Source organism: Strigops habroptila, chromosome 6 (assembly GCF_004027225.2).
Source record: "Strigops habroptila isolate Jane chromosome 6, bStrHab1.2.pri, whole genome shotgun sequence".
NCBI classification, from domain to species: domain Eukaryota; kingdom Metazoa; phylum Chordata; class Aves; order Psittaciformes; family Psittacidae; genus Strigops; species Strigops habroptila.
The window spans coordinates 74,427,641-74,715,998 of NC_044282.2; the positions used below are offsets into that span (position 1 = coordinate 74,427,641).

General features: G+C 43.2%; 3 protein-coding genes and 1 long non-coding RNA gene across 14 annotated transcripts in view; 2 read left to right on the top strand and 2 right to left on the bottom strand.

The window, feature by feature from the left end:
* Nucleotides 1–8,823: 8,823 nt before the first annotated feature.
* Nucleotides 8,824–57,224, top strand: RTN4 (reticulon 4). Of its 4 annotated transcripts, XM_030489277.1 has the most exons (9): nucleotides 8,826–9,402; nucleotides 26,706–26,762; nucleotides 27,576–30,023; nucleotides 44,869–45,076; nucleotides 47,280–47,418; nucleotides 52,907–52,976; nucleotides 53,599–53,645; nucleotides 54,798–54,856; nucleotides 55,248–57,224. In XM_030489277.1, exons 1-9 carry the CDS (start codon nucleotides 8,937–8,939, stop codon nucleotides 55,288–55,290), a joined length of 3,537 nt encoding a protein of 1,178 aa, XP_030345137.1. In that variant the 5' UTR covers nucleotides 8,826–8,936; the 3' UTR covers nucleotides 55,291–57,224. The 4 variants fall into 4 exon arrangements, with proteins under 4 accessions (XP_030345138.1, XP_030345137.1, XP_030345139.1 ...); XM_030489278.1 differs by lacking the exons at nucleotides 26,706–26,762; nucleotides 27,576–30,023 and having other exon boundaries at nucleotides 8,824–9,402; XM_030489279.1 differs by lacking the exons at nucleotides 8,826–9,402; nucleotides 26,706–26,762; nucleotides 27,576–30,023 and adding an exon at nucleotides 34,562–36,712.
* On the bottom strand, nucleotides 55,807–174,616 carry EML6 (EMAP like 6). Of its 6 annotated transcripts, XM_030489270.1 has the most exons (44): nucleotides 174,404–174,616; nucleotides 139,109–139,268; nucleotides 131,891–131,989; nucleotides 129,720–129,788; nucleotides 126,907–127,092; nucleotides 124,943–125,078; nucleotides 120,895–121,096; nucleotides 114,854–114,991; nucleotides 112,287–112,543; nucleotides 111,416–111,628; nucleotides 110,352–110,519; nucleotides 109,365–109,471; nucleotides 106,245–106,363; nucleotides 105,441–105,627; nucleotides 104,659–104,764; nucleotides 100,757–100,850; nucleotides 97,201–97,301; nucleotides 95,128–95,330; nucleotides 93,116–93,227; nucleotides 92,262–92,389; nucleotides 90,766–90,907; nucleotides 89,460–89,612; nucleotides 89,062–89,193; nucleotides 87,621–87,709; nucleotides 86,732–86,908; nucleotides 86,418–86,619; nucleotides 86,062–86,188; nucleotides 77,623–77,637; nucleotides 76,377–76,385; nucleotides 74,714–74,792; nucleotides 73,416–73,545; nucleotides 72,714–72,812; nucleotides 71,454–71,474; nucleotides 70,918–71,091; nucleotides 70,002–70,210; nucleotides 68,365–68,522; nucleotides 67,143–67,257; nucleotides 65,830–66,018; nucleotides 64,137–64,309; nucleotides 63,366–63,528; nucleotides 62,513–62,616; nucleotides 61,205–61,358; nucleotides 60,765–60,865; nucleotides 55,807–59,032 (listed from the first exon to the last, which is right to left on the bottom strand). In XM_030489270.1, exons 1-44 carry the CDS (start codon nucleotides 174,598–174,600, stop codon nucleotides 59,008–59,010), a joined length of 5,922 nt encoding a protein of 1,973 aa, XP_030345130.1. In that variant the 5' UTR covers nucleotides 174,601–174,616; the 3' UTR covers nucleotides 55,807–59,007. The 6 variants fall into 6 exon arrangements, with proteins under 6 accessions (XP_030345130.1, XP_030345133.1, XP_030345131.1 ...); XM_030489273.1 differs by lacking the exon at nucleotides 77,623–77,637; XM_030489271.1 differs by lacking the exon at nucleotides 76,377–76,385.
* An 8,556-nt stretch (nucleotides 174,617–183,172) lies between these two features.
* The window catches only part of SPTBN1 (spectrin beta, non-erythrocytic 1), a 135,829-nt gene continuing 30,643 nt past the window's right edge, over nucleotides 183,173–288,358 (bottom strand). For 2 of the 3 annotated variants that reach the window (XM_030489245.1, XM_030489244.1), the window contains exons 2-36: nucleotides 276,649–276,845; nucleotides 237,467–237,618; nucleotides 232,830–233,003; nucleotides 231,397–231,488; nucleotides 230,483–230,563; nucleotides 229,615–229,730; nucleotides 228,510–228,622; nucleotides 227,708–227,895; nucleotides 226,594–226,711; nucleotides 225,422–225,580; nucleotides 224,505–224,807; nucleotides 223,543–223,696; nucleotides 222,109–222,979; nucleotides 221,831–221,968; nucleotides 220,456–221,212; nucleotides 220,007–220,209; nucleotides 214,067–214,157; nucleotides 209,356–209,502; nucleotides 207,536–207,799; nucleotides 206,630–206,854; nucleotides 206,339–206,428; nucleotides 205,459–205,737; nucleotides 204,069–204,199; nucleotides 202,585–202,789; nucleotides 201,638–202,012; nucleotides 198,927–199,171; nucleotides 197,894–198,032; nucleotides 196,734–196,818; nucleotides 195,286–195,482; nucleotides 194,128–194,240; nucleotides 193,478–193,538; nucleotides 188,101–188,339; nucleotides 186,703–186,876; nucleotides 184,900–184,942; nucleotides 183,173–184,545 (exon numbers count right to left, since the gene is read on the bottom strand). In XM_030489245.1, the coding sequence (XP_030345105.1) occupies nucleotides 184,330–184,545; nucleotides 184,900–184,942; nucleotides 186,703–186,876; nucleotides 188,101–188,339; nucleotides 193,478–193,538; nucleotides 194,128–194,240; nucleotides 195,286–195,482; nucleotides 196,734–196,818; nucleotides 197,894–198,032; nucleotides 198,927–199,171; nucleotides 201,638–202,012; nucleotides 202,585–202,789; nucleotides 204,069–204,199; nucleotides 205,459–205,737; nucleotides 206,339–206,428; nucleotides 206,630–206,854; nucleotides 207,536–207,799; nucleotides 209,356–209,502; nucleotides 214,067–214,157; nucleotides 220,007–220,209; nucleotides 220,456–221,212; nucleotides 221,831–221,968; nucleotides 222,109–222,979; nucleotides 223,543–223,696; nucleotides 224,505–224,807; nucleotides 225,422–225,580; nucleotides 226,594–226,711; nucleotides 227,708–227,895; nucleotides 228,510–228,622; nucleotides 229,615–229,730; nucleotides 230,483–230,563; nucleotides 231,397–231,488; nucleotides 232,830–233,003; nucleotides 237,467–237,618; nucleotides 276,649–276,796 (7,086 nt within the window). In that variant the 5' untranslated portion in view covers nucleotides 276,797–276,845 and the 3' untranslated portion in view covers nucleotides 183,173–184,329. Of the gene's footprint in view, nucleotides 184,546–184,899; nucleotides 184,943–186,702; nucleotides 186,877–188,100; nucleotides 188,340–193,477; nucleotides 193,539–194,127; nucleotides 194,241–195,285; nucleotides 195,483–196,733; nucleotides 196,819–197,893; nucleotides 198,033–198,926; nucleotides 199,172–201,637; nucleotides 202,013–202,584; nucleotides 202,790–204,068; nucleotides 204,200–205,458; nucleotides 205,738–206,338; nucleotides 206,429–206,629; nucleotides 206,855–207,535; nucleotides 207,800–209,355; nucleotides 209,503–214,066; nucleotides 214,158–220,006; nucleotides 220,210–220,455; nucleotides 221,213–221,830; nucleotides 221,969–222,108; nucleotides 222,980–223,542; nucleotides 223,697–224,504; nucleotides 224,808–225,421; nucleotides 225,581–226,593; nucleotides 226,712–227,707; nucleotides 227,896–228,509; nucleotides 228,623–229,614; nucleotides 229,731–230,482; nucleotides 230,564–231,396; nucleotides 231,489–232,829; nucleotides 233,004–237,466; nucleotides 237,619–260,606; nucleotides 260,972–276,648; nucleotides 276,846–288,358 lie in introns of those variants that run through there. The other variant, XM_030489247.1, reaches the window with a different exon arrangement.
* On the top strand, nucleotides 250,254–262,450 carry LOC115609277. The gene is made up of 3 exons (XR_003991796.1): nucleotides 250,254–250,267; nucleotides 253,549–253,553; nucleotides 262,415–262,450. It is a non-coding gene; the product is annotated as an uncharacterized LOC115609277 (long non-coding RNA).

Here is a 288,358-nt window from a genome sequence, read left to right on the forward strand (position 1 = left end):
GCATTTCTGCCCAGGATATGGGCACGTTATAGTTATTTCCAGGCTCATACATTAGAACTTGCACTGTTTAGCAACCTGATTCTACCTGATGGAATAAAACCAGTTAATCTTAGCTAATGGCCTGTGCTGAAGCACAGATGTTAAGCATATGTTACATGGTATTCAGGTTGTCAGAGTTTACTGAAATACGTTAGTTTTTTACAAGTTACAATAAGAGTCAAAACTGCATTTGCATTGAAAAAAATACACTTGAAAATAGCTTAGGATAAGTGACACCTACCAAATACCTTGCACAAGAAAGTCTGAAGAACTTCAGCTTTCCTTGGGGAATAAAGTAGCTCTATGTGACTTCTTTTTCAAGATGTTTTCCTTTTGTTTCTGCTCCTTTTCACAGGATATATCAGAGAGAATTCAGCTTACAAGATTTCTCTCCCTTTTTTTTCCCTGTCCTTGCCAGAACTGTGGCTGCACCTACATAGTCTTCACCACTGGCATGACTCACCTAAAATACCTCCCTATCTACAACAGTTACAAACTAGTTCCAAAACCAGTAAAACTGGCAAATTCAGGTTTCCTACAGCTTCAGCTCTTACATTGTTTGCATTTCTATGCTGGAATATCTTCAGTCGTTCTCACATCTCTCTTATCCTTCTTTTTGGTTTTGCCATCTGGGTAAAAGAGAGACACATCTGTATAATCTACCTACTAGCTGATGGCTCCCAAATGGAAGGAGTAAAACCAGGTTCTCCACAGGAGAGCTCCTCAGCTCTCTGTAATTGAGCCAGCTGCTGATTTGTACAGAACTATCAGGAATTTAATATCCTTGAGTCTTCTGCCACTGCCGTAGTTAACTGAAATTGTCCCAAGGGTTCCAAAGCTGGAGTTCCCCACCTTTTATGTGGGGAAAGCTGAGGGAGATAAAGGACTTCAGTATATGATCAGCTTGATGCGATACTGAGAAAGCAGGGTAGTCATGCTGAAGATCTTTTTAGGTGTCCCATCTTTGTCTGACCCAGATAAGAGGAAGAGCTCCCTAAATGCTTGTAGGAAAGAAGCCACAGTCAGAGTCTTGGTGGTGTCTTCCAACGCTGCCACACCTTCTGTCTTTGGAAGTTAGACATGCAGCCCCCAACCAGCACCATAACTCGAGTGAAGGCTCCAGCTGCTGCAGTCTGATAAAAGCAGTTACAAGGGACACGTTATTAAGCAGTGAGCAAAGTGCTTCTAGCAGATGGTGGGCTGGTGCCTTTCAAATGTGAGCCATTTAAAACCAGTACTGCTGCTTCCAGTGCAAGCTTTGCCTGTATGTTTAAGTTTCATAGTCTCAATAGCAATGCCATCAACCTTGGCTACAGTACTTCTGAAAATGTTGCTACCATCAATCTGTTTACTCCTCAGGCCTATTTGGCAGCCAAGGGAATAACTCTCGATGTCGGTTACCAGGCTGTTTCTTTCCTAAATGGGTAAATATCAGTGCTGAAAAGGGTAAAAATTGATTTCTAATTTAAATTAAAGACACTTTTCCTTTTAAAAAGCAAACCAATTTAAATTCCAAATGATTATAGCTTGTACGAATTCCAAAGATTCTAAAAAGCTCTTAAAATAATGTAGATATAATACCATGATTTCAGATGGTTCATTCTTGCTGTTGGGAGTTGTAAATTCTAGACACTGAGCCAGCAGCATCACTAGTTCAGCATCTGGAATCACAATGGTGGAGCTGCCAGAGAGGCTTTTGCCACCTGCATCCTCTCCTGCATATGCAGAGAACATACTTCCCTCAGTTGGTTTGTTCAGCTAATTCAGCTCAGTCACTTTACAATCCAAGTTGAGAAATCAGAGATTGAGCACCCCTGATTTAGAGAGGTTGGATATTCTGAGCCTGGAACATACCATCCACGTTCTGTTCCTGCTCTAAACCTACACCTGTAACTTGTAAAACTGTTCTGTCCATGCTCTAATTTGTGATGTGATGAGTAGACCCTCCTATCCTTGATCCCCAGGAATTGAACATCACAGATATGTCAGTTCAAATGACCCGAAAGGTACTGGGAGTCAATGGACTTTCTCCTCTCCATTGAACCCCCAGGCACACAGGAAACCAACATTGCTTGTTCATTACTTTTAATTACAGTGTGGGATGTTCACATAAAACTGAGCAGAACTATAATAAAACCATTAGAAAGAATCATTAAGGCTGAAAAGTTTGGATTCAGACATGTCCATGAGTATTGATTTAGGGATGCCAAGATCTAAACTTAATATTGATTCTAAACATTCATGTTTAAATGAAACGTGGGAGGGGAGAACATGAATTGGAAAAAGTAGATGTGATACTACCTTGGTCTGTTTGCAAGAGGGATTAACAGAGAATGGATTTTTTGTGTCTAGGTCCAATGAAACTGGTCCTGATGTTCCTCAGGAGTGTAAAGTACTATGGCCAAACTGGTAAGTGAATGATTTCATTGTATTTCTTAAAAGTGGGAAGAGTAGCAATAGTAAACCTGAAGTAGGGAATTACCTGTGTTCTGGGTAATCTAAACAATTAGATTTAGAAAAATGAGAATTTTCAGCATTCATTCTAATTCCTTAGAAAACTTTAGGCACGCTCACAGAGAGTCTCAGAACACTTCAGTCTTGTAGGTTTAAACTTTCTACGGTGCCTTGGTGAATTTAGCAAGTGGTAGCAACAGTTGTTTGGTGTACATCATTCTGCCACGTTCCCATGGTTTTGTTTTCCTAATACACTATACATGTGTGAATGGACACATTTGATTCAATTTTGTTATTAATATATTGCACCATTGTAATAATGGAAGGTAAGCCTTTAGGCTTTATTTTCACTTAAGGACTTTTCTGATTGACTGTGTGGTCCCTCAAAGGGTCCAACCCTTATCTCCCTGGCTGGGCAGAGAGGAAAAGACTTCAAGGAAAATATTTATCTTAAATCCACACTATCTGTTTGTTGGCAACTTGTTAGTCCTACAAGTCAAGCAGCTTTCACTGGGATCAGTATTTAGGTAGGAGGTTACCCAGGAACATGGAAGTGCTACAGGAAATGGCTTCCTGGCTTGTATCAGTAATAGCGTAGCCAGCAGGACCAGGACAGTGATCGTCCCCTGTGCTGGGCACTGCTGAGGCTGCACCTCGAATCCTGTGTCAGTTCTGGGCCCCTCACTGCAAGAGAGACATTGAGGTGCTGGAGTGGGGCCAGAGAAGGGCACCGGAGCCGGTGCAGGGCCTGGAGCACAAGTGTGATGGGGAACGGCTGAGGGACCTGGGGGGGTTAGTCTGGAGAAGAGAAGGCTCAGGGGGGACCTTCTCGCTCTCTGCAACTGCCTGACAGGAGGATGGAGCCAGGAGGGGGCTGGTCTCTGCTCCCAATGAACAAGGGATGGGATGAGAGGAAACGGCCTCAAGCTGCAGCAGGGGAGAGTTTAGATTGAGTAGTGGGAAGAATTTCTTCACTGAAAGGATTATCAAGCATTGGAACAGGCTGCCCAGGGAAGCAGTGGAGTCTATTTAAGATGTGCAGATGTGGTGCTTAGGGACATGGTTTAGTGGTGGCCTTGGCAGTGCTGGGTTAACCGTTGGACTTGATGATCTAAAAGGTGTTTTCCAACCGAGTTGATTCTGTGATCCTGGCTTGTGTGAGAAATGTTTGAGGTTTTTGCAGAGGTCTCATCTCTCTTCAGTGTAAACAATGTCTTCTTTGGGTGTGCAAGGACTCCACTACTTCGGGTCCTACACATCAGTAAGACATAGAACTGGTCTCTTAACTATGTTTTGTCTTTTAAGATCTAACGGTTCTTTCCAAGGAAAAGAGGAGTGAGACCAAAATCCAATTAACAGTGGATTCCTGTGCAGTTTTAGTGAGGTGGATTTCTCATGTCACAGCTTCATTTGCTGGAAAGAGTAGTTGTTGCTCTGACTCACTTCAAATGCTGATATATTTTAACAGTGAGCAAATATATCCTTGTGTTCACTGTTGTACCATCATTTTTAATGTTGTGCATCAGCTTTGGTTCCTCTAAATGAAAGCCTGAACAGACCAAGTTGTGGGCTAGGAAAAAATTACCCGGGTGTAGGAATTTAAAGCTATGGCTAATGGCAACTTTTCACTCACAGCAGTTGGTGTAATTTAGGGCTGTCCTTAAACCGCTCTCATTCATGCAGATGGACTGGCTGAAGGAAGTTTTGTGACAGGTCTGAATCAGAACACTGCCTATTGACAAGGGTACTAGGATGCTGGCTGTAGAAATGGACTGCTTTGACTTAGCAAGATGATAATGGGGGCATAAAAAAAGTGGAAAAGTTGGCTCCATCTAAGTCAGCTTGTGGGATGTTAGAAACAATTCCAGAATAGGAAGTGCCAGGAACACGAAAGAACATAAAAGATTTCAAAGCTACTGTCAAGAAAATGTTAATGATTGTGGAGGATGAGGCTGAAAGGCAGGCCCAGAGAAAGTTCTGATAGAGCAGAACCTGACTCAGCTACTGTTGCTTTACCACGTGTTCCCTCCATATGCATTTGTATTAATGAACTAAGCAGTGATTTTGTCACAAAGTCCCACTGCTGATCTTGAGAAGAGCTACAGCAGGTGTTCAAATGAAGACAAACCTACAAGGTTTGTCTTCACTTGTGATGCCCAAGGTGCTGCAGCACGGGCAGAATCTGGAAACTAAAGAATCCCAGAGTTTTATCCTGCTAAAGACACAATGCCGGAAACCTGGAGGACTGTTCTTCAAGCTCAAAAGGAGGGACAGAAACCAAACCCACTGTGACTTTAACTCTGTATTTTCAATTGCTGTCTGAGCCCAAATGTGGTTTTTTCTGTTTGATCCTGCTCTGAAGTGATAATACTGCATTTGTCCCATCACCATTATTTTCCTAGTCAGTGATATCATCTAACTTCTGTGTAAGATCAAACAGGTCACAGTGGGCAGAAAAAACCCCAGCCAGTCCATTGCCATCATCAGCACTGCTGGGGAAATTTGGAAACACACTGATTGATGTTTCTCCTTCACGTGCTAAATCCTTTTCTTCCCAAGTTTGCTATATGAAAACACCTCATGGAAACTAAGTAAATCAACTTGCTGAATACCTGCAAAGTACTCCTGCTTCTTGACAATCTTCATGTAAGAATGGTAAACTATTTACCTAAAGGGCTAGAAGAAAGGCTGCTTTGCAGCGTAGTTTCAGTACGGGAGAGCTGTATTTTCCCCTCACTTGTTAGTTTGCCTTGCCCAGGCTATCTGGAACTCCCTTCCTGTTTCCCTCCAAGACCTTTAGTCACTTCCGTTCCCTAAATAAAACCCCCTTTCATTTGTCCTTAACTGATGATGGATTCACTTTCAAGCTTTCTGATAAAATCAGCTGAGTTATATATAGATTTTTCCCTACTTGTAGGTGACCAAACCCCACTGCAGTTCGAGATGTTAAAATCAGTTTCAGCACTGTGTCTGTACTCAGAACTTTACAAGTTTTTCAAAGTACCTTGTTGCCTTAGGGCATATTTTAATGGAATGTTAAAATTCCATTTTCTTGTTTAACCAAGAGACGTGGAAAATAGATTGGCTGGTGAAATTATAAAGACTTTATTCAATCAAAATGTTTTTCTTTGCTTTTACAAAGAGTGCAGATTCACAATACAAAAATAAAACTCCATTTACTTTCCCAGTATGTAATAAATGAGTATACAGAAAAGCTGATTTTCCCTTTTATGAAGTATTTGAAGCCCAAACATCCACTGTGCATGGGGTAGGATGAATGCCACTGCAGACTACAGACTGCTATTCATCAATGAGGTCATTAAATGTGCCCTGTTGGGTTTGTTTTCCTCAGATAAAAGCCATCACCAGATTGTTACTCATTTCTTAATGCAATTTAATATACTAAGCTTCTTCAAAGAGTAAAACTGTTCTGAGAATTCACATTATCCAGAACTGAGCTCCCTCCAAATTGACTGCCTGGTAGGAAAAGAGAGGAGGTATTGGGGAGGTTTCCTTTGCATGCACTTAAACTGTGGCAGCTGCTGTAGACACATCATTTGGGAAGTAAAACAAAGACTGAAGGTATCAGTTTATATCTTCAATCATGAATCAAATTAGTTCCTGGCTCAGGAAGCAGAAGTGCTGGTGCTGGAGTTCCAGCAAAGATCGAGGGCCGTGATCCTCCACATCAGGACCCACCATCTCCATCAGGATAAGAATGTTGCCTTTAGTGTATTTATAAAAATACTTTTCACATTCCATCTGGTCGTTCCTGATAGAGATCGAGAATATTGATGTCTTTGCACATGCCTGAAAAAAATCTCGTCTGGAACTTCCTGTGCCCTAAGTGAGGCTGGCTTGGGTGCAGAGAGAGGCTGCTTGGAATAGCAAGGGAGGGGGGACAGCAGGGCTTCTCCAGATTTAGCTTAAGCTTAAGAAAGCAAGGTCTGGACACAGGGTACTCTTTTAGGCAGGTCAGAAGCCAAAATCTAAAAATAGAACAATTTAAATTAAAGGGAAAACTGGTTAAGGGATGTACATTGGCCTTGGGCAAATTAAGACTGGATGTTAGGAGGAGGTCTCTAGTTATTTAGGTATTTTAGAACAGTTTTCCCAATACAAATAGCAGCAACAACTCAAATATTTAGACCAGGTTGCTCCAAGCCCCTGTGTCCAACCTGGCCTTGAACCCTGCCAGGGATGGGGCAGCCACAGCTTCTCTGGGAAAGGTCTGTGCCAGCGCCTCAGCACCCTCACAGGGAAGAGCCTCTGCCTCAGAGCTCATCTCAATCTCCGCTCTGGCAGGTTAAAGCCATTCCCCTTGGCCTGTTCCTACAGACCCTTGTCCAAAGCCCCTCTCCAGGTTTCCTGGAGCCCCTTTGGGCACTGGAGCTGCTCTAAGGTCTCCCCTTCAGGAGCCTTCTCTTCTCCAGGCTGCCCCAGCCCAGCTCTCTCAGCCTGGCTCCAGAGCAGAGCTGCTCCAGCCCTCTTCTATGATTTGGGTTCAGACAGTTCATGCAAAGAATAGTTGTCATGTTTTCCTGAAGCAAGAGCAGACTTAATGCCGGGAACCCTTCAAGTCCCTGATTCATGTGTTTGCCATCCCATTTTTCAGAATGTGCCTGAATGCTGGAGATCCAACCCCAGTCCCATGCCAGAGGCTCTTCCCTGTGCAGAGGAAGCACAGCTGCCTCCTCACTGTGTTTGGATACACTGAAGAGAGCCCACTGGGGACCAGCTCCCGGTGCCAGGCGTCAGGCCTTCTGCATAACAGGACAGCTCATTGGAACATCCATCTCTGCAGACATCCCACCCTCCATGGCGCAGCGGAGGTAACAGCAGAGCTGGTGCTTCTATTCCTTAACTTCTCGTGTCTCACGGAACTTGCCATTGCTTGCTCCAGACATTTCTATGAACTAATTATACAGGCATATGTGGGAGAATAGCTCATCTGTGAGTTAAAAATCCATAATAATGCTGGAATAGGATTAAATCACAGAATCGCAGGCTGGTTTGGGTTGGAAAGGACCTTAAGACCATGCAGTTCCAACCCCCTGCCATGGGCAGGGATGCCTCACACTAGACCATGTTGCCCAAGGCTCTGTCCAACCTGGCCTTGAACACTGCCACGGATGGAGCATTTACCACTTCTCTGGGCACCCTGTGCCAGCGCCTCAGCACCCTCACAGGGAAGAACTTTTTCTTTATATCCAACCTAAATCTCCCCTGTTTCAGTTTAAACCCATCACCCCTTGTCCTATCATGGCAGGGGGGTTGGAACTAGATGATCTTAAGGTCCTTTCCAACCCTAACTATTCTATGATTCTATCAGTACAGTCCCTGATGAAGAGTCCCTGTCTGGCATCCTTGAATACGGAATTCTAAGTCCTTTTGGTCTTATTATGATAACTTTGTGGGTGGAAATTACATCCAAATAAACACCATTTCAGTTAAATTGTCACCCTGAGGGCTTTGTCCAATGCTCCATCTCTGAGCAGAAAGCGAGAGACCAGAGCGGGGTCCATCGCAGACACATGCCAAGTTCAGCTCTGTGAACTGCTGCCATTTTCCCCAGCACAAGCCACGATTCAACCAGAGAAGGTTGGATCTGCTCGGCTGGCTGACCCAAACTAACAGGAGTGACTCGACAAGTTTGTCTCTTCTGAAAACATCTCCCTCCTGTGTTTTTTTCAGGCCCAGCCCCGTTTATGCATCGTCTGGTGGTTAAACCTTCCGCACCCCCCGGGGAAGGCGCTGACGGCTCCAGCCTGCGGGGCCCGAGGAGAAGCCTCCCCCCACCCCGCATCCCAGCCCCGCACTGCGGAGCCACCCGGGACGCTCCGCTCTCAGCGGTGAGAGGCGCCGGAGGGCGGTGACCGGTCCCTGCGGCATCGCTCCCGGCTTTTGGGGAGCTAAAAGCGCTGGCGGGGAGGCGATGGATCACGGTGCGCACCCACATGTCTGTCACGATGCTGCCGGAGCCCGGCCCGTGGGGGGCATACGGGGATGAGGGATGGGGAGATGCGGGGAAGGGGGTGTGGAGGGATGCGGGAAGGGGGGATAGAGGGATGTGGGGACCTCCCCACCGCCCGTTAACGCGAAGGGCCTCCCGCTCCGCCCGGCCCCACCCGCATTCTCGGCGCTGAACTTTACCCGACTTCTCCATCCCCGCTCCGCCGCCCCTCACGCCCCGCCTCCCGCGCTGCATATTCATGAGACCGCACCCAGCGCCGCGCCTCAATGGCTGTCCAGCGCTCCCCTCCCGTTCCTATTGGCCGGCGGCCCTGTCACTCAGCGGGGCGGGGCAGGTGGCCGCGCCCCGGCGGTGACTCACCAGGGCGGGGAGGCCGGTCCCGCAGCGGCGCAGCCCGCGCCCTCCCCCCGTAGCCGGCACAGGCACAGCCCAGCGCCGCGCACTCATTGTTCCGCCACCTCCAGGCACCATGGACGAGACGGACCAGTCTCCCCTGGTCTCCTCCTCCTCCGGGCCAGCGCGGCCGCAGCAGCCCCAGTTTAATTACCAGTTCGTGCTCGACGACGAAAAGGAGGAGGAGGAAGAAGAAGAGGAGGAGGAGGAAGAAGAAGAGGACGAAGACTTCGACGAGCAGCTGGAGGTGATGGAGAGAAAGCCCGCCCCGGCTCCCGCCGCAGCCCTGCAGGAGCGGCCGCCGCAGCTGCTGGACCTCGGCGGCCCCACCGAGCCGCCGCGCCCCGCTGCACCGGAGCCACCGCAGCCCGACTGGAGCCCCTTGGGAGCCGTGTCCTCCTCCTCCTCGTCCGCCACCACACCGTCCCCCGCGCAGGAGCAGCCCTCGGCCCCCGCCCGGCCCGCTCAGCCACAGCCGCCCAAGCCCGAGCCCGCCGCCGCCGTCGTTCCCCGGAGAAGAGGGTCCTCCTCCGGCTCGGCTGGTGAGTGCCTCCGCGCCGGGGCCGGGGGGGGGCGGCGGCCGGTCCTCGCCGGAATCGCCCCGCTTTGGCTGCCCGCTGCCCCGACGGGAGGTTCCCTTTGTCTGCCGGCCCGCGGCCGCCTCCTGCGGCATCGCTCCCTCCCCTCCGCCGCGCCGGGGCGCGGCCCCGCCGCAGCTCATGCGGGAGAAAGGGCCCCCCCTCCCCTTTGCTATTTTTATTTGTTTTCCTTTAATTTCTCTTCTTTCTCCCTTCTCCCCTCTCTGTTATGCTAACGGCGGGAGGGGGAAGCGCCGCCCCGCACATGGGCCAGGCAGCGGCCGCGGTGAGGGAGGGGTGGGATGCGGGGATGCAGGGGCCGCCCGTGTCCCACCGGATCTTTCCCCGGTGCCAGACCTGCCTACCTACGGCGGCTGCTGCATTCCCGTCCGCTGGCCCGGCCCGACGCGGCGGGGAGGGGCGGGCAGCCCTGCGGCGGGCAGCCGCGGGGAGGAGGGGATCCAGATACTTTAAATCTTACTCATTTTAACCAAATCGCCTCGCCGGGAGGGGCGCGGGGGAGGAATTGAGCAGCAGCGCTGCCTACCTCCTCCCCGAGCCTGCCTGGCGGGGCAGGGAGCCAGGCGGGAGGTGCGGGGATGGGCGGCTGCGGGGCTCACACAGCTGCCGGCCCGTGTGGGAAGCGCCGCGCTCCGGCCCCAGACAATGAATCCTAAGCCCCGAGAGGGAACGTAAACTAGTGAAGTACGTGTGGAAGCACAAAAGACGTGCTGGTTGCTGTAGGTGTGGCAGCGCTGGGAGGGGAACGCCGGCCTCGCGTCCTGCGGATGCCCATGGATGGCCGCAGGTATCATTTAGGGACATCACCCCTTGATGTTGGGGTTCTCCGAAGCTCAGATCCGCTGCAGTGATGGGTGTGCTGCTCCCCGAACAATTGTTAGTGCTGCCGAAGTGCTAAACCCCTTTTTGAAGGTCTGATCCAGGAGCATGACTAATGTGTTGCATGCGGATTGTGCCTTGGCTCTGCTTTTGCTTAGTTCAAAGTACAAGAGCTAACGTGAACCCATTAAAACAGCGAAATGAGGCCATTAAAACAGTGAAAACAAACAAATCAAAGTGCCTTACGATCATGATGGTGCATTCTTATTCATGGCTATTGTCATATTGGTACGTTGTATGGGTTTTAAAGGTGGATGATTTCAAGCAGAACTTGATGTCATGGTATGAGTGGGCATAATGCTCAAGACTTCGTTAAAAAAGGCGTCTGGAACAATAACAGAAAGGGCCCGTTGTTAAACCTGAATTAGATTTCGTTGGGGAGGGAGTTTCACAATGCATTTCATTTGCATATGTGGCAGGACTTCATGGTTAGTTGTGCTGTTATCTTCCATGAAGCCTACTTTTTTTGTTCTTCTGGTAGCTGTGTAGCAATATGCCGAGGAGATTGTTTCTGCTTCCACCATTTGGAGGACAGATGATGACAAAAGCTTGCAACAGACTTAAGAGGAGGGACCCTCTGTGATGGCTGAACAGAATCTTTTCTTTTGAGTGGAGCTCTAGAAGGTTTGAGCAGAACAGAATGGAAGGAATAGGATGAACCAAATGTTGCTGTTGCTTTGAAAAGTAGGGCTAAAAGTGTCATTTCTAGAGCTGATTTGTCTTTCTGACCCCTGAAGGATAAGGCAAAGAGCACAGTAATTCCTGGAATATTTCTTTATTAGAGTAGAGGAGACCTAACTGTGAGAACTGAGTAGTGTAGGCTGAGAAGAGGTGTCAAAGAGTTACTTTCATTTATCAGTGATGATTAATTTGGAGCTCTGAAGTGAGGCCTGGCGTCAGTGGGAGGCCTGGTTTCCAAAGACAAGTTGTTGTATGATGAGCATAATGCTCATCTAATGAAGGGTTGGAGTATTAGATGCTGTCTGAAATACTTGCTGAGAACAAGTTTTTTGGACAAAAGCATCGTCTAGTGATGTCACGAATACTTTGGTCCTCTCAGATGCAGGGGTACTTAGTTTTGAGTGTTAAGTATCCATTTAAACATCATGTAATTTTCAGGTTTGCATCTAGTATCTATCTCAGTCAACACAGTGTAACATGTAACAGTCTTGCAGTAAAAAGGGGCTCCAGGAAAGCTGGAGAGGGGCTTTGGACAAGGGCCTGTAGGGACAGGCCAAGGGGAATGGCTTTAACCTGCCAGAGGGGAGACTGAGATGAGCTCTGAGGCAGAAGCTCTTCCCTGTGAGGGTGCTGAGGCGCTGGCACAGACTTTTCCCAGAGAAGCTGTGGCTGCCCCATCCCTGGCAGTGTTCAAGGCCAGGTTGGACACAGGGGCTTGGAGCAACCTGCTCTAGTGGAAGGTGTCCCTGCCCGTGGCAGGGGGTTGGGACTGGGTGAGCTTTAAGGTCCCTTCCAAACCCAAACCAGGCTGGGATTCTGTGATTTTGGAGAGCCCCCAGTCTGGAAGCCTGGCTCTTTGATTTAGTGAGGATTTGAGACAAATAACTTTGAAATTCTATTTCCCAGAGAAGGAGCAAGTCATACTGCCTTTAGCAAGTATGCAAAGAATAGCAGGGATTCTTTCATCTGCCACAGTAGGTCTCGGTGCTGCTTTTTGTCAGTGTAACAATAGAGAAAATGTATGGACTACTTGATGACCCATTAAAATGTATTATTTATACATCTGGATGTGTATTAAAAGTAAATCTTTGTAATTACTATTAGTTACATACTTGGGAGTATGCAGTATCATTGTTGTAAGAGACTGACATAATTCTGTGTAATGCAAGCCTCTGGCTGTGTATCAGCAGCTACCTTCTGAAGAGCTAATCAAATACTTGCTGGAGAAGAAAACAAGCAAGAGGACTGCAGTGAAACTTAAGCTTTCCTGGATTCTTTCCGGGTTTTCTTGCTGTTCGTTGTTCTGTGGGTAGCAGAAAACACAAGTAATCTCTTGAGAAGAACACTTAAATCTTTTGATTACCTAAATTTACATACAGTGAAAAGAAAAGTGAATGCGAGGTAGTAGTACGTATGTGGTAAAAGTAATGCACTTTGGTTTTTTTCTTGTCCAAAGTAAGATTAACCAGTAAACTACTATGAGAAGACTCCACTTTCCACCTTTAAAGCCCTAGATCCTGCAGCACTAGATCCTCCTTTTAAAGGGAGGTCACATATCACTCTTCTGGAAGAGCCTATGGTATTTTGAAGTTCAACTGCACTTAGAAGAAACCCCTGTACTAGATCCACCAGATGAGCAACCAAAGTGAATAAAGCCATTTCCTTGCGTGTCAGCTGCCTGCAGCTCGGCCACGGTTCAGTACATAGGCAAATGTTGTGGAGGGCCAGTTATTAGTCTTGTTTTTCCATTTAGTTTTGTAGGACTTGTTTGTAATTCGTCAGTGCTGAGGAGAGGTTTCGTGAGCAGTTTGCTTCTGTGCCAGACAGTGTCAAGCAGAGGTCAGCAGGGATGAGGATGCCGCAGGCTGTACCAGGAGCACACACACTGTGCTCTGTTGGAGTTCACCCTCACCGAGCTGACCCCGGCTGCAGTAGGTGGGGATTAGATGGAGCGATCTATACCTGCTTCTGCCCACTCTATAGTGGCGATATTCAGATCCTGTCATTTGTATTTTATACAAATTCTGAAGCAGCATATCCACTTCCAAGCTTTTTACTGTGCTGCTGAGTTTTCTGGTGAGCTGCTATGTATGCACAGACACATACGCAGCAGTTGTGTGGATTTTAAGGACGGAGTGCAGCATGACTTGGGAAAAATACAGCTGTCCTTGAATACTATCACTAGTGACTTACATTTGCACCCTTCATTATGTTCCCACTGATCTTCAGTGTTTGAGGTGCAAGATCCTTTCTCTTGCCAAATGCAGTCAGTGAAGCTGTAAGGGAGGTGGTCACAAGCTGGATATAGCAAACATAGAATGTGATTATTTTTATTTCTATTACACAGTTTCCATTCTAGTGACATATGAGGAGGACAGTAACCAGCAATTCAACTGGTTAATAAAGCTGCTATCCTCATTGTGTGTTTCATGTTCCCATCTAGGTGAGTTCAACAAGGGCATCACTTTATTTGGTTTTATTTATTGTCATGTACAGTGTCTGACACGATGGAGCCTGAGTCTGTAATTGAGCTGGTATGAAATTTTCTAAAGCCAAACAGCTATTTCTTCTGTTAACCAGAGGTATGTGCAAGGATACTGCCAAGTTTGGTGGGATATTTGCTTTGTGTGTGTATCCTCTCAGTTGCTTTCCAGGAGAAAACCACACAGCTTCCACCTACCATATAATGATGTAGCCCTCAGGGAAGTTTTGAATTGCACTGGGAGTTTTCCCCTTGGAGATGAAATCTTACAAACCACAAGTTAGGAGACAGTGAAGAAGTACTGTTTGTTTGCCCTTTCCCCCCCCCCTTCCTCTCTGTCTGTACTTAAGGAAGTTTGCAGCGTGCCTACAAAGTGACCACTGTCTTGTCCACCCTGTTGGTGAACACTGAACCTCTTTCTTATCTTGTAGGTTAAAATGTTTAACAACAGCACTCCTGTAAGTTGAGGACAGCATGGTCAGTGGTTTTTCTCCTGCTGACTGGTGCAAAGTTGCTAGGAAAGTGTCAAGTCCTTTTGCAACAGCTGATCTACAGATGGGTTATATTCTTCGGAATATAAAGGCCAAGAGACTGAAACATTGCAGCTCGTGAGGAGAGAAACAAGATGTGGTTGTAGGCAATTGGCATGGTGAAATGACAGTTTAAAAGTAGATCTGTGATTGGAAAAATATAATTTCAAAGTGGCTTGCAGATGCATTTTGTGTTATTTCAGAAACTTGATGCTTTTTTGTAGTGTATTGTGAGGTTATCTTCGCTTTTCCTTCCTCTTCCTTCAGTGCCCAGGATGGGAAGGAGGAGGATTTTAGCCAACTGTGTGCTGGGCTGCTGCAAAAGGAGCATGACCAGAGGTCGAGGGAGGGGATCCTGCCCCTCTGCTGCGCTCTGGGGAGACCCCCCCCTGCAGTCCTGATCCAGCTCTGGGGCAACAGCACAAGAGGGACGTGGAGCTGCTGGAGCAAGGCCAGAGGAGGCCCCGGAGCTGCTGCGAGGGCTGGAGCAGCTCTGCTCTGGAGCCAGGCTGAGAGAGCTGGGCTGGGGCAGCCTGGAGAAGAGAAGGCTCCTGAAGGGGACACCTTAGAGCAGCTCCAGTGCCTAAAGGGGCTCCAGGAAACCTGGAGAGGGGCTTTGGGCAAGGGCCTGGAGGGACAGGCCAAGGGGAATGGCTTTAACCTGCCAGAGGGGAGATTGAGATGAGCTCTGAGGCAGAAGCTCTTCCCTGTGAGGGTGCTGAGGCGCTGGCACAGACTTTTCCCAGAGAAGCTGTGGCTGCCCCATCCCTGGCAGTGTTCAAGGCCAGGTTGGACACAGGGGCTTGGAGCAACCTGCTCTAGTGGAAGGTGTCCCTGCCCGTGGCAGGGGGTTGGAGCTGGATGAGCTTTAAGGTCCCTTCAAACCCAAACCAGGCTGGGATTCTGTGATTTTGGAGACCCCTCAGTCTGGAAGGCTGGATCTTCAGCAGAAGACATAGGCATCATTCTGCTAACCCCAGAGATCCATATTCCCATGCTGTTAGCATTCTGTGGGGACTTTCCTGTTTGCCACCCGATTTTGAGGGCGGGTGGTGGCTTTGCCTGTTCCAGTGTCTGTTTTACCACACCCAGCTGCTTGGTGGCTCTGATCAGATTAGTCCAGCCTTTGTGTGCTGGGAAGAAGGTATTTGAATAACAAAGGCAGTTAACCTACAACTTGAGGCATGTCTTGGTGGGCTTGAGTTATGTTTCTTTGTTTTCTGTTAATATTTTGAATAAAAGAAGCCTTTCTTTTGAGTCCTGTTCCTATAGTAACTGTGAAACTCATACAAAAATTAGCAGTGCATAGTTCAATCTAAACACGTCCTTCAGGCTCTGGATATTTTCTGAGCGAGGAAATAGTTCTTGGGCTAGAAAATAGAAAGCAGTGTATAGCTTACAGATAAATTGTCCTCAGGTATTCAGAAATGCTTATGCATGAAGTAGGAGGAAAATTGTGTAACTATCAAGCTGTATTAGAGACAAAAGAAAAAAGCTATTATTAACAAGTAAAAAATAGTGATCTGAGACCTATTCCAAGTAGAACAGTTGAGTATGTTTCCATGTGGTTATTTAACTTCTTGTCTTATGATCTAAACCAGGAATTACTCCTGTTATGCTATGAAAACACATGTTATTTTCTACTTGTTAAGACTGTTTTTAGGGCAGCTCGGCACAGCCAGCACTGAGATCACCAGGCTGCAGCCATGTGACACAGGTTTGGTAGATAGCTTTTGAAACTGCTATTTCCATCAATAAGAGCTATTACAACAGCAGTAAAATAATGAGCTTATTAATATTCACAAAGCCTGAGAAAATCAAGTTATTTCAGTAGCGTGTTTTTATGTTTCAAATGGAAATAATCTGCTGCTACCTGTAGCTGTCAAAACGCAAAGATTTTAAGTTAGAGATGCTTCCAAATTACTGCTTTTCCCCATGGTTTTTAATGGGTTTGTCTCCATTTATTGATTTCTGATACATAAAGAAAGAGTACTTCTGGTTTTCTCCTCCTTAGTGCATTGGTGTTAGGAATGCCAGGTTGACCCTCCCTGCTTCTGCTGGAAGGCTTCCTTTGTGTCTTAGGAATGTACTGTGAACTTTTAGTTGCAGCTTCTTAATGAACTGGGCAATCATGTCATCAACTTCATCAGCCAGGAAGCCTGTGTTAATTATGGTGTCTTTAAATAAGACACAAGGCTGAGATAAATATAAACTTCTCTGTTGCCAGTTAAAAATGATTTAGATGCTGTTGGTCTAATGTCAAAATCCTGCTGCTCCTCCAGTTGTTACTTGTTTGTGACAGGTTTTCTTGAACTCTGTTCCCTCTTTCCTGACAGAAGATGAAATTTCCTTAGTGCCTTTCCTTCTGTCCTTTGTGTGTGATAAGGAAATGAATGCCAAGTAAAACAGATGAAAGAGCATGTGTGAGGCCTTCAGAAGCAGGTTGTAGCTGCAGAACTGAAAGGAACAAGCAAGGTCTGGAGCAAGCAGAAAAACATGTGTGGTAGTGGTGGAAGAAAGGTTGCTTCTTTCTTGGTCTTCAGCCAGGTCTTCAAGTATTCATGTGTTCAGCTTGAGAAATACTGCTCAAAGGGCAAGAGGATGAATTTCTAGTGTGTTAAACCCACGTTTTCTTTAAAAATCACATTGTTGGACAAGAAAATCAGTTTTCTTTTGTATGTGAGTTGTATCTAAGTGCTGAAAACTGAAGTGGGTTGCTAAAACCTGTATTGATCAAAAATCTACTGCAACCCAGGAAGCGCAGTGCTGCTTGACACCTGATAGTCTTTGTTGAGGAGGAGGACATGAGGACAGTGTGTATCATCTTCACATCACTTTATCTGTTATTAAAAGACACTCTTTTACAACTGCTAATGGCTATAGCAAATCCTCTGATGAATGCCCTTGTTCTTTTGAGGTGAAGATATCTTATGCATCAAATCTGTTTTTTATTTTACAGACTTGAAGCTCTTATATCAGAGGCTTCTCACGCAAGGTAATGTGCTGGGAAGAGATGCTAAAAGAAATCAGTAGCAGCTCTTCTCCATTCTTTAAAGATTAATTTAGCCAATCAATACATTCTTCCGCAGTGATAAAGTTGCTAATCTAAATACTGCTTAATTTGTTTAATTGTGGGGAAAGGGAAAAATTCCATCTGTACAAATCAGTGAAAGGGAATCTTATGATTGGTATAATCTCTCAAATGAAATTGGATAATGTCTGCATAATGATAGGATTTGCATGGCTCTTCAGACCTCCTGCCTTTGAATAACTTCTGCTGTAATTATTAGATTTTTCTGCTTTGTGGCTCTGCCAGAACCCAAATTTGTTACTTCAACAAAATGAAAGAGGCTGGGCATTAAGGAAGAGTTACTCAGTTTTTAGAGGAATTATCTAGTATTTCTTTGGTTGCAAATACTGCCAAGGACTGAATACTTATCTCCAAAGCCATATCTAGCTGGACACGTGTTTCATTTGGGTAGATTGTTTCTTTCTGCTTCTTTCTTTTTAATTAAATATATTAAATTGGTGACTGTAAATGCTGGATCTCTAAATGTTCACATCTGAGATTGTTCTAAATTCATTCTAAGCTTTGCTATTATTTGTGATTGATATATTAAATACAGTTGTGGTTGTGAAGTGGGTATTTCAAGCCATGGGAGCTGGGCTGTGAACAGATGAAGCTGATTATTTGGCCACCTGACTTTAATGAAGGGAGATACTTACCCACCACCTGATGCTGGCTCAGGAGGCAGAGTTGATGTGATCAGGTCAGTTGATTCACTTGGGGGAGAAGGTGCAGGCCCTCAGGGCACAGTTAGTTTACAAATAGTGCCATTCGTGCGGGAACTCAGCTCATGCTCAGAAGCCAAATAGCTTATCTTTGTTCTTCAGAGGATTTAACTTGCCTGGTGGTGAGCCACTGTGGATTGCTGGTCTGTGATAGGTATGTGCATCCCGGTTCTGAGAATTCCTTGTTCTTTTGTCATGCTTGATATAAGGATAATGAAAAGTTTCTTTGGAGCTTTTTTCTGTGTTTATTTAGTTTTAATAACAAAATATGCCAGATAAAATACTGTCCCTGCTCTGAGGAGTTACAGTGACCCTCATATGGATGAGGGACTTTTAATAGGAAGTGGCATTATAGAACCATCCTCTGGAATGCTGCTTGGATCCTGTCCATAGTGTTATTGATCAAAACGTTTGGTGCAAGAGTGAGGTGAGGCTGGCAGTGATGTGTCTGAAGTATTTAATGACCTTTTCAGAACACCCTTGTAGCGGGTACTGAATTTGGCAATGTGGGAATTGTAATGGAAAGAAGCGTGATAGAACCAGGACTAATGTACCTTCTTGCTTTGGTTGGCAATTGGGTATTGCAGGGCAGTGGTACTGTCTTGCTTTTCCCTCTGCAGCTGATCAGAAGATGAAATAACATATACCTTACCTCTGTCCTTGTGCATTCCACAGTATCTGCACTGCTGGCAACCTGCCTCAAATGTAGTTTTTTCCAAAAGAGGAAAAGTTGCTGCAAGTTGGACCATGTAAATATGATATTGGGGGGGGAAAAACCGCCAATCGAATCAACCTTGCTTAATCCGGTTTGTTTATAGGTTTCTGCTTAGACAATAAGAAAACACTTTGCTTCTTGCTGGAGACTTGTGTTTCCATAAACAGAATATTGAAAGCAACATTGTTTGAAATGCTTGTTTTGAACTTGTTTTCTTTACTCCAAATAACATGAAGTAGGAAATCTCCTGTGCAGCACAGTGCAACTTACTCTGCATGTGATGTGTGATACCAGTTTGCAGTAATTTCCATGCAGACCTGGGATGACCTACAGCTCCCCTTGTTTAATAATCAAACCTCTTGGATCCTTTTGTGATCTGAGCTGTGATACCCTCCAGATGTTAAAAACAGAACTCCTTTTTACACTTCAGTCTTCAGCAGTCTCCGTCTTCTGCAGCAGCTTGTATGCTCTCCTCAAAGACTTCCAACCAGTTTACAATCTGAGTTTCCTAAACTGAGAACTTCTCATTATAAACTTACATGTATAACTGAAAAGCACCTAATTATTTGCTGTGGCTCTGCAGCCTGACCTAATGATGTGAAAAGACGCTATTAATAGTTAATGTACTTTTACTTGAATGCCTTGAATATTTGGTGAAATAGCACATTTAGAGCAATTGCATCATAAAGGGAGATGATTTAAATGGAGTTTGTGTAGGCAGCTGCTTTTCTCAGGAAATTCTTGTGAACTTGGGTGCCCTTGTTTCCTATTGCAGTAGGAAATTAGGCATCCAAGAACTCGAGTCTCCTTGAAGTCACTTAATTTAACTTTTAAATAGCCACATATGTTGTTTTTGACACTTTATGCCAAGAGGTAACAATTTACTCATAATAATTTGACATCAACGCACACAGGAGGGAAAAAACCCAACATGGCAGTTTCCTCCCTATGGTTATGAAGTGTGAGAGTGCTGCAGTGGTGCAGCAAAAGCCTTTGGAGCTTTAAAGCAACAGTGCAAAAGCCTTTTTAGCTTTTTGTAGCTCTTTAATCTGTAAAAGAGTCTTCATGGTGATGTTTTGCTTAGATAACAGTTTCAGATTAGAAACTGGTTTGACATTAGAAACGCTGCTTGGGGCGGTCTTTGCTGTGGATAGATGAACTACTTGGTGCATTGAAGAAGGAGACAGTTTCTCTTTCAAATCTGCCCCGGAGGGATTGCTGCAAATGCAACTTTGAGGCTACAGATGAGTCATGTCACAGATGCCATTCCTTTGAGTATTAATTTCAGCCTGTTTTCTTTTGTTGTTAAATATTTGTATGAACAAGAGAATCAATGTCCTGTTGTGTCTGTAAGACAGACACAGGTAGGTCTGTAAGATAAAAGCAGCCCCTGTCTCATTAGTTTGGCATTTTTCTCATGTTCTAAACATGCAAAGGTGAAGAGGATCCTTTAAAACTTTATCCTTACCAACTGGTGGGGATGTTTGTCTAAAGAATAGCATCCATTCTCCAGCAAACTAATCCAGGAAATGTGATTTTGGTTTCTGAAGACTGAAACTGCCATTTAGCAGCTTAATACAGTCTCCTACCAAAGTTTGACTGTGCATGAGGGTGAAGTTTACTCTGTTTATATGTAGAAAATACAATATTTAGATTACTTTTTTTTCCCTAATGCTTAGCTTGTACATAAGAATAAGGAGAGTACCAGAACAATAAACCTGCCTTACCACAGACCTGCTTGTGTGTGGAAGGAGTCACACGTGAGAGCAGATGGGAGGATCCATTCAGTGACCAAGAATACAGTGATGAGGGATAGAACATAGAGTCATAGAATGGTTTGGGTTGGAAAGGACCTTAAGATCATCTAGTTCCAGCCCCCTGCCACAGGCAGGGACACCTCACAGTAGACCATGTCACCATGTATTTGGGCAGCCTGTGCAGTTTGAACCCATCACCCCTTGTCCTATCACTACAGTCCCCGATGAAGAGTCCCTCTCCTCAGCCTTGTAGCCCCCTTCAGACACTGGAAGCTGCTCTGAGGTCTCCATGTAGCTTCTCTTCTCCAGGCTGAACAGCCCCAGTGTTCTCAACCTGTCTCCATACGGGAGGTGCTCCAGCCCCTGATCATCGTCATGGCCTCCTCTGGACTCTCTCCAGCAGCTCCATGTCTTCCTTATGTTGAGGACACCAGCACTGCACACAGTGCTGCAAGGGGGGTCTCATGAGAACATGTTCTTGCTGAGTTTTTATTTTTTGTGGCGAGACTTCAGTCCTGTGCTTTCTATTGGCAAATATGTTTTGGGGGTGGAAAGGCAGTTTTTCCATAAATTGCTTTTTTTGGAGTTGTCAGTTTACTACTTTTTCATTTAAACATTCTCCAGAAATCTTTGCAGCTTTCTTTTTCTTACTTGTCTGGGAAGTCTCTCCATTTATTTCTCTGCTTTTTATCCAAAACTTTGATATCCAAGTTTTATGCTGGTAATACCTTGTAACAACACCAGTTAGTGGGCGATCAGCAGAAATTAAAATGAGAGTTAAAGTGACACCTCTTTGCATGTTGGTGCCAGGTTTTTGTTTTCAAGCAAAACTGAAATCTCTTTCTGTTGGTGGAGCTTAAGTTTTAGCTGAAAACTTCGTACAAAGTTTTAAAGTATGAGAGCTTGTGCTAATGAGAAGTTACAGGGTTGTTTGTGGGTGGCCTCTTATTTTGTTTTGGGGAATATTTAATTTGCAAAAAGCCAAGGTAAAATTTGCAGAATGTTTTTGGTTAAAAAGGGGAATTTGTTCAGAATGAATCACTTTGTGCATCACTTTGGCTGTTCCTTGAATGCTCTTCTTTTCACAATAGGGGGATATGTTCATATACATGGATATTAAATTAAAAAGCCAGAGGAGTGTGTGCTAATGAGCAAAACGAACGTTCTCTCTCGTTAGGCAAGCAGCAGTCATGCAGCACTGGTTTGGTGAAGTGTGGGTGCATATGCTTGAATACAATGTTAGTGATTTACTGTATGCAGCAACATCGTCTGGGCAAGGTTGAGTCTGTCCGTAGAGTTCTCTTTAACAACCATGGATTGGACTACTCCAGTAACATGTAAAGTAATCCGTAACTAACACAAAGTAACACCATTCCCAAATAGGAGCTCTGCCTTTCTTGTAACTGTAATGCTCAAGGCATGAGTTACTAACCTGCACCATTATGTGTTTTTGGCAGGTAAAATTTGGAGTAAAGCCTGATTTCTCCTGGAGAGTCAGTGTTCATTTTGAGCGCTCATTCTTCTGTGATTCACGAAACAAAATCTGTCTTCTGGTGGAAACAGTAATGGAACAGTTCATCTTACTGAGTTAATTCTTTTAATGATTGGTAAAAACTAAAGACTTCTTAGATTTCTGTCTTTGGGTGAAGCTCTGCTGTAGCAAAGGCCCACTTTGTGTGTCAGGAAAGGAGATTTGAATATGCACCTTTACTAAACAATTTTGCTTAGGTTATATATTGTGAAATGTTACTTGGTTCTGGTAGTAGTGTCCTCCTTGTTTGTTTGGATCACCTGCTTTCTGCCATTGGTAGGCAGATAGGAAAAAGCCACCCTCAGTGAATCTATCCTCCTCACCTTCTTTTACAAACGAAGTTTTCCACTGTGTGCAATACTCTATTACCAAATTTACTACAGTTGTCAGGAGTTGCTAGTGCTACCATTGAGCAATGGGTGGGAAGAGGCAGTGGTTCTCTGGAGTGTTCTGCAATGCTGGCTGATGTGGTTTACCTGCTCCTTGGGGTCTGCCTTTGAGCCTGGGACAATCTTGCTCTGTGCCAGGCAACATCTAAGAGATGCTGCGTTTAATTCCTCTCATCTATCAAAGCACAACAGAGTTCTGCTTCTGAATGGTTTTTCCCTCCAACACTGAAGGTGAGGATTCTTCAGTGCAAGTATCATTGCTGCAAAAGCAGCATTCCTTTCACCCTGTCATTTGAATTAGCCTGAAGGGAATGGTTGGTTCAGTTGGCACTCACGCTGATGTGGGAGTTGTAGAGGTCCTTCTCTGTTCCCCCACCTTGCCTGGAGGGGGTACACAGGGCCCACAGCAGGAAAAAGTCCTTGTATCTTCTTCCTTTCAGCAGGGAAAATGCCATTCCGTGGTGGGTAGGGGGAAGGTGGGTGGTTCTCCTTGGCTGGTTAGGAAATGCTGCGTTTATGTAATCTCTGTTCACACTCCAGCTATGTGTGGAAAATAAAGCCTGGGTGTGGGCATAATATCCTTCCATTAAGAGAACCTGGGAATCCAGTGACTAGCACAGCTATTGTGTGTTGCTGTGTTGAGTAAATGGAAGCCAAACCTGAGGAAGAGTTTCTGCGTTGTGCTGTCTTAATGGAGGCGCTGGAAAATAGGTGCCGCATGCTTGTAAAACCAGCATTCCTGACCACAAACTGAGCCCTCTCTCTCTGGGTTGGGAAGTATTCAAAAGCTTTAAATGTAGAATTTTTGGTAGAGATTGCAGTTGGTCTTTGGACACAAAATGTACTACATCTTAAGGGATTTGTTGTGCATTTTCCTCTTTGCCTCCTTACCCCACTGGATTCTTTCTTTGCCCATCTTTTATTTCTCTTTGCAGCACCTCCACTACATTGAGTTGTTCTTGGTTTCCCTGTGAGATCCTTTCTTTTGGGCTGTCAGAGGTCTCTGTCTTCATGCTGCACAGTCTGGTTTCGTCAGGTCCATCCTGCTTTCTCTCTCCTTTGCTCCAAAGCGTAGACCCCTTCCAGCAAATGAAGTCTGTGCTGCTGTACATGGCACAGAGGAGGTGAGAGCATGGGGTTTCAGGGAAGGTGCAGGCTGAGAAGTGATCTTTGTTACCAGCTTCAGGGTGAATTGCCACAGCAGGGGTCCTTGGAGGCTTTGGACCTGCTGGTCTGTGTGTGTGTGTGCTGTGCCACACGAGGGTGAGAGATGAGGTGATAGATTGACATTGGCTTAAGCATGGAGTATGCGAACATCACTGCTCCATTTAACCAACACATAAGTGGGTGCTTCAGCTGCATCAGCATCCAGTACACACATACAGGGACACAGTTCTGCATTTGTGGTCAGGAGATGTTTGCTCGGCCCATCTAGGTATAATGTTGAGAGAAGAGTGTGCTGCTGCTTGGTGGCAAATGCTCATGATCAGGGGAGACTTTATGACAGTCTTCCAGTGCCTAAAGGGGCTCCAGGAAACCTGGAGAGGGGCTTTGGGCAAGGGCCTGTAGAGACAGGCCAAGGGGAATGGCTTTAACCTGCCAGAGGGGAGACTGAGATGAGCTCTGAGCAGAAGCTCTTCCCTGTGAGGGTGCTGAGGTGCTGGCACAGACTTTCCCAGAGAAGCTGTGGCTGCCCCATCCTGGCAGTGTTCAAGGCCAGGTTGGACACAGGGGCTTGGAGCAACCTGCTCTAGTGGGAAGGTGTCCCTGCCTGTGGCAGGGGTTGGAGCTAGATGAGCTTTAAGGTCCTTTCCAACACAAACTATTCTATGACTCAGCAGTAACCGCAGATGTACTGGGCACACACTAGAAACTGAAGGAAAACCTCTGGTGTTCCTGCTAAAAGCCTCATTTGAGGAAGGCAGAGCAGCTCTCTGGACTGGCTAGTCCCAAGCAGGGCTCTCACTGAAGCCCCTCATGTCACTCCAAACCAGATGACTGTCTAACTCGGGGATATGGGCTCCTTGTGAGCAGCTGCTTGTGGAAGAGATCCCCATGAGCAGGGCATGGGGAGTCGAGCATCCCCTGGAATGAAGGGTATGCGGTGGCACTTGGCAGTGTGCGGGTGAGCACAGCACTTCTGGGACTTGGTGTCACGTATTGATCGGTTGTCCTCCAGTGTGGTTTTTGTCCTTAAAAGCTTTTACCACCACTGAGCTGTAACACTGCTTTAATGTGTTCTAAATCTGGAATTGAGGTTTCTCTCTGGGTGGTCCTTAATCGGAAAATGTCATTTCTAGAGAACTGAACAGAAATCCCTTCGGCCCAGCAGGACTTGAGGAAGCTCCTAAATTCCAAGTCCTACACTCTTGGCTTTATTACTCTGTTTTCTTATATCTTGCCATATTTTGTGGGTTATAAACATCACTTGGAATAACAATGTTCTGTGAAACAAAACCACCTGGGTGTATATTAGGACAGGAAATGTAAGTTGTGAGGGGACTTGTTTCTTGGGCAACTCCTGGTGGGATTGACTCAAGCCTGACACATCATGAGTATCTTGAAGTGGCATTGCTTTTGCAGAAAGGCATGGATTGTTCTTTGTGTGCTGCTGGCTCTTCCGTGTTCCTCACTTCTGGACTTGCATCTTTCAAAATCAATTGCTTCTATTTTTCTTTGCTTTTAATAATAGCTCTTTTTAAGTACTTGTTTTTGTCCAGGCAAACAGCAAAACTAAGATTGTTGATGTCTCTACTGGAAATTCAAAATCTAATTGAAATGCTTTAATACAATTCTGCACTCTGCTAATACAATTGATGTAAATTGCAAATAGGCTTTAACAGCCTTAATTTGAAAACTTTATGCATTCTACAGAATAAAACACACTTACCCAAATGTTACTGCTTTTACATTCACTTAATGCCAGCGGGCCACGATGGCCCTGTGAAAAACACTGCTGCTGATACAGAAATGCAGAGGAGGACTGGTTTTAATTTGCCTGGTTGCTAATGATGGCTGGTATTGCTGCTTCTGGAGTCACTTTTCATTAAATGCTTAATTTAGCTTAGTGAAATACCATATTTGTATGCTTTTACTTCGGTTAATGTGCAATATGAAACTCTGGGATTGCAGAGCTTCTCACCATTGTGCATTAGTGAAGGAGGGTGGTGACTTCGTTAGCTTAGAAGAAGTGTGTCCTTCCTTCTATTAGTTCTCTGAGTGGAAATCGGAGAGCTGGGAATGTCTTGTGAAATATTAGGGGTAAAACAAATACAGCAAATCAAAATATGCTCCTGGGATCATGCTAAAGAAGGCATTAAAACTAATGCCTTCATTTGGAAGCTTATCTATGTTGTAACTCCCCCTGTGCTGGGCACTGGTGAGGCTGCACCTCGAATCCTGTGTCAGTTGTGGGCCCCTCACTGCAAGAAAGACATTGAGGTGCTGGAGCGGGGCCAGAGAAGGGCACCGGAGCTGGTGCAGGGCCTGGAGCACAAGTGTGATGAGGAACGGCTGAGGGACCTGGGGGGGTTAGTCTGGAGAAGAGAAGGCTCAGGGGGGGAGAAGAGAAGGCTCAGGGGGGACCTTCTCGCTCTCTGCAACTGCCTGACAGGAGGATGGAGCCAGGAGGGGGCTGGTCTCTGCTCCCAAGGAACAAGGGATGGGACAAGAGGAAACGGCCTCAAGCTGCCCCAGGGCAGGTTTAGATGGAGCTGAGGAACAATTCCTTCCCCAGAGGGTGCTCAGGCATTGGAACAGGCTGCCCAGGGCAGGGCTGGAGTCACCGTCCCTGCAAGTGTTCACACCCCGTGTAGCCGAGGCCTCAGTGCCATGGGTTAGTGGTGGCCTTGGCAGTGCTGGGAACGGTTGGACTTGATGAACTCAAAAGTCTTCTCCAACCTAAATGATTCTATGAAAATACTGAAGACCTAAACATGAAGCAGACAGTACAGTCATTTACTGTTACTGGTTTGATCAGTATGAGCATGCTCGACCAGTGCTCTGTTTGTGGGGAGTTTCAAAGCTTGCTTTAGTCACTTCTCACAAGTTTCAGGTGGGTCTCTGTCTCACTGCTATTCTCACCCAAGTCAGCCAGCATTAGGAGACCCTCTGACAAAGTGAGTGGATTGAGCCATTCTCAGTGGCAGGTTGTTTTTCTGGTGCTAGAGGCACTGTAGCTGCTCAATAGTGTAGACATTTGGAGAATGCAAGTGAAGAGTAGCTACTGTGGTGTATCTTACCCTAAGCTTGGTCACTGGCTTGGAGGGTGGAGGTCCCTCAGTTGCCTCAGTGAATAGCTCATTGTAAATGGAGAAATCCGAGTGTTGTCTCTCCCAAATTACCCGACTTGTATCTAGTTCTGTGGTTCTCTGTGGGTGTAGATGTTGGCTATGGATCTGTTTGACTTGCTGGGAACTGACTCCTTGCGTGCTTTCTCCCCTCTTCAACCTAGCCTTTATTTCTGCTGAGGTTATTTGTTTGTTTTTCAGATGAGACCCTTTTTGCTCTTCCTGCTACATCTGCGCCTCTGATGCACTCCTCTGCAGGCAAGTTCCTTCTGCTCACCTTTGTCTGAATACATCCTGCATTTCTGACCTCATTAACCCTTTCCAGCTAGTCTGCTTTAACTCAGTCAGCATGGGTCCAAGAATAGCCTCCATCACATTGCTCCATGTTGTGACTTTCCAGTTGATCTGTTCAAGATTTTAATACATATTCATTTCTTGACATGGTAAACTGTTGTGTGAACAAGCCACAGCCATCTGTGAATTCTTGGACCCTTGATGTAGGAGAGAAGTTGATATTATTAACAGGTTAACACATCAAAGCATAGTTGCTTTACTGATTTAGCAGAAAGATTTAATCCATAGTAACTTTCTGCAGTACTTTACATAAGTAAAATATGTACCTGTAGTATTTATTTAATGCTTTTTGTTAGCTACAGTGCCAAATTCCCATTAAAATGTCAAAAATAGACTTCATGCACATCTGTGCGTGTGTCTGTGCACAAGCATCCACACATACCCTCTCTCTGTCTCACCTTGCCACCCTCCCTCTCTTCCTTTGTTAATATTGCCTGCTGTACTTGGATGCTCTGTACTTGTCTGGCATCTTCAGCTTTACTGTGATCTCTGCGCTGCATAAAGTTGCTGCTTCTCTAGCCTCTTGCATACTTCTCTGCTAGAAGAAGTGAACTAGAATAGCACACTTTACCCCATGCTTTAATGGGTAATAGTGTTTGTGGTAGAACTTGGAAGAACCTCTTAATAACTAACATCATGTGAACCTGTCATGAACGTTTGCATTGACTTTAAAGAGCACTTGCATTCTCTAACTTTCCTTTCTGTCCACGGTCACAGAAAAAGTTCTGGACTTGCAGGAGCAGCCAGGTAGCACTAAGTCGCTTGGTCAAGAGGATTTTACTGCAGTCCCGCTTGATACTGCTCCTTCTCTTCCCTCCTTCTCTCCTATCTCAGCTGATCCCTTTAAAGAGCACTCAGCCCTTGATACGCTCTCAGATGGATTACCTGCAAGAGGCACTTGCAAAGAAAATGCAAGTGAGATTTATAAAGAACCTGTGGAAAAGGCAAGAAATCCATTTCTTTCAGAGGGAATTGAAAAAGACATTTCAGAGATGAAATCCTCAGAACCCCCATTTGCTAAAGCGGAAGCAGCCATTTTATCTCAAGCTAAAGAAGAAACACAGCTAGAGGGCCCTAAAGAATTACCTAGTCTGGAGAAAATGCCTGCAGAGCAGCTGAAAATGTCTCCAGGAACTCCTCAAGATTTGTTTGAGAAAAATGAGGAGGATCTCTTCTATAACAAAGACAAATACAGAGGTGGTGATCACGGTGACAAAGGGGCACTGAAAGAAGACCCTCTTAAGAGGGAAGAATATGCAGACTTCAAACCATTTGAGCCAATATGGGAGCTAAAAAGTGCTAGTCATGGACTGAGCAGTGTGAAAGAGGATGTTGGAAGTAAGGTAGATGCCAAACTCGAAAGCAGTTTAGATGAGAAATATGGTGTAAGCAAGCTGAATGTGCAGAAGGATTATGAAAGAGAGAGTGAAGGCAGCGCTGAAGATCGCTCTTTCCCAAGTACCCCAGAAGCTGTAAAAGAACCTTCACAGACTTACATCACTTGTACTAAATTTGAATCCTCTGTGAGTCCTGATGGTAACAAAGGCAAGTCTCTTTCTCCACTAGAGGAAGGTGCTTCAGAAAACAGAACCGATGATGAGAAAAAGATTGCAGAAATGAAAGCTCAGACGAGCACAGAACAAGGTAATTTTAGCACTAAAGCAGTTGGCAAGCAGGAAGGCCAGGAAGCTGACTATGCTAAACCAGAGAGTATATCAACAATGCCATCTGACACTGCAGCAAGTATGCCTGAAGGTCTTACTCCTGATCTAGTACAAGAAGCATATGAAAGTGAGATGCATGATGCAGCATGTACAAAACTTGCTTATGAAACAAAGATTGATTTAGTTCAAACCTCCGAGTCGGTACAAGAGGCTCTGAAACCTGTGACACAACTCTGTCCCTCCTTTGAAGACTCGGAAGCTGCTCCATCACCAGTCTTGCCAGATATTGTTATGGAAGCCCCACTAAGCACTGGGACTGCTGGTGCAGAAACATCTGCCGTGCAGCTTGAAGCTTCCCCATTAGAAACATTTATTCCTACTGCTAATTATGAGAATGTAAAAGAAGAGACTGAAAAACCTCCCGTGTACCAAGAGGCCGTGAATGTACCACCGACACAGGCCCAAGAAGCAAAAGAGGCATTGGCATTTAAGAAACCTGAGCCTGAGAGTAGCAGCAGTCCTGAAGATACAGAGACTCCATATATCTCTATTGCATGTGACCTGATTAAGGAAACAAAGGTCTCTGGTGAACCTGCTTCTCCATCCTTTACGGAATACTCAAAGACACCAATAACAGAATGCATTCCTCAGGATGTGCCTGAAGACAAGGAACTTGTTGAAAAACTGTCTCCACAGTTTGGGAAGTCTGACCTGTTCAACAGCCAAGTGATACCTGACTTCACAGAGAAAGTGAGTGAAGATCCATCTCTCATCTTAAAGAGTAAATCAGCTGAGAATATTGTAACTGAGGAAGAACATAAGGAACAACTGGTGGATTCAGGAGCTGCCGCAAGCAAACCTTATCTGGAGTCTTTCCAACCAGAACTGGACTCTTCCAAAACTGTGGCTGCTCTGCCCTCTGAGCCAACACCTACAAAACCAGCCAAGGCAGAGAAGATTCCTCTTCAGATGGAAGAGCTGAACGCTATGGCTTATCCAGCTGATGTACCTGTTGCTACACAACCAAAAACAGGAGATGACAAAGCTCTCTCGCCCATGGAGTCTTCCCCAGTCACAGTGGAAGATGACTTTGTGATGTTAGGTCATCCTAAAACTCCTGAGTTTTTGGCAGAAGCCATTGACAGAGAAGTAATGCACAAAGATGCAAGTGAAGAGATCAGTAAGGTGATCCAAGGTGAGAAGAGGCAGTTGCCTTGTCCAGAGCTACCCTGTGATCTGTCTATAAAGAATGTAGAAGTAAAAGCTGAGGAAGATACCAATGCCTTGAAAAAGTCCTTGGAGGCTGTGGACAAAGAAGTGCCTGAAGTATCCAAGGTGTCCTTACCGGCCACAGATACCTCGCCTTTACCTGCCGAAAAAGAGATAGTCAGTGTAGGAAAACCAGAAGCTTTTGAGAAGGAACCTGAGCGAGAAGCTGCTTCTGTTAAAGAAAAGGAAAAGCCTACTGCTATATTTTCAGCAAAGCTGAATAAATCTTCAGGTAATCTGTGTACGCTGTCTTGCAGTTTGCCAGTCTGCCTATTTTGATAGCTAAGCTTAAGCATGTCATGACTTAACTGTTTTTAAGTCACTTCCTGTAAACTTCTTTAAGGGTAACAGAAAATGTTAGTGCCTGCACTTTTACCTTACTTGTGTTCTGATTGCTTTAGTACTTTTTTTCTTCTGTTTATCAGGGATGGACTCACTGTCTCCAGTTTTCTCCTTCAGTTCTCCTGCTGATCTGTTGAGACAGAAATAAGTCACTACTCACTGCAAGCTCTGCTGTGGTGGTCTACAAGGCTGGGCATTAGGTGGCCTTCCAAACTTGCTCTTAATACATGGTAGTAAGCCAAAGATGGTGTTTCAGTCTGCTGTGTGTACATGATTTGAAGAGGCATTTCTTTTCATACGCAGTTCAGACGTTAGACTTGAAACTTAGGAAAATACCCTTGCTGCTACTGTATGTGTCACATACACATCTGGGAATCTGGAAGAGAATCTGCACATCTCCTCTCATGGGACTTGCAGCTTGCATTAGGTCAAGGCCAGTGGTTTAAATTAAACAGTGCACATGAATCTGAGTGCCATAGTACTCAGGTTACTAGGAAAGTGGCCATTAAGAAGTTGAGTATCCTGCAAACATTAAGGTTGGTTTATAAGCAGCAGAGATATTAATTTCCATTTTTCTTTTCAGGTGGGACTTGCACTTCAGTGTAGGTAATTTTTCATCTAGTAAAGTGTACTTAGGTAGCAGAAAGTTGAAGGAAAGACCATTGTTGTGTTCTCTAAACTGAATACCTCATGAAACTCCAGCTATTGTAGCCTAGAGGAGTGCTTGCTTTTTGATACCGCAGCACTCTGCTGCTACTTAAGTCTTGCACCAGAAACTCTTATACCAGAAGCATTCCTGCTAAAAACCAACTCCTGCAGAAAGCAAAATGACTCCGTTCCAAGTAGAAAGCCAAATATTAGTTTGACTCAGCAGTAGTATGCTTGTGCAGTAGCTGCAGTCCACAGTTCATAAAATACTGCATTCCTAATGTAGGTATTCTAAATCAAATGTGTTTTGGAATACACAGGTGTGTGTTGAGGGGAACATCAGGGTGCTGGTGCGGTTGAGACAGCGTTTGGAAAATAAGGTAGAAGATGTAATTCTTACATTTAACTTTGCATGGTAGTTGCCATTCCTCTATCTCACCTCTTTTATACATACAGGTGGGTGGAAAGGACAATTTCCCTTTTCCCTTGAGGTGAAGTATCAGTGATACCTGCACTGTTCAAACACTGTGTGTGTGAAGACTTTTCTCCTTGTGCTCAGACTTCCAACATACAGTGCTGTTTAGAGAACAGCTGCTGTGTATCTTACCCTTCATGTCAAGGGGTTAATTGTTCAGAGATCAGACTACTTAGAAAAATAACATTGCACTTAGTATACTAGCTTTTTTTATTAGTTGTTTTAACAGGAAGCCTTGCAGGATATGTCTTTAATCATTGCATGGATGTAGCAGACTGGGGGTGACAAATCACTGCTTTGGGTCTGAGGAGGACACAGCTGCTGCTCTTCTGTCTGTGGGAGACTGCCAGAGGAGCTCCACATGAACCCAGTTCCCATAGGAGGAGGGAAGAGAGTTGAACGGTGTCTTCCTCCTCTCATCTAGTGGCACAGAGCTGGGACAGGGCAGGACTGTGCCAGGCACGGGGCTGGCCTGGGTGTGTGGGGAAACTGGGGCACTGTCTGCAGTCTGTCAGTGTTGGAATCACTGGAAAGCAGCTGCAGTGTTAATTCTTCATGTGCTGTGTTGTTTGGAAAGGAAAACTGTTGTTTCTGGAGAAACACTTACTCAAAGCTAAAGAGATGAGAATACTAACCCAAAACCATGGCCCATTTGTCCTAGATTTTTCTCCCCAGTCTGTGCTGTTGACTTTTTTGCTCACTTCTTCTGTACTCTATAATACAGAACAGGACTTCTGAGGCCTGCCTGAAGAGTGTAATGACAAGCTGTGAACACAATCAGTCATCTGCTTTTAATACCACTCTACTTTAAGCACAATTTAAAAGTAGCAATCAAAGAACTAACACATACACTGGTCTTCCACACTTGGAAAGGAGGAGTAATTCATCACAAGGCCAAGAAGTGGATCTGTGCATGTGTTTGCCCTTCTGAGTCTTACCTTTATTGTGTGTGGGGGGGTGTTTTGAGTTTTTCCCTCTTCCCATCAGTGGAACTGAAAACAGATCTTACTGTGCCATAAGACTTCTGGAATCAGGGGGCTTGATGTATGTCTGGTGCTTGTTGAAACATTAATCTGAACTGCCTTACGGCTGCACTTAAATTAAGGTTCTTGAATGCTTACCTAACAGTGCTATTTTTTGATAGCTAACCTAAGTGCCAACGTGCCTGTGTGTACCTCAGGGTGGAACTTCCACCAGTCCCAGTGAACTACAGGGAGCTAAAACCTCTAAAGGGGTTGCACATTTTACTTTTTAAAACTCCAGTAAAGCAAATATAAAGCTTTGAGCAGCTTCCTGGGTCAGAAGGAGGTTCGTTTAATGCTGCCTGGCAGAGCCTTGGGTAACCTGTTTTATTCTGCAGTGGGATTAGACCATGCACACCTTGTATTTCATAGCTGCACAGATTTAAAAAACAAACCAACCAAAGCAAATTGAGAACTGTAGTTAATTATAAAGAAACACCTCTCCTTGTAAGCAACTCCTATTTATAACAATTTAACAGCAAATACCCCCCTGCAATACCATCAATTTCTCCTGTCTTGGGTACAGTGATGCTTTTTTCCCCCCTCCCATTTCTCAGTACATGCTGTATTTGGCTTCCAAGCAGATAATCCTGCTGCTTCATCCTCACCAGACTTCAAACGCACATTTCTGACCTCCATAAAAATACTGCATATTATGGTGTGACTTCAGAGTGGATGTTGCCACAGCCCAAGCAGCCCCAGCCTCTCCCAGGGCTTGTGCTGGTACCAGCACAGTGCAGCAGGCGTTGTGTGCTAAGGAATGCTCATGAAAGGGCTTTGTTGCCATCTAGTGTTTGTAAATGGAGTGTAACTCAAGGACCCTCGGCCTGTCAGGGGATTGCACCCGGGTTTTGAGAACCTCTGGATGTTGAAATCAATATTCTTAGAACTGAAAACTAAATACACATCATAGCCCTTCTGTTGCACAGACTTGCTTCACTGATAATGCATTACTTTTGGATAGAGATCATAAATTCTCCCAAATCTTTTTTTGATTGGTAGGATATGCAGGATTTTATTTTATTGAATTATGAAATCACAGTATATTGTGGAACCTTCCCCAAAATCAAAACCTCTGGCCATGGTAGAGTTGTGTACCAAAGCATAACCACATTATCGGTATAATTCTCACTGTATTCACCTGGAGTGTTACAGCAGTGTTTGATACTGAGGTCTTTAACAACAAGGCTCTCAGTTTGACAGAACACCCGTGTTTCATGATGATTTTGAACAACAGGCTCTGTAGACATTCATTTCAGATTAAATTCATGAGTTTACAGATGTCTTGTTTTTACATATGTTACAGAGCACTCTAATTGAATTACAGGAATGCAGCTATTTACTAATATCTTACGTTTCCTGGATTGTCTTGAGAGAGCAAATTCAGAGGTGAATTCCAAGTGGGGAATGTGCTTTGGGAAGGTGGCTGTGTAGTTACTAACGATGAAGCTTTCCTTTTTAGTCCCAAATCATGGGGGTAGAAATAAAATACTCCTTGTGATTCTGTAACAGCAAACCAGGTCATTGCAGGTATGTGAAGCTTAAAAGAAGTTAGAAATGCAGCCTTACATCATGTGGTTATTTTCTGTTAGTTTCTGTATTTGTAGTTAAATAGAGCCATTAGCAGACAGGAAGGGTTTGGTTTTTGTTGGTTTTCACTGGGAGGAAAAATACCTTGGAATGCCTCTGGAATTCCTTTCAGGAGCAGATTATTTGTAAAATATCATGTAATTCAACCTAAAATCTTGATTTAATTTATTCTGATTGTATTCTTACATTCTTTGTCTGGGTTTTCTCTTCTGTACCAGGTAAATACTAACAAACGAAGACTTCTTTTCCAGGGTGGAGAATTTGCAGAGTAGGAGGAGTGAGGAAAAGCCCAAACCCAACTAACCCTGAGTGAAATTTTTCTGAAGGGAAGACCTAGACCTGCTGTGTTTCATTAGGGCTCTCATGTTGCAAATACACGTATAACTAAGCTAAGGCCACTAACAGAGCAAGGCCTTTGGGAAGTTACTTGCAGAGTGGCAGAATTAGGGAGAAAATGGAACTTTTGTGGTATGTTTCAAGTTTCCCAGAGGCACAGATAGGTGGCTGGCATTGAATGAGGCTTCAGGTGAGAGCAGAGTTAGGTGGTCATCCAGAAAGCTCTCCTCTGGGAAGTTTGGAACACTCTTCAGTGCAGAAATGCTTCTCAGTCCACCTGCTCAGGGTGATTTAGTATCTATGCAGAGAGTAAAATACTCACCCTTCAAGCATGCAGCCCTTTGTATGTAGGTGCATTCCGTGGAAGAACATGTTTAGAATTGATAGCCTCTGTTTTAGCTGTCTGGGTGAGTTGATAATACCATCTTGCACGTAGCCTGTTAGTTGGATGCGGTTTGTTTAAATGTTGGTGTAGAAACAGGCATGCAACTTCCCTAAAGCTTACACAAAAGTTTGTTGACACTGCTGGTGCTTGGTTTAGAGAGGAAGGAGTAGAGAGTGGAGAATAGGGTGTATCTGCCTGAAATAAGATATGTGAGTACAGAGGGATCCAGACTTCATTTTAGGTATTGTTTGCATGAAGTGGTAAGAGAGAACACTGAGTGAAGAGGAGGATCTTGAGGGCAGGGAGAAACTCCTGGGGAGGGAGTTAGTAGCTCGTGTAAGATGGGAGAATGGGGAGTGGTAATGCGGTTGGCTGCTTGTTTGTCCATGCTCTGGGTGCTGCCGATTTGCTGTGGCTACAACAAAATGTCTGCTCAGGAACGGGTTGCATAAATGTACTATTTTAAGTATGTAATATAAGGACTAGGAAGAAGAAATGAAGAGACTTTAATTGTGTATTGGGTAATTAGTGGAAAGACCCTTCTGAAATCATCAAATCTTTGGCTATTTTAGTGAGAGTGCAGTCATCCAAACAAATGTGGGGGGAGAACAACAGATTTTGGTGCTTTCCAGTTGATATTAAGAATTTCAGCTCAAAGACAAGCACGTTTACAGATGTGTTTTGTACTTTTTGTATAGTGCAACTCTTCAGATTTTCTTGCACTGATGTTTGCATGTACACTTCCCATTTCCCTCCTGTAGTAATGCGCTTTAATTTACCTGTTGAAATTGTGAAGAAAATGTACATCATGGTATAAGTTAAAAATTTATGTAACTGCTTTTGCTGTCAAAGGAGGCCTTAAATTTATGTAGTAGTTGAAGGAAGAACAGGGTTTTCAGGTAACTTTGTGGTATCTTTATGTAGGATTGTCTGTTCTAATGTGTAAGTACGGAATCAGGATCTCCATCCCAGCCACCTCCATCACACTTTTAAGAGGCTTTGGAGCAGTGCTGGGGAGTTTTTAGCATTACTTTATCATCCCCAGATCTTAAGAGCAGACTCCAAACCAGAAAAGCAGTCAGGTTCTTTTCAGCAAGGATATAAAACATAAGGACAACATCGTTCTTACAGCTCTTCTCTTTCAGCTTGAGTTTCTAGTTTATGCTTGTCTCATGCCTGTATGTTACTTTCTATACATTAGTAGTGTAAACTTTCAGGTTCTTGTTTTCATTTAAATGAAGGAAATGTTAAATTGTCACTTCTGCAGCTGACAGCAAAGGGTAAAATAAAAAGGGGAAGGTGTTTGGTTGTAGGAATTGTGTAAAGGGTTTGATAACCGTTCCTCTCAAGCCTCCATTTAATGAATACATGTGGCTGAGCGCTTCATAAGGACTAAAGATACCAGCAAAATGACTTCTTGTGTTCTTCCCGAGCCTCTTGCTTTTGTTACAGGCACAGAAGGGGTCCTATTCTGTCCTCCTTCAAGCCTTTTTTATTTAAAGGGAGAGGTGTGTTACAAAGAGGTCTCTGTTAGCCTCGCAGACAGTCAGGCGTTTGTTTAAGGAAGCGAGGGGAAGACTTATATCGAGGAGGTCTGTAATGTGGTTTAACCACTGCTTGAAAAGCAACGTGTCTAAAGCTTGTCTGGTGACTACTTTTAGCTCCACTGTGAAAAGCTTCTTAGGGCAGTATTTCTGTTAGCCTGTGCTGAGCCTGTCCATGGCATGGACAGCGCAATAACCCAGCGCATGGGCTCTCTGCAGGGAGAAGCCATCTCCCTCCGTGCCGGTTTCCTTCTCCCTCCGCCGCATGTCTCTCCCTGCTCCGTCGGCACGCAGGGAAGCAGCAAATGGCTGCACGGGGCAGGGATTGCATTGGAGCATGAGGAGCCGGGAGAGAGCTCGCACTGCGTCAGTCGTGCTCCACACCCCGTCAGCTGACCGGCCTCCTGCAGCACCAGTGCAGCCGCGCACTGCAGACGCGCAAGCCCATGCTTCCCATCCCGGGCTGCGGATCCCTTCTCCTGCAGCTGCCCTCTTGGAATGCATAATTGATAACCACAGCTGGAGGGTAGAGCCTTTGTGGAGAGATGGACAGTCAGCCGAGCAGCTGGAAGGATAAGGGTATTTCTTTCACCTTTCTTTCCTTTCATTTTTTAACACTAAAGATGCTGCGGGTTGTTGTTAGCAAATGGGGTTTGTGGCGTGTGTGTGAGATTGTGAAATGTATCCGAGGGTGGAAGATCTGTGCTGTTTGCAGAAAAAAGCTGTAGGTTAAAACGGGTAAATATGAGCAATGCAGAAGGATAAATTATTTATGTAGGTGAAATAGCTTGTGTGACACTGCAGATCTTTTTCAGCCCTACAAGAGCGTATTATGGCACAGCTTGTTTTGGTATGCACTGCACGAATACCAGCGTAGCCTCAATTTACTTGATGTTCCTTTGAAATTCCTAGACTATTAATATTTTTACAGTGCTAACTATTAACCTGAAAGAATATAATGCCTGCAGTTCATGTGGTTTAACTATTTTATGAGGAGAAATCTTATGCAGACTAGAGCAGGGTGGGGGGGTGGGTTCTTCTCTTTAACACTGTTTGGATTGTACTCACATTTGCTTTGGATTTTTCATAATTCTGTTAGATTCTAGGTAAAACTGAGTCTGATTTTTCAGATCTCACAGCCATAATATCAGATTGGTTTAGGTAAATAAGTAGCTAACCTTAAATGAATGTGGTTCTGACCTTTGTTCCTGGAGCCGCCAATGGGAGATGGCGGGTGTAAATCTCTGTGGATCATTATATTAGTGCTCAGGGTGTAAGGGTTTAAGCCTGATTTGAATATGCAATCGTCATACTTTATCAGCAAGACAAGCTTTAAAAAAATTTAATCATCTCTGGCTACTTAAATATCTCTTAAAGGGCCCTGTCATGCTTGTTACATGTGAAGTTTTCCTCTTCTTTTATAACTGTTGTTAAAAATCTATGTCTGTTTTCCCCTTGGACAAGATTGCCGGCTCTCTAGAATCCATGGAATGTTCTATCAGAACCTAAACATGCAGCAAAAAAGCCCTGCAAGGGGGAAGAACTTCACCCCTCTTGAAAACAGTTTCTTAAAGTGCTAATCTTTAATGAAAGGGCTGTAAAATATTAGGAAGAAAATATTCTGCAGTGTTTAGCAATAGGTTCTGGGTGTGTAACTGGTTTAAAGGTTCAGCACTGCTTATGTCAGGCCTGAAATTCCTGGGGTTGGGGAAAAAAAGAGAAGGAAAAAACAGAAAGAAAAGGGGGAGGTCAGAAGGATTCTGTAAAAATTGAAAAGGAAATTTTCCTTTGGGTATTCCGGCCCAATTTTCAGGCTTTGTTTTGCAACCCAAGGGCTGGTGGTGGCCTGTCCCTCACTGCGACTGAAAGCAGACGTTTCTGAGCCTGGAATTAGAGGCTTTGGGAATAATGGAATCTTCTCCTGGTTTAAAATGAATGAATTTCCAGTGATGAGCACGCCTGTATGGCACACATGGGGGGAATACACTAAGCAGAGCGAGCTGGGCTGGTGCCAGGGGGTCTGTGCTCTTGGCCGCTGTACAGAGCGAGGACCTGACTGGTGTGTAATGGAGCTGTCATCACATGAACAAAGCAAACCTAAACCGGTCCTGTGTACGTATATTGTGCTGGTAAAACTGCTTCGGGCAGTTTCAAATTCCTCTTTCCCCACTTTGTTTTTACATAGTGGCATCCCCTTAGGTGGAGGAAGCTGGTTCAGTGCCTATTTCTCCCTCCAAGAAGTCCCTGCTGCCTTTAGGTTTAATTATAATTTAACTTGTATTGGTACGGTGCAAAAGAAAATGGAAGCAGAGCAAGAAGAAGGAGAAGGTGGTTTTCTGGGAAGCAGAAGAGCCTGGTTCTTCTTTTGCAACTGTTCTTGCAGCCTGGTTTGCTGTGGTTTGTGGTAGCATTTGTTTATAACGAGACGAAGATGCTTTGTTTCATGTGTTGTTCCTTCATCAGGTCAGGCTCCAGTGGCATGGAAGATGATGGGTAAAGTTCAGGGACTGATTACACTCGCCCCAAAATAAATATAGAAGCAAATATTGCAACATGCTTCTTCGCACGCTAAAAAATAACCTTCAAAAAATGTTATGATCAAATCTAAAGCCAGAGAAGAGCCAAAAGTATGGTTCATACCCAAACCTTCCAGCTAAAGCACCACTTTGTAATTAATATAATCCTAAACCTAGTTTTGGTAAGTGTGTTTCTTGTGCTTAACAGCCACAGTTGTTGAGGAACCAGCATAATGAAGGTGGTACAACCTGTGGTATTGATTTAATACCTGTGGTATTGATTTAATACCTGTGGTATTGAGCATCTGGATAGCCAGGATGAAATAGGTTTACCCTGGGATGGCTTTTATTTTTAGCACTTTTAAAGGCAGGCCCCCATGGAGTGATTGGTACTAAAATGAAACATTTATTTATTAAATACCTAATGAATTATCAGGTTTTAATGGGTGAATAATGCTAAGGGCAGGGTAAACACCACAGCTGTACTCCCAGGCTATCCCAGGATGACTGTTACTTATATTAACGTGCTGAAAATCTATCCGAATTCTGGTTCAGATTAGTTAAATAGAGGAAAAGGTTGCATTATCATGAGTAGCCAAGGCTTTGGAATGATTGTCCATGTTTGTACATTGTGCACACATGCACGGGTATGTGATTTAAGTGGAAATGGAAAGAAAAATACTGGTTTGGCTTATTATTAATTTATAGTTAGTTATAGATACATCAATATATTGATATATAAGTAGGATTTGAATTTTGGGGGGACAATTTGGTAGCGTGGGACTTTGTTTTCACTCTAGCCTGCCCTTGTGAAATCTGTATCGCTTTTCCTCGCCACGGACTGTGGGGCAGAATGTGCCAGCTCTGGAACGTGCGCGATGCCGACTTGTTTTCTGGCCTTTGGGCTGTGGTTAGACCAACCCATCATTCCCACTGGCTGTGCCACCCCTGTGTAACATCTGTCCCGAGGACAGGGAAGGCTCTGTTGGTTGAAGTCAGCTCCATGTGCGTGGCACCACGTGCGGTTGTACTGTAACCCCCCGGGTTCACCAGCCTGGCATTGTTCTGTTGTTACTGACTGGCAGTGGGGCAGACAAGCACCAAACTGGCTCCCAGCACGGCTCATCAGGGTGAAAGGAGGCTGGAATTTTGTGGCTCAGTCTGTGACTGCTCCTGCTTAGGGTGCTCCATCCCTGGCAGTGTTCAAGGCCAGGCTGGACACAGGGGCTTGGAGCAACTTGCTCTAGTGGAAGGTGTCCCTGCCCGTGGCAGGGGGTTGGAACTGGATGAGCTTTAAGGTCCCTTCCAACACAAACCAGGCTGGGATTCTATGTCAACTGTGATTTTAAATGGTCATTCTGATGTAGGAAAACTTGAAAATGTAGGAAATCTGGAAAATGTCAGGCCCCAGCATGCTAATGGTGTTTGTGCTTTGCAGACTGACCACTTGATGGGTTGGTGGTGTCTCCTTGGGCTTGGCCTTGGCCTTGGTCTGGTTGATCCACATGAGGCTGGGCCAGGCTTTGAATGTGAAGCTGCAAGTGTCAGCTCTTGCCTTACACTGATCTGTGTAAAACATCAGTGGAAACCCTGGACATGACTGTCATGTCTAAATAGGTTTTTTAGTGTCAAGTGGAAAATGCTTGTTAGATACGGTGTATGGAAGATCAGTGGAAACCCTGGACATCACTGCAGGTGTAAATAGGAAGTTTATTTAATGTAAAGTGGAAAATGCTTCTCTAGACAGAAATCAACAGGGATTTGTGCTTGTGTACTGGTTTATGCTGGGCTGGAGTTAATCAATAAGCCTCCACTGTGCTGCCGTGACAGTTGTGACTGTGCACTTTACAGAGTGAAAGCTGCCCTTTCTCACCCCTTCTGCGTTAGCACAGTGCTGCCCCTTGTTAAACCAACCCAGAAAAGCCTCTTTCTTGCGTTTCCACTCTCTCTTTATTTGCAGAACGTAAAGATTCCTCCTTACCTTCCACCCCACACAGAGGTTCCCGTTTAGCAGCCGTTGTTCCCCGTGTGTGAACCTCACCGTTGCCATGTACCGTGTTAACCCTCACCAGCAGCCTTTCAGTGGGGCCGAGAGCGCCTTTCCCCGCAGAGCCCGGCTGCGTGCGGGTGAAGCCGCGCCGGCGGCCGCGGCGCCATTGGCGGGGTCTGGCTTGGCTGCGGTTGCGTAGAGGCACCGACCTCTGCGTGCCCTGCAGGAAGTGGAACAGCGCGGGGAGACGCTGGGCACGGGCTGCTGCATGCAGGCTGCTCAAGATGGAGGCCAGAATGGGTCAGTCCCTTTTCCTTCCTTTTCTCTAATAGCCGTCAGCGAAACTTGCTTTCAGTCTGGAACCTTTCAATCCCTGCCTCAATAAGAGTGAGGGGTGCTTGGTTCCGCTATTTATAAAGAGCGTTCTCAAGTTAAGTCTATCCAGCCACTTGTTGTCATTTTGTCACGATACGGACTGGTGGGTTTTAACCGAAATGTCTGTGAAATAGAAAGAAAAGGCTTTAAAATACAATGAATACGGCGATAAAGCTGTCGCGGCACTCGCTTTAAAAGCGAAATGTAATGGGATGAGTTGTGCATGTAAGGCACGGATGCTAGCAGAGCTATTTTTAGACGTGCCAAGTGACAGTTCGTGCTTACCAAATGTAGGCAGCTGTTCTTGCTTCAGAATAGGCCTGGGGTACTTGCTTTAAATGTAGGAGATTGTAGTTCGGGTGGTATAAAATGAAGGTTAAAGCTGTTTCCAGGAGGAAGGAGGCTGCTTGGCACCAATTCCTGAGAATTGGGGTGTGGAGGGGGGTGTTTTTCTGCTTTGTTGTTTTTGATCTGCTGTGAATATCTTGTGTGTTTAAAGCCAGAAAGCTGCTCCTAGTAACGCTTCTAATCTTCATTTTTCCTTTACAAAGAAATGCACATACCTGTTTCTGATCGATTGGGGTTTATAAATCACTTTCCTCATTTATAAATCATTTTCATTGCTCTCTTTAAAACTACACCTTGGTTTTTCAGTGACTTGTCACTGACTTTCCCTTGGAGGAATTCACAATGAAACCAGATCTGGGTGTCGTTAAGCTGAGGCTGGTTTGGTGGGGAGGGGAGGCACTGAGAAGTGCTTCTATGTGCAGTTTAACTCTGGTCTGGGGGCTCCCAGCTTGGGGGTTTTTCGTGTTGATAACTGAGAACAAAAGGCTGAAGATGGGTCACTGGAGGCCATTTGTGCGTGCTTTAATTACAGCCATTTACCTTTGTTTCTCCTATCTTGGAAACTGTGATACAGGTGAATGATTGTCTTTACCTTCCTTATACTTGGGTGCAGGTACAATGCCTTCCTGCTTGTAGTAGGTGATTTCCTGTGAAGCAGTAGGACCCTTATAGCAGTGGAGAGGCTGCAAAACTGGGTTAGAGAGGAGTTAGAGAGTTCTTTTATCCAACTAAAGGTATCTGCAAACGGAGAGGAGTGGGGGCTCATGCCTAGCATGTCACACGATACAGGAGCAGCACCCAAATATCACCCTATGGATGCTCAAATTGCAGCGTTTAAAACTAAATATAGTTTCAGTATTTGCAGCAAATAGGAAGAAACGAGGTTTTTCAAAGATTTCTTGCATGATCTAGGAGCATAAAAGCCACCAATTCTTTTTTTTGCACTATGGTTTTGACACCCTCCCTTCAGTGTTGTAGATACTAGCAGCTCAATTTAGGTTTACAGTTTACAGCAATTTTTAGGTCAAGCTCACAATTTGGTTCATAAGCTCCTTTTTGCTGCTAAACTTGCTTCAAGTAAGGTGCACAGAGACACTAATAGACACTTATAGTGGTTAGAAGCAAAGCCAAAGAAACCAAATAAAATGTTAAATTCAGGGATTATAGCCCATACGAAAGGAATTTTACAATGGCTTGATTTTTTTGTTTGATTTTTGCAGACATTAAAGTTGTCTTGCTTAGAGCTTCATTGGTTTGACAGGGAGAACAGCAGCTCTGTAACATGACAAGACCCAGCAGAGTAACAGGTCAGCAGAGTGCACGGGTAGGTTGGGCCTCCATGTGACAAGGACTTTAGATTGGTGCTATTGGAGCAGGAGGGTCACCTCCTTCAGCTGGCTGCTCTATCTCTCACCCCATATATTGCTGGAGTCACGTGGGGAACCACAGCCAGAATCTGATCTGGCTGCTGCTTTGTTTTGATTCTACTTTTTGGGGGCAGCAGTTGTCAGCAGCAGACAGAAAACCAGGCAGGGGAAAGCAGTGGGACTGAGGGTGGTGGAGCGCTGGGGCTTGCTCCTCCCACAGCAGTATTGGATTGTGATAAAGGAGAATTGGAGGGAAATAAGATAAGACCTGTGGGTGGAGATAAGAACAGTTTAATAATTGAAATAAAATATAGTAATAATTGTAATGAAAAGGGAGATGAAAAGAGAGAGGACTAAAACATAAGACAGATGAGCGATGTACAACACAGTTGTTCACCATCCACTGAGTGATGCCCAGCTTGACCTGAGCAGTGATCCACAGCTCCCAGCCAACTTCCCCAGTTTCTATACTGGGCATGACGTGCTGTTGGATGAAATACTCCTTTGGCTAATTCAGGTCAGCTGTCCTGTCTCTGCTCCCTCCCAGCTTCTTGTGCCCCTCCTCACTGGCAGAGCATGAGACTGAGAAGTCCATGATCAGGGTAAGCAACAGCTAAACCATCAGTGCGTATCAGCAGCATTCTCATCCTAAATCCAAGTAGCACTGTGCCAGCTATGAGGAGGAAAACTAACGCTATCCCAGCCAAAACCAGGACAATATGAAAATGGCAGCTTGAGGTTTCTGACCAGGTTCTCATCTTTCCAGCGCCTGCTGCTCAGTACATTTTCCCTAAGGAAATCATTAGGAAAGGACTCCAGCTTCTGAAACACTGTGAAATTGCACCATAGCCCCAGTGGCATTTTCACATTGTACCTACAAAGGGATTATGCAGACTTTGCCCTACAGAGGCTACTGAGTATTTAATGCTGGTGCATTACCACATTTTCATTCTGCAAGCAATAACAGATTATTTAATTTTCTCATACAGTCATTCAGAATAAGAGTATGTTCCGAATTGTGATGTGCTACTTTACGGTTAACTTTGGTGATGTTTAGGGTTAGATGGGATTACTAACCCTGTGGTGTAGCAGTAATTTACTGTAACGTATGTCAAGTTCTGCAGCTAACACATTATTGCTGTTCAGAAGCAGTTTTGATGCAGAAGAGGAATTTGTGCTTGTGAAAATCTGGTCAGCTGTGGAAGCAGAAATGATGAAGCGTGAGTTTTACTGTGTGTCTCCCCATGAAGTGTAAAACCAGACGAGATGCCCCTGCCCAGTTCTGTATTTGGCAATGGAGAAGGATGTTTGCCAGAGCTCATGAGTGCAGTGGGGTAATCGACCAGATGCAGCAGCACCTCAAGGCAAACAAATGTGCAGGGGGTGCATTAAACCATTACCTATGACCTGGGCAAGAGTGTAGTTTAAACAGTGATGCTAGAAATGGCACAATATTGTGTGCTGTCATGAGGGTTGATTAAGGAAGAAGTTAAGCTTGGTTTACAAATGAAGCGTTTTGCCTTGGAGTGCAGCAGATTTAGTCTGGATTGAAATTGCAGTGAGATTATTCCCTCTGGATGGCTCAGTCTGTCATCCCATAATCAACACTATACACTCGAATGGGAATGTCTTTGGTCAAAAGGAAACAAAATGAACTGTTAATAGGTTTTGAGCAGTGCCTTTGCCTCTACCAGACTTACAAAGATATAATGGCTTAGAGATCTGTTAGTATCTTGTCATTTGTCCGAACAGGGAATTGGACTCAATCTCAGTGAGTGACTTCCACGAAAGGCACAAAAATAGAATGAAATGAAGCAGAAACTGCCGTGGTTCTGGTGCAGAACACAGCAGAGTAGTCAAAGAGATTAATTCTGACATTGCTTAAGGGCAGAGTTGTTCTTAAACTTCAGCAATTACATTGGAGGTAATCCTAATAACAGTAATCCCAATCATCTGAAGTCCAGTGCAGAACCAGTGCTAAAATAACCCATTCCTAGTTGTCATTTCAGCTCTGGTGTGACAGTGAGATGGCAAATTCCATTCTTGATGAGTCTCAGCAGTCAAGTGAATCGTGTTTTACTGTTTCATGTGGATGCAAAAGGTTTCTTGTTCTAATTTCTTACCTTCTTTAAATTCTAGTTGTTGACCTCCTTTACTGGCGAGACATTAAGAAGACAGGAGTGGTGTTTGGTGCCAGCTTGTTCCTGCTGCTCTCATTAACAGTGTTCAGCATCGTGAGCGTGACAGCTTACATTGCCTTGGCCCTGCTTTCGGTGACGATCAGCTTTAGGATATACAAGGGAGTTATCCAGGCAATCCAGAAGTCTGATGAAGGCCACCCGTTCAGGTGAGAGTCTTCCTTCCATTAACAAAAAGCGTGCTGTTTTGGGGAGCAGTATTGGTGCTGTTAGGAGCAGGGGGATGACATGCTGTAATATGTTGCATAATAACGTATATTATGTGTACTGGAAAATGCTCAGCCTATGACTTTTCCTCTTTCAGTTTTCCTCAGCAGGCATACGCAGTGGTAAAGAAAAAGAACTGTGTGCTTGGTACCCAGGATTTCCTTGGGAATGCTGGAGTAGCTTAAGTTACATAAAAAAAACCCCTAAATACTTCAATCTAATGGACTAATATATGCTTTGTAGAATGGTAGAGTCTTCAGAACGTGAACCAGTGGCAGATGACTAAATTTAAAAGAATTCCCAGGAGATGCAGCACTTCCAATACAATATATTTAGCAAAAATCAGAATAAATGCAGCAGGGGATACTTCTATCTTTTTGGCACTTTGCTTTTGAGAGTGCTGTTAAGGTTTGTGGTTTGTGTGCAGCAGCGTAGCTGTGTTCTCCACACACTGGGCTGCCTTGTCACCAGCAGAATCCAGCTTCATTGCAGCCTGCCCAGATCAGAAATCCAGAAGCTTGGATTCCGGATTCTATGGCTTCAGGAGTTGAATCATAGGATTAACTGAGGTCCTTGAAGAGGACCTCAGCTCTTTGCTTTAAGCGATGAGCTAAGTCCTTGGGGCACCTCAAGTGTGCACATCCCTGCAGTGTAGGAATATGGTACCCATGGTATTCCTTCTTTCCTCTGTGGAGTACAGCAGTGCCTGATACTGCAAAGCTGCATCTTAAGAGAAACAAAAACTTAACTAATGTGTTTAACTACTAAGAGTGCCTGTTTCCATACCAGCCCTGCCCCACACTGCTCAGACTCGCTTCTCTCCTTTCATTAATCAATGAAGTGGTTCCATCTCGCCTCCCTTTCCACCTTGCTGAAACTCCTGCTTGCATTCCTAGTTACAGCTCTTACTGATTTTGTGCTATTTCCAATTGTTCTATTCCTCTCATCTTCAGTAAGGCAAAGGGAAATGTTTTTGAGGGTTTTTTGGGTTTACCTCCATTCCTCCCTGACTCTGTGTGGTGGCTCATTTACCCGGTGGAAGCCAATCTGTGCCTAAACCAGCTGTGGAACAAAACTCCGGGGGGGGGAAAGGAGTATTTGCTTTCAAGCTTAGATCTGGTACAAAATTACATTTGAACAATAGGCAACAGCACTGAGTATAGCAGTATGAAATTCTATCTGTTGTAAACTTAAGGTTTGGTTTAGCCCACCAAAGCCTTGCATGGCCCAATTTACTCACCCACATGAGGGTGAATGATTCCCATCTGAAATCCTGTTTGCTCTGGCTACCCAATGGTGCTCTTGGGTACCCAAACAGCATTTCCAGGTTTCCCAGTTCTTTCTTAGCAAGAACAAGCAAGACTGTTCTACCTGCGCTCTTGCTGCGGTTTGTTTCTAAAACCACTGATACTCATAAGAAGCTCCCACACATTCTTGTCCCACATACCTGGTTGCTTTTTATCTGTATAGCTTCACCTATAAGGATGTTCTTACTTGAATTTAGACAGTGAAGAGCACATCCATGAGATGGATTTAATTTGTGGTTCAGGTACTGAATATCTTGCTGATGAGCTGAGAAGGGTGTGCAGAGTGGAGCCAAGCATGGATAGCAGAACGCAGCCTTGAAGTGGTTGCCTGCTGTAGTTACTGTTTGAAGTGTTTCATTTGTTTTGGGCTCGCCACAAGCCATGCTTGGCTTTGCCTTAAGTGACAGACATAGGAGCCTCAATGTGCCTTTTTCATCTTTTCAGCCCAAATCAGAATCCCCCCTAAACAAAAGCTCAGTAACTCAGTAACTAGGAGTGCCCTGTTACAGATGTTCTGCATTGCTCCTTCTTCCTCCAACAGGCAAATTAGATAAATTAATCTCCGTTTGAAGAATCTAAATTGCCGTAGCCACTGCTACTACAGATAAAAGCCTCAGAATGGTGGAAAGAACACTTCCCCAGATAGGAGCCTGTATCTTTCTCCTAAAAGAACTGCTGTCACTAACTGTAAGAACTGTTTTTAGCATTCCTTATACAGTGAAGTTTTTCCCATTATAGGATTAAAAAGAACACATGTTGACGTTATATATATAACATATGTTGATACTGTTTGGCAGCACTCCTACAGTGAAGTTTCATAAGCTCTTCTTTCTTGCAGGGCTTACTTGGAGTCTGATGTAGCTGTGTCTGAAGAGCTTGTTCAGAAGTACAGTAACGTTGTGCTTGGTCACATTAATGGCACAGTCAAAGAGCTGAGACGTCTCTTCCTAGTCGATGACTTAGTTGATTCCCTGAAGGTAAGTTTGCTCCAGTGTAGATGCAGCAGCCTGGTGTAAATAGGTCCCTTGCTGACCTGGGTTAGCAAAGCCCACTAGTCCTCAGGAGCGTGGAGGAACAACAGCAGCTTTGGCGCTGTGTAAGTAAATAAGGAGTTTTTGTTTGGGTGTTGGAAGTAATGAGCCTTTTTGTTTGTCAAGAAGTAGAGTTTCTGTTAGCCACACTGAGCTGAGCATCAAGTGCTGCCTGCAGTAACAGTGGATAACTTTAGCTCCACTTCATTTTGCCAGTATAATAATAACGAATGGAAAACTGACATAAGCCCTGGCTGCATGTAGCTTGGTCTGACACCTCTCTGGTGCTGAACAGCAGAAATCTGCTGCTTTTAGTCCTGCAAATCACTGAAACGGGGTTTGCACGTTACTCTACCTAAAGTGTGCAGTGCTGCCCAACAGATACCTTGAATAGCTCCAAGTAGCACTTAATTTATTAAAGGTGGCAGAGCAAAATTGACACTGCATAATAAGAATGATAGAATTGGCTGCAAACCCTTCAGTTCTGCTCTGTGAGGATTATATTCCCTCCTTTCAAGCTAATAGTGTTTCTTTGTTTTCAAACAGTTGTTTCCTTCACCAAGTACATACAATGTGTTGTCCGTTTCTTTCTCAGTTTGCTTAATCTTCTTGGAAAAAAGTAAATCCCTTACTCAGTGCTTTGTAAAGTCCTTTGAGTTGCTGTGGGGTTGGGGGAAGGGGGAGGAAAAAGGAAGGTTGTAAAGTCTTTGTTAGATTTGTGCCATAGAAATCGGAGGCGGATCTCAGGATCTTACCCCGACTTTCTGATCCGGTTTCTTATCGTGCTCCAACTTAAACAGCATTTGTGCAGTGAGTCCTTTCCCTCTGGAGACAGGGGAGGTGATGGGGCTGTGGGGTTGTTACCTGGGCTCTGCCGCTCGTGATAAAGACTCATTTCCTCCAAAGGGAAGAGGAGATGGGATAGTAGCCCTGGGTTTTGATGTGTTTTGGTGGCTAAATAAACCCTCTCACCACTGCCCATCAATCTGGGCTGTATGAAGCTGTGTTTCACCTTCATGCTTAAGGGACTGAGTACTTGGGATTCATCTCTGCAGCATCTCAAGGCCACAGCCTTGGCCAAAAGAATTACTGTTACACAGCTAGAAATGCAGTTGATAAACTTGGTGTGTGAGGGAGGGAAGGAACATACTCTTTGTCTATTGTGGGGGTTTTTATGGGCATTGAGTTTCAATGTTCAAAGAAAAGTTACTTTGCTGAAGTCATGTTTGGATCTGACTAAACACCAGCACAGAAAAACTCGCAGCCACAAGGTTACTTTTATTTCTTTAATAATTAAGCCCTTTGTGATACATTCCTTCATCTGAGTTATAAGAGTTGTTTAGAGATCCCAATCCCTTGCAGGGAAGGAAAAGGAAACGATGGACAGCCAACTGCAGTTTCAGTTGACACTGTTTAGAAAATCAGGCCTTGCAGAGGGATTATGTAGGAAACAGAATTAATTCCAGTCAGAATGCCTTCAAGGCACTCCGATCACTTCTAAAACGCTATGGGCTATAGGAAAGACATGTTTATTCAGCTCAACTAATTCATTTCCCCCCTCTTACAACATTTAAAACGTTTGATGTAGGTTAATGAGTCTAATTTATGGTAGTTGGGAGCGAACCCTTATCTGAACCAGTGAATGTCAGGGCAGTTCACAAGCACAAGTTACTGATTTGAAGAGTTTGTGCTGGAGGAGATGATGGAGATGCTGGGGTCTAAGGGAATACAGCAGCCTTGGTTTAACACAAAATAGAAATATCTTGGCTCGTGTAGTTTAAACATCTTCACTGTAGGAAACAGCATGTTTGTGTATAATTAGAGAGCTTTAATGTAGAAAATGTCTGCAGGTCAGGTTATTGTGTGTAATAGTCCTGGCTGTAAAATCCGTCTTGTTAAGAATTTTCTTTCTTTATTAAACAATGCTTCAGTCATGGAGGTCTTAAAACGGACTATAAATATTTATGCAGCACTAGAAGCTCCTTGCAGCTCGGGAGGAGCAATTCCAGAGGAGCCCTTGCCAGGGAGCTGGGGAGAAGCTGCAGTTTGTCCTGCTCCACAGCGATGTGCTGCCGCAGCCGGACTGGCCCTGGGCACGGTGGCTTTTGCCTCTGCTCAGCCGATGCTTCGAGAAGCAGAGCTCCTTGCTGCAACTGGTTTATAGTAAAGAAACTGCTGTATGGACAGTTCTGGATTTGCCATTAAATTGTGGTGTGCTTTGGGAACAGGGGAGTTGTGAATCATCGGAATGAGGGAAACAAAACCTTGATGCAGGCCCATCAGGTACACTGGGGTTGTACTGGTGTGCAGATCATCCTAATGCTCAGGCTGAGCTTGGGCCTGGTGCTTTCCCTTGGTTCTGAGCCTATGGGAAGAGCAGCATTATCTTTGTAGGTCAATCCTGGGTTGCCTTCTGCTTTCTTTTTCATCTCGGAGCTTTAAGTGCTTAGATGTGTCCCAGGTAAGCCTTTCTGCATTTGAAAGGCTGAGTTGCCTCCTTTCTAAGGAGAACAAAAAACAGACATCAGTATGTAAAGGTGGGATTGAGATCAGCTCCACTTAATCCTAGAGCAGTGTTTTAACTGACACAAGTGTGTGCAGAGAGGAGGAGGAGTTGTGGGAGGAGAGTCTGAGGTTTTGGCTGCACTTCATTTGCTTTGATAGCCCCAGTTTTCCAATTAGGTGTCTTGTACTGACATGGTAGAGGAAGGTGGTCTCGTTGGGCTCGGTGGTTCCCACTTCCACCCAGTATGAATAAGTGAAGGGATTACAAACTGCACGTGCAGCCATTAGGCCCTGATGCTGCTCAGGGCAGACTTTCGGAGGAGCAAAGCCTGTGTCAGCCAAACATTAACTCCTGGATTTTGATCTTTCTTGGGCCATAAATTCAGTGCTTACTGAATAGGATTGGATAGTGCTGATAATGGCTGGACTTTGGGACTGATTCATGCTGTTAACCTCTGCTTGCATGAATTTGCATTTTCTGACTTGGTCATAGTCTTCAGCAGCGTCACTTCAGAGCTCGCCTCATGGGTGGTGTTCACGAGAGGTGATCGAATCACAGAATCACTGAGATTGGAAAAGCCCTTTAAGCTCATCCAGTCCAACCGTTCCCCAGCACTGCCAAGGCCACCACTAACCCATGGCACTGAGGCCTCGGCTACACGGGGTGTGAACACTTGCAGGGACGGTGACTCCAGCCCTGCCCTGGGCAGCCTGTTCCAATGCCTGAGCACCCTCTGGGGAAGGAATTGTTCCTCAGCTCCATCTAAACCTGCCCTGGGGCAGCTTGAGGCCGTTTCCTCTTGTCCCATCCCTTGTTCCTTGGGAGCAGAGACCAGCCCCCTCCTGGCTCCATCCTCCTGTCAGGCAGTTGGAGAGAGCGAGAAGGTCCCCCCTGAGCCTTCTCTTCTCTGGACTAATAGATGGCTGGCTGTCAGGATGTGTGTGCTTGAAGCTGGCGCGTTCAGTTTTACTGAACACAAAGCCTGCAGGAAAATCATCCTGAATGATCACAGGCTTGGAGGCCTTTCTGCTGTATTAGAAGTTGCTGACGTCCTTCCCTTCACTGGGCAGGGGATGTGCCGTGTGTCCAGACTTGCTGTGTAAGAACAGCGTTAGCTCTGTTGAAGTCTCTTGTGCAGAGGCTGGCAGCAGCGCTCGCCCTGGCATCGCAGAGCAGAACTGGGCCAAGGTTTGAATGAATCATGAGGGAGGCTGGAGCAATGAGCTGTATTTTGCTTGATAACCCTGCCAGAATGCTTCAGTCGATGGCAACATCAGCCCTGCCTGAGGGGTAACTGTGCTGCGGGTGCTGCCTGCGTCACACCGAGGAGGAGCTGAGAGATAACAAATGCATCGTTCGCAGTAAATCCTCCTGGAGTTTGAATGGGTTCAGCTGCTTTGAATGGAGCTCTTGAAGTAACTTCAGTTTGTTACAGGGGTCACACAGTTAAACTTGTGTTGATTGTCATGCCCTTATCTTGCTGGTGGCAGTTGATTTTGTTTGGTTTGGATATTTTACATCTTAGGATAAGCTAAAATTGGATGTTTGGATACATAACTTGAGTGTGACTCAGCTGCAGGGTAGATCCTTGCCCACTCCTACAGGCCTTCAACATGCAGCTTTTTTCTTTCCAGTGCTTTGTACCCATCTTCTCCTCACATTCATCTCCTGCTTATCAGAGCGCTTCACCTTTTGGTCAGTAGAATCATAGAATCAAACAACAGTTTGGGTTAGAAGGGAGCTTAAAGCTTGTCCAGTTCCAATCCCCTGCCATGGGCAGGGACACCTTCCACTGGCTGTTCAGTGTCTTGCACACAAAACAAGCCAACGTGCTGAGGTGATGGAAGGGCCAGGGGTGTCTCTGCACAAGCAAAGTGTGATTCTGTGTTTAGGCAGAACCAGGCGCTGGTAAATCCGGTGTTTGTGACATCCAGGCCCTGGCTTCTGCTCAGCTCCTCATGGGCTCTGCAACACTAGAAGAATTGGGCTGCTTTTCCCTGGGGAGGAACCCTCCACAGAAATAGCGCTGGCTGCCTCCCCCGGTATAGGTCAGAGGCGTGCTCGGGACACACTCCACCTGGCTGGAGCACGGGGGCCCCAAAGCCCCCTTCTTTGTGCAGAGCGAGCGGAGGAGCTGTGCGAGTGCTCTCAGTGGGTGCTGGGGTAGGAACAGCGGCTGGGTGTGAGCTGGGCTGGGGATGCAGCCAGCAGTTGCAGCAGTGATGAGGGGGTTTGGGTGTCTGTGAACAGAAGGGACATCTTTGCTTCTGAATTTGCCTCCGACTTGGACCCAGCTTCCATTGCCTGGCACTGTTGAGTCCTCGATGAATGTTTTAGTATCCAAAGCTCCCGTTTTTTAAAGCAAAAAGTCAATCAACCCAACCTTGCCATGTACCTCCAGAGGTTTGCCTCCAAAGGTGACAGAAACCTGCCTACCCTGGTCAGTGTTCACTGGGACCTTTGCTGAGCCAAAGTGTGACTGTGATCCGTGGGTGCCAAGCCCACATGCGCTTGGATGCTGTTGGGCTGCCACCCCAAAAGCTGACAGGCTTCTGGCTCTGCCACACACCAGCCCCCAAACCTCACTTCCCTTCCTGTTCCATCTCTTTGGAGGGTGGGAGGTAGGAGCTGCATTTGCCCATCGCTGTTTAACACGGATTTGGAAGTGCTGGATAACGCAGAGGGCATAGAGCAGCCATCGGGTACTCACAGCTTGTGGTCACCACTGACTTGGGCTGAATTCAGCCCATGACCCAGACCACGTATCCTGTTACTGAGCCCTTCAGCCGTCTTGTCACTCCTCTCTAATTACATGAGACATCCAAGGGTGAAGGAGACTTGGGGTGTTTTAGTTTGAGATGTGTGGTTAAAGCTCTAAGCAGTGTGTTGTGGCGAGGCCGTGAGCTGACACGCTGTTTCTCTTTTCAGTTTGCAGTGTTGATGTGGGTGTTCACTTATGTTGGTGCCTTGTTTAATGGTCTGACATTGCTGATTCTGGGTAAGTGTTTGAAACCCTGTTCAATACATAACCAGGGGAAGCACTGAGGTCTGCTGGATTCCGTGGGGCTGTTCCTGGGTTCTGGAGCACGTAGCAGGGTGCGATAGCTCTGTGTCCTTTCTCTGGGACGTTGATAACACTGGAACAGATCATTTTGAACTGCGTTGTTGGAAAACCAGCAATCTCAAGGAATTCAGACACTGTATCATTTGAAAGCACGTTCTGTTGTGCTTGTCCCTGTCAGGGTTAGCCTGGGGCTCTGGAGGAGGTACCGGCCGGCTCTGCCCCTCTCCCACAGTCGGCAGTTTCGTTTCTTGTGTCCCAGAGCAGAGCTTCGTGTGTTGGAACCCAACTGGCCCTGGCAGAAGCTGAGGCATCCCCTTTGAAGAACATGCATAACCCACAGTGACCAGACTTAGGGTACTGTGAATGAGACCTGGAGACCAGCCTGGCTTCCCCTTTATAGGGGTTATTGAAATTAGCAGCCAACCATCTTCGTACGTGGCTCAGTTATTTCTTGTACCTTTTGGAAAGCAAAGTCAAGGTGTGGAAGCCAGGGTTTGTGTTACCTGAACACCCTCCCTTCTGTCAATATTTATACCTTTGCTGTGCTCTTTTCCAGCTTTGATCTCGCTCTTCAGTGTTCCTGTTATTTATGAGAGACATCAGGTGAGTGTTTAATGTGATTCATTAAATGCTTCGCAAAATTGGCTCTGTTGAAGCAACGCCACAAGTGAATAAAACCAAAACTCATTTCAATCTGCTAAAATCTTTAAAGCCTTTAAAAGGCAGATAGGCCTTTGGCCAGGAGGCAGTGCCAGGGAGGTCAGGTTCACTTTGGAGCCCGGGCTGCGTGTGCTTTCCCTCCTCCTTTTTGGTGGCAGCACGGGAAAGCTTCCCCAGCAAACAGTTACCACAAAGGCCTGATTAACCTGGAGGCCTCCTCTGCCCTGATCCAGCTTTGGGCAGGACTAAAGCAGCGGCACGATGTGTTAATCCTGATGGAAGCACATTTCTGCAGAACCCTCTTTGGAGCTGGTATGCAGGATTCATGAAGCCCTGTGGAATCTGTACCTGTGGCAAAACCAGGAGGTGGGAGACGCTCGGCTCCGTCCGGCGCTTCTCCTGGGGCGAGACAAGTGTAAAAGGAAGAGACAAGAAGGAGCCAAAGTAAAACATGTTCAGCTCAGTTCCAGCCGGGCTGGAGCAGGGGCTGTCTGCAGCAGGTCACAGCGCAGGAGGGGGCAGCCAGCCCTGGCTTAGCAGTTCCTTCTCCTCTTTCACAAACAAGGCTGCTCGGGGGGGGGGGACCTGGGGCTTGGGGAGGGAGCAGAAAGGCTCAGAGCAGATGGTGGAGCCTCGTGGGCTCCTGCGAGCTCCTAGGAGAGAGAACAGAGTGCTCTGCAGGGAGAGGAGACCCTGTGGCCCTGGGAAGGATGAGGGACAAGTTGTGTGGCTTAACCCGGGCTCCACAATCCTCTTGAGGGGCTGAAGGCTGCTCTCCGAGGGCGTAAGCTGGTTACCAGGCCCGGCCCACCTAAGCTGCTTCCCTTCTCCGTGCTGTCCGGAGGCACCGAGGGCCCGGGCTGGTTGTGCACCCTTGGGCTGAGGTGGGGAACCGCTAGTGACTGCTCTAGAAGCCAGGGATGGATTTATGTGGGCACTTGCCGGCTGTTCCCAGGGCAGACACTAGCACGTGCTGTGGCTGAAGCCACGGGCACTGTGGCATCAAACTGGGACATGGCCATGTGTTGTGTGGTGGGGCTCTGCAGCAAAGTAACTGTCAGAGCTGCCTGTAACATCTGTCATCTTCGATTTCAGGCCCAAATTGACCATTATTTGGGACTCGTGAACAAGAATGTCAAAGATGCCATGGCTAAGTGAGTAAAATTTCACTTTATAAATAGCATTTAGAGTTCTTGGTACCTGTGGTCCTCCTGTAAATAACAAATGCATTATGTGCGCTAGTCCTGGGAGGAAAAAGTCCTTTGTTTAAATTTGGAATGGTTACAAAATCAGCTCGTTTCTTGCTGATGCTGCTAAGTTAATCCTGTATTATTTCTACTAGAAATCTGTGTATTTCAACCCATCAGTGAAACCCGGGGCCCTCAGCAGTTGCAGCTGAGGAGGGAATGGAGAAGAATTGAGCCATCTCATTGGGTTTTGTGTTGCTGTGATCATTATCTTGGCATGTTGCTGGTTTAAGACTGTGTGTTTTACACCTCCTGCTTTTTGTTCGTTACTCAAATTCTGTTCTGTTCCCTCTTGCAGGATCCAAGCAAAGATCCCTGGGTTGAAGCGCAAAACTGAGTAAAAAGCCTGAAGCAATTTATCGATAGGAAGTTCATCTTTTAAGGGGGAAAAAAATTACTCATTTGGATTTACACGGGGAGGGTCAGGGAATAGCAAACCCCTTGACATTGCAGTGCAATTTCACAGATCTTTATTTTTTAGCAACGCAGTGTTTGAGGAAAAAAAAAATAATAACTGTTTTGACTGCCATGTGTTTCATCATCCTAAGTATCGTAAGCTGCTATGTATGGATCTAAACTAATCATCTTCCTCTATCCTGTGTGCAGCAGCACTGGCTAACCCAAGAGTTGAAAGCTGTACATTTTGCTTCGTCAGCGGTAGTCCCTGTGGCGTTCCCGGGTAGTGCGGGTGGAGCGGAGGCACTGCAGTGTGTGCACGGTGTATGGTCTGTGTAGGTTGATGCCCATTTTCTAAACTGAGATGTTTTAGAAGAATTATACCATTTTAGCAAGTTTTGAATACAAATCTTGCCTTTTTGGTATGAGTATAGCTGTATTGTGATTTTATTGTTTTATCAATTGCCAATATATATATAAATATATATATATGTGTTTCACAAAGCTTAGATCTTTCAGCTGCTCCACAGTGCTTTGTACTTCAGAGAATTGACTGGTGGCTGGACTAGCTCTGCAGCACACAAGCTTGAAACCCAAACTGTCTGTGTAAACACTAGCCTCTGTTTAAAACAAACAGCGAGAGGGGGATGAAGGAAGGAACCTCCACATACACCTAAAGAAAAAGACAAGCATACACTTTGTGGCACAAACGTACAGTAGTTGATTCTGAGCAAATAATTCTACATCTCTCAAACTCTGATAATCTGTGGACCGAGTATCTAATGCTGCAGATGTTGTTGGGAAACGTAAAACCTTGTTATGCAAGAAATAAGTGAGAATTTCTACACTTGCAGTTTAAGCTGTATTGAACTAAGTCTGTGGAATGCATTGTGAAATGTAAAAAAAACCCAACAAAAAGGCAAAAAAAAAAAAAACCCCCAACCAACCCAAACCCCAAGTATCAATAAAGCTTCTAGACAGAAACTGTTGGCATTTTGCTTTCTTGAGGCAAGTTGAATCTATTTGTGTTTATTTTGTTGAAGCTCATCGTGATTAAATATCCATTGTACATGGTGGTGGCAATAGTCTGTCAGACGTAGGGCGATGTGAGTCGGTGGCTTTTCTCAGTACCTGTTCTTCCCGTCCGTGCAGTGTGAAGCAGTTTGGTCAGTTCCAGAGCTGTCATTCCCGATGGCTCACGTGGCTCTTGTCACCCACACTCTTGCCTGTGGCTCCGGTTGTTGCTGCCACTCGGGTGTTGTGAGTTGGGTGTTGAAAATGGTGAAGGAGACATTTTAGACCCTGCTAAGCCAAGTGAAGGTCCTTGGTTTGCTTTAGAGACAATTAGTGTGTGATGCCGTGGTCTGCTTGGGAGGACACTGGAAAGCAAAAGTCCCGGTGATCTTTCCAGATCAACTTGTTGAATCTGAGTTAAGAGCTGGATGCTGAAAACTTGTATCCAAATTTATTTGGGACACAGATTTGTAATTAATGGCATCCTGACCACTGGAAAATAAATCCATGCACTAGGACTTTAGTTTACAGTATCATACATGGTGACTTCTGAACATTTTGTACATAAAGCCAGACCATAGAAACATACAAATTTAAGTGTTTTCCTGACAGACACTATTGCTTTAAGCTACTTTTCACATCACCATTGATTAATTCATTCTGGTTTTATCTGGGATACAATCCATGTGGAAGGAAGGCAGAGAAGGTGCTCGCTGACATCACCACCTGCCAGGATTCCATCATCTCAGCAAGGAGGTGTTGCTAGAACAAGGACTGCATAGGGCCGTGTTGTGTATCTGACAAACTGATCTTCTGTGTAGTGATATAAGGCATTAATTAATAAATTCAATTTTAAAAAAGGTGATTCTTTGAGGTTGCTGAAGCACGTTTGTGTGGTACGTGTACATTGATCCACTCCTTCAACTGGGTGTTGCACCCACCAGCCTCCTCTTTGCACAGTGGGTCTCAGAAGTGGGTGGTCAGGAAGTTCCCCCGGTTCAAAATGGTATTGTCCTGACGTGGGGCTAACGCACTGTATTTAACATTTCTTTTCAAAGACTAAATGTAAGTCTAAATGTTTTAATTTGGCCTTTATTTCTCTGATTAACAAACAGTCTTTTTACAAGAAAGGTGGTTTCAAAATACAGACATTGTTCCATGACCGAAATCTCGGAAATCTTTTGCCATTGCCCACACTTCCTGTTCCTTTCCAACCACTTTCATTGGAAAAAGTTGAACTTAACTTTTTCCAATTCCCCTGTCCCTGGAGTTTTTGGTTTTGACAAAATGGTTGTTAAGAAGCACTGAAGGGCTTTACTTGCCTTTTGTGGACCCCTGCTCGTGGTCTGCTCTGCTCTCCTCTCCTGGATCCCACAGCCTGGTCCCACAGGAGAGGTGATATGGGAACAGGAGTCCAAACTGAGCACAGGGGATGCTTTTCTCAAGGACAGGTAAATGTTCTGGTATGGGAGGGGTTTCTGTTCTACTCACAAGCAGCAGGGAGCCTGGTGGAGGCCACAGGCTGGCCCCATGAGCAGTGCCAGGCGTTCCTTGGGATGCCTGCAGAAATTCCCCCCCAGCGCAGGAGGAATGGGCAGCAGTGGCTCTCAGAGGCTTCCACACCATTAATACAGTGGATGGCCCCTGCCAGCGGAAGCAGTTACCTTTAAAGCACAGTTTCCCATAAACAGGGAGTGTAGGAACACACGGGGAACAGCTTCCTCACTGTTGGTATCTTCAACCAAGCCTCTCCCCCTCTACTCACCATTTGAGTTAAGCTTCGCATTCCGGCTGTAGTCGCGCTACCACCACGCACGTTGTGAACAGCTTACCAAGAGGTGTAATGCCATCAGGAATTTGTCCTTAGAACAGCACAGAGCTGCCTCTGTCGGAAACATTTTGGAATTCACTTGTGAAGGTGTTGAAACCCAAAGCAAGAGAACAGGGACAATGGAAGTAAGTACACAGCTGGAAAAGGTGGTGATGGTTAGCCCTCCTCTGTGTGAAAGTTATAGCACCGTATGTTGAAAGCAAGTGGTGGGAGGCAAGGCTGTAGCCCGTACTACTAGAAAACTATTCAAAGGCACTTCATGGATAGAAAAATTTGCCAAATATATATATTTAAAAATAAGATGGACTTAAAAAAAAATGATACTTTGCTCCTTCACTCACTGACAGCTGAAGTGTGACCCCAGCACGCCCGGTCAAAGCCTGCAGCTTTACTCAGTGCACCAAATGTGAGTTTTAAGCAGGTGTGGTTAAAAACCCACCAACTTTCTTTTGAACAAATCAAGCCATAAATTTTGAAATGATGCAAATTAAAGGGCCTAGCGTTTTCTCCGTGTGCTCCCTTCTCAGACAGGGTTTGGATAACACAGTATTAGGCAAAAGCAGCTTTGTGAGTGAACTGTTCATCACTTTGGCCTACCCGGGTTACAGAAGGATTCCCTTTCAAACTTCTTCCTTCTCAGGGATATTGGTCTTTCAACGGCAAGGTCACATTCAGTAAAGTCTATGAGTAATCTGGAAGTGTCACCGTGCAGCATCGGGTGGAGGTCACAGCAGCCGCAGGGCTCGAGGCATCGTGGCTGTCCAGGCTGGCACAGTCACTTGGCGGTGGCAGTAACAGCAGCAAGGAGAGGCTCCTTTCAAAGGCAGCGCCACACAAACACACTGCAGGGAAAGGAAGTGAGACAGTGGTTATTTACCAGCACAACACACACCAAGAGAGGCTGCGTTGGTTAAATACAGACATGGATCCAACTGTGGGTTTATCAGACAGATGCCAGGTACAGCAACACAGAGCCCTGGAGTGACTCAAATGCACATCCCTTCCTCAGGAGAGTTACAGCACCGTAACCAGCTCCTGCCTGTGTGTTCGGTGAAGGCCTGGAAATGCCATTGCTTTACTCTGTGTAAATCAAGAAATCCTCATCGTAACTACTGGCCTAACAGCCAGTAACAGAGCTTTTCTGACTTTATGTAACTTGTGTCCTGCAGGGTGAGAACTGAGGTAAATGCAGCCTTTGTTCCCATGCAGCTGCTTTGTGACATGACAGAGCTTCCTGCTCCCACTGCACAACCCCTTTCTCAAAGCAAAATACTTCCTCCTTTTCCCCTTCCCCCTTTCTTTTTCTCCCTCCTCACCCCAAAAGTGGAAAATGAAAACATCTATTTGGGAGGGGGGTGGTCCTTTATTTCCAGCATGACTGCACAAAAGAGCATGGATGCTAAGTTGGAAGAACAACCCATCTTGTGCAGTGAGAGAGTTAAATTGACTGCAGGGTGTTGAACCAGTATCTGCTGCAGGCTTCCTGCAGGGAGGGGGGAGCCTGGTGTCAGCAAACATACATCAGTATTTAGGTTTCTGCTTCTGGAAAGCAGCAAAGTCAATCCTGCAGTCTCTGGCTGGCATCTTTCCTGCTGACTAAGCAGTTGGTTATAAATACCTGCTGCTTGAATGCAGCGCTCTGATCCTTGCTCCTGTCAGGATTTGTGCCCTTTCATTTCCTACTTTGTTGCTTTTCAGTGAAAAAATCACTTTTCTTAAAAAAAGCCCTTCTTTGTAGTTCTACTTTGTGCTGGTTAAAAGTCTCTCATGGCTTGTGTTTAACCACATTTAGTTTTTATTCCTCACCTTCCTGCTCCCTGTTTTGCCCGGCAGTTGTGTCCTCTCTGAGCAGTACTGGAAGCTCAAATAAAACATGTGGGGAGTGAGGGTGGAGGGGAATCTGCCTGGAATCACACATGTGTGTGTGTGTGCATTTATTGTCTGTCCTTTTAAAGAGAAAGAAAACCCCAACCAAAACACCCCAACTCAAACTTCAGGCACCTTTTGCGAAGCCTCCTGCTATTTGAAATGTCTTTCTAAATCTGTCCATCCTTGTGTTTGGCCGGAATTCCTGTCCTACCCTTTGCTGGGCAGGAGCTATTCAGTTATTTTTGTGTGACTGACACCCCCAGCAGCTGTCTTTGAGTGGTCTGAATGTTCTTCAGACACATGTGTGGTTCCTGTGCCAGCAGCCGAGGCTCCTTCTGCTACCTCTTGGTGCCCAAAGCCTCAGAGCTGGGTGCTGGCCAGTGCAGTACCAGGTCTGCTCTGCCTCTGCCCACAGGGAGGAGGCAAACCAAGGAGCTACAAGCAGATGCTGCTAAACACAGGAACCCAAATGCAAGATGTTTTACCCAGTAGAGATCACCTTGTGAGTTGTGCCAAGGTGGCAGGATTTGGGTGCAAGTGACCCTAAAATACAGCAATTCCAGGGTTAAAGAAACAAGCTTAAGCTGTCACATATCAGCAGGCTTTGCTGATGGGCTGAAAGGGGTGTTCAGAGCGCTGCTGTGGGTTTGGTGCTGAAGGGTACACAACACATCTTGGATCATCTCCAGAATAAATCAACCTCACCTGCAGTCGTCTCCTCCTGTACTGATCACGTACTTGTCGTCGTGAGAAAAGCGGATGTTGGTGACATGAGCAGAGTGCCCGAAATACCGCTTGTGCTTGGCCTGTGGGGAAGGACACACACACACTGGCTGGTACAGCAGCGTGGCACTAGAGCCACAGAGCTGCCTCGTGTAGATCAAATCCCATCCCAGCAGTACCGGTGTTCTGAGCCCACAGTAACCCCAGAGCTGTGTGTTACTCCCTTCCCGGTTCTGGATGGTGGCTACTCCATCACCTCCAAGCTGCTCACCTGGGGACACCCAGCTCCCATGCTCCTGCAGCCATTCCTGCTTGGAGCTGGCCCGCTGGACCCCACATTTGGATGCCTTAAAATCATACACCAAGGAGTCTGAGCATGGGGAAGATCAAGCTGTTTAGATTGAAGTGAAATATCCACTTACAAATTTTTCTGTGCATGGGAAATCAAACAGTTTCACCAGCCCAAAGTCGTCTCCTGTGACTATATTTAGGCCAGCATGGGTCACACATGCACAGTTGACATCTGCTTTATCTGCATTTCGCGGCCAAATTCCAATGACTTCGTCTCCAAGAATGCTGTTCCAAAAACAAGTTAAAAAAAAGAGCATTAGACCATAATTCTTACTTGCTGCTGCTCTCTTCCACAGCATGGGGAGACAACACAGCCCAGTGATAAATAATTGCCGCCTTTTAGAATAGTCTTTTCCCTCTAAATCATGGCACTGAATGCGATCTCATCATGGAGAACGTCACTAGAATACATCTTCTTTGTGTGACTCACAAAATCACCTCTAAATCTAAACCCTCTCTATCCATAAATCCTGAGGTTTACCTCCTGTGAACCACTCATCATTTTATACAAGTAGATACAGTCTCCTCCTTTCCCCATGGACACATAGGGACCCTCCCACAGGGATTTTTGACAGCAATGTTCTCTTAGCTGTAAGTTACTGAATGAGGGGATGCTTATTTGGATGTAGAGCACTTCCTAAAATACCTGTTCTTCCCTTAGATTAAGCTCCTTTATAATAATTCCTATTTACCTGCACATTTATTGTCAGATGTGTCTGCCCCACTCCCACAGTCTTGTCAAGAGTCCTTAGGAATGAGTAATTTGGGGCAGATCCTTATGCTTGGTAGCAGAGCAGTGGGAGTAGGAGGATTCTCACTTACTTTCTCCTCCAACCACCTCTGTTACCACCCGCTCACATCTCAGATCTGCCTTTGGCCTGTTCCACTTTGCACAGTAAGAGCACAGCCACAGTTTTGTAATCATGTTGGGAAGGCCCCATATAAACCCATGTCAGTGAATGCATTTTAATTATACCCACAACTCCTTAATACAATCAGCTCCTGTTTCCATGCCTCCCATGCTGCTTGTGTTTGTTGGTGTGGGATAAGGTAGTGCCTGCACCAGCATACCAGTGAAAGCAAGGTCTGAAGTGGTGCAGAGCCCTGTGAGGGCAACAAGCCACTGTGGGTGTATGACAGCCCTCAGCATTACTGCAGTAATAACTACAGACTCCAACCAGCTACAAATGTGCATAGAAATCTTAAGTGCTAAGCTAAGTGTGTAGAAAGACAGAGCTCTGAGGAAGGGGAGTGTTTGTGTGCTCTCGTAGGTGTGCCAAGCCCCAGGGACATTTCAAGCCTTTGGTTTACACAATCTGACCTTCGTTCTGCATTAGACCTGCCCCAGCCAGGCAGAACACTGCTCTTTAGTGTTTTACCTTGTCCATGTGGCCCAGGTGATCTTCTCTATCAATGCAGGATCTGTTATCTGCTTCCCTAGTGGCACCTCATGCACTTGACGCTTATAGGCACCCGTTGATACCTGAGAGCAGGGAAGGAAAAAGCTGGTAACTTTGCCATAAAGACAGCATTTTCTATATTTATATGATTTCCAGCAGTAATAGTCTCAACAAGCCTCTTCCATAATTAGCTGTAATTCATTATATGCAGTATGAAGTAATAACAGTGTTGTTACAGGATGATAACTGAACGAGGCGTTCATGCACATGCTGCACAGTTGGTAGATTTCCTTTCAGTGATGTACTCTGGTTTACCTCAACCCAATTTTACTAAATCACAGAAATTTCAGAAGGAAACCTTACATATTAATGCCCATCCTAGGGAAAGGGAGGAGGAGAAGAGCTGTTTCTTTATTGGTATAATCCACAATTTCTTTTTCAGTGTTGCACCCTTTCCCTTGAAATGATACAGTACTTTTCCTTTAGCACACTAATAATCTACTAAGGTGGCCTGGTTTTGGCTGGGATAGTTAATTTTCTTCTCTGCTCATAGCAGCGGGTTAAACCTCGGTATAAATGAACTGAGCTATGTTGTTGCCATGGGCAGAGATGCAGAACCCAGGGCGAAGACCTGAGTATTTAGAAAGAGGACTACAGGACCCTATGAACATTCTAAAGGCAACCCGAGTTATCTGGCCTACTTTGGGAGACTTAGAGGCACCTTGAAGTTCAGAGCAACTTTGGAAAGCTTCCCTCACCCTTTGTCACCTCCATATTGTTAATGTGTCTGACAGCAGGGAAGTCGCACTAAATACAACCAAACAGGACATACCTGAATGTACCTGCTGTCTGCAGAGAAGTCCATCTGTATGACGAAGCTTGCGATGTCTTTGCAGTAGCCTATTCGGTTCAGGGTCGTACCTTGAGTGAGATCATAAAAATCCACAGTATGTTCTTGTGAACCCACTGCCAAAAACTTGTTATCTGGGCTGATCCTGCACAATAAAACATGGAATGGGGATATAAGTGAGTCACTGTTCCTGCAAAAGATTTTTTTGTTTGTTTCTCATGTTAATACAAGAGAACAGATTTCTTTTACTGGAAAACAACAAAAACTTTCTATCAATAGCAAGATTAAATCCAAACCAAACCTTGATGCTCAATAGATGAGGAAGATGAAGGATACTATATGTAGTTAACTGATGTTAATGCATAAAGCACACAGCACACTGTGCAGAGTAACTCTGCTCCTCTGTGAGAAAGCAACAGGAATTGCAATTTTAAAATGGTCTGTGATATTAATTCCCATAATCCCAGCTCCACAGTGCACAAATTCCTAGCAACGTCCAAGTGGATATAACTGAATTAATCTCAGGAATATTCAAGATATAAGACACATAAACTTTACATGTATATGTATATGTAAAGGTATAAAATAGGTACATGTAAAGCAAGTAGCTGGCCAGTAAATCCATTTCATGATGTCACAGTTTTCAGCCAATATGGAGTTATAAGGAATCTGGACACCAGCTTGGAACTCGATGGCCCTTTTCTTGAGTGAGGGCCGTGCATGTAGAGAACTTCAGCTGAAACTCTGACCTACCTGATGTCCTGAATGGCAGATTTCCTGTCTCGCTTCTTGCCCCACACCTTGAGGCTGTTCACAAGTAAAACCACGAACTCCCCGTTCTTCATGCCAATGGCAACCATGTCACCATCAGGGCTGTACGCGGCACAGCGCGCGGGGTGACCCAGGTTCACTTTGTTCAGCAGTTTCTGTGTTAACAAGAGCAAGAGGCTCAGACCTGCCCTGGGAGAACTACCAGCAAAGGGAAAGCTTCCAAACGCACAGGATGAAAGTCCCTGATTGATTAAACCCAAATTGTCTAGAGTTTCCTCTAAATATAAATCTGAAATTTCACATCAAAAATCACATCCCACCAGGCATATGTCACAGAGCAGACTTCAAAAGAGAGATGTAACGCAGATGGGAGTTTCGTGTGTGCATCTTGTTGCAGGGTCACTTCCAAGTTTTACACCAGAAGGGACACTATTTGTCAGAAAAGGCTGAAAAATCAGTTTGCCATTTTGTGTGAAAGGTGAGTTTGGTAGTTTCTGCAACTGCTGTTCAGTGCAGGGTTTCCATTTGATTTGCTGTGTGAAAACAAACTAGAATGCTCTTGCATTTTCACCTATCTGACTGTATTTATAATCTATTCATTTTCCACATTAAAAATGATCCCTGTTAGCTCAGGTAACTGCATTTTGAAAAGGTTTATGTAGGCTTCCACAAGCAGAAACCTTTCTGTTATTCTTTTAAAATGTTTAATTTATTTGTTATTTTTAAAAATTATTGTCGTTATAAAATTTGACTCGGAAAAAAAATTATCCTGGACTACACTACAACATCCAGCCTGGCCTCGAACACTGCCAGGGATGGGGCAGCCACAGCTTCTCTGGGAAAAGTCTGTGCCAGCGCCTCAGCACCCTCACAGGGAACAACTTCTGCCTTATATCCAACCTGAACTTCCCCTGTTTCAGTTTGAACCCATCACCCCTCGTCCTATCACTACAGTCCCTGATGAAGAGTCCCTCTCCAGCATCCTTGTAGCCCCCTTCAGATACTGGAAGGACTGGAAGTACATGACTGGTTCTAAAGAAAGGCTCTAAGGAGGAGGAGGGAGCCACGTGGCCAGCAAGGCAAGCTTAGTGTCAGGATCTGTGTACTAGTGACAGGACAATCTGTGTCACCCGGTCTCTAGGCACGGAATTGAAACGCTTCCTTAATCCACGCCAGCCTGTGCTTTCAGATCTAAATAAGCTGTGCACAACAAAAGATACTCCATCAGCATGAGGGCATTTAAACTTGTGCCCAGAGAAGCTGTGGCTGCCCCATCCCTGGCAGTGTTCAAGGCCAGGTTGGACACAGGGGCTTGGAGCAACCTGCTCTAGTGGAAGGTGTCCCTGCCCGTGGCAGGGGTTGGAGCTGGATGAGCTTTAAGCTCCCTTCAACCCAAACCAGTCTGGGGTTCTATGATTCTACATAACTGTGTTTCTCTGCAGACTGCTTGCAGTTGGAAAGAGCAGCAATGAAACCTCACCAAGGACTCACCCTTCCACATCACCACAGAGCAGGGAATAAAAAGAACCATACCAAACCAGAAGAAACACGTTGCTCTCTCTACATGCCTGTGCAAAAGTGTGCACATAGCTGGCACATTGTACAGCTGGAAACCCCCGTGGTTGCATAAAATGATCATTTTTTATCATATACTTTTAAATTTAGCCATACTCACTTTGTCACACAGGTCCCAGATTCTTGCTGTTCCATCATTACTGGCAGAGATGAATATGTCTTTTGAGGGGTGAGTTGCTAAGCCCCAGATTTCTCCTTCCATGTGACAGTCAATCAACAAGTTTGAAGCAGCATTTTTTTCCCCTACTTCAAGGATTTCTCCATCTTTTGTTCCCACTAGTATTTTCCCCTGTTTGTAGGTGAAAAAAAGAATGAGAGATATATGTTATCAGTGTAACAGACAGAACAGATCCATAGCAGTGAATACCAATGTATTGCAGAAACATTTGTGATAACTCATCCTGATTTATACCACTTGTTCCTGCAGCATCTTAAAAGCAGGAGAGTAAATCACGGACACTTTCACATCTTGGGATCTGATACCATGTTCTGGTGTTACTCTTGAGTGGCTGTGGTGGATTTGCACCTTGCCATTAAGGATTTTACTTCTGATCAGAGTGTTTACATACAAGTTGGCAAAGAGTGAGTCTTGTACCTTTGAGGTAACAATATAATATTGGGCCATAATAACAGGCGTTTAGGCTCAGTTAGACTGTTGAAGAGCACCTTGCAACTACTCTAGCCACTCTGTCATGGTCTGAACTGCAAATACATGGAAAAGGCATCAACAGATACAGTTTGAAATCGGTCAATGGCTACTTGACTAGAAACAAAACATTCCTCAGTGGTGGTGTTACCAAAGAGCATGTCAAATTCCTGAGACTTGATTTATGAAGTTAAATAGAGATGATTTCATGTGGCGTTAGGTTGGACAGATACTCATCATATGAAATAATGCTCCTGCATCATCACACACTCCTTTCACAACATTTACAAGTGCTATTTCAGTATATGCAAAAGTGACTTTAGCATGTAAATTACTCAGTTAATTCTATGGTTTTCCACTTCAGCAAAACTTAAAGTCAACCAGTAATTCTCAGCAGTAACTTGTTCTATTTGTGACTTTAGGAAAAAAACAAAGCTAGGATCCACTCTGCCCAAGTGAAGCTCCTAAACTGTGCCCATGTTTCACGGGAAGCAAACCTTGTTAAGTAGGTACCCAAGTTCCTTTTTGAAAAGAAAGGTGGGACACAAGGCCTTGCCCTCGTGAAATATGTCCCTACACTTCCTTGCTGACTGTAAAGGCAGGGCCCAAGTGTCAGAAACGTGACCCTCATGCAGCTTAAAAGCCTTCCTGAGCTCAGGAAGACATGTAAGGACACACCACTGGGTAGGCAGCCAGAGCCTCCTCCCATAACTTCACAGAAGTGTCTTCTCCACTGAGAACAACATGCAGGGGTGCTGCTCACTCACTTTGCCTCTGCAGACGGAGCGCACGCACTCGATGAGTTGGCCTGTCTCAAGCTGGAATGCTCGGCACCGCTTCATCTCCTGGTCCCACAGCTTTACAGCTCCTCCTTCTTTAGTGCTGAAAAGAAGGGTGGTGTGTTACCCACGTCTCCTTCTGCACAGGCTACAACAAAGCCCATATGAAAATCCCATCCATATTTTTCTGATTAAATAATAAGACATACATCGAATCACCTTCTACTGTATATGAGGGGGCTGGAGCACCTCCCATACAAAGACAGGCTGAGAACATTGGGGCTGTTCAGCCTGGAGAAGAGAAGCTGCGTGGAGACCTCAGAGCAGCTTCCAGTGTCTGAAGGGGGCTACAAGGATGCTGGGGAGGGACTCTTCATCAGGGGCTGTAGTGATAGGACAAGGGGTGATGGGTTCAAACTGAAACAGGGAAGATTTAGGTTGGGTATAAGGAAGAAATTCTTCCCTGTGAGGGTGCTGAGGCGCTGGCACAGACTTTTCCCAGAGAAGCTGTGGCTGCCCCATCCCTGGCAGTGTTCAAGGCCAGGTTGGACACAGGGGCTTGGAGCAACCTGCTCTAGTGGAAGGTGTCCCTGCCCGTGGTAGGGGGTTGGAACTGGATGATCTCCAGGTCCTTTCCAACCCAAACTATTCCATGATTCTATGATTCTATACAGACACCTCACTACTGTGCAATGGAAAGTAAATAATGTAAAAGCCATCACAGTTCACGTTTTAAACAGCATCATGTCTAATTTGTAAAAAACAAATTGTTCTCTTGTCACTTAATCTCAAATCTCTGTGGCCAAGACAAGCTTGGCAAATTTGTTGCTTCAAGTAAATGAAAGAATTTACTCATCATTATCTCCACTGGGAAAGGTTGTCTGTAATTTGCCAGAATTAAAAAATTAAGGAAAACTCACTTCTGCCAGCCTGGCAGGAGCTTATGCAGGTGTTCATAGCAATTACTAGTTTGAGGTTCAGTACATCCTTAGTGCATAACGTGCATTACTGTGACCCTTGAGTATCCTACTTATTAGTCCTTTACTAACTAAGACACCTGCGCACATTACATCAAATTTAGATTGAAGCTGCTACAGTACAGATGCCATTTATCCCTGGGAAGCATTGTGTATGTTGAGGGTATTGGATAAATTAAAAACATAGTAAGACAGAGAAAAGCTGTGCACTGTAGGAAGGTTCTATATCTTACGGTCTCTCTTTCCCTCCTGTAACGATGAGTCCGTCTCGAAGGGTCGTGTACATTGTGAACACTGGCCCTGTGTGAGCTTTTGCCACAAGCCTGACCAGAAAATGGTCCTTCCACACGTAGACATCTCCATTTATGGCACCAGTAAAGGTAAGGTTATTCTGCAACAAAAAGCAGCAATCTCTGATATAATAAATACCTTAGCAGCTTTGTTCAGCTTCAGTTAAAGCTCTTTTAGCTACCGAATTTCCTGAGGAAAGTCAACTATGCAGTGACTGTAAGAATGAAAACCATCTGCATTGAGAGAATGATTTTAATGAGTTTAATGACTGCACTCTAAGGGTGTTTCTTTGGGATGTTATAAATCATGTTTGTGTGGAACACATTCACCTCATGCATCTATCTCAACTTCTCAGATGCATGTGCTTCTTTTGCTGTGCCATGGCCCCACTGGTGAGATGGACAGCAGGTTACCACTGCTGACTTCTAAGTGATGCTGCTTTCTTCTTTGAGTATGTGTCAGGGTGAATCCCAGTACAGGTGACTGGCAAGCAGGATCTTCCAGATGTTGACAATGAAGTGCCTAAACTGAAGTGCAGAACTAACTCAACCTGATACCTGCTTTATGCACCACAGCAATGGCATAATTCCTCATAAAAGGAAGCCAGTGAGATTCAATCACACATACTTGGGGAAGAAAAAAGCACCCTGGATGAATGACATATTCTAATGAAGTCCAGTTCATCTGCTGGTTTTGAAAAGTACAGACAAGCAATTTGCTTGTTCTGACATTACATTCTGCTTCTTTTTTAAAATCATTTTTGGGGTCTTTAGTGTCTATTACATTACTCCTATTTTGTACTGGAATAATTCCGCAGAAGAGAAATAAATCTTTGTTTTTGAGCATTTTTGACAACACAGTCACTTGTTTGGGCATAAAGATGAGGATTTGGGAGCCTAATTTTATAGTCCTCCATTTCACACATCAGCACTATTGTCCAGGGTTAGTAATTAGGAGCAAGGGGTTTCTTTGAATTGGTGATTTGTGTAATTTATGCCCAACCTGTTAAAAGGTTACTTCTGTAGGGTTTCTGGATGAAGCAGAAGCTATTTCAGACCTTAGTTAGGATCATGGTAACACTGCTTTTTCACTGATAATGTGTACTGTTTTCACAAACAATGAAATCTGAAGCACAGTGCAAGGTTCCCTAATGATCATACTGGAGTGCAGAATACACTGGCACCATTAGTGGGATCACTGGCACATGTTGTACCGAATACTCTTAACAGAAAAAAAGGTAGCAGAGCCTGCCCACAAAATAACATCACATTCTTCTAAGTTAAGCAGTGAAGCACTAAATAGCTAGCAAAGTAAAGACAGAAAAGCCATGGCAGCTGATGCTGTAGGTGAGTACAGACATCAATAAAAACCATTCACTCACAGAGAAACCAGACCCTGCTTAGAAAACTTCCTAGAGGATGTAAAGGTGTGCAAGTTTGGAATGAAAAGTTTAACTATAAGCAAGAGGTCCATGGTCTTGCAGTGGGTGTGCTGCATGAGGTTTCAACAAAGCAAACTGGCACTTGCAGTTTTAATGACAATGTATGATAAAAGTCTGTAGCAAGTAATTTGAACTCACTGCTCCGAAGGCCACAGAAAGCATGGTTTGCATTTTGGCATCTTCCATGGAACCAATGACTCCTTTCTTATAAAGCAAAGCACTGCCAGCTAACGTCCAGAACTTCATGTGTTTTACCCCAACAGACACAAACTGAGTGTCTGAGTCTGGGCGGAACTCTACCACGAATATCCTCTCCAGGTGTCCTCCCCTGCTGGCCACTTTAGCCCCTGTTTTAATTAGGAAAGGACAAAAATAAGTTAAATTTACAGGCAAAGTTAAGCTCTGATATGATTTTATAAAATCAATTGACCTGGTATTGGACTAGAGAACTGTGTCCCAGATGCTGAAAGCTAAGCACGTCCCCACATAGTGTATCAAACATCTTAATTCATGCAACCTGTAAGGTCCCTGGATGTGACAGTTTTAGGAAGCTCAGATTTAGCACTTCACAGCATGATTTGTCACCTTGATCAGTGAAATAACACCTCAGAAATTTTGAATATCATCAATGAGTTGCCATCTGGTGAAATGCACAGGGACACTTCTAGGAGCTGGGACACTTTCCCTCTCCTCTCCCCCATTTCCAAAGATGATAATTCCTTTCTGGAAATGACTTCCCAAGGCCTATCTACAGAGTAGAATTTCAAGTATTTTAGGAAGAAGAAGAAAATACTTTCCTTAATTTCATAGAATGTTATATTAAACAACATTATTTCCTTAACTTTTATTTATAATAGACATTTAAAACTGGTTTTCTTGTTCATATTATCTAGCACTTTGCCATCTCCTTTAACTGATTTTGTGACTTAGGGAGCCGTGATACTTGGAGTAATCTATTCTCTGAATACCCATCTATTCCAAAGACTTGAAAAGAAAGGCAAATAACTGTACACAGTTCTGTCAGGCTGAAGGAAGATGACTTTTCCAGAGTTACCTTCTTGCCATCTCCACACTGTGATAGTATGTTCTGGATCAACTCCCACAGAAACCAGAAGTTTGCCAGTTGCGCTGAAGTTAACGTAGTTGACCCCTTTGGTGTGGAAGCAACGCAGCATTGAAATTGTTTGCTTACTCATAGCATCCCATACATGAATTGTGGGAGTTGTACCTATGTGCAAAAAGATGTGTTAAAAGAGAATTAATTCAGCATCTGGAAAGCTTCAGTGCAAAAGAGGCATCTTTCAAGAACATTCAACCTAAACAGACACTTGGAAGTTGTGGGGGTTTGTTTTAAGATTAACACTAATAAAACCAAAAAATAACCATAATAGCTTGCAAAACACAGGGGGAATCATTGTATTTCATGAAGTAAGACAGTTCTAAAAGAACAACATAACATTTATGAAGAGCCTCATGCAAAAGAAACTGTAGATGTTTCATTTGTATCCGCGGTTCACACAGATACAACAAGGAAACATGAGACTTTAACAGAACTCTGCTGACTAAAATCCACAAACGAATCAGCCTTACCTGGGAATTCTGTCATATCACCTGCATTGTGAGAGCAATGGCAAATGAGGAAGCACCAAGGGAAAACAATAGGTGAAGTAAGTCATGTTTCTAATGCTGAAGTGCCAGCATCAGCACCAGAAGGAAAAACAAAATTAAAAGTTTGAAAATGGATATGGATTAAATCAACAAAGCAAATAAGCAGGAATATTGTTGAACTTCTTTGGGTATATTGGTTTTTATATACAAATATCGCAACAATATTTAGTACTTTGAGTTTTAAAAGAAATGCTAAAGACATGCAGCTTTTAAAAACTATTACATTTCAAAGTGGAACGAATCTGTGGTCATGCAGAATCTCAACCACAACCAGAAGCACTGGTTTCATGGGCTCTTGCTGACAGACTAAGAAAGGGGGTGTAACAGTCACCTCTTCCCTGTATTTTTAACCCAGTATTTTGAACAGAAGCTCTGACAAGACACAGATTTTTGTGTTCACTCAACATCCAGATTGAAGTGACAGCCCTGGGTGCAGGTGGCAAAGCTGGTTTGTCAAGGTGCCATTTTCCTGCCCCCTCTGAAGTTATTCATTACAGAAGGTACGTACTCAAGTCTCCTTCTGGGATGAGATGAATTTGAATGACACCCTTCTTTTTCATGCACTTAATTATATTTAGCTGGTTTAAGTAAAAGGCAACAGATCTTTTTATTGGGACAAATATCCTGCATTTCCCACACAATGTTTACTCCTGCAAAAGGTACTAGGGAATCTAAGAGGACTCTGTGTGTAAATACTAAGCACATAAATATATAGGGTTTCTCAACAGGCTCCCTACACGTGCCGTAACTCCCACTGAGATTTCACTCTGTTTCTTTCCTTTTTTGTACAGTTTCTGTAATTCTGCATAGGAAATTTTGATTGTTTTATTGTCACTGCTAAGCATTTTACTGCTAAACGCTGTCTTGGATATAGGAAGGAAGGGGAATTCTGTAAATCATATGATTACAGATTAGCTAGATGACTTAGCGCAGTTTATCAAAGTTTGCTTTCTGAAATATGATAATCCTACAATTAACTCTAAAATCCAACCACTCACAATCAGAGATGAAATTGAAACCACAAGAAAATCCTGAAGCTTGACTACCTCTTTAAAATCAAAGAGAAGGTTTGAAGACAGTAGCACAGGCATATCCTGGTAAAACTCCAACACAGAAAAGCCCAAAATAAATCAGTGCCCCTGATGATTTGTGTAAAACGTTGCTATATGGAGAGTCACCTACCGATCTGGCTGGTAGCCACAATGTTTTTATACTTTGGGTGCTGATTCACAGTTAGGCAGAGAATGTCATCAGTATGCTCCAGGTAGAAACTCTGACTACCTAATAAAATTCAAACATGGTTTTAATCAGAACAGTATTGAAGGAAGAGCCACCACTGAAGCAAAGAATACTTGGCCTGTCACTACACTCACGCTGTGCTTTCCAGGGATGGAGGAGGGTAGAGCAGTAACTATGTCAGCAGCTGCTCTGCTCTCCCTCCCAGGCACCATTAACAAATGCACTATGAACGTAACCATTAACACATGTACAGGTACAGAAAAACAGTATTTGGTAAAGTAGCTATGTCCAGGGAACCAGGAACTGGCCCAAGAATCATCCTGTAGCAACCTGTAACTGCAAGGAAAAGCCAAACTGGCAAATGCAGGGTCCCAGTTCCCCAGTAAATCAAAGCAAAGTGGAGAGCAAAGTCTGTGAAGTCTGAGCTTTGCACTATCCTCCCATGGGCAAGGGCCCAAATGGAGCAGATGGGACTGCGCTTCCCAGCTCTATGGGTCAGAGGCTGTGCTAGGACCAGAGCCCCTAAAGTTCACCAGATGTGACAGCTTTTCTGCCTCTGCCCCTTCTCGGCAGCAGGCTTTCAATCAGAAATATTTTACTTGTAAAGCATTTTTTATCTCCAAATATTGTTTCAAGTTGAATTACCAGTAGAAAGATTTTGGACTATGCCTGCTGCAGCTGTGTGGAAAATAATATCAGCACCATCATTCAGGTAATGGAGGTTGTTGCGACAATCGAATCCTCTGTATCCAAAAACATGGTCTAAAGCCAGCTCCTGGTCAAGTAAAACAAAAAGGAAGAGGAAGAGTGAAATGAAAGAAGGAACAAGGAGATTACAGAGTTTGGATCATATAAGCACAGTTCTAAAATAATCACACGAGCTACAAATACCTTGTAGAGGCAATACAGTAATTTAACAATATTTATCAGTTAAGCCTGTTCTTTTACTCACTTATTGAGGTGAGTAATTATCACATTCTCACAGACTATCTACAATGCTTTAATGGTCAACTAAGGCACTGCATTTATATTACTATTTCTTTAATAATTCATCTGGCTGCTGTAAATTTCCCTTCAAAACATATACAACTTACAAAACAGATCCAAATCTATTCATCTTCCCATCACAGTTTGATAGCTATATAGGGTATCTTTGCAAGTATCTTTAATTCTACTCTAAGAGTCTTCAAAAATCATTCTCATAAACTACCACATTTTAACAGACCAAATTCTGACCTCAAAGTTCTTATAAGAAGCAAAGGCTTTACAATTAAAACATTAATCAGAGGTGTAATTTCAGTGTACTTGTTAGTAACTACAAAGGAAACTTCCTCCAGAAAAACAGTGGTGGTTAATGGGTTGTTGTTAAAGTTGCTTTTATAGCCCAGAAGACAGAGTTAATGAACCTGTCCCAAACACAATCACAGCTTACTTGGCACAATTCGAATGACAGTGACAGTCCAAGCAAGTGTTGCAAACTGCCCACATAGAACACAGAATATTCGTTGTTCAGGATATAGTGTGGAAATTCAAAAAGGCTGTTCAGGGGAAAAGGTGTGTTCCAAAGTAACCAAGCAAATTTCATCACGCAAAATCCTGCATGTGACTTTTCATGTGTGAAAGTGCAGCTTCTAATATTTCCTGTGGGGTTATATAGTGAGTATGGGCTCCGTTGTGGATGCACATATACTTGGGCTCTACCTGCCTTCAAATTGAGAGACACATGGTGGGTTTGAAGAGCTTCCTATTATGGGTAAGCTTTAACACCCTGAATCTGAGTTTCTTTCTGACAGAGGTTGCTGTCTATCATATCTCCTGATGTTTGAAAGCACTTCCTAGAATTTTCTTTCTCTTCTCTTCTATATATGACTTTATCTGCCCTCAAAACAGAGATGAACTTCCCCCAGCACTGTTAAAGCAAATGCAAAAGTACAAAGCCTGACCTCAACCAGTTTCTTCTTTTTGTTGATATTGTTCTTTTGCAGTTTCTCGGGTTGAGGAGCAGCTCTGCTAACTGGTGGCCTGAAACAGTTAAAAAAGATGACAATCAGTAAGTTTGAAAGCAAAATAAAACCTCCAAAACCATAGCATGCGTTTTGCATGGCAACAAGAAATGGCCAGTTGCAACTCTATGAGGTTAATGCCTAGCTGTTTTTAGAGTTAACCAACAAACCAACTACAACCATATGCATGTTGATGGAAAGAGCAGAAATAACACTGATTTTTGCGGATGAGTGGCAAAACACCTTATGCCATTTTCTAAAAACCCCATGATTTAAATCCATGGGAAATTCCTTGAATACTAAATGATAGGAAATTGTTGCTTTCAGAAATGAGCTAAAAGATTTTCCACAGCTGGCAGTTGGCCTTTCCCCAACCTCGCTGCTTCAGAGAAACCCCATCACAAAACCTTGACATGACTTTATGAAAACCTTCTCCAAAATCACATTAAAGATGAAATGATTAGATTTTGAAATGTACAAGTCATTCATTCTGTGTGAAGTTAACAGAGACTGAGGCCAGCAAAGCACTTTTATATAATTATAGTTGCTAGAAGTAGCTAAAAAGACAAATGTGGAACACAGACTGAAACAAAATTTGACCTGTGCAAATGGTCTTTCAAGACAGATAACCTGTGCTGCTACTATTGATCCTTCTGAGGAAGAAAGAAGAGGCACAGACCCAAGAGGAGAAGCAGGAGCTCAGCCTCTATAGGTTCATGACCTTACAAAATCAAAGGCCTGCTCCACTGTAGATGAGCACTGTAAATTAAGCATAATGATCCTCCCTTTCTGTTAACAGAAATTCATGAGGGCTAATTCATGTTAACAAATTCACGAGGGCTAATTCTAACCCCGTCAGCAGTAGAACAGAGCCATAAGAGTTGCACTGGGTTACTGGAAAAATCAGCCCACAGAAACCTGGCCCAAATTCTTTATCATGTTTGATCATGTTTCACTTAGAAAATAGGTCTTGGGTAGAAGTGATGATGGCAAAAGAATAAAACCAGATATTATGGTTAAATGCTTCTCCAAAACATCACTTGAGGGCTGCTGTTAATAACACAAAGCCCACCTCACCACATGCCTTTAAACTCCAATTGCAGGTTCTGGAGACAGGGTTAAACAATAGTGGAGCTCTGAAAGTGAAAAGCCCTCCATTTATTTAATAAACATTCCAATTTGGAAAGTATTTCCACAGTTTAAGATTTCAAAAATGTGTGAACTCAATATCCATTATATATGCTGTGAAAATTACATTGTTCTTGTCCTTATGCTTCTACTCCCATTAATTCACATTTTGCAAAAAGTAATTGCAAAAGAACTAAATCCCTTTTGCTCAGAGGGAGCTGCTTTTTCTGGAATTGTGTTTTTTTTATGGAAGGTATTAAAGGCAACAACTACCAAAATGCACAGTTAGAGCACTTACTGCTGCACAGCTAGAATACTTATTGCAGGAGTAAGCAGCGTGAAAATCTCAGTAAGACAGAACAAAGCTGGAGGTGAACAAACTAACCCACTTCTCAAGCAAACAAACAAACTCACCAAGTACTAGCAAAGTACATTAGCAGGTGATCTTGTGACATTAGAAGAGTGAAAGAGTTACCTTGATCCCCTTGTAAGCAGCAAATAAAGCCAAGTAAGAAACTTAATACAGTTTAGGTGCACTTCTGACCACTTTACTCATGCACAAGCACTTTTAGAGTTGACCAGTCATTCCTTTGTGGCACAAACCATGCTGTTCAAGCATGCCAGCAAGAACTAAAACAGAAATTAAAGAGTGCACCAGTCCACAAATTAGGAAACATCATCCCTGGGTATGCTCTGAACTAAAGATCCTACAGGATCTAGGGAAAAAGGAAGCTATGTCCATGCTTCCTGCATCCTTCATACTGAAGGAGAATGTGATTCCGTGTGTCTATTTTCAGGTGCCTGACAGGATGGAAACTGGTAGGAACTTAACAGCCTCATAAGCACAGTTGAGAATGTCACACAATGGATGCTTGTTTTCTCTCCTAGTTCAGCCTGTGATTTCGCCTCGTCATTGTTCCTTGGGAGGCCAACTTGCTCATGGGGACAGCTTGTACTTTTTTGTTCAGAGGGAAACAAGTACCTTTATTTTCTCTGAAAGTGGTCAATCAAGTCACATTACATAAGTGGTGGCAACTGGACCGAATAGCAGTGCAGTCACCAGAGGAGGAGGGAGGAAACTATTATAAAACTTAAGGCTCTTACAAAGTAAAATCATTATTTCATTGCAGCCCAGATTTACCAGGACCTTGCTTATGAAAGTAATAAATAATTTTCTTGTATGCTTCCTGCTCTTTTTTCTGTTTTAGTGTAACTTTAAAACAGATCATTTGTACATTTCTTTCTTTACCTAGGAACATCAGTTAAAGTTTATGACAAGAGCAAGCCAAGATTCTTTACGAAAGCAAGAGAACACTACACTATGACATGCTTGATCATAACTGTTGTAAGCATGAGATCTCATTTGGAAACATACACATACACACGTATACTTTGCTATATACCTTTTCACATACACACCAACAGCATGTTGTGTGCAGTCATATATACATATACATGTATATATACACGCATGTATGCATTCGCTGCCTTATTATCTTAATAAAACAAATGTAAAGCAACATCAAATGTTTAACATTTTAAGAAGTCATTTCATTTTTAACAAGTCTGAGACTGCACCTAGTTGATTTTGATACAGAAGATGGCAGTGTCAAGACAAGAAACTGGCACTGTAGCAAATGACATGTATTTCCCCTTTTTGACCTATGCAATCTGCATTGTACATGGACAGCAATCTGTGCTTTCTCTGCATTAGTACTTACTTGACAATTCCCTGCCTCCAAAGGAAAGCAAGTTAAAACATAATACAAGCATTAACGGTTTCTTTCCAGTCATTTAAAATAAATGTGCTTATATTACATTATGGGGTGAATGAGTTCCAGGAAAGATAAGACACAGTCAGACATTAGAGGGCTTTCAGTTCTTTAGATACCGTGAATACAGCAAATAAAATTCCTGTTACTAATGATTATCTCAACAATATGCTTACACAAGTATGCAGGGTTTTAAATCAGTGAGCTAACTCCAGATTTACACTGACAAACATCATCCACTGTCTTCATGGAGAAAGGTGCAAGAGACAACTTATTCCCTTGCATCTAAGCAAGAAGGTGACCTGAAATGGCAAAGGCTCATGAGTAGGAAGAGGAGCCTAAATCATGGGTGGGGTGAAGAGGCAGCACCAGGACAGAGAACAACAGACAGACATAGTGAGAGCTGGGTCAGGGGAAGAGGGAATGGGGTTCTGGAAGAGTGAAGCAGCTTGAGGGAGTAAAGAGATGTGATCTTAGAAAACAGAGACAAAGTTAGTTAGGGGAGGAAAAAAGTCAGACTCATTTAGACAGAAAATAAAGGACAGAAAGACAGACCAAAATTGTTATGATAAATTCTATGGGACAGGGATAACAAGCTCATGTTTTTAGAGCACATGGCATAACTGCTCTCTGATGAGAGACTTCGTCTGCACCAGTAACAAACTGGCAAGAACACAAACATTCTGTTCTGAGGCCAATGGGAAACAGGATGGGATCTTCAGAGACAGCGCTGCATGAAAGTGACAGTGAGGTTTGGAGCAGGGACAGATGGACACTGAGAAGGTGATGGGCTGGGCTCAACAGAAATCGGCAGAGAAGAAGCTGAAGACAATCCAAATGGGAAGCTAAGGTATGAATTTAGATGGCTGCTACCTGGAGAGGGAACATACTTGAATGCTACACAAAACCAAGCAGGACTGCTCCCAGGAAGAGAAAGCAAGGTGCAAAGAGAGGTAAGAGGATCCACTATCGGTAGGTTTGTTTGGGCAACAGAACAAAAAAACTCAAGTTTTAAAAAAACACATACTGTTCCTTTCAGAGCAAATGCAAAAGCAGCTTTTCAAAGTACCCTTCTGCTAAGGGACAGGAGAGGGACTTCCAGGTGCGCTAAAACTGCTGCAAAACTGAAGCCGTAAGAGGGGATTAAAAGATTTTGTGAATTCTAAACCCTTAGATTTTCCCATCCCAACATAGATATGAGTTAAACATGCACCTTTTCCTGCTGTTACTTTACATTTTGTGGATAGCACAAGGCAACCAAAAAGAACAGTATTCAATATGAAAATACCCCACTCTCATATAGTGGGTCAAAGCAAAGCTGAAACAAAACTAAAGGGAAACATCAATTGTAATCCAAATTGTTTTTTAAGGGGGTAGCACTGAAAAAGCTTTAGCACGGGTACAAATATTGATGATTTCACATGTATGCTGATGCACTCTTTAAAAAAACCAAAAAACCTAGTAGGTGTTGCAGAGCACATGGTGGTGCAGCCACTGCTGTTTTGCAGCGGAAGTTAAGGCATTCCATTTGCATGTCATTCTAGTTCAGTCCCCAAATGTGAAACAAGCAGGAAAACAGATTAGTAAGGAGGGTAATCACTTCTGAATGAGATCTGAAGGCCCTCATTTTTAACAAGTTTATTGTTCTAAGCATCTTGGAAAGCTGTTAATCTACACAACTGTTGCAAATGGGCTGGCCCTGTTGCACAGAGGGCTGCCATACCCAACACACTGGACATGGGGCTGTCTGGAGGTTCCTTCAGCATCAGCTGCACAAACCAGCTTCAAGGGACACACTGAAACCTGCTTTACGCAAAACCTAACTGTCTGTCTTTGAGCTAAAAAGGTTTTGATCGCCTCAGGTAATGAGACTGCAGGAGAATTCTTTCCATATACTACCAAGGCATCAGAATCAACCCAACTTCAGCATATTCTGGAAGGTCTCTCTCCTCCTGTAGGCTTCTCTGAGGGTTTGTGATCATGTTTGAGGGGAAGAGTCTCTTCCATCTGCTTTTTTATTCTTTCCATAATCTCTGACATGTTTTGAAGCTGTGCTTACTGTGTAAGTAAAAATATTCAACCAATAGCATATAGAGAACTTTTTGGGCTGGAAGTAAAACATAATAGGCAGATCCTTCCCCTGCATAACAGAAACCAAACCTTCAATTCGTCTTGGACTACAACCTACACAACAACCCTCAAAAAAAGTTGAATATTTCACCTTAACCTCAGTGCAGAGACTGCTCCAGTTCAGAGGGAGAAACACTGTGCCCTGGGACAATATTGGCATCCCTCAATTCCACACTCCCAAAGGGAAAAGACCTTTGGGCCAGCTTTGTGCTGGCCCGTGGGAGATGCCAGGTTGACTCTCAGAGTTCAATAGGTTGGGGGGGACTGTAAAAATACCACTGACAATGTGTTCAAGCCTTGGGGACAACTGTGATGAAACCAGCATGCTGCCAGATACATTTAGGATACATTAACGTGACATAGTGCTGTTGAGAAAGTAAAAGGGAATATTCCGAAGGATGCTGCTTGTTCTCAAATGGCAGGTTTCTGTTGGAATAAGCCTGATGTTATTTTCTCCACCCCAGAGATGTGTTTTCCCAGATACATTTTGAACAGTTCCCTCCTACACATGAATACAAAGCAGATTCACATTCAAAGCTTTTACACTGCACCCACAGAAGTGTGCATGTAAAAGCGTATGAGCAAATTTTGTAACCATATGCCTAATAATCCAGTTTATGGTACAAAGGTCTGTACTCACCACTTGTGAGGGCTACTTTGAAAACCTGTATAATTCAGATCATGTTGTTTTAAAGGAGTAAATAATCAAAAGGGTGATATTTCAAGAGAGAAGATCCAAGTTCTTAACTTCTTTAACTTCTCCCCTTTATCAGAGCATATGATTACAAATGATGCATAGTAACACACTGGGGAACAGGCTCTGAGACAGACAGCTCATGGAGAGTGAGACAAGCCAGTATGTTAAGAAACCAGACAACCAGACAAACATGCCAATGGTGCTTTTTGTTTTCTACACATTTAACCTGCTTCAAAGGGTTTTCCATCACCAGGTATATTACAAGTGTTTTCAGTTTATGTAGAGTCATGCAAATCAAACTAAATGGAAGCTGCAAACGTAGGATATGTGTTAGCAGTTAGTAGAATGCAAATGCAAATATATTTTTGCCTCTTGTATTAGTAACATAAATATAGTCTTCACACAAGCTTGTTTTACTTCTTATCATATAAAGCCTTTGCCAGTTAAACCAGACCCAGTTCAGAAGTTATCCCTTTGCTGAAGTGAAGCTGAATTCCTACATAACACACAGCAGAGCTTACACTTGTCCTGGATGGCCTGGGACAGCCCCACCAGTGACCAAGGGGTCCCGTGGTGTGGGAGCACTGCTCCTGGAGCTCCCACACCATGAGACTGCTACCACAGCACCTCCCACGGGCACCCCACTTCTGAACCACACAGGCAGAGCAAAGAGGGTGCCAATCAGAGGAGGAAAATGGAAGAGAAAAGTAAGGGCATGTGGGGAGGGCACGAGGACAGACATGGAGAGGGAGAAGAAGAAAAACAAGAAGGTTGGGGAGAGGAGAGAGAAACAACAATTCATTAATTACTTAACTGAATGCAGCACATACACCCACAAGACATTTTAGAACTGTTCCTCAGCCTCATCTTTCCTGTTATTTTTCCATCCTAAAGCTATGACTGCTGATGGAGACAGTAAATCTTGGGTCCGCCCCAAAAAATACCACACTGTGATTTATTTCAAGTCCTGCAAGTAAAATCCATCATGTAATTCCTCCATTCCTCCACGATATTTGGAGAATCATCATTATTTTCATCATGTAAATAAACGAGACAGGAAAAGTACATTTAATAAAGGGCCTTCATTTTCTTTTCTAAGCAAAAACCTTAATATTATCCCCAAGCTTGCCATAGATAAGTTTTTTGCCCTTTATAATAATGAAATTTCTCTGCCCAGTTTGCTCAAGGGCCCAATACTCTGGAGATCCAGAGAAAACCAGTGGTAAACAGGTTTCCTTTCCATCTTGCTGGATTGTGCTAAGCACAGGGCATGCGCTGGGTAGTAACAGCAGCTGCTCAAAGTCACAGTTATCTTGTGTATTATTACGTCAAATCTGCCCTCCTACTCTCTTTCCCATGATGGGGGAGAGAAGGGACAAGAATTGCTGGCTCCTCTCTTTTGACAGCAGAGTAAGTCTTTGTATGAATTTGGGGGGGAGTCCTTCCTAAATTGTTGATTCCTTTCCAGAAGGGTGGTGGTTGTTGCAAAGCTTTCCCCTCACTGCCTCTATCAGCTCCCAACCAGATACTTGAAATCTTCTCAGGAGACACATCTGAGTTCCCAAGGTCAAACTCCTCCTGAATTGTACAATGATTTGTTACTTCTAGAGAGATAATGTGCTTTGAGTTTGTCAGTCACCACTCTTCATATTACAGAAGGAGAGAGTCCTGCAAGCTTGTTCTAGCAAAGACAAAGGCTAAAAAGATGGAAATGTAGCTATTATAAAGAGGAAAATAAACCAGCCATCTTGAACCAAAACTGTCTCCTAAGTGTCACATAGTACCTTTGAAGCGTATTTGTATTATCTAAGCAGGGAAATGAGTTGTTCAGCACCAGTTCACCTTCTGAATAGTACTATTTAAAGAAAAAAACATAGTGAGCTTAAAGTCCCTGTTCCCAAGAAGCAGCTCAGAACAACAGCCCCAGCTATTCCTGTCTCTTGCTCAAGCTGGAGGCTGGAAGCTTGGTTTTCTCTCTTTTCTTTTCTTAATTTAAACTTCCTTTCTTCAATTCTGGTGTTCTACCCACTATACCTATGAATAACTCGCTATACCTACAAATAACTCATTTATACCTATGAATAACTCTCTATACCTATGAGTAACTCACTATCCTTCCTTTCTCAGACACACAATGAAAATATAATGTGGTGACACGTCTCAGATCCTCATTGCACTCTGCGATGAAGCAGAGCAGCAGTTTTTCAGGTCTCGTGATGAACTCACTGCTTCTACCTTAAAGGACCTTCCAGCCTGCAACATGGTTTTCAAAATGTAGACTGTGTTATGAAACTCAGAGTATTCACAGTGTGCAAATCCAATCAAATGCACAACCTTTGGGGTCTTCATACAGACATATAGCATAATTACAAAGAGAAAAGATTTGGGAGTCGAACACGGTCAGACGAACCCTTCACTGGCTGCTGTATTACTTTGTATTCTCAGAAAAGATGGGATCTGGCACAGCTATGAAGCTTGCCTAATAATTCATATGGCTACAAGAGAAGTCAGCTTCAGCCTGAAACACTCATAATTGAGAGTGTCGAGATCCTGCATAAATTGTGCACATACTGGTACAACTGTGGCCAAAAAACTGAAGTCACTGACTACTGCAGTAGCCAACACATGAATCTCATCTTACTGCATCCAAAACCAATGACCTTTCACAGCTTCAGGCCCTATCCCAGCACGACGCTCTCAGAAACTGCAGTTTTGCCTGCATTTCACCCGGAAATTTCTGCTTCTAATTGTTTGACTATAAGTTCTGGTAATTATATTAATCTGATGTAGAAAGGGAAGTGAATTTATCTTTGCCTAACAAGCTATATATGAAAAGTATGGGATCTGTTGACAATTTTATCAGAACAGCAAATTGCAAATGCCAAAGATGTGATTATATTGAGGTAGCTGTAATTGAAACATATAAAAATGTGTCGAATAGCTGTGTCTCTTCAGAAGAGGTGGAAAGGACAGTTACAAGGGATTACTTTTAAGCTATTTTAAAATGAAGCACAAAACTTGATTACATAGAGGCGGTAAGAAGAAAAGAAGACATGGAGAATGTTAAAGCCTAGAACTTGTTATGGGATAGCTTATTCTTTCAGATAGGCCACAGGAAGCTATTTTCATGTACAGTCATTATGAAGAGATTATTATGGAAGGCATTATTACTCGAAGGCAACCTCACTGCAGAGGAGGTGTCTACCCATTTAAATAGGCCCACCAGCTGTAAACAGAGTGGGTAGTGTGGAAACACTAGAAGAGTTTCCAGCTGCAGTGTTGCTTTGTGGTGTTGGATAGCACATTTTCCCTGCCTTAGGGATTATCAGCGAGTGTGACAAGCAGGAAGCCTGCTTTGCAGTACCATAGGTTTTGTTTATAGGGTTGAAAAAAGCAAACTGTTCATTGCAGGGTGCCTTCCTCCACAGCAGCACAGCAGTTTTGTTGCTGCATCAGCTGAATCAGCTTATGCAGTGTAGGACTGAGGATGTGGACAGACTCAGAAGTCAGGAAGAGTACGTGGCAGACAGATACTCCTTAGAGAAGCTGGGTACTTGCTTGCCTCAGAGAGCAGACCCAGGGCCAGGTTTCAAGAAGGAAAGCTTCCTAGGGAACCAAAGGGACCGTGGTGGTTTTTGCTCCTGGACTGAAAATAGTGCTGGCAAACTGCAGAAGAGACTGGTGCTTACGCTCATATTGTTGGTAATTCACTAGTACAAAACAATTTTAAGCCCAGCTTAATTGGTCAATTAAACTGGCTCTACAGTTGCTTTTGCATCATCAAAGCAGAATAAAGCAGCTGGAAGGTATAAGGGTTTCTGGTGTAAAACATCTGGTGCCGTACCACTGGCACTTGCTATTTCATGTGTAATAACAATTTAGCACTATTAGCTCAAAATAAAATAAATTGCTTCCTTTTCTTAACTCAATCTCAAAACATTCATGTTTACTAGATAATACCCTTTTTATAGAAAAATGGAATGACTAATCCTCCTGGTGCATGTTTTTGTTAAAATATTGTGATGAAAAGAAGGGGGTGCAACATTTTTCTTCTCATTTTTCACACCCAGCATCTGTTGTCCTGTTCAAATACTGAGTGAAGACATTATTATTACTTTCTATCCATTCTCTGAAAGCTTTAAAAACATAAACTCATTTATTTTTCAAAGGTCTGCATGAAATCAGGCACTAATCAGGCACTCACTCCATTTTGCATCTTGAAAGTCAGGGCACCAAGGAGATTTAAAGCCAAAAATCTGAAAAGATGGCACTAGTTTTCCATAGTGAGGTAAGAGAACCTGAGACCTTCATCTGTTCAATGTGTTACATGTTTGTTCAACACACTGCTTAACTGATCTGCACTTGCAGCCATGAGTGTGCAGTTTGCCTGCAAATTCAGATGTACTCCTCTGAGCTGGCAGCAGGAACTGAGGTGGTACATGGTGAGAGGCTGCCTGCAGAATGCTCTGTTTGCCTACCACTACTAGGAGCCCTGTGACAGAAGCAGAAGACAGCTCTCCACAGGCTCCAGAGCTTTCTCGCCATCCCAGCCTCTTTCTCCACCCAGCACTCTCATCTTCTGCAGTATCTGCAGCAGGGATCCTGCAGTGCACCAGCGCTTCCTTCTGCGCCTGCTGTACTCCCTGAGGACGCGTATCCTGTTCTCTAACTAGGGCAGGATCCCTGGGGAGAACAATATGCCATTGCACTACTGCTATTGTTATAGTCATGTGTTCTGGGCAAACTGAGGGGAAACAACCAAGCTGAAATTGTTTCTGTGGGTTAACCCGCAGCAGCCTTTTGTCAGTGCCCAACATTTGGCAAAGGCAAGAAAACTCATGATAAAAGAATGACCACTGATGAAAAGAAATTCTATCAAAAGAGACTGCATGGATTCACAGCTGAGGCATCAACTGGATTCACTGGTGTAGATTTACTGGTCTAGATCAGGAAGGGGAATGTACTTTACTGGTTATAGATTCTTCTCTACCAGCAATCCTGTCTCAGTCAGAGTTTTCACTCACTCACTCCCCTAGGTCTGTGTTCCAGTGGACCTCACTGTCTATGCTCAGCTCTTACCTCTTTTTCTTTACTGTCCTCTCCAATACTGTTCTCCTTCCAGCTTATTTTTTCCAAACTAATTCAGCCTAAGGCCAATGTGAGCCATGGGAAATTTCAGCTTTAACAATAACAACCTGACACAATTATAACCAGCTGAAAACCTTTCAATGAAAACATCACCAAAGGCCTCAATTACAAAGCATTTACAAGCTCACCCTGTCCCCAACGCCCTGCCGCAAACAAATGCACAGCTACACCTGCTAATTAGGAAAGAATATAACTGCTTATGTGACAGTAGCAGAGAACACAACACTCACAGGTGTTTCACTTACAAATACGTATTATTCTTCATCATATTAACACGTTGAACACCATTTTAAATATTATCTTGTGAATTTGCATATTCCTGTCTTATTTTTAAGGACTCATTTTAGTTGAATGAGAAGAGATTCAAAAGAATGCAATGTACATTTGGAAATGAATGCCTTTGCGTGACATACCTCTCTTCTACTGAAACTTCCTTCAGCTGCTGATGTGGTTTTGTCCCTTCCATTTCTCGGATGCTTACTGCATAGATCTTAGTGGTATAGTCAATTGCTTTTTCTCTTGCAACATCACTATCATAACCTTAGAAAAATAAAACATAAAATAAAGCAAACTACCCTTGTTTCACAGTGGAAGAGCAGAAAACAGGAAAATCTGCACCAATAAAAAGAAGGAAACAAATCCTACCAAGCTCTCCCTACACTGAGCTTTAGCACATGAATGTTTCTCGCCCACTTCAAGTTAAACGCCTGTGTGAGTCTTTGTGGAACAAAGACTAAATTAAACCCATGTTTCATATAACCCTTTTTACCTCCATCTTCTTCTGCATCTGTGTCTGATTCTTCACTATCAACCAGCTTACTCTCCTGAATGCCCAATAATTCTCTGGTCCAGATCATCAAAGCTGTATCAGCACCACCTACAGTCAGCAGCACAGAATCATTGTGTAACCACCGCACGTTGGTTACCTGTGCGCTGTGACCCACGTACTTCTTGAATTTTGCATGTTGGCCCTGTGTAGCACAAAGAATTCAAGTATTAGCAGCCTGACATGCCACGAACAGGGTCTTCCTTAATTCCTCTGCTTCTGCAGTTTCCAATCACAGAAATAAACACACTTATTACCTTCACTGGATATGAAAAAAGCTTCACAAACCCAAAATCATCTCCTGTAGCTAATAGTGTTCCATCTTTCGTAAGGCTGGCTGCATTCACAACAGTCACATCACTGTGCATGGGCCAAATTCCTTCACAAGTAGAGCCAAGAACACATGTCCAGGTGTCCCACTCGATCTTCTCTATCTGCAATCAAAATATCCCCAGAAGACACTGTCTTAATACATCAAATGCACACTGGTTTCACACCTATATTTTTCTATGTTTGATATTAACTTGATTTCAGTGTTTTTAGAAACTGTTCACTGTTTACTGCTTGTTAATACAAACTGCAGATCTTCAGAAAAAGGCTAAAAACTTTAAATATTCCCACTTTCCCAAGGTAGAACATGGTTTGGATACAAATCTCCTTAAAGATTTTCTGGGCTGCTAAACACTGGCAGTTTTGTACAAGAATTATGTGTCACAAATGATCTACATCATTAAATCCAGGCCATACTCTTTAGAGAGGGTATAACCTGGATGCACACTCATTACACAGAAAACCATGGCAGGGGGTTTGAACTAGATGATCTTAAGGTCCTTTCCAACCCAAACCATTCTATGATTCTATGAAAAAGGTGACTCTTCAGGAAAGGGGTTATGGAAAATGACTGCTATCAAACAACCAGCAATAAACTTAGAGATACAAGCAGAAGCTTGCAAGTCCTACCATTTACAAAGGCTAGGAAAGATGCTGTACAGAATGATTAAATCTAATTCTAGCCACTGTAAATTTTAAAAGGAAGTAGTATTTTAAAAGGAAAAGCTATACCATTTGAAGACAAAATATGCTAATTCTCAACAGTCCTGAAAAATAACTTTCACAGTGAAAAGGTCCAATAAGCATAATTCGTACCTCAGCAATTCTTATAATATGCCTTTTCCCCCTTGGTGCTTCAAAAAATAGCTGTTCTTTGGCACCAGAATTGACTTGCAATAACTTTCCTGGGTATGAAATAAGAGTTTATTATATTCTTATTCATTATTATGAATATATGAACTTTCTTTTGATTGAGTGAAGAGATTTCTAGAGGTAAGCTAAAGCAGAGGCTTAGAATCGCTCTCAGAAGAATCCTATACTCCTGATTCACTGCAGAAATAGTATTTTAAATACTATCCATCATCCCTAAAAAATTACTGTCTTGCAGCAAATCACATTCTTCTGATGACACATATTTTGCTTGTGTTTTCATCACCATGATAATGGGAAGTAAAAACTATAAATGTGTATGCTTTTAATTTCATAATCATTCTGCAAGACAGCTTTGCCAAAAGCTAAAAGCACTGTAAATTCCTGTCTGTTTTGCAGTGCCTAACTGGCATATAGTCCAGTTACACATCAAACTGTCCTTCAATATGAAGTTTACTATACCCATACAAATACTGTGATATTACAAAGATAATCCTGTATGCAATTGATAGTACATTGGATTATCAACTGATAGGAACTAGTGCAGCTCCAGCACTGCTCTATTTTCAGTGGGCATCTTGCCCGTTGTTACATGAGCCATAGTCAGTCTGTTGGGGTCACTGACAAGCAGAAGTGCAATATGCTGTAGGAGCATCATGCCCTTCCTACCCGACCTGTATAATGCAGTTTATACAATTTAGAATATTAATCCTTTACATCTAGAAGTTCAATTAGAGTTGCCAATAAACACCATAAAGGACAGAAAGGATTCTCAGTTTTCTTACACTTTATATCTGCACATGTTACACATCCAGTAACTGGTTACTACAGATATACAGGTAGTATCGGACAACTTGCTATTATCACTTTACAACTGTCAGTAGTCAGTTATGAGGGTTGTAAGCAGTCACACAGCAGCAGCTCAGCTGTAGCATGGCTTTCTATTGCTAGCTTAAGAATGGCACCCAGACCTGAATGGATTCTGCAAGGAGTTTAGCTCCTATTGTGGTTAGTGAGCCTGCTCCACATTTTGGGACTAGCACAACAGGGGAAGCAGGGCTCAGACACACAGGTGGTTCTACACAGAATCATATTAGGTCTGAGAAGGCTTATTTGCATGAGTTCATTATCGATCCTGCTAGATGTAATTAGCTGTGACAATAAGGCTCTCTAATTTCATTGCAGTGATTGCCATGTAATGATCAGCAAAGAAGCAAGCAAATTGGACACCAGCAAATGTAATTGCACTGAACCCATATGGTGCTTAATGTTGAAACATCATTTGCATTAGTACTGACAGTTTATGTTAATAACTGGTACGAGAACAGCTTTCTGATATTCACTTTCACAGGCATTTTAAATCTGTATCTCTGGTCAAACATTTTACCTCTCGAGTCCCAGTCAATGTGTGTGATATAGCTTGATGCACCTTTACAAATGCCAACTCTTTTGCTGGTAAGCACATTGTAAATATCTACAAAATTATCATGGGAAGCCACAGCTAGGTACTTTCCCGATTCTGTAAAGAAGAGACACTGAGGTTATTAAAGCTGTACATGTTATAATTATTATTGTTATGCATTTTTACTATTGTAGAGCAACAAATGCACCAGTTTGGTGTGGGCCCCATTATACTGGGCTGCATACAACTGCACAGAATTGTAAAGTATTTAAATGGAGAACACATAAAGCCAGTCTACGTTCTGGACATTCAGTCTTTTGTCTAGAGGAGAAAAACAAACTCCAAGCTGAATGCTACCCTTTCACCTTATCATCTGATTATACCTCGTGAAAACTTTATATCTGAGATCATTTCCTTTCTGTGGTGAAAAGAGACCATGTCTTCAACAGTGTCAGCATTTACCACCAGAAAACTCCCATCGTTCAAGCCTACAGCCAAGGCTTTCCCATCGGGAGAAAAGGCACAGCATCGTCCACCTGCAGAAGAAAAGGGAAGGGAGTATCTTCAGGTTTACAAACTTGGGAGTGAGAAAGCCATCAGTAAACTGCAACTGAAAGGTTTTTACATCAAGTACGTACCTTTTAAATAGATTTGTTATTTATTAAAACTAATATATGACAGGAGGGCTATGATTAATGTTTTACTAAATGAGAATGTACCCTCTGCATAGGCCGTTCTTAAGTTGACAATGGTGATGTGAACAGACTTGGAATGGGTTTAGGTGCAAATACCACCTTCCAACTATGTTCTAAACACACCAATGATAGAAAAAGCAAACCAAAACAAAAGATCAGAAAGGATATCCAGATGGAAAATTCAAAGACTCATTATGGCATAACCACATGTCTTTCAAGGATACTACACTGAAAGCTTCTTGGTTATATGACTGAATAATGGTTCTTGTTGGGTGGAGCACATTTAAAACTACACTTCCTCCACCTACTTTTGGCCTCAACATTATTTCTGACCATACTCTCTCATACAGCTATCCTACTCCACCCCTGAGTTCACCTGACTCTGTTTTCCCTCATCCAGTTAGAGTTCCTGTGCTCTCCATCTGTCACTGAAAATGAAGTGTGTTGAATTTACACCATAAAATTTCCTGAAGGATATCAATGAGTCAATGAAGTAAGCATAATTTTAGGAAGGCAGCATTTCGGCACAGGTCATTCAATTTTATACAGAGGGCAGGAGAACTGTCCATTTTCAGAGAAGTTGGTATAACATGTGAAGTTCATGTTGCCACTGACTGTGCTCACCATGCAGAACATTTTACATTTGTCTTCATAAGGAAACTTTTTAATGTCAGCAAAAATAAATGCTGGCTTTAAATAAATATTCTTAGGAAGGAAAATGATTCTGAGGTCAACTCATTCCACTTGGAATCCAAGGAAAATAGATTAAAGTTAATTTTATTATCATTCATTATGATAGATTATCATCCTTTTTCTTTCTACCCTTTTCATTGACTTGACACATGCCAAAGACAATTTTCTTCCTATGCTCACAATTTCTTAATGACTGTGTCCTCTTCCTACCTAATTAATGCCTCTGATGGCACTGAAAGCAAGGACGGGACTGTCACAGGAACAGAGTGGTATCACGACTGTATGGCCAAATGAGAATTACCTTTCTTGAGTTTCCTCACAGCCAGCATGCGGTGCTGGGATGAGAGCTCCCAGATTCGGAGTGTTTTATCATCACTCACTGTTGCACAGACAGGCAAGAGGGGATGAGCTGCCAAGCCCCAGACTTCTCCTTCCATATGTCCCTAAAGGAAACCATTTAATATAAGAGAAAATAATGCATTTGGGTTTATGTAGTATCTTATAAGTTCCATGAAATAAGGCTTTCACCATCTCCTCCCAAAGATTTTCTACATTCAAAGAGACCTGACTGTTTGGTCTGTTTCCTCTGATAACCATGTTAAATATACTCTGCCAGTCTCCTCCACTGTTACTAGCTGTAATTCCTGTGCTTCCAATGCTCTTTCTTCCAGTCTTGAAATGAACAGGAAATAGTGATGCTCCAAACAGGACTTCATCCTGAAATCCTAACATGGGCTCCTCTGTCTTCAAGGCTCATGTCATTTTTGAGATCCTGAAGAACTTCTTTTCCCAACAAACATACTCAATTCTTTTAATCTTTCCTCAGAACTCAGTTTTCAATCTTTTTACTCACCCTTCCTGCTTTTTCTAGATTTCCTGTAACTTGCCACAGCCTGCTGGCCCTGCAGTTCAAGGTGAAATCACTTCTCGCTATGCTAAATCTGGATTTCAGTTTGGTAGCTGGTGTTTTTGTTGAGATGGAAAAATGCCATTAACAGAAAAAGGGGAGGAACTCTCATGACATCTTGATTACACCTTACGTATTTTCTATTTTGGCTCAAGCTGATGCATGCAAGGATGTAACTTAAGCTGGATGACAATTATAACACTTTATCAGAAAACTCACAGCAATCAGGTAATTTTAAGCTAATTTTACTATCATATGAGATTCATGTGAGATTGCAATTCCAAATTAGTGAATAAGTTAAATAATTTACAACTTTACATTTAGGTTAGCGAGGCTGTCATGCAGGAAATGACAATTCGGAAGATTACTTTGTGTGATCAGAACTGACTGGAAAGAAAAACACCAAAGAAATAATACATTGTAAAACATAACATTAATCTAGTCAGTTACAGACAACAAAAAGTAAAAACTTGACAGATTATAACTCACTAATTTATATATAGAATTTTCTACATATAGACATTAGGGTTATTCATGACACTAAATGAAAGCAACATCGAATACAGCAGTGGGCGTATATATGATTTGTTTTAACCAAACTATGTAAAACACTTTGTCTTGCAAAAAGAGATCTCTTTAAACTGCCTACAAAATTCATAAAAAGCCTCATCAACCTTTGGACTTAATGGACTCTTCATTTTACCTTCGAAATTCTGAATCCACAGTGAATCTCAAAGTCATTTACATAAGAAAGCATCAGCTTCTGCCTGAGCAAGGAAAGGAATGGTGGCCAACAGGGTTAATGAAAACAGAAAGGAAAGGACTGGGAAAATCTTATAATGTCTGCTGTATCTACAGGGAATATTTTGATATGGGAGATCCATACATACCTGAACAAGTAGAGTCATAGGACCACTTTTATCAATTTCAAGTATCTCTCCATTTTTAGTTCCCACTAGTATATGTCCATGTCCTAGACTGATGGCTCGAATTGAGGGATTGTCTTCTAGCAGTAAACCTGAAGAATATAAAAATGTTAGTTTAAGGTTTTTATTGTGAAATCAAAAAGAGCCTCATATCACCCATAGTTTATACAGCTTATATTACCTATAATTACAATCTGTTTAAAATCATGAGCCATGAGATACATTTGCCTGATCAAACTACTACATAATCCATGGATTTAATTAATAGTTCAAAGGAGGGGAGCTTGTGCTAGTCTATACTGTGGCAATATAAAGACTGGTATTTTACTGCTTTAACCATGACAGCATATCAGGGGTTCAGCTGCTCCAGCACCATGGATATAAAGTCTGTGATTAGCTTGAATGTCACTGTACAGGCTTTCACCTGGCACCCGTGGAAGTAGAATTTAACAGTGCTTTCCAGCTCACAGAGACCCTGCTCTCACCACATGAAATGTGGCCAGCTGAGGCAGCTAGCTGCTAAACAGAACAGGCTTTGGAGCCGCCAGGCTCACAGGTTTGTGACATTCCTTTTTAAAATCATTTCTTCAGTGAAAACAAAGCCAAATGTCACAGAAGAGAGGAGGAAATAGCAGAGCAAACTAGAAATGGCAAAGATTGCGTGAAATACAACTTGTAGCAATCCAAACAGAAAATTCCAGCATGGGGTTTTCCAAGCACTGTTCCCTTTGTTTTCTGGTAAGATTTGGCACCTATTGCTGCTGTTTTACCAGCCTTCCTGCATATATTCTTTATTAGAACACATTGACAGATAATACCTTTAGAACTAGCAGATAGTGCTGCTCTTTTAATAGCGTATGTCTTCAGACATCGTTCAAACATATCATCCCAAAGAGCTACGATTCCATCTTTTCCACCAGTTACAAATCCCTATGTGATCACAGAATGGAAATACAGACAAATGTTCAGTGCTCATACATTAACATTTAAAAAGACATGTCCAAAGGCAGTATAAATTTTCCCCTGCATTTTATTTCTGTGTTGAATTAAAAATGCTGGAGCCTATACCTATGAGGGAAAATACAGAAGGGGAGAAGATTAAAGAGTTGCTTTTCTAGGGTTATAGTTTTCTAGACTTATAACCCCACAGTTTGCACACTATTGTAAGTACTAATGCTGAATCATAATATTTTTCTGCATGTGGAAATAAGCTACGTGCTTCATTCTTAGAAGAGACAGTAGTTGGTAAAATTTCTCAAGTTATTCCAAATTCAATGGACTTAGCAGATGCTTCAAACCGAGTTCTAATAATGCACAGGAACCAATTCTTTGATTAATACCCTTGGTAGACTCTCTTTATCTGTGCCAAGTGAGTGTAAAACACAGCATAACTAACTAACCAACAAAAAAGTAAGGGAAAGGATGTTCAGAAGTTGGAGTGCCAAGATCAAATAGAAAAATTGATGGAAAAGCTGGGAACAATCAGGTAGGGCCAGAAAGGATGGAGCCTCAGGGCTCTTAAGTGACCTTGATCTATAAAAATGTTTATAGTTAATATTCTTCTCCTGCTATACTTCTGAAGTTGAAACTATAACTTCAAAAAGGATATTCCATTATCACCATCTTCAAATTACCAGTGGCAAAACTTTGCCCCAACCTCATTTATGTGATGTCAATAATATGTTTTGCCATAGTTTCTTTTAAAGATTTATTGATGCAACTGAAGGAAAATACTTTTGATATCTGGAATAATTAACTCAAAAGAGCAAAATCCTTAGATATTTGAAGTCTTGATTCCTTAAGATACCGTGATAATATTATTAAAAATTCATGTTTCGTATTTTGGAAATTGGTAATTGATACTGATATCAGAGGGAAATTGACAACCCCACTTGGATTACTGCATACAGTTTTGTTGTTCCCAGCATAAGACAGACATGGAGCTGTTGTAGCAAGTCCAGAGGAGGCCACGAGGATGCTCAGGGGCTGGAGCACCTCCCGTACACAGACAGGCTGAGAACATTGGGGCTGTTCAGCCTGGAGAAGAGAAGCTGCGTGGAGACCTCAGAGCAGCTTCCAGTGTCTGAAGGGGGCTACAAGGATGCTGGGGAGGGACCTTCATCAGGGACTGTAGCGATAGGACTAGGGGTGATGGCTTCAAACTGGAATGGGGAGATTGAGATGAGCTCTGAGGCAGAAGCTCTTCCCTGTGAGGGTGCTGAGGCGCTGGCACAGACTTTTCCCAGAGAAGCTGTGGCTGCCCCATCCCTGGCAGTGTTCAAGGCCAGGTTGGACACAGGGGCTTGGAGCAACCTGCTCTAGTGGAAGGTGTCCCTGCCCGTGGCAGGGGTTGGAACTGGATGAGCTATAAGGTCCCTTCCAACACAAACCAGGCTGGGATTCTGTGATTCTATAGTGCAAAAATATTTTGGAGATCAAGTTGAAGAGGCAATGAATGGTTCCTGTTACTCTCCTGTGGTTTACAAATATGACAGTGACACACAGCGAGAAATAAATGCTGCATATTCACTAGTCAGAAAGTTATTGGTCAGGTAATGAGCACAAAATGTCTATCAAATAACAGAACTCATTAATATTGGGTTTGCGATTTTAATCACAGTCAGATTCATCCAGTGCAACTTGTTTTTTGTTATGGTTTTGCTTATTAAAGCATCTTCAGTGTTAATGCAATGCAGGACAACGTATTGCTCACGTACACATGTACAAACCCTGAGTAACTTCGTTGGAGGTATGTTAGATACACACTTCTAAAATCCAGTGTTGCAACAGAACCAATAAAGATGAATGGGTCACATCAGATGCCAAATACCTTATCCAACGCGTGCATGGCAAAGACAGGCCCATCATGGGCTTTCACTGTCTTCAGCAACAGAGTATCCTTCCAGATATAAATGTCTCCAGTAGCAGCACCAGAGAAAACCAGATCTTCTATTCGCCCGTATGAGACGCTCATCATAGTTTCCAGTTTCCCAGTAGTTCCAAATGTTCCTCGTTTTGATGTAAAGCCTCCACCTGCACCATGAACAAAAGGAAGCCTGTCTGTATTTCAGTTTGCAGCCATAGTGATGTAAAGACAAATGTCTTGGCCCCATCATTCCCTCTGATTATCTATGATAGAGTAGATCGTAGAAATACCGAAAACAGAGTGCACAAGGGACAAACATAATAGAAGAAAATCAATGTAGTAATGACAGTTTTGAAGCAGCACAGAGTCTATTTTTCAGACTGTTCTTTCCAAGCAAATGGTAAATTTGGTGAGGAATTGTGTAAAAAGGATTAACACAATGGCTGGTAGGATAGTTTTTGCACAGAACATCCTGCCAAGCTTTTTCTCTTTAAAGGTACCACGATTACCCATGAGATAGTAGAGGTTTGTTTTACTTGTCCACTGGCAACCTGACAATTTGACAGCAGTTTTGCAGAATAAATGGCAGGATTTTCTCCTCTTCTGATCATCAGAAAACCAAGTTGCCACAGTGTTACTTCAGTTCAGAAAGCAGGAGTAGCCTTATGCACCCATGAATTGAGTACTTCTAGACTAAAATACACATATAAGTACAAAATAAAACAGCAGCGGTGTCCTTTTGTCAAGTCATCATGTATTTCACAAATAACTACACTGAGAGTCCCACTGAGCAAATCTCAATTCAAAATATACCATTTTTATTGCAAAGAGACTATACTTTGAGTAAGATAACTGCATAATGCAAATTCATGCAATAGAATTTAGCAAGCAGCAATGCAAGTGTATTTAATCACTACAAAAATAACCTAAACACAAAATATGCAGGAAAAAATGCAATTTTTAATCTGAGAGCACCTGAACCACTTGAATGCTGTCAAGTATGGTGTAAGTATAGGAGCTTCATAAAGCTATGCTATTTTGAGTTGTCTTGAGTTCTATTTTTAGCTGCCCTTGCCCTGCGAACCTTTGCTGAATGTCACACACAGAAGATGCTCTCCAGGATCTTTTGACCAAGTACTCGTGTAGTGTGTATACAATTAAAACTCATGAAGAACAAGAAGTCCAGCCTGGAATAAAACCCACCCTCGATCAGAAACCAGCTCTCTCTCAGTCTGCCACAAGTCTAGACCAACAGCTACTTCTCATTCTGAATATTTTGCTTGTTAGTTTGCAGAATCTTATCCTGTTTTTACATAATGGAAAACATTTTCTTTTTTCTTATTAGGAAAGGAAACTAAACTCCTGTGTCATATGGAAAATATATTACCTTGGTATCTTGATTCTTGTGATACTGAATTATGATTTTTAGCCTAATAGATAAAATTACTATAACTCAACTTCTGCAAAACATCCTATTTTTTATTTCTTATTTTCTTTTGCCCAGGCATACATTTTATGGTCCATCCTCAAACCTATCTTTTCAGCCTGGCACCTTGAAACATGTGCTTCCATCTCTGGAAGTCATCTCTGGTGACTGAAAACCAGTTCTATCTTGATTCTGAAGGGTTGCAAAGTGTCCCAGCAGTACCTGAAGAGCAAACACTACCATTTCCAGCAGTGGGCCAGAGGCACCTGAGATTTGTAGCTACCAGCTGCTGTTTTCACCACAAGGGTCATAATCTGCCCAAGTGAATTACAGGACTGTGTGTTTTCTGTGAGCCAAGGATGCTTGTCCAGGAGAAATCCTTCATAGTATGACTAGAGCTAAAAAACAAGTAGCTGAAAATGTCTTCCAAAGAGAAAGGACTACTGGGACATTTGCTGATTCAGATGTAGGTTTTTACCCCTTTCTTATTTTGGTAATTAGAAAATTGCTTTACAAATTAAACAGATTCTTAAACTGAGATCATGATGTTCTTGTATTAAAGAATACACACATTCTCAAACAAATTACATATAAAATATTCAATACAGTACCCGTTTGCTGCCAAAACTTGATGTGTTTCATTCCAACTGTGACTAGTTTGTCTACATGATGTGGATTACACTTCACTACAAATATTTTATCTTTATGGCCCCTGCAATAAAAATGAAAAATAAAAGTACATGGTAAGAGATGACCTAACATTCCAAATTGTTTTGTTCTAAATAGGCATTTAATTGTATGGACTAACACCGTCTTTAGCAATGAGAACCTAATCACCATGACTGTCCTACTGCTGGTGCACATAGAGCAGTTATGGGTCTGTAACACAGTGAGGACTGGTAGATGAGCCACAGAGCCTGTGTCCTCATTATTCCTCCCATCCTTACCCTATCCAACAGAAAGTAGAGCACTGTTTCTCATCTGCAAGAGTTTAGCCTTGGAATCCTTCAGAAACCTGGTGAATAAAAATTGTCTCTCACTGAATTTCATTTCAGCTAAGTCATGATGAACAAGCAGGCAACAAAGGTTAGTGCAATTAAGAGAAGGTGTAAAGGGCAACATAAATATGTAAGTGGGTAAGAACTCAATAAATATCATAAATACTCTGTCAAGAAAAACAAGGAAGTGTTTAACATACTGTGCTTCAAGACAAGAACTAAAAACCCAAATTATATAATTATAGTTTAGGTAACAGTTCATTCAGCAGCATATACACCTTCTAATTCAGTTCTTGGGTAATTAAATTATTCTTCTTGGAGTATGTGTTTATGGGGATTTTTAAGTTTAAGTTTCACCATTGCAAAAAATACTCCCAGATGCAAAGTAGTAATTATTTCTAAGATGTATTTCTAATTATTTCACCAAAAGCAATACTCCTCAGCTTTTCAGTATGAATTTCCAGGTTTTGTACTGTGACAATGACACTTTCATCTATCAGACTTAGTAGACCTGGAAAACACATGGTACTGATAACCTCCTTGGATTCAGTATTTGCTTTTGGTGAATCAGTTAGATGAAAACCAGTCCTTTACCCCTTTGACATCTGAAGTACATCTTGCAATTCCTTCTTCTCTTGTTCCTCTACTTTGCTACAATGATGCCCAGCCTTTCAGATCAGGCCAGTTACACTGCTGCTTCTGGAAGCATCTATCACACCAGGCAAAACGTACTGCCCCGAGTGCAAAGTCAAACTAATTGCATCCCAGTGCAGGTGTCCCTGTAAGATGACAGGAGTATGTCTGCATCTGTGGTAGGATGAATAGTGCTGACACACCAGATCTGGACTGTACATTTCCACCCTGATTTCCTTTGGGTGTTGTGTTCTGAGGGGCTGGCACGGGATGTTTGCTCTTACAGAATGAAGTATCGCAGCATGATGTTCACTGATTTAGATTGCAAATGCGTTTGACAACGCCCTCTTCAGCTTCATTAGGGACTGCAGTCCACTAACACAAAACACTGGACCAGCATATAAGGCACAAGAAGCTGGTGAGGGAAGCTCAGATACATCTTGATTCTACCAGCTACACTTACTCAATAAGGATTTTAATGAAACTAGACAGAGGACTGTAGAGCCAAGATAGAAAACCAAGCCGTATAATTTATCCAGGATGCAATTAAAACAAATAAATAACAGGATATTCTGAACATTGCAAGAAAAGAAAACTGAGAAGTCATGCTGAAATAAATTATGCTAAAAAGATTAAGAGAATATTATAAGAAACAAATATAACTACAGAATAAACATAATGAATGTTTTTATACAGTGAATGTACACTTCATTTTTCAGATTTAGTCCTTTAGATGACTTCTCCTTGTGGGTCCAGATGATTGTAAGGAGATGTCCTTCTATTCTTGGCTGCTAAGGCCATGTAAGGCTCATGTCTAAAATTTAGATGTAAACTCTCCTGTGTTGCTTCTTGTCTCTCTCTTTACAAGTCCTACTGTGCCTAAAGAATGGGGGACTTGCCTTTAGGCATGTCTAAAATATAAACAATAAATCGGAATATTTTAGAAGATAAACTCTTTTTTTATGCTCTCTTTGAGAATTCTTGAGTATTTTCAAAATAATAGGTTAGTGACAATAGTAGATCCATTGGGTACATATAGTAGTATACACTGAAAACAACCTGAGTACTTAATCTTCTATCTGTCCTGTAAGCAATATGAGACAAGGAGCCATGCAGCCCATCATCACCTTGTTTTTAAAGCTTAGCAGGTCTCTGTGGGAATATATGTGGTATTTCTATCACTTGTGTCGTCTGAAGCACAATCTGTCAGCAGACAGTAAAACCAGGATTGCAAAGCAAAAGAAAATGTCACGTTTTCCAACACAGACAACACTGTTGCTAAGCAAGCCCCACACCACAGATTTTAAGCAGGATCTAAAATCTTGCTGCCTGATAAACTGGATGTCTGAGACAACATGATATAGCTAATATAGATCATGGTACCCACACACTTGGATCGAAGTGATTATTTCTTCAGTAATGGTATACAGCTAACAGATAGTGCTGCCATAAGAAAACCTTATTTCTTCTGGAACATGTCACCATATAATAATAAAAAAAAATTGTCTTTCACAGGCACTATTTTGCAGTTATGCTACTAGTTTCTACTGACCAGTGCTAGGCCTTACATAGCTGCAGACAGCATATGAAATTAACTCGTGCCTTTCTGGTACACAAGTCCATGCTTACATGAATTCTACACAATTCTAGTGTCCTGACCTCAGAGGTACATTTGATATGCCCCAGGGTAAGGCAGAAACGAGGTTCTCAAGCAGCTTGATTCTTCTATCATGTACAACTAGATTAGTATAAATCACAGGGGCATTCATACTTGATCTAGTTGAAGATGTCCCTGTTCATTGCAGGGGATTTGGACTAGATGAGCTTTGAAGGTCTCTTCCAACCCAAACTATTCTATGATTCTATGATAAAGAATATTTTAAAGGGAAAAAAGCAAACACGTAAAACATAATCCCATCATCTTCTCCCCAGCATTGGTCCCTTCAAGCAATTGCAAAAGGTTCTTCACTCTCAGGTTACTATCTAAGCTTTCAGTTAGTAACTGCAAAGAGCAAATATCTCAGAAACAGCTGCCTCAGAAGAAAGGCAAGATCAGTAGAGCTTGAAAAATCTATTTATATTAGACAGAACATTTTTTGCTTTTTGGAAAGTGATCTGATTATGTGACTGATGGAACCCAGCATGTTGTCTAATGCAGAAAGGAATATATGACATCTGATGATTTCTGCCTGAATCAGGACATAAAATTGAGAGAAAATATTAACTTTAAAATCATTAAATAAGCTACAATATCAATGTTACTATCTAACAGAAAGGCTTGGAAACTCTTGACATAAGTAGCTCACAGGATTTCCGAACACTAAACTATACATCCCAAGGTTTCTAATCTGGGTATATTGCTCTGAAACACCATTTGGTTTGCAGAGAGGTGTTCTGGTTTTTCCTGTAAACACAGTAATAAATGTGGATGGTACTACACAGAAAAATGTAACCATGGGGGACATTCAGTCTGAGATGTATTCTTACCTGGTTGTTGCTAACCCTGGGGGACATTCATACCAAGATGCATTCTTACCTGGTTGTTGCTAGCTTCTCTCCTTTCTTCCAATCCCAAAACACAATGGCATGATTATCATCTAGCCCAACAGATGCCAAACATTTTCCATCAGCTGTACAGAAGCGATACTTAATGTTAAAGGTGCTACAGCTTTAGTTGAAAACAGGCAATGAACAAAACAAATACACTGTAAATTGAATTTCAAATGATGTATTATAAATGAAGCAAAATGCTTTGAGAGATTAGGGTTCAGATTCATTGATGGCCTTCAGTTGCTAAAGCAGGCTGCATGCAGAGTTAGACAAGAGAACTAAGACAGTCGACCTGCCCAACCTCTTAAGATGACCCAAGTCTTTATCTGCTGACAGTTTTATCCACAAGTGTGATAGCACCAGAATGAATACCTATTGAGTGATGACACATCAAGATTTCACAGAGCACTCTACTAATCCATGACCCAGACTTCCTCTTCTTAACCAAGGCGACTTCAATATGGCATCACCCTTATCACAGACAGACCCCGTTGTGTTACATATGACGAAAAGTTTTTAGTGTTTAATTATATCCTTCTTCTTATAAGGAGGACATGGAGCTGTTGGAGCAAGTCCAGGAGGAGGCCACGAGGATGATCAGGGGCTGAGAAAGTTGGGGCTGTTCAGCCTGGAGAAGAGAAGCTGCGTGGAGACCTCAGAGCAGCTTCCAGTGTCTGAAGGGGGCTACAAGGATGAGGAGAGGGACTCTTCATCAGGAACTGTCACGACAGGACAAGGGGTGATGGCTTCAAACTTAAACAGAGGAGATTTAGGTTGGATATAAGGAAGAAATTCTTCCCTGTGAGGGTGCTGAGGCGCTGGCACAGGGTGCCCAGAGAAGCTGTGGCTGCCCCATCCCTGGCAATGTTCAAGGCCAGGTTGAATGGGGCTTGGAGCAACCTGCTCTAGTGTGAGGCATCCAACCCAAACCATTCTATGATTCTATGATTTTTAACTGGATTATTACAAGGGTCTATTCTTTTCTAGAAAAAGCACTCTTTTGGCTTTATTATCTTCTATTATAATTCAGTTTCTTCCAAAATTTGTATTCCTTATCAAACCATCAAACCTTTGATCCTTCCCAAAGGCAGACATAAAACATCCCTGTGTGTAAGGACAAGAAAGGTAGGTAGGATCAAACAAGACAATGAAAGTCAGTTCCACAAAGTCCAAGTACTCCAAAACATTTGAAACATTTCTGATCAAATGATGCTTCTTTTCTTGTGCTTGAAATGGTGATAAGAATTATTAGTGTGCAACAAAATGGGTGATTAAAAGTTCATAGGCAATGTAATGAAACTATAAATATGACAGAAAATTGTAAGGTTAAATTTAACTGCTGGCTATCATCTCTTGACTGCAGGAAAGACACAGCACTACTGATAATGAAGGGAAGAAAGGCAAGAACAGAAGACCATACATAATTCAACTGTATTGCAGCATCCTTGCTACGTGTATGAAATAACTAGAAACAAGACCATTGTTAACAAACTTCTAGAGACAAACTTCTGTCATGAAATTGGAAAAGTTTAAAAACTAAACCATAATTGTTCAAGTAGATGATAAGACAGTTGAACTTGACAGGTTGTAGCTGGAGCTGATCACCTGGTTATTTTTTTAACTGAAGAAAAGTTAAAGCTGGAGGAAGTAGAGAACTAAGGAAATGGCCAAAAGAGTGAATGAAAGCAATGATTTGAGAACGTTATTTCTTGGAGATGTTAACAGATGTTAAGGACTCTGTGCTTACGTAGAGTTGACTTCAAGAACAGAAAGAGAACTGGTATAAATTACTCCAATAAAACTACTGCAAAGTTCAGAAGGCTCAACAAGTTCTCAGAGCTCGGCTGGGCTCACAGTATTTAGTGACTGAGTTCTGTGAGAAGCAAGTCAAGAAGGAGAAGGGGAATTACAGAACGAGGAAGAGAGTGCACAGTTGGATGAAATAGACCTAGATGGAAGGAGTGTAAATTGACAGGGAGGAATGAAGGTGAAAAAAAAGGATAGGAAACCAAAACTGAATTTATCTGGGGAGGAGGAGGGGAACTAGGAGAGACAGAAGTTAATGAGAAAGGAGACAGTAAGAACTATAACAGGTTTAGTGAGATAAAATGCTATGATGATAGCTGATATAAAAGGTAAATATGCAATAATATGCATTATTTAAGAGGTATATTTGTTAGTAAGAATACAATTTAAACTTTATTCCCTTGAAACAGGAGGTTTTATGCACTACTATGGACTATACACTCCAATTAATATCCACAACTATAGAAGTTAAATTAGCCACCAGAGGGCACAGCCAAACATTGCATGAATGAACTTATAATCTTTGAACCATAGCATCATCAGAATCATCCCACAGAAGTGGTCCAGCCCTGCACACTGCTTTCAGTAATGGCCAGTAGCAGATGTTTTAGCAAGTGAGTAAGGGCAGAGAGAACTGGGAGTACAGAGTCAGCTGCCAGGTCAAGTACAGCCAGACAGGGTTGGGAGTTTTGGGGTTGTTTCTCTAAGCTTCAAGCACTGTGACTTGAAGCTAATATAGAAACACCTATTATTAACACAATGAACTGCTTACACAAGACCAAAGCAGCACTCTGATCCTGTAAGTGAGGTGCATGTTTGCACAACTATCTGCTCCTCTCTATGCCAAGAATCCTAACTAAAGCCAGTTAGGAATGCAATGTGTGCATTCTCAGGATCAGGTCCTAAAGCAATGCTGTAATGATGCCAGTGGTCACTACTTTTAAAAGAGCTTTAATGTTTTTGTACAGATTTATGTCCACAAAACATGCGGCCAGCTTATTCTTTAGGCTTTTATGGAGGGAGGTGGATTCTGATACACTGCTAGCCACACACTACAGGAGTACTGCTATCTGTACAGGAACCTAATTGTTAAAAACCATACAGTATTTTCTAAATACATGAACGTTTGTTCAACTAGGGATTGTGACCAGAAGTGTTTCAACATCCCTGCAAACTATGTCAATTAGTTAACCCTTATCCATTTTCCCTTCTCCTGGTACCATATCTACCTTCAGAGCTTGGTTACACACCATGGTCGATCAGCAATATTACATTTGAATTCCAGCTCTTAGATGAACACCAAGACTCCTCTTCTGATAATGGAATATGACTCAGTTCCACAACTTATTTTTGTGGAAGTAAAACTTCTTTCATATAGTCCTGTCTCATAATCGTGATCTATGTCCTAGTGAATTCTTACCACATTTCTAGAGACAAGAATATGAAATATATTGCATCTAGTTGAAAAAAATCAGATAAGAAAAATGATAGTTCAGCTAAAGTAATCTAATTTAAAAAGAAAAATATAAAAAGGGAGAATGGATTTGTAAGCACTTTTATAAAGATGCAGAAGTATGTAAGTCACCACCATATGGATGATGTTTCTCAATGCTGAGCACAGGAATTACCTTTTGGGAACTGAGACAACTGAGGTCATCCATCTCAGAAAGACAAGCAGGAGAATTTGTCATACTTAGTTCTTTAAACTCACTAAAATGTGGGAATTGTTAGCAAAATGTGGAGAACTGTCTGAGCCTACAGATCACATTTCCATCTCATTTATACACTTCATCTCACCATTCTGCCTGCTTTTAAATTATTATGCCACCATGTAGGCGGCCACCAGAGTCCTAACTGTACACTTGGTATTATGGATTAGCCATCACAGACATCAGTTATTGACCAGTTGACAGAAGGCCCATGACTGCCTTTACTACACACACTAATGTTTATCAAATCTGTCAGCAGATTTCTATGTAGAATTTGTAGTGGTTGTAGAGCTGGCTGGCTCCTCAAATGAAGATTTCATCAGAAGCATTGCTCTTTAATTAAGCATTTAGATCAATGTAGGTTGTAGCTTACCTGAAAAATCCAGTGCACACACTCCTCTTTGATGCTGGCCTTTGAGCAGTGATAAACATTTCAGGGTCTGTGTGTCCCAGATGTGGATAGCAGCATCTCTTCCAACCTAAATCAGAGGGTTAATTGGAATACCAGCCCAGAGGAGTTCAAAGCACATCTATAGCAGTAATTAGCACTATCACAGCTGCAAAACACTCCAGAGGTAACTACTTTTCTACATGTCCTATCTTCTTTAAGATCTATTTTCTCTTTTAGAGAAATATCACTAGTCTAAAACATCAGTGTTTGTTATCATGTTAATGATATAATTTATTATGATATATGAATATACCGAACATATCAGATTCAGTACCAGGTATCTATAGAGTGCCCAACATAAAACAGCCGTTATCTGAGTAAGGCTTTTGAATGCTACTACAGTACAAAAATGCCAAGACTGCCTAATGAAACCCCCAAACCTCCCAGGATACAGATAAAATACAGCTCCTGCATTTTACAGATGAAAGCAGAGGTTCAAAGTGAATGTAAGATTGTTTCCAAGGCCACAGCACAAGACTGGCAGTTCTCCTGTTACACAGGAATGATTTAATAATCACCTTGGATAGTTTCCAGTCCAGTGCTCCCCAGCTGTTTGGGAGGGATACAGGAAACAATACACAGCTTACCCATATTTAGGAGGAAACGCTATACTGAAGGACAAACAGAACCATGTTTTTCCTAATTACATATTGTAAAGGTTATTTATTTCCATGTTTTGCTAATGGTCATTTCCAAACACTCACCTGTCCAGTAGCAACATAGTCTTTCACTGGGTGAATGCTTAGGCTGAGGATGTCATCATCGTGACCAAGATACAGCCTCTGAGTGTGCTGTTGCCTGTTATATACGACAGCCACAGCAGCAATGTGATACACTACTTCTCCAGTTTGTGTGTAGAACAAGTTATTTCGACAGTCATAGCCTCTGTAACTGAAGTAAATACAAACCAAGTGACATTAGAATCATAGAACCATAGAATGATTTGGGTTGGAAAGGACCTTAAGGTCATCCAGTTCCAACCCCCTGCCACGGCAGGGACACCTTCCACTAGAACAGGTTGCTCCAAGCCCCTGTGTCCAACCTGGCATTGAACACTGCTAGGGATGGGGCAGCCACAGCTTCTCTGGGAAAAGTCTGTGCCAGCGCCTCAGCACCCTCACAGGGAACAAATTCTTCCTTATATCTAACCTGAACTCCCCCTGTTAAAGTTTGAACCCATCACCCCTTGTCCTACCACAGTCCTTGACGAAGAGTCCCTCTCCATCATCCTTGAAGGCCAATGCAATACTTATGTATTGAAATGTAACATTTACGCCTTATTTATTACATGGTTACAGCATTGTAACCTTCTCTTGTTCCTTAACAAGTACAACTGAACAAAGAAAATCTATGATATTACAAAAATTACCCACAGTAATAATGACAAACAAATTATCTGTAGGTAAGCACTGAAAAATGCTTTGCTAAATGCCCTGATGTGAATTGATTAACATTGCTAGGATGGTTTAACAGCCAGAAACCCCAAGTATTATCTAATATTACTCTACCCATGTATAAACTGCAACTTCAAGCTGTCATCAGGTGCTCGTTCTCTTTTCAGGAAGGGCACAGAGTGGTTTTTCTCTTTACTTTGCTGTTTCAGCTGAGGTAGGTCTTCTTTGTAAACCTGAAGAATTTAATGGTTAAAGTCAATTGCACATCTCCAGTTTGCTAAATATTGATGTATATTAATGAAAGTGACTTTCTTTTGAGTATTAAATTTGATGTATGTTAATGTGATGCTCAGTAGTTACAACACAAAGTAAGCTGTTCTCTGCAGAACTTCATGTTTTCCAGACATGAAGCCCCCTGAGGGGCCCAGAACATGAGTGTGAAGTAGCAGCAGCAGAGTGTGTTTTTTCTAGCAGATTCCAGTGTCACTTAGTGAAAAGGAATTTAAATACTGACTGGAACTGTTTGGTGTTTTTAACTTCCGTGTACATACTCAAAGCTGTGCATAACGAATTGATTCTGTCTAGGGATTACAGTGAAATATACAATAACCAACAGCACTTAAGTGATTTGCCAATGTGTCCAGAATCCTGACGCTGAATTACAGCTCTGTAAATACACTAAAGACACAAATACTATACATTTAAATCTTTCAGGGATGCTGAAACTCTGTGGAGCTGCTAAAGATGTTTGAAGCATCTTCAAAGCTGTGGCACCAAACAAAACCCATTGTAATGCTGCAATACAGGTTTATTGTTTGTTTCCTGTGCCTACCTTTGTTGGATTTTGCAAAAGGACAGGGAAATTGCCACTCCCACAGGAATCTACCTGCCTACAAAGATGGAATACTGAATTTTTACAAGGAAGGTGTTCCTATAATGATCTGAGCTTTTGAAATGGCAGGCACAGAGCCTTAACATACTGTGTCTGCCTCTTGTATGTATTGTACTTTATCCTGAATGTTCTCATCCATTTGCTCTTGCTCCTCAGTAAATGCTGCTAATGAAACAGAATATGATCATCATCTTCAAATGCATCTCAAAATCTAGAATCCTCTATACTGCTTCATCCATAACATCAACAAACCCCAAACCAAACCCAATTCTCAAAATAAGATTAAAGTTTTTATTTCCATGTGCTTCTGTAAATCATTTCCTTTCTCAAAATGTAAATGCAGCTTATGTTTGGGGTTGTCTCACACTTCCTGTGTAAGATTCTATTTCAAGTTGCTTCTAGCTCTTTCATCCATTAACCTGCCTGGAATATTGCTGTTTAACAGCCTACACCTATTTTTGCACTTTTCGGTTTTAAACCCAGACGTCCTTCTTGACACATAGACAGCGTGGAGGAGGGTGCTGTCTGATTTGAATACAGATGGAAAATCAGGAGAAGGAGGAGGAAAAAGGGACAAACACTCCGGTGAGTCTTGGAGTAAAGGAGAGGGGAGGGAGAAAATGTGACAACACCTCTGTTTCATTTGCTAAATGGGATTGATCTCTGAAACATGATCGATCCCTGAAGAAGTAAAATAAGCTGTGTCAGAAGGATCTACGTAATTTACTGCAGAATCTAGAAAGTGAGGTGAAAACACAAAGGTTGGTCCATGACTAAAGCACAGAACATCAGAGGTGATTCCTCCACATTCTAGAAAGCAGCTCTATGTCAGCCATTAAATCACTCAAACTGACTTGAACCAAGGTCACTGTGTATTTTTCATGCTTCGTACAAGATCCTAGTTCTGGTCTGACGAAGTTCTGACCTTTCACCATTGCAACTGATCAGGTAACAGGACAAGGTGACAAATAATATTCTGTTCATGATGACAACAGCTCCTGAAAAATCAGGTCCCAGATATTTTGAAGTAGAAGCAATAGTCAGAAGACAGCAGAATTTGATGTTAATGTTTTTTTTCCTTCAAAACAAGGACAACGTCACCCTTCCACACCACAGGCTGTTATAAAGATCAGTGTTTGTGAAGAACTCAGCGTCATGAATGGAATGGAAAGAACCACAAAGAAAACAATTCTGTCTCCAGCGACATGTTCAAGCAATGTGCAATAAAGGCAGCTGATGAATGAAAATGGATTGAACATTTTCTTGTTAGGTAAGAACTAAACGTTCCATATACCAAATGAAACATAAGTCCTGCAAAAACGAGTAATCATAATCCATGCACCCAAAAAGGGCAAACTATGTTTTATTATGGCATTTTCTAAACTTCATGGAACTTTGTGACTCCAGTAATGTTTCCTAATAGAGTATTGTGTAATTGTCCTGGTGCAGGTTGGGTGAAACCTCATGTCATGGAGCAGCAGGGTGCAGAAGGGGAGCCAGGAGCTGAGCATGATCACAAGGCCAGCCAAGAGCGTGCCCTCTCAGAGAGGGAGCAGTCCCACAGTGACAGAAGCGCAGCAGATTCGGTGTCTGTAACCAGGTTCAGGGTTGATCATCAGCCAAGCCCATAGTGACAAAGCACAAATCAACCCTTGAGGATCAGTTTAAGAGTGGAATGGCACACTACCATCCCTGAAAAAAACCAATGCAGTAAACAACACTGATCTGTGTTCTTCTTATGTGAAGCAATCTATCCTAATTTAGCTCAGAACATGGTAGTACTAAAAATAAGTGCATTAAGTGATTATTAGAGACCAGTTTTACTTGGTTCCCATAAACCAGGGGAATTTTAATTCTTGGACATTGTTGTCCTTGGCAATAAAAAAGAATCTGTCACAGATAACTGTATACACAGGTTTCAAATTCAGCACTAGTATTCTGCTTTGAATATGCAGAAGTCAGACAAAAACTCCATGAGCTGTATTCTACAAATTGGGATTCTAAGTTTAATTGGCCTGAAAAGTCTTCTCTAATTTCTATCACGGGAAGGGGAATAGCAATAAGATCTCACAAAACCTTGTTTAATTTTTCTGCTTTTTAAGATTTATTCTTTATTCTAACATATAGTAGTATATAAACTAATGTTTTTTCTCCAACTCCTTTTAAAGTCTCATGTCCAGCTAAAGTAAACTCTGGTTTTATGTATATTGGTTACACAATCAGCTGAATTTTGTCAAAATCATCTTCTTAGTCTGCTGAATTAGCTGCAAACTTCTTTTACTGTATTGAATAGCCACGGCAAATTGTCAGGTATTTGGCACAGTGTGTTAGTTTTTACTCACCTGGCGATCATAGTTGATTTGAGCTTCCTGCTCAATGTCTGAATCTAACTCTGGCACATCAGATAAATCTGAATCTGATTCTTCGCTGTAGGAGTCGACACCACCCTCTACATTAAAAACAAATAAATAAAAATCAGTCCTTTGAACACATCTAATCACAAGAAAATAGTATGTGATGGTTTAATATAACTTAGACTGTGTGCAGAGCAGTGTTCAGGAACTTTGGAGGTTTAAGCAGCTTGTAAAAATCCTGGGGCTGACTGAATGTGCCAGGTTTCATTTCTGTTTCTCCTGTTTCGATGCCTGGGGCAGGAGGGTGGCAGAGGGAAGTACAATAACTGAGTAGTTACTGGTACTTTTCCATCATCTGAGAAAATACTGTTTTCTTAAGAGGCTTTGGAGTGAAAACATACAGAAATGATAAATAAAACCTTTCTGTGTGATCGCTGTCTGTGTTTAGATAGATTTGCTGTAACACAAGTAATTTACCAAATTGTGGAGGCACGATTTTGCCCTTTTGCTGAAGGGAATCCAATTTTCAGCAAGTGCCACTCCACAGTTCATCTGGCTACTGTACAATGTTGTAAGTGTCATGAATAGAACAAGAAAAAACTTCTCAAGTGCAGCTATCACATATATATGTGAAATTGCATTGGAAAGAAAAAGAATTCCACAGACTTCCCAAGGCAAGTCAGATGGCTAATTCTGAAAACATAGTTTGATCTAGTAATCTGCCATCTAAGTGGCTTTTATCACGTTGATGAATACTACTTGTGTATTCCTAAACATACAGTACTGCAGCTTGCAGAAGAGTTTCAGTGTACCGTGCCTGAAATAAATGGTTGTCTATGAAAAATGAGGTATCCCAAACATGCTGAGTATAAGTAATTCCAGGGAATTATAATAAAAATATATCTGTTAATTCAGTAAAAGCTGTATTTTATGTTGGTTTTATTTAATAAACCCTTCAGAAGAGATCATTTTTACCTTGCGGAGATGTTTCAAGGATGCCATTTGTTATCCCTTCTGGAATAAACCGCCACTGGAACACGGAGTGATCAGCACCTCCTGTACTTAAAACCCACTGGAAATCATGGGACCAACGGACATTGGTTACATGTGCTGAGTGGCCAATGTACTTTCTAAATTTAGCTCCTAAAACCCAAACCAGAACTGTCAGTATGTAAGAAGGAAAAAACCCCACAACATTGTGACTAATACAGCTTGGTTTTGAATGGAAACACAGTCTAAACACTCTTATGGAAACTGAAGACAAAAAAATACTTAAATGCCTCTTGATATTCTGATGCTAAAAGTAACTATAATGTAAAAATAAATGGCATACAACAACATGAATGATACATTCACTTCAGTTTTCAGAAAAGTCCTTAAATCTTGGCAGGAAGTACCAGATACACACTGGGTTTAACTGTCACCTTCATGGCCATTACTGCTAATGGGAATTATACACATATATTATGTATTGTACTATCAACATAAATTCAAATTCACTATCAGCAAATACACTGATATGATATCACATGGATCACGGAAAGCCAAAAGGTTGTTTTATTTAGTTTTGTTGGCTTTATGAAAGGTATAGTGCAAATCCTGAGGAACCAATCTATGTTAAAAGCCTACTACAGATGTGAAGTGAGTAGTTCACGCAGAACTACACTGACACACGTTAACTGACAGAGAAACCCTTCTAAGTTTCTGCAATAGTTACTGGCACAAATTATAGTAGTGCATCTGGTGCGGATACAATTTTGATGTGATGTAAAGTCTGAGTTAGCTTCTCTGAATGTAATATGAGAGTAAGAACACACTAAACTATATGTTCTCAACAGTTCTAAACTCAAGCACATGCACACCGGCAGGAAATTGCTAGGTACACAGAAGGTTAAAGCCTCATTTTTATGCCCATAAATACTAATATGAACTGTGTGCACACTCACTTGAGTTATACACTAAACCTGCCATTAGAAAATACACTGATGTGGTATCAAGGTAAATATTGCACTCTTCAGAAATACAAAATACTGTCTTACCTTTCTTTAGGCATGGAAATCTGAACAATTTAACCAGCCCAAAATCGTCTCCAGTCACTAGCACTGAGCTATTGTAATTTCCATCCACAGAGTTGACATCTGTAACGTTGGTGTATTTTGGCCAAATTCCATTCACTTCAGAGCCTATCACACAAGTCCATGAGGCCCAGTGAATTCCTTTGACCTCATCTTTGCTAGTTATGTGCTTCCCAGCTGCAAATATAGAAGTGAACAATCTGCTTAATCATTTGTTTTACAGTTAACTCCATTTCATCTATTTTTTCTGTGTATTCTTACTGTGATTACTCTTTTAACCTCAGTAAATTAAAAAGATTCACAGTTTTCTTTAAACTACTATAATCTCACATTTCACTATGAGGGTGCTGAGGCTCTGGCACAGGGTGCCCAGAGAAGCTGTGGCTGCCCCATCCCTGGCAGTGTTCAAGGCCAGGTTGGACACAGGAGCTTGGAGCAACCTGCTCTAGTGGAAGGTGTCCCTGCCCATGGCAGGGGGTTGGAACTGAAGGAGCTTCAATGTCCCTTCCAACACAAACCCTTCTATGATTTGTGGTATTTGAGGACATCACACATAAGTTCTACTGCAGCTGCACATAAACAAGCATAAAAACATGTTATGTAAACCCATACGATTTATGCAGAAGTAAACGCAGAGACAGCTTTTACTTAATGCAAGCTGAAGGTGGATGTATTCTGTGAACACTGATTTTAAAAACAAGCAGTAGATACTTATGTAAGTTCCAGTCAAGAAACTCCACTTGCAGGTTGCACTATTTATATCACATTTTTGTTGTCCTCTTTAAATCCACACTGAAGTTTACTTGTCCATAACATAAGCCACTTGTAAACTTACATGGCATCTTGTAGAACAGCCTCTCTCCTGCCCCATCATTGGTTTGCAAGAATTTACTATCCACAGACCAGTCAATGTGAGTAATAAAACTTGTAGATTTGTTGCATTCTCCTATTTTTTTGTATCGCTGAGCCACAGCATAGATATCCACTGGGCCATCATTGGAACCCACAGCAAGGTAAGAGCCATCTGGTGAAAACTTCATTTCATGGATCACTTCTTTTCGGTCTTTAATATGAACCACCTCGGTCATGTCTCTGCAAGAACCAACAGTGAAAGTGTGAACTGTGAACTGCAAACTTGGGAACATGCAATCATAAATATTTAAGACAAATCTGAAGATAGAAGCACTGAATAATTTGTACAACAAAACCCAGATTTCACTAAAATTGTCCTTTTTTTGAGAAGTTCCTGTTGCTTTCATTGGCTATAAGCATACTTTTACAGCACAAGATAGAAACAGCTCTACCTGTCAATGATGCTCTTAATTCTATTCACCTAGTTTTACCTGCAGCATAGTTAGCTGTCTAGTCTAAACTAGACCAGACTTAATTTGGGGGTTTTTGCACAGACATTGGAAAAAGAGTTCCTTCTTATTTAGCAGGACCATGTTGGAAGACACCCATTTCTCCACATTGACTCCCACATTTTGGGGAGACAGGCAAACAGTTTAGATTAGAGGCTAACAAATGGACTGGTAAAGTTAGATATGATTAATCCCACGCACCATGACTAGTTAGCTGGTCATGGTGTGTGGGTTTGGGGTTGCAGCACCACCACTGCCATCACCCACCAGTGGAAAACCAGAGAAGTGACAACACCTTGCATGTGTCTTTGACAAAAATCAAACAGTTATATAGTCTGTTTATATAAATATTCACTTTCTCCCTATCAAATTAGTATTGGCTATAACCCCCCTCTCCATCAAAGAACCAAAACCTGCAATGCCAGTGAATATAGACAACATTTTTGCAAGTAGGTTTCCCCAAATGTTTTGGTTATGAGAAAAGAATTAAAACTAAATTAAAACCAATTGAGTTGGTTGAACATGAGCCAAGTCTCAGTGCATTAATTCACAAAGACAATCCACACCAGATTATACATTTGGGCTGTAAGGAAATGTTGGGAGGAAGAGACTTCTGCAGATGTCATGCTGCTGTTACTCTGTATTTTAAGCTTTCAAAATGCTTTTCCTTATTTCTGCTTTAATTAATTGTTGGTAGAAGCATCAACTTTATGAAAAGACTCAAATCTATTTAAAACCCAATACATTTTGTTAATATAGCTTAAAAATGCTGATACACAGTACTGTTAAAAGCAGAGACCTGAAAGGAGAACCATCCATAACCGAAGACAGATTTCAGGGAGATGCCAATATGAATGGAAAGATTAGTGTTACAGATGATCAGGATCTTAATAAAAACCTAACAGAATAAATTTGTTAGAAATCTCTCTTAAAATGGTGAAATTCCAGCATGTCAGTAACAGCAGAAATTTTGTTGGGAAAATTCTTATTTATTCATTGCCATTGCTTCCTTCAAAAAGTGTCCTAGGGAAAAGAAACCACAAACACCCTGTTCTTAACTCTGCCTTGCCACTGAAAATAGTGGTCAATATTGCTACTGAGAAGAGCAGCTCATTCTCTGGATTATTCCATAGATCCAGATCCTTCCTGGACAAGAAAAAAAGAGATCAAAGATTCATGTGGCTGAGTGCATGATTCAAAGAAAATGACAACAAAACACATTGACATCATCCAGTTTTCCTGGATCCTGGGCTGCAGATTCGTCACCCCATCAGAAGGTCTGTCACAGGGAAGGAGCAGATGGAGAAGCAATCACGTTGAGGGCCTTACACAAGGAATAATGCTGGGTTTATCACTATCAGTCTCCACAGCTGAGTTATTAATAATGTTAGGTATCAGGCAAATTAGCAATGACAAGATTACTGTGAGTCAAAGAAGATCAACTTCTATAGAAAAATACCAGTCTTTGAAAAGGATTTTATATTAATATGAACAGATCACTTAAGTTTTGTTAAAGTCACTAAAGCAGTAAATTCACAGGAGTTTTCACAGATCCTCTATCAATTACAGGCTTTTCCTTCCTATCAGATAGTAGTTCAAAATATTTTCAATATATGCTCACCAAACATATGGAGAGATGTTAAGGAAGCAGTAAACTCTTCCAAGCACCAATTAAAATAACTTATGTGTTCTGAAATCACACTGTTTTATTTGGCTATTTCACTCCTACGGCCAGTTTTATGTTTTACCTGCTTTTGTGCCTTCCATAAAAGTATTCCAGACAGAAAATGCCTACTGAGTAAGATGCATTCATGCAAAAAATGCTTGCCATCTTATGGGAAAAGTAGAATTCACATCTATCTTGCTAATTCTCAAAAATGTCTTTCCATCACCAGTTATTTTGCCTGGTATCTATTCTTGTGTATGGCAGGAAATGAACTGTATGATCGAGGAGATCCCTCTCAAAACTGTTATCTCAATTATGTACTACTAAAACTACTAATATGAGAAAGTAATAAAAATAAGATTTTTTTCCTCGTACCTTACTCGAAGAACAATGAAGGAGCCATCCTTCATTCCGAGTGCTAACTGGGATCCATCCGGACTGAAAGACACGCTCCGCACTGCTTCTTCCATGTTACAACGGGCTATCAAGGCATGGTCAGCCAGACTCCATAATCTGCACCAAGGGAAATTGGAAGCAGTAGCAGATTTTTCCTGACAACACAGTATTTCAACAGCATCAAGAGTAAGACAGAAAGTCTAAGTCAGTTGGTAAAGGACCATTTGCATGCACGCATTAGATTAAGAGTTTATAAAGCATTGAGTTCCTTTCCAAGCAAGGAACAAAGATAATGTCACTGACTTGAGCTGCAAACTTACAGAAATGTAGTTTTTACAACCTCAAAACTCTACTGGTTTAGAAGAGAAAGAGGGTGTACACTGACTGTGTCAGTACATGGACACAGCATTTTCTGACACTGGCACTGAATGTCTGGGCAAATAATACCAAATGAAGCTTTCAGACACCTCCAAGTGAAGCACCAGCTTCAGATTTCTTTCAAAGATAAGGAGCGTTTACTGGTCCCAGTTCTAGCAGGGATGGCCCCACAGACCTGAACATGCAACCTGCTCTAGTGGAAGGTGTCCCTGCCCGTGGCAGGGGCTTGGAACTGGATGAGCTTTAAGGTCCCTTCCAACACAAACCAATATTTGTTTGGTTTCAATAATTCTATGTACCTGCAATAACAGAAGAGAAAACAGGATGAAGCTAAATCACATTATCATTTGGTGTTACCTCTGGACTTTACTTGTCTGATATAACAGAATTCCCCCAGATGAATAACAAAAAATGCAGTTTCTGTAGACAGAAAGGGTCAGTGCAGCCAAACCAAAATCTTCACTGAAAGTGAAGGCAGCACTCAGAGAGCATAAACATTCCAACCATGGGGAACATCTTGGAACACAATGTCATAACCCTGGATGAACCAGTAGACAAAACTGAATGCTGATTCACTCATTTACATCATTGCAAATAATCAACCAATAAATTATGCCATAAGAAAGAGGAAGACAAACCATGTCCCTATAGTTTCAAGAAGGAATGGAGGGAGCTTCCCCAGTCACTACGAGCTGGTTAATGAGATCTCAGTAGAATGCAAGATGGAGAATTAAAGAAAAGAATAATTAGAAGTATGGAAGAAAATGCATAAAACCCCTTTCGAGGTAGAAAAATTAAGTCATTAATATCAATATTTTGAGGACAGTGTTGTACATCTAATGTGTTTGTAAAAGATATATGAAATATTTGAACAGTAGCATATGTGATTATTGGCTAAACTCAAGAAAACGACAATTTGTCATAGAATCATAGAATGGTTTGGGTTGGAAAGGACCTTAAGATCATCCAGTTCCAACTCCCTGCCATAGGCAGGGACACCACGTCACCCAAGACTCCATCCACCTGGCCTTGAACACTGCCAGGGATGGAGCATTCACAACTTCCTTGGGCAACCCATTCCAGTGCCTCATGACCGTCATAGGGAAGAACTTCTTCCTTATATCTAACCTAAACCTCCCCTGTTTAAGTTTGAGCCCATTACCCCTTGTCCAAGAAGTGCAATGTGACCCTGGATGACGTTTCATAGCAAGCTTTACAGAAAGAGACAGGCTGGCTGGAAGATAATACTGACATTTCTAGGTACAAGCTTTGAAATAGTGACATTTAATATTCTCACTAGACAGTGGCACAGGAGATGAGAATGCTGATGAGATCTGCTATGGACAGTGAGCTGGGAGGCACTGTGAACCCAGAGATGGATCTATCCTACTGGAAGAAAACAGAGGTTTCTCGATGAAATCAACAGACATGGAATGAAATTCAAGCAAAGCCCATACTTTCAGAGCCTTATGTCTAGCACTATGCTGTATGCTTGAAACACAAGTGGAATCAGCAAAAAGGAGGAAGTTCTCATGCTGTTTTTCAATTATAGAATGACTATGATCACTGACAGAGCTGCAGACAGGAGAAAGGAACTCCTGGGTGCTATTCCAGGAGGTACACAAAAAACAACAGCACACATCTGGCATGTTCTTTATGAATTATCCAAAGAAATTGGAATAAAACCAGGACAGGTGCAGTGAAGGATTAATGGGATGAGTAAGAGAATGAAGATTGTATCACATCAGAGAAGAACGAAAGAGTTTAATTTTTATACCTTAGTGAAACAAAGGCTGGGAAGGGGTAGGATTGCTTCCAAAAACACATCAGTAAGATAAATGTCAAAGGAGAAAAAGTTATGTTGAAGGACCATGTTGGCACTGGAACAAATAGCATCAACAGAATGTGAATATAGCCTGAGAGAAGGAAGTTTCTGTCCACCCCAGCAGTAACATTTAGATGCAGCCTTGAAGTAAGAGGAACAGGAGAAAAAGTAAAGCTAGAGTTTGATAAATTTAGTGAAAGGATTATAGAATTTGACTGCCTGCACTGAGAAAGGATGGCAATCTGTGACCTGAGCATTTCCTTTCAAGCAGAAACCCTGTGGGCCTTGTCATGGTAAAGTAGAAGGATCAGTCTGGAATCAACTACCCTGAATGATGCTGGTTTCCTCTTAAGCTGAGAGAATTCAAGGATAAGAACGAACTTGAAAAGGATGAGAAAGAACTTGAAAAGGATGAGAAAGAACTTGAAAAGGCTTCTCTGTTCTTCCTGGGGAACAAAATGGATGTGGGATGCTGAAACTGTTTTCAAAGACAGAACAGAAGTAGGATCAGATGCAAGAATCTCAGCAGCCTTGCTAGGCAGAAGCTATGAGCCCTGCACAATGAGGAACAAACCAGAAAGGATTTGGAACGATTTCAAAGGATGTGCCAGGATAAAATCTGCCTCCAAACTGTTGCTTCCCCAGGAATCACTTTCTCCAATGCATTAGAAGTGTAACTGCAATACATGGCAGCACAAGCAGAATAATTCCAGTTTCTTAAAAACCAACCAACCAACTTCTTGAATCGATGGAAGGGTAATTCCAAACATGAGCTTTTTAATTTTATAAAGAAAAATAAAAGCATTTTGCACACGTGCAGCCATTTCTATAAGCAACTGACAAAATAAAAGCCTTATGAAAATAGAAGAAGTATCTATTCTGGCAATATACTTCTGCACATTGTTTTTGGAAGAGCCAGATAAGTAAACTATTTCCATATAAAAAGTGTATGCATTTTCAAATAAGGTATTTCTACCATTCTCTGGAAACTTTCCTATGCATTGTTTAAATGACTGACTTCATAAACCCAGATAGGCTCACGAAACATCATTTTATTAGCCAATATTCCAGACTTTCCTGTCACCTCCCTGACAGGTGAGTTTATTTACCGGAGCACAGGCTGATTACAGCCTCCCAAGAGGGTTACTCGTACCCTCTTCATTTGCAGAAAAGCTGGTGACAGGGGCATTACTGCTGCTGTTTCATTCAACTGGCAGAACAAGGCTCCGCACAGAAGTCAGATACATAAATATTCAAATGCATTCATATAAAGCCAGGTTTCTAATCAATCTTCTTACAAATGCAGGAATAGAGAAGGAGACCATTCCAGAAGACAGCGTAGCAGAGGGCTTCTGCCAGACGAGCAGCTACCTGTGGCCCTGCAGGTAGGTGTTCTAATACCACATTACAAAAAGAAAGACCTGTGTGAGGTCCACTGAACAAATGTAATAACTGATTCCATATGGCTCTTTGCATTCAGATAAGAAGGATGCTTTTCTCCTGTTGGAAGAGGTGGGAAGCAGGCAACTTTCCTAGTTGATACACTTGCGAAGTTTAAAATGCAGGAAACCTGTATTTGGCTAGAGCCTTCTCTCAGCTGCACTAGGGAAAGGCTACAGTAATTCCCCTTAACTCTACAGAGGTCCTTTCCATTTAGACATCTCACTTAGACATGAAAATATAATCTGGACCACTAAATACTTCTATTTGTAAAACAATTTAGATTTAAATTATACAGCCACTCTTTTCAAAATAATGTGATAACCAAATACTGAGAAAACTTATACAGCACTATAGAAACATTCCTATCATTTATTATTGGGGGTGGGGGAGGAAGTAAGAACATCCTCTCATGTACTTTTTTATTCCTCACATGAAGCCAAAGTATGTAAAAAAAATACTTCCACCTGAACTAGAATTCGAATCCCACATTCTCTAGTGCCTAAACAGCTACATGGATGTGTGATGTAGTGTAGTAAAACACCTGCAATGTTAACAGATGCACATTCTATAGAATGGCAATGTTCAAAGGCAGCAGTAATGTAATAATCATAATGATAATAATCATAAGAGCACACTAATGAAGTCTGTATGTGCACAAAGAGCTTGCCTGCACAGTCTTTTGCAGAGGGGCACAAGTTTGTTCAAGCACACTGTGAGCCAGCAGTACATCACCCAGCTCCAAGCCAGAGCTGAATTACCACTAACCAAGACATGAGCCCAAGACAAGAGATCCAAAGTCTTAGCATGGCTTATTAGCTTGAGGGCAGCATAGTGCTAATCCCAGCTTTGCAGCTTGTTTCAGAACTGGCTCGCGTCCCACCAGAATGCAGACAGTGTGAACTTGTGCCTGTCTATACATCTGTGCAGACAAACTCAAGCAGAAGAGACTTCATGCATTTTATAACCTGAAAGAAATAAAACTGGCATGTAGGAAGCAGGAAGATAATATGACTATAGTAAACAACTGGCAGTTCTATTAGTTTCACAGTCTGGATTTAAGGGTTCAAAAAGAGATGAGGGATGGCAGGAACAGGAAAGCAGTACAAGAAGGAAAGGAAAGGGAAGGGAAAAAGAAATTCCAGCTGACCAGCTTCAAAGCAGAGGGGAATCACAATGTGGAATCTGAAGGAGCATAAAATAGAAGCTACGTGTATGGTAGGGGATTGATTTTTCCCATTGAAATATGACCAAGTGGTAGAATCCACATTTCTGAAACAGGGTGACTAGTTGTCCATAAAACTGAAAAACTGTTTGGTAGCTGCCTGGGGTTGATTTGAAAAGATGCAATCAAATTATCCAGATAAGATGAAAAGCTGCCATCATCCATCTGGCACAGGGTTGGAGAAAAACCTGATGGAAGGTTAGAAACTAGGATAGTGGGGTCAGGAGAAACACTAAGGAGGACATCAGGGGAACCAGAGCTTGGGAAATCGAGCTGCCATGAACCCCATTGTGCGCGCTGTGCTGCATGATGAAGGCAGAACCACAATTTGGGGAAAGACTCAGGAGACCACCATAATAAAGCCAGGTCTCCCCCACATCTCTCCAGTCCCCATGGGTAGCTTTAGCAGTCAGGAAAATCTCAATCTCTTTAATCACAAGTAAATAACTAGTCATGATGGGCAGTGGCCCTGCCCAGTTGAGATAACACACAGCAGCTGTGTGGGTATGAGAGGATATTGCTATAGTGAGAATCTTAGTCTAATCTCCAAACTTTACTGTAAAGTCTTACTTTATTAAAAATGCTTAGGTTTTTTTCAGAGGCTTATCAATTTGCCAGATTTTGTCAGGGACAGGAAAAGAACAGCCTTGACTTGGTGACAAAATTTCAAATCTCTGCTACAAAGCCCTGAGGCACCAGTGCTACAACTAAACAGCTGAAAGATCTTCATTGGGGCACATCAGCACCTTTTCACTAATCTCATTTTCTGGCATTTTAACTGAATTGGTTTTAGATCAGATGTTCTAAACCCTCAAGGCTGAGGCAGATTCCTGCTGTGTAAACCATTAGTCAAAGGTATTTAGGTTTTAGGTTTATTGCCAGAAGTAGGTGACCATTCTGCATGGAGATACCTACCCCTCCTGTTCAGAACAGTACTTAGAGCAGAGTATATAAATCCAGCATGGTTTGAACACCAATTCTGATTACTTTTATACTATGTGAGGAGCCTAAATATGAGGGCTGAAGAGAAAAAGCAAAGCTGCTAAGAAAACATGGGAGGAAAAAAGTCTTAATGGGGTCTTAAAATAAAGAAATGACAAATCAGTGCGAGCATGAATGAATAGATAGACAATAAATAAGATCCAGCCTTACCGTACAGATCGATCATCACTGCCTGTGACTGCTAAAGGCTTCTTTGGGTGGACTGCCAGGGCCCAGAGCTCCCCTTCACAATGGCCCTGCATGATCAGCATGGGTTTATCTCTCTCTCTTACTAGCACCTCAAATATCTCACTGTCCTGTGTCCCTGCTAAAAGCCTGTCTGCTTTCCAACAGACACTTCGGATGGACAGACCTGACAGGGGACAGAATAATCTTAGATTAATGGCAATGACAAAGTGATAGTACAGTGAAGATCATTGAGACTTCAAGAGTTAATTTATAACAACTGTTACGTTTTCACACTGAAGTCTTATAACACATCACAGCTGATTAAAACCTCAAACCAGTTCTGTTAAATCATCTCCATTCGACAGAAGAGAAGGCTCAGTCCTGGGAAGGTGCTCAGTGTCTAACATTGCTGCTGCCAGTTCCTCAAGGGATCAAGCTCTTATGCTTTGTGTAAACCTTGGGAATTTACTTTAAAAAGCAATTCCATTTCACATGATTTAAAGCTGTAAATTTAAGATGAGGCAAGGTTCCTGTGACTAAAGCTGGTTTTGTTCCTTTCCTCAGTACTTTACCTTTTTTCACATTTAAATACAATGTTGAATACATTTTTAATGGTGAATCTAAATGGTTTGTGCCTGTGTTACCACACTTCTCCACTTCAGTCCCAGCTGACTGCTAAAAAAAGAAACAAAACCATCCTAAAAGCCCCCAAAGCCAACAGAATCTTGCTTTGTATAACTTTTACAGCTTGATCTTATTCCACAAACCTGATTCTAACTTTGCAGCTGGAATGTTACTAACCACAAGCTTAGAAACAGCCTCTTAGCAGGCTGGGCAATTTGACAGCATTCTCTGGTTGACTTCCTGCAGAGTTTGTGTTTTCTGTTCCAGGATATTAAAATTAAAGTCTGGGTAATGGCTCTGGATGCTGTGAGATGTGAATGAATAACAAATCCATTAGTCATGTAGGCAAGGTCAACCACGTCATCATTTGAACATCTTTTGGAACCGAATACACAATGCAATTAACTAATGGTCACATAAATAAAATATATTCGTTGCAGGCATTTTGTGTCATCTCTTGAGAAAGGCAAATTAATCTTCACTTATTGTCTTGTCTGTTTCCAGTACCTTTTAATTTTGATAATGTCATTGTGTGACTTAGCTAAATTTACACTGAACTTATGACTTACATCTTCTTGATACACACCAAAGGGTACACATGTAATGAAGTTCAGATGTTAAGTGGAAAATGGGTACTGTTAAGGTTTAGAATACAAAGTACATCTTTTGATGTGGGACAGGTATGTACTGCACATGAAAAAAGATGTTCTATTTTAAGACTTTTTTACTAATATACATGTATATTTCCATATAAAAGCCAAGTCTATGATCAGATTGTTACTGGTGATGCAGCCCATTTAAAAAGTATTTAGTATCCTTCAGTACAGGGTGACTGATGAATGAGTACATGGGAGGGGGTGAAGTCCTCCTGGCACCCTAGAAAGACGTTTTAAATTTGAAAGCTGATGCCTTTGCAACGTGCTCTAGTGGAAGGTGTCCCTGGCTGTGGCAAAGGGTTGGAACTGGATAAGCTTTAAGGTCCCTTCCAACCCAAATCAGTCTGACATTCTGTGATTCTGACATAGGTAAGCAGTTAAGGCCACCACCGCTGCTTGAAGTTACAAATGTGCTTAAACTAATCAGTGCCATTGACATAACTGCAAATGAAACACCATTTTCAGTCTGTAGTGGCAAGCACCAACTGGAAGTGATCATCAGTGGATGACATATCAGAAACAGCAGAACAGGACAGAGACATAACGGGAGCATCCCAGGCAAGAGTTGTACCACATTGAAAGACCACAAGAGAGAGAAGCAGCCCTGGAACAGGAAAAAGGTACAAATGTTTAAAAATGATGGTGATAGGGTATGGGTGCATGCTTGGATGTTACGACCTGCAGTCATCCCTGAGGTCCTAATTTTCTATAGTTGGAGTCAGACCAGCAGGCCTACCACACTTCTGAGAGATACACCGCAATGTCTCTTCACTTGTCTTTGAAGACAAGATTTGGGCAGTGTTCTAGTTTTAGTTTTAGAAACCAATTCCTCAACCTATTTTGAAAGATTTGCTATCATTTACATGCAAGTCTAATTGGCAATTCGATTCACTTCCTGCAAATGAAATTTTTTACTACTTCTGCCATATAAGAAAATAGCAAAAAACCTCTATTGACTGTCTCTCAGCCATACAGCTGCTCTTACAGTGCCTCCTTCTACTCATCTGCTTCATCTGTACATTCTGTATCCTGTAGCATTTAGGAGATGGTAGAAATAATGGCATCAAGTCAGAATCACTCCAAAGCATCCACAATTCACCTTCCATAAGCCATTCCTTGATGTAACTTCCATCAAGATCAAAATCTCTCTTAGCAACCTGTAGAAGGATAGCTAGGTACTTTCTGAGGACCATGTGCTAGAAGAGGACACCCTTATGAACACATTAAAGCTCTGTCATGTAGGTTATAATTCTGAAGTAATAATTTGCCACAGAAGATAACTACAGTCAATTAAAAGTAACTCAAGTCAGCTAAAGTCTGTGCATGTGGACACATCCCAGGCAACAGCAAGAGCAATAAAATTGCTTCTAACTGTGGTCTCACAAATATGTGGGATGAAGTGATTCTCCCTCCCAGAATCACTTCACGAAGACCCAAGGATGTTGAAGATGCATGTTTCACGTGTGAGCACTGCTTTCTCTGTGTCTCCCTTCATACGTGCTGTTCTGACTTCTATTAGGAACAGACTGCCTGCAAGACTGGAGTTAGCCAGAAAGACCTGTCTCATGCATGTGTACAGGCTTATTTCTCCACAATTTTTACAAAGTATTTCTAAACTGATCAAACCTGATGAAGGTCATAAGGTACTGCTATTGTTTTCTAGAAATGAGTGTTAAACATTATGATTCTGGCCACAAAAAATGACATAAAGCCAGAACTATGAAGGAAGTACTGATTGGGTGTCTCTGAGAACATTTTGGAGGGCTAAATTCCAGTTTACACTACGCATGGCAAACTGGTGGAGCAGTGTTCAGCTAAGGCTGTTGCAGTCGGCTTGTTGGATGAGCCTAGACCTTGCAAACCTATGCGTTTTACAACGCATGATGATTACAACTGATGGTTAGAATCATCAGTTCATCTGGTTTAAGATGAAAAATAAACAGAATGAGCTTGTTAGTAGATCACAGGCCAAAATATCCATTCATTTTATCTTTCCTAGTGGCCTCTTGACTATTCCATTGGTAATTTTAATATGAAAACTAGGTCTAAAAAGAATAAGCTAAGAATCAGGGGAAATTAACAGCAGCCATTATAGAGTTGGCTGCCAAAAGTGTATAAAGCCTACTGCAAACCAGCAGACAGACTGCTCTATTCTCACTCCAAACTGATGTGTAGAATTCCCAGAAGACTAAGATCTTGATAAAGCATATACTATGATCTATGGAGATTATAAATGCTCTGAGAGACTAATCATAAAACAAAGGGATGACTAAGCTCATAGGAAGCACGAGTAGGCTTAACAAATGTGATGGTCAAGAATTTAATAACATTCTGTGTATTAATATTCCAAGTGCTGCCATTCCAGATGGACCTAATGGAGTGCTCAGATGGTCAGCAGCTTTGAATATCGGGTTCCAGAAATCTCAACTGGTTAAATGAATTGCAATTAATTAAGTTAAACACTGTGTAACTTCATTCCCTTATCTTCTTGTGTTTAATTAGTTTTTACTTATCTTCTTGTATTTGCATGGTGGGGAGCAGCACCTATAAGCATCCTCCTGTTTATACTATGGCACATGGATAACTCTTCAGGCTACATTATTGTCAGAGAAAAGAGGGAACACACATCTCAAAAGTAAATGCAGTCATTAAGTAAAAAACGCAGCAGCATGCAGAGACATTTATGCTTCAAATTAAATTGTATCCATTATCCAGATGTGTGAAAAACCATTAAAGTAATAGCTTGTTACCTTTGTATCCTTGTTCAGTCTCCCTGAGATCAATTTTAGTAATTGGTTTGAAATCAGTGTCCCATAACCGAATGCAACCATCTCTCCCTCCAGTGGCAAAACCTTCCTCACAGGCATACATACTAAAAATTCCAGCCTGTTAACCAATAGCATAACAAGTTTTAATGTTCTTTACAATCAGTATAAGCACACAAGCAAATGTTTATGAACAGACCTTTGGTAAAAGCTAGAAACTGCCAGGCAGCAAAATGTTGTTCATCCAGAAAGCCAAACAGCAAACCCAGGGGGATGCTTTTATTTCAAGTGCTCCCACTTCAGTGGCTGATGCAGGGATTTTTGTACAAACAGCAGTGACATAGAACTTTAGATTTCATTTAGTTAATATCGCTACAAGGAGTATTAAATAAATAATGGAACACTTAAAATAAATAGTTACCCAGAATAAGCAAAACCAAGCAAACGAGCAATACAAATTCTTACAGGTGCGGAGATGACTGAGATATTCTTTCATGATTTCAGTTCAGACATCAGTTGGAATCTGACAGGAACTGAAAGAGTGCCAATTCATTCTCCTCACTGAAAGGCAAGTTTCTGTTACAGTCTGAATTTCTTCCTCATTAGTGACAAGGCCTCATGATTGATGACTGTGCTGTACTACACTGGAATAGCTCATGGAATGAATGCTGATTCAGTGCTTTATTAGGAAAACCTCTCAGTTAAGAGACAAGCTGAACTGCATGGAAATTAATACAGTGAAGACCTCCGTTTTCAAAGTGGTCTTGTTCAATGTGTTAATAAATTAGTACTGGAAATTGGGCAAGAGAATGCATATTAGCCAAAATTTATAAGGATGAAACTGGACGCTATATAGAAAGAGATTCTATTTAATTATTCTAATGGATCTAAATGAAGTTCTGCAAACAATAATTCTGCAAATATACTACAGTATATACAAATATACTGTTTGCCAAAGGTATTTCCATGTTATTGCAGTTGCACATTACCCCAACCTGGCAATTACACAGTAGTTCTGCAGGTAGGACGTCCCACTGACCGCTTTCATAAATGAGGGATTACATCTATAAATAACAACTACTCTCCTGAACACTTAGATCTCATTTGAAGAGCTACTATGAATCTTGATGCACTCTCAGCATAACTGATTTGGGAGGTCGGAACAAACTGCTAAGTTTGCAGTCCTCTTTCTAGAAAGGTTCTAGAAGAAAACTATAGTGAGTGTTAGATTTCACACCCCTTTTCCTTTTGTTCAAAACCCCCATGCTGGAATGCCATGAGCCACAACGATATTCAAAATAGGAGTAGCCCTCAAATACATCTGAAGCAAGATGTGAAAATCCTGCTGTGCCTTTACTGCACTAGCAGAGACATCAATTTATTATATTAGACTGGTTAGGAATCTAACATGATCCTACACATCCCTCTTTCTCTCTCTAACTACAAGTGCTCCAAACTGGGGGGGCGTGTAATGAAGCCAGTTGGAGTAAACAGCCTTTGGAATACGACTGGAGTGCAATTCACAGATTAAACAGATTTACTCCACATGGAAGCTTTTATGAAGAGTCAGTCTTCAGTGTTGGGAATTTTAGTAGTAACATTCTATTTAAAATCAGATCATTTGCTTACCAACTATTTTTAAGTAAACTGATCATAACTAAAGCTACTCAATCTGTGAAACTTTAGATTTAGAAACATCTCTTCAGATTTAGTCTGCTTGGTTAAATCAATGCTATAAATATCAGCAGTTCTGCCAATATCAGTTTCAGCCCTAGCATCTGTTGACAATACATAAAGTATAACATTACATATAAGTTCTTAATTGATAAGCAGTCTTAGACATTCTTCTGGCCTGAAACAGAAGATCATCTTTGTAGATGAGCCCTCAAGAAGTTTTGCAATTCAACAAACAGTTCACTTCAGGAATTGATATTAAAACCACAACTTACACTATGTGCTCCTTGAATTGTGCGGACTAAGTTTAGCCCTTTCCAAACATAGATGTCTCCGTTTAAAGCACCAGAGTATGTGATATCTTCTTTTGCACATGCTAAACAAAGGATAGTTTGGAGATCTCCTGTTTTACCAAATATTCCTCTCTTTGCTGTCAGTGCATTTCCACACAACGTCCAAAACTGTGAAACAGAAATGGCAGATTAGGAAAAACTTCTGCAGAATATCTGTTTGCTCATATTAATGTGCAGATCTCACAGACATACATCCTGGACAGACACTTAAATGACTCCTGCAATCCCATCAGAATGCCCATTACTCCCAAACCTTCCCACTTACCATGGACACCCCCAGGCAAGTGCAGTAACTCTAAGAACAAAGCAAAATGATCAAACTGAGCAAGTGAGGCACAGTTCTGACTCACTATTGCTACACTTCCCTTCTCATTACCTCACTACCTTTTATCATGTTTTGCTGGGGGCACCTGTCAATGCACACTTTTTAAAGCCAGGGACGTGCCACTCTTCTGGTCTGCAAAACTTAAAATACAGCTACAGTTCTGAAGTAACAAAATACTTTATCTTAAAGAACTTCTGTGCCTGAAGTACACATTTCTGCCCTTTTCCAGTGCGCTGAGATAGGTCCTTCAAATATAGTTACATTTACTGAGAAACCATCTGTTGGATGGAGACTGCAAATGCTTGTATGTGAAACAACTCTCTCTGACGAGTGTAATAGGTTCTCTAAGTGTGGAATGGCGATTTTCTTGACTTCTGCACAGATACAGTTTCTGCAGAGAAGAATGTAAGACTGACTGTAAGAGTCAAGAGAATACATAGTTTGCCTTAGAAGGGCGTCTTTAGTGGCAGGCTAGAAATATCATACTATTTCTTTTTGAATCTGAGTGCCCCTTTTTGTTTTAATAAACACAATTTAGCAAGCAGAGAGGATGGTTTGTGCTCTCTGTTCCCCTCAAGGATCAGACCTTCCAGGGAAGGCAGAGTAAAGAGAATTTCAATTAGATGTGTAAGAGAAGTGCTGAAATATCCAGGCCTGCTGGCACTGGGGTGCTCTGGACACATGCAGCAACAGAACAGTAAATCTATGGGGTGCAGCACAGTCCTGCCTGGACTTGCCAGCTCAGCTTTTCATAGTTGAGATCTATGCTCTGTGGTCCATTGCACATTGGAGAGATACTGTCAGAGACTGGACAGGAATATTGAAGTGCCTGACACAGATGCATAATGTCTATCTCGTTTCCACTTTATATGCCTACATCTTTTCATGGCTATAAGATGATTTTTTAGGTCTTTTTCTCTTCTACGAAATGCCTATAAAGCAGAATTCCATAAAATCCTTGGATGAAGCATTCTTATTTCAGATCCTTCTCTATTTCTAATTCACCTAAATTTTACCTTTGCATCTTAACATAAGCCAGTTTATGAGAAGACAGTGAAAATACTTCCCCCATGGCTTGCTTTCTGTGAGCAAAACGTATGCTCTCCTCACTTCTGGTTCACTGCAGCAGGACAAGACCGCAGGTAGCAGTGTTAGGAAAGGGGTGGAGGGAGCATCCTGAGCTCAGTGTGATTCCTAAGCTCCCTTAGCTCCCAGGCTTTACCACACCTTCTAATACCTGCTTAGCCAAAGGAGCCAACAGAACTGAAATGCTAAAGGAAAAAATGGCACTATTCCCAAGTCTTAGTCCCAATTCTCACAGTGATACAATTACTTCAGAACTGTTCTTTTCCTTTGTTGCAAGTTAAAATAATTGTCATGTTCTCACAGCCTTATAATGAATGGCAAGTGTACAGACTACTGTTTGAACATCACCGGAGGGGAACATCTTATCATTTCCCCTCCACATTTATTCATTGGGTTTTTGCACGCTTCTATCTATGTATTTCCTTTGCCTGGTGTGCTGCATGTTCAGGGCAATTATGGCCATTTAAAACAGAATACAGGTGCCAAACAAAGACAGGTTTTGGAAAACAGCTTGCAGAATACAACAGATGGTATCACTGCTGCCAAACCCACCCACAGTTTGAAAGCAGTGGTGGTTTTAAGGGCACGAGCTTCACAGTAACCAGAGCTAGAGATATTAATTGGTTTCCTAAACTTCTAGTTAAGCTCTTCCCACCTCAGTCATGTGAAATAATTGCCATCTGTTAGGAAGGCTTTTGATGAGACAGGAGAAAAATAGAAACCTGCAGGAATATTGGCAAACAGGATTTCTTTCACAGGCACGAGAAGGTTTTATCCTAAACTTCTAGTATACACCTAAGGTTCATATTTAAATCACCAGAAAAGGTGACTTAGAGGGAGCAAATAGTGGGGCACTAGAGTTCTCATCTGTTCATCTCTCAGGTCTTGCACACCTTCTCTGTGGTATTCCTACAAGTAGCAGTAGCATGACAGGCCAAATAGTTCATTCAATTCATACTTTTAACTTCATTCCTTCTGTACCTGTTCAGTGACCCTTTGTGATGCTCATTGAGGGAAATCACTACAGGCTGAGACAATTCTGAGCCAATTGAGGTGGAATAGAGAGCACAGAGAACCCCAAAATGACAAGTATGTAATGATGAAAATGACCTCAAATGATCTTGGTAAGTGGATCTGCACCTCGGCCACTGCTGAGTGTCTAAACTGGCTTCAAAAAAAAAGTGTTGCTAGTGTTCACAGAGTAAAGAAAGAAAAATATATATATATATTTTTTTAATATTTAAAACCCTGATCATATAATAGAACAAATTTCTTTTGTGACATTTATTTTCCTTTTAATGATTAAATAATAAAAGCTATTTACCTTTATGTGTTTTACTCCACAGCTGACAATTCTATTTGGTTGATATTGATCCCAGGAGATATCAAATATCTGTTAAGAAATACAGTAATCTGATAATTCAAATTATAGAGTAATTACATCTAGGCTCAGTTTGCTTTTGCCAATATTTAGGCATCATTTCTGCTGCAACATATCACTAAAAATGAAAGAACACTATTTACGTAAAGATGAAAGCAAGTATGCAGGCTTCCTCACTGAGTTCTGCCAGCACACCTCATTCCTGCCCTCATACACCAATCTATTCCAGCTCCAAGATGTTATTGAACAAACACTAATAAAAATAAAGTGGAAATTAGTGGTTTGAGCTAACGTTCCTCAAGATTAGGTGTGAAAGTCTGGTGCATTTACCTTTATTCATTATTTTAGGTAGAAGGTATAGTATCTAATATAACCTGATTACCAAAGACCCCAGTGACTAAACAGGTGAGTATCATTCATCTGACCTGATCTACAGAGTTAAAATGGAATTCTTCATTTTGATTAGTCTCACATTTACCTTTATAATAGTATGCATCAAAAAATGAAGTATCAGGCCCTATATAGTTTACCAGAACAGACTCACAGTGTTTTCTCTGGCTATGGGATTATGCCAAATGAAACATACTGCAGAAAGTATGGAAACAAAAAGGTTGTGTTTTGGCCCAGATTTCCAACAACACGTCATTTTTAGACTTCGTATCTCTGGCATTCAGCTTTTCCATGTCCAAGCCGAAAACCAATGAGGTTCCACAATCATTAGTTACTTCAGGAATTATATGCAGAATTTAAAAGCCTGTACAGAAAGACAATGGGACTTTTTGCTGCTTTAGGTCTTCAGCTGGTAAGTATAAATCACAAGAGAGTTTTGATCAGCTTACAGGAACATACTGTCTTAAGCTTACTCATCATTCATTTTACACACCAGGAAGCACTGTCTTCCTGCAGAATATTTATCTTCTTTATGAACATCGGGATTCACAGTAGTTCAAGTACTATTTGTTTAAAAGTTTTAGAACACACAAGATATTTCACCTTCAGAAATACTTTATGACTCCTGCACACTAAGTCATTGAATCTGTGGCCCAATGAGAGATGTATTCTTCCCCACTTTCCCACTTCAGTGCAAAATCTCCCTTTTCTGGTTGTGAAAGACTACTGGGACTAAGATTTTAGTACTTCCTGCCTGTCCTGGGGTCTTCTGCTAATTCAGAACCTGATCTTGAACCTACTGAGGTGACTAGCAAAAATTCCACTGATGTAACTGGGAAGTGAATCAGTTCTGAAAGAGAAATTTGAATAAGGACCAAGAGTCTGTTGTGTTGTGAATACTGTAAGTAAAAGCGAAGCACCAGATTTATTCAGATGACACACAAGATGCAGGTAGACTGTATGCACACACAAACTGCCAGGAAGGGTTTAGTCTGCTGCTTTGCATATATAAATACTCCATCATGTGTAGTAAAACATTGTAATAGCTCAATATTATAACATTCTAACATGTTATAATATCATAATAAGGTTAGAAGTCATCAGAATGTGTCCATAATTTATTTTAAGGTATGCATCCTTATGCTTATATATGCTGAGGAGGTGTTTTGCTTATGCTAAACCTGTTTAAACATTTCCTAATGTTTAAACATTTCCTAATCCTGAATAACATTCAAAACTCAAACCTGTTCAGGTCTCACATATATTGAAGTTAAGATCCTTTATCTGGAGTTAATAGACAGAAAAGGACTATTTATCCTAATTATATTTCTTCTACAGGTAAATGTCTAAAGCAAAAATAAACCAGAGCTAATTAAACTTTCCCTCAGGATAAACTGTCTTTCTGACATATTCAGAAAGAAGATGATCTTTGTCCATTGAGCTCCACTTCACATCTCATACAGAGAGCTATAAATCATCCTAATCAGTGTGTAGTTGCAAAATGTTTTCTCCCTAGGCTTACTAGACAGTCAGCACAAGAATCCATCATGTGCCTCTTTTACTAACACAGTGCTTTGTGCTATTTCTGGCATAATGAGAAGAAATAAATGCCTTGGTCAGGAATTTAAAAGCCAGGCAGAAAGATCCAAATTATCTCTGCATTAAACTAATACAAAGAAAAATGATTTTTAAAACACGAGACAAAATTCGGTTCATACAATTACCCTGTCTGAATGGCCTGTAGCTGTCGCCAGTAGTTTTCCTCTCTTCCAGTCCCAAATACACACTGTATTTTTGGCATCCAGTCCCACTGAAGCTAAACGCTAAGGAAAAACAGCAGTAATCCAGTTAGCAGAAAATCAGCTCAAAGATCATTTTACTGTAGTTCGGATCATTATGTGTACAAATTCATTTTCCCAACATGTGACTTGGGGGTGAACTAAAAGGGCACCATCAAGATACTCACATTTAACATTTACTCACTGCAGAAAGTGCTGAAATGTCAAATTTGTTCCAAAAAGTCAGGTTTTAATTTCAGGTTACCAATGTCTCAAGTACAACCCTTATAATGAAATCTTTGAGGTGCTTGTTTCAGGTGCACACCACTGTAGCATTTTGATTTATTACTCTGATAATAAAAGTGAATGGGAAATAAAAGCTCTTGCTATTTCCAGCTACGGTTTTGTTCATTGTGCTCATTTTGTTGAGCTTTAGAATCACAATTAGACACACTTTTGCTAATTGCCTTCTCCATAGCTTAGTATATCAAAATACCAATTAAAATAACTAAAACTATTACTCGCCAAATTAAAGTTATTAATGAAAATAATTCTTAATTATTCCCCAATTAAAATAACTAATTATTTTAACACTTTTATATCTCAGTAATGCAAGAAAGAAAAAGAACAAAATACAATGGAAGGGAAAATCTGGAGGGGACGAGGTAGACTACATGCATCAGCAAAGCATCCAGAAGATCAATGGTTATCATGGAGGTTGTAGGTTTTTTCCCTTCCCATGACTGTGGTCATTATGTCCAACATTACGTGATTTCCACCAGAGTTTCCTATTAGGTGAGAGATCTTTGCAGCCCAGAGATGGTAGAACTGGGTTCATTATATGTACCAGCACAAAGACTAAGCTAGTGCCAAACGTACTGCAACTGTATCTACTGGATGTGATGCCCAAGTATGTTGGATAGGGATATATAACGGATATGTAATGGATATGCCCAACATATGTTAGTAAAAGGAATGTGCCTGAGTGATTGGGAAGACAAGAGGCTATTTTCATGGGAAACTATCTCGTAGCTTAGCAACGTGACTTCTTAAACACAGCTGTACCTGTGGTGTCTGTGCTGCCTGTCCCTTGTTCTTCTCACTGTCCTGCCTAGTAACTTCATCTCACAAGGAATTATCAGTCCAACTGAAGCTCCACAGCATTTTGCTCAGTTATAGGAAAGCCTGCCCTTCAAGACCATGCAATAAATGACACCTTTCTTTCTGCCTCAGAGACAAAGATCAGCAGATGAACCTTCTGGTCCAAACAGACGTATTGTTTCAGAGATTACACTGACCAGATCTTTTCCCTGAAGACTTGCTTCAAGAAGATGACTTGCAAACTGCATCTCTTCAACTGGATTTCCTTCAACTAAATGTCCACTATTTTTGGCTCAAATTTTCAATCAGCAAATTGTTTAAAGACTGGAGACATCTATGATAATACAAAAGGATTGAGCCAGCAAATAAAACAAGTATAATAACTAGAGATTCCCCTAAAATGCTGTATTAGAAAAAAAACTAACTGCAGTAAGGCCATCAACTACTATCCAACTGAGAGAAGGGATCATTATTTATAAAGAAACATAAGGTCCCAGTTTTGATTCTGTAGCAAAATAATTCAGAGACCAGGTACTCCATGCCTTTTCTCACCATTTGTAGAAACATAGAGTACATCTTCCTTCTTAAGAGAGCCACTATCAAAAGCCTCTGGTCTAAATGCAGTGGGTACACACACACCCTTCACTGTCTCCTCAGTAGTTACAATTCCTTTATTTCAGAGCAGTGAAATAGATCTTTTTAGACTTTGATTTCGTGGGAGCTAAGAATACGCATTATGTCTAAGACAACACTTGAACTCTGTCCAGTGAATAATGCATAACCCACCCAACATCCTACCAGCAAATGGACTAAGCAATACAGTATTAATGAAAAACAAAACCAAAAAAACACAACCCAACAACAAGCCAAAAACCTATTTACAGACTTATACCACAAGTTCCCGAGTCCAGTCTACTTTTATGTTGTCTTTCACTGGAATGAAAATGCCTCAGGTCTCATTAAATCAAACTGTGTGAGAATCTACTGCAGGAAGCCACAAGACACCAAGTAGGCAGAAGACTTTATTACGATACAGAATCACAGAATCAATTAAGTTGGAAAAGACCTTTAAGACCATCAAGTCCAACCAGTCCCCAGCACTGCCAAGGCCACCACTAACCCATGGCACTGAGGGCCTCGGCTACACGGGGTGTGAACAATTCCAGGGATGGTGAGTCCAGCACTGCCCTGGGCAGCCTGTTCCAATGCCTGAGCACAATTTGATTGAAGACCCTCCATATGTGAGTCTTTGCAATGGTAGGTAAAGGTAGGTTCACAATTTGGGGTTCTATCACTAGATGTGAATGAACCCCCAATTTTTTCTCTCTCGAATGTGTACTGAATATCTTCATTTAACCTCAGGACAACATGCCTGGTTATTAGACATATGGTAAAGAAGGAAAAAGAAAATCAAATATAGGAAAGAATGAACTTGCTCCTGCCAGTTACCAACATAAAAATATAACTTTCCAGAAAGGCCTGTTATTGTAGAAAAGGAAGTTTGCTTTGCCCTGAGCAATCTACACCCAGCCAGGGGCTTGGATGTACCGATCAAAACACAAGATATTTTTCATGGAACCTTCACCAATTCCAACTTTTCTCACCTTTTTTATACTCTTCACCATGGAAACCATGGCAGTACTTACAGAATCTTTCAGATTCATGATGTGAACATCATCAGACCTGAACTGCAGCTACCAGTCATGAAATTATTGCTAGTGGGGTAGATGGACAGTGAAAGTCCATGGGGAAATGAAGGAATATTTCAGATTCTCTTTTCACATATGTCTACTGAGGAAGGTGGCAGAAAAATGATAAACGCTGGATTTCCTTTTCGGTTGAAACACTGACACTTTTAGTCCTCCTTCTGGAAGAGAATTTGACAGAATTCTGTTCAGAGAATTCACAGAAGAAAATATCTGCCAAGTAGTTTATGCACATGGAAATGAAACAATTCTTTTTAAATCTACACAGATTTGGAAGATCTGGTTAAAGAAGCCAACTGCTACCTAAGGCCAAACTTAGAAATGTATCTATGTATTGTGGCAGTGCCCTCCTCACCCTATTAAAAATATAGTATTTTTAGGAAGCACACAAAAGGGTTCATCTAAAATAACTCAGAAAAGAAACTGAAGTATACAGTATTGGTGAAATACTTCAATAGGAAAGACATCAGCTCTGCAGGTAATTCCATGAAGGGTGGATGTTGGTCCTTTTAAGGAGAAACTGCAGTTAATGCCTGATTCAACAAAAGACATTTTTAATTACGGGCAAACTGACAGCTCTCCATTAAACATTTGAACTAACTGCAGCTTCTCTCCTGCCAAATGTAATCTCCTGCTCATACACAAAAAGCTCAAACTAAAATACCTGGTTTTAAATAGCAACAGGTCTGCAGGATATCCAGCTCCCACCTGTACTATTAAAATACAGTATTAAATACAGATAACGTGCAAAATAGGAAATTTACTCAAAATATATTTGTCTCCAAATTTAAAGCTGCATTGAAGGTACATAAAATGAAGGTACACAGTGATAGGACAAGGGGCAATGGGTTCAAACTTAAACAGGGGAAGTTCAGGTCAGGTATAAGTTCTTCCCTGTGAGGGTGCTGAGGCGCTGGCACAGACTTTTCCCAGAGAAGCTGTGGCTGCCCCATCCCTGGCAGTGTTCAAGGCCAGGTTGGACACAGGGGCTTGGAGCAACCTGCTCTAGTGGAAGGTGTCCCTGCCCGTGGCAGGGGGTTGGAGCTGGGTGATCTCAAGGTCCGTTCCAACTCAAACCATTCTATGATTCTATGAAATAAAGGAAGCCATAAGCTATTCTCTCATTTAAGATGCATACTGATCTTCTTCATATATTATAAAAGATAACAAATCCTCTTTACTCTCCACCTCCCACTTTGTGGTAAATCATTCCAGGGAAGCACTGCAGGAACAACTAAGCTGTCTCCATGCAGCGTCAGCTGAAGTCCAGTAGGGAGTAATAATTCAGAACTAATTCATCCGAATGCCTTAGACAGACACCCAGAGATCCTCATACAAGAGGAGCTGATTAACTTGGCTAAAATAAAGGGGCAGTGTCAGTATTTGAGCTACACTAAATGCACAGACTGGAGCTGCGCAGCACCGAGCACAGCAGCGACCCTTGGAACCAGAGCTGGGCACAGCAGAAGGGGAGGAATCCCACTGAGTGCATGGGATCCAGCTCAGGCAGAGAAGCAGAATTACCTGGGCTTTTCCTGAGGCTACTTTCATTTAGAAAGTGGGCAGCTGAGAGAGTGAGCAGAGAAAACAATTTCTTACTGCATCTATACTTTACATGCTTGTTGAATTTATTCATGATTTGGGGCTAAAATAAAACCCTGTCTTGGGTATTAACAGACATTCAGTATAAAAGAATGAAAGGTATGCTTCAGAAGAAAAGGTACACGCAATGCATGTGAAGTCTGGTTTGTCTTATCACAAGATGCCAGCTCCCTTGGGTGTGCTGACTAAACAAACTGGACCTGCTAACAGCAATGAATTCCAAATACTCAGTCTTTCTACCATGCCCTTTAATTTTGGTGCAGCACAGCAGCTTCTTCTGCAAAGCCAGAAAGAGCAGCAAAAAGCCAGGATACATCATCCATATTTATGTTTTCCAGCCTTGGGCTTTCTCCAGATCTAAAAGTGTTCTGTGCAAATTTGTATTTCCAGAATAAACAGCAACTTCTCCAGCACATCCAGAAGCAGAACATTGCTGTTCTGCAGGGTCAACATAGCAATGAGTTCAGGTTTTCATTACAGCAAGGATTTTCAGAAGAGCCTCCACCTTTAAGTCACACTGACCAGGCTCTTTAGGGAGTCTTTATTCCCATTTGGTGCTTAAATAGGTTTAAAAAATAAAAAAGTTTATCCACCAGTTTTATGAAGTTAAAAATGAGGAAAAAAATTAAGAACAGGTATTTCTGAATGAACAATATCTTATCTTTTGCTGTCAAAAGAAAGACTAAGGATAATGTGGGCCCTCTCTGGAAGGAAATGGGAGAACCGGCTACCCTGGGTTTGGAGAAGGCTGAGGTTCTCAAGGACTTCCTTGCCTCAGTCTTCACCTGCAAGTGCTCCAGCCACGCTGCTCAAGTCATGAAAGCCACATGCAGGGATCGGGAGAGTAAAGACCTTAAGCCCACTGTAGGAGAGGATCAGGTTCAAGATCATCTCAGGAACCTGAATGTGCACAAGTCCATGGGACCTGATGAAATCCATCTGCAGGTCCTGAGGGAACTGGCAGATGAAGTTGCTAAACCACTGTCCATCATGCTTAAAAAATCATGGCAGTCAGGTGAAGTTCCCAACGACTGGAAAAAGGGAAATATAACCCCTATTTCCAAGAAGGGGAAAGTTGAAGACTTGGGAAACTAGACCAGTCAGGGGCTTGGAGCAACCTGCTCCAGTGTGAGGTGTCCCTGCCCATGGCAGGGGGTTGGAACTGCATGATCTTAAGGCCCTTTCCAATCCAAAGCAGTCTGGGATTCTATGATTCTAAAAAAAATATTATAGCAATAGCAATTTTGTTCTGTTGATTTGAGGCTTTTCTCATCTACTTTTTTTCATTCCAAATTCCCAGGAACACCTTTTCCTTTAATTAGAATTGGCACAAGAGATTTCAGAGGAAATGGCTTTACTTTAAGAAAACTGGAGGAAAAAGGTTAAAAACTAGGCTTAAAATAGAAAGCTAGTTCCTGATTTTAATGGAGAAATATCATCCATAGGGCTGTTTAGCAATTCAAGTCACCCAATGCTTTTTAAACATGTTAAAGGCAATTGCTTATGTTGGTGTCCTTCATTTCAGACTTATCTTTAGATAAGTATCAGCTTTTTTAGATAATGTGCTGATACTTTTGCTTCATCTGAGAATACATTTTATGCATTATATGGCCAGTTCTGATCTCAGAATGAGGAATAAAAGCACCGTGTGGTCAGTGGAAGAGTAGCTGGGAATGACAATAAAGCAAGCACTTCTCAATAGACAGGTACCCACCTAGTACGTGATTTTAAGAACACCATGTAAAAGCAGTTCTGTCCTCTTGGGATGCAATTCTGAGGCACACAAGCAAATACAAACCCCAGTAAGGATCTGTGCAAGAATCCAGGTATCAGCTAATCTAAGCATTCCCAGAAATACTTCAGCAACCAGCTATAAAGTATGACCATAGCGTTACACCAGAAACTCATGTGGATATCAGTGCTGACAAAATTGTACAGATAGATATTTATAAAACTATGAACGGGAGATATTTCTCAGGTTTATGTGGACTGTAGATCTATTTTCCTCCTACTTCATTGACAACTGAATGCTTTTAATGGTTTGCCTCCAGGGAGGAAAATAGAAAAATCCATGTGTTTAGCTGTGAATGCTCATCATTAACTTATATAGTAAATTTTGTCTCAAGTTACGATATAATCTAATCACATTGTACAAAGCCGCACACTCTGTCTCCTAACCCCATTACACAATTGACTGTGCACCCCAGCCAACGAAACTCTCCCAGCAGTGAGATTACTGGAGTTCCTGTGCCAAAAAAGCTGCAGGGTTGTGAGGCCTTTGCCAGGAACTGATCTCTTTGAACAGCAGGTGACAAGAACTGTGGTGAAGCTATTACATCTGAGCCACAACGGGCCATTTCTTCTATGGATATTTGTCCATTACGCAATGCCTCTATTTGACTTGAATGCTAGGTGGTGATTTTCATCTCAAAAACACTTTCTTTGAAAGAGCTGTATTTGTAGTTCTTGCATTCCTCATCCCTGGAAGTGTGTGGACAGGGCTTGGAGCAACCTGGTCCAGCGGAAGGTGTCCCTGCCCATGGAAGGGGGTTGGAACTGGATGAGCTTGAAGGTCCCTTCCAACCCAAACCAGCCTGTGATTCTATGATTAACAATTTAACTGTAATAGGAGTTTTAGTACTACAGCCATATAGTTACCTAAACATAACGTAGAATCATAGAATCATACTATGTGTATCTTCTAGAATCAGAAATCAAACTAAATTCACAACACAGAGAAAGAAGATATACAAACCTGGCCATCTGAATCAAAAGCTAAGCAGGCAACTCCATGTGTATGTGCATCCTTGAGGACAGACACAGTCTGCACACGGTAGGAGTCCCAGATGCAGATGTAAGGGTCCTTCCCCACCTGCCCGGTAGCTACTAAGGTTTTATCTGGGTGAACTGCAAGGCTGAAACAGAACACAGGTGAAGTTATAATGCACTTTCTGCATCAGTAAAATAGTATAAAATGTTCAAAAATACATTTAAATGTAACTTTACATTTTTCAGTTCTCAAAAACTTCAGTTCCTTTTGATTTATTGGAATGATCTTAAAAACCATCTTCAAAATCCAGTCCATCCCATTATTTACTTCAAATAATGTTTTACTGAGACCAACATGGCTAGTGCAGGGTACAACTTATCAGGTAATATTTTAGCTGGAAAATTGAAGGAAAACAGAACCAGAGAATTTCTGAATACTTCTGATTGATATGCTGAATGAACACAAGGTCTTATCTTAGTCTTTCATAGCTTTATAAAGTCAGTGACTGAGTTTCTACAATTTATTCCTCTTTTACACATCAGCTCAAACATTCTGAAGTAAGGACCTGTGGCTGAATAATGGATTTTTTTCACTATGAAAAATACATGCAAGAAATCCTCTCATCTTTACATGTTTAAAGACAGTAACCTCAGAAGAGGCAGTGAAAGAAATTTTCTCCTATATTGGAACAATGACATACGTATTTTAAGATCTACTTTTAGACTTGCAGTTACTGCTGCATAAGGCGAGGTAAAATTTACTGTATCTTTATCAGTTTACCCCATTTTCTCTAACAGCCAGTTAGAAACAGTACTTTGCACAACAACTGTCACATCCAGCAGTATTTCTACTGCTTAAATCCCAGAAAGGTGCCAGAGTTTCAAAAACTGTTTCCTGGTTTTCAGCTATTAACTCCACACGCATCCAGAAAACTTGCTTTGACAATGAAAATTACATTTTTTAAACATTCTCTGTGGTATTTGCACAGAGCTATGTTACTGCAAGCTGTACTCTAATGGAGGCAGAATCAAACTGTATTTCTGTTCACAACCCTTCAGGTATGAAAATCTCCACAGAATCCTTCTCGCACCCTGTCTAAGTGTGAACACTGATATTGACTTCCATTTTGTTGTGTCGGGAGCATTTCTCTTGGATGGCAAACATTTTCTGGAACCAAGCAGTAGCATCATTTCAAAATAAACCGCAAAATTCTATTTTCCTCATTGCACAGAACAGATCTTCATTGTAACACAGAAGACAAAAGGCTGCCATTTAGCAAACTTCATTAAGAGGAGCACAGGCTATCGGCAGTGGCATTGTACCAGCAGCTCCTCTTTGCAATTACTCTCAGCTACTGTCAAGCTGCTCTTCAACCCTTGAGGTATTTTCTCACAAAACCCAGAGGATCTAGTTTGAAAATCTAGCTTGGGGATGTTAATAACAAAAACCCACCCTGAGGTAATCTGAACACAAAGACAGTTTGACACCGTTAGCCAGGAAAGAAATCTGAACAATGTCTGAGCGAGCTACAGATGGCACAAAGAAAAATATCCTATCAATAAACTGACATTCAACAGATGGCTTAGGGAAGCTGAGGATTTCTGCTATCCCAGGAGTAGAGAATACTAATTGTTTAGAATATATCAAAAAACTCAAGGACATTTCACAAACGTATATATTCAATTTTTCATGTTAAAGAACAATTCATGCAGAAAGAACAATTTTAGCACAATGCCCAGTAAAACTGCTTTATCTGCTCCTGCACTTGCTCATTCCTCCTCTCCTTCACAGGCTTGAATTCTACATTATACTGTGTGTCAAGTAGTTCACCTCAATTCTAAACCTGGAAAGGGAATAAAGGATGACTCCACCATACTTAAGCTGAAATACCTATAATTACGTTAGAATCCTTTTCTTCATTAAGAACCAGACTGAACAGATTAATTGGGCTCTTCTACCTCACTGCTAGAGCAGAACTGCAGCTTAATTACATCTACCCCTGCTTTGTACAGTTCAGTTTTCACATACTAGAACTTCCTATTCTACATTTTACATTTCCATTCCTGCGTACAAGGTTAAGAACAAGACCATCTCCTACAACATAAACATGTCTGTACTGAACCTATCTGTTATTTGTTTTATCCTTTCTGATGCATGAAGTCAACTAGTGGGGGAGCTAAAATTAGGAACTAATATTAAATTTTGGCAGCTAAATAAGTAGTCTGGTCTTTCAGAACCACTGAGGACATTCATCTCCTGCTAACAGCCTTTACAATGCACTACGACTGCCTACATTCAGTCTGGCTCTTAGATAACCAAGTGCTTATTTTTGGCAGATAGAACAGTGGGTTACATGAGTCCAATTTCAAGAACAAATCTCAGATACCTGTATATGATTTACATGTTTGTTATGTACTAATATATTAAATTTGTATGTCCAACTATATCATATATCTGCTGTATGGGTCAGTTCCTGTCTTCCCATTGTAAGATTTCTGCTGGAATAGGTTCCACAACCTTCCCTGCCTTTTAAAATTAGTATAAACTTCATTGCTTGTGTATTCAACTGTTAGATGCATTTATTCAACCTTTCTAAGCAAATATCCTGTATCTACACCATTTATTATGACACAATATCACTAATTGCACCACTGGAAAATACCGAAATACTATGACACCACAGCAATATGAAAATATGATTAGAATAGATAGGGAATCATATAACAGCAATTTATGGTAGAGAAAAATATTATTAGGGAATTACTTCCTATTCCTTCCAACAGGAAGAACATCCAGAAACACAATTCTTGTTATGCAACCAGACAATTTTCTGCAAGTCCCAGCCAAGAGGTCTGCAGATACCTGTCTGAGATACATCATGTACAACAGAGCTGTCCAACTACAGGGAATGGCTGGACCACTGCAGGCTTCACATCTTCAAGCAAGTCATGATTTCTCCACTCCCACAGCCCCACCACATAACTTTTTCACCAAAATTTTCACACAATTTCCCACAATGAGAACATCAGCCATTGGAATAATCTCCCCAGGATTCCCCAATGTTGGAAACGTTTAAGATTTGGCTGGACAGGGTGCGGGGACATCTTGTCTAGACTGTGCTTTTGCCAAGAATGGTTGGACCAGATGATCACTGAGGTCCCTTCCAACCTGGTATTTTATGATTCTATTTTATGATTCCTAAAAGAATAAGCATTTCTCTTAGATGTAATTCACGTAATTCCCATGCTTTTCTCATAAGCACACTATACCCGTGTGTAGAAAAGGTTTTACTGTGAGTGAGCAGTGAGAGCAGGGCTGCTCTACGAGGAAAGATGAGCATGGAGCCGAGGGCAGCCATGGCAGCACATGCAGTGCTGTGCTGACCAGGGTGTATTCCCACAAGATCCAAGCAGGGTGGGCAGAAGAAATTTCAGAAGAAAAGGGAAAAAGAAGTAGACAGTCTCTTGCTAAAGGAAAGAGAAAGCACAAAAGTAGTAGCAATTGCTGCTGGTCCTGCTTGCTGGTGGTTGCAGTCACTTCCTCACACAACTCGACCGTCTCTCGGTGGGCAGAGTAACAGGGGCAGATGCACATGTAGGGCAAGAGGCAGAGATCAACTGCTTTGGAAGTGCATGTTCCCTTCCTTCCTTCTGGGGAAGGCAAAGCAAGCAAGGGATTCCTGGCAGTCTGCTCCTGTGAGCAGCTGAATGTTTTTGTGTGTGCAAAAAGCTAACTGTGAATTCCAACAGCACTCCAATGTGTTTGCAAAAAACGGCTTTAATGGAAGTGCCTCAATGGGCACTTCTTTTAAGCAAACAAACTATTTAAGATGAACCAAGGTAATATTTTAACATCACACCTTATTAACGAAAAGGTCTATTAGGAAGAAGAGATTTCAGGGAACATTTCCTTATCCTCTCCTTCCAAGCTCAGCAATTCTGAATGTAGTATCCAAGGCTGGAACCCCGTTAATGTAGGATGATTAAAGATGCCAGTCGTGTTCCAGCAGGGTCTGATGAAATGCTTTATCAAAGTCATTAGTGGATCCATCTGGTCTGGAGGCCCTGCCAGATGGCAAACTCCTGCCACCTCCGCAATTTCTGGTGCAATAATACCCGGCTCCAGGTTTTTCTTCTTCTTTTATAACCACTTTGGAATTTCAAGGGACTGAAAATATTTGATTCTTGTCTTTATTTAATTTTGGGGTTTCTGTAATAGGTTCCATACACTTAAATACATATAATACACATTGAGTTGTGTATTACCACAGGTGGTAATAAGTAGATCCACCAAGGTGGAAATAAGTAGAACAGTTTACGTATGGAATGTGATCTACTTCAAGCAGTTGAGTTGAATATTCAATTGTAATTAATGTACTGAAATTTTTCCCAAATTGTGGTTAAACCACTTTTTCTTCACAAAGCACATATTCAAGGAACCAGAGAACTACAGATGCTGGAAAGAATGGATGACTGGGAAGAACAAAAAAGGCATGAGGGAACTGATGATGGCTGGAGAAGGCTCAGGGTAGATTTAATGACAGTCTTCCAGGACACCCAAAGCAGTTACAGAGAAGGTGGAGGTGCTCTTTTCACAAGGATGCAGGGTGAGAGGACAAAAGGCAAGAGACACAGGTTGTTTCATGGGAAATCCTGTCTGGATACATGAAAAATGTTCTTCAGCATAAGAAGAATTAAAGATTGGGATATGTTGCCTAAATAAGTGGTAAGAACTCCTCTTGCTAGAAATGATTCAAGACTTTCTTGGCCTGACAAGACCTTGCATAACCTAATCTAAGGTCATGCTCTCAAGAGAAGGTTGTACTCGATCTCCAGAGGCTCCTTCCAAATTAGACTTTTCTGCTATTCCCAATACTGAAATACATCAAGAAAGTCTGAAGTAATCAAAGTAAAACTGCGTTTTGGCTCACAGCAGTTTCCTTGAATTAGATAATTGCTCCTTGATGCTGCAGAAAGCAACTAACTCCTGTTATCTTTAATACATACATATGGAATTGATAGGTTTGTCGAGATCTTGAAATGGGTGGATCAAAGAGACAGAAGTTAAAAACCCACCATTCTGAGTCTTTTAAATATATCACTGCACTATCCTATTTATCAGACAGTCAAAACACTTTTTCACTGCAGCAGCCAAAGGCTGAACATTTGCTTTTATAGTTTTGAGTGTATAATTTTTCAAGGTATGTTTTCTGTTCTTAAATGTCACATTAATATGAACCTTTTTATTAACCATCCTACTAACTCTTCTTTGATTAACATGAATCAAGCAAATACACTTCTCATATAAACTAAAACTAGTTTCCAGATCATCCCACCTGACAAACAAGAATTGCTCTTTGAAAGAGGAAGTAAACACCTCCCGTTCTGAATGAAGCCAATGTGGACTCTGGATTTATCCATCTCTTGACAATGCAGTTCACCCTCAGTGCTAGGGCTGTTTTCCACCCAAAGCAGTGTGCAAATGTGATGCTATTCTAAAATAACTCTAGAAAGTTAGACACTGATAAATTATTCTCTACTTCAAATCCACCCTGGTTTAAATTTGGAATAACTTTCATGTTTAGACAGACCTTTACAGAATTAAGGTCCCTTCCAACCCAAAGCATTCTATAATTCTATGAATTACGCAGTTTCGTGTAACTCAATGCTGTACAGTGATAATGAAGACTTGGGAAGATACAGTTACTGTCTGTATATGAGTAATTCTCTTCAGAAATAAATGAAATAATTTGTTCTCTTGCCCAAAATCTGTTAAAACCCTACGTTTTAGCAGAACAGAGAACATAGCAGGTCTTTCCTCAGAATTCAGGTCAAACTTCTTGCAAAGTACTCAGGGCACTGGCTGTGCCACGCTTGAATGACAGACAGACAAATTACACATCTCTGGGTTTTTCTTAAGACTTTGTAGCAAAAAATATCTTTGAAGAAAAAATGTTTCCAAGAAGCTCCAAGCCTGCCCTGAAATAGGCCATTATGTGCCAGCAGGTATGTTCTTCTTTGTTGTCTCCTTCTGCTCTGCAGTGCCAGCTCTCTGTGCGGAAGGAAGTGACACTTTCTAGATCCTGACAGACCACAGGCATGTTTAAAGACCAGGGAGCTCTTCAGCTCCATTTTACTGTTCACACAGTGCTAAGGACAGAGCTGTCTTCACATACCAGCAAAGAACACAAACACTCTTCAGGAATTCCTCATTTCACAGAACAAAATGGGTTTCTTCCTCAGTTGTGGGGTCAAAAGGGAAGACTCACTGCACAGACAGAACAGTATTATCAGCAAAATAAGGCAAGATGCAGCCTGAGCGCTAAAGGGAGCAAGGGAATAAAGACCAGTAGCTAAATGGGAAATGTGGGGGCCTGCAGGAGCAAGGGAACAACAGAAAGGAAAGGGAAGCAAGGAAAAGGGAAGAGGAACAAGGTAAGAACAAAGCAACCTGCACAAACCCCACTGGATCATGCTTTAAAAATGGAGAGGAGCGTTGAGAGGAAAATGCCAGGAATTTGACAGGTTTATTCTGCATATATTCTCCTTCCGGATTACTTCTAAAACCCAAACACCACAACTATCATTTGAGGAAAATCAGTATCTTAATAACAAAGAGATTGCTGTGCACATACACAGCTCTCAACCTTTTGCTCTTCCAGGGCAAGACCCCACATGCTGTGAGGAGCTGGCAGGCACATCACACGCCAGGATAACCAAGTCTATTTGGCATGTACCACAGTGCAGGCGGATTTGGGAGCACACTGCAGGCATATGAAACCAGTCTGGGAGAACAGAGATATGTTCTGGTGGCTCTTGATACACGCAGAGACTCTGTGTCTGTGTGTATATATGCATGTACAATACAGTTAATGCACACACTCATAAAATCGAATTATTTTTTACATGTGAACATAGCTGTAATAATACTTTGAAATACAGAAAATGTTGCTACAAACTCCCTGCAAACTCCAGTACAGAACATATTTGTCCTGAAAAAATAAGACTATAAATCTTAATGGGAACACCGCTGGGTAAGGGCAATGACAATCCATTTACTGGCTTGATAATTATATGGTAATATCTTGCTTTTTATAACACAGAACAGCATATGTTTTTAAAGAAATATGTTTTTAAGACCATCTGGCAAATAAGGCATTTTTCAGGTCGAAGCTTTTACTAACTATTCTGCTGCTTGCTTTTCCCCTCCACACTCCCTGTGTAGGAAGTAGAGTGATAGAGGGAGAGGTTCTAGCATTTAGTCACCATTCAGCACTGGCATCCTACCTAGAACACGCCACTGCTGGCTAACCTGCTCAGCAGCAGTTTCTGAACTGGGTGGCCTGCCCCAGACAGCTACTATCTTGTCAGAGGAAGTGAATACCTCCACCTCTGAATGAAGCCAGTGCAGCCTGGGATTGGAAATCAGTGTTAGGTTTGGCGCTGACTGGTCTTGGACACAGACCGAGTCTAAGTTTAACCATTCATGAAATGGATGTGCAGCTCAGGGCTTAATAGAGGTCTTTAAAGTACACACATTAATAGCTGTTGTTATGCTAAAGTATACTTAAGGTGTCCTGGGACTGCAAGGGGCACTTTGACAAGGATTTTATTTCTCATGGTGGGTAGAATGGTGACAGAAGCATAACCATTCCTGCCACTCTACAATCACTCCTCTTTGTCCTTGGGAAGCCACTGCAGATCTGCTCCCTCTGCCAGTGTTTGTTGTTTAAGCCTATGGAGTTATTTCACCCCATTTCACTAGGGTTTATTCAGCTGCTCAGTGCTTATTAGAAGCCCTGGCAGACCAGGCCCATAAGGCTGTGTAGGCAGCCTAGCAGAACATGGGATTTGTGGTTGCACTGTGGAGCTACAGGAGTACACAGAGTCAGGCCACATTTAAAGAGTAAATTGCTTTTGATCAAGTGATTAAAATTTCCCCAATGACAGAAGGGAAAAAAGCAAGAGAAAAAAAATCTCTTAAAATTTAATGTTCTGAGCAAAAATGTTCTGCACTTTAATTAGGGCCAGCTCTGATTTACACTCATGCATCTGTACCCAGAGAAACATTTGGCAGGTTTAATAAAAGGGCACTGCAGCACTGTGGTTCCTCATCACACATGGCTGAGGTAGCACAAAGGTCACACAGTTCTCTAGTGATACATTTGCCTCATGCATATTTATTCCATATGTCTCTCATGGATATTTTGCAACCCTAAGCTTCTGCCAGTGAAAAGAAGTCCTAGGAGACATTATCCAAAACCCATTTAATGACACTGAAAGGTAAGAAGAAACAACTGTTGGTGTCCTCATGAATTGTGGTTTTGGAGCAACAAGTGAGTGACCAGGGGAAAACATGCAGTATTTATCAGCTGCACTACACCAAACTGACCCTACTGGGTAATTCTGAGGTTAAACTACCATAAATTACCAGTTTTGCCCTTCATCTTTTCCATGCATCCACAGAGTTTGCATGAGTCTAATGACATTTTGCATTCATGATGATGACTGAGGCATGCTGCAATAGCTGGAGATAATCCCCCAAATGACACAACTATGAAATTTCTGGGAATTTTCAAATAACTATTGTTTCAAGACCTGAAGATAGGGGAGATTCAGGTTGGATGTGAGGAAGAAATTCATTACAATGAGGGTGGTGAAACACTGGCACAGGCTGCCCACAGAGGTGGTGGATGTACCATCCCTGGAGACATTCAAGGCCAGGCTGGATGTGGTTCTGGGCAACCTGAACTAGTTGAAGGTGTCCTGCCCATTGCAGGGGGGCTGGACTGGATGAGCTTTGGAGGTCCTTTCCAACCCAAACTATTCTAGGATATACTGGAAAGAGAGGGTTCTGACCCATGCTGAGAGAAGCACGGAGGTGCTGCTAAACAACCATGAGCTGGATACAGTAGTGTTGATATATGGTTTAGCCAGAACAGTTATAGTACTACTTCTGGTCTGAAAGCAAACTTAGTGGGGGTTTTTTGTGTAGAAACAGAGTAGGAAGCTACCAAAGCTATAAATTAGAAAGAAAACTGAATAGGCTTTTCAGATACCTGAAGGATTTGTGGATAACCTCTTGCTGTATGGCCTCATTCATTGCCCTGCTTAAAAATTATAGGCATATAAGTGTGAAAATCATAGCAACCACTAAAAAATGAGATGTAAAAAGACTGTGAAGACTTTGGCCAAAAGACATGTAAATAAATACCCATGACATATACCTGGCATCTCTTGATTTAACCATTGTGATTTGGCAAAATCAGGAAGATGGAGCTGAATCAATCATTCTAAAGAAAACCATACTAGAATTGAAGCCTAAAAACAAAGGCGGGAAAGAGGAAAGAGCTTTTAGTTCAGCATTGTATTTGCCCCATTCCCTATTCTATATTTATGATAGTTAAAAGGACAATGCAAATATTCTGAAATAAAATGCACAACAAAACATCAAGTAGATTCTTGGTCTATGATGTTGAGATAAAACCAGCAACACAAATGATACCAGGTTAACTCAATGTTTTTTCAATGCATGGAAAACTGATTATGCACTGCTGCAAATTCAGTATTACTCGAATAGAAACCAGCAAAATGTTCATGTTCATTTGATAGAAAGAATTTTAAGGCCAGTCTGAACACTGGGATTGAAAATACAGATTTCATCTCATGTATAAATTGTAAGTTAAGAAATCATGGCCGCTGTCACATGTGGCAGCCTCCTTTATTTCACCCTATTTCAGTCTGAGCCTGTTTAAATATCAGCTCCAAAGTGCAGTCCAAACAGATGACATGAACTGTGCATTGCTGCTAGTAATCAAACTGTTTATCTTTGTGATTCCATCACACTCCAGGGCTGAAACAACTAAAAATGGACTTGATGTAGCTGTGCCTTTTCTCCTCAGTGCAGAGATGTGATCATAGTTGAGGCAAAGATTAAGCCAACAGCTCTAAAACTGGTGGTCATGATGAACAGCAAATATCTGTGCACTGATTAATTGCCCACAGCATGATGATGTCAATCAAGCTGTACCAGTGTTGCTGCAGATGGGTCCTACGCTTGACAGCACAGCTGAAGGTATTCTTTCCAGAGGCTGATTGGGTAATTAACTGCTTTGGGATTTCCTGGATCTACTCTGCTTTTTCTATAGCTAACAGTCATCAGTGAATGCAGCTGTAACTCAGATATGCAGATCACTCAAGACACAATCCAAGTCAAAACATTTGCAGACGCATCTGAGAAAGAGGAGAGAGGAAATGGGAAGAAAATCGTGGAAACAGGACAGACAACAGACACAGCTAATAAAAAGAGGCATCAATATGTAGCTCAAAATGAATAAAACGTAGAAGACATGACGAAAATAACCAAAAAGCCCAGAGAAGAACAGTCACGGAGAAACTGGAAGTATTGTAGAGAACAAGGAAAAGAACCCAGCCCCTGTCATTACTTTTCTGGATCACTCCCACTTTAATTTTTAGTTTAAGAGATTTCATCTCATCCTGTTGAAAATCCCTGGGTCTATTCACATCTATGACAAGTTGTATAATCTGACATCTCATAAGCTTTTAAAAGATTCACACAGGCATAATAATACTGTTTGCAAAGGTTTGCCTTTAACTGGTCAGCAGAGAGAAGGATTTTAAGCTGAGGGAAACTGTTCTTCCTTCAAGTGCCATGAAAGTGTGGTGTTAGAGCTGCATCCTACTCTGGCATTCATCTCACGATAATCCTGACACGCAACGTTTTGAGTTTAAGCACTTTAATGGAAAGAAGTAGAGAAGAGTAAGCACTTGATTCAATAATACATCAAACAAACACACATCGAGATGCACTTGATCAGTCAGAAGCAGATGAGGACTCTTCTTACAGAGAATAAATGTGGCAATACTAAATGTGGCTGGAGAAAAACATTAACTTTTAGGTGCCCTAGACTATGGGGTGTTTTCACTGCTACTGAGAATGCTTTTTTCTCCTTTGAAAACCACATTTCTCGTTATCTCACACAAATGTGAAGCCAAGACCTGGAATTTTGTTACTGTTCAAAACCATGCTATTGTATATTCACCAGATCACACTGAGGGAGATAAAACAATCTTCCCATGCTGGACAAGGGATTAGATTTAAGTTTACTTCTGTACTTTCTGAACGACAACAGTCTGTATTCTGCCACCAGTTACACCTCCATAAGCTCACAGACCTCTAGGTATAATGAAGGGCAGAATACTGCTCAGTGCACAGGAATTGGAAGTATCTATCTCCACTAGTCAGCTGCTGCAAGAAGCAGTTACTCTTTATTGAGCATGCTGTAGTAGAAGACATGTAACACTGACACATTGGCTCTATATATCTGGATGTGGCCCAGTTTTAGGACTGCTGCTATGCAGCAATAAAATGTTGTCAAACTTGTAAGTCTTCATGGTGAAGTGCCTGAGATCAGCTACTCTCTGTTGTAATTCTGAGTTGTAGTTCTACTTTGTCTGAACTTAATTATTTTGCTCCATTAAGAACTGAAAAAAGGACAGAACTGTTAATGCCATTTTGTCATAGCCAGTTGAAAGCTCATGTTCACTTTGGTTCTCAGAGAAACTATTTTTCCCTGTATTTTAGATAATATATTTTCCTGCTGAAACCCAGCAGGAATAGGAAAGCAAAGCTTGTATGATTGCATGGAAATCCTGCTCCATTTGGCACGCTGAAGTGAATAACAAAGCTCAGACTGGAGCAGACAGCACTGCAGAGCATACAGAAGCCATATTTAACATTAAAATGGGTCTATACTCCAAATTTCTAGTTACAGCGCATCAGTAGCATGGTTGCGAACACCAGTTTATGAGGCCTGTTACCAGGCTTCTGAAATCTGGTTTCACCAGCTAATTGTGGAGAACACAAACGCAAACACTATTCCTAAAACTCCTGAAATCTTTGAGTTTGTGAAACTCAAGGATTGCTTTTAACACATACATGTTATAAATCCATTTTCCCTTTTCCTAGCAATTAAAACAATAGAAGTTTCTATACAATAATCCATGAAGCACTTCTATTTGTTGAGAAGTGCACTTACTAAAATAAATTAGCACTGTTATCTTGCTTTATATTGTCCGACACACCTTGAAGATTGTAAGTATTAAAGCCTCTTTCGTAAGCAGTATATACAGAGATTCTGTATTTCAGTTACCAGCTACCATGACAAGATGCTACCAGAGCCCGCCTAGCATTAGACTTAAATTTTAACCTTATAGAATCATGGAGTAGTTTGGGTTGGAAGGGACCCATCCAGCCCAACCCCCCTGCAATAAGCAGGGACATCTTCGACTAGACCAGGTTGCTCAGAACCACATCCAGCCTGGCCTTGAATGTCTCCAGCGATGGCACAAACCTTCTTACCTAATAGAATTTATCTGGTTTCCCAGAGCCTATTCTAGCTGCCCTATACCAAAGGCATGCCACCCAGCTATAGCCTACTATTAAACAAAAAGCAGCTGAGTATCATTATCCTTTAAAACCACAACAGAAAATAATAAAGGGCTAAACCCAAAGCCTTGGTTTCACCATACTCCGCTACGCTTCTGATGGTGAAGTTAAGCAGCATGATGGCAAACCCAACAAATTGGTTCACCAATAACACACCAATACTCTGTAGAGAAAATCCAGAAAGGTAAAGCAGCAAAACACCAAAGAAACATAATTAGAAATGAATGATGATCAGAATTTTCCACTGCTTACACCTTTTAACCTTCTCTCCCTTCCACCACATTCTTTGTCAGCCATTGTAACTCAGGTGATTTAATCTACTGCTGATTTGCACCACTAGATAGGGAAAGATCTACCTCTGAATGGGAAAAATACTGAAAGATTTGAGGAATTATTTTCCAATCTCTTCATCAAATAAAACTGGAAAATATTTTAAGGTTTGGGGTTTTGTTTGGAAAAGCAGGAATAAGCAAAAGAAGTGCTTACCGGGTCTCTGAGCAGCTCCTCTGAGTCCAGTTTTACAACTGAATTCTGCATCTAACTCACATGCATCTTTCCCTCCCTCTTTCAGTTGCTTCACACGTGTTGCCCGTTTCCAGCCCTGGCAAGTCCAGGTGCAGGTATTTAATTGCTTTTTGCACCTTCTGCCTTCTGGTTTCTCAATTTCAGCAGGTCAAGTAGAGGTGAAAGACTCACCTGAGAAAAGTGTGGGCTTAAGTGGTGTTAGACAATAGAAAGCCCTCACAGACAGAGCTAGTTTTTACCAGGAAAAGCTGAAATTCAAGACCACATAAGTCTGGTATCACAGAATTAATTCTACAGTCCAGGTCTTTTTCACAGTGGAATCTCTAGTGTCCATGGCACAGGCATTACACTAAACACCTCACGTACAGAATCATGGAATGGGGTTTGGGTTGGAAGGGACCTTAAAGCTCCTCCAGTTCCAACCCCCTGCCACAGGCAGGGACACCTTCCACTACAGCAGGTTGCTCCAAGCCCCTGTGTCCAGCCTGGCCTTGAACACTGCCAGGGATGGGGCAGCCACAGCTTCTCTGGGAAAAGTCTGTGCCAGCGCCTCAGCACCCTCACAGGGAAGAGCTTCTGCCTCAGAGCTCATCTCAATCTCCCCTCTGGCAGGTTAAAGCCATTCCCCTTGTCCTGTCCCTACAGGCCCTTGTCCAAAGCCCCTCTCCAGCTTTCTTGTAGACCATCTTCAGGTACTGGAAGGCTTTTATAAGGTTTCCCCAGAGTCTTCTCTTCTCCAGGCTGAGCAAGCCCAGCTCTCTCAGCCCTCTGATCATCAGTTAAGGTGTCCACTTTGCCAAGTGGAAGTTTTCAGATGTCTGGGAAAAAGACTCTCATTTTGAAGCCTTATACTGAAATAAAATCCTTATTAATCAAAGGTAATCAAACGACACCATTTTAATGGAAATCTGGCTCATGGCACTATCTGCAGTTATTTAAAACATTTCCAAAACAGGTGCTCAAGCTGAAGAAGCTTCACTTGTGAAAATGAGCCTAAATATGGCCAACGCACATCTCAGAAAACCTCCATCGTGACATATCTATTTGCTAGTTGAGTCCTCTGAAGATCCCAGACACAGGCATCAGGACTCCATCTCTGACTATTACACTAAATGCAGGAACTGGCAACAGAGGGACTGGAGGTGAGAATGTCTAATGACATTAGAGTTCTTGAATCCTGCAGCAACAGAAGTGTGTGGGACTAGCAAGATCTGCTGCTTCTCAGAAATTGTGAACTCAAAATCTCCCCAGCTCCTCGCTGCTGCTAGATGGAAGTTTACTAGCAAAGGATTTATCTCACCTCCTTCTAGCTGTTATTCACACAGAGGCACTGTAAAGGTTAAAGGACTATAGGAGCCTATGTAAAAGATAACAAAATGTATGTACAGTTAGTTTAGTGCCTCCCTTTTCATCACGATAATAAAGGAAGCACCTTTTCTTCCTGAGGGCAGTACATAGAAATACATCCACTACAAACAAGGGCAGATGCCACGTAGATCTGTGAAAGGAAATCTGAAGTTTTTTCTTCACAAACTGCAGGTAAATGGTGTCCACATCTGGGTTATATGATCTGGGGCTTTTGGCAATCCGAGAACTGTAACTCAAAGGATGTCAAGAAGTTGTCATTTTTCCAAATTGATTTAAGAGTCAAATTCTGCCAAGTTTCTGTAACAGTGATGTTTTAGGATACTGGCTAATAAAACCCAACCTAACACTGACATATTTCACTGAGACACCTACATTTCCTATTAAAACTACTGAAAATACTGTAAGACCTAGACAAGCACAGGAAAGCCCTTAAAAATCTTCCTTCACTCAACACATACAAATATTGTTGAGTTTATCTTCACAGAATCACTATAAGAGTATGAAGATATTACCCTTTGCCACAGAAGTGTAAAAGCCCAAACCCATGTGAATTAAACACATTTCTCCCAGCCACATCTGTTGAAAGACACAAAGTCACTTAGGTCATTTTTAGGACTTGACTATATATAAAAATTATAGTCAGGAAAAGGTTAATTTCCTGTGACATTACTAATATTTAATGTCATCTTATGTAAGTACTTATTATGCTTTAATAATAAGGATAAAGATGTAGATGGCTTTATTAGTTACTGAGTACTTCAAGTTTACCCTAGTCTGGTGCTCCAAACCAAAGCAGACTGCCTGAGTTAGAAAGCCCGTTAGAAGACTGATGATATTATTCTATCAACCTACTGTCTAACGAAGTAAAAGAAAGAAGCAGCTTCAAATGTAAATGTTAATACTAATTACACAAGCCAAAATAAATTCTTTCTTTGCTTTTGCCTTTTGCAATCTGTATAAGGTTGTATATGCTCTAAAAATGGAGTTTTTTGAGGCTAATGGGGGTATGAGCAGTGCTTTCGGATGAGAAACTGTAGTTCATCAGGACTAGAAAATCAAATTACTTCTCAGACTTCTACGATATAAAGTCTTATTCTTGAGATGATAATCCCAAAAATCAGGAGTTAATACCAACAGAGTATTTTAAGGATATTTAGCAAGAATATGCAGACTTCCTTCGATCTTTGTGACAACTGAAAGCATATAAAGACTATACATATGCAGATAACAATGTATATACAACATAAAGACTATGCACAGACAAGCTAGTATATAGTCTGTATCTAAGGAAGCCCATGGTATGTACCCTGGGTACTGTATGAAAGACAAGATGCAGGTGCCTCAGGCATCCCTTGTCCCTGCTCTGCTACCAAGGTTCACCAGCTCCTCAGCTGCAGATGACAGCAGAATCTACTTCTCCCAAAAGTCTCTATCTACAAAAGGAGGCATCATGAATTAGCATTGCTAAAAGCAATAGAAGTGATAGATACAGAAGTTCAAAGAGGCTCAAGCTGTCTGCCTTAATGCCAGCTAAAATCTACCAGGACCTCTCAAAGAACAGGATGAGAGTGCCTAGAACCACAGAATGATTCTATTCTTCAAGAAGCAAGCCAAATGTGTTCTTTGGCACCATATTCATAAATGTGACATTCCATAAAGGAGAAGAAGGAAATACAACAAGGTTGTCCCACTTAATACATTTCAGGCTTTGGCTGCAACGCTAGAGCAACTATATACAGATTTCATTCTTCATTAGCTTCAGAACAGAAGCATATGACAGCAAATACAACTACTAGGAGTTAAATAAATCAATATGCTGTTTTCTCAATAATTGTTTACACTATCATAACGTTTTAAGTGTGTATTAAAATGTAATCTAAGATTTGAATGCAGTAAATCTGCCTAATTCAAATTACTGGATCTACAGGGTCTATGGGATGTTGCATACATTTGGCATACTTGGGGTATGGCTTCTCAAATGTGCTATAAAACAGCTTCTGAGCTGATTTGGGTATTCACGTCTTGTGTTGTGCTCTCAGTATAGATCAAATAGATCAAATGCGAAGCAGACATATTTTAAGTGACAGCGCATTGGAGGAATTCCCAGATTTGCCATAAAAGGAATAATAAAACTAAGGATAAGTTTGCCCTTTTGGAATTTCTATGCAAGCAGTACCGATGCTGGCTAGTTGAAACTATCTCTGGGACCACTACAGTCTGCAGCACCCAGACACCTGCAGCTCAGCCATCAGCATTGCCTGATTACTTTTGTGTTTCTGAAAGCAGAATATTAACACATTCAACGGATGTGAGATGCATTATCCACATTCTTCTTCTCTTGCTGGCAAAAATACCAGACTAATGGAGAAACAACCAGAATTTTAATATATGTTGATTTGTACACTGTATTTTGCATAAATTTGCTTTTATTTTGGTATTCTGCGGGCAGCTGGAATAAGTAAAAAAAGATCTGTATTCTGCCCAGGCCTAAAAAAAACCACTGAAAGCCAAAGTTTTATTTTCAGATTCATAATTTAAATATTAAAATAGAAAAATTATATATACTTGGGCTTTTATGATCTCATAATGAAATCATAAATACATTTAGAAACGTCTACATTTTTACTTTGGAAATGAGCCTCATAACCTGACTGGAACACACCTTAACAAAGAAAAAGTGGTGGGTTTTCTTTCCATGGCATTAGATAATAATCTTTTTTATTTCATTGGAAAATGACTGAAATGAGTGTGTTTAAGTTTAATGACATTCAAGTTACCTTATTCGGCTGAAAATACGGCTCACTTTGCTTTTTTATTATTTTATGAACTATATGTGACAGCCTATCAACATTAAAGCAAGTGTGTGCTCCACACTGAAGAAAGATTTGAAACTAAGATCAATGAAACTACAACACTAGGAAGAGCAATATCTATCACCTGCTAAACATGGGATTCTGCCAAGCAAATCCTGAAACGGCCCAAGTCTGCTCTCCTGAAAGCCAGGTTTGTGATCTCACCTAATTTCCTCACTGCTGTCCCTCAGGATCCTGAATTTCACTCCCTCAATGGTCACTGCAACCAAGTCTGCTCCTGACCTTAACATCCCTGACCAGTTCTTGCCTGCAAATACAGGGTCCTACAGGATGCCACCCCTTGTTGGTTTCTCGATCACAACAGAATAAATCTATATATGCAGTTATTTTATATTCACTAAGAACAAACCTAAATACCCCACCAGGTGCAGTTCAATGGCGTTAAACAAAAACATCAAACCTGAAGATTGCCATACATTTTCCCAACAATTCCCCATTTCGAACCCACCTTTCCATCTATACAGGAGCTTTAGGAAGAGGACCTCTTTTACATTTTCATTTAATCTCTTGACAGAGAATACACACATTCCTCCCGTGCAGATGGTAATAGCTTGTTACATATAAAGGTGATCTCTCTTAGGTTTCAGATGAGTAGTTTGGAAACAATCCTCAAGGGAAACAAAGTCCCTTCTTCGGGAGAAACATTTCTATTGATAATGCCAATTCCACCAGTTTCTGATGCACAGCTGAATATAAGCAACATGCACTGAAACTTCAAGACACTATGGACATGTATAGAAAATAAAAGTATTACATATAGAGAAGATGTTCCATTATTTCTTTATGGTTTATGCTAGTCCGGATAGTTTGGACAAAACAGTTCAGCCACTGAAGCGTGGAACAGATTAATGCCACAGGTTTCTCTGCTCCTCTGGGAAAGCCATCTTTCCTGGATCTGTGTAATAGTACTGTACACAGAAGACTTTCACAAGAAATTATTTTCAGATATATTCATATTTGAATTAAGTTCATATGAGAGCAGAGAAGAGGAAAAAGGGAATGGAATTTATTTTACCTACTCTACAAATGTGAAAATAGCATGATCCTGAGAGCTTCTACAAGTGATGGCGTTCTGGAGTGGCTGACTGTCCATTCTGTACCCAGCTTCCCTTGTCGTACCTCCAGGATCAATAGCACTGTGAATCTGCTGTCACCCCAGCATTCCAATAGGAGAGGGTCTTCAAGCTCTCAGATACATCTGTTAGCAATTTCCTGATTGACTTTTGTTATTCAGAGTTGGATATTTAATTCCCAAGCCCTCAGCATAAACTCTGTTAATAGCTATGTCTATACTAGCAAATAAACCACTGTTGGAACATGGGGTCAGCACTGACCCGCTACCATCTGTGCTACTGAAACAGCAGCAGTTTTAGCCTGAGGCCTTTAGCTCTTTCCCAAACCCAGGACAAGGTTTGAAAGACAAAACATGACATGGACATTTCCTTATGATGTCATGTATGGTGCTATTTCCTTTTGAGAGGGAAAACCAGGCAAGTGCATGGATGCAAGCTGTACCATGCTATTTATTCTTAAGGCTGGAGAACCAAGTGCCTTCACTGTTTTATTTAGAAGTAAAGAAGTCAGCTGTACCTTGGCCCAACGGTACTCCCCGTATTGAAAGGTCACAAACAACTGAAGCTCATTTCAGATAAATAAATCTCTCAGCTGTGTGAGTCAGCATCTAACTCTTACAGATTTGATGAACAATGCAGATTCATGACAAGTGACTGTTTTACCCAAGGGGGTATTATGTTGAGTGGAAGCAACTATAACATCAATATCTAGATCAACACAGAAGAGTGAGAATAGAACCCCTAAAACAAGGGATGCAAGCTGAACAGAATTAAGAGAAGATAAGACAGCAAGGAAACTTTCTACATACTAGTCAAAGAATGTTTCCGAGTTAGGGTAGAGAAGAGACCTTCAGCCAACCTGTAGGGAGGTGACGATGGGGTCATCAGTCAAAGCAGATTGCTGCAGCTGTGTGGGAGATTAATTGATAACTATGAAGTCATCTCCCCAAAGGCTAGTGAGGGGCACTCATTCTATTCACTGTGTCAGCTGAGCTTTCATTTTACAACAGTCCAAGGAGTCCAATAAATTTGAGAAAAAATGAAAATTATTAAACTAAGAGTATACTTTAAAATATAAATGAAGATTCTAATCAATAAAAATACAGATTGAATGTCTAACAGCAAAATATTCAAACCTTATAGTAGGCTGCCAACTTTGTCTATGAACTTAAATACCTCAGAGGTTTTTTTATCAATTTCTGGAAAAGCTGATCAAGGACACATACTAAAATGTTCAAAATAACATAGGTGAAATATGTTGTCATGTTGTATGAACAACTGAGCCTGGGAAACCCCACAGCAGGGAGCAATCCAAGAACAAAATAGAAGAGACACAAATGTACTTTCATTTCAGTTCCACTGAGGCTATTCCATTTGGGGTGGTGGATGCCAAAGGCAACAGGAAACTAGTTCTACCTAACTGGCTCAAGGAAGCTGGAAGATAAACTGAAATATAACATGTGGTAAAGAGTATGCTAACATTCCCACAGGAATGATCAGTACAGAAGATAACTGGAAATGACATGTGAAATGCCATGGATCTGTCTTCAGAAAGCAATGAAGAGCTAAAAATGCCCATGAGCTTCTGAGCAGAATGTAATGTCTTATGCTCATGCCTTACATTTATGTGTGAATATAGCGAAGCTCTTCTGTTTGTGATTTAGGGAGGGTGTATGCTCTTACCGGTATGCTAGATTCAGACATGTTGTTATAAAGCCAGCAAATCAGTCCACAAAGAACAAATCACAGACTCACAGAAATCATGGTTATGACTATCACTTTTTTTTGGGTGACTGTTATTTCCCCCCCCTAATTTCTATCACATACCAGTGCCAAAAACCTCTGTCCTGACACAATGCAAGATTTTCTGTTTCACTGGAGATGTTTTCTAGGAGCTTAAAATTCTATCACAACTGGGAAAGATCTCAGATTTGCCAGTACTGAACATCTCTATTTAGTTCCAACTGCTTAGCAACTCCAGGGTTAAGTCGAGCACATCCATAAGCTGAAGGAAGGGACAGCATCACTCATCACTGCTACCACCAGCACAGAGGAGAGTGCCTAGAAGTTACAGGAGTAAAGCAGAAGCATCCACGATCAGTATAATTCATTGGCAAGAGTTCTAATACTATTGATCTGAATTTACAGTGAAATTGACTTTTTGGAAAGCTGAAGGGAGGCTCATTCCCAAATTTATTGCTGTATGGATATCTTTCTGGGAGACACATATTCCTGTTTACCTAGAGATAACTCACATTGCATACTGTGGCTGTCATCAGCTCAATTGTCCCTAAATCCAAAGTACACAGGATTCTGTAACACAGAATAGCGGTGTGGGGCTTTTTTAATACTGAACATTTATGTAAAACATTTAGTCAAGAGTTCATTTGAAAGCCAAACATATATATTTTACATATTTATGCATTATATATTTCTACATAATTGTATAATAATCTATGTATACACATACATACGTATAGTGTGAGTGTATATATAAAAAATAGTATTAAAACCCCAGAACACAATCCTGACAGCAGAGTGAGGTGGATCACTACACACAAACTATATAATTACTACTCAACTGGTAGTAACTAGTGACAACTGCAGAAAACGCTCACTTTCGAGGGGGTGAGGCTGATTAAACAGTTCTATCCGATAGGGAGGAAGAAGGCAGATTGTGCAGTGCACTGAATTGTCATCATGTATTAAGTAATTCATACCAGACTAAATGACGAGGTAAAAGAACATTTACCTCCAGGCAGTGCGAGTCCCGTGGGTTCAGAATGAAAAATAACGGATACCGCAGGGGAAAAGTGAAATGCAATACACTGTGTACAGAGGACAGCCAGAGTAATTCCATCAAGGAACTGCTTAATACAGCAAGAAACGGTGCATTCTAAAGAGCTGTGTTATTTAAACAACAGTGTATTCATACTGGATTTAATGTGTCCTCTGCTGAAAAACAAAATACCATGGTTATTCCTGATTTAAACTATTTTTTGACCCACTCCCAGGTCTAACAGTTTACTGAAATATAATCGTAAAATTATACTGAAGTAGACACAAGTGCCAGAACATTCCTTGCTCAGATACATGGACACTGCTCTCAGCTCTCTTACAGAAAAATCAATCTTACATGATGCCAACTCTCAGAGAAAAATGCTCTCTATCCAGATTTAAAATACTCTTTAAGATAGGCACTCACAAAAACAATAGTGTCACCCATGTATGCAGATCTAAGATCTCCTCACATGACTGGGCACACTCATGTATTCACCAGGATTTGGAAAGTGCATCTCTTTTTCTCACCCAAAATCTAGCATGTCCATTTATACAACTTGAAGTCTTTTTCACTTGTTCCAAACTCTGTCTAACCAGTACTGTAAGAACAGCAGAGGTCACACGCAGAGTCACCACTATCACATAGAGACACCACATAACATACATACAGTTAAACCACAAGTCTTGACATACACCAGGACTCTACCACTGGGAATTCAAGTATTTTCTAGAAATTTTAGACACTGAAGTTACTTCCAAACTTTTAAAAAGATCCATCTGTGTTAACAGAGCCGTTCATATGTTAGCGCATAAGGTAGTGCCCACAGAGCCATCGAGATAGCTGAGAAGCAAATTATGTCTGTGGTAACTCTACAGAAAGATAAGAGAAATAGCAGAAAATGAAGATAGAGTTTGGAAACTTAGCACGTTCTTTGAATCAGATCATTTCTGTGCTGGCTACAAATGGATAGCTGGCAAAAAAAATGTGTGAAGGGAAATGGTTCAGTACCTCTACTTAAGGTTATTTTAAGCAACAACTTGGTAGAGGTTTTAAACTGACTGCCTGGAGACAGTTCTCCTTTGTCAACTGAATAAACGTAGGCTCCTGACTTTAGTTTCTCAAGGAGCACCTAAGCTAGAGAACTGAAAGAAACTGCATGAACACTTGACACACACAGGCTACATGCACAATCTGACTTGATACTAACTTATCTTGAGTTAAGCAATGTTGATGGGATTGCCTTATCTTTGCTTAAAAATTAATTGTTATAAAATGTAAACACAGTCAGTTTCAAATACAAAGTAATACCATTTAGTTAGGTTAATATTTTATGTAAGTAGATGAATTTTTCAGTATTAAATTTCTGACCATTATATTATGGTGAGGAACCCGAGAGCCACTGGAAGCATTCACTAATCCTCACATTCTGGTGAATGACTGATCAGACACTTTGAAAAGATACTCACAAAAATGCCTCAGCTTATTTTTAGTTCAGTGGAACCGGCTGCACTGCCACCCTCATAATACAGAGTCCCCCTATTATTCAAAACACATGTATATTTTTATGCAACATACAGTTATTAATTCTCCATGTAGTTATTAATTTTACTTGGGGTTTATTGGATGTGCAGCCAGTCACAAGCACAGATATGAAAGAACTGGTGTTGTAAAGTTATTATACTACCAAACTCAGTGAAATGCTGCATTTGAGAGAGATTAGAGTCATCCAAAGGATGCCTATTAAACATATTCTGGCGAGACCAATACCAGGAATTATACAAACAAACATGGAATTATGACTTTTAATGTTTTTATGTAAGCACTATGACTCACTCCCTTGCCTGTTATTATTTCTATTTTTCTTTTGATTTCTTCACAAACTATTCAAAGCAGAGAGTCTGAACCTGGAGTTGTGCCTTCTGTGAAATCTCAGAGAGCAGGTCTCATCCAAGACCTTTTTTGCTGTATTTTAGGTTTAGAGACTGAAGAGTCTCATGCAATTACATAACTGCCTGGCAGCGTGCTGTTTCCAGCAGTTATAAGCTGGTTTATTGCTTGTCATTTGCTAATACTCTGACTTTTCTCCAGCTTATGGTACCATGGATGTTACAGGGAGTTTTGCCTTCTCCATCACAGCAGGAGAGAAAGCAGGCTCCATACCACAACTGCCAGGTTTGTCTGAAGAACAAAATGTATCTTCCCCTCCACGGCATCTTTTCTATTTACTTCTGCCTCAGCAATCAAAGCATTGCACTCTCCCCTTACACAGAGAAAACAGGGTTTGCTAATAGCTTATCTGATATTTGGAGGCTAAAAGTGAACAGACTATTTGAGCATAAACCCAATGTAAGATTAGGGAAGTGCTGTTTCAATGAAAGAGCTAATCAACGGCATTCAGTTTGGCTTATCAGACTTCCAGATTTAACCATATGATGGCAGACAGCCAGGAGTGGGAAACAGCAATGGGCTTTGTGTGCAGGAATAGACAGAAACGGGTGTCTGCATTACTAAGATATTAGTTACTTTCATAGCTTTAAAAAAACACAGGCTTCTAGATTTCCTGTGTCCTTGTACACAGTTCAGATACATACTTGCTCTAATGTTCTCTTACAGGTTTCCTGAGCAAAATATCTACTCTTCATGGAAGCATTTTGAGAATGAAACTGCACCTGTGCAAGATACCTATTACAAAAAGACATATCATACCTAATGCTTCAGTAGAAACCTACGCTAACAAACACAGTGGACAAGCTCTCCAAAAACTTATCCCATTCCTGGTTTTCACGGTTAATGCAAGCCATGAATTTTCTGTACATGCATGATATTATTATTTATAATTTCTCTGGTAATTCATTAACCTCCACTGCAAAAGAAAGTGTTAAAATATACACTGACATAACTGGTTTGGTGCAAGAGTTGAAACCTGTAGGCTTTTGCCATATGTGCTTTTGAAGATTTATTATTCTAGAATTCTCTAAATCTACATAGCAGATACTCAAACAATAAGGCATGTTCTGATAAAAGCTTTAAAAAGTACCAACATTTATCAACTTTGGTACTTTCTTTCTGCTGAGGAATTATTTTCCATAGATTCTACTATAAGGATACTGCTGGCTGCTCAGAACAGCTCTTTATTGCCTCCTTCCTAGTGCTGTGATACAGAAGCAATGCCTTAGAGGCGAGCAGCCAGAAACCCGTGTGAGACCTCCTCTAGCATAGTGAGTAGTATGCATTCCATTCACTCTGCAAACAAAACTGAAATAATATGATATCTTTCATGCTGTATTTTATTTCTCCCCCCAAGAAATTAATCTCCTTCCAAGGAGAAAAAGAGTAAAATGTATAAATCTGAAAATTTGACAGAGGCACAGAGAAAAGCAAATATGAAACCAAAGCAAAGAAAAATGCAAACCTTCAAAACTCTAAGTTTTATCTCTAAGGAAGAAATTATTTTGGATCCATTTTCTTGCTTTTTTGATAAAACTCTTAGTGTTCTGACAGGGAGGACTTGAATTTATGAAAGGTAATTTTTAAAATTATACAAGGATCATTTAAAAAGCTCAAAGAATTATTTTAAAAGGCAGTAAGTGATTTTAGGCTGCCATACAGACTAGGACATTAATCATATGAGAAACATATTAATATCAAGAGCGATTTTGTTAGGAGTTCATCTTCAGCTAAAATAAAATTGATGGAAGCAGCACTGTACAACAGCCGCTAAGCAGCCTGCAATCTATAAGCTATAGGAATACCAGAATAGTCCAAAACCCGTAGAGTAGTGATATAAATTTGTGATACAAAGTGAACAGGGATATAAATTTGCTGCTCAATTAAATAGAGTGCAACTGTGAAAATTCAGTGTTTCTGTACTCCTTCCTGTAATTAACATCTCCCTTGTAGCTGGCTACAGACACAGGTAAAATTCCAGGCACAGAACAATCCACAAACAAAATAAGAAACATCATGTTTTGATCCCATTCTATCTCTAGATAGAATATGAAGGATTTAATTAAATACAAAATCCATTAAAATGTTAGTATCTGGAGTTTATCATATCAACATCCTTTAACACCTCAGGTTTTTCTTAAAACTGTATTTACTCTTTGTGTGTGTCAGTTTTGTCCTTCACTTTTCAGGGATGTATGACAGAGGTCCCTGAACATTTTGTCACCTTAGTTCTATTTCTGAATCAATAATTTCTCTCAACCAGAAGTATTAGCATCATGGTAATTAAAAAACACCCCAACAATAAGACAAATGAATTTAGGATTACGATCCTTAGCTTAGAAAGGTGTGTGTAAGTTTTAAAGACCTACTGAAATCTACCTTAGCAAGGAATAAAGTACCTTCATCGATCCATTGTACACATTTAGATTAGAGGCTATGGAGGACAACTGCATGGATTAATCTAGTTATCTACATTCAATAGCTATAGTCGTATAATGTGGATTAAACTATTCTATCTTCTTTCATCTATTTATCAAAATACATTTTATAGCAGAAATGTAAAAGCTTTCACGCTTTTAGCTGGGTTCAAAGCAGTGATTTACCACTACCACTAATAAATATATGTATTTAATATTCTACTCATCCTGACTACTCATAGGTTATAAAATAATGTATTTTTCAATGCTGCAATTACAGCTAAATCAGCTTTTCCAGATCTCTATTGCCAGCAGAAGTCTACTCTTCACCATACTCTGCAGCTACTGCCTCTTTCTCAAACATCAGCTTTCACTGTCACTGTCCTGACTGCACCAACCTCCCACCACAACAAAAAGAGAAGATAATGTTTAGAAGACCACCACAGTGAAGAGCAATCCTATTTACACAGATGTGTAGTGTGACCTACAAGCAGCTTGCTTTTAAGTTTCCAGTTCAAAATAATTTAGCATCTGCCAGAGCTGCTGCTTAGAACAACTCTTCTGAGCTGTGAACAGTATACCAGCAAGAATTTTGTTACCGGGTAGATAAAGCAAGTTTCACTTGGAACAAAGCAGGAGTTGTATAATATTGAACTACTCTGGAAGTAGTGGAGTCAGCCCACATGCAGTAATCACTGTATCTGCATAACACTATAATTGCATATTACAAACTTGGTTTAGAGCTGCTAATAGAAAGAGTAGTTCCACTGAACAGTATTTCAATGGGTGTTTAGAAAACAAAAAATATATCACTTCTAAACAGATGAGAACATCATCTCAGAATCCAGACCAGGAATCTGGTCTAGACCTACTGCTAAAATCCAGTTTAAATGCAGCCACACTAGTACGTATTCAACATTAGTAAAAACAGGGCCAAACAGTTGATCATTTAGTGTCACTTGTCACATGCACTTAACAATCTTTCCCATATTCTGCCAGACAGATGGCTGAAGAAAAAGCTCAATTTTTACCTAAACAGATTCTACCATTTGGAGAACTAAGTCAGAAATTCCTTTAGGTACCTTATGAATAATGTTCAAAAACTGGAGATATTAAAAATTAAGGAAATTTACATTCAAGGTATGTTTTCTGGTCAGACACAAGCTGACTGTGACTAACCGGTTGTTAAGCATGTTATAAGATACATAGGAAAACAAAGTGTGGTCTGACTAGCCAGGGTGAAAGGAAAAACATGCTCTAATCTTAACTGCAAGTAAAGTTGTAATAAACTGATGGTATATTTTATTGATTGTCTTTTTTTACTCTAGTTAACAATAGTTTCTAGAATAAAAAACATCTCTTTTTTAAAAGAGGCAAATATTACACTATATCCTGAATTCTTCACAAGTTCAGTTCTTGCTCAAAGCTGTTATAAATACCCTTAATTTGCAATTAATATTTGCAAGTAATAATTGACTACTAAAAATAGTATAAGAGTAAATGCCACTTGCAAGTTTTATCTCTGCATACGGAAGACAATTTCTCAAGATGAGGAAGCAGACGTTCTGCATAAAAACATGCCCAATTTTGATGTGGATGCACCAATATTAGTATGACTATCTATAAACTGTATTACTAGTCAGCAACTTTCCTGTAGGATTATCCCTTGAATGTTCAGGTCTGCTAAAAATAATGAAGGCACTCAAAATTCCCAATAAAAATTCAGTTAAATCTTTGGTAACAAGGAGTATTAGGCAACCAGAACACTGCTGTATCTCTCTCAGAGTATAATTTATTTCATATTCTATTTTTATTACCATAGTTTCAGTGTATTCCAATCCATCTGTCACAAAAGACAGAACAGACTTCAATGCCAGCATCAACATTAATTATATCAGTAAGATACAGTGTACCAAAGTTCACTGCACTGTTAGACTGCTGAAAGAAACTTGATGTATTTCATAATAGGAACTCATGAGTACACTCAAAACACCTCGGCAATGATTCTGAAATTTGAATGTGTACAGCAACACACCACACTCATTGAAATCTGGAGTCATCAAGTCCATCTCTGACCAGAGTTGAGCCACTATGCTGTTAGTCATGTCTGGTAAGTGCAAAAAGCTCAAGAACTTGCAAAAGCAAACGTACAACCCATAACATCACCACTACAAAGTCACGCAAATAGCAGTACTTCTGTGCTTCATTTGAGTAATACTTCATTAAGTTCTTCTTAACAACTTGTACAGTTTTGTTCAGAATGTGAGGTAGAAATGAGGTGAAATGTGCATATTTGCACAATGCATCTAACCCTTTTCCTGCAATACCAATGACTCCAGACAGAAGCACTGTTAAGTTCTTCCCCGGATGCATCCAGTGTTCCTGAAGATGCATCAAGGTTGAACAACGTTTCCTTTAGGGATCTCTTGGGTTGGTTCATCATGTCAGGCTTCAAGACAGACATAAACACATGGTCTTTACTTGGCTTTAAGCTCAGGCCTACATAAAGATTTGGAGGTCTCATTCCAAGTCCATTATAAACACCACCTTGAAAGAAGAATTGAAATTCAATATGTCTGTTAGACAGAAGCTCCAGAAAACTAAATGTTCTTGGGGTAGAAATGCATCTCATGAAGAACAAGCTGCTATTCCAAAGAAGTCTTTAAGTGGGAAGAAAAAAGTAGGCACTTTTGCCTTTTACCAGGGTTCCTAAAGAACTGAGTGGTAGGCAAGTGAGTAGAATATAGAAGACCTTAAAACCCCTCCTACTTGTGCAGAGAAGCATTCAAACACTCAGAGGTGTAGAAAGCATATGGATTCTAGGTGCAAGCATAGTGCTAAAGTCATTGAGGACACTTCATAGAAGTACTTATGGTACCCCAAACCAGTTCCAGTAGTGCGTCCTTCTACACAGATACATTGGAAATACTGCTACAAATATTGCTGCAGTTTCTCCACCAAGACTTTGTTTTTTAATCAAATCACAATCTCCCTCAAACTGAACCCCCCATTTCCATTCCCAAATGGATACTAGAGCAAAGCAGCTTTCTTCTGCAATGCAGTACAAACCCCAAAAACTCTCATCCACTTTCAGCGAAGAGCACTTGCATCCTTAAGGAAAAGCCCAAAGCACGGACTACAGCAACTTGCACCTCCTCACCTGAAAAGTTTCAGTTTGAGTGGTGAAAAGGTTGGAAGGACGTTTGTAGCCACCACTAGACACAATCCTCTCTTGGAAAACCCATTTATGAACAAGCTACCATGGGCAAAAGTATGAATTTTTAATGCTAGTTGCTGAAATACACATTACTATTTTTCCATTAAGTGTTAAAAGAAAGGTGTGATTCTTCCTGCAAAAACCTAACCAAGACTTAGAAGAAAGAAAATAGCAATATAGAAATTGCCTAGATAAATCTGTCTGACATCCATTTAGTCAGTAGGAAAGACAGGAATAACAGTTCATGGAGGCTAATCTCTTCTGTGCTACAAGGTGCAGTTTATAAACTTCTATTAAAAATACAATTTGTAGACTTTTGCAGGAAGTTTTATAGTAGAAAATGGTAATACAAAACTGTCCCATAATTCCTCCCCTTCTTCTAACTAAAAAGATAATTTGAAATTAAGGTTCTCACATCAAAACATTTTCTATGAGTTTTCATCCTACTAAACAGCAATTACACAGCACTACCTGATGTGTAATTGAAGTAAAACGAGTTGCAGACAGTTAATGCAGAGCAAATGTGGAAAAGAAAATAGGATTGGTTTAATTTTTTCAGATATCATGAGGAGTTAGGAAATAAAGGCAAAATAATGTGACAGAGAAATCTCTAACTGCAAAATTCCAATATAAGACTAATGCATGTGAAAACCTTGATACTTAATAAGCTGGATACTCAATTCTGTGTGATAATGAGCTGCTTCACACAAATTCAGTGAAAAGTGTAATATGCCAGCTCATACAGACAAACGCTTGACTTTCAGCTGTGAAAAGATAAAAACATAGTAAAGATCCAAACATATCCTATTGAGGAATACCAGGGCTTCCTATTTTGTTGGACATGTTTATTTCTTTTCCATTTTGAAAAGGAGTTACATCAATCTGATGATTTAAACGCTCAAAACTCCACTTGTTATTTGTAATAATAAACATCTTTTCACTTGTCCAGACAAGCAAGTGAGCTGTGACTGGACAAGCAATAAATCTCACTTATTGCTCTGCTACCATACCTGATGTATCACTGGGGTGTATACAGATCCCACTGTTCAAATACTGCAGTTAAGTGACAACTGTCCTCATAGACATGTTGCTACAAATGCCTCTGGAATTTCTCTACACTTTTAACTGATCTATGTGTTTTTAACAGCATGTTCAGTATCATACTGGAAGTATATATTCCAATGTTTAATGCATTAATATAGGTATTGAAGAAAGAAATATTTATAGGAGCTCACGCCCCAGTGAACACTTAAAATCTAAATGCAGCACAGCAATCAAGCAGAGACCACCAGAACTTCATGAACTAAATGGCATTTTCCCTAGGTTTTATGAGATTGAAATCCAAAGAAGCAATAAGCTGATTAGATGAGTTTTTGTGGGGGATTAATTTCTTTAATATGAAACTCCTGTAACAACCTACAGTCTCAAAACAGTTCCCAAAACAGGTTAATACACATGGATCTCAGGTTGTGCTTCCTCCTAGCTGTTCCAAAGTCATGTCCTTTTCACACAGGAACTTGCATGTCATTGTGTAAAAAACAAGTTTTACAAACAAGTTTTACATGTCATTGTGTAAAAAACGAGTCTGGAATTTCTATTGTTGAAAGACTCAGACGGCTTCATTGCTACTTTGCTGTGTGTTGGGTCACTACATTTCAGCTGCCCTGCACGTGTACCTTCTGAGACAGAAGTCAAGGTTTAGCGCAAGCTATGGACAGAATAGTCTTCCACGCATTTACAATAAGAAATAACCACAGTAACTTCAACGTCATTCTACAGCAAACAAGAGCTGTCGCTTACCATCTAAATGGTGGCAGCTAAACATAATGTATTTTAGATCCCTTCAAATAAGCAACACCTTATAAACAGAAATATTATTATAACACCAAATGTTAAATAAAAAATTAAAGTACAATTTGGCTATTTTAACTCTGAGGTATCAATTTGCATACCTCTGCTGTCAATTTAATGGTTCCAAAATTACATTTACTACAGTCAGCAACATACAACCTTGCTTCGAGCCTCATATTTCTTTTTTCCTCACTGCAGAAAGACAAGAAAACTTATAATCATGTTCCAGTATGCACCCTGTCTCCTGAAACCATCACTCTAAAGAACAAACCAGGCCTCCAGTCACTCTCACAGCCCAGCAAATCTCATCACCCCTGGCACATCCGCATTTCTAATCTCAATCTGTCAGCACAGTGGAACACACACGCCAGAGTACTTACAGCAATATTCTGATAAATCCGACATTGCTATTACACTGTAAGCAGCCTTACACAAACGACATGCTTTGGCATCCACAGATAACGGGGTGGCTTCCCAGGGACCGAGCCAGGCAGCAAATGCTGCAGAGAGACCTGAGAAAGGGGACAGTCTCTTATGGCACTGCCTCACAAGTGACTCCCTTGGAGGCTACTGGAGTGCAAAATGTGCTTTTGTAAATAATAGAATCACAGAATCATAGAATGGTTGGGTTGGAAAGGACCTTAAGATCATCCAGTTCCAACCCCTGCCATGGGCAGGGACCCCTCACACTAGACCATGTTGCTCAAGGCTCTGTCCAACCCGGCCTTGAACACTGCCAGGGACGAAGCATTTACCACTTCTTTGGGCAGCCTGTGCCAGCACCTCACCATCCTCACAGGGAAGAACTTCTTCCTTATATCCAACCTGAACTTCCTCTGTTTAAGTTTGAACCCACCACCCCTTGTCCTATTGCTACAGTTCCTGACGAAGAGTCCTGTGCTCAATACCACATCAGATAACACAAAAAACTAGGGTATTTAAAAAGTGCAGGTGAAGTCTTTAATATGCTGTCAAAGGTGTTCTCTCACTAACTTCTGACATGGTGAAGGAAACTGTTCGATACTGCAGACATTCTTGGAACTACAAGAACAGGGATTCCTGGAACTATAAGAACAGGGAGACATACCAACTTTATTTCTACACCATCAGACAAACTTTTTGAAGAACCTCTGTTTAGAAATGAATTCTGTAAAAATAAACAAAATCAACTATTTTAAACTATAATAAGTATCTCAACTGGTTATATTTTGATTTTTGCTGGTTTCTGTGGAAAGCTTTTTTGGCTTTTGCATGCATAAACTGCAGAAAAATTCTAGGAAAGAACTGCCTCTATTCAACACTTCATCAAGAGAAAAAAGAGGGGTGATCTAATTGCTTGCTGCAATACAGGTAATGCACAATATAAAAGTAAGAAAACCTGTTTCTTTGAAAATGTTCAACTGCTGTCAAAACTAATTATACTAAACATAAATCCCACACTTGCATGAATTCTGCTGATGGCAGTGATGCTGCATGAATTGCAAAATTCTCATTAATACATGACTTTACAGCCAGGACAACAAGCTGCTGCAAAAGCCCACTTTGCAATTACTTAAGAAGGAAAACAATGCCCATATGTCAGTATTACAGCTCCTGAAACCTAATCCTGCAAAGCACCCATGACTGAATTCAGTGAAAATCAGTTGCACATGTAATGATGTGTGTCTACATGACGCTTTCTACATTAAAATGTTGCAATAGCTTTCACAGAGTTATTACACATTGGCTATAATGCTTCAGCTGGATCACACTTCAAGAACAATCAAACACAGAGCTACCATGCAAGACACTTCATGATTGCTTTGTGGCCTGGAGCATAGACCTTTGGGTGAACCACAGGGCTCACAACCCTTCAAGTTAGAAGGAGAGATCTGGAGGTTACCCAGTCCAACCCCTCCAGAAAACAGAGCTCACTTCCAAGCTAAATCAAGTTGTACAAGACCTTATTTCATCATGAAGTTAAAAAGAGGAAGAGCTTGGAAGCACAGCATCTTGCAGTGGCTTTGCACATAAAACAGAACACTTCAGAGCTCACTTGTTCATACTCTGAACATCTAACTTATTAGCTGAGCGCTGTATGTTCCGTATGCAAACAGAACTTGTTTTTCAAATACGAATCTTGGGAGAAATAGCATTTCTCCATTCATCCAATACAGTCTGGTCTACTGTAGCCCAAACTAAATTATGTCCAACTGCATTATCTTGATACAAAACAAGAGGCAGAACTATTAAAGCTGTGAAAACACATTAAACATACACCTGACCTTTTTCTCCAAGGACAAATATCCACTTTTGTGATTTTAATAAGCACTTCAAGGTCATAGACAGGTTCTCAACCCTCTGTATCATGGGTTCATCAATTATTTTTCCCACAAATAGTATTCACTGAAACCTTTCAACACAGGAGCAGTTAATAGCAGTGCTTGGAAGCAGATTTTCCCTCTTCAGGATCTTCCAGTCTTACTAGTTTCACAGTATTTCCCCAAATCTGCATGTTTTCTTTTTTTAAATCATGATTCAACTCTCTTTAGAAATGACACCCTGTTGGACTGCACATGTATGCACTGCTGCTTAGAACCTGATCTCAGCAAGTAAATACCAACACAACCAGAAGACTTGGTCAAGTACATTCACCCCACTCATCTCAACTGGATGATAGCTGTGAAGCCTAAAATGTATTTGATTTCCCTCATTTATGGGCCACATCAGTGATAACCACACAAGGAACCACCTACTTAAAGTACATACATTGATGGGGTATTACACTGATAAGGACTGCACAGTGCATCAGCAGCAAAAGAGGAAACCACTGCAAGGTGCAAACAATAGAACATTCTAGCAACAGTTTGGAGATTCTCTACTTCCTTAAAGCCCATGTAACAGCAACACTTCTTGGCCACTAAAAGGTGAAATTAACTTTTATTTGGGTCCTGCTTGTGCTTTATGGACCCAAATGTTTCATCCCTTTTTGAAACTACAGTTATCCTAACAAATTCTGATCTTGTTGCAGATCAAAACCAAGACCCACATTTCTAAGGCATTAGCTGGATGTACAGCAAGTCCCTCAGTCCCTCCACATCACCCACTGATTTCAACAGGCAGTTGCCACAGCAGCTGTACAATACAATTGTTTTGAGGAGGGGGATGTTGTCAAGTACAACAACAGGATCATGTTAAATTCAGCTGATGCAATATTAAAAAAAAAAAAAAGAAAAAAAAAGAAGGAAGGAAAGAAAGAAAAGAAGAAAAAGAAAAAAAAAGAGAAAAGAAGAAAAGAAAAAGAAGCAAGAGAACCAAAGCATGGCTGTCCAACCAACAACCAGATATGCAGTTGTGTCTTGACAAATTATATTTCTAGTATTTAATGAGAATTCAGTCATAAGCTCAGAAATATAACTGTATATTGCACTTTGTATGCCACGCAGTATCAAAATTTATGTCATACAACAAGGAAAAAAACTTTCATTTCATGCATCTAAAGCACTAGTTCCTCTGAAGGACCTGAGCAGCCACGCGTCTGTTTAAAACACCCTTTTAGAACTGGTAACACCTTTGAAACCAGAATAAACTTTCACACACATCCATTGTACTTCACAAAATACTACCGCTGTAACATGTTACAGAGAGGAGGAGAAGAATGCTACCAGGATACACGGCAGGGAAAAGCTCTCACTGGGAAATGTGAATGGCTTTCTGTGAACAAGGCTCCAGAATGATTACATGACATTTATGTGATTTTGCTGCTGAGTGTCAAAGCTGTGACTTCAGCAGATGTTTCCACGGTACTCCTGCACCATGAGTCACCCGGGGCTGTTCTGGTTTCATATCATCAAGGAAAGGCTTCATTCATGCTGAATTAGGTGAATAGGGAGGGCAGCAGTTAGCTGTGCTCACAGGAGTGCCATCATCACACAACATCCTTCACAAGGATATGTTACACTCTGATTTCTGCCATAAAGTAGCAGATAAAACACTAATTTTCTATTTTACTGATGTCGATTTGTGCATTTTGGACAGATTTCTTAAAATGCCACCTTGAACTCTGCCGCCACGTTTCTACTGTGTTATTTCGTGAGGTGCAGTAAAACTAGTATTTCTGCAGGACAACATCAACTAAATCCACTTCTTAGGCAGAATTTGAGAGAAAGAGACAAAAACCCCATCAGACCAGGCTCAAGACCTGTGCTTCTGTAGCCATCTTGCACCAGCACACTTGGGGTTTTTGGATGGAGTACAAACAGCTAAACTTGATCTTGCTTGAATTTCTCCGGATATTAAAAAAAAATTAGTTTACCCCATGTGCCAGATTTATGGCATTCTTGTGCTGGGATTTGGGGAGCATAAGCAGAGCTACACTTGCTCCCTCTAGACATCAGAATTGGCGAGCTAGAGTCCCAGCTCTGGGAAGACCAAGGTGCTGGATCCACGATTTTGCAGCACTGTTGCACTAAGAGCTTCCCAGGGCATTTCCGTACCGAAACGAAGTGCTTTGCTTTTGGTGCAGTGCTATGGAGAAAACTTACCTTCTCTCTTATTATTGCAACATTTTGAAGCTTTGCTACGAAAATAACTATCATCAACGGTATCTAGAAATAAAGCTCTCACACAGGCTGCTGCTAAGAGATCTGAGCTGCTTTAAAACGGCAGGTACAAGCTGAGCTGTGGGAAGCGAGGAGGGGGTATTCTGCCAGCCCTGCATTCTCCTCCCTTCCCTTTAAACCCCACCCCACCCCACCAGCAGCAAAGTCAGCCCCCTTACCTGATAATATCATCGTTGTGCCCGAGAAAGAATTTCTGGCTGTGCTCTCTGGTGTTATAAACCACGCCGACTCCAGCCACGAAGTACACCACCTCTTTGCCTGCCGTGTAGTACAGGTTGTTGCGGCACTGGTGACCCCTGTACCCGTAAACCCACTCCAGACGGAGCTGGCATCCAGGAGCCGTCCGATCCGCCATGATAACCAATCCCCTCTCCCCCCCCACCCCCCGGCACACACAGAACCGAGCGCTGCCCCTCCTTCCCTCAACTCCTTCCCCCTCCGGGGTTTCCCCCTTTAAAACGTTAGCGATCGCTGCCCAGGGGAGCTTCAGGTGGCACTTCCCAGCGGCGATCTTAAACGGAAAACGCATTCGGGGATCAGGTCTGCTGCTGTCGCCGCTCCTCAACGCTGCGCTGCCACCATAATCTGCTGCCGCCGCTGCCCAGGGCGAGCAGCCGCCGCGGCCCCGCCGCTGCGACCCGGGTAACTTCTTAGGGGAGAGGCGAGACCACAGAAATGCACCTTCGGGAGCAGCAGGCGCGGCTTTATCTTTCCGAAGGCAAAGAAACTTCTGTGCGTCAGCGCCTGCCGAAGGCTGCACCTTCCCGGCTCCCTGAGTGCTCTGCTTTTGAAGATATCTACCTTTGGCTGCGAACTGAAAGAGAAAAAACACACACAAAAAAGTCGTGCGAATTGCAGAATGTACGTGTATTTAAAATGTAAAGGGGCTACTTTGAATGGAGAAGCACTGTTGGGAGCCGTGCTGAGGCAGTTCTGGGGGCTCTAGGGTCCTCTAAGCTTTTACAGCAGCAAATCTTCTGAGTGAGGTATTATGGAAAGAGAGGATTCGTGTACAGCACCCAGCATGGTGATATCACCCCACCTTTCCTTACCCCCAGCAACCCCAAACTTCCTCCTTTTGGAGTCTATAGCAACGACGTAATTAAAACAATTTTATGTTCCCATTTCTCAGTCACAAACGCTCCAATTTCCCATGAAGTAGCGGGGGCTTGTGCTTTTATTTAGTCATCCGTTGGAACAATATTCCCAAGGAACACACACGTCCTTGCTTGCCTTCTGCATTTTCTAAAGCAAGATTTGTATGGGCATCACCAGTAGAGTGCCTGTTGTCTGTGATAAGACAGCCACCACTTTATAGTATCACTCAACAAGAGACCGAAGCCAACCCTCCAGAAGCTGGGCCACAACCGCAGGGAAGAGAATGCTAAAATCAGAGGAGCAAACCCAAAGCCTCATTCACAGAGGATAGTGCCACATGGAAGGGAAGAATGAACTACCCACTACAAGGCTAATCCCTTTACCTTTTCCCTCACAACACACCTCACATTCGCTATCTGCCCAAACTGAGGAGCAGCGTGTTGATACCGGGTTATAGAAAGGGGTTTAGCACCGACAGTGCTCCCCGGGATACGGGCAATAGAACCCGCAAGCGGTACAACCCGCCCTTCATGGGTTACACTCCACTCTTGAAGCAAACCTTCGAGTACAACCTGTCATCGCACCCAGATCAACAGTCTCCAGAGGGAGCACCACCTCTCATGACCCCAGTCCCTACCGCCGCCCCGCAGTCTGGCTCCCCAGCCGCCGGAGCACCGTCCCCGCTGGGGCGGGCGAGCCGGGCGGCGCTGCGGACGAAGGACCGGCCTGATGACCCGGCGCTGCCCGCTCCCCCCGCACGATAAGGAGGGCAGCCTGGGCGTGTGCGAGGGGCGAGGGCACCTCCGTGTCCACCCTCCCTCAGGCAGGAGGAGCCGGCCCCCGACAACAGCCGCCCGTTGCCCGTGCGCACCGGCAGCGGCTGTGCGCAGACCGGCGCTCCCTCAGCGCCTGTGGAGACCGCCTTCGGTTGGCCGCCGCGGTGCCTCACGGGAAGGCGAGTTCTGTCGGCTGTTGTTTCCCGGGCAGCCGCAAGGCTGAGGGGCAGCGGGGACTACAACTCCCGGCGTGCCCTGCGGCGCCGCGGAGGGCGGTTGCTAAGGTGACGGCCGCCCAACGGCTCGCTCGCGGCTTTTCCCGCCCTTTCTGAGGGCGCTGAGGCAGCCCCTGAGGTGAGGGACGGAGGGGCCGGCGCCGCCCGGCCTCCGGCGTTCGACACTCCGTGTTCAGCGGACCGAGCCGCCCCGGGTGTCACTTACCACCGCGTGTGGGTTCCCTCAGCCCTGCGCTGCCACCGGCGGTCTCAGGGAGGGCGTCGAGTGTTGGTTACGAGCTCACCCCAGCCTTCCCTCCTTCAAGTGTATGGCTTGCCGCTCAAATCATACGTAAATTCACACAATAAAACCCATCTTTCTGCTTTTCTCCTTAACGGTTGCATCCTGAAGTCTCAAAAGAATTGAGAAAAAATGAAGATATAACAAAATTAGCTGTTCCTTTCCTCGCGGTCAGCTTTTCATTGCATTCAGTTGCTTTCCCAGCAGTTAACGTGGCAAATCCTAGCAGCCACACAGCAGAACACGCATCTTGGTACAAGTCCCTTGTCTTGAATTAATTTCCCTTTGATAATACAAGAAATCTTGTATGTATAAAAATACCTTCTCTTCCAGTGGTCCCTCAGGAATGTAGTTGCAAAGACTTTAAACGCTGGTATTTACTCATGTCAAAGCCAGTTCTGCATGGGGAATGCTTTTAAAAGCTATTTAAAGTATTTCAGATTCATAAAGGGTATAGCACTCTCATGGGTGCCTTTGTGCCTATCTCCCACCCGTTTACATCAATAACCTTAGGAACTTTGAAAATTTCAGTAGTACAACTGCTAAATCAACCTCTCTCCCACCTCCCTTTAGGTAACTGTTTAGAAAATGTGTTTAAAATAATGAAAATGTATTTAACATTTATCATAATCTCCCACACCAGGAGGGAGCGAGCAGCTGGGGTTAAACCACAACAAAGCTGCTAAAAAACACAGATTTTGCCTACTCTGAAACATCAGAATGTGGGAAATTGTTTTGCCACCTGGTGGATCTGAATATCTAGTAAGAATTCCAATGAATTCTGAATTCTTCATCCTTTCTTATCTCAGTATTAGTCCATGGAATAACTTCCATGTGATCTTAGCTTTCTTTTAATGATTTTTTTTTTTTGTTATATTATATAATTCTCATTAAAAAATTAACACATCTGGCAAACAGGCTCTCCACAAGGACAAACAAAAATCTAGTTTCAACTCTTTGCTTGAATGGCTGTCACTTTTCTGGGAGTAACAGTGGTCAAGCCAAACTTTGTATTTAATCCTTCACTAAAACCATGGCATATCCTTTGTCCTATTTGTGATATTCAATATGGTCAAAGTGTGGAGGCTGTAAATAATAGATATTGTTTTACTAAAAATATCTCTTCAGTTTTGGGAAAAATGATTTGTTATAAATAATCATTATTATTGTAGCAATGAAGTACACTAGTCATGAACCAACACCCAAAAAGAAAAACCTTAAACACGTGGAAATGCACGTTCAGTTTTAATTATTTTCCTATTGTCTGTACTCAAGGATTTTGTGATTGAATTACCTTTCATGGCAAGATTTTTTTCCCATTAAAAACTAAAAGGCATTACTACTTTCGTATTAGGAGCTGTTATGTCGCTAAAAATGCTCCTCAATACTGCAACCTGCCGTCCAGTGTCAGTACAACATTAATACCACTGATATTAGAAATCAACAGTTTAAATATATTTAAGAATTATAAGACAGATAACAATTTGCAAAAGCACCACCATTTTTCCTTCTCCTTGTGGTAAGCAACCCGTTAGCCTAGCCCAGAATATATATCCCATGACTTTTACTTCTTGTTTTAAATGTAAAAACAAACTAATAGAGCATCTTGTATGAGCAGCCCTTGAATGACAGTTCCCACACTCTGGGGTTTTTAGGGGTTTGGGGTTTTTTTGGTGGTTATTTTGTTCTCTTGTTTGTTTTAAAGCATGCCTTGTATAGAAGATGCCAGAAAGCACCACATCTCAAATTAAATCCAATCCTCAGTGGTATATCCTGCCAACTCTATACATATGCAAAAGCTGTGATTAACAATGAACCCTGAGATTTACCCCCCCCCGAAACATCTGTGTTATGTCCTACATCTTTGCTACACAAAATGCCACTTATAACTCATATTTTAATGGATGAATGTACAGCAGATGCACAGAGATGGCATATTAATTGGCATTTCATATTTTGTACCTCTTATTTGAGCTGTAATTATGTAAAATCTATAAGAACGTGGGGGCAGAGATCAGAAGCAGGAATTGTGATCTAGTTCTGTTTGTCTGTTGCCTGGCATTACATTAATCCAATCCCGACTGATGCCTCTCAGTGATTTTACTATCTAAGTACGAAATAATAACAGGGGAATTGACTCTAAGCTCTTAGTCCTTGTAGGTGGAAATACTGATTTGCATTGATGAAATGCTAGGGTCTGGCCAGAAATAGCGCTAGGGAAAAGAAAAAATTAAGTCTTCTCCACCCTCAAATGCAAAGAAAGCCCATTTCTGAAAGATCAGACATACTGTATTCTTTTGAATCCCAGCCTAGACAGAAAGTCCTTCGGACCAAGCCTAACAAACACATTTGTTTTGCTGCATGTCCGAGTGCAGTCCAGGGCTGCCATGGGCAGCAGGATGATAAAACCCATCTGTCTTGGTCTCCTGTGCTCATCCCTGCTCAAGGTCTGGCAGTTCGGAGTCACAGCATGGAGCCAGCCTCCGAAGCAATCTGGTTGACCCCACTGTGCCTCTGCATGCAGCACAACCTCCTGCCCCAAGGATCCCCCAGACACGATAGGAGACTTCATCTCCAACGGGTTACTCCTGCCTTTATCCAAACATGCACATGGGGCTCTTTCCGTCATCTTTTCATGGAATCTCAGTGAACAGCTTAAACTTACTATCACCACAGCAGAGATCTTGATCTGCCCACACAAACTTATCACTTTTTCTGCCACAGCAAGGATGGTGGCGTTCCTCGCCTTTCAGTAAGCTGGCTGCCATGCTTGACTCAGCTTCCTTCCTATGATGATTCATCCGAGACACGTCTAAATCTTGCCACAAGTTTACATAACTCCTTTAAAATCTGAATTTTCCAAATTAAGAGAGTTTTCATCCAAGTTCTTAATTCTCTTGAGTGAACAACACAGTTGGTGTATTGTTCAGGTCACAGCAGATCTGACGCAACTCAGCATCCCTTTGCACAGAGTGACCTCTCATGGATAACACTTGCACTGTCAACAACAGGAATTTTTTTCTCAGCTGGGTGTGGGAGTAGAGGAATAGCAATATTAACAACAAACTAGTAACAAAATTCGTGTTCGGACCTGATAATTTCTATTATTATAACGTAATGAAACACCACAGCATTTCACCTAACAGTTAAAGATTATTCTGTGAAATGCATTATTTTGGTACACAGAGTAAATGATACTTCAGACATAGAACAACTGTGATTAGTAGATGTGATGTTCACCATCACCAGGCTAATCAGCATGCAGAGCTTCAGAAGCGAGGGAGGATTCATTACACGCCATGCACGAAATCCTTCATTTCATACTTTATGGAATAAATCAGTATTTTATTGCCAAGCGGACCATTCCAGGTCCTCTGCTGTGGGCCCCTGCTGCAGGTGGCTCAGCACAGCAGCTCCCTGTGCGTGCTGCGTGTGCTGCATTATGACACACTGCAGATGTGACCACGTGGGCTCGCCGGAGCTGCTCCGCTGCCTCGCTACACAGAGTCACTCACACACCCAACCCATCCACATCCACTTCCATAGCATTAGCATATCCTAGAAGACATCTCACCCCGACAGGCTGTTGTCAGAATGCACAGCAACAAAGGGTACAAGCTGAATTACAAGTAAACCCCATAAATCCTATGCTCTTTGCATTTAATTGCTCCATGTTGTAATACATTTCTCTTTACTCTGACTAGTTGTCCTGCCTACTGCAGCATTTCCAGTACTGCATTGTGGGTTTGCTTTGTGCCTCGCCTGATTTGTATGGTAATCTTGTTTAAAATCCTTTGAAACAAAATCCAGTGCTCTACCAGAACCAGAATATTCAGTGAATTGCTGTCACAAGGCCAGAGAAAAATGCTTGACAACAGGGAATAAATTACATCCAGCAGTAAGGAAGGAACAAATTAGTCTCAAGAGCTGAATACTGACTTCTCAGCTCAGTCCTGTACACCTGTAGCTGTGGGGACAGTTCAGATCCCAGTGCATTGAGAACACAGTGCTTTCTTACCTCAGTTGTGTTCTGTTTGGCCTCAGAACACACCTTCTCCATAGCAGGACACAGAAAAACAAGCTGAATCCTCCTCCCACTTCTGCTCCTGTTCTTCGTGTTGTCAAGATGCAGCCTCGACTGCTTGGTCCACAGGTAGAGCTGTAGTGTCAGAGAGGTGAATTCCGCTTTTCCCACTTGTCCCAGGTTCGGCTTAAACCATGACACCACTAATTTAATTCTTAACATTAAGTCAGTCATTTAGCACAATCTGATTTTCTGAGTTGCTTTTTCTTAATGAAAAGGACTAACGTCTGTCCCAACTTACTGTGATTTAAGTTTCTAGATTTATTCAGCCACCTGTTAAGGTAGAAATAAACCCCAAATAGCCACCAAAAAGAGCAAAACTGTATCATACCTACGAGTTATTTATTACAAAAGTATGTTCTTAAAGACCCTCCACAATTAAAATCCATTCTCTGGGAACTCAATCATAAATCCAGAAGAATGTGAAGTGAAAACCCATCTAAACCAGTATTTCACCGGAACAGAGATTATTCATACTTTACCATTAGTCTTCCTCATGCAGAGTACAACCCTACAATGGAACATATTCTCTATGCAGAACAGATGGATTAACAGATTATTTGCATCAATCTAAAAGAAAACCCTCCCACCCAACACATGCTTAATTCCTATGGCTAATGAGTTTTGGATTCTTTCCCGTCATTGTGCTTTATTTGTCAGGATACGGAAAGACCCCTTCAGGTGCAGCACTCTGGTACTTTCTCTCAGTTTCAAACACACAATCCAAGGCCTCCCGCCAAGAGAAAACAGACAGACCGACCTGACTGGAGGGTGATTTCTCTTCTTCGTAACAATGATAACAACACAGCTGAAAAGTGGTTGCTGTTCATTAGTTTTCTTTGAAAATTTCAACTTCTCTACTATGTATCTCCAGAGAAAATATAAACAACTGAAATATGGGTTAGCTTTCAAAACCAGCCAACAAAGGAAGCTGAAATATAGAGTCAAACTGTACTACAAGTCCTCTTCACTGTGGTAACCAGAAGGAACACAACGTTTCTTCTACTGGGAGGTCTTTAGCTGTGCGATTCAAAGTAATGCTGCACCCCACCACAGTTAACACTGGTGGCACTGACAAGCTGCCCCAGTTCCAGTCCCATTCCCATCATCCACAGTCTTTTTTCCTCCTCCAGTACTTTCCAGCAGTCCCTTCACATAACCCAAGGGAGATTCCCCCACTCCTCCTCCTGAAACAAGCACACCCCTTGAGCAGGCGTGCGCACTGACCTGACTCTCCTGACCTGGCTCCATCCAAGGAGGTTCCTTCTGACCCACCAATTCTCTCTGCATGGAAACCGCACCCTTATGGGCCAAAGGGGAAAACAAAGAAGGCTAATTAGAGTTCACTGCTGTTCCTCAGCAACCTAAAATCAGTTCCTAAGCAGAAAGGGGTTTTATTCGAGTCATTTTTGGGAATAACTTGCAGTAAGGGGCAAGACAAGAACAACTCTGAAGGCGTGTTCAACTGACACATTACGCAATTAAACACAACAGGTAACCAAGTTCAATCTGTTAAACTACATGTTGTGATAAGTTGAAGTGACAAATATGGCAAGGCATCATGATTTTTGGGTGCTTTAATCAACCAAGAAGAATGTTTCATCTTCTCTTCTACCGATAAAACTCAGCTTTTTATATTGTATTAAATTTTACATTTACAAGATTAATGGTGTTATCCTACATATTACTAATAACTAGACTGGAACAGGGTAATATTACAGGAGTAAAAACTCATGTGCATGAATTGGTTAATAACCAAAACCTTTGGCAAACAAGAAAACACAGTATAGTCCATGAAGAGAATAAAGACATTGTATTGGTCACATGTTCAGGAAAACGTCACTTGGAAACACATTAGTTTGTGGTTTATCTGCTTTCCAGCTATAATTATATTTGAGTGTGTTTGAATAATGATAAAAAATCAAACCCCATGTTCCTCACACTTCATTTTGAAAATCCTAATGCGTATTAGGGCTTCCTGGAGCTATTCCTTTTAGATGGCTCCCTAGATCACATCCAAGGTAAAGATAATTCTGGAATGATGCTGGTGTTTGAAAAGCTGACAAGACCAAGGAACTGGTGAGCTTTGGAATCACCATTGCTGCGTTGATGGCACACGTCACCACTGGAGTGCAGTTGAGGCTGTCCCTTAAGAGAGGTATGTTTAAAAACTGACATAAAACCCCAGTGAGATTAAACTGGGCAGGACAACAAGTCGTTGGTAAATTATAAAGTTTGCAGGAGGTGAAGGGAAAGGGAAGGGAAAGAACAGCAGAAAGAGAGAAAACAACCATTTCACTACGAACATTCGCACACAAAAAAGAAATTACATTTGGAGACATCAGTTTCAGTGCACAGGAGAGATGACATTTTAAAATAACTTTATTTTTGATCCTCTTTCAAAATCATGATTTAACATCATCAGAAACGAAATAAGAAACTTAACCAGCATATTTAGTTTTAAAAGCATTTAATGACATCGCATATATTTAACAGATAGGGTAAAAGTCTAGAGGTACAGTTCGATACAACTGAAAGCCAGTTCCAGTACTACTCTTGACTACAGGCCCAGTCATTGAAAGTTCATTCCTATTAAATGTAATTTCTGATTGTGCAGTAAGATGAAAATCTTTTCATTACAATAGTTACAGTGACAGAGAAATGCACACTATGTATCAAATAGCAAGTAATGTAGCAAAATTATAACACACAGTGCTGCAGCTGACAAGCAAGTAACCATTTGAGTAACATTACTTTTCCAGTAAATGCTTCAGTTCCACTTTTACACTTATCGATGATTTTTAAGGGTTTATTATACATCTAGTCTTATTATACTTTGTACTAGAATTATCTGAAACATACAATATAATGTATTTCAGCAAAAAAAAAAAAAAATTGGAAATTACAGATTATTTAAAACTGTATCAGCCTGCTCATGTGTCTTGTACACCAACATTCTCATCTGTCGTACTTGATGCAGAAAAGCTTCAGGTTGTGTTAATAACCAACGCCAGGATAGAAATGGTTTGTCAAATGGTTTGTCTGTAAGTTAATGCAAACCCGCACTCTGTTACGGCAAAGGTAATACACTATCATTTTAATAAAGGTTAGAATTGGAATGGGAGGCTCCACTAGTCAAGACTCAGCATAACAACCTTAGATGGGAGTGAACGTGTTTGAGAGTTTGTACATTGGGCTTTGATGTGCACAGTAGATTCGAAAGCACCGCTGCCTTGCATACCAATAGCACTAGGAGTGGGTTATTTTCCAAGACAGCCTCACAAAATTGAGGAACAGTTTAAATATTAAGATCTAATCTACATTAACTTCATTTAAAAAAAAACAAAACAAAACAAAAACAAAACCCCCAAAACAAACCCCCAAAACCTGGTCCTCGCTCTCCTACAGAAGCTGCCCAATGCACCTCATACGTTTGGAACTTTAGATTCTGGGTTTTTTTGTTGGCTTTTTATTTTAAAATGCTCTATAAATAAAAAAATGTCAATCACATTGAGGAACATGAGGCACAGAGAGTAACGTATTGGTTCTGAGCTCGCATGCTGGAATTCCACTGGAACGGTCAGAGAAGTGCAGTGTGTGGAGATGGAGTTCACTTCTTTTTACCAAAAAGGCTGAATCTTTTCTCCTTGTCTTTCTCCTTGTCTTTCTCCCGCTTGCCAGGGCTGGACTCGCTGGTTATTGTGACGCTGGCAGGCAGGGTCTGGGCACGGCTGGAGGCTGGAGTGCTCTGGGTGGTCGGGGACACTTCGATTTTGTCAGAAGAGATAGCGGATGTGATGGCCTGAATCCACGTGTTCATCTCCTCCTTCAAGAAGCCCCAAAGGCAGAAAGCTGTTACAATCACGCACCCTCTCTAATTCGCTCAGCATTGTGGAAGGGGAATAGAGAGAAGTGGGAAATGAAAGGAAACACGGTCCCTAACCCATCACCTGGCACTTACTCCTCTGGTTACACACCTGCAGAAGACATCTACTAGATAAAAATCCCTGCTGGTGGTGCCAGCAGGAGCTTCTGAATTTACATGTTACACACACATACACACAAGACTGAAGACCAGGAAATTAAAGCGCGCCCCTGAGCTCCCAGCAGCTGATTTTTTCCTGTTGCACAACAGCACAAACATCACATCAGTAATAAATCATGAGAAAAACAAACTTACATCGTCTTTGGCTTGGAAGAGGTATTCGTTGCCATCGGTCAATCTGCAAAGAAAACAACCATTGCAAATTTAGCTTAGTAGTTGTCACACTGGTTCAACTCCTGCTTGTTTAGCTACTGTACACAATGAGACTGAGACACGTGGGGCTGCATGGGACAGTCGTAACACCTCTATGTACACAAATACACCCCAGCTACTCCTGGTTTGGTATCTCGTGCTGTCATGCAGAGACAGCTGCACACACTATGTGTGTGTTATGACATGGATGTGCTCTGTGCCTCAGGAGGCATGGCAGGGTTGTGATCTTCAGCAGCTGACGACTGCTGCTTCAGGCAGATCTTTTCTCTTTTGCAAAAGACAGTGTAAAAGTTTACTCAATACTTCAAAAAGACAAAAGTCACAGACATCACCCAGAGTTTTCATGGGTTTTGTAGAAACCTAGAAAATTCTGCAGCCGCTCTGCTGTCGTAACTACTTGTGGTGACTCAAGATACTATAGTGTGTATTATTTATGAGTAGCTGCCTCTTCTCACACTGAAGGCTGGAGCCTCCCTTCTGTGCTGATTTTACTTGGATGATTTAACTGGGAGACATTTAACAACGTATGTGAAGGTATATATTAATTAAAAAACAGACTGAATAACACCACACCAGGCATCTGAACAAGAAGAAGGCTGGGTCAATGGGAGCTGTGTTGCAGGCTTCTGGATCTTGCCCAACAAAAAGAAAACCTTTAAAAATCTCTTTATGAAATGAAATGAAGTAGTAAACAGCAAAGTAACAGTGCAGACAGACAGACACTAGGAAGAATATCATTATGCCTTGCTTCCTTCTTTAACAAATCAAGAGCAGTATTTCCAGGGTGCCCTCCAGAGCTCACAACTGGACCTTCCTGTGAGAGGTCTGCCTGCCCATGAGGTCTGTAAAGACCACAGCCTTTGTAGAAGTGAGCCTCATGGATGTTCTCAACATTGCCCTCTCAGCATGGAGAGACAGATTTGCCATGACCATTTGCTGGTGAACTCTCTGGGGACTCTCCTAATGAGAATAAGTAAAGGAAATATGCCACATGCCATTACTTTGAGAGGCCTGATGCAGGAGGCAGGGTACTCGGAAGAGAAGGGCAATTGATTTTTCTGCTTAACTTTGTATTTGGAACAGCATATCCTCACATTATCAATTCAGAGATGCTTAAAATAGTCTACAGGATGAATCACACAGCTGCAGGCCTGTCTTCGAGACAGCTACATTTCCCTAAATATTCCCTATATATTTGCTATAAAGCAAACTTCTCCAGATATGGATTCTATCCTCTTTAGAGGATTCCAGAAGGAAATGCCTTATTTTTTCTTAACCTTTGAACAACAAGTTCGTCACATACTTCAGAATGTAACTACATGTTCTAGACCTGAAAATGCGATAGATGTCTTCAGTAGTGTCCTAAATTCACACTGAAAAGTTAAACAAGAGGCTTGATTCTGAGAAGAGCAGAACCACGAACATTCAGCTTTTTTCAGTGAACTCCAGAGGGAGCAGCTGTAAAGCCCAGCATTGTAAATGCAGGCTCCTGACTTCAGGCATACACATCTAGCCTTGTCCCAGACGCAACTAAAGTGCACTGGTTGTTTTGATACTGTTTTGTGCTTGATAAATACACCACGTTTCAGTGGTGGGAAGAGCTTGTTCACAAAAGTAGATACTGCAGTTAATATCCAGTTCTTTAGCTGGATCCTCCCATGAATCTGCACAGCGATCACACCCACCACAACTTCTACTCATAGCCAGATGCTCCGGGGGGTTTACCTTAGCTTGAACACATGCTTTTTCTTCTTATAATCGACCGCTATTTCACAGACCGCTTCCTTCAAGCTGACAGGAATCTCATTGTGGTAGGGGATGCCAGAAGCAGCAGCTTTCGAATCCTTGTAGAAGCCCATCTCTTGGTTGTTTATGACACAGTACACGTTATGCCATGATCTTCAAGACATAGAAAACAACAGAAGTGTTTATAAATCTAATGCTCTTACTTGCAGAATTGGAGAAACCAAACACAATTACTTCTATAAGATAATGGGGATGGGTTCAGTGTGAGGACGCGAATACAGCCTACACTGTCCTGTAAACTGCAGACAGCAAATTTTCTCACAAAAGCACAGCTTCGGGACAAAAGCACTGACTTTGAGCCAGATGGAATAGAGATTTACAGAGCTCCCTGTGACAGCACATCAGCATAGCCTAACAGTGGGAGAACTGTTTGGCAGACCGGGCAGTTTGCATACTCGGGAGAGACACTGATTGACCTTTCAATGTCTGTGCTTTGTTGTAGGAGGAATTCTCTTTGTGCTGCAAACTTGTTAGTGGATTGCATGTGAGTGAAATCCTGGCTTGTTACAAATACTCTTGGTGGCAGCATCTGCCTTATTCTCTAATACAGCTATAAGAATCAATGATTACTAGAAACAAGAGTTAGCATTGGTGGCTGTCACTGCCTCAGAGTAGGTCTCTGGCGTGAACAGCTCGAGCTGAACAAAAATCATGGTAGCACTGTACACATCTGTGATCTGCACACTACTTCACCTCCTACCAAACCCCTCAGATGCTGGCGTGGCTCACCACTCGCTAGTCAACATTTTCCTTGTCAGCCAAGCCATTAAATCTGTTTTCAAGAGCTCTCTCAGGTCAGGAAGGACCCCAGTCTGCTTTTCCAGTGCAGTTTTGCCTCTGAGAATGGCAGGATTGGGTCCTGAGGAATGGAATCAACTAAAGCACACAAATCATCTTCACCCGCTTTCCTCTTCTGCACAGCTTACAGAGTAGGTGGAAAGTGCTAATGTGCAAACAGAAAATGTCAGAAGAATATGGACATTTCTAGTCTCACACCTACGTGTTTTTCTTTTCTTGAGAGCTCTGGAATCAAATCCCACTACTGCCACAAATTCACCATGTGAAGTGGGAAAGTCACTGTATCTTTATGCCTCAGTTTTCCACCTTCCAAATATGGCTAACACTGCTTTCTCCACCATGTATCTTTAGACTGCACCTTCATCAAATATACCATTTAACCAATGAAAGCACAGTTCCTACAACAACAGGAGCAGAAGCTTGAAAGGTCTTTAGGAGCTGCGAGAAGACAAGAGCAGCAGGGACAACATTTACTGTCTTATATCTTGGTGAGTTCACATGAAGCAGCAAGGACTTTACCTGCTCGAGGCTTTCTTGCTGTGTGTCTCCCACTCGTGTTTGCGATGTAAGAAGCCCTCCATCTGAGCTGAAGGCATCTCCTGTGTTTTGGCTGGTAGGGTAGCAGCAGTCTGGGCCTGAATGGCAGCCTTGGCTTTGCGGTCTGCCGTTGGAGATGGAGCAGGACTAGACTCCTTCGAACTTGTCCTCTGTTCTGCAGCTCCATTGACCATTTCATTTGTTTCTGCAGTTTCTGCCACCTAAGGAACAGTGGAGAAAATGTTCAGCTTAAAGCCTCACAGCACTGAGGTATCTTGCAGTTAATCTGTTTCCCTGCACAACGTGGCTGTGTATAAACTTTGCCTGGAGAATGACACAGGCCAATAAGTTCTTTCTCGCACTCCATGGAGACACAGAAGGCCAAGGAAATTAGAAGGTAGGAATGGATTAGTACCCATTTTATAGGTGGAGAGATGGGAAAATAAGAGCAGCTAAACGTCAGTGTGAATTTTACTGTGCTTTGCTCTGCTGGTCAATTCATATTCTTTTGTATATTGTTATTCCTAAAATGAGAGCATTCAATTCTGTTGCTAAGTACTCAAATGTTTGGGACAGTAACAATCACACTTTCTGCAAACCTAGAGGAACAGTAGAAGTTATACACATCAGCCACCTTAAGTACATTTATGGCATTACTGGGGTATTAAAAGTCCATAAAAGGTATTAAATTAAGAACCAGCAGAAAAATATGCCAAAATCACCCAGGAGCATTTACAAAAACTCGTGCAATTTATTTGTTTCTGTAAAAGCTCCTTTCCCCCTTTCCCCATTCCCCTCAGGACACAACAAAATCAAAACATGCAGGAATTAGAGAGATTACACCATGCATTTCATCTCCACCATCCCAGTTAGGATATTGGATCTTATAAAGACAAGGGAAATGAGGTCACGTGTCAATTTATCAAGGTCTCTTTCAGGCTTGCGTTATTAGGTGGATTTGGATTGTTGTTAAAGGAACTGAAAACCACCACAGTCACACAACATCACACAGCTATTTACCCCCAAACAAAGACAGAACCAAGGCCTTGCCCATCACTTGCTTTGTTGATCGCGTTGCCTGTCGCACTGTGATCGAGATAGCCTAGAGAGCAGCCATGATTCCAGCAGCTCTGACTGGTCAAGCTGTCGACGTCTTCAGGAGCCATTCATCCCAAAATCATTTAAATTGGAATCCTAATGGCTATAAGCTTTTGAAATGCAGCTTGGTCCCAGTTTTTTGGTTTTTCTTGTACCATTACTTTGACATGTAGAGCCATAGGTAGCAGCTCAGGAGTTACACAACCAGTGTGTATTATCATTATTATTATTATTAGCAAGTTACAAAAGCTTAGTGCTGCTAATGCTCTAGTAGATTACAAACATACTGGACTGTTTTTATGCAGACAAGCAGGTATTTGTGAATGGCACAATAATTAGACATTCCCACTTCTGCACATGGCCTGGACAATTCAAAAGCAGCCGAATTATTATGCAACAAACTAAATTTTGCCACTCTTTGCTAGAACTTCTCATACCTGCCAAGTAAACGTCATTGTACCTCCCACCTTTGTACCTCATGTATTGACCTAGGAAGAGCTAAGTGCCAACTTGCTATGAATATGGGAAGGATTGGTTAACTGCCTTTAAACAATCTAAATCTCCAGAATACAGACACTACACCACTGAAACAGGGAAAGAATCACAGCTCACATTCCACTTCAGTCATGTCTATTTCACTCTGGCCCTGAAGACATGTAGCCTAGGTTTGTAAGAGGGAACATCTACCCTGCGCTGTTATCCAGTGGAAGTAAAAACGAATGACGCTGCTTCTTCACAATTTGGATGAATCTAAGCCACCAAACCTCACTATTTGTACCCAAATCTCATAACAAAAATGTTGCATTGAAGGGAGAAGGTAAATAAACAAACACTGAACTCAATGAAGATTATCCAAACACTGCCAGCACAGCTACAATAACATAAGGAGTGAAACAACCAACCAGTGATTCACCAATAAAGCTCAGTTGATCAGTCATCACCAGGGCTGATCACTGATGGCCAACAGGTCATGTTCAAGGACAGCCCTTTCCAAAGCTTCCTGACCAGTGACAGTTCCTGAGCTTCAAACGCTCTGTTTTTCGACTGGCTGGACCCCCTCTGAGATACATGAAGCCTTTGTCCCCAGCAATAAGGAATTAACACAGACCACAGTAACTCATCTCAACAACTTGTGTCAACTACCCACAACTACCTATTACCTAAACCGATGCTGAACGTAGCACGTTTTCTGTAGTGATACCAGCAAGATGTGAAAATACTACTGATTTGGGGGGGGCCTATAACCACTAATCTGAAGTAAACCAGACCAGTTTCTAACAGCAGGCACTACACAGCTACTGAACGTGGTTTAATGGGAAATAACATGTAATTCAGCACTGCAATCTGCAACCCTGTGCTTCTAGAACATAACTGCGAACCTTAATCACATCATCACACCTGTAACTTCTATTTAAATGCTACTGATCGTAAAAGGGCTATGAAAAGCTTTTCTGAGGCTCTTTCGGGTTTTATTTTCTTTTCATGTGTTATCTACAATTAACAGAAAACAAGCAAAATAAATCTGGACCATAAACAGCTCTGCAAGAATGTGTCATGAAAAATAGAGAAAAAACAAGAGCTGAACAAACTTTAATGGAAACATGCATCGGGCGTGCAGAGACAATGCAACGGAGGACAAACATTAATAGCAAACTGTACTGTTACAACAAAACAGTTACCACAAACATGGACACAGTTTTCTTAATCGTGACTGAGAGGTTAGTTGCAAGTGCTTTAGTGGCTAGATACTACTCTTGAGATACTTAAATGGGGACTATAACATGCAACAAGACGGCTGGTGACAATGACTGGAGATATCCCCTCGGTGCCACGTTATATTCAGTTCATCAAGTTAAGTCTCTGCACCACAGCTTAAATAATAGAGATGTTACCTGCCTTTTTCAGGTGTAAACAGATGATAGCCTTTCTATTGTTCTGGCCATTTAAAAAAGTACTATTTTAATGTGTTAAGCCAGTACCACAGGCTATAATAAAGAGATGAAATCTTAATGCTTCTAGTGCCTACAATGATGACCTGAATCAATGACTTAATTCATTTTTCTTCATCATAAAAGCGTAATTTTCATATATAAGTGTACTAGTGTACTAACACAAGTTAAAAGTGTATCTATATACTTGTACATACTACTTTATAGCCAGAATACATCTGAAGGCTTCCCAGATGGTGGAGTCTGAAGCTACAGCTATACTGCTCTGAGAACTGTCACACTCTTACAGGCACAGAGAGCCAGCACTGGTGTGGGTAGTCACCAGATCATCTGCATAAATCTACATGGAGTTTTTAAAAGCATTAAGAAGCTCTATGTTGTTATCCTGACAAAAGAAAAAAACACATGCATCATGAAGTGGAAAGACAAGTTACAGCAAAAGTACAATCACTGAAGCACACCCTTTCAATCACCTTCCTTGCTTTACAAGCTCAGCCAACCCAGAACAATTCAGCTGCACTGCTCAGCTAGTTGGCAGAAGTTGAAATTCTGATCAAGAGCAGCATTATCTTGTGCCTCAAATCAGAAATAATACAGCTGTGTACACCTGATGTGTTGCAACACGAGGTTCAGTGGACTGAGCTAAAGAGCTCTCATGGAAGACTGAGGTGCAGATGGCGAAGATGAACATGGAAATGTGTTATGTACCATGTAATAAAATAAAAACTAACAAAAGAAAGAAGCAAACAGAGGATGCTAAGGCTGTGGCAACCAGGATGATGATGATGATCTGGGGTGTGCTTGCAGGCCACCTCATGTTCCTTGCCACAATTCTATATAATGTCATAAACATTAGAAGGTACAACAGAGAGCTCACTTCATCATTTAAGAGTAAAGATGAACCAAAAGACTTTATTTGAAGAAAGAAAAAGGTAGAACTGCTTAGTAACCTAGAGCACTGACAGAGCCTGTGTGCAGACCCAAATAACTGGGCTGGGCCATCTGAAAGATAAACTTGTGCTGAAAGGCATTTCCTCCCAGAGCCCTACACTGGGACCCGTGTTTCCTTTGCGGTACTGGCAAGAGCTCTAAACCCCCTGATCTGAGCCTGCCGGGCGCCTTTCCTGCACTTAACACCCCTCAGAGACAGCCTCAGAAACAGAAGCAAAAGAAGTGTCACTTTTCTCACCACTCCAAGCATTAACTGAAACAAGGAGGCTTTGCAGGAAGGCAACGGAGAGGTAAGTGCTCAACTACTGTCTTGTGTTAACTATATATACATATGTACTGGTATTTGTATGGCTGCACATGAAGATTATTGGCATGCATCCTGACTCCCCTATTGAGAAGGAATGAGTAAGGCATGGACCATTCAGCCTGCATCTATAGAAAATAAGGAGCTGGGATCTTAGACCAATGTGTTTTATTTGGTTTTTAAAGAAAAGCATCACAACCTCTCCATAGGGGTCTGCACCCTGCTCTGATTTATATCACTGCCTCTCTAGTGTCAGTAAACTGAATTGCTGTAAATTGGACAGGACCAAGGCAAAATGGGGCCCCAAAATAGCTATTCAGGATGATCACAACTCTTCAGGAGGACTAAATACCAAGATAAATCTAATTTTTCATGTTTCATTTCACGTTTATTTTTCTCTGCAGTCAATGAGTCCAATTCTGCATGGAATGTTATACAACTAACCTTAAGGCTTTTATTTGTCAATAGTTACAGCTCTCCCGTCCCCCCCAGCCTCTCCTGCCGAGCTCACTTGCAGGGATAATCTTTGGCCTTGTAAAGAACTCGCTTGCTAATGCAGCTGATTTAATAACGTTGCCGTGCTGAAACCTGTTAGTATAACTCGATGCGTCATACCTGTCAGGTTCTAGTTCTCTTCTTCATTATGATGTAATCTCATTAAATCTCAATTACTCATATAAAGGACGCTTTCGCTGGAAAATCTTAATACTATTAGCGACATGAAAAACTCAACAGTAAATAACATGAAATAAATGTGTCACCTTAAAGCAACTGAGTGTCAGTGGGGAGATTCAAATAAACAAGGAGGAAAGTGAAGCAAATATATCTCCAAGGGGCTGCTAATTCAATAAAAGTCAACTGATGGGAAGGAAGAGAAAAGCAGCAGGGAAATCTGAAGCCAAAAGATTAAACCAGTACCAGTAAACCATACTGACAAAAAGGTGTCTTTTGCTGCAAAGGATTCTGTATGTCACAGTCCAGACCACGATCGGTCATTGGCTGTCCGTCTGCTAATAAAGTTTTTGTAGTTTTGGTAGGTTTGGGAGCGGTAACTAACCCGTGGAGATTCCTGGTCTGATGGCAAACCATTTTGGGAAACCTGTTCTTTTGTCCCATCCCTGTTGGGAGAGAGGAGAAAGAAAAGACATTGTATTACGTTCTTGAAAGTCAACCATCTCTTTCACCAAAATGACATTTTCCCCCTGACTATGGCACACCTCAGAAATTCAAAGCAGTTCTTAAAATCCTCAGGCCCAACTGAATAAATCCAGTGTTAAGGGAGATCAAAATGGGCTTTCCTGACAGTTACCTTACAAATAAGCCTACTTCTATTATAAATAAGCTTATTTATAAATGTTAGTGTTCCATGGATGTGGCTTGAAATCTCTATGTGACTGATGCTCATCAAAGAAGAAAGCCAAGATGGTTCATAAATTTTAATCCATAACACAGAAGGTGTAAAAACAGCTTTCTTACTGTAAGGTCTGATACACCTCAGCAGCTGTAACACTGCACCATGATGAAAACATGGCACATTCCATTTAGGAGCGAATTTGGGTACCTGGGAAAGGTCATGTCTCATAAACCAGGGACCTTCTAACAACAGCCACATTCCAAAACCATACAATGCCAGACTCTCCCTTTAGAACACATCCTCAGCCTGGGAAGTCTGAAGAACACAGTCCAGCTTCCCACATCCCGGCTTACCATTGCTGCTGGGAGTCTGCATCCTCGGCAACCTTTGGGCTGGGCTCTGGAGTGGGAGGCTGTCTCTTCCTCTCCTCTTCCTCTTGTTGTCGACGTACTTCCAGCAGTTCCAACTGAGAAACGAAACATTTTGGTGCATTTAAAAGCTCTGCACATTTTTCAGGGGCATTTCTAGGAACTAAAAATAACTCCACAATTTTCTGAAACATTAATGAAATTCAAGTTAAGTGGAATCAAATTTGAAGGCATCAGCCTTGCACAGTATTAGTCATGTGAAGTTTGTTGCACTGAATTTGTCAGTAAAGGCCCACAGTATCAGAGCCCTTAACATCAAGTGGAGTGCCTGGGCAGCATCTCATTGCTGTCTGTTTCCTTTCTAATTCATTCTATTAGAACAAAACCCAGACAAGAAAGCAGCCCAAGCTATCAAAGTACTGGGAAGCGACATCCTCTTGTGTGCCTGCCATGCACAGAAATAATCCAAATCTCAGAAATCAACCATCTAAATAAAACCAGCCTGGTTTTGAAGATGCTGAGCAACTCCAGCCCATTCTGTCTGCAGCTGTGACGCTCAGTGCATGTGAGAAATCAAACCACTTCAGTGCTGGTGTCTAAAGCAGAATTCTTCTCCAAAGATGGCAACATGCTCTCCAGGCATTAATTACTGACACTGCAGCTGTGCTCTGAATGCCTGGGGCTTTTTCACTTCTTATGTCTTCCCAGGGGACAATACAGCCTTGTACTGGGGCAGTCAAAACACAGCAAGCATTGCTGTCAACCCCCTCCCCACCACTGTCTCCTCACACAAAAATCACGTCAAGTGTTTGGATATGGGTCTTCTTCACTCAGAATCCCCCTTTCCTTTTATACCAGCACAACCTGTATGGCAGGGGGCTGGAGCAAACTGCTTCTGGGCCAGCACTCCTGGGCCCAAGACAGCTTTTACTGACTGCTGACGTCATTTATCATTTAAGCTTTTTCCTTGCAGGTTGCTGAGTTCAAATTAACCAGAGAGGGTTTTAGTATTGTTGAGAACTTGAAACTTCAGCCTAGGGTTGATCAACAAACTGAGATTAGGCTGGTGATGCTGCGACTTATTCCAACCACCAGCTGGCACCAAACCAAAGGGGAATGGAAGTTCCTCTGCCCCTCACTCACCGTGGTCAGTCGTTCCAGTGCTGCAAACCTCTCATCCCAGGTAGCTGCGGACTTCTCGAACGCTTCGTGCCGCTTGATCAGTTTTTCCACTTCATCAACGCTCTGGCCTATTTCACGACTAGAGAGGTAGGGCTCCTGCCCCAGCAGCCAGGCCTCAGCCACACTCGCGTCTCTGGAGAACTGGTGTACCTCCAAAACTGAGCAAAGAAGGACAGGAATCAGCACCATTCATGTCACAAATTGCACGTGAACTCATCAGGTATCTTCTGACTTTACCTAAACACAGCTCAGGGAAAAAGTAAATGTATTTGGCCAAGTATTATCCTTAACTAAGCTCTCTGAAATCAATCACTTTAAAGGCAGAAATTTACCTTGTTCGCTTTGCTCTGAGGAAAAGTAACATCTAAGGCCCACCTTCATTTCTTCTACAGACTATATTGCAGGGGGGTTGGACTAGATGACCTTTGAGGGTCCCTTCCAACCCAAACTATTCTATGATTCTATGATTTTGCAAGCTCAGTGTTTCCTTTTTTTCTAATCTGCTGTAGCCTACTAACTTCAGAGTACAAAGTCTGTTATCCACTGGTTCTCTTTCCCAGACTGCCCTGTCTACAGAAGAGCTGTAGTAGACTACAGTAGTTCCCTTCAGCAAGCAGCATTTCTGTACTTGCTGCTTGACTACAGTGCTACAGTTCCAGGTTTTCTTCCTTTTCTGCTTCCACATCTGAAAAAACACTTCCACTGCTTTTGAGGATCAAGCAACTTTGGTGAATAATATGGTACAAACACCCAACCTGAGGGACAACTGCCCATGCTTCTGCATTTCCTAAAGCCTGCTGAGGACCAGAAGCACAGAGACACAGAAGCCCAGAAGCCCACAAAATGATTGCACTCCACGGTATGTTTTGAGATCCTGGACAAGTGCCTTCTGCAAAGGCTCCAATCTGTACATGAGATGGGGATCACCTTGTTAAGAGCATCAGAACTGGGTTGTTGTTGCTGGTGTGAAGCCTGCAAAACATTGCAGTGTTTCAAAGCACACCTTTTGTCAGTGAAGTGCTCACCAACATTCTAGTCTCTTGGATAACACAGATAACATGTTACATGCATAAGGTAGCAAGGCTTTACTTGTCCCTATTTTTCAGCAGTGCATCCTTTGTAGAAACCCAGTTGGAATGTGACACCTGCAAAATACAGTGGATCTATTTCACCTAGCTCCAAATTTGATCATACAGAGCAAGACCTTTGGCACAGGTTTCTTGGTTTCAAATTCTCCTCTATTTTACAATCCCCAGGTGTGAATCTTGCTGTCATCACAGACAACTACACCGTCCAGCACTGTTAATAGAAAAGCAAGCACCTGCAGGTATTTTCCAACACTCAAAAAGACACAGGGAAGTGAGAGTGAGATGTGGCCCTGCCCAAAAGAAACCCAAGGACATCCTTACTCAGTCTCAGCCACTCCCATCTGTCTTCCCATTTGTCGATCATTTCTTTTCTCTTCTCTGTCAGCTGCAGCAGCTTTTCCTTGATCTGGAGGAAGAGGAGAGAGCAGGACCATTACGCAAGCACAGGCTCACCCACCACACCACGCAAGCCCTTACCACCAACACAAGGCAAAATACATTGTGCTGGATTGTGAGGAAGTGACTTAAACATGCAGACAACAGCTGGTTTGCTCCTCCAAGTATAAATAAATATGACATTTGCATTGAAATATCACATTTGCATAAGCATCCGGTGTCTGTTCAAACCCACAGCAACAAGAGTAGTTGATAAAAAAGAGTGTAACAGACAAACTAAATGGTGCAATCATGTACCACATCTTCTGCTCCGGTTCTAGCAGGTAATGCAAGATGTGCTGCTCAGGGTTGCTGCAGGAAGCCTGCACGTACCTGTGCTAACAGCACCGACGTGCAGCAAACACCCCAGGTTATTCTCAGGATGGATACTGGTTCCCAAAGCCTCCTAGTGCCTGTGCAAGTGCTTCCCCAAGGATACTCCACAGGATGCTCTGTGTGTAATGCAGACACAGACAGCATCGCCTCCCTGAGTGAGCAGTATGTAACAACATTTAACTTTCTCCCTCCATCAAAGGGAGGCAGGAAGAGACACGGGTCAAGCCTCTATCCTCTGGCCTAGACAAACTAGAACATAAATCAAGGCCTTCAGCAGTTGGATATGTTTTCCCCTTAATATTCCCTGGATTTACTCCCTATGACAAGCTCTTTCCTGCTCTTTCCCCTAGCAGGCATCTTCCACTTCCCCTGTACAAGAAGGTGGCCTCTACTCTTGCTCAAAGAAGTCACCTTTCCAGCACAGCCATTCCAGAGCTTTCTCTCTGCACAACTGAATGCGACAACTTCTTTGCACTTCCTGGACTGAAAATGATACTTTAATTTAGGTGCCATCTCTGCTACCCAACAGGAATTCACAGAGTTAAATTACTCACTAATTTCACAATAGCAAATAGTGCAACAGTCCCTGGAGTAATGCATGTCACTACAAACAGCTTATTCATCTCTAGGTTACACAATCAGTTTCTCCAGCTGAAACCACCTCTCCAGGCAGCTCACTGTGGTGGCTGGGTGTTCAGCAAGCACAGTACCTCCTCGGATGCATAGTGCTTCCTTGCCAGAAGAGATTTGCCGAGCTCGATGCAGGTAGTAAAGCTGTCATTCCGGGCATCGATTTCTGCTTTGATTCCCTGGTGATTGTTCATTAGTAGTTCAACAGATGAAACGTCCCTGAAATGATCAGTCCGGGGGTCAGAATCATGCAATGCAGATTGAACAGTTGTTACACTTACAAACAACTAACCCACAACTGTACAATAAGAATATCAATTCCTACATTGTCTCTGTAGCTCAGGAAGCAGGATTGCTGCAGCCTTCCCTTAGGAATGGCACCATTCTGTTTTGAATCCAAGATCAAATAAACAAGTGTGGGAGACTCAATCTCTTTGAACCCAATTTTACATTGGAATTATTCCAGTAAGCCCCTGCCTGTGCTGGGCAGCACCACACAGTAGAAGCTGCTACACCCCCATCACATTTTGACAGCCCCTCTCTGACCTTCTGGCTCAGTGATACTGAGTCTTATAAATTAAAACAGTGCAGTTCTGGTGTCTCCAACATAAGAAGGACATGGAGCTGTTGGAGCAAGTCCAGAGGAGGCCACAAGGATGATCAGGGGCTGGAGCACCTCCTGTATGAAGACAGGCTGAGAACATTGGGAATCTTCAGCCTGGAGAAGAGAAGCTGCGTGGAGACCGCAGAGTGTCTGAAGGGGGCTACAAGGATGCTGGAGAGGGACTCTTCATTAGGAACTGTAGTGGTAGGACAAGGGGTGATGGGTTAAACCTTAAACAGGGGAAGTTTGGGTTAGATACAAGGAAGAAGTTCTTTACTGTGAGGGAGATGAGTCGCTGGCACAGGCTGCCCAAGGAAGTGCCCATGACAGTGTTCAGGTTGGGGCTTGGAGCAACCTGCTCTAGTGGAAGGTGTCCCTGCCCATGGCAGGGAGTTGGAACTGGAGGATCTTAAGATCCTTTCCAAACCAAACCGGTCTGGGATTCTATGAAACATTCCTCAACTGACTTGCAGCCCTATCTTCTGATGGAGGAGAGATCCTTCACATACCTTGGCTTTTCCTGGGCTTCTATCTGTCGGATAACATCTTCCATCCAAAGCATGAGGTCACGAACCATGCTGAAGAAGCGGAATTTGTCTCCTGTATCCACCAGCCTCACCCTGCGGCCCTCACAGGCATCCAGCAGCGCCTTCCATGCTTCCAGGACCTCGTTTTCCCTCTTCTGGATGTCATCAGCTTTGTCTCCAGCATAGGCAGCCTGAAGGCGTGCAGCATCCTCCTGCAGCTGTCTCACCTGGGGTGTTTTTATAGGAGAGAAATGCATCAGCCTTTGGATACCTATATGGGGACACGTGAGCTGCTAGTTCAGCATTTGAATGGCTTTCTGGAGTCATTGCAAATATATATAAGCCTAAAAAGGTTTGTTCTATGATAAAGTCACTATATCCCTATGAGAATATTTCTTAAAGGAGACTGTGGTGTCAGGGGGCAACCAAAATAGCCAAGATTTGGCACTGCCTAAACCCCCTGTTGCCAATAGAAAGTGACTGTTCAACGTCAGGCCATAGGGGGACCATTTTCATCATCAATTTTCCTTCCTGTCACACAAGTGACAGTGCCACCACTCAGGAACTCCTGCATCAAACCCACTGCTCTTCCTGCAGAGATGACTTGTCAAAAATTGAGATAATGCCTTCAAAGAGAAGAAAATGTGGAAATCCAAAGGTTCTTCTGCAATTAGAAATCTCTTTTCCTTTCAAACACCGTCTTGGGACATCAAATGCTATTTCTTGACTGTTTCACATACTTTTTAAGACAAGAAACATTCTATTAGCTCTTATCTAATAATGTTATCTTTTCTTTTCTTTTGATTTTGAACATATTTAACACCTTTTAGCTACAGGCACAGAGATTAGGCCATTATCATAATGATCCATCTTGGTGCTCAAGCTGTTTCACCCAAACCCGATCCTAAGTGCTTCCACCACAGCTCTGTGCTATGATTACATATTCCTCCATTTAGGTCTTGATTATAATTACCTTTTGGAGAGGCTGGGGTTGGTGTTTTGTGAATGTCTCCCATTTTATGTATAAAATCTACAGCTGCTGAAGCAAACCATTTGGAAAATCAAATGCTGGCTATATCCCCTTTATTCTAGTGTAAACAGCTATTTAATTGCAACATAATCAAGAACTGGCAGGCAGCTGGCCATAAAAGCTATCTTTTCCTACTGGGATAAATGCAGCCAGTCATAATTCCTCCATTCCTTAAGCAACTTGTTCCCTTCCAAAACTCTCATTCTGGCAGCTCGAACATTGGGTTTTGGTTTAGAATCCCCTGTGTGCTGTATGAGCTGCTGCCACCTTCTATTTAACATAGCTTGGCTGCAAAAGATGCAGAATTAGATCAAGCGTGGCTGCTTTTAAGTATCTTAGCCTGGACTATGTACCTGAAATCCATTCAGGCTGCTGTTGAGAAGCACCATGAAAAGCAATAATTAAGTCATAATGCCCAGATTCATAAGAGTCAGAAGGTCTCTATGGAAGTCTCAGACTCCCTTTGCCTCTCAGAAACGACAGAAAACGGTTTGGCTGCAGCTTATTTTAAGCAAAAAAACCCCAAACTTAAAACCCCCAAACCAATCAATCAAATAAACCAAAACCAAACCCAAGACTAACCCACAAACAAACCAAAACCCCAATCAGGTTTACACATCCCTTCATATTTGCCTTGTCCTCCAAGAATCCTTTGTAATATCAACTCTTCCATGGGACAGGATAGTTGTGTCTTGCGTTCACCAAGGTGAGCATGAGGTGAGGAGCAGGCAAATGTGAAGTGGCTTCCAGCACAGTTAATGTAACACCCAGGATGAATGTCAAGGACAGAAAAATGTGAAACCTGTATTTCATATTACCTCGGGTATATTAAAAATTCTTTACAGATTTAGGATCTGTTCCATGTCCTCACTAAAGAGACAATATGTTGAGTCAAACAAACCTTTTTTCCTCCAAATGTCAACTATTTTCCAAGCATGTAGCCATAGGACAAGGGGTGATGGGTTTAAACTTAAAGAGGGGAAGTTCTAGATAAGTGTAAGGCAGAAGTTCTTCCTTGTGAGGGTGCTGAGGCACTGGCACAGGGTGCCCAGAGAAGTGGTAAATGCCCCATCACTGGCAGTGTACAAAGCCAGGTTGGACAGAGCCTTGGGCAACATGGTCTAGTGTGAGGCGTCCCTGCCCATGGCAGGGGGTTGGAACTGGGTGATCTCAAGGTCCTTTCCAACCCAAACCATTCTATGATTCTGTGATATCAGCCATACAGTGCACTGGTGGTGCTGCAACCTGAGGTAACCCAAAAGAGGTGCTCTGAGGAGCTGCAGTGTGTTAACTCTCGTGCCTCTCCATCTGCTCTCTCCCCCTAAGCACGCAGCAAGCTCAGACTGTCTGGAGCCACTTTGATTTTAAATCAATACAGAAGTTCTCTGCCTTTACGTTTCTTCTTCAACCAAGGGCAGGAAATGGAATAATGTTCAACAATTACCTACAGACTCAGTCATCTGTGTGCTTATGGATTTCTGTTTGAGATAAACTAATTAACCTAATGCAATGACAGACAAGGAAATGACGCAGGTGAGCTTATTCCCACAGAAATACACTTGGAAAGAGGCTGTCTCCCAGCCATGGAGGAGCCATGAGCAGGGCAGAACTCTGCAGCTCAGGTTCCTGTATCCACCACCAGCACCATTGACTGGCTACACACCTGGGTGCCGAGTGCCTGGATATCATGCTCAAACGTTGTGTGCATTCTCTGTAGCGTTTCCACTGTGTTTTGGTCTCTACCAAGCTCTTCAGGCAGTTTCTTATGTTTGTCTTGAATACGTCCCAAGATTTCCTTGGCATCGTGGTAAAATTTGTGCAGTTCATAAGAGGCTGCTAGAATTTGTGTTCTCGTGTCAATGAGCTCCAGCAGATCAGCCCAGGCCTCATTGAGTCCATCCTTCCACTCTGCAATGGTCGCAGCATCCGAGTGTCCAGAGTTGATGAGTTCATCTGCCATGTGGTTGACAGTGTCAACACGTTCCTGTCCAATGTTCCCAGTGTCCCGGGCAAATTCTCGGAACCGCTCCTGGAGCATCTGAAACACAAAGGAACAGGCTCATGCAGTGCTGTAACTACACCCTGACCTGAGCAAGCCAGCCAGCCACCATTTATATCGACCATCTACTGTGTGCAGCACCCAGAAATGGAAGGTCAACCTGCAGCCACGTCTGAAGAACTATGAGGTCCACATGAACTACTCTCCTATGAGGAAAGGCTGAGAGAGTTGGGGTTGTTCAGCCTGGAGAAGACTCCAGGGAGACCTTATTGTGGCCTTTCAGTACTAAAAGGGGTCTATAAGAAAGATGGGGAGAGGCTTTTTAGCAGACCCTATTGGGATAGGACAAGGGGTGATGGTTTCGAACTAAACGAGCGAGATTCAGGCTGGATTTGAGGAAGAAATTCCTTACAATGAGGGTGGTAAAACACTGGCACAGGCTGCCCAGAGAGGTGGTGGCTGCACCATCCCTGGAGACATTCAAGGCCAGGCTGGATGTGGTTCTGGGCAACCTGATCTAGTTGCTGATGTCCCTGCTCATTGAAGGGGGGTTGGTCTTTGAAGCTTTGAAGGTCCCTTCCAACCCAACCCATTCTCTGATTCTAACTTACCGTTACATGTTCGTAATCCTGTCCCAGCTCGTGGGATCCTGCCACCACCTCCCTTTCAGCAATCCATTGCTCCAGGTCATCCACCTCGCGGTTCAGCTGGAACAGCCTGTGCCTCTCATCCAGCTTGCCCCGTCTCTCTTCAGCCAGATCCTTCAGGCCTGCATACAGCTTGTCCACTTTGGACTGGCGCATGCTGATACGCTCACTATAGAAAACAGAAGGAGCATTAAGTCCTCATCATCTTTATAAATAAAATAAATGAAAAAATCTACATGGAATAAAAATCACTTGGGGTATTTATCCCAATGAACATGTCTGCTGCATGCATGGATTTGACTCAGACACACTGCATCAATCCTCTGCTGGCACAGTTGACTGGAAAACGTCTCTGCCCTGTACCTATAACCCCCTTGGCTTTACAGAGTGAAGCTGGACCCAAGTTCTCCTTTTGTTTGGCCACAGATCACACCAGAGCCTTGTCCCAAGATACAGGATCTGAGCTGCTGAGACAAGCAGCATTTTATTGTCATCTAAATTCTGCTTCAAAGCTCAGAAGCACTCATGGGCTTCTTAATCCCTAAAGCTCAGCATTTCCAGAAGTGATTTGTATTTCTACTGGCCATATTTTTTGCTCATATTTTGTCTGAGCCATACAGCCCTGTCAAACTGCCTTCCCTCTGCCTTGTAAAGCTGGTTGTGTTAGTCCAGTACTCAGTCAGCTCAGCCAGGAAACCTGCTCTCAGCAGACATGGTGACCACAAGAGAGTGCTTTTGAGTTAAATAACCATCTTCCACCAGAGGCAGAATTGTCTTTCCCAAGACAGTCCTACCCTATCTTCCTGTCTGTGAAGGCAGCCTCATGGTCAAACCAGCCTCGCAGTCAAAGCCAATGGAGAATTCTGTTCGCTTAGCTGCAGCTCGTAGAGCAGAACAGTTCGTCAGCTTCCTGAATTCTCCCACAGGGAAAGGCCATTTATGAAAGTTGAGATAAATTTACCACAACCAACGTGTTAATGTGCCCATGTGTGAGATCCCAGGCTCTGATGCTACTGATATCTCAAAGAGAGGAGGCAGAGCTTGGGGAGCACTGTGCTAACACAGAAGGATAAAAGACTGTGATCCCTGGGATGGACATAGAAGTTGGTTGAAAGAGTGAATATGGACCCTTGTCTCTCAGGATTGCTATAGCTCCATTAGGTTCAGCAGTGCTGGGCCAGCCTGTTTAATAGATACAACAGAGATTTACTGAAGGTGTCTGGTACCTTCTATCAGCACATGCACAGATTGAGCCTCTTCAGGAGCCTGACTCTGGCCAAATCAGGGTGGTCCAACATACATCTTGAACTGAGGAGGCTGAACTCCTCCTCCGTTCACTCTTCTGAGCTACTTACTCTCTGCTGTAGTCTTTATGTGTCAGAACAACCCAGTGAAGGGGCTGAACTACTGAAAGAGCTCATGATCCAGTTAAAAATGGCAGTTAATACCTTTCTGGGTGATTATCTGCCACCAAAGTTCTGCTGGTCTTTGAAAGCTGGTGCACAGTTTCAGCATAGTCTTCTACAGCTTGTTCCAAAATCTGGTGCTTCTTCAGCATGGACACGGCACTCTGTTCATCCTGGAATGGTGACAGAAATGACACTTGAGCCCCACACTCCAAAGCCACCACACAGTGAGTTCAACTTGGTGTGAGGGCAAATAGTGGTAGCCAGAAACAATTACAAAGAACTGCTCCCAAGTACAGCTTGAAGACAAGTTGTTCTGACAATGGTATAATAATAGCTGAGTTCACAGCAAATGGTACCCACAGAAAGCAAAATAACAAGTGAAAGAGTGAATGCACCAACCCCTCTGGGATGCAGAACAGAATTACATCAGCTGTGCACTGAGCATGCTGAATTTCCCCTTCTGTGAGGCTCTTTGTGTGTTTACACAACACTGGTGATTGTGCAGGGCTCGGAAAAATGGAACAGTTTTAGGCACGTCACTTGTCAGGCTTTACAACGACAGCCGGGGTCCAGGAAAAGAAATCCTGTGGAGCCTTTGCCAAAGGATTCTCCAGCAAAGAGCCTGGAGAAATTCCGATTGGAACTTTCTATGTATTGTTATGATTAAGGAAAATCACCCCCAGCTCTCAGTTTTAACTGGTATTGTCATGAAGTATTTTGCATGATGAGCTATTTGCATTAATGTCCTTTTTATCTGCATTGCTTAGATACAAAAACCAAACCCCTTTATAACTGCAGACTGAACACCCATGAGATGTGTTATACTGACACAAAGCTGGGTTTTATTTTAGCAGTGCAGTAAACACAGTGCATTTACCTAAATAACAAATAAGATACCACACTCCAACACCTTGAAAAACAGGAGTTCATGTACTCTTGGTCTGATACTGTTCTGATTTCATGTCACTGGGATCTGATGGTGTCAGCTGACTGACCATCAAACACTGTTTTACAGACTGGTGCATTGTGCTGTTCCCAGTGATTCAAAACTAACACACAACTTGCCCTAACTGGACTATACTGGGAACTCTGACCTTACAGCACAGGGAGGCACGTGGTTGCCATAGAATCATAGAACAGTTAGGGTTGGAAAGGACCTTAAGATCACCTAGTTCCAACCCCCTGCCATGGGCAGGGACACCTCACACATCCACAGTCTCAGTCTGAGGATGTTTCCCTGACTCAGCAAGGCCTATCCTCCTCACTACCAGAGATGTCATAATAGATACAAGTGATGATCACTTGAGCTTTCGCAAGGGAATTAAATCTGTTTATGTTCCATTACATTAGCGACAGATTAAATTATGTCACCTCCCTCCCTCTAGCTAAGCAATTAAACCCAAACTAGTGCTGCTGGGGAGCTGCTCACCTTGGCTTTCTCTTCTGACATCATGTAGAGCTCCTGCTCACTCATCCAGGCCTCGGCCTCGGCAGCATCAAAGTAATACTGCTGTGCTCTGTGAGACTCCTCCAAGCGCTTGTGGCGCTTCTCCGTCTCCTCGATGAGGAGGTTCCAGAGCTGCTTCAGGTCTGCAAGTCTCTGCTGGATCACCTCAGCATTAGGGCTGCTCTCTGTGATGATGTTTTGACTCCTCTCAAAAATGTCATCGATACGAGGCTGATGTCCCTGGATTTCTTTCTGAAGGGTCTATAAGGGGAGGAAAGAGGATGGATGAGACACTGCGCCAAGCTAAAAGGAAGCAACAGCCAGGGGTCTTAACTCCAGAGGAGCAGCAAAACATGTGCCATCAGCTTTGGTGGACAAACTGGGGTCCTCCTCAAACAGAATCCCAGACGGGTTTGAGTTGGAAGGGACCTTAAAGCTCATCCAGCTCCCACCCCCTGCCATGGACAGGGACGCCTTCCACTAGAGCAGGTTGCTCCAAGCCCCTGTGTCCAACCTGGCCTTGAACACGGCCAGGGATGGGGCAGCCACAGCTTCTCTGGGCAACCTGTGCCAGCGCCTCAGCACCCTCACAGGGAAGAGCTTCTGCCTCAGAGCTCATCTCAATCTCCCCTCTGGCAGGTTAAAGCCATTCCCCTTGCCCTGTCCCTACAGGCCCTTGTCCAAAGCCCCTCTCCAGGTTTCCTGGAGTCCCTTTAGGGGCTACCACCACCTGGTGCCACCACCTGGTCATCACACCACAGCCCATCACCACAGCACCCACCATTTTAGCCCAAGCTTTTCCCTCCTGAGTTAGTCAGCACTAACAAGTAACAAGTATGGAGCTCTAACAGTACCTACTTACCTGATTTTTCTTTATGAGTAGCTGCACAGTCTGGAGGTTGTGTCCATGATCCGTTGATGTAGCTATGGGCATCCTCTCTCCAACCCACAACTGAAAGTAAGAGAAGAAGAACACATGTTATTGCAAGTGACTCCAGATACAATCAAGGCAGCAGAGAGAGGTTGGTGCAAAAATCGTCATTACTCAGACACACCATGAGACACACGATCAAAAGGTTTCTCCTGTGACAGCTCTGCAGCAGGTTGTGACATTTTCCTATTGTCTGGGGAACTGGATTTCTTTCATACTCACAATTTCATCTTCCACATCCCGGTTGAACTGGTGGATCTCTTTGGAGGCCAGCAGGTTTGCCTTCCTTTCATTCAAAGGCTCCAACAACTCCAAAAACTTCTTTTCTACAGTAAGGCGCTTGCCATCCACCTCATCTGTACTCTTCCCTTCTTGACTCAATGCCCTTGCCTGGCTTTGCAGCTCCTCGATCTCCTTCTTACGAACATCCATTTGATTTTCTAGCATCTAAACAGAAACACAGCAAAAAGGTCCTGAAAACTGGGGTAAAAGCAGTTGATACGACAAGCGTACGTCAACAGCTTCATAAGAAGGAAGAACAGAAGCTGCTTAGTAAAGATTTACCACATTAATCATTACTGCAGCATTCATGTTGCAAAGAACATGGATTCAACATGGATTCACAACTGTGGGCACCTGCTGACTGCCCTCAGTTATCCCTGCTTGTGCAAATGGTGAATTTGGCCAATGATGGAGCTGAATCTCTTCTGTCGGTCCTTCACAGGTCACCCTCAACAACTCTGGAGCACAGCTGATTGCACTCAACAGCTTCATTGCTCCCTGCTGTCCTCACTACTCCTTGCTGCCTTCACAGCAGGGAATCAGGGACTGACCAGCTTTGGGCAAGTTTGAATCAGAGAGAGGGAATGACCAGTGACTGGAGGACTACAGCAGGAGACAGAAGAGAGACAGTAATGTGGGGGAAAGGCAGTATAAAGTAGAGATTGTATCAACAAATTTACATCCGATTCACTTCTGGGTGTATTTCTGGTTCTTCTTAAAGACACATGAAACAAGGGGAAGTAAAAACCCAAATAAGTTCTTTTCTAAACTGCAAGGATCCCCCATCTGCTCCTTTGAGCGCAGGTATCTGCTGCCTGCCCGCGCTGCAACCTGAGCTCCATTTACCTGCTGCTTCTTCAACAGGATGTTGACACTGGTGAGATCTTTTCCGTAGTCATCCGACTGAATCTGGCTCTCCAAACCATTCAGCCACTTGTCCAAATCAGCACAGCTCTGGGTGAAAAGCTCTGCCTTGTTTGCATCAAAGAGACGCTGAGCCTTGGTCTGGGTAGTGGATTCGAGCTCTTCCCACATTTGATGGAGACCTGTCAGCTTTTCTTTCACCACAGCTTCAGTCTCTGGTTTCTCTGCAATGAGCTGCATTCCCTCCTGCAGAACAAAGAGCAACAAAATGGAACCTCCTCTGGAGCACTCACAGAGCGTTAGCTGAATTACTCTGATTAGAAAGCACTCAGGAGCCCTCATCTGCTGGCAGCATCAACCACTCATTTTCTATCTCCAATTATCCAGTGACTCCTTCCAGAACATCAGCTCCCAGGTCTGTCTGTTGCCAGGAAGAGGGTTTCTTGGGAATGGGAAGGCCAAGCTCCTGGGGATGCTGCTCAGAGGGCAGCAGGATGCCCCATGCACTTGTGTGACAGCAGAGGGGGGACCCAGAGCTGAACAACTGCTGTGGGACATCTCACCAGGAGGGTGACAAAGACTCAACTGGGAGAGGGAGCTTCTGGCACCCAAACGGAGCTGTGCGACTGAGGAGGGTTATGTCAATGGGTTACAGGAATTACCATGGATCTAAGCTAGTATCAGAAGAACAATGTTCCTTGGGAAGCTGGAACCCTGCCCCTAGCACCAGCAGAACACTCTCAACTAAGACATCTTTTTGCCTTTACAAAGATTATATTCATTTTGGGAATATTCTCTTTAAGTATACTTCTACCTCTGCTCCTGGGTGGTGCTGACAAGGCACAAACCATGTCAGATGTGAACTCTATCACAACTCAGCATATTTAATAGCTGTGACCTCTGGTAACATTAATGCAGCGATTGTCAGCTGTGGCTCGACCCACAGCTTTGGTACTTCGCTGCAATCTGATTTTTCAGAGGCAGAGTGAGGATGTATTAGCATCACTAAAACAGTACTTCCAGTGCTAGGAGCAGCCTTCTAATTACACCATTAAAGGGTACTGCTATTTGCAGATCACAGAAAAGCCTCTAATGGGATACGGAGTGCCAAAGTGGGAGAGGAAATGAGCAATTAAGCTAACTTACACTGAACAGAAACCCACTGTCAGAGCTAAAGACGAGACCTCCTTGGTGTTCCAGAGCTGCACATGAGAAATGGTGGGGGGGAAGTACAGCTCATCACAGCACATTAAAGCCTTCAAAGTAACCTGACACAGAGCTGTGAATCTTAATTAATCTCAAAACTGGCTGTACTTTACTTCGTGCACTAATTTTGCATGGGGAAAGGCAGCCTGATTATAGTCCTGAATGAATGAGAACCAGCACAGCAGCATGGGAGCCTGAATTCACTTGTTCACCCGCATCCAGTTATTTCCCAGGAAGTACTTCTACTTCATCAGCTCAAATCACAACATTTTCCCCTTTTTACTCTTTGGGTATGAAAACTAGTTTATGCCATCCTTCTAACAGACAAGAAGGACTAGACAACATTAAACTGGCAGCTTAGCCAATGACTATGCTGTGAGAATGTCTTGGATAAAAGCAATTTAACATCAGCGAGGAATGAATTGGGGTAGATGGAGACAAAATGTGATAGATATTTATTCTACAGTAATGAAATCTCCTTTTGCCTTAGCTGGGGAGAGGATTCAAGAACCAGTTCTGCAGAGGAACGGGTCCCATCTCTGTGCATAACCATATCTGACAAAGATGAGGGCACTTCATGGAGGTTCTTTAGTTACCTTTTCAATCTTATCCAGCCACTCTTTGTTGGATGCAAGCTCTGCCATAAAAGCCTGATGCTTCAGCCACTTGCTGTGCAGGTTCCTCGCCTCATCATAGGACATGTCCTGGGCTGTAAGCATCTTCTCATTGATCCAGAGTGAGAGCTGGAAAGGAAAATACACAGGTACTTGTGAAAACAATTGCTGTGTGAAATAATGCAAAGTATCAAAGTGCCTCCAGACCAAGGATGAAGAGATGCCTCTACAGAAGAGCTGCATGAGATCCAGAGACAGCTTTTACTGAGGGTTCAGCCAAGGATCCACCTCTTTAACAGCTAAATTTAAACATCCATTTCCAACATATAAATAACCCGTGACTCAAGCAGAAAGGCATCAACTCCAGGCACACAGGTCTCACCCAGTTCAACAGCAAGAGAAACAGGGATGTGTGTCCTGCTTACTGGTCACGGTGTATTTCTGTACCACTTTCCCCTTGCAACATTACTCAATGTGCTACTCAGAATGTCATCACTACACCCCTGTGGAGCCTTTCTGGCTTCCTGAGGACACTTAGAGGTACACACTAATGAAGTGGCATGAAAAGGCATCTCCAGATTAAAGAGGCCCCAGGTAAATCTTTCAGGGTAACACTGAATGAGGAATTATATATTTCTGCTCCTGTCAAAGAACAGAGACGGTTTGTAGCATTAATACACACACTTAGTACCTCTTCCCCAAAGTCTTTTCTCTGTATAGGTTTACATCACTAAATCTGCTTACTTGTCCAATCTCTGGCAAGGTTTTGGTACTCAAGACTTTCCTTTTCCCATTATATAAAATCCAAGACTCATTTCATCCCAATTTTCTGCAAATACAAAGGCACTGAGAACAATTTCCAGATCAAGGCTACAGAAGATCAATCCCTTAAAAGATAGATTATTTGCCTTGGGCAAACAGAATGTGAAAATGATTGCAAGAGCCAGCATCCAATTTCCTTCTAGGGTGATTCCAACTGCTTTATCTATCCCTCAGGTGTGGATAAAACACACATTCAGAGGCATGTTTATAGGATTTGAAAGATTCATTTTCTGCAGATTGAGAGTCACTTCCCAGGTGGAAAATATCAAAACAAACCTAAACTTTGTTTCCAGGATGCCACTTCATTTGCCAATTCCCCACTATGTACTCAGGGTACACGGCAGCAAATGCATTTAGCACTCACAAGCGTGTTTAAATTGTCCCTTACAGGCACTGTTAAGCTCCACAAAAAGGGAAACCTTAGGAGAGCAATCAAAGAAACTCCTCATCTGATCTTGCTATCAAGAAAATATCATATGTTCTTGATAGAAGTGCTCATGTTGATGAAGTTTTCAGTTACAACAGGCTGCTAAGCTACTGCACAGCCAAAGGGTGACTCTATAACCCCAAATGAGTGGTTTTGCTCCTGCCTTTCTGGGTAGCAGACAGCTGCTACACTGTGCAAATTGCACTGCTTGTCTTTCACTGTTTGCTTTTCCTGGCCACAGCATTAGGTGTTCTAGGGATTTCAAAGTGCGTCCAAGGAAAGGTGATACAGCTCCTATTAACAGATGGGGTGAAGTGAGACACAGACGATACGTGGGACACAGTCAGGGTCAGGATAAAACCCTCGTTTCTGAATCTCACATTGTTGTTATGTTCCTTCTGATAGGATCAATGCAAATACAGCATTTAAAGGGTGACTATTAAAATACGGTTTTTGCAACCACTACAGACACTGAAAGTCAGTGGAAGGTGTCCCTGCCCGTGGCAGGGGGTTGGACGTGGATGAGCTTTAAGATCTCTTCCAACCCAAACCATTCCATGAGTCTACGAAAGCCACAAGCCAGTTGTTAACACCAGCAGAGCCAGCTATTAGGCTTCCTCCCATCCTTTGCACCAATACCACACCACCTTGGTTCTGCTCTCAGTTCCCAGAAGACTGTAACACTCTGCAATGAAAACCTGGCATGAGCTGAGAGAAATGCCAAGACAAACCCCTTGTAAACCTGGCAGAGCAACAAGGGAAGGTGAAAGAGCGCCGAGTGCTGCTGCACTACCAGACACTGCAAACACCCGCGCTGACATGGCCTATCTTGTGTAAGGTTCACACTTTGAGCTGCATGACAAAACCTGCCGGCCGCTCACTGAACAGGCAGAAGGCTCCTGACATGCGGAGTCTCGCCAAATGCTTTCACTCCAGATCCCTGGAGAAATCAGCCCAGACAGTGCTGGGGCTCAGAGCACTCAGAGGGAAGATCAGCTTTAATCTCTTCAAAGGTGAGCTGCAGAAGAGCAGGAAGCTGAAGAAAATGAGATGGCAAAATGTATCGTATCTCCCCTTCTCAGGGTTTTCTGCTGTCACTTTATTTCATTCCCTCAGCAAATTTATTTCAGACATTCATTATGAATGTGAGAAACAGACAAGAAAAAGCAACACCCCAGGACTAACCTGTGACATAGAATCCCAGCCTGGTTTGGGTTGGGAGGGAGCTAAAGCTCATTCAGTTCCAAGCCCTGTCACAGGCAGGGACACCTTCCACTAGAGCAGGTTGCTCCAAGCCCCTGTGCCCAACCTGGCCTTGAACACTGCCAGGGATGGGGCAGCCACAGCTTCTCTGGGCAACCTCACAGGGGAGAACTTCTTCCTAATGTCTAATCTCAATCTCCCCTCTGGCAGGTTAAAGCCATTCCGTTGTCCTGTCCCTACAGGCTCTTGTCAAAAGTCCCTCTCCAGATTTCCTGTTGGCCCCTTTAGGTACTGGAAGAATCTGTATCTGATTAAGAGTCACAAGTAGTACTCAGAGGTAGTCAATAGTCAGTACTATCTGACTACTAACAACAAGAAAATCTGCTGTTTCCCCTCATCTGTGACCCAGAGGAAAGGTTTGTCATTGCTGAGCTGTTGTTCTGAGCATTATCCTGCCACCTCCTCAAGCCCCACTGACCCTGTTCAGCGCCTCCCCCGAGCCAGAGGCAGGAAGGAGCAAGGGGAAGAGGCCACATTACAATAACACTTCAGCATGGAGCAACAGCAGGAAAGTGGCTGCCCTGGGGCAGGAGCACGCTGCAGAGAACACTCTTCCTTTCCTCAAGTTCCAGACGGTGGGAAACCATCCCTATGGCAGCAGGCAGGAAGGGCGAAGGATCATTGCTGGGTGAAATGGAGACTGCTGCAAATCTGTGCGATAACAATTCCCAGCTTCTTGGTCAAAGCCAAGAGCGAGGCATTGCCTTGGCTCCCTCCCACCCTGCAGGACAGCGAGGCTCCATCCATCACACAGCCCCTCCAGCCCAAGGGAGCCATCAGCAGAGAGTCCACAATCACGCTAATGCAAATGCTAAGTCTCATTATAGAATGGTTTGGGTTGGAAAGGACCTAAGGATGATCTAGCTCCAACCCCCCTGCCATGGGCTCTCTCCTCACAAAACACCCATTCAATTATCATCAAGGCTAATGTCCTCTCAAAAAGGACTGGAGAGATTTGTAACATTTGGGTATTGTAAGTTCTGCCTTTGAACCATACAGTTGAGACATCCATGCTTCAGTGGCTGGAGAGAGCCAACCAAGAGGAAAGGCATTCAGGCAGCCAGACACTAGAGCTTTTATGTTTGTCGTTTCTTTCACTGCTGTAGGGGAAAACCAGACCCTGGGGAACACAACCACACTGACACAGAGGCTAGAGGAGCTCCGAGAGCCAGGGGGAGTTTTGTTCCAGAGATGTTACACCGGAAGGAAGAAGCTGATGCTAATAACAGCACCATTTTTGCTACTCTGTCATGTTTTTACTACCAAGGAAGGAGCAATTTCAGCCAAATTCATGGTTAGCTTATGCAATGCAGGAAAACAGACCACATCTAGGCAACCAAGCAGCAAACAGCATTTGCCTGGCTTATGATCATCATTTTGTTTGCTTCTTGGATGAAATCTCAGCTCCACACAGTGCACACACTTCCAGGCTCTTGCAGCTGGTAAGATGCGCAGCCAGTGCAATAACTCTTGGATTTAAACACAGGGCTTTGCCATAGTCAGCTCTCTTTGCAGGCTTCAGCTGAGGAAAGTTAGTTTTTAATGCAGGTCACAGGCAAAGCTCTTCAATATTTGTCAGTGCTGCATGAAATAACCTGAAAATCACTTAATTCCTCCTGCTAGGAACAAGATTACTCCTAACTTTAAAATGTTGCCTTCAGTGTAAACAGTCCATGTAAGTCATTAAATATCTGGAAAGGATTTCTTGTTTTAAATGTTACAGTATTCAACAATCATAAACACATGCAAACTACCAGATAAATAACACATTAAAAATTATCCAGTTTAATCCTGCTCCCCTCTTACTCCTACCTCCTGTTCTTCTGACTAATGTGTTGTAGAAATCACTTGCAATCTCCTGCACCAGGACACAGACATATATCCAGCTGCAGACAAAATTCTTAATGAATTCAGTGCTAATCCCACCACACTCCACGTGATTTACTTATACCATAGCAGAAAACCTTCACTGCTTTTGGCAATTTTCCCTGTCTTTAGTTTAGATGACAAAGGGAAATTCAGTTCATGAGGAAAAAACCAAACAAAACAGATTAACTCTAGCAGGTTTTGGGCAGGGTTGGGGTTTGCTGCTGGGTATTCCAGTCCTTATGAAATACAGGGTAAGGATGCCCTTCTGCAGGATGCAGCTTTTAGCAATAGAAGTAAAAGGATGTCATTTACCTCTTGACAATCCTGGAGAAACTTCTGGAGATCCCTGTTATCTTTCAGCCTCATCAGAAGCTCGCTGGCTGCTTCACGGTTCTTCCTATGTCTAGTCAAAAAAAGCAGAGAAAACCACGTTGAATAGGCATTTCGTGCAAAACTGTCATGTGTTCATTTCTGTAGCCTCTTTGGGATACATAGAATGGTTTGAGTTGGAAGAGAGCTTGACACTCACCCAGTCCCAGCCCCCTGCCACGGGCAGGGACACCTTCCACTAGAGCAGGTTGCTCCAAGCCCCTGTGTCCAACCTGGCCTTGAACACTGCCAGGGATGGGGCAGCCACAGCTTCTCTGGGAAAAGTCTGTGCCAGCGCCTCAGCACCCTCACAGGGAAGAGCTTCTGCCTCAGAGCTCATCTCAATCTCCCCTCTGGCAGGTTAAAGCCATTCCCCTTGGCCTGTCCCTACAGGCCCTTGTCCAAAGCCCCTCTCTAATATATTGAACAGGTATTGAATAAGTATGTGGTGTGCTTCTTCTACTGTCTTTCAAATGAAAGATGGTTTGGAAGCTCAGCTGTACATGTGTTATTTAACAGGCTTACTTCAGTTCAGCATCTACTTGTTTTTGTGACCAGTTAAACACACAGAAAACGTAGGAGTGTGCAGGATTCCACAGCGTTATGTTCAGAATCTGCCTCACCAGAGCCAGGACCACAGGAAAGTTCAGACTATTTGCAAAAAAACATAAGAAAACTATCTGAAAATTGCAACAATAAGACCACACATTATGTGGCTCTTGCAAAATGGGTACTTGCTGTAACACTCTTTGTAATATACCTCTGCTATAGCTCACACCTCCTTCTCCTGAACAAAGCCGGAGTGGTTTAGACAACCTTCCAAATGCTGTATTTAACAAACAGTGCCTGTGTGTTTCTGCAAACAGAGGCTTTATGCACATTGGAACCTATTTTTCAGTGTTTAAGAGCAGACAGAAGAAAAGGTTAGTCCAGACACTCTGTTTTTAATTCCTGTTTGCCCCTGAAGGATGAGTCGTGGTGGCAGTCCCAAAGGTCCTGGTGGGTTCTTCAAAGGGAACAGTGCCTGAAAAGCTGATTCCCAAGGTAGCTCTCAACATGTTTTTAATTCATGCTTAGTTTGGAGCAGTTATCCCCTTCCTTCAGTACTTGCATTATTTATGAGGTGATTGAGATGGAGGAGGCAGAACAAAAAAGATCATTTTTATTTAATGCTCATTGTGTTAGATCTGTTCATATTTTACTGTACAGGGTCTTCAAGTGAAATATTGCTGCTCTTTGTAATGGCCTAAGATAAATAGGGATAAAGAGTTGGAAATTATTTTAAAGGGTGGCAATTCATAAGATGATCTCAGCACATGCTGGCAATAGCTCAATAAATCCATGGTAGTGAAATCTCCAGGGACTCATGATAGTCTCAATGACTATAAATTACATGTTGATGACAACAACTGGATTAAGAGACCACTCTTCCTGATCTACAGTAAGTTACCAGAGCAAGCTCCCTGGCATGGATTTAGTGACTTCAGAAATACAAGGAATGTTTAGGGATATGTTTTACACAGAAGCAAAAAGACTGTAGGCAGAGGAATAGCAGAAAACCCTTTAGAGGACTACAAATTGCTTCTCTTTTGTCTCAACAGCTTCCCCTGAATAACTAGAGGCAAAGAGCATCTATATAGCTGTAGGTCAAGAAAATGAATTCACAGATCAGATGATGGTAAGGAAAACACAGGTACCCATCAAAGGAAGAGGCTGCAGTCCAAGCCCAGGTAATCTGGAAGTTTAATCAGGTGTTATCTGAGAGAGCACAAAGAAAAGGACACACAGGTTGTGCCTTAGGAAAAAGCCCTATAACACAGCTAACATCACTGGCTTTGATTTCACTCTTTCTTGGCTGGTTTTTATATGCCTGGGCAAATCCAGTGCATTACTCAGGTTGCTAAAATGAAGCAAGGGATTGCTTGGGTGATTTTATCATGATGAGTTCATAGATTTAAGGCCAGATTACATTATAGACTCATGTATTCTGGAGAGGACATGAGCTATGCAGTTTAAAGGACAATTTCCACGACTCTTGTTTGAATAGAGTTAAAAGTAAGCAGAGTTCTTATGTTGAGAAAATAATAAAATTAGCTCCCGGAGAGCGCTGGAAATACTAAACTCAATAAGGCTGAAAGGAAACCAAGCAGGGATATCAAACAGATGATGACATAGCTTTTCTTTAAGTCCTCAGCATAACACTTTGGCACTTAGAGCTGTTCAACTGTAAAAGGTTGTTGGCTTTGGCTGTCCAAGACAAACTGGAGTGGACTGGAAGATGAGTATTCTCCGAGGAAGAACAGGGCTGAACTGTAACAAGGTTTAAAGTGGATACTTGAAGATGTGGTCATAGTATTTTGAGGATGGATGCTCCTGGAACAGGCAGGAATTTGTGTATTTTCATCATAGAATTGATGTGGGGGCTAGTGGGAATAAAGGGCCTCAAGAAGTCATTTAGTCTGTTCTCCTGCCTCAAACTGATTATACATAATTATTACTAATTGTACCTCTACATTACTAATTCCTTGTTTATGTTCCCCTAAATTCTTTAAAAGCTCCAATGACAGGTTGGACAGGGCTTGGAGCAACCTGCTCTAGTGGAAGGTGTCCCTGCCTGTGGCAGGGGGTTGGAACTGGATGAGCTTTAAGGTCCCTTCCAACACAAACCAGTCTGGGATTCAGTGATGACAGAGATTTTACAATTTTCTGTGCATAACTCCCACTACCACTAGAAAGCTTCTCCTGCTCTTTACTACCAGTAGTATGTCAGAAGGGCTTTAGGTAGAATAAGATTTGCCCAATGATCCCATGCTCCCATGCTGTCCCCCGGAGGCCCCTGAGTGCTAACCATGCTGAAAGCTGACAACATCACTTGTGGTTTAACTGTAAAGCCTGTGGGTTTCAAAGCTGGTGCAGGAGTAATAAATCTTACATGTAGTGTGAATGCAATTGCCTGCTGAGGGTACTGAGATATATATGCAAGGCAGTTTTACCTTCTTTAGCTGTTCCAGCAAACAAGAGGCACTCTCCTTTCTGAATGAGCAAGAACAAAAATTACTTCTATCTTCTGCTGAGCAAAAAGCTGATGAAAACTAGACCCAGATCACAATGTGAGTGAGATCTGCCACTGCCTTTAAACCAAATCTCACTTGCAGAATCGGAGAGGCCATGTCTTTTCTAGTGTCTGGATAAAATGCAGAATCAGAGAGGCCTCTTTCAGACAGGCTGAGAGAGCTGGGCTGATTCAACCTTGACAAGAGAAGACTCCTTAAGGGGAGACCTTAGAGCAGCTCCAGTGCCTAAAGGGGCTGCAGAAAACCTGGAGAGGGGCTTTGGACAAGGGCCTGTAGGGACAGACTGAGGGGAATGGCTTTAACCTGCCACAGGGGAGACTGAGATGAGCTCTGAGGCAGAAGCTCTTCCCTGTGAGGGTGCTGAGGCGCTGGCACAGACTTTTCCCAGAGAAGCTGTGGCTGCCCCATCCCTGGCAGTGTTCAAGGCCAGGTTGGACACAGGGGCTTGGAGCAACCTGCTCTAGTGGAAGGTGTCCCTGCCCGTGGCAGGGGGTTGGAGCTGGATGAGCTTTAAGGTCCCTTCAACACAAACCATTCCATGATTAAATGATGCTGTGTGTAGGCCCGCAGAGTAGGGCAGTCCCCTTGCACTCCTCCAAGAGTAAAAGGAGGAGGAAAAGCTTCTCCTCTGGCTGGCAGAAACCACAGCAGAAGTGACCAAAGCAGGGACAGTGGCATCAGGGAGACCAGCTCCTTTCCTAACTGGAAGAGCTTGTAGTGATAGCTTTATTCAAACCCATCCTCTCTGCCTCCCTCACCTTCTCCATGTCTCATTCATTCTTCCCTGCGAACTGCACTAAAAGATTGTGCTCCTACTCCACTGTGCTTCTGCACTCTCCTTCCTCAGCCTGATGCCTCTCATGTCTGTTTAGATGGTGACCATTTCAGGGCAGGGTCTGCCTGCTCTACCAATGGATAGTGGGGTCTCCTCTGGAATAGCTTGAAAGCGTATGAAAAACAGGATTAACAATGCTCAATACTACAAAGAGCCCCATATGGGAAGCGTGGAGCCGCTGCACATACTTGTACTTGTTTGTTTTGTTCCTTTGTTAAACATCCAGGTGGAGCTTGGTCGGGAGAGCAGTTTTGTGTAAAACCAAAGAGGCTTCCTCTGCTACCACTCCCACTGCACCCAGCCCTAAGGCTTTGTTCTGGAGGCTTATCAGCCCTACAGACTCCGAGAGCAATCACAGGGATTTCCTGAAGAGCAGCACACCGGATGGTTCCTGCAGAGCTCTGCATAAATTGCTTTGGGATTGAGGAAACACACTGGAAAAAAGCAGTAGGCTTAATAAACTCCAGTCTCTGGGACTTGCCGCCATTCTGAGGAGGAACTCCAGCATGTGGCCTACAGGCAGCACAGCCCAGGTGGCCAGATGGGGTGCACAGGACAATGGGGACACTGAGGAGTAGCTGCACTGGGGGAAACAGTCACCAGAACACCACAGCCCCGCAGCAGGATGGAGGCTGAAGCTGCCTCCCACTCCAGAAAGGGCTGCAAGAAGCAGCTGACCATTTGCTACTATATCCTGTCTATATATACATATACTGTATATACTACTTGTCTTCTAAGAGTCCAGAAGTTGCAGAACGGAGACCAGAAGGCCAGGATCAAGTCCTCCTCCTTTCATAAATGGATGGGAAAACTTATAGCAGAGGACATCATTGAAAGTCAGGGGGTAAATAAGGAAAATTGATTTCCTAGCTTTCACCTTGACTGTTCTCATATAATCTCTTCCTGGCCTTTGCAGATTGTTTTTGGGATCTAAAAAGAGTCAAGCTGGTTAAAGAGAGAATGAAAACCTGAGGTATCCTTGGGGTCAGGTTGTCAGTGGGCTCAGAGGCCCTCAGCAAGCTCTGGGTACAGGAACATCCACCTCTTCTGAAGCCATGAGGCACAGCTGAGGTGGGTGCATACGCAGTGGGCCACCAACACAGGAAAGGCACAACATTTTCTGAACTGCTTCAATTCAGTTTCTCCTTGAAGATACAGGCATCTGGATAACCCAGAGCTTACAGCTATGGGAGGATGCAAGTCTGAGAGAAGGGTCCTCAGTAACATCTGACGCGAAAGTTTGTATGAGCTTACTGCTGTGTTCTGACACTCATGATTGAAAAGCACATTGAAAGACTCCACTGTTATTCAAACCCAAAGCCAAAAGAACCATGAATCACAGCCATCAAACCTGAACATTTGGTTTTCAAAGAAAAAGAAACACTTACTGTTCTATTACATCCATGCCACAGCTAAAGACACAAAGCAAAAGACTTGTTCTAGGATGAAAGACACATTTGTACCAGGGCTTCCTAATCTGATTTCAGAAGGGCCAGACAAGTTGGAAGGATCAAAGCCAGGCGGGTGGGGTGAATACAATGCCAATTCCACTCTTGAAGAGCCACATTCCTTCCTCAGAGGACAGGCAGGAATACAGTGTTCTAATTAAATCAGCCAGGAGGTAGCAGAGGAAAACTAAGACTTGTGGAACCAGACAGAGAGAACTGCTACAGCTCCCACCATAACATAAAGTCTGTGAATACTGCAAGAGCAGTGCTCTTATAGCCAAATTCTGGGTAGTGAGCTCATTACCAAGGAAGTCTCTGGAAAATGGGAGAGGTAATATTTCATTAAGATTAGCCTGGCACATTTTTGAAACATTACAATCCTTATTTTTCCACAGGACAAAGAAAACAGCCTGCAACAGGCATTTTCCAACATGTTGCTTTGCCTTTGGAGTCTGGTAAAAGGTCAGCTCTCAGAAAACAGGATTAAAGCATGAACAGCTACATCCTGCCATCGTTCCCACCTTACCTGTCATCAATAGAGTCCACTTTCTCTTGGATTTTATCCGAGTTGATGTTCCCATCACTAACCAGCCTCCTGCCAGTCTCTACAACTGCATTGATCTTTTCTTCATTGGCATCCATCGTGGTCATGAAATCCTCCTGTTTTTTAATAGCAGCTTCTGCTCCTTCCAAGGTAGTGGGCATTTCCGTGTGTGCCAGAACATACTCCTGTGGTTAAAGCATAAAGCAGAGAGATAACAGTATTACACTTGGGCTGTGCTGGCTGCTCCAACAACAGATTCACCACACATGAAAAGAAATGTTTCCAAGGAGGTAAAAAAAGCAAAGTATAGTTAAAAAAGGGCAATTTATCTGTTTGTAGCTCTCCTGCCAAATGATCTTGTTTATTACCTGCAGTATGTGTTGCCAACATGTATAAGGTTATATACAATAAGGTATATCTTGACCACTTGCCTGGTTATTAAGAAATGCTTCTGCTTGCTTGGTGTCTCTGAGAAACAGCTGGTAGGCATGAGACTGGGACAGGAGATTTTGCCTGTTCTCCCACATTTTGTGGAGCTCATTCCAGCCAGTGTCCAAAGCTTGTAGGCGCTGGCGCAAGAACATGTACTGAGCGTCAGTTTGCCCTTGGGTCACCATCTCACCCATGTCCCTCATTTTCTGATAATCTTCCTCATAATTGTTGATTTCATTCTTAATGTTCTCATGCTGAGTGAGCAGCTTCTCCGCCTCCGTCAGTGTGTTTGGCATGTCTTCGGATGCGATTGCAGTCTGTGTTCTGGACAGCCAGGACTGGAAGTCATCCAGATCCCTCAGGAACTGCTGCAGTTTGCTTGCCTCTCCAAGGGACTCTTCCCGGTTCTTGAGGGTGGTCTTCATTTCTTCCCATACATCATTGATTTCTGCAAGCCGTGAAAGAATAGCCTGGGCCTGGTCGGGATGCTCCGATTCCAGCTTTTCCGCCTCTTTCTGTAGGTCACTGAGCTTGGCTTCAATGGCCACCAGGTCACGTTCCATTCCCGTCAGCTTCCTCTGCAGGGCCATCACCCCTGCCAGATCATTACCCAGATCCTGTGTGGATTCGATCACTTTGGTCTTTTCCCTGATCCAGGATTTGGTTTCATTACATTCAAGGTGGTAGTTCTGGATACTCAGGGCAGAGAGCAGAGCATCCTTCTTCCTGTCCACCAATTCTCTGAACTGGCTCCATCTGAAATTGTGTGGAGAGAAAAGCAGAGACATTGAGATTTGTGTATAATAAACACATTGACATTGCTGAGCAGGCAGTTGCTCACATTAGCTTGGTAAGCCATGAAATAAATAACCTTATTCATGGCTTTTCAGTCCCTCCTATATCATCAACAGCAAAACAACCATTAACTCAACCATGGTGTATATTAGAATATGGCAAGCATGAGCAACACTGAGTCCTTAAAAGTATAATTTTTCCTCAAGTGAAAAATTGCTCATTTTCACACTAGACGGTACATCTCATTTTCACATAAAACGTACTCTCTTGGTTTATTTTGAAGCCAAGAAAATGAGCTTACATGAAATTATACTGGTTTCTTATCATAATAGTCATTAGAGTAAATTCCCAGCTCTCAAATCACTCAAGATCTGACTGAAGTCAATAGCTAAGCTCTATCCGTTAATCAGATAGTTGAAAGACAGCTCTCTTTCCTTCTGAAGCTTTGAAAGCCTACCTTGAATATACTTCAGGTAACAGTATCAAAGTGTCTTTAAAAACACATATAAGAAACAGAAGTGACCCTACTGTACTTGTCTCAGCTGGTGTCCTGTTCATGAGCATGAGGCCTTCACTCACCTTGTGTTGAGCTTGTCTTGCTGTGCTTTGATCTCCTTCTCGCTCGGGTGGCCGCTGTGCATTAGCTGTCTAGCAATCTGGTTCACCACTGCCACACGCGATGCCTGGTTGTTCATTTCTGGCTCTAAGCTTTCAAATCTGAGAGGAGAGGAAAAACCAAACACTGAAAGATCATGCAGGCATTGAGGAATCCGAGCCACAGGCAAGATGAGGAAGAAAGGTGGTATAAAGAACTTCCACTCAGTATTCCCCAAGCTTCCTGGTAAAGGCATTCTCACCTGTGCTGGATCACTTCCAGGTCCTCCAGCTTCTCTGGAATCTGCATATTATTCAGCCACTTCTCCTTTTCGTCAATCCAAAGCTCACAAGCATCTGCCTCGCTGAACATCTTATAAAGAGCCAGGGTATCCTGCAAGGCCTGTTTACGCAGCCGAGTCAGCTCAGCAACTTCCTTGTACCTTTCCTCTATTCCAGACAATCTGCCTTGGACATCTGGAGAGCCGGCGTGTTCCTGCGGCAGAGCCTTCGCCTGTTCATGAAGAGAGTCAATGGTTGGCCGGTAGCTTGCAATCTCTTCAGCCACATCTTTGTGTTTCTTGACCAAGGACTGAGTCGAATATTCATCGTGGCCAACATCATTGCTGGAGACAATTTTGAGGATGTCCAACATCCATGCATCAATATCATCAGCGTCAGCCTGGAACTGGTGAAGGAGAGAGGCTTCCTCCAGACGCTTCTTCCTAATGGCAGATAACTGTTCCAAGTTAGCCCACTGCTCCCGGATATCCTTAATTCTTTCTCTGATCTTCTCAGACCCAAAATGCTCCTCCGCGATCATGTCTTCACCTTCTTTGATCGCCTGCTGGAAGTGGCCACTACGGCCACTCATTTCGTCTTCAAACGCCTTATGCTTACTCAAGAGACGGACAACACTGGTGAGGTCCTTCCCATAGTCATCAGATGACAGGATCTGTTCCTTCTCCCTGATCCAACCTTCTTCTTCAGCCATTTCCCAGAAGAACTTCCAGAGGCGCCGGGACTCCTCTAAGCGTGCCCGGCGCTCGGCCGCAAGCTGGCACAGCTCTTGGTAACAGAACTCCATGTGAGCAACACGGTCCCGGATCACCTGCGGGTCACACGGCTTGTAACCTGTTCAGATAGAGAATGTATGTTACAACTTGGACTATTGAAGCTCCACCATATAATTACACACATCAGAAAATACTGTTCTTTGCATGAAGCAATAAAAAACCCCAAAAGGAAAGATACTCGTGACCGTTTGCAGTGAAACAAAATTCACTACTCCAGGTTTACACCAGCTTCTACACACACCTGCACAAAATGATCATTTATTCTAGTTAATGGCACTAGTTTAGTGGAATTGCTTCTATGTAGCATAAATTGGGACAAAATCAGACTGGGTTTGATAAGCTGTATCGTTTGCATTAGAACCACAGAACTAATGGTGACTGCTACAGAGTTACACCAGCTGCTGGTTCGGAGCGTGACAACCCATGCAAAACACAATGCAACAATAAATTCTTGAGCAGCTACCTGGACAAATTAATCATTGACACAATAAAGAAGGAACAAAGGAAGCTGGAATGTCTTCTGGTGCTGATTTAACCTAACATGCCTTGCAGAACTAATGAGGCTTATAGATAACCTCATATGTAATTAAGACAAAGGAGGATGTGTTGACTGCCAGTTACCTTCTCCATCAGTGGCAAACTTCTGAGCAGATGCATTGACCCCTCTCACTCTCTCAGCCTGAATTGCAATGTCAGCTTCCACAAGAGCATGTTTCTGCAGCAGGTCTTCAACTCCTAACAAGTGTTTGCCATAGTCTTGAGACAGCAGAAGCACCTGATGGAAACAGAAAAGACAAGTAAAATGGGCTGAAGGCCCGAAGCTGTTTCTTGCTGACTCCAGGCATTATCCTGTTCTCTGTTGTGACATTGATTTAAGTCCAGAGAAACACCAGGCCCATAAGGAGAGCTATTGCAAATGTACAGAGACATGGCTGATATGAATTTGAGCCAGTATTTTTAAAATCACTGGCAACCATGAAGAACTTGACTGCTCTTCAATACAGCTTTCAGTCTAGGATGACATGGAGCTGAGTTAGCTCAGCAGGACCATTGAAAAGGTCTCAGTCCAGGTGCTGTGAGCTGCCACTGAGCTACAGACATCTTTCTTTCCTCCAACAGCTTCCAAGTTCTGCTGGCTGATGGACAAGAACAAAGTCATGGTCCTTTCCTTTCCCAGATCCCAGGAGAACAGACAGGAAGAAATTCATGCTTTTTAAAGCACAGAGGTGAAGAGGTGACTTGTTCCCCATGTAAATTGTGATGGAGAGAGATGATTTCATTCTCTTTCAACCAAAATTGTCCTCCTTACCCAAGCACTGTGACCTAAGCCTCTCACCCTTATGGGACAGGCTTGAAGCTAAAAAGTACCTTTTTATAGGAGTGAACTTGTTCTTTTTCCTTACTTTTTTTTAATCTTTAGTTTTAAAAAGCCATCCTAAGGTATAAGGAATTTGTTCTCTGCTCCTGACTGCGGATCTTCTGCACTTGTCTATTAAACCAGAGGGGTAAAATCAATCTGAATGATTTACCAAAAAGGACATCTACACCTTTCCAGAACATTTGGTGCATGTTTTGACACCCACCTTCATCTCATCCATCCAGTCCATAATGTACAGCATTTCCTGGAATATCTTTTGCAGACCAAGGTTCATCTCCAGGCGCTGTCTCCGTGCGCGGAGCAGCTCCAGGAGATACTCCCAGAGGCGGATAACGTTGTCCTTTCTAGCAGTAATGCGTTTGATATCATGGTAGTTTTCAGTCTCAAGCTCCTTTGCAACCGCAACCACGGCCTGGACTCGTTCTTCATATGCTGCAATATCAGTTTCAATGGCCTCGTGCTTCTTTGTTGCAGCTTCTACTGCTGGAAGGTCAAAGCCAAAATTGTCCTGTAAAGACAGAGACACTTCTTCAGTGATGGTTGCTGAGGAGATAAGCCCTAATGCTCAAACTCTAACATGGTTCCTGATGGGGCAGAATACACTTATCAGCAAATTTGGGATCTCAAAATGCTCTGAAAAGCCTTCTTTAATAAAGTAAAAGATATCCCTGATAACCAGAGAACCACTGTTACAATCAGAGATATTGCTTACTATCTCTGAGGAAAGAATCATGGTGGCCATGAGGATTAGGATGGGGCTTTGGAGGTTTTTTAAAGTCATCTCTAATATTAAAACATAAAACTAAATCCTGGGCTAATTCCACTGAATTGGCCAAAATACTCAGATAAAGGAAATCTTGACTGTGGGTAGATATTTCCACATCAGTATCTCCCGAGTACAGCCTGATAGATTCAAGAAAGGTATATCCAAATACATTAAAGATAGGATACATGGTGTGTACACTAAATATACATTTGCACACACATACAGCAACTATAAATATACACAGATTGAGTAAAATGGGAGGTATGGGGGAGGAAATGTCCTCTTGGCGAGCTCTGTATCCTATAATCACTCCTGGGAACCATTTGAGTCATGCAGACACGTGGTGAAAGCAGCACCTGAGAGACGAGACGCTGGTTTTCACTCAGCCAGGTTTCTCTCATAGCTGCCTTGCGATCAAATCTGCGTGCGAGTTGTTCCAGTTTCTCCTGTCGGATGAGCTCATTTCGCAGTGCCAGTTCTCTTTCATGTTCAGCTTTTTCCAGTCTTTCCCAGGCCTGAAGACACGGAGGAAAAAAATGCTTCTTCTAAACACACATTCTTATAGGAATATGATAAATCACAGCTGCTTTGCATGGAATCAGTACTGGGGCCACCCCAGCCAAGCCTCACTACACTGCTTATTTAGGTATATGCCAATAAATCTGGTTTGCTTTGGCTGGGCTTACACCTTGTTTGCTAATGTAAGAGTATGACTTGAGATTAGTTCTCCATTCATTCATTCATTCCTTTTCTGAGCAAGGGGTAGAGGACTTGTTTATCTCATACATTTTCTTGAGATCATTTGGGTTTGGCCTCCAACAAAGCTTAAGCAAACCTGGCTTAAATGTGTAAGAGAGAGTTTATTAAAGAAACATAATCTTCTGAGTGCTGCTCCTAAATAAGCAGATTCTATCTCCCCCCTTTAGGAAATGAGCATTACAGATTTGCGCCCTCTCACCTCTAAAGTCAACACACAATTGTTGTTCGTTATTACATCCACTATGGAAAAAAACCCCACAACTGCAGAATTTGGTTACTTTTGGTGCATACAAGTCCTTTTCCACCCAAAGCCAGAAGTTATTCACATGTGTGACATGAGCATTATAAAAGTCTTAGAAGCCTGTTGAAAGCCAGCTAATAACCCTTCAGATCTTCTTACAAACAAATATACTCATAATTAAACACAAACTACCCCAGATTCTCCTAAATCCTAACAGATGTGGAACTGCCTGAAACCCAAGTATTTGGGTATATATAGTATATATAGTATAATAGCCAGGAGCACAGAGGAGTAAGGCAGGGCTATGAGATCATAACCAGAGTGACTGAGCATCTTTCCAGTGCAGAAGATCTGAGGATACCCAGGTTTAGATTAGTGAGTCCAAGCTTTAGGAAAAGGTCAACCACCCTTATGGTCCCCACATTGAGACGGGAGATAGCAAATGTGTTTCTTCCCAGTGTGCTGAGAGAGAGACTGAAAGGAAACAACACAATCCTGAGTTGCACAGGAGGAGCTGGCTCAGTTTACCTTGTTAATGTCAGAGATGAGTTTGCCCTCCCTTGGCATGTATACTTTCTGATTGTTGGCTCTCATTTTGCTCTGGATGGTAAAAAGCAGCACTTCCAGGTTCCCTTTTTCTGTAAATCTAAACAGAATTTGATGAAAGAATTGAGTTACAATAAAGCTTTTCACTGCTCCTGAGATATAACAAAGCACTTCTTTAAAATATTGATGTTATGAATGGAGCACTCAGACAAACACCTTCGTCTTGTGTGAAAGCTGGAAGCACCTGAAAAAGCCCCCACATCCGCTGGCACCAGTTGGGTCACAGCAACAGAAACTTCACAGAAGCCACTTGTCTGTGTTTAGATTTAAACCCCCTTGGGGGACAGAAGACTGCATTTTAGTTTTATTCTATTACATGTGCTGTCCTGTTTGACTCTATCAACACATGAAATGGAAGTTTTATTTAAAGCCCACTGCAGTCAATAAACTCTTCCCACTGTTTTCCCTCGGTTTTATGCCTGGGAAATAAACAAACTCCATAGGCACTGGGGAACAGTCTGCAGTTTTAGATGTCTGGATACTCTGTAATGCTTTGGATTGTGATTATTATCCATTAGAAATCCTATTAGACAAAAATAACAAACAGATTTGATATCATAATGCTAAAAAGAAACTTTCCAGAAATAAGTTGCCCAGCTTTGGTTGTATCAGTTTTAGTAAGTGTAGGGTTGTCTTACAAAGCCAGACACACTTCCTTTTGAGGTTGGATAAGCAGTAAGCTCTTTTAATAGCAGTGTATTGGAATTACACACTGCTAGCAAGCACGACTGGTGATAGTACTACACCAGCATGCTACTACCACTCATATTGTAAGGCAGGCTTAGAAGTGCCAGCTCCCAGGACTCTCAGATCCTGCAGACAGGCTGTGGTTATCTGCACACTGAACAGCATAAAGCAAAGAGGCCCTGAGCAGTAACACAGAGTGCAAATTAGAAATGTGATAGCTGGGTTTCTTCACAAAATAAATCCTTAAGCCAAGATTAAAGTTACTTGGATGCGTTTGTGCTTTAAAAAAAATCAATGATTGACTAAACAAAACAAAACCACTGTTGTTTTAAGCCAAGATGAGAATTACTTGGGTGGTTTCTCCACGGTGCGGTAGGTGTTGAATGCCTGAAGCTGCTGCTGCACACCAACCAGGGAGTTGGCAAACTTGCGATTGTTGAGGATGATGATGGTTTGCTCAATCCACTCAAGGAGGTCAGAAGCCAAAGATTCATATTTCTCAATCATCTTCTCTGTCTCAATGGCATTGTCAAGCACCTGCAACGAGCAGCACAACGTGAGCAACAAGGGCAGCGCTCCTCAGCCATTTAAATCCAACAAGCTACAGAACAGAATCTGTTGGGAGACCTGACTTATGAATCAGACCACTCACTCCTGAGCGCCACAGGGGCTGGGATCCCTGAGGAATGAGGGCTTGTGTGTTCCAGCAGCGAATTCTCATGAACCCATAGCAATAGAGGCTTACAAAAGGATTCATGTTCAGTCTGCTGGCTGCAAAGACGAGAGCAGCCTTGCCAAAGGGCAGAGAATAGCTGCACAGTTTTTAAATGAGGGACTTCTCTGGGCTCCAGAAGCGACAAGAGGACCCAGAGGGTGAGGAGCAGTTAATGAGAAAGGAAAAGCAGCAATGATGCAAAATGAACAAGCAAAAAGAAAACTCCAGCCAAATGGTTTCTCATAAGAGGCAGCTGGAAATTAACTACTCTCAGTCACATGGGAATGCTTAACATTCAAAACACGCTCAAAAGCAAAGCTAAAAACTACCATAGGGTGGACTCTTAAAAAACTAACACCCAAGAGGGGGGGGGAAATATGTAAAATCAGAAATATTTCAACTGTTTAATGACAATTTATAATTGGAACCTGCAAACCTTTCCAATACGTTTTCCTTCAACAGCTAAAGCTTTCATCTTGGAGAAGTAGTGGTAATATGTCACCACGTAGGTGATGATTGACTTTTCATCAGGATGGTCAACACTGATATCTGCAAACCAAACAAGAGTTGTCTTAGCAGACTGAGGTGCACAGGTTAAAACAACAAAGCAAATCATGCACCAAGGACATACTGAAGAGCCAGAGATGGGTTCAGGGGCAGTTCAGCTCCTAAGAGTTATGTCCTGATCAGAAATAAACTCAGCAGCTTGGGACTGGTTCTGGATCACTTGGTGGTGTATACTATCGTACTCTGTCATTAGGAAGTACTGGGTTATCACTCTGTCTTAGTGTGGACTGTGGTTACAGCATGTGGCTGTGGGCTGTGGGCCTTTGAGTTAGGCTCCAGGCTTTGCCACAGCTTGTGCATGGCCAAAGAACCTCTCTAGTGCCAGTGTGAGTTGACAGAACTACTGGTAATTGAGGACTTCAATGCTGTATCAGCATTCAGAGAGAGGAATTCAAACCTAAGAGTATGTCTGTCCAGGCAAATCTTCTGAGAGATACAGGTGGAAAACAAATTCTTTCCTTTCCTGCAGCAATTCTGAGGCACTGGAAAATAAGCAAGAAGCAACTTGCCCAAATACACAGCGTCTACCTGCCCTGTGACAGGAAAGTTTCCTGTCCTAGCACTGAGCAGCTTTCCAATACACACAGGCTGGAACTCACTGACAGGCTGTGAAAGGAGGTGATAACTGTTTGCTAAAATTCCCATTATTCACCTCCCAGCTCACAGAAGGTATTTCTCAGGGTGGATCAGAAGGATGCCTCTAACTGGAATGATTTTGTGTATACATGGCCAGACCAGTGATCTTGTCAGATAGGGGAAAATAAACACAGGATTAAGGGCTCTCCTGCTACCAGCGCTCAGTCTTCTGCAGGAGACATCTTCCATTCTCTCCCTCCTTCCTTGGATGTATCACCAGGTCAGCCAGCAGCATCCTGCTGCTCTCTAACCCAAAAAGCTATCACAAAGCTGTGCCCTGGGACAAGGAGGGGTGGAGAAAAGAGCCCACAAAGAGCTGAAACTGCAGGAATTCTTACCCTCAGGGTCCAGGAGCTTGGTAAGACCAAGGTGTTGCTCAGCAAGGTTAAAAGCATTCTGCAGATTGTAGTGTGCATTTGATTTCTTCAGCTTGTCAAAATCAATCAGATCAGGCCTAGACAGGATGGAAAATTCTTCAGATCTCCCAAGCACGACAAATACAGGAACTAAACTCTCCAAACCTCAGAAAACCCCTTTTGCTTGCTCAGTAGCCCTGTGAGCTTCAACAGCAGTATTAAAGGAAGAAGTAACACCTAGCACATGCCATGACAGAACCTAGCCCATAGACAAAATCAGGACAGCTTAACAGTGAAGGCGACCCTGGAGAAGAAAGGAACAGAGTTGTGGTCACCCAGTCCCTCCTCATGCCCATGTAAGCATTCAAGCCATCCCAATAACCTCACCTGAGCTTGCCAGTGAGCAGCATCCCCACCCGTATCAGTCTAGCACCGCATTTTGCCATCCCTGAGCAGGGATTTCTTTTCCCTCCAGGTTGTTATCGTGTGTGGTTCCCCCTCCTGACCCTGAACTCTGGCAACCAGACCCATCATAGGTTACTAATAGGTACAAGAATTTCTCTTGCAGCCTGGTCAGTCACGGACCAAAACAATTATGGGTGTAATTTATTGTCTTAGAACCAAACACAACCTGTTTTGACTTGTGATGCTGTTGCCTGCACGAGCTCACAGTGACCACAAGAGCTGTAAAGCTCTAAAGCAAGGCAAGTTGCTGTAAAACTCTCACTAATTCTTCAACTTCCTCCTCTCCATGGACTGTAAAATCAAGCTGCAAAGTAACTGCAAACCCCAGTGCACACTGCAGCAGTCCAGGCTTTCAAAACCCAGAAAGACATTTACCCACACATACCTGTGCTTGTGTATTAGTGCATTGAAAGCCATCCCATCCCTCCAGCTTGTTGTGAAGTTGTGAATGTTGACGTTGGGGTAACTGATGGAACAAAAAGCAAGGAGAGCACTATCAGTATAGGTCCTCTGTCACTAAAAGCTGGTTGCAGGAGTGACACCCTTGTTGTAAACCTAATGGTGGGATATCAGCATCCCACGAAGGATAATCTGTCATCATGACTGTCCTCTAATCAGAGCCTGACACTAGGGGTAACTGCATCTCAACTACTCTTGTAACCCCCACAGAACTGATATGCATTCCAGACAAAAGCTCCCCATGTCCTTCCAAGCAATCACTTGAAGGTACTATTCTACAACTTGCTTGCTCAACCTGTGAGGTTTCAAATCCCTGCAAGTCTAGAATAATGCTGAAGAGCTCCAAGTCATTACAGGGACATCCAAGTTTCATGGGGAAACAAACTGAATCTCTACAAATGGATATTTAATTATGCAAGAAAGTTATTGTCAGGGAAAGACACTTTGGAAATATTTCCATATACATGGAACAAGGGAGAAGTTGGTGGCAAACATCTGAAGCATCATTATTTCTTCAGAATAGGGTGAAAAAGAGTCAGCATATTACTATGTATTCACGGATTATGGTCTAGGTGTCCCTGCTCATGGCAGGGGGTTGGAAATGGATGAGCTTTAAAGTCCCTTCCAACACAAACCAGTCTGGGATTCTGTGATTATCAGACTGATAAGTTTACCATGCAGCATTAATAAAATAAGAATTTTCTGACTTGTAAACATCAATTCACTTCTCTTGGATGACTCCACTTCAGCACAGATACATGTTTGCCCATTTAAAATGATTTCAATGAAATATCAGAATGCTGTAAGAGCTTCAGAGAGAATCCCTGAATCCCCACTCACCCGGCTGTCTTCATCTGGCACCACAAAAGCAAAGCATCTTTAGCAGACTTCTTCTCCTTGTTGTCCTCAGTCTCAACACTGATATCTTGGATCTAAAATTAACAAAGAGGTTTTAAATATTCCTGTGTGAAAACACACTGTTTGCCTGTTCTGAAAAGATGAAAGGAATTGTAGCAAAATAGAAGTGCCAAAGGAAATCTAGGATGTCAGGCAGGGTGGAAGTAGTGAATGCTCTTCCTCATTTAAGAGCATTCATGTCAAAAAGCTTCTGCTGCCCTTATTTAACTGGAGGATTACTCTTTGTTCAGGGTAGTCCATTGGCAAAACAGTTTAAACTTCAGGAGGAAAACTGTTTTCCAGCTGTCAAAGCAAACCCTGCCCTATACAGCACTATGGGTTCACCCTGCGAGGTGTCTCCTGTGGGAGATGGGAGTACCACAACTATCAGTGTCAGCAGTATCACAGCCTTCTATTCCTCATTATAGGCTGTTATCCAGCTTTTAAAAGAAGGAAAAAGGGGGGATGGGGGAAGGGGGAAAAGGAAACTACTTTTTACTTCATATGGACAAATAGATCTCATTTTATGGATATAGTTCGCTGCTTTGTAAAAAGAATATTGTAGCTCCAGTGAAGTGCCACGGAAAGTTAGGCAGACATTTTCACATCAGGAAAACACTGAGCCACACCAAAATTAACAGAATGTTAAATTTATTAGATGTTTATATTAGATATTATATTAGATATTTATTACTCTGTTATTTATTATAAAATATATATTTATTACATAAATTTATTATCCCTTCTACAAAAGGACTTCCCAACCTTTTGGAACTGAGGGCAAAGACCAATGTGCATGTTGCTGGAGAAGAAGAAATCTCGGCAGCCTTTAGCTGGGACACTAAAGTAATTCCTATGGACACTCCTAATCCACTTCAGTGCCAAGTCAGCCAGGCTGATGATGCTCACCACTGAGGTGAAGAGCAGCTGAGGACAGCACTTCCTCCAAGGTCCACAAGAGTATAGAGGTCTATGACCAGAGGTTCATACTTATGAGTAATTTAAAAATAAACCCATATGACTCCACACAGGAAACTCCCATTGGCTGCCACAATGGATTGGCAGCATCATGAAGACTAACTTAATCCTAAGGATTAGCCTCAGGTCATAGCTGTGGAGGGTCTGGGAGCACTCCACTCCTCAAAAGCACAATGAAATACATTACAAACAACCATGGAAAGCTCAAATGTGTGTCTATCTATCTGTGTATGTATACGTATGCTCCATCCCTGGCAGTGTTCAAGGCCAGGTTGGACACAAGGGCTTGGAACAACCTGGTCTAGTGGAAAGTGACCCTGCCCATGGCAGGGGGTTGGAACTGGATGATCTTGAGGTCCTTCCCAACCCAAACCATTCTGTGTCTCTATGATCTTTACCTGGAATCTCAGGATAATAGTCCAAATAAGGCCAAGCGTCAGCCTGTGATTCCCATCCACAATATCATGGGATCCCATGTTTTCTAAGTGCACTCTTTGCTCTTTCAGGAACTGGAGGGCTTTATCAACATTCTCCAGGCAATGGATGCGCATCCTTCCTTTAGTTGGTTTAGGCTAGAAGGTAAAAGGGAGAAGAAAAACATTTATTAATGTAGATGGAAGGAAAAACCCAGAAGTGCTTGGTAACTCTTGAGTCCAGGCAGGTGGGTCACCATCACCACATATCCTCTCCCAGCCAGCAATGCCATGTGCATCTGTTCTTCAAATTCAATGGACAAAACCACTCCTTGCATCTTATGGTGCATTTACACAAGGATAATGGCAGCACGTGTCAAACCCATGGCAAAAATGCCAACATGCCAGACCTGAACCACACACACCAGGAGTCCACTTCATTTGCCTTTCAAAGGATTTTCCCTGTTTGCTTCCTTCATTTTTCCTCTCTAGTGTATTCACTCACTAGTAGGAAGAGAAATGATTTTGTAAGGTTCACGCCATGCCTGATGCATTTTCCCAAGATGCTGTTTTTGCCTCCAGTACAAGTTCTCCCACACTTAAAAGAGATTCTGCAATATAGAGATATGAAGCAACTGATAACTGGTGGAGGCGGGCAACAGAGGGAATCGGTAATGAATGCTCCAGAGTTATCTGCAAATACAGACATGCACTTGTCAAAAAGGCAGCTCAGATCTGACTGTAAAAAACTCCTCACAAAAGAAATGTCTTTGCTTTTTTTGGTCAGCTGAAGTGGGGTAAATAGTATAAAAATATAGAGATTTATTCCAAACAATTTCTTCATAGGAAAAGAAAGTAAGAACTATAGTAAAAAATCAGCCACAGCAACATAACACAACTTTATGGAGGTCCAATGTAAAAAAACATGAATATATATTCACAGCATACAGAGTGTGCTGTAAAACCAAATGAAGTTAAAGGCACTTTGCTCTGCAGACACGGATTACAGCTGGACAGCCCATTCAGTGCTCACTGGGACCTCATCAGAGGTACTCAGCCAACTGCTACCTGACATAACTTCCTTGTTTTCTGCAGTGAATGTAATTAACAGCCCATGGAAATAGCTCAGGCAAAATCCTGACTGTGTTCAAGGGGAAGAGTTCCAGCCAGAGCCATGTCATGGTCCCTGGAAACAGCAGCCTGTGGAAGTGTGTGTGCTAGAGGTGAAACGTTTGCTAGAAGGATGCCCTCAGGACACACAAACCCCAGAGGTCATTAGTTTCACTTCAGCTTTCAGGCAGCACAGTTCTCTTCCCAAGGCTGGGTAATGATGCAGACAAAGTCATCCTGCAACTCCCAGCGAGAGCAAGAGTTTCCAGGAATTTACCACTGCTTTGGGGTTTAAAAGTCCCTCTGGAGAAGCACAAATTCCATGCACACACCATACGTACAGTACAGGGTGAAGAGCCATAGTGTGAGTGGGAGCAAGAGTGAGGTTATGTGGTTGGCCAAAACCAATTGGAGATCCATTGCTATCAATAGGAACACTCCGGAATCCATCCCTGGTAGTGTTCAAGGCCAGGCTGGACACAGGGGCTTGGAGCAACCTGCTCTAGTGGAAGGTGTCCCTGCCCGTGGCAGGGGGTTGGAACTGGGTGAGCTTTAAGGTCCCTTCCAATCCAAACCACACAGGGATTCTATGACTTGGCCAAAATAATATCAGGAATCCTGAGAAGACTAAAGATTCCATTTTTGTGTCCCTCCCCACAGTTTAACCCACGGTTCTGAAGCAAAATGAGGAAGAAGCACCCAAGTCTGGTTTGTACAAGGTGTGGCTGTGCCTGCCACGCTCTCCTGCACAGTCTCACAATGAGTAAACCTTCACATTTCCTAGCCTAACACAGATCCAGGCATTAACCAGAGGAAAATTTCTCTTACATCAAAAATCTTCCCTTTTCCAACAAAAAAATCACTGCAGAGAATGTGCTTAAACAGTTTGACATTTGAGTGTCCAGGAATTGTCAGGAATTTACTAATCCTTTATTTAGTTATGGAAGAAACTGAGCTAAATGCTTAATCTTATGCTGAAAACAATTCTGAGCTTTCTTTTTCTGTCTGGGAGAAGCTGGGTAGCAACATGTGCAAACAAAATCACAACTGACTTTTCATCCTGACTGGATCCTTTCCCACTTTGCTCAGGGAGCCTACTGCATGCTATCCATTTCTTTCCAAATACTGTGCTGTGCAGAGGACTTTATGTAGCAAGGTCTGGACTAAAGGCTAGGATTAGGAATCAAGCTGTGCAAAGACAGGAAGATGCAGATGTTGTCTTTGCTGGATGCTCTCATTTTGAGTTTCTGGGTTTTCATCATCAAAAATCACAACAGCTTTTGAGAAATGCAGGCTTTGTGCACATGAGGCTGGAGGTCTTGCAGAGAGCAAAGAGCAGTCCTGCTTCCCGGTTACTACCCCAAATCCCAGACTTTGCTCCACAGGTATATGGCTCCAGCTTCAGTTTGAATCCCAGTTTCAAAAGAGAGAAAACAATTCCTGTTTGTTCTACTGCATCGGTAAACACACCATATTAAAATAGTTATCCAGGCTGGTTCCTGCATTTGTTTATTGCTTTCTAACCATTTGATGTTCCTTGTCTTGATTTTAAGCTTTCTGCATAAGATTCTGCCTTTAGAGCTCTGCCTGGGTGCCATGGAGATGTCAGAGCCTCACCAATACCAGCTAAACTAAATTCCAAAAGGCTGGAGAACATCAGCAAGTGGATGCTATGTGCCAATCCTCCTCGAATATTTCTGCTGTGTGTAATAGTCTGAAGGTTTAGTGTGTTGCGTTATCTGTATTCTTGTTTGCAGAGGAAGGTGTGGTGGAATGTACTGTTCAAACAGAGACTCCTGTCCTCCATCCTGAGATAAGGAAGCTACAAAAGGAATTTGTGGTGGCGCAGACAGCTGCCAGCACCATACACAAACCGTGATGCAAGACCCAGCATTCTCCCCACCCCAAGGGCTGCGTAAGCCCTGTTTGCATGTTCAAATCCTGGAGTGAAAAATGCCAATGAAACACACAGAGTCATGGGACTGTCCGAGCTTCACCGCCCGTCTACACAGAAAGCCCAGCCTTGGCAGGCAGATAGGAGGATTCAAAGGTGGCATGTTTGCTGTCTGAATCCTCAACTAATGGGCATGTTGGTCTCAGTTACTTAGAATCCCAGACTGGTTTGGGTTGGAAAGGACCTTAACATCATCCAGTCCCACCCCCCTGCCACGGGCAGAGACACCTTCCACTAGAGCAGGTTGCTCCAAGCCCCTGTGTCCAACCTGGCCTTGAACACTGCCAGGGATAGGGCAGCCACAGCTTCTCTGGGAAAAGTCTGTGCCAGCGCCTCAGCACCCTCACAGGGAAGAACTTCTGCCTTATATCCAACCTACATCTCCCCTGTTTAAATTTGAATCCATTACCTCTTGCCCTACCAATGTATGAATATATATATTATTCCTGTATGAATAATATCAGCTACCTGCAGCGAACAGGTCAAACCTGACAGCTCACTGAAATAAATGGTGTGGCACAGAAATATGTTTTGAGCAAACTGGAGTTGACAAACATCGAGATCAGCTGCCTCCATCCACACAACACCTTCATGAACACAGGGTACTTCTTTCTACGCACGTCAGAGTTTCCTTACCCTCCCAGATGCATTCAGAAAGCTTCCTCTCTTGCCTCACTGTACACACACATGCTGTGGGCCATATGGTCAATTCATTAACCAGAGTCTTAAGCCATGGAGCTCCCATTAATAGGAGGGCTTAATGACAAGCGATTACACAGTCGCATCCTTATGTAGCCTTAGGTCTTAGCTAAAGACCCGTATTTCTTTGAAAAGATTGCTTTATATTAGGTAGCTAAGAGCAGAGCCATCATTTAAGGAACTGAAGGAAAAGCTGATACCTGTTTCCTGACACAGTTTTCCTCCTGACACCCAGTTTTCCTGTCATGCATCAGCATTTTTCACTACAGGGATTTTCCTACTCACCACCCCCTTGTGCTGGTATCAAGGGGCTCTCTCAGCATACTCAAAGAAAGAACTTGAACCATCTATTTAAAATAATTTTAGATGGTCTCCTAACCAAGCCTTACCTATCCTAGCAAAATCAAGTAACCCAGGAGCATTCCTGGGCAGTGGGGTGCAATTAAAACTACAAAGAGAATTCCTTCAAAGATTCCTTTCTTCCCTGTGAGGGTGCTGAGGTGCTGGCACAGGGTGCCCACAGAAGCTGTGGCTGCCCCATCCCTGGCAGTGTTCAAGGCCAGGCTGGACACAGGGGCTTGGAGCAACCTGCTCTAGTGGAAGGTGTCCCTGCCCGTGGAACTGCATGAGTTTTAAGGTCCTTTCCAACCCAAACCATTCCATGACTCTATGATGCCTTTGATTCCTACTGAAACCAATAGGATGATATTCTAACCGTGTCTGGATCCACCTGAAGCAACAGACTTCTTTTGAAGCCTCAGTACTCAAGTTTTGCTGTAGTTCAGTTGAGCCAAGACTTCACCAAAAACCCACCCAAAACCAGAACAAAACCCCACAATGAATATGAATGAACACTTACAAGTCTCTCTCCTGAAAGAACTTCCAGCAGTTTGATGAGCATCCTTCCATCTCGAAGGTCGGTGTACAGATCTGTAATCCTGCATGATACACGTGCCAAATGGGAATTAACCCACTTTGTGAAAGTCTTCTTCTGAACTGCCTCACGTTCATCTGTTAGGAAAACAACACAGTGTTACTTAAAGCATACTTCATGTACCTATGTGAAAATGTGATGCTCAAACTTGGCTAATATTAAAGGTATGGCTTGTCTTAGCAGAATCATCGAAGAAATCGGGACTTCACACTGAAAATCCACCTTTCTTCCCATTTCATGACATTTTCTAATGTCAGTGGGAGTTCTACTGAGTTCTATGGAATAAATCTGAACTGCAGATTGCAGGCTGACTTGCTGCTCAGATAAGCAGCTTTCTCAAGGCGTAAGAAGGTCTGTTGTAGAGCTACACCGTAAAAGCCTGTTTAGACTGATTGAACTGTCCAGTAATTCATCAAGAGTTATCTTCCACCACTGGAAGAACAGGCCAACTTCTGCTCCTGGATACACACACAAATCCACAGCAGATCCCCTGAAATACCAGAAGTCACCCTGGATTAAATAGGTACAAAAGAGAGCAGAAACCAAAGATTCCCATTTACTTTTCCCCCTTATTCTGATATTTCTTTGCAGATTCCACATTGGTAACTGTATTTACCCAATGTCAAGATGAACTTTTCCATAACTGCATGTTTGAAGTAGGCTTGCATTTATTTAAAGCCATAGAAAATGGGCTCTTTCCACTTTCCCAGAGTCTTTCACAACTGTTTATACATGAAAACACTGGCTACAAGAGCACTACTAATGCACAGCCCCACTAAGGTCCACATCAATTTGGAAACCTCTGAGCAGCGATTTGCCAAGCCAAGATCTCTTGGGCAGAAAGTGTTATACATCTGTGCGGTTAAATTCTTCTGCCAAGGGCTTGGGATGGAGCCTTTCCTTGTTAGCAAAAGTCATTGAGCTGGGAACCACTATAGGCTAAATTTGTCAAAACCATGTGTCCAGGTGCTCACACTTGGACTCACTCAAGCTTGGACAAGGAATGGTAAAGAAGCTGCACCTGAAGAGGACAGAAGGTGGAGAAACAAGTAAAACAGATAGTAAGAAATCAGATAGCAGAAGGGTGGTGAGGAGGAAGAGCAGACCAGCATTCAGTGGCAGTTTGCTCAATTGCATAAACCCCACTCTAAGATTTCAGTTCCTCCCATGTATTTCTGAATTTACTCTTGCTACCCACGTGGTAGGACATGACCAAACCCAATGCACTGAAACTGCCCCATTTGTAACAGCTTTTACGTACCTATAAGGTGTAAAATTCATAAATGGGGCTTGGAAAGATATGAAAGGAAGGGTTTGTGATAAATGAGCAATGCGCTTTCATGAGCTGGCAGTTTGTATTACTCCTGTTTGCCCTCCCTCTGAAGCAGAGGTTTGCTGTGACATAGGAAGCAAGCAGGAAGTCAGCAATAACCACAAGGGAGTAATATAAGAATTATAGTAATAAATAACAAGCGGCACTGTGTGAGCAGGAGAAAAACCAGCTGGTTGGAAAGCCCAACGCTTGTTGCACCAAGGCAACACCAGAAATACAACTAGTATCTTTGCAGTCAAGAGCTGCAGCATCTCAGAACCGTGCTGCAATTCATACCAGTGGCGTAACAACACAGCTTGTTCCATCCTGGATCCAAGAAGAGAAAAGCCAACACATCTGACTCGTGGTAATAGTTGTCCATCCAAAGAATGATTTAAATATAGTGTCGACTAAACTTACATATATATTTTCTGAACTACTTATAGTAAGTTCCTGGGAACGCTGCATCTGCCTGTCTAGTAATCCATGCTTTTTAGTTAAAGTATTGTCTTGAAATGAGTTACAGAAGGAAAACTTTGCAACAGTTGGTGCTTTTTAAAGAGAATTCCAACAGGAACTACCACATCTCCCTTCACCACCTTGAACTAGCCCCAAAACAGCTCAGCAAGTTTACTTATTTAATCACTGTGGTTGCTATACAGAGGCACAACATTCAGGGATCCCTGTGGTTAGCATTCATTCTAAAGAGAAACGCGGATGTACAGGATCCTAAAAATAGCGTTGGAAATAGAGAATATTATGTTAAACAGAAAAGCTATCAAATATCATCATGAAGCCACCCATTAAAAAATATTTGGCCAGAAGTTAGGATTATCAACAACCCTCTCAGTCTGGGCTCATGATAAAAGTAATGGGTGGGAAAAGAACATCCATGTGGTTTTGGTGAAAGAAGATGAAGGATTAAGGCCTAATTTTGAACAGATTGAAGACATGATGTGGGAAATACAGCGAGATGCCAAGTCAGCTTGTGAAATCTTTAGTGCTCTTATGTTAACCAACACCAGTTTAGGATTTGTTGTTGTTGAAAGCAAGTCAAAGGATGTCAACATGGCTCATCCTGGCTCCAGGCAGCCCTTTCAGGAGGGGGGAGATGGGTCCCTTGGCAGCCCAGGTGTCACCTACCCAAAAAGGCTGTCCTAGAGAGGCCCTAAAACATGTAAAAGTGTGTTCTTAAAGCAGTGGGGATTCAGGGAATAAACCCTGAAAGAGTTCCAGTGACGACTCCTCTTTTGTGTTGCCTCAGCATCCTTACACACACTGAATTATTGGGGAGGGAGCGGATGGGACCAACTCTCATCTACTTGGAGGCCCTCTGTGCTTCAATGGCTGATGCTTGGTGCTGTCACATGTGTTTTCTTTACCCTGGTTCAAGAGCAGTTGCTGCCTCTCCCCTCCTGCCTTCCCCTTTCCTCCTGTCTCGCTATCTGTGGCCCTTGATTTCCTGTTTACAGGCAGAGGTTGAAGGGTTCGGGTGGTTTTTCTGGCTCTGCACCCGCTCTCATCTTTGCTCCTCTCCCCTGATCCCCACCCATCCTCTGCAGCACCCTCCTCACCCTGCCACACACCACACAAATACAGCATGAAAAGCTCTGCTCTGAGCACAGCTGCCATGGTTTCACTCACCCAGGAAGGCCCCTTGATCATGCACCTGGCGGGGTGAAGAGCAGCTCTAGTTCCCCACTGACGCTATTAGGGACAGGCACACAAGAAGGGAGAATCACGGAATGGTTTGTGTTGGAAAGGACCATAAAGCTCCTCCAGTTCCAACCCCCTGCCACGGGCAGGGACACCTTCCACTAGAGCAGGTTGCTCCAAGCCCCTGTGTCCAACCTGGCCTTGAACACTGCCAGGGATGGGGCAGCCACAGCTTCTCTGGGAAAAGTCTGTGCCAGCGCCTCAGCACCCTCACAGGGAAGAGCTTCTGCCTCAGAGCTCATCTCAATCTCCCCTCTGGCAGGTTAAAGCCATTCCCCTTGGCCTGGCCCTCCAGGCCCTTGTCCAAAGCCCCTCTCCAGGTTTCCTGGAGCCCCTTTAGGCACTGGAGCTGCTCTAAGGTCTCCCCTTCAGGAGCCTTCTCTTCTCCAGGCTGCCCCAGCCCAGCTCTCTCAGCCTGGCTCCAGAGCAGAGCTGCTCCAGCCCTCGCAGCAGCTCCGGGGCCTCCTCTGGCCTTGCTCCAACAGCTCCATGTCCCTCTTGTGCTGTTGCCCCAGAGCTGGATGCAGGGCTCCAGGGGGTCTCACGTAAGGCACAGCCATTCCTATCCCCGCCTCGCTTCGCTCCTGTGTTGCTCCCACAACGTGGGAACACAAACCAAGCCCGTTTTGAAAGTGGTGTGATTGGGGTTGGTCATGTTAAAACCCCTCCTGAGTATTTCTACACGGTGTTTCACAATGACTGCAGGTTTTTGCAATGCTTTTTCCAGCCCTTTCAAACTGATAAACTCTATTTTTCAAGCTCTGGGGTTTCAGGTTAAAACAAGCACAGGATTAAAACCAATTAATATTAGTTAAATGTTTCAGAAGACACATACTTACAGGAACGTGGTACTTTTACAATTTGGCTAAGCACAAAACACAACTATGACTCTTTTACATGCAGAGCTGTGTAAAAACACACACTCTAAGGGCCAGGTGCATCCATGAGTGATGACACCAGGGATTTAACATCAGCAACAGGCCCCAGAGTGCTATTTCTGGATCTCATGTGATCGTTCTGACAAATGTCCTTCCTCCTCTCAAAAATACAGGTTTAGATGGTGAAGATTAACTAAAACCAGAGGATAAGGGTGGAGCTCCAAGTGTCCTGCAGCTTGTGAAAACATTTGTTTCCCAAGGGTAAAGAGAAATGCGCCCCATGCAAAACATGCACAGCAGGGAAACGGAAGCTGCGCTGCCGGCGGGATCGATAATGGAGAATCCAACTTATCTTGAAGCAACACTGGGAAGGAAATTTCCTTTCTACGGAAACCCCCCCGACAATACCACCAGCATACGGAGCCTTGCAAACTGCAGCTCCGTGATCGTGGTACATCAAGGACTGACTTTGTTTAGGAGTTCAATAAATAAACTGGAGCTTGTACACTGAAATGAGCACACACCAGGGCTGGATGGGGTCACAGGCAGGCATCTAGCCCCTTGTCTGCTTGAGGAGAGGCGCTTCTTCCTCCACCGATGTGATGAGAAAACTGACATAAATGTAGTTCACTTTCTGAGAGACCAGAGGGTCAGTGGCTGAATGCCCAGTGTGGGACAGCGGGAAGGGGTCACACACACCATCCTCCCTGTGTCCCACCTCAACTCCACTGAGTGAACTCAACAGGGCTGTGACAGTATAAGAGTGGATTTGTATTAATAACTGCCCTGGGAAACACACGGCTGCAGGAGCTGGGTGAGACACGAGTCCCGCCGACCTCTTTCTTATTCCCACATAGAACCATGGAATGGTTTGGGTTGGAAAGGACCTTAAAGCTCCTCCAGTTGCCCCCCTGTGCCGCGGGCAGGGACACCTTCCACTAGAGCAGGGAAGCGTCCTCATGACCGCAGCACTAATGGCCGCTGTGGCAAAGGTTACCTGGGCAGCTGCCTGCTTTCTAAACAGAGCTTGAAGACAGTCTGCTCCCTTCCATACCGGTCAAACCGCATTTGCAACAAGCTGACCTTGACTCCCTTTCAAATGGAATGGCAAATATGCTTGGCGCAGGCTGCTGCCAGCACAGCTCAGGTGAAACGACTTTCAGTGTGCAGCAGCTCCTGCCTCTGCACCCATCGGATCAACAGCAAAGGGGCTGCTCCCAAAGGAGCTGAAAGGCTACTGAAGGAAGTAGAGGAATTAGAGCACTGAGTGTCTGGGACTGGTGCTCGGTGTGTGCACAGCACCTTGGGACAGCCCAGCATCAGAGCACCGAAATCCTCCCTACCTAGCCTGGCCAGTGCACAGCTCACTCGATGTATTAGCAGCGTTTGCGGATCACAAAATCAACCAGGTTGGAGAAGACCTTTAAGCTCATCCAGTCACAACCGTTCCCCAGCACTGCCAAGGCCACCACTAACCCATGGCACTGAGGCCTCGGCTACACGGGGTGTGAACACTTGCAGGGACGGTGACTCCAGCCCTGCCCTGGGCAGCCTGTTCCAATGCCTGAGCACCCTCTGGGGAAGGAATTGTTCCTCAGCTCCATCTAAACCTGCCCTGGTGCAGCTTGAGGCCGTTTCCTCTTGTCCCATCCCTTGTTCCTTGGGAGCAGAGACCAGCCCCCTCCTGGCTCCATCCTCCTGTCAGGCAGTTGCAGAGAGCGAGAAGGTCCCCCCTGAGCCTTCTCTTCTCCAGACTAACCCCCCCAGGTCCCTCAGCCGTTCCCCATCACACTTGTGCTCCAGGCCCTGCACCAGCTCCGGTGCCCTTCTCCGGCCCCGCTCCAGCACCTCAATGTCTCTCTGGCAGTGAGGGCCCCAGAACTGACACAGGATTCGAGGTGCAGCCTCACCAGTGCCCAGCACAGGGGGACAGTCACTGCCCTGGCCCTGCTGCCACACTGGTGCTGGGACAGGCCAGGATGCTGGTGGCTTCTTGGCTGCCTGGGCACAAGCTGCTCACGTTCAGCTCCATCAGTCATCACCCCCAGCTCCTTTTCCATGAGCTCTTTCCAGCCACTCTGCCCCAAACCTGGAGCATTGCAGGGGGTTGTTGTGGCCCAAAAGCAGAACCCAGCATTGAGCCTGCTTGAACTTCATGCAATTTGCTATAAACCATTGATCCAGCCTGTCCAGATCCCCCTGTAGAACCTTCCTGCCCTCCACCAGATCAACGCTCCCGCCCAAAATCCTGCAATACCTCAAGACAAATTAAGTCTGAGGTTTAATCCCTAACTCCAAATGCTCTGTCTTCTGCAGGTTTATGTCTTTTTTTTTTTTATTTCCATGCCAAAAGTAATTTTTCCAGCTTAGAATTATTGTTTTTTCACTATAGCAACAAACTCCAGCACCTTTCCCAAGTCATTGCTAAACACCCTGACTCAGAGATCACTTCACATTGCTCCCGGCACACCACTGCTGCTGGCACCCGACATCCACAGCTCCCCACATCGCACCCTCGGATAACCGTGCAGAGAAAACAGAGCTTCCTTTTGCAGGACAATGTTCCCATTACCACAGGTTTTCAGGGTTCAGGATGTTATAGAATCACAGAATCGATGAGGTTGGAAAAGACCTTTAAGGTCGTCAAGTCCAGCAGTTCCGCCTGCACTGCCAAGTCCACCACTAAACATCACCCCACGTTTTCTCACAGATGCAAGGATATGGAGTTAAATAGCCAGTAATATCCACAGTTTCACTAAGTCCAGCTGTGCTTGGAAGCTTTTCAATTGAGAAAGATGCCTGAGAGAATGGCAGCTCAGCTACTGGGACCACAATGTGGTGAACAAACAGATTTTATCAGGAAACCACGTGAACACATGTGATAATCTTCACCATTTGTTATAGTAACAGAAGATTGTGTCTGTAGAGAAAAGGAAATAGATGTAGTTTCTCTTAACGTTCATGTGTCCTATGGACTATCTTTCCTTTAGTGGCAAGGTAGTAAAATCTATCAGGGGACACTGCTTTTCTCCAGCTGCAGATAACGGGTCAGGATTGAGAATCGGGAATGATGAAAATGGAAAACAAGGAGCTTGATGTACCAGACAAAAGTCCATAACACGTGCAGAGGAAAGCAATAGCCTAGAATGAAACCTGCGGGAAGTCAAAATTACACACATCCTACACATGTGTCCAATGCTTAGAAACAACAGGTGAGCTTTAAAACCATCATCTCCTCCATTTTCACTTCCACCTTGCAGACAGGGTAACACAGAGGGATGGCTGCAGCTGGTGGATTTGTTTGTTGGATGTGTTTGTTATGGTTATTTCATGGCACAAAGTGGAGTGACTTCCCCATCCAAACTGGTGAGACTGTGCCAAAGCTGTTACATGCTCCAACATGACTTAGGCACGAACCTGAATGTGAAAGATGACAAACAACGAGGTGATTCTGCTCATGCTGTGTTCAGCTGGCAATTTCCATTAGGAGCACAACCCTTGCTGCTTTCCCCACTCTGCTACACAGAGCCTATTGTTCACAAGGCAGGGCTGTGTGCAGCAGCCCATCGCTTTCACTAGGAAGCACCAGCCAGCTTCGAAATCCTATTAAATATCTCCCCTTCTCCATTAAACATTACAGCATGTGACTACTTTCACTGCTGAAAACACTGGAAAAAGGGAAAGCTCCACAAAGCAGCGTGTGGACAAAGCAATTCTGCTGCTTTCTCTCTTTGGTGTCCCTAAACCTCCCTCACACAATGAAATGATGCATAGAACAATGTCCAGTAGCATTGCAGGGTGTGAGAGGGCAGGTCCTGACATTATCCTTGTTTTTACACAGAGTTTATAGCATTTTGGTGTCAGCAGTACAAAAATAAACCAGCTGGAAGCCAGCTTCGGGTTCAGGTAGAAGAATGAGTATGTTCATCTGCAGAAAGCTGCTGTAAAGTCTCCCACAGTGAATAAATGAAACAGAAAAGTCATCTGGGTTGAACAGATTAAACTGTGGAAGAACCCAGCCTATTTTGTTACTTAATTCAGAAGACGAAGATGACATATTTAAGCAGATTTAGGGAATACGTGCTCAGCTCTCCCTTGGGGCAACTGTGCGAACTCTGGTTTAACATCAGAAAAATAGGAATGCCAAACTCCTGCATCCAGAGCAGCTCCCTGCTATGGAAAACACCCTGCCACACAGCTCGCTCCATAAACATTAACTATTCAGCTTTTTGCCTTGGTACTCCAGGATACCAGCTGACTTCTTGTTCTTCTGTGTGAAATGCAAAGCAGCTACAGAAATGAGACGTTTCTAGTGGATGATTAAAAGGGTTTAACACTTGTGGGTGATGCTGTTGGAAACACACCCAGCTCCAGCTCCAAACACCATCCTCTGCCCTGGTTTAATGTTATGTTCACATTATTGAAGTCCATTATGAGAGAAAAGAGGACCAAGGCCTGATCCCCAGACTGTATTTGGAGCAAGATGCTACAAACCCATTTTAAGAGCAAAACAGCAGAAGTACAGCCACATAAAGGAATAACTTCCTGGCCTAATGAGCCTGCAGGAGAGAGTTCAAATGGATGTCCCTTGAAATACAGCATGAGAAGTACCTCAGTGCTATTAGCCTTGAGCACAAAAGGACACAAGTGCCTTGTGGCTGATGTGGTGTTGGTGGTTTACACTTGTTGCCACTTTTCCCCTTGGAGTGTAAGAGACAAATCACTTTGTGCAAAGGATCATGGAAAAAGCATCGGCCTGTCCCAGGACAGTGTCCGTGAAATTCCCACAGAAGAACAATGAAGTCCTGAGGTCATTGCACTATTCAAGTACACACAACCTTGTGGGGTCTTCGCAGCTTCCTTTAAATAACACTATGAGCATAATGCAGGGAAGTGTCAAGGATTTTTGGGGGGGAATCAGTGCTGTTATTTTCCATACATGCCCAAACCACAAGCTGGAGGATAGCAAGGCTTGGTACACGCAGAGGACGCACCAGGTACTTCACTACGTAAGGTCCATCTTATTTCTTTCCCTGCTCAGCAAACCCAGCAGAATGAAAGAGGTTTCAAAGTGGATTTCCACTTGTCAATAGGAGGAAAAATAAGGGGAGGAATGAGGAGGGTTCTGTTGTTTTAATGGTTTCTGTTGTTCTCTTTTCATTTCAGCACTCCTCCCTCTTCTAAGACAACAGTTCCCACACAAGACTACCAGCACTCCGCTCTTTCTACAGTGCAACTATGTGACCAGACTGGGATCCTCCTTATCTAGGTATTTGGGAATATGAAATTGTAACTGTTAAGCAGAGATGAGTCAGGAAGGGATGGGCACCAGACTCAGCATTCACCTTGAAGACGGCAATGCACCACCCTGGGGAAGGAAACCTGCTGGTGGTGCAAGGCTGGGCGTAGACAAGCAAGGGAAATTGTGATGGGTTATCAAGAAGAAAGCTGTCACCATGAGGGTGTTCAGACACTAGATCGTGCAAAGGCTGTGGGATCTCCATCCTTACAGATACTCAGATCTCAGAAGGACAAATCCCTGAGCAACCCCATCTAAGACTGACGTTGACCCTGCTTTGAGCAGGTCACTGGGCGAAATAAACTCCTCTTCCAGTGCCTAAAGGGGCTCCAGGAAACCTGGAGAGGGGCTTTGGACAAGGGCCTGGAGGGCCAGGCCAAGGGGAATGGCTTTAACCTGCCAGAGGGGAGATTGAGATGAGCTCTGAGGCAGAAGCTCTTCCCTGTGAGGGTGCTGAGGCGCTGGCACAGGGTGCCCAGAGAAGTTGTGGCTGCCCCATCCCTGGCAGTGTTCAAGGCCAGGTTGGACACAGGGGCTTGGAGCAACCTGCTCTAGTGGAAGGTGTCCCTGCCCATGGCAGGGGTTGGAAACGGGTGACCTTTAAAGGTCCCTTTCAACCCAAAGCATTCTGTGATTCGATGATTCTAAAGTATTCTGTGACTCTATGAATTTTAGAAAGCTCAAACAAGAACAGGCCAGAAGAGCGAACTGCCACTATTCCTATGGAATCCCACTGAGGCACTACAGAGAACCATGGGATCTTCTCTTTCACCTGAAGAGCAAGTTGAGACATTACATGGAGAGAAAAGTCAAAGCTGCAGTACGTTTTGACTGTGCTTCTTGAAAAACTCACTGCAATCAGAAAGAAGAATAGATGAAAGCTCTGTCAAACCTTTGTTGGGTTCATGTTTAAATCTAATTTCACTCTAATGACAGAAAAACATAATAGAAAATAAATAAATCCATGATGAATGCATTTAATTCTTTCAAAATATTCAATCTCTGTGCTAAGAGATGTTATCCTTGTAATTAATGGCTGTTAAATCATAATTTTCATTATCACAGCAATATTTTCAATGGAAGAACACGTATTTAAGCAACCACGGTGTTGATCAGGGATTAATAATAGCTGATTTCCCAGCCTTGCTGAACAAGGTGTTTAGTTCATCCAGTTTCCATGGTCACACCATAATTTACTACTGTTAATTGCATGCTATGTGGTGGAGCCAGATGCACTACACTGTACTGACAGGTTGCCAAATAAAAGCAGTTACACCACAGGTAAGCCAGGCCTTGGCTCTGCAGGCCTGAGACTAAGCTAAATCCCAAAGGTGAAACCTGAATGAATAACAGCAATAGAAATATTGTAAATTACTCTAAAAATTACCTGTATAATTGAAGGACCGATGGCATTTGTAACATGCAGTTATTTCTAAGAAGGGAGTTTTTAAAATGCATTAATTTTAATGAGATTTGGAACAAACTGCTAATAAGAAGCATTAGAAGGAAAAATCCCTAATCTCTGGCTCTAATCTGCAAACCCATCACACAGAGCTCCAGCTGAAGTCCGGGAGGCCTCATCTTTGGAGAGTGGCAGAGCTGATGCCCTCACTTGTCAACATGCCTTAGCAAAGCTCCAGAAATGGGACCATGGTGTAAACTTGAACACCTTCCAATCAGTCACTTATATTAAACTTCTTATTCAATAAATCCATGTGATAATTAGAAATGATAACACCACTACATCTCCCTTTCCATGCCGTACCTGCTTTCGTGGGACTAGTGAGGCACGAACAAGCTGCACACACATTTTAATTCCTCACCTCATAATTTTCCTGCTGGCCTGTTTGATTCCAATCCAAAGGTCATTCACTGATCTGCATTTGTGGGACAATGTGGCATGTTTAAGCAAAATCATTTTAGCCTTTGGAGTTATGCAAGAGTAGGGAAAAGAGCTACCTTCCCAATGCAGTATTTCTTGCCCATGTAATAACTTTCAAAGTAATAGCAGGAAAAAACCCAAACCCTTTGTTGAAACTCTCAAAGATGTCTCTGAGATCTAAAAGGTGATGCAAATTTGAAGGAATTAGCTGGGTAAAATTATACTTTGAAGACCTTAAATGTGTATCTTCATCCAGAAACACCAGTTGCTTCTCTAGGCTTCAAAAGTGCACTTGTGAATTGTACTGGCTGCGCAATGTGCTGAGTATGCAAATGGTAAAGCCCTACCTGGGTACCAAGTTACAGCCTCTGCTGAAGTTATCTGTGATGGATCCCAACAATCTACCTTCACTTTAGGTGCCAAACATCATCAGCTCAGCATAATCCATGTAAGAAGCACCCAAACACTCCTGATCAAAGTCATTTCACAGATGCCTCCTTAATTGTGTTGCATGTGGGCTCTGTGTTCTGGGCTTTCTCCACCCTCAACCTATGAAACAGTGTTCTTGGGACTTTTAAAACAAAACCAAAACCAACCTAACAGGCTATGAAATATGGCAACTAATAAAGGCAACACAGAGCACAGGAACTTCTGAAAGGTGTCTGATTAACAGCTCCCAATTGGCTGTTAATGTAATAGTAACATCATTAAAAAATAATTCAGGTGTTGGTTAAGCACAGAACTATTGCACATTTGCCTTACATGTGTAATCAGGCTCTTTGAACCGAGACTATTGTGTGCTTATACCCATCTTACACCCCTTCACAGCCAAATCACACACATGCATGTGTGTGCATGAGTATGAAAATGCATTTACGGCATCTCACACAGACTGTGTGTGCCTTATTTGTGCATTCCTGAAGCCTGAGGGGTCACAACTCCCTGATTTTCACGTCTCCAAACTTACAGGCACATTTAAGCCCAACTCAAATACACATGATGTTTATGCATGAGAAAAAGCTCCATGCACACACTTGTGAACATGAAGCCCACAGTGACCTGTAGCTGGTGCCAAGGAAATGGCTTCAGACTTGGCAACAGGAGCTACACCAGAAGGGAGAGCTGACTTATGTAGCACAGAAAACAAAAGGTGTTCTGGCATGAGGTAGTTTGCAAACATGCACTTGAAAACTGCTTGTCCCAGCCCTGCCATACCCAGCATAGGGAGCAGCTCTCCTGCATGCAGTATAGAATCATGCTCCATCCCTATGGATGCAACTGCCACGACATGCTGCATGGTAAAGATTGTATATATCAGGTTTCCTTAAGTGTTGTCTGTTCTCCAGGGCAACTTGTGGCTGCCTTTATTTAGAAAGAAAAGGATCTGCAGTGAGGAAATGGCTGGAACATGACAGGCCCCAGGCGCAGTGGATACATCAGCATCCTTTGAGTGGCACAGAGCATCATTAGCATCAATGTGCTGGCAAATATCAGTACAACTCGCCTGTTAGGAACAAATGTTCCAGTAAATAAGGATTTGTATCATGGGGATTTTATAATATACCCTTATCAGGCATCATTAGTAACACAGTTATCTGTGGGGAGAGACACAGAAAAGCATTTAATGTGAGCAGCAGTGGTTTTATGGAAAAGATGTGCCATAACTTCCATGTCTTGCTCTGTGAACTGCCTCTATAAGGACATAGGGAACAGCGATGAACAATCATATCCAGATGCAACCAGCACCTGATTTGCTACCAGTGACTGATGGGTTATCATCATCTATGAATCATCATTATACATCTACCTGTAGAAGTGACAGTGGCCAGGACATCACCTCAGGAGCAGTCAGGAAATGGTCTACGGGCGCTGCCAAGTTTCTAAAGTGACAACATTTAGATTTAGATTAGCCATTAGGCAGAAGCTCTTGCCTGGGAGGGTGCTGAGGCGCTGGCACAGACTTTTCCCAGAGAAGCTGTGGCTGCCCCATCCCTGGCAGTGTTCAAGGCCAGGTTGGACACAGGGGCTTGGAGCAACCTGCTCTAGTGGAAGGTGTCCCTGCCTGTGGCAGGGGGTTGGAACTGGATGAGCTTTAAGGTCCCTTCCAACCCAAACCACTCTGTAATGCTATGATTATCTAAACAACTTGAGACACTGAGCACGTAAAGGTAGGGTTAAACCAAATTACTGAGCTCCCCATGCATGAGAACCACAGAAAGGTCAGAAGTTCAGAACACAACCGACATCTGATGTTCCTCGAGACCGCCCCCAGTTCTTCAGGGCCTCACTTAACCGCTGTTCCGTAATGGCTATTACTCATGCTCAGTCGCAATCACAGTACAGTCACATCCACAATTTCAGAGCAGCCTCATTGTATTGCCAGACTACCTGGAAAAGCTGGGAGGAGGAACACACCTTGGAAACAAACGGCCATTGCACTACTACCAGGGTAGGTCTAGTTCCTTGGAAATAACTGTGGAAAGCTACTAGACACAGAATTCATTATTAGCCAGAGCAAATTAGAGTTAGCTCACTGCAGATGCAACTGCTGTGTTTTCACTTTCCTTTTTTCCTGGAACCAAATCACAATCTCATCATATTTTCAGGAATTGGAAACGCTGCCTGGATAAAACAAGCACTAAGAACTGGACTTTGGGGTTATTTTGGAAGGGGAAGGCTGAACCCAACACACAGTATCAGTGTGGAGAAGCTGAAACCAAAGAGGAGTTGTTATTTGAGAAGAATGAAGGAGCAGGCTGGTTTTGAGAGACACAATCCTACAAGCGAGTCCCTCAGCACTGTGCTGTTGTGCAGCTTCACTGCTGTTAATGGGGCTGCCTTGGTTTAGGGTTTTTTTTCCAAGATAAATCTGGGCAGCCAGTATTTACTTCGTTCTGATAAACCCTCAAATCTCTTTGCAACCACATGTTGTTTTGTTAGATCTTTGTGGGCATAAGGCCACCCCTTGCTTGTGATTAGAGTGCTGTGGTAATACACATAATTTCTGTACTTTGCCACCATGCTTTCCTCACTGCCTCTTTGGTATGTAAATCTCTAGCCGTTCTACCGGAAAACTCGGTTCTGACAGAACTAAAACAGACAAGAAAACATCATGAAGCCAACCCCTGAAGCAAAACAACCCTCAGAATTACATTCCTGGCCATTTTGACAGCATCCACAATCCCCATGCAAAGCCATTTGGGACGACACTTTCCCTGTTTGCTGACATAGGAAGTCTGCAAAACCTGCAAATGTGAAATTGTATGTATGACCTCCTGCCCCCCCCAACGACCTTAATAAAGTTTTACTCAACACAGAGCAGGATTGTGTGTTCTACCCATTACCTGTTAGGCAAAAAACTGACCCTGGCCAGTATTGCTGTACATGTAACCGGGCCTTTGCTTTTACGAGTCCCAGCTCACATCTTTATGAACTAGACCATGGCATTATCAGCATTCCCAGTTACCTCAGGAAAAGGCCACTTCCTAACGCCAGACTTTTCACAAGAGCTTTGAAGAGCCACAGCCATGGCCCCCAGACGATGTCGCAGCGATGTCCTGCGCGCTGCTCACACTGCTGCCCTCAAAAGCCTTTTTCTTTTGGAGCAGAACAGTGGGGCATTGAGCACGCTGCGGGACCGTGCCGCGTTAGCGTGGCTGCTGGAGCTCTCCTCCAACAAAGGAGGCTCTCAGCTGGGTACCTCCTTCCAGCAGCAAGTGTACGAGGCCTTTGTGTGAGCGCGGGGGCTCTCCCGGCCATCGCCGCCTCGGGCCCCACATCAAAAGTCACAAGCAGGAGCACTCACCACCCCTCTTGGTTCCTCTGGGAAGAAGGATGAGGAGTGGATTCAGCTACATGTGTTTTTAGGAGGAGCAAGCAATTTTAGGCTCACATGTCAGTATCTGAATATCCAGTATCTGAATATCCAATATCTGAATATCCAGTATCTGAAGGGAGTCTACAAGGATGCCAGAGAGGGACTCTTCATCAGAGACTGTAGTGATAGGACAAGGGGCAATGGGTTCTAACTTAAACAGGGAAGATTTAGCTCAGATCTTAGGCAGAAGCTCTTCCCTGTGAGGGTGCTGAGGCGCTGGCACAGACTTTTCCCAGAGAAGCTGTGGCTGCCCCATCCCTGGCAGTGTTCAAGGCCAGGTTGGACACAGGGGCTTGGAGCAACCTGCTCTAGTGGAAGGTGTCCCTGTCTGTGGCAGGGGTTGGAACTGGAGGAGCTTTAAGGTCCCTTCAACCCAAACCAGGCCGTGAGTCTATGCCCTCCTTAATTGCATGCAGGCTAGCATGGAGGACAGTAGAGCCAGAATTACTTTGGGTACTGATTATGTTCAGTATGTGAATGAAATTGTGATGTGTTCAAAGCCAAGTTAAGAGTAAGGCTTTAGGCCCCAAACCCATCTTTGGAGTTATTATGTCACTTTACCTGGACTACAGCACCAGGAAAAGGACCATTACCTGCCAGTCCCAGATAGAAATGTCCAAATAAAATTCCAGATTCAATTTCTTGTGGGAGAAGCAAATCAGATTCTAAACCACCTTATTTACTTTACAGTATCTCCTTTTTAAAAGCTTTTAAAGTTAATGGAGATTAGTTCCTGATCTAGTTGAAGATGTCCCTGCTCATTGCAGGGGGGTTGGACTAGATGAGCTTTGAAAGTCCCTTCCAACCCAAACTATTCTATGATTCCCAATATTTGGCTTAACAGTTTTCCCAAACCTGTCTGTTAAACAACAATACTTCATTTTCACATAGGGAAAAAAATGTCATTGTCAGACCCTGCTACTTAATAGCCGATACTCGATACCTCTCAGTTCAACTTAAACAGGAACAAAAAGACCTTCAGAGCTGTTAATAACCAAATACTCTTCCGATGAATCCTTACACGAAATCCAGGCTGTGAGCAGAAGGGGTGGACCTACCAAACCCCACGTCCTGCACTGAGATATCACAGAACAGTAGTTTAGTACAGGGAATAGGAAATGGGGATTTTATGAACCACGTTGCAAACCTGTTACTTGGTTTTCTTCACCATTTCTACTTAGTTTAGATAGCACTTCATCCACTTTAACAGGCAAAGCATGCACCCAACAGAAAACAGGAAGGCAAGAGAAACGAAGAAGAAAAAGCAGGAAGTCACAAAACAGGTTTGAGAAAGAACCCAGGAATGAAATCCCACCATTGTTCTGGCTTTTTAGCACCACTTTCATCTCTGCCCGTAGCCTTGTTTTATTGCCCCACCTTCTACAGAAGTTAATGGCAAAACCCACAATCGATTTGCACAGGGCTCTTGGATAGGAAAAATGTTTGGGGTAGGAGCCTGTACTCCTACGTGGTTACAACACGCCTCTGGAGTGACCATGGATGGTCGGTGACATTTAATGTGCTTATTTGAGACATCCAGCGCAGAAACACAAAGAGGCCTATTCCTGTGCTAGCACAAACAGGGATTTACAGCAGAACATCACACAAATCATGTCACTGTTCTAACTCTGGCAACAGATCACCCCCAGGGTATTCAAAATACCATATTGTCCCATGCACAAATACCTGCTGACCAGCTCTGTTTATCTCCCAAACTCAGAGCCACTAAAAGTGCACCAGAACCGCCCTTTTCTAAATGAAATTATGCTCCAGCACCCAGAGATTTTTGTTTCAGAATTAACTTTCTTATCCACACAGTTGAAAAACCAATATTGCAAACATAGTATAAACAGCACAGGCTACCAAAAACCCGAGTTGTAGATTTTCACAGTTATTTCAGCGAGGAGCCAAATCCAATTTCAACATTTACTTTTCCAACTGTATCAACACTGACCATATTAACAGAAATACTTACCCTGGGCTCTTTTACTTCGCCTTCTGTAACCTCACAACTGCCAAACCCCATAACCAGAAATGGGAAAATTCTGCACATTTTGAAGATGCAAAAGAAATTTTGGAGCTTTCTGAAGGAGAAGGCAGGGATCTGGACATGGGATTATCAAAATATGGTTTATTTCTCTAACAACAAGAAATCTGCTAGTCCTCATTTAATCTTGAGCCATGGAAACAGCTTATCTTGCCGTAAAGATGGAGTTGCCATATTGCCCTGAATAGCCCTTTAAACCAGGGACTTTATGTCTCAGTGTTCAACCTGAAGAAGTCTTTCACAACACCCTTCTAGTAAGTTTTCCTCCAAATCTCATGTTTAGTTTTTTTAACATCAGGATTGGGAGACAATAGGAGAGAAAGGTTTGTATTTTTTAAGTTCCTGGGTGTTTCTGAAGTTTATCCTTCATAGACAAAACTATTCCAAAACCTTCTCCAAAACCTTCTTCCATAGGTTTGCTATATGTCATCTAGGCAGACATAATAAGTGTGGAGGCAAAGTGGCATAGTTTATGTGTAATAGAACTAACAGACAGACAACACATGTGGTCACTGAAACATGGCTTTCACTTCTGACGCCTCACCTCATCAGCCTCTGTCCAAAGGAAGGGTGTGAAGCACAGATTTCCCCAGGCCCTGCTGTAATATTTAGGACTAGGAATAAATAATGGTGTCTGTGTGTCATTCCACAATCCCTACAGTGTAATTGTAGGCTTTTCCTGTGAGAAAGGGCTGAAATGATAAGGTGGCTCTGAGCAGCTTTGTCTCACTGTGGTTCTCTGCATCAGCTTGGTGCTAAAGGGATGCGCAAAGAGTTGAAACTCAACTAGCTGGTTCTGGGAGTAGAAAAATACAAGTCCTAGCAAGGGTTTTGCCACAAATGTCCACTTTATGGACAACCTGAACATGTTAGTTACAACACTTACCCAGTCTTTTCCTCCAAGTTAAATCCCTAAATTATACACTCCATTAGTTGGCGAGCTTGCTTTTATAGCTGCACATTCGAAGTATTTCTAGACAGAGGAGACTTTCACCAATATTCAGCAACAACCTTTGTTTCAGCTGGCTAAAACACCCCAAAACTGAGTCTAGGCTTCAGATATGCATGTAGGAATCTTTACATGGGAAAGAACAAGGGCTCAGGTATCACACATAAAAATGCATCATTCAAAACACTGCGTTTGAGATCACTTAAAAACTATCAGTAAATCTGACGAGGCTTCCAATCATGGAGCTTGTGCTCATGTTTTCACAAACCCAGAAGACTGAAGTACGTTGTGACACGGTTGCAGACAGCAGAAAATCAAGCAAAATTTGCCATGGGAATATGAATATATTTGCAACTTCGGTGGATCTGAGAGAGTGGAAAAAATCCATGTAAACCAGACACATTTCATCTGGAATGAAATGCAGCCTTCCCACCTTTCACCTTTAACAGGAATTACCATGACAAGAAATGCCAGTGGCCAATTTGGTAGACAAAGTGGATGTCCTTCAGCTCAGCAAGCACTGCCCCTGGCTATGCAGGTCACTGCTTGCTGGAGACCGAATCCTTTAAAAGGTAAATCTTGCAGTGACCATTGAAAATGTCTTTTCAAAGGGCACCCACATAACTTCAGAGCATCCTGGGTGCAGCAGGAGACCCCACTGTCCCAGCACAGGACAGCATGAGCCCTGCAAACGCATCAGCTCACAGCAGGAGCTCCCTGTTTATCCCTAGGCAGGGATCTGGGACAAGATTTTCTTGCAGGAAAAGCTGTGGGGGAAGCTCTGCTTCAGCATAGACAAAGCAAAACAAACAGGGAGGTTTTCCTGCTGTTGTGCAGCCTGGACAGGAACCAACCCATGCATACAGATCCCTATATTAGTGAAGCTGATTATCATTGACCACTTAAAAATAGAAACCGCGTGTCTCTTTATGGCAAAGTGGAAGCCAGACCACTGCAGATCAAAGGATTACCCAGGCAAGGAGCTCCCCTGATGAAGGGCACTGCTAGCAGAGCAAGGGTTTTGCCCCAGGCACCCCAAACACTCATACAACTGCATCTTGTTTCCTGGTGCTGGTAGTGCTGTGTAGCCACAGCCTGTCATCCCCACAAAACAGAGTTTAGAGCTGAGCTAAAGCCTGTTTAACCACCTCCGATGGGAAAGCAGCTCACCTTTCCTACAGGCTTATTCCAGCGGTCACTGCATTAGGTGCCATGTTTTCCAAACCATTTCTAACTATTTCTAACACGGCTCCAAAGCAGTAATGAAAGAAAGGCCCATGCACCCATGCAGGCTGGTCACCCAACACACCAGGCTCCCATTGTGAATGAACAGCTTCCAAGCTGAAACACATTAAAACTGAACATCAAAATGTACCAGCCAAAAGGTACATCAGGAGCTCCTCTGGACGCTGCTTCCTCTGGGCATTTATCAGAGCATGGATCTGGCTCCCACCATCCCCTAGGATCTCACATTTGTAATTACCACTGGAAATGTCACACCTCGGGCCAGCCCTGGAGCCCAGACCCAACTCCCCAACTCCCCTGTGGGTGCTTGTAAAGCCATTGAGCTACTGAATGCCAGCGATGTTAATAAATGCCAGGCTGTCCTGTTCCCCAGGTGGGAGGGAGCAGGGATGATATGATAGCTGGTGGCGGCTTCCCTGTGGCACTGACCCTCACTGCATCAGATGTGGAAGGTGATACAGCTGCAGGGATCTCCTTCCAAATTCCTTACTCGCATTAACCTCTTCCTGCCAACTCCTGACACCCTGCCAAGCCCATCCACAGGATCCTGTGCGTTAGTGAAAGTGAAAGCCTTGGATTAGAACTATAGCATACCTGGTGCACTTTTCACTTAAAACAAGCCCAACTCACTCTGACAGGTTGAGAGAGCTGGGCTGGGGCAGCCTGGAGAAGAGAAGGCTCCTGAAGGGGACACCTTAGAGCAGCTCCAGTGCCTAAAGGGGCTCCAGGAAACCTGGAGAGGGGCTTTGGACAAGGGCCTGTAGGGACAGGCCAAGGGGAATGGCTTTAACCTGCCAGAGGGGAGATTGAGATGAGCTCTGAGGCAGAAGCTCTTCCCTGTGAGGGTGCTGAGGCGCTGGCACAGACTTTTCCCAGAGAAGCTGTGGCTGCCCCATCCCTGGCAGTGTTCAAGGCCAGGTTGGACACAGGGGCTTGGAGCAACCTGCTCTAGTGGAAGGTGTCCCTGACCGTGGCAGGGGGTTGGAGCTGGATGAGCTTTAAGGTCCCTTCCAACACAAACCAGGCTGGGACTCCATGATTCTATGATTAATTCCTCATCCTGAGCAGGACAAGTTGTCTCCTCTGACATACCCTGTACAAGCTACATGGCAACACGTTTCCCCAAACAAGTTTTGGGGTCCTGTCTTTACTCACAGAGCTACCCCAGCCCTGCAACACCCTCTCTTTCTACTGAACAAGTGGCCCTGAGAACCAAAACTCCACACCTAGGTTGAAGACGATAGCAACCACTGATACTATTTCTCACTTACCATTCCAGGATGGGGTGAACTAACCATAATAAGAACTTACTGAAACTTAATAAAGGAAACAGAACTTGCTAAAGCATTTTTCTCCCCACACCTGCACTGACATTCTCACGAGCACAAGCACTGAGTATGCTAAACCTCTCCATAGGACTTCAGGGTTTATTTGACACAAGGACAACCTTGATTCACTCCTAGCACTGTCTTCTGCATCACTCTGGACCATTAAGGCAAAGCTGGGATCTCCTACAAGGTGACCCTTCCTCTCTGGTACAAAAGGAGCGGGTTTGGACTCTTCAGTGTAGTCACACCAAGGCTGGAAAATCCACTTTCAAACACTCCACAATCACCATCAAGTCTAACAAGAGTGTTTCCTTACAATTACCACTTCAAGGCATTTAAAAGGGGTGGAATGTAGGAGGGAAAACTGCCCATCTCCACTAGATCTGAGCAGTACCTTGCTATAACCTCATGCAAAGCTGTGTAATCACATGAAAACTCTAGAAAGTGTGAAAAATGAGGAACAAATTCAGTGTGGGGAGAACATGAATAGAGACTACAGCAAGCCTGTATGGTGCCAGCACTGGTGCTGCCCTAGAGTCGTCCTAACCAAGGCAAGAGGGTGAAAACACAGGCATTAAGGAAGAAAGCACAGAATTAAAAGGCAGGAAAGCTTCAAAAGGTACTTTTAACCATTGACTGAGCAATGCCCAGTGTCACACAACACCCCATGTCTGCACCAGAGCCTTCTAGCAAGAGGGCAAGAATCACCTCAAAGGTTTCCAACTACACTTTAGTGGCTTTTTAGATACTCCTCAAACAAAGAGCCATTAACCCAAGGAAAGGCACCACCTGTGTTAGCAGAGTTAAGCCTCTCCCTTTACAGCACACAGTGTTTTGGAGGGTTATTTAGCATTTCATGGAGTATCTAGTGTGTAATTTAACACATTTCCTGTAGCTACACTCTGAACACGATCATTGGCAGCACTGTTTTTTAAGTCTACGTCCTCTGCAATGTGAGTAAACAGCTCCAGGATGGTTACTACAAAGCTCCTCCTTACAGCTGCAGGAGAATTCAGTGCATTTTACCTCTTTTGTGGGAGGAAATTGCAGCACATTGAGGGAGAGCATTGCAATTGATGTTATTTTCTTTTCAAGTCAAGACAGTGCATTCCACTGCAGGGAAAACTCACTTTCTGTGCTTTCAACATGGGGCTGCTTTCCTCTTTCAGTGTGATGTAAACAGGCAGATAATGGATTCCTGAGGCAGTGACCCAGAAAATGATAAAATCTGCCTCCTTTACCCTGCTAACTTAACCCCCAAAGACAGAGGCATGGCCAGGATTTTAGTTCCTACGCCACAAAGCCAGCACCGCAGCCTCAGATCTGACTGATGTCCAAGAGAAAGCCTCTCTATTCCCCTGTGTGCAAATTCGGAGCCTGGGTTTTCCATGCCTGGCCTGAGGAACGCCTGTGTTGCCAGTGTTTAAGATGCTGTCATTTTATCTCACTACATCCAGTGTGCAGCCACTACTACGAGCCAGTTTACAAGCTACACAAACTACTATGAATGAAAGATTTTGGGTTCTTTCCTCCCTCCCTAAGCCAACAAGTAGGAACATTCTTTGCACTAACCAGGCTCTTCCTCCCTCTCCAACAGGAACCACAGGACCTCGCTTGTGGCTCAGACCAGAGTAAAATAAGAAACATGCACAGAAGGGCTGAACTTCACTGTACTCTGGAATTATTTATGGAGTCACATGGATGGAGAGGAGGAGGTTTGGGTTTGGTTAAAGATTCTTTCTTATTTGGAAACTGCAATGCTCAAGTTCATTCATCCCTGGGACATGCCTTGCCTTACACTGAGCGACAGCAGAGGGTGGTTTATGCTGTCTGAGGTACAGTGAGGAACTGGGGTTCCAGCACAGGTCAGAGGCCTCACCTTTAGGGGGCACACCACCATTCCCCAAAGAAACATCTGTTTTTCCACACAGATAGAGAATTTCATGAGAAGACACTAAAGAACATTCCCCCTGTCTAAAAGCAGAGGAAAAAATGAAGAAAACTGGGAATGCTGAAATACCTGAATGCTTTCTCTGAGATCTACAACATGAGCAAAAGAATTTGTTTAGCAGTTATGCAATCCCTCTCCATTTGGAGAAGTTAAGCATTTACAGGAGGTACACAGGGAGTTAGAGAGGGCTCTGCACACTGCAAACTGCACCCAAACAAAGCAGGAGTTTGTGATTCATTCCCAAAGTTCCAGCTGTATTTTATTTAAGGATAAAATCAATAGCAAGACCACTTCCTCACTCTCCCCTTTATTGTTCTGAGCAACCTGGTCTGGGTTAGTCCTCATCTATAGTGCTGAGTGGCTCAGAGGTGGACATACACCTTTACACTGTGTAACTGAGGACACCTTCAGAGAGATAAAAGCCACACACTATCATCTCTTAAAAGAACACAAAGCTTTTTCCTACAGCACCACTTTCAGCCTCTTTTTAACACCTTGATGCAATGAGAACAAGCCCAGACTAACGTGTTTACAGGGATCACCTCATAGCAACACCTACAAAAACCCCAGCCCAGGCTTACCTTGCAACTGCTTGAATCTTCCTTCTAACTGGTTATAGTTATAGGGCACCTGAGCTGCGTACCCCGGGGACAACGGCCCGGGCATGCTGCTTGATTTTTGTAATTCCATTTACAGGTAACACAGGGGGACGATGAGCTGCAGCATAAAGGAACCACAGGTTTCTTTACCATATATCCAAGTAAATCCCAGCTTCCTCGGAAGTTTGGCTTCAGTCCCTAGGGAAAACGAGCCTTAAAGTAGATAAAAGCTTCGGTTCAAAATCCAGCAGTGTGTGTTGGCCGTAACGGAGTCAAGCTTAAAGCACCATGAGGGGTTTACGGTGAGTTTGTTGCTCCCCCCTGCTCCACTACAGGCAGCTCTGAAGCACTGGAATGTGGTTCTGGTGGAACGGGATGCAGCGAAAGCCAGCCCAAAGCAGCGTGGAGGCTCCCGGAGCCGCAGTGCACACCTCAGCCCTTCCTGACGGATTGTAATATAACCGGCAGCGCCCGGGCGCGGGCTGATGTCACCGATTACCATAGAGCGCGCCGGAGGAAGCGAAGGCTGTACCAAGGGTGAAGGGGCGGCGGAGCAAGGCAGGAGATGGCTCATAGACACTGCAGCGAGTCCTTCCTCATTGAGTCCCTGTGTTGGAAGCAGCCTGGAGCCTGGGGACAAGGTGGCAGCGGGGTCCCCAGCCCCGCGTTCCCCACGCACGGCCGCAGCAGGCGGTGGTACCTTCCCCAGCAGAGCTGGTGGAATTACAACCTTTTGTTGGGAGCCTCATGTAACGGAAAAGTCTCAGATTACTATCTCAGAAAAGGAGGGCGCTTCTCTTTATTTACCCTCAGGAGCGTTCGCTTGACAGAGCAACACCCGCCCGCAGCCAGCGCTCAGCAACAGGCGAGGAGGGGACGCAGCAAGATGCACGCTGGGAACAAGAGAAAGCTTTGGGAAAAGGGCCTTTAACCAGCCAAGTCCTGTCACTTCGTTTTATGTCACCGGTGGATTCTGACATCTCCCGTGGACGTGGCTCCTCGCCCATGTACCAGCACACTGGGTATTGCTGCCAGATGGGTGCTGTCTGGGCTGTGCACTGTAACGTAAAGGGTGCCCTGCCTCTGACCGGCACTGTAATATCCCGCTGGGATATAATGTGTGCAGCAGCAGAAGGGCTGGGTACCAGGAGTCACATCCTGCGGGTGGTATTAGGCAGAGGATGGCAGTTTTCCCTCGGGGTTGTGAGCTCCCAGCCCTCACTTATGAGTAAGTGAAATCAAAAGGTCAATTCCACATTCATATTCTCAGTATGTAGCATTTGCATGTTCCTTTTAAAACTGCTGATAACGTTCACATGAAAGTTTTCTCTTTGTGTTTTTCCTTGCATTTCCAAATTCCTTTCCAGTGGAATCTATGTTCTTCTCCCACTCCATCCCCTTATTAAACATCTCAAAATGTGGCTTTGTTTTGATACTGTTGTTTCACAAGTTTTTAGTCATATAATAATGTCTATGAGCACAGTTGCAGTGGGAGCAGCTCAGTCCACTCCCACTGATTGGCTGCAGCCCCAGCTCCTGTGGGGCACAACAAGGTAGAAATTCCAACTAGCCATTCCCAATGGACCAGGGAACAATGCAAGAAGTCCAATCACTGCTGCTTTAAGGAGAAGTGATGGAAGTCAACACCTCCCATCTGAACTTGGGATTTCTAAAAACACATGGACTGCTGAAAATGTCTGGCACGTTCCTCCAATGGTCATAAATACACTTAAAATATTTATGGCTTTTACCTATGCTGTTTTACTTAAAACAACATAGCCCTAGTGCAGAGGGGATCCTGCCCCCCTGCTGCGCTCTGGAGAGACCCCCCCTGCAGTCCTGATCCAGCTCTGGGGCAACAACACAAGAGGGACATGGAGCTGCTGGAGCGAGGCCAGAGGAGGCCCCGGAGCTGCTGCGAGGGCTGGAGCAGCTCTGCTCTGGAGCCAGGCTGAGAGAGCTGGGCTGGGGCAGCCTGGAGAAGAGAAGGCTCCTGAAGGGGAGACCTTAGAGCAGCTCCAGTGCCTAAAGGGGCTCCAGGAAACCTGGAGAGGGGCTTTGGACAAGGGCCTGTAGGGACAGGCCAAGGGGAATGGCTTTAACCTGCCAGAGGGGAGATTGAGATGAGCTCTGAGGCAGAAGCTCTTCCCTGTGAGGGTGCTGAGGCGCTGGCACAGACTTTTCCCAGAGAAGCTGTGGCTGCCCCATCCCTGGCAGTGTTCAAGGCCAGGTTGGACACAGGGGCTTGGAGCAACCTGCTCTAGTGGAAGGTGTCCCTGCCCGTGGCAGGGGGTTGGAGCTGGATGAGCTTTAAGGTCTCTTCCAACACAAACCATTCTATGATTCCATGATTCTATGAGAGTGATTTTCTGCAGAGCCAAACCACCGTGGTGCTGGGACCGAGGTGCTGCAGCCTGTGCCCTAAAAGCCTGTTTCCAGGTGGAAAGGGGGTTGGAGGAAGCACCTGCACTCATCCCAGCCCCAGGCAGGATGTGAGCTCCCCCCCTGAGCTCAGCACACAAGCACAGCATTATTTCCTTCACGAATTTTCTTTCCAGCAGCTTTTCCTGGTGAAGCATTTGCTATGTTTTAAAGACAGGAATCCTTCCCCTGGCGAGCAGGGAGGAGGCCAGGCCCTACCTGCAGCAATATCGGCTCCCTGCTGTCCCACCCTGAGCAAACAGGGCTTGCTACACGAGCTAAAGTCCAAGTGACTGACAGAGGAACTGGAGCACTTCCAACACCATGAAGGCCCTCGACCAGGAGCCAGGAACTTCTCCCCAGCTGAAAGCCTTCCCAACACCTCTGGCAGACGACACACAGCTGCACGTGGCCATTATTAATAATATAGATCATTAAAGAGTAAAACATTACAAAAGCAACACATTAAAAACCTAAAAATAATCATTTGGCTTTGACCCATGTAAAACACAGGCTGTCTTTCCCCACCCCGCCATAAAACATTAACACCATATAACATGAATTTACACTTCAGATTGACCCCTCTGGGACAAATCAATCCGGGAAGATTAAGATTCCCAAGAAATACTGAACAGCAGTTAGGAGTTGGGGTTTTTTTGCCCGTGTCCTCCCTTTATCAACCAATAGCACTAAATGCTACCTTAAATGCTAGCAAGTATGGAGCAGTGGATGCTACACAGTGAGTAGGGGGAAAGCTGGAAGAATCTGTTTGAACTGAGGCAATTTAGTGCAAGGTTTGAAGAACAGAGACCCAAGACCCTAACACGTGGTGGGGAACTCAGCAGCACTCACTGTGCCATTCTGACCTTATTTCACTGCTGTTCAGGCTGGCATTTGGGCTGAACAGGTCCCCAAGAGCAGATGTGACAGAGGTGGCTGAGGCTGGTGTCTGCTCGGTGGGATGGATGGTCCTGCTGGCTCACCTCCTACAGTATCACTGCTGCTCTGCAGGGCCTCGGGCATGTGTTTTGATGGTTCTGCTTCACGGGTTGGTGGTAATTCAGGAGAAAGAGCACAGCAAAATGGGGATCTGTCTTTGTGAAATGCTACACCATAGGGACGAGGCTTCCTAAGAACAGGCATCCTGCCAGCTCCCTGTGTTATCTGAGGCACGGCAATCCCAATACCTACATTTGCTGTTGACTCCAAATTAGCAAACCCAAGACATGTTTATTGCCACCATGCATCAATGCTTCGGGTCCATCACGAGGCTCTCGCAGGCACAAAGTCCTTTTCTATACCTGGTTTCTACTCATTTTCCTCTGGTTCTCTTTAATTGACTAAGTCCTTGACAATACTAATTAGAATGTTATGGAAAGGAACTAATGCTTTAAAGCCAGAGATAAATCATGGCATCACAGACTAGTTTGGGTTGGAATGGAGCTTAAAGCTTATCCAGTTCCAAACCCCTGCCACGGGCAGGGACACCTTCCACTAGAGCAGGTTGCTCCAAGCCCCTGTGTCCAACCTGGCCTTGAACACTGCCAGGGATGGGGCAGCCACAGCTTCTCTGGGAAAAGTCTGTGCCAGCGCCTCAGCACCCTTGCAATGAGATAACTCTTGAGCACTGGTCCAAGTGTAACTTCTCAACTCAACCCAGCTTGAAATGGTCCATGATTTAATTCATCACTGATCACAGTGTCGGAGGAAAATATGGGCTAAACCATCTATTAAGTTTAGTGTGTCAGGGAGGGAGGAGGTTTGTGGGTTCCCCGTTTTTAAATTTTGTTCTTTTTTCCCCATAGCTGTGAAATCCCTTTTGCTTGCATTCTTTGAACTATACCGCCCATAGAATCACAGAATCAATCAGGTTGGAAAAGACCTCTAAGTCCAACCATCTCCCAGCACTGCCAAGGCCACCACTAACCCATGGCACTGAGGCCTCGGCTACACGGGGTTTGAACACTTGCAGGGAGGGTGACTCCAGCCCTGCCCTGGGCAGCCTGTTCCAATGCCTGAGCACCCTCTGGGGAAGGAATTGTTCCTCAGCTCCATCTAAACCTGCCCTGGTGCAGCTTGAGGCCGTTTCCTCTTGTCCTAATATAGTCTCCCATAGCACTTGACTGGTGCTGATGGCATTATTTGTGTACTTGATAAGAGTAAATAAACCCACAAATGATTATCCACTTATCCATAATGCAATGTGTGACTTGGTTGATGTGATCAGAGCTCTGCAAAGCCTCAAGGAGAACAAGAGGTTGATTCCAGTAACGTTATGAATGTAAAAGTAACATCTGGAGGTAGGTGCTCACCCAGAATAGAAAGGGACCTGGCTGGGATCTGTCTTTATGTGGCTGCTGAGGTGAATGGGTTCCTACCAGAAAGGAAAAACCTGATGTTACTAAGAAAGAAACTAGCACTATTACCATCCAAATTCCTATTATCAATGTTTCTAAGGTGGAACAAAACTATCACTTTTCTCAGCCAAAAGATAGCGCTTAAGTAAAACTTCAGCACATCCTCGAAAGAAGTATAGACAAAAAAACCCTCTAAGAAACTCCTGGCCAAGGATCCAGTTCAAAGCTCTTCTGCAGAAAGTACCTGGTCAGTGGGCAGTGTTAATGCCACTGGAACTATATTATCTTCCACCAGTAAAGCCAACCAATATCGGCTTTATTGGGTCAACAATGAAGATAGTACGTGCTGGTGGACCCCACATCCAACACAGGCCCATCCCTAAAACACATTCAACTTAATGCACATGTGAAAAACCAAGAGAGCAAGGCAGAGAATGTTTCCTGGGTACCATAAGACAAATGCACTGTGGTGTTGTGAAGGAGAGATGCGATTTTACAACTCCACAACAGACAATTATCTTCCTAATGGGAAGCAGAAGGCACGCCAGAGCTTACAAGAATCACAAATCTGGTTAATCATCACCGTTGTCTTTCCTCTTTACTCTTCCTCGCTCTTGTAAATTCTCTACTTGGTGACTAACTAGGAAAAAATTACAAGATAAAAAGGATGATTTATTAACCTAAAATGCCACAGAAATCACGTAACATTTGCTTTTCTCCTCAAAGAGGGGAAAGTTCTTACATGTGCTCTCAGAGCCACAGCAAAGAACTGAAACTCATCACTATATTTGCCTTTTGTGGCTTTGCTGATACCCCGGTTCAAACAGTAAACCCAAATCTCTCCCATAGAATAAGGAAAGATGGGTTTTGCCACCGATTGTTCTAGAATGCAATAGGAAATAGTTATTTTTATCATCTTTGACAATTTGCATAACATTAATCCTGACGAGTAAGCTGTTTTCCCTCCAGTTGCTATCTAAGATGCTGGAAGGCAGAGAGGAGCAGCCCACACACGGAGAAGGAATTAACATGCCAACTTCATTACCTCTTCTGCAGGTATTTGTAGGAACAGAACCATTCATCTTGTAACCCACCATTTCCTGCAACACTTTGCAACGGAAGGTGAAATAAATACAAGCAGAAAACCAGAGCTTTTCCTAAGGAACATTTCCCTTTCAGAAAGTATTTCTACTTCTCTGTTACAAGGGGACTTTCGGTCAGTGGGATATATGAACACATCTGGTCCTCCAAGCCCCTTCCAGATGTATTCTCTGGGACTGATACGGCCTTGGGAGAACCAATGCAATCCACTGCCAAAAGAAAGGGGCAGATTAAAAGCAAGAAACAAGGAAAAGGGTCACCTTAAAAAGCAAGAGACAAGGATATTTACGACAGAAGGGTCTGTTCACGTGTCCAGCCTGGCCTTCTAGTAGCTCCACACTGAGTCCCAGGCTCAAACCAGCTCTGGGCTCCCGATAAACCTATGAATTATGATGAGTGAGCTCAAAGCAGCATGAAACCTTTGGGAATCTTTTCCCAAACCAGGCCAGCATATCCATTTATTACTGAAACTGGGCCAGTTCCACCCAGTTTCGGGTTTCAGTTTACCCAAGTCCCAGATTAACAGGAAAGTTGACATGACTTTTGGAACAGCACGTCCTCGCTACCTGCAGCCGTGAGCGCTTGCCATGAGAGCCCGTGGAGAAGAGCCACACCAGCACTCGTGTTTGGAGGAAAACAGGGTGTGTGTTGGTTTGTATTCCAGCCCAAATGGGTTCTCCTGACCTGCACCACTTCCCATCCTCCATAAACTCACCAAAGCAGGGAAATCACCTCCGAAAAACTGCAACAACTACATTCATTACATTGGTCTGTGGTCCCCAAAATACACTTGGTTTGTTCCCTGGCTTGGTGAACAACCTTTAAAAGCCTGTTACAATCAAGCATGGTGCACAGGTACACCCTTAACATACTTGTTTGCTGTGAAGTTTTGGCACATAAACACATCTTGATTTTCATCCAGAAAATGCTCTTTTTAATGGGTTTTAATGTGTATTTATAGAAGCTGGAATTGTTTTCACTGCCTCTCCCTCCTGTCCTCCTCTATCTGAACTGCATCTATGTTTATACGTAGGAGAGAGAGAGATTCCCACCCTCCTTTTGCTTCTCTTCCTCTTGCAGTGTGTTCTTTTCTCCCTGGTCTGACTATGCACACAGAAGATGCACTGTTGCTACACCATAATCCCTTGGGCATGAAAAGTCAACCTCCTGCTGCTCTTGGAAATCCTGGGTGCAAACAACAAGCAGAACAGGCTTATCTTAGGCCAGAGGATTTATTTCTACTCTTTCCCTTACTTCACACAGACCAGAAAGCACATAAACTACATTAACGTTCACAAATACATCCCACCTGTGACCAGCCACATTCACATGGGGTTAAGTTTAGGGGAGAGGAATAAAGTACCTCTCTATATAGCTAGTGCCATAACTGGTGGAGCTTGAGCCCGTAAATTAGAAACCTCGGAAGTTGACTGGGCTCCCTGCAGTATTTTCAATCCTCTTAGAATCATAGAATTAACTGCGTTGGTGAAGACCTGTAAGATCATCAAGTCCAACCATTTCATCGAGTCCAACCATTAACTCTTACACCTAAGCAACAAAGTTCCAGAAAGCCAAGGTAGAACAGACTTAGAATCATAGAATAGTTAGGGTTGGACAGGACCTTAAGATCACCTAGTTCCAAAAGCTGATCCTGTAGTTCACACACAAAACGACAGAGAAGGAAAGTGTTAGGAGAAAAATTGTTGGAATGCAGGGTTCTTTAAATCATATTAGATGCAGAAACAAGAGCTGAAAGCCTCATTTTTAAAGCCAACATGAGAAACATCTTGACATCTTCTTTCATCAACTCTCACCCACAAAATTTCTTTAACTGGGAATTGCCTGTGTCTGCAGAACAGGTTAGTGGTCGATTGACAAGTACTCAAGTACTGTCTTAAACTTGTAAAGTTATTACTCCAGAGCAAACCATATATACATATATATACACACACACGCATATATATCCTGTCTGAAGACAGGCTGAGAACATTGGGGCTGTTCAGCCTGGAGAAGAGAAGCTGCGTGGAGACCTCAGAGCAGCTTCCAGTGTCTGAAGGGGGCTACAAGGACGCTGGAGAGGGACCTTCATCAGGGACTGTAGCAATAGGACAAGGGGTGATGGGTTCAAACTTAAAAAGGGGAAGTTTAGGTTGGACATAAGGCAGAAGCTCTTCCCTGTGAGGGTGCTGAGGCGCTGGCACAGACTTTTCCCAGAGAAGCTGTGGCTGCCCCATCCCTGGCAGTGTTCAAGGCCAGGTTGGACACAGGGGCTTGGAGCAGCCTGCTCTAGTGGAAGGTGTCCCTGCCCATGGCAGGGGGTTGGAACTGGATGAGCTTTAAGGCCCCTTCCAACCCAAACTAGGCTGGGATTCTATGATTCTATAAGTATATGTATTGAATAAATATATAATGTATAGAACAAATAACGTATTATGCACTTGTACGTACAAACACTGTCCACGTTTGACATCCAACTGCCTTAAGTTTTAGTAACATTTAAAGGAAGCAACACTTTCAAAAAATCACCATACAGCATACAAAGTGGTTGGTAAAAAAGCCAGTGGTGTTTGCACTGCTCATGAGAAGAGTTAAAAGCTGTAGGAAGAATGCTAGAAACTAAGAGAGTGGAACTTGGAAATGGATTTCCATCATCCTCTCTACTTTGCCTGGCCCTAATCCCTGCTCCTCTTGCCTCCTCCCCGTCAAGGCAACTTGTCTCAAGGCAACGTGGGTTTGTATCTCTCCAGGATATTACCTCGAGATAAGAATCAGAGCTCTGATGTGAGAGGATGATTTCATCACTAATCTTGCCCCACTAGAAGAGCTCCAAGGTTAAACAGAAATTAGCAAACAGGTTTTAATCCTGGATTGAATTTCACTGCGCAGTATGCTCTGCTAGACATTATTTATACTTCGGGGAGTGCTTTCATGCAGTATCCAAGCAACAAATAGGAGGAAAAATGCAAGGCACACTGCAGATTTGGCTGAATAAACAATATAAACACAGAAACATGGCTAGTGAGATGCTGAAGACAGGAGACGAGAACATTCTCTTCTGCATACGCAGTTCTTGGGGAAGGACTTCTTTTAAATGACAGGCTCCAGTTTTGAAATGCATCCACAGCCAACCTCATCCCTGATAAAAGTCACAATTAAAACAATGTAAAAATGCCATTATTGGTATGTAGTTTCTATAAGCAAGAAATCCTTTCCATCAAGATGACTCAGCAAAGTATCTGAAACCCCACTGCACTGTTACAATGAAGGGTTCCATGGTTTCTCTGTACTAAAGATCCCCAAAACATTGATTCAAAGAACACTCTAGTCTTTTCAGTCTTCATGTTCCCCATGATGGGTGAGATTCCCAGCTGGTGTAAGTCACTACGGTCTCATAGAAGCCAAGGGAGGACGCCAGCTTATACCACGGACAACCTGGCTGGTAGGTCTCCTAAATCATAGACTTACAGACTGGTTTGGGTTGGGAGAGACCTTAAAGCTCCTCCAGTTCCAACCCCCTGCCACGGGCAGGGACACCTTCCACTAGAGCAGGTTGCTCCAAGCCCCTGTGTCCAACCTGGCCTTGAACACTGCCAGGGATGGGGCAGCCACAGCTTCTCTGGGAAAAGTCTGTGCCAGCGCCTCAGCACCCTCACAGGGAAGAGCTTCTGCCTCAGAGCTCATCTCAATCTCCCCTCTGGCAGGTTAAAGCCATTCCCCTTGGCCTGTCCCTACAGGCCCTCGTCCAAAGCCCCTCTCCAGGTTTCCTGGAGCCCCTTTAGGCACTGGAGCTGCTCTAAGGTCTCCTGAGAGTCTTCTCTGCCTGATAAGGCAGATTTACCTGCTTCCAGGAGTATCCTCATTCATATTTCATTGGTAACATCCTAAAAGCAGACACATATGCACACGCACACAGTCAGCACACAGACATTACTTTCCATTTTCTTCCTCTAGGTACAGATGGCTTTTTAGATTTTATCACTTCTTAACCCCAGTACACAATTCTCTTGCACCTTATTTTGCTCAGTCACTGGATTGCTGCCCCAGCACAGAGCCAGCCCTTTGTGCATAAGCACTGGTCTATGTCTGGCAAGAAACCATGAGCAGATATGGTTCCTGTGTCCCAGTGGAGGAGCTTAATGCACACGAATTCAAAGATCTAGAGGTCAGTCAATACAGGCTCCTCTGCTGGGCCTTCCTGTGTTCATGTCCAGCTCAATATTGCTTGGTCTTGAAAGATTTTAATCACAGATATAAAATGACTGCAGCTATCAGACGTTCCAGAGCAGAGCTGCCAGCAACTGCTCCTGTCCTGCTCCCTTCCCAAAGAACCAAAATGCCTATTTTCCAGCTCCTCTTGTCCTGCCAGATCACAGTTATTCACCAGGACACAATCACTTTCATGCATCACTTACTAAGTAATCATAAATACTACCCATGAAGCAGTCAAACACATGTGATTTCACAAAACACCCAAGTTTTCAGCAGTAACTTTATTCAGCAGCTTGGCTCTGAACTGGGGAAGCTCCACTGGACCATGGATCTGGTGTCTAACCAGGCTACAAAGACTCTCACTTACACCTTCACGTAGTTTACACACTACTTGTTTGATTCTAAAGAGAGAGAGCAAACCCCCAAGCTATGGATAACTGATACAAAAAATGATGTTATTATAGCAATAAGTTACAAAGGACCTCTGTAGCAGACTACGTTTTTGATGGGACACCACTGAAAACAAGTTGTTCACATTTACTTGAGAGTTGTTTTGTGTCACTTTATGTCTGTGGTACGTTTCTTTGGGGCTCAGTCTACTGATGATCTTTGAAATTGAAAACACAAAGAACAGAATACTATTTATTGTCTGGTTTTTGCTGTTTGCTTTAGGAACAGTTCTCCACCAGCAGCTTTAAAAGCCAGGGCATTAAACAGCAGTGACAGATGGGATAAGGTTTTACTTGTTTTCATGGTGTCCATCAGCGGTCCTGGCCAGCACTGCAGGTGACGTGTGGGTACAGAGATGCTCCCTCCCTCATTGCCTGCATGACACAGAACACGTACAATACTCCTGGTTTTGACACAAGCCTCCTACAGATCCTGGTAAGGTACAGTTGAGAAACTGTTCCAGAAGTAAGATCCAGCAGGGAAGCACTGGGTGAGGTCGACACTTGGAAAAGCTGTTGTTAAAATAAATCCATCAGCTTTTATCTGAGCAAAGTAAGATTGTCCAAACCAAGCCCTTTCACACCACCTGCAGAAGTCTGCGCCAGGCCTCTGCCTGCTGAACAAACCCAGGGCCCACAATCCACACGGCCACACCAGAGCTGGGATGAGGCATCCGCAGTTCCACTGCTCTAAGGTTTGTATGTCTGTTTACTGTCAAGTGAATCCTTCACGTGCCGTTCAAATGGGATTTACAACCATCAAACTGCTGCTCAGTTATCTTTCCTTAACCACTTGCTGCAATTCAAACCAGTGCACTGGTTGTAAAGTCCCAGATAGCTCAGATACAGGACAGCCATGAGATGTACTGCAAGAGATTATTCCCACTATGCTCCTTCAGAGACAAAGGTTTACTCTCTCACCCTCTAAATCATAGAATCCCAGACTGGTTTGTGTTGGAAGGGACACTAAAGCTCATCCAGCTCCAAGCCCCTGCCACGGGCAGGGACACCTTCCACTAGAGCAGGTTGCTCCAAGCCCCTGTGTCCAACCTGGCCTTGAACACTGCCAGGGATGGGGCAGCCACAGCTTCTCTGGGAAAAGTCTGTGCCAGCGCCTCAGCACCCTCACAGGGAAGAGCTTCTGCCTCAGAGCTCATCTCAATCTCCCCTCTGGCAGGTTAAAGCCATTCCCCTTGGCCTGTCCCTACAGGCCCTTGTGCAAAGCCCCTCTCCAGGTTTCCTGGAGCCCCTTTAGGCACTGGAGCTGCTCTAAGGTCTCCCCTTCAGGAGCCTTCTCTTCTCCAGGCTGCCCCAGCCCAGCTCTCTCAGCCTGGCTCCAGAGCAGAGCTGCTCCAGCCCTCGCAGCAGCTCCGTAGCTTCCTCTGGCCTTGCTCCAACAGCTCCACATCCCTGTTTTGTCCTTTTTTATTGTCTTGAGACCTGAAACTTCATTCTGACCCTGCAGATTTTTTCTATCTTTAGCATATACCCAGAGTGAAGCAGTAAAACTGCTACGAGAGATACACTGGCAGCAGGGACAGGCAGGTGAATGATACCTGAAGAGTAAGTACTACAAGCAGGATCTTTCTTTTTGCCTTTCTAGGGTGTTGTTCTGCTGCCTCCTTACCTGTATCCCCTGCAAGGTTCATCTAAACTGTGACGTGCCACAGTAGAGAGTGTCCTGACCTATGCACAGTCACTTAGGTGGAGCTGGAAAAGGAATGCACAGCTTCATCTACCCTGAGAAGATAAGCCTCTGTTATTTCATAAACCTTGAAACTATCTTTAATTCATAGGCCAGAGAGCTGAGGTACCTTCTGGTCACTGGGGTGAGCCCAGGGGACAAAAGGGCAAAATACAAATGAGCAGAAAGGCGAGTAACTTTAGCCAGGCATTTTTTAATATTGAATTAGCCAAGTGCAGAAATGGAAAGTTTTGGAGGTGACAGATCTACTACTACCTGAAAACAGCATCTGAGTGTCACAGCCCCAGACCGCATGTGAAACTCAACTGTTTCTTAAGGCTCTGGTAGGAGCTCGATGCACCAAGGCGCTGCCCACAGATCTTGTTAGCTAATGGACCTTGGGAGACGAAATCCAACACTTGAGGATTTGTGAATGAAGAATTTTGCACAAACACGAGATCTTTTTGGCTGCCACAGCACAGATAGAATTACCTGGTCCTCCAGCAAGACCTTCCAAAGAACCACAGAGAACAAGGACAGGTGAAAGATGATTTCCTACAGTGGGATAGCTTACTTTACCAAGCAGGGATCAGTTACCTTCTTCTCATATCAGTTGCAGAGTAAGTTCAACATGAATGGTATCCAATCTGATTGCATATCCCTTCAAATCTGGATTCTGATTGAAATCCCAGATGATTTATTTGGTTTAAACTGAAACAATCCTTCACACTCCGGTTTTCATGGTATACAGACCACTTCAATAACACCAGTTATCAGCTGCTGCGCTGACAGCGGTTTTCTGCTATTATATCATGCGGGCTTTAACTGAGCTTTCCTCCAATACACTGTTCTGATCACAGATCATTCTGACCACCGCCTCCTGCTTTACTGGTTAAATATCTCACTATCCGGATGGAATACGGGGCCATTACGACTCTTTCTAGAACAGAGTATCAGACTCACTTCTCACCTACTCACCCTCTACCTTTCTTTATCTTAAAGGAAGTAAGCTTCATTTAGATTAAGTAAACTAGAATCCAAACAAGGTGAAAGCTTCGTGGAAGAGGCACTTCACAACTGGTTGGAGAACGTGGACAGAAGATGCCTGCTCCTACAGAAAGATTCACAGTGAGTACATAGACATCAGTCAGGCAGCACAAGGTGCCTGTGGCTGTTCTGCTTTTGAACCCAACAGCCTGCATCTTATAGATGGGGGATAAAGAGCCATTGCCTGCTCTGTTCTTTTTGTAACCTTTCATACTAGGACAAGGAGATAATGATGCATGTGTATCCAAGATGCTGATAGTCTTTTGATTTATCTTATCACATCAACGAAAGGCAGACATACTGAGAGAGCTGGACATCCACAGGCAGTCTTTAGATGAATCTACTCTCGGACCTCTGGAAAGGAAACTGCTGTTGTCAGAGAATGGCTACACTTGGAGATGGGGGAAGATGCTCACGTCTCTTAGATGGGCACATCTGGAGATGTCAGACTGGAGTATGACTTAGATGTTATTCAGTAAACCTGGGCCCTGCAGGCAGTGCACAACTACTGCTTCAGAGCACAGTGATATTCACCCAGAAAGAGTGATGGTGCAAACTCATGGGGTTTAGAGCCCAGAAGAGCCTCCTGGTATCACCCAGTGTGGCTTTGTGTGCACTACCAGCTGCAGGCTTTCACACAGGGATTACTGTGTCTGATCCTGTGACAAGCAGCTGAATTAGAGCGCACCTTTCCAGAAAGAGCCTGTCTCGATGTGCAGAGTCCAATGACAGAGATCACTGCTGTCCCAGCTCCAGGCTGCAGCTGCTGAAAGCCTGCAAGTGCCTTTCTGGGGAGATGCAAGAGAAGATTACCCACCAGACAGCCTATCTTTAACTATAACTATTGATTTGCAATCTAAACCTCTTGTCATTCCTCTCTCCTGCATCACTGTTAGGCTCTCAAGCAGTGCTGCAGTGTGCTAAGCCAAGCTTTGGCAGCATTCTCAGCACTCACAGCAGAGAATTACAGGTATGAAATGTATTAAATTAAAATAACTATGAGTAATGCTTATTAAGAAGAAAAATAAATACACTAGACTCTGGGAAAACGTTTGCATGTGCCTCTGAATTGAGTCTTCAGCAAAATTATTTGCTTTGACATTGGTATTTGTTTTAGGCTAGCTAAATAATTCAAGTACTTTCCTTACATTACTTCTCCCTGAAGTAAGAGTTTCATGTTTATTATTCATTACTCGGGTGGGGAGCTCTGCTTGCCATAAAAGTAAGTGGAAAAAACAACAGCACTAAAGGCTCTGGATCTGCCACCCAAATGTAGTTAATGAGCTTTGTATAAAAGCACTTCCCACCCAAGGAATAGAATATAACCTACACTCTCTAATGTGACAGGAGTCAAATACAGTTCCTTCCTCAAACAAATCAAACTATAAAGAACCCCAAGCCAGGATTCTTCTCATGTACCACCAGTCTACCAGTACAGGTATCACTCAGGCTGCTTCCAACCCCACTGAGCACAGCGCTGCTCCTGATCAGGCATTTTACCTGTAGCTTTTGAATGCACACTGTGATGAGAACTGCGGCAATGAAGTCTTTAACTGGACACACATTCCTCCTGCGAGCGGTTCCATGAAGTCGATACCAGCCTCAGCAACAGTTACATGATCTGCTGTGTGCCCACCTGCATGAACTACTTTATTTCCCTGTTGCTCAGCTCCAAACCTGATCCTGTCCTGAGCCCGACAGTTAAAGGTGCTCTGCATCTAATGTACTCCCATGTCCAGCACGCCGAGGGGAAAGGGCACGAGGTTCTGCGGGGCCAGTCTCATCGAATCACAAATGAAACAGATGATACCTTTGCCTCAGCGCAAACCTGCTTCAACACCTTGCAAAGGGTTGGGTTTAAAACCACCCTTGCACCTCAAATTTCACTAACAGAAATGGGTCATATTTTGCCCTGTTTTCCATGCTGCTGAGGTATTTTGGTCAGAGGTCAGGAATGTAGGCATGCTACCACAGGAGCCAGGAAATCATTGACGGGACACATAAAAACTGCTTTGCAGGGCAATGCCTCCGAGCTGAGAGGCCATGACATAATCCCTGTGCTGCATAAACACATTTGGTTAATGTACAGCCTTTAATACACAATAATCAAATGGTTTAAACAGAAAAGGACCCAATCAAATTCTATTTCTCTGCTGATGAGTGTAATTCAGCAGAGAGCATGTACTTCAGAAGCTCTACTTGAGAAATATTTGTGGTTTCAGCACTAAGTGACAGCTACTCCCACCTACCACATTCCTCCATTTCAGGACAAGTGAGATGTTTTGAACACCTCCAAACAAAGGTATCTTGAAGCAGAGTTTTGCTGTCCTTCTGGTTTTTGATAAATCTGGAAACCAACCTCATTGCCAATCATCACAGAACCTCAATTGAAACAATCTGAGTACACAGCCAAAATGGTTAGTAAGTGGCAAGAGTGATGGGGTGAGAAACAGTCAGTGCAACCTTCCAAGTAAAAAGACAATATGTGGATGAAATCTCTGCTCTCCTGTGCTTAAAGCCAAGTTTCACAGCAAATTTGAGGGTTTGCAATACATCAGATCTGAGCATGTCCTGCAAAGCACCATGAGACCATCGTGTCCCACTGATGTCAATGGTTGAAAAACATCAACAATTCAGGCAAACCACACATGACCTCAGGAAAACTCCATCCCTACTTTACCAACAAGGTGCAGATGGACAGTATCCCATACTGTCCCATACACACAGCATCAGAATCTCGTGTGAGCAGTGCTTACCAGCTAGGGCCTTGATGCGGGACCGTTCAAACAGCCGAGCTGAACTATTCTCATTGTCCCAGTCGTCGACGTCCCAGCGGTTGTTGACATCACTGTACTGCTGTTGGATTTCAATGTTGTCGTAATCTGTCGCTACTGTTGTCGTCATCCTGAGTCTCCTTAACCTGTTCTCACCATCAGAGTCTTCTTAAACACCTCTGCAAAACAAAAATATAGAAGAATAATTTAGACAACATATATCATTGAATCATAGAATGGTTTGGGTTGGAAAGGACCTTAAAGCTCATCCAGTTCCAACTCCCTGCCATGGGCAGGGACACCTTCCACTAGAGCAGGTTGCTCCAAGCCCCTGTGTCCAACCTGGCCTTGAACACTGCCAGGGATGGGGCAGCCACAGCTTCTCTGGGAAAAGTCTGTGCCAGCGCCTCAGCACCCTTACAGGGAAGAGCTTCTGCCTTATATCCAACCTAAATCTCCTCTGTTTAAGTTTAAACCCATTCCCCTTGGCCTGTCACTACAGTCCCTGATGACAAGTCCCGCTCCGGCATCGTTGTAGGCCCCCTTCAGAAACGGTGCACCAGATACTTTCAGAACTGTTATCTTTAAAAGCAGCCTGTGGGCTTTATAAACCTGTGAATGTTGGCTAAAGCACATAGAGCTGTGGATACCTCAGCTAAGAAAAACCTGGAGTGCAAAACCAACCTCAACACCTTCACAAAATGGTGCCAGTTCTGATGAAAACCATGCAAATGCTTAGAAAGCCACATAAGCGTTGACAAGCAGAAGCCTTTTAATGGAGATCTGAAGAAACACCTTCCTTCATATGCAAATGCTGACCTTGTGACCAGTCTTGGGCATTTATTTATGAACCAATCCAGCTAAAAACAACTCACTGATGCCTTGCTTTGAACTCTCCCTAGCAACAAACTGGTAGCCCACCAACGCAACCTTACCCGAGGTTCTCCTCTTACAGCAGTCGGATGCTGTTAGCATATTCGTCCCGGTTTCCAATCGGAATTTGCATGTACTTATCAGGACTAAATATAAAAGAGCCCAGCACCTCCTCTAAGCGGAGAGGAGGGAGGTTATAAACAGCTGCTAAAGGAGAGGCAGGAATAGTAATGATTTGAGAGTGGGGATCCAAAGTTCCCCCATCACTCCTTGACCCAACAAAATCAGAGCTGGAGAGACCCAAGGGCTGACCCAAAAGAGCAAATTGACAGTTGGCCTTCATAAAAATATAGTAGTTATTAGAAACTGCAGTGAATATTTGGGAAAGGGAGATAGGGTTTAATGGATTCAGTCATGTTACAGGAAGACTTAGGAAAACATCTGAGAAAAATCCCTATTTTTATGCATCCATCTGCTTCCTTCCTTCTGCTCTCACTTCTGGGTGCTCTCAGCCTATGGAACAGTGGTGGAACAGAATCTCTGCACGCCAACCCTCCTGGAAGTAGCAACTATTTCACCATAAAAAAGCTCCCTTAATACAACAACTCCTGTTCAGCCCCAGTTTTCTCTGATTCCCACAGCTAGGAACTAGCTGTGGCACCAGGTCCTCGCATCCCGGAGGCCACGGTGGCTCCAGCCTGACTGAGACCCCACTCAGGGGTTTCCAGCATATGAAGGGATGTTTCCTCCTCCTAACACCGAGGTCCTGCGGTACCTGTCATGCACCTGAGAGGGGACAAGCCCGGCCATCGGGTGCCACCTGCTGACGGAAGGGAGCAGGGCACGGTGCAGCATCTCCCAGCATCATCCCTGCCCCAACAGGGACATCCCTGCGAATGGATGGATGGATTTAACAGGTCCACTGTCATCCCCCTCCTCGAAATGTGGATTTCCTGCAGCTGACACAAAGCCAGCTCACGAGGGAAAAACAACGCATTTGTTGTGGAGATCCTGGAGGAGTCCAGAGGAGGCCCCGGAGCTGCTGCGAGGGCTGGAGCAGCTCTGCTCTGGAGCCAGGCTGAGAGAGCTGGGCTGGGGCAGCCTGGAGAAGAGAAGGCTCCTGAAGGGGAGACCTTAGAGCAGCTCCAGCGCCTAAAGGGGCTCCAGGAAACCTGGAGAGGGGCTTTGGACAAGGGCCTGGAGGGACAGGCCAAGGGGAATGGCTTTAACCTGCCAGAGGGGAGATTGAGATGAGCTCTGAGGCAGAAGCTCTTCCCTGTGAGGGTGCTGAGGTGCTGGCACAGACTTTTCCCAGAGAAGCTGTGGCTGCCCCATCCCTGGCAGTGTTCAAGGCCAGGTTGGACACAGGGGCTTGGAGCAACCTGCTCTAGTGGAAGGTGACCCTGCCCATGGCAGGGGTTGGGACTGGATGAGCTTTAAGCTCCCTGCAACCCAAACCCGTCTGGGATTCTGTGAACATATTTCCACTGTTCACATTAATTTTCCAGACAGCCCGAGGATAAAAGGGCCGGGTTGAATTTCTCTTGTTCCCCACCACAGATGAGGAGGTTTCTCATCTATTTCTTGCAAATGAATCCGTTCCTTTTGCAGGGATGGGAAATGAGCCGCACTGGAGGCTCTTACATAAGGAGCTGTTAGCAAAGCCTGTCTGCGAGTGATCCAGCCTTCTCCAAAGGTGGGAAGGAACTGCTCCAGTTATGGCTGAAAGAACACAGAGAACACTTGCTCTGAGAAAGGTCTTTAACATGATGCTCCTGCACTGCACAGGCCCAGGCTGTCATTTCCCAGCAGGGATCGCTGGGGATGGACGGGTGGATTTTGCCACTATGAACAAACAAAAGGATGAAGCATAGATGGGGAAAGGATTAAATCCCACTCGAACCATTTCTGCACAGCATTCACCAGCTGATCCTCATCTAGCATCAAGCCTAAACAAAAACCTCCCACTGATTCCTGTACGCAGGCAGAAATTAGGGTTAATTCCAGTTAAATCCACAGAATCAGACTGTTCTACAGCATCAGCTTCAATCTTTTCAGCTCTCTATAGCGCCCAATGAAGAGAAAACATGCCACTAGAAAAGCAGCAGCTCAAACTATAAGAATAAACACCGTGACCCTAAACCATGGATGCTGTGACATGCTCATGTAGTATACATGCTATAAACTATCAGATTTATTTCTGTGTCACTTGTGATTAGATGTACATATAACCAGATAGAGAATATATTCATCTATAACTTGTGCTTTAGCACTTCTCTTACCCTTCCCGAACATCGCACAAGCAAAATCTATCCCAGATAAAGCTAAATTGAGCATGAAATGGGCCTGTTATCCCCCACCTATCGGGCTGGAAACCTTGCCTCCTCGTTCTGGTTCTGCAGAGATGCCCAAAATAAAAGCGGTGCCTCCTCCTCCGCTGGCATCGAGCTCCCTGTGCTGGGCTGCGGCTCAGCGACACCGGGACAGCAGACACATGCTGCAGGGATAAAAATAAGACCCTTGCAGCACAGCACTTGGTGGTGAGGTGAGGATAACACCATCGAATCCCAGTGGAATATGCTGCCCTGCTTTCTTTCAAAGAAAGACTCAGCTATGTAATGTGCAAGCCTCGCCTGGGTCCTGCTGGAGCTCTGAGCCAGCACAGCCCCTGGTGCCTCCAGGAACAGGGAGGGAAGATGATAGAATCCCAGACTGGTTTGGGTTAGAAGGGACCTTAAAGCTCATCCAGCTCCGGGGCCTCCTCTGGCCTCACTCCAGCAGCTCCACGTCCCTCTTGTGCTGTTGCCCCAGAGCTGGATCAGGACTGCAGGGGGGGGTCTCCCCAGAGCGCAGCAGAGGGGCAGGATCCCCTCCCTGACCTGCTGCTCACGCTCTGGGGGTGCAGCCCAGCACCTATCTATTTACTTTAAGCCTGACTTACTAAGTGCAAGTGTTCCTTGCACTCACTGCTGCTCAATAGCATGATTTCACTTGGTCAGACCCACTGCTGGATGATTCCAACCAGCACTGGGTGAGGACAGCTCTGTCTGACTCTGCAGTCAGCACGTAGTAGGAGGCAGTTGTACCATGCACCATTCCCTTACTGCAACAATCCCCACTCATGCCCTGCGCCCACTGACACCCTTGCAGGGAAGCACTATAGAACATGTAGCACAAGCAGAAAGGGACAGAAGCAAGCCTCTGTGTGAGCAGGAACAACCTTTGTCATTTAAACATCCTGGCTTTAAGCTGAAATACCAAACAGTGATTTCTGTGGGGAGCCAAACACAACATGAACTTCAGACACCAATGTCCTGAGCAGTGTTAACACAGAGCACCCCAAGCAGACCCACTCTCAGAATGGGATAAACCCAAGCACACGGATACAGGACATTGTACAAATGGCAGGAACCAACTTCATTACCATCCACAATTTAGACACAGACTAAAGCTCTGTCTTTATAAAGAGCTTAAAACCAGCATTGGGGTTTCTCAGCTAGTCCACATCCTCCTGAACTTACACACCAGCACTGTGTGCAGCTGAGCTTTGGAGATATTAGCAGGGAATTACAAGGGTGAACTAATAATTATTAACTAGTATTTTAAAAATACTAGTTAAAACCTCCAATTTTGAACTAGTTAAAAGCTCCAGTCCCTAAAATACACAGCACAAACCCCGCAACACTGGGCAAAGGAAGGATCTGGGAACTTGAAAACCCATCTTCATTGATAAAGTAGAACCCTCTGTTATTGCCTTCTGGAGCCGATCCAATACTAGAAGTCCTCATGAGGCTGAAGGGATCAAACCACTTCATTTCAAAGCATTCTTGAAAATCTATTGCATAATTTGAGGGTGGGAGGGGGTTGGCATTGTCTTCAAAAAGGAGAAATGGTTTCAAGAAAGCAGCAGCTACCAGGAAGAGCACTTTCTCAGACAGTTTTCAAAGGCAGCATCCAGGGGTCAGACCTTTTGTATTTACTTTTATAAATAAACCCCATTCTGCTGTTTGTTTATCAGATAATCAAAAATAAACAAGTTTTATTCAGGCCATCTGAAGAATGAATTCATTTCCAAAACATCCACTGCCTACTTTTACATGCGATAATGGAATTCACTGAGGCTGGAATCGCTAAAGCTCTGCCACCACCACACATCTGGAACCACTTCCTCATAGTTACATTTATCATTAAAGTAAACATTAGTTTGAGAGTTACTATTTCTCCATGACCCATTCTAAGCTGCAGTTAGGTTCGTGTTACTCTTACTATCTATGGGCTGTCAAGAGGTTTTAATGGTGTTATGATTGAAGAAAATAGATTCTGAGCAGCAAAGCCCAACTGGTCCCATTACTTATGGAAATGGATTATTCCCTGGCTAATGCACAGCTCAACCTCTTGCAGCTTGTCTGACAGTTCAGATAAATGCTTATTCTGAGCAATATCCAGCACTTAATATTTTTTTAAATGGCATTTAAACCTGGATTTAAGCTGGAGAATGGGAATCGTTCTGAGCTCCCACCACTCAGCCACATCGCACCTCCCCATCAGGGTGAGAGTCTCCCTTTTTGGCTTCCACAGAGGGAAACTGGCCCCATCACAGGTCAATGGGGAGTGACATACACACTATATGGCAAAGGGACACACACAGTCAAACACTCCACAAGCCAAATTCTGCTCCAGTTAGGAACTCAGAGCTCTGCAGAAGACCTGAACTGAAAGCCTGAAGTACAGAACTGCACCATTCCTGCATTTCCCAACCCAAGAGCGCTCCATGCATTCCGTCTCCGCTTCCCTCTCTGCTTCCTGACTCAACCCACGTTGTGGTGCTGACTCCTCTGGCTGTCCACGCTCTGGGCTGTGGGAGCTGAGGGCTGAAAGCACCCACAAAGGTCATAGGAAAGGGGGGGACATGCTGTACTACCGGGGAGTCAAATGCCAGGGTCGGCATGTAGGGCACAGACACTTGAGGAATGCACAAACAAAGCAAGACTGAAGCCTCTCTATTCACAGTATAGGCTGGAAAAGTGTGCAAAGGCCATGAAAATCAGCCCGTCCTTCATGAGCGACGTCTGCTTCCCACATCTCAGATAACTCACCATTGGAATGCCAGCAACAGGGAGTCAAGAGGGTTTCCAGCCTCCTGTTTTCGTTCTGGGGTCCCCAGGATATCACGCTCTAGCTGGGACATGAGTACATATTACACCAGCATTAAAATGACTTCAAAGGGATTTGTGCTCTTCACTGTAAACAAGAAGGCAGCTCGCCGTGCTGGAAACCCAAGTGTGGTCAGCAGGGGTGACTGCTGCACACCCACAGCCAGCATGAGCAATGCACAGGAGGAGGATTCAAACGCGTTCAGCATGTGCAGGGCTCACAACCGAGCACCAGCGTCCCAGCCAAGAGCACAGAGGAGATAATAACAACTGAAAATCAAAGTTATGTAGGACACCTGAACCAAATCTCCATTTCAAACCTTTCAGTTCCAGCACGGACCATTGCAATGTTCTAGTCTGACTCTCTACACATTTAGAGCTATGAATTTCACCCAGTTTCCCATCCATTACGCAGCAAATCTCGATTCCAGCATTTCTTCCCGAAGAGTCTACAATAAATTAGTTGATATATAAGATCCAAATTTGTCCTGCATAACCTGAGGTAGCTCCACCCAGCTGAGGATGCAACCCATAATGTGCCAGCATTATTTGAAGAGCCTCCTAAAACCAGGATGGTTTTGTGTGAGATCAGGCACATAATAGGAGTTGTGCGATGAGACTCTAGGTCCCTACATTTCCCTACGGGACATCCTAGATTAGATCACAGAATCCCAGACTGGTTTGGGCTGGAAGGGACCTTAAAGCTCATCCAGCTCCAAACCCTCATCTCAATCTTCCCTCTGGCAGGTTAAAGCCATTCCCCTTGGCCTGTCCCTACAGGTCCTTGTCCAAAGCCCCTCTCCAGGTTTCCTGTAGCCCCTTTAGGCACTGGAGCTGCTCTAAGGCGTCCCCTTAAAAAGCCCATCTCCACCAACTGTATATAAACCCATGAAAAGACTAAACCAGAAAAAACCTGAGACATTTTAGGTAGAAAGTGGCAGCTTTTTGAAAGAAGTTAATGAAGAGGAGAACAAAACTCGAGCAGAACAGATTGTTACCACACATAACACTTAAGGGTGGAGTAAGCACCAAACCCCTCCTGGGACTGCCCTTCCTTTCCCCTCATCACTTGGAGAGCGCAGAACACATTTAGTCAGCTCTGAGGGGAGGGAGGTGGGAGGGCTTTGGGAATCGGCCACCAGCACACTTTAAGGGAAGGATATTCTTCTATCTCTACTGAAAGGGAAAGGCTGCAGGGATCCAGAGAGTGGATGGTGGCTCCGTCTGCACCGAGTTACAGAAGCATGTAACACACGAGGATTGCGTTAGTGAACTCCACATACTGTGAGTGCCTGTCCCAGAATACAACCTCCTTATTCAGTTTTGAAGCAAAACACAGAGAACTCAACCTCTTTCCTCATGAATTTTTGGTTTTCATTCAACCACCACTGCTGGGTGAGGTTTACACAAGCCAAGTCAGAGCTAAAGGCAACTTTGTCATTTTGTAAGAGCAAGGTACAGCTTAAGTAAGTACATCACAAACTTGTCCATGGTCACTGTGAGGGTGATGAGGCCGTGGAATGGGCTGCCCAAGTGGTAAATGCCCCATCCCTGGCAGTGCTCAAGGCCAGGTTGGACACAGGGGCTTGGAGCAACCTGCTCTAGTGGAAGGTGTCCCTGCCCATGGCAGGGGGTTGGAACTGGAGGAGCTTCCAACCCAAACCAGTCTGGGATTCTACGCTCAGGTGAGATCCATGGATTAAATACGGCTCCACTCAACCTCACAAGCCACCTTTATAGCCAATGTGGCCAAACAAGTTGTAACTCACCATCCAAAACCTCTTGTGGTTTATTCAATTGGGTATTTTCTAAAACCCATCATCCCCATTTCTGCTTCTAATCAGTCAATAAAGAAATTCCCACAGATCCCAATTAGTGCAGCTCTTAGGCAATTACTTTTAAAAACCACTTTCATCACCCTCATAGATTCTTCCCTAAGTCAGCTAAAGGCAGCCTGTGGAATTATTAGGATATCTGGGAGTGTCCTGCTATGCCAGCAGCTTAGCTGGAAAAAACCTGGGGGACCAGCCCATCAGCTCTGCCTACAGGTCCTCTTCCCACCTCCACCCCTGCATCTACCAGTTGTTAACACCTAAATTCCAGTTCATACATCTCACACCTATTTTCAGGCAAAGCTGTATCTCTGTGCAGGGTAACCCACCCAGAAGGTACCTTCCACAAAGCCTGGGCCCAATGAGAACATCCCCATGAAGCAAAATTCAGGTGCCAGCTCAAACATTTTAAGTAAATCTGCGAATTCTGCCATTCAAACCTTGCAGATTGGTTCTTGGCCACCCAAAAGCAAGTGCTGCTGGTCCTTTGAAACTGGAAAGTGAAAAACAAGCAGGAAAATCAGGGGTCATATTCTGGGCAGTGACTGAAACTGCATCCTGAACGTTGTTGGGGCATTACAAAACAAGCAGCATGTGCTTGTGCACTGGTGAACATGGATCTGTGGGGTCATCTGCAATGAAGAGATGGTGTGCCAGTTCTTCTTCTGAGGAACATGACTGTCAGCAGGCAAAGAACCCTTCAACTTTCAGAGCCAACACACACGTTCACTATAAACACCATCGAATTGCCTCGATTTTTGATAAATACAATAATATAAGAACAAAAAGCTTCTGACGGCGGTAAGTTAGTATAAAGTGATTAAAAACATGAGCAGGGTGGATTAACAATATGTTGGCTGTACATACCACAAAGGGTGCCCATGGGTGTAAGCTGAATTAAATCAACAACAGGAATTCAACTAGAGTTGAAATCAAAAGGCGCCAGGTCAGCTCAGTCCCTTCTGGAATTACAGAAAGGGCTTTTTTTATGGAGGTGCTCACTGTTGAGATGGCATTTATCCTGACACACACTTTAGCTTTGGCACAATCCAGATGTTTCACAGTTGAGTGAGTGAGAGGAGGCCCCGGAGCTGCTGCGAGGGCTGGAGCAGCTCTGCTCTGGAGCCAGGCTGAGAGAGCTGGGCTGGGGCAGCCTGGAGAAGAGAAGGCTCCTGAAGGGGAGACCTTAGAGCAGCTCCAGGGCCTAAAGGGGCTCCAGGAAACCTGGAGAGGGGCTTTGGGCAAGGGCCTGTAGGGACAGGCCAAGGGGAATGGCTTTAACCTGCCAGAGGGGAGATTGAGATGAGCTCTGAGGCAGAAGCTCTTCCCTGTGAGGGTGCTGAGGCGCTGGCACAGACTTTTCCCAGAGAAGCTGTGGCTGCCCCATCCCTGGCAGTGTTCAAGGCCAGGTTGGACACAGGGGCTTGGAGCAACCTGCTCTAGTGGAAGGTGTCCCTGCCCGTGGCAGGGGGTTGGAACTGGAGGAGCTTTAAGGTCCCTTCAACCCAAACCAGTCTGGGGTTCTATGACAACAGAAAAGACAAAGAAGTAAAAATACATCTGTCTCCAAAATTATGAATGGATACCTTCCCTGGCGGATTTTTAGAGACACATCATGGAGATGAGACATGGTTTCAAAGGAGCATTCAGATTTCAAACCACCTTATAATGTTGTTAAAAGCCTCTGCATCTGACCCGCCTCAATCCTGACCATGCAACAAGGCACAGATCCACCTTCCAGCCACCTCTAAAGAGTCCAGCTGGATGTGCTCATGGGTGAATACGCCTTTAAGCTGGTGGCGGCAGCTGGGACATCTTGCCTCATAGTCTGGCAGGAAGGAAAGCTGACGTAGTTCAACAGTTATCAACAGGCTTCCAAAGGAACTACCCAAAAATTCCTTTCTCAGTCACAGAGAATATAAAGGACAATATTTAGTATTACCATGTTCTAGAAGCTATCTGTGGGTTGACCTTCACTAAAAGAATGTGAAAATACAGAGCAATCGTCTGCAGTGCTATTTACCTTCTTTAGTGAAACAAAACAAGGCCTTTTTTTAGTGTTTTCCAAGTGTTCCTGCAGAGCAGAGATCCCACAAAAAACAGTGACCCCCGGAAAGGAGTTTCCTACTCTCTGGTCTCTACTCTCTCATGGCCCAGCTTATAAGAAGCAGAGCACCAAAGTTTGGGAACCAGCTGTGTGTCAGTACAGGGCTGAAAACGGAGACGCTCCTGCTGCCTGAAGCCTCTCAGACAGTTGGTTCTTTAGATGAAGTCATCACTGTCTGTGCTCGGAAGGACCTTAACATCTTGCCCCTAGTCATGACCCCAGCTTGGCAGGAAGCCCCAGACAAGGAATGCCCTCGGTGACATCCCAGTTTATTTTGACAGTGCTCCAGAACTAGTGCTGCAGCAAAGTGGCAGTGCCAGGTGGGATCCAGCCCATCACAGGCCGCTGGGAGCATCAGTCCTTAGGGAAAACCTAAACCTCAGGAGTCACTTGATCATTCAATAAATATTGTGATTGCTTAGTTGTGACCAGGTAATTTATAGAGCTAAGTTTATATCTCTCATATTAATTTGGATTAAGAGAGCTACAGCCACATTTCTGGGGACAGAGGTACTAGAGATGTTCATTTCTGGGGATAGGAGGTACCAGAGATGCTCATTTCTGGGGACAGGAGGTACTAGAGATGCTGTGCAATGTGCCTTCTTCGATCATAATGCCAGAACCAGAGCTTTCTGCCCCACTTCTCACTCCTACCAAGAGGTTCTTACACAGAAGAAACGTCCCCGAGTTACAGTTACAATGAGAAAACATTTGCAATGAGAGGACAGCTCTGATTCTACAACAACGGAGCCTGCCTTTGCTGTGTATGAATGCAAAAGCTAACTCAACGCTGGTGGCAGTGGCTGGACACCTACATCTGTGAGCGCATGCCTCCTCCTGTGGTCTGCCTCTGGGAAGCCGGGATGTGACAGCTCTGACCTCCTTACAGAAGAAGGGCTGCCAAGGACACAGGCCGAGGACTCAGCCAGCCAACTGCTGTCTCTCACACTTCTATTTTCCCTCTCCACTTCCACACCCACCATTCCAAGCCCTGTTATTAAATATCTTCCAACTTCTAGGGCAGTTAATAAATGTGCACAGTCAACACTGAGGCTGGAACCAGTGGAGGTCAGGAGCATGGATCAGGATACAGCCTGTCCAGAGGATACACAGCACGATTTTCCAGTGCTGCTGCCCAGCCACTGGAACACTATCAAGGTAAAAGGGACAGAACAAAAAAGGGGTGCAGCAAAGAATTATTTCTTCACCAAAGTAACACTTCAGGGACTGAGATGTTTGATGAACTGGAATAAAATAATGTAACAGCTACTTCAAGCTAGGGAAAGAGAGAAGTCTATAGTGGTCTAGTGTGAGGTGTCCCTGCCCATAGAAGCAGGGTTGGAACTGGATGATCTTAATGGTCTGGTCCTTTCCAACCCAAACCATTCTATGAGTCTACAGAACCTGGCTACCATCCTCTAAGAGATTTAGATGTACATCAGACTTACATGCTAAGGAGAAACAGGGCAACACACAGGTCCCAGCCCAATCAACATCCATTCAACCTGCAGATGAATAGGAGTGAATCAGAGCCTTCCGCACCATTTTCCCTTCCCTGGATCCCCATGAGCTCCCGGTTTCTTTCCCACAAGGAGGAAGATGCAATGCCCACCTGGGTCACGCTGCAATGCTGAGCTGGGGCACAGCACAACAAGGTGCAGCCATGGGAGGCCATGTGTTGATGAGGGAGAGGACACAAAACCAGGGAATAACATCATGATATTCCA

Bases quoted from the DNA above. Each gene is read 5' to 3' on its own strand.
- EML6 (XM_030489270.1), bottom strand. From the start codon at position 174,600: ATGGCGGATCGGACGGCTCCTGGATGCCAGCTCCGTCTGGAGTGGGTT. The intron at 97,302-100,756 runs GTAAGAATGCAT...TTTTTATTGCAG, and splicing joins GAGAAGCTAGCAACAACCAG to GGGCCATAAAGATAAAATAT. The intron at 59,033-60,764 runs GTGAGGTTGATT...CTTTCCCTGCAG, and splicing joins ACAGGAGGAGACGACTGCAG to TGTGTTTGTGTGGCGCTGCC.
- RTN4 (XM_030489277.1), top strand. From the start codon at position 8,937: ATGGACGAGACGGACCAGTCTCCCCTGGTCTCCTCCTCCTCCGGGCCA. The intron at 26,763-27,575 runs GCAAGTTCCTTC...CCACGGTCACAG, and splicing joins TCTGATGCACTCCTCTGCAG to AAAAAGTTCTGGACTTGCAG. The intron at 30,024-44,868 runs GTAATCTGTGTA...TTTAAATTCTAG, and splicing joins AAAGCTGAATAAATCTTCAG to TTGTTGACCTCCTTTACTGG.